This window comes from Lepidochelys olivacea (genome assembly GCF_965140295.1).
Source record: "Lepidochelys olivacea isolate rLepOli2 genome assembly, chromosome: 12".
Taxonomy (NCBI): Eukaryota; Metazoa; Chordata; order Testudines; family Cheloniidae; genus Lepidochelys; species Lepidochelys olivacea.
The window spans coordinates 38,705,975-38,989,130 of NC_140422.1; the positions used below are offsets into that span (position 1 = coordinate 38,705,975).

The window sequence follows — 283,156 nt, forward strand, 5'->3', positions numbered from 1 at the left end:
CGAGGCCCAGATCATTCCCCTCCCAGCACCATTTGCCAGCCATGGGGCTTACAACACTCGCCTGGGGAGAATATTCCACACCCCAAGGCAGCTCACTGCCAGGTTTGCCCTGCTTCAACCTAATCACCCCACTACCACCCTTTATTATCCCTCTATATACCACACTGAGTAGCCCCTCACTTCCTCTGCTCCCACCCTTAGGTGCTGCTTAGCCAGGCTAGGTGCATGCAGCTTTTTCAGTCTTTCCTTGTAAATCAATCCTGCCAGGCTGCTGATCGGTCACTCTTCTCAGAACTCCCTGCAATTTGTCCATATTTTCCTGCGATCCTGGTGCCCAGAACCAGGGGCAATATTCCAGGTGCCGTGCCCAGAGCCCTGTACAAAGGAACCAGGACTGGCCCTGCTCCGGAGCCCAAGAGTCACACACGCTAACCTTTGCTTTGCAACCGGATCCTATTACCTGCTCATGTCCGATGGGCTGTCTGCTTAAGGGGACACTGGTGAGTCAGCCTCCAGCCCGCCCCCAGCCTCTCTTGCGGGGAGACAAACATCAGCTTATTGTGTATCCTCTGCAGGAGCACTGCTGCTCACGCACAGCTCTGGGCTAGGTTCGTACATGGGATATGGAGGGGGATATGTGCATTGGGCACTGGTATTGTGTTTCCTGTTTACCACCTCTATTTTAAGCGTGCAGGGAGGGGGGAAATCGCAAGTCTCCCACTTCGGAACAACCAGCTTTGTAACTGGATTTCTCGGCCTACATGGCATGAGCACTTCCTATTACAAGAGGAACTTTCCCACAACAGCAAATCTGGCAAGAGACTGTTTAGGCAGAAGAAATGTACTCGACCAGTGCTCCTCTGCCACTTTCTTTGCTGACAGCACTAAAATCTTCAAAGCACTTTATCAGCACTAACCAACCCTCACAACCCACCTGGAGATAGGTAAGTATTACCCATGTTTCACAATGGGGAAACTGAGGCAACATGCCCAAGGCCATAGTACGTGAGCCAAGAGGGGGCAAACCAAGACTGTAAAGGCACCACAACAATCTTACAATAAACACACCATGAGTAAATAGAATTAGGGCTAATCTGGATGGAGTAGAGAACATCTTTTTAAAAGGAGAGGGGAATTTCCCCTCCCTTCCCCCAATCCGTAATACCTAAGATTATTAAAACCAGAAGAATTCTCTTTTAAATCATTTACTTCTCACTAGTTGCATTTGCTCTGGATGTTGTTCTCATCTGGCATAACGGAACAAAGCTAGTCAGTCTGATTTTTGGTTACTTCGCTGCTAGTCAATTTGACTTGAGTTATCCAATTTCTAAGGGAATAGGTAGGAAATACTGCAAATATTTCTACTAAAGGGACACAATCAAGGTAAATGGTGACAAAAATATTAGTTTTGCTAAAACAAGCTTTTATGAAACCTAAACCCAACAGGGCAAGATTTCCATACTTTAAAAAAATTCATTCCCATGAAAACAGTTGTTTTTAAACATTCATCTGCAGTGTCTGTAACCCAGACATTGCAGCACCAAGAGTTATAAATTGAAACTCACAGGGGGAAAACTAAGTTCATTGAGTTTGCATTGTCCAAACAAATAGAAATGCAAAGGGCAAACAAAGAGCAAAACAGGGCCGAGCAAATGGGATTCTGAGGATCTACTTACTTACTCTAAGGGGTTAGATTCTTCTTCCAAGATCCTGGCATGATTTATGCACTTGTTTAACTTCCTGCATGCAGGTAGAGCCATTGAAGCCAATGGGATTATTTGGGTGCATAAAGGTAAAGTCTGTGCAGGATGCCTTAGGGCTGGTCATCTCTGCACTGTTGGCCGGAGCTAGAGCTCAACCGTTGCCCGTTGCCCCTACCCTGACTCCCGTCCACACTTTAAACTCCACCTAGCTGGCGCACCACCAAGGGGGAGTTGAAGCTCCAGGGGGGATGCAGCCACTCAGATTACAACAACTCATCAACTGTGGCCCCTGGAGCGAGCAGTGAGAGGAGCTCCAGTGTACTAAAACAAGCCCTTGGCCTGTAAACTCCGCAAGGCAGGGACTGCGGTATCCTGGGTCTCTGTACAGCGCCTAACGCCAAAGGCTCACTCTGATCTAAATGGAGCCTTTAGGTGCTACTGGGATACAGATACAGAGTATTAGTGTCCCAGGTACAGAGGTTGGTCTGCAGCGTTTGATCTTTTACTCTTGGGATCTGCAAAAAATCTCCATACAAAATACAAGCATTTTGAACCCAACTGGGCCTGGCAGGCTGTTTTGTGAATGCCACATTAAAAGGCCGATCCGCCAGTCAAGCCTGGGGACAACAACAGATTAGCCATTTTCTCCCAACCCGCCCTCCACTACCGCCCGCTATGCACCTGCGAGCCAACTAGACCAGCTTGTTGTGCAAAGTTACTGGCCAGGCGGAGCCCTGTAAACACAGGAAAGGTGCTTCCCTCCCTGTGCAGCCCTGCGCTGTTACCCCGAGGACTCGCCCCGGCACTGCACCCCACCTGTGTGCGTTCGGATATGTCCCTGGAGCAGCCAAGGCCTGGAGAAGGCTTTGCCGCAGATCTTGCAGACGCATGGTAGTGTATGGGTGCGGATGTGCATCTTGAGCGCTCCCAGGCTCCCGTACTCCTTGTCACAGTACTTGCAGGTGAAATACTTCCTGGCCTGCAGCACGCAGCGCTGCTGGCGGTGTTTGGCCAGCCCGGAGAAGGTGTGGTAGGACTTGTGGCAGTCAAAGCACTCAAATCTCTCCAGGGGCTCAGCTGCCCTGCCCCGTGCCCCTTGCAGTTTGTCCTGGGCTCCCCTGTGCCCCTCTGCTGGGCTCCCCGGGTCGGGTGGCCTCCTTTGGGGCAGGCTGAGGACGGGGGGCAGGTTGAGGTTGTTCTGGTTGTCTTTGAGAGGGGAGCCCGGCGCTCGGCCCGTTAACGTGTCCACCAGGCTGATCTCCAGGTTGTGGGGGCTTGTGCTGGGAGTCCTTTTGGTATCCCCATCCAGTGGGAGAGGCAAGGAGAAGCGGGCAAGGATGGAGCTGCCGGCCCAGGGCGCGGAAGGGGCGCCGTCATTCGGGATGAGGATGGGGATGACCAGCCCCCCGCAGGCGTGGCACGCGCCATCGATTTCTGGGGAGAAGCAAGAGGCAGGTGAACACGGAACCATGGACATTGTCTAGTGGCTCCCACCCGCATGCCCTGCAGGCGCGCCTAGCCAGGAGCTGTGCACCGGGGAGAGCAGCACGGCAGAGCTGAAGGCCAGTTCCCCCCGTGTGTCCATTAACCAAAGTCCGCTCCGCCTACACACTGTGTACACACCAGGCCCTGCATCACGGTCACCCCAACTCCTCCACCCCCTGCGGGTTTGTTCTGCTCGGCCCTTACGCACTGTGTGGAGAGAAGCCGGGGACCGCTTTGGGGCAGGGGCTGCTATTGGGGCAGTGCTATTTACAGGCTGAGCACCAGGATGTTGGGCTGGCCCCAGCACTCCCTGCTAGCTCCAAGGTCCACCCATCTAACTCCCCCCAATGATCCCCCTTCTCTAGGGAAGGGAAGCCTCAGTACAGAAGCCAGAGCCTTGTTCTACCTGATGGAATTGGCCACCTTTCCTGCTGCTGCTGCCCCAGTCTCCTAGGTCCTGGACCTGTGAAGGGAACTGGCTCCAGCAGTTGCTAAGGCTCCCATCCGGTGGCATCCTGCCCCAGCCAAGGGGCCCGTGCTGGGAAGAGGCCCAGGCCATCTATCCATGGGTGAATCAGGCCCACCGTGGTGCTCAGTGGAGCGCGCTGGACTTTCCAGGAGGTCCAAGAGGGAAGTTAATCACAACACGGCCAGTGTCAGCCCTTGTGCCTCCATCCTGGGGAGATTTCTGACCTCCCCCGCCGGAGCAGACTGGAAATACTCCCTCCCCCCTTCCTGCTGGACTCGGATGAGATGACAGCAGTGGGTCTATCGGGAGGGTCCCCCTGTCTGAAGGGGGGCCCCCCACTGGGACCGCCTGTTTGAACTGCTTGGGAGCCCCTCTCCGCAGCTCCCCCGGCCCGAAGACCCCCCTGCAGAAGGAAGCGAGGTTACTTTGCAGTCGCACCCCCGCGCTGCTTTGCTCCAGCCCGCCCCCAGCCGCCGGGGCAGCCCCACGGCAGGACCGGGCCACCGCTTCCCCCGCCCGCGGGCCGCCGCGCTGCGCTGCGCGGGGAGCAGGGGGGAGCCGACCCCTGCCCGGCGTGACGCTCGTTCCTCCCCGCGGTGCAGAGCCGGGCCGCCAGCCCCAGAGCCCGGGAAGCGGTGGGGCTGGCTCGCTGGGGCGGGGAGACCCTCGCCGTCACCCCCAGGAGGCGCCCCGCTGCCGGAGGCGAGGCGCAGGGGAACCTGCCCGCCGCGGGAGCCTGCGCCCCGGGGCAGCGCCCGCGGGAAGCCGGGAGACCGGGCGGGGTGGGAAGGGGAGCAGCCCGGGCGCGCAGGGAAGTCGCGGTCCGGCAGCAGGGTGACCCCCAGCAGGACCCGCACCCCGCGACGGGTCCCAGAGCCGGGGGGCCCCCCTGGGGGCCCTGCCCCGGGGCGCGGCGCGCCCTCACCTTGCCGCGACTCCAGCTGCCCGTAGTTGGGGACGCGGGTGCTGGAGGGTTTCTTCACCAGGAAGGAGCGCGGCATGGCCGGGCGGGCAGCGGCTCTGCGCCCGGAGCCCGCCGGCAGGTGCCCTAAGGCGCCCGGCTCATTAGCATGGGCCGCCCGCCGGGCCAACCGCAGGGCGAGGGGCGGGGCGGGGCCGCCTCCCCCGGGGCCGCCCCCCCGCTACAGGTGCTGGCGGGGGGGGGGGAGACACGGCGGGACGTGCTGCGCGGCCGCCCCCCCACACCCCGCCCGAGCACCCCCAAACCGCCCCCCAGTATCCCCTACCCAGCCCTAACCAGCCCCACCCCCTGCACTGCCCCCAGCTCCTCCAGCACCCCTCTGCTGCCCCCAGCACCCCCATAAACCGCCCCCAGTATCCCCCTACCCAGCCCTAGCCCCTGCACTGCCCCCAGCTCCTCCAGCACCCCTCTGCTGCCCCCAGCACCCCCATAAACCGCCCCCAGTATCCCCCTACCCAGCCCTAACCAGCCCCACCCCCTGCACTGCCCCCCAGCTCCTCCAGCACCCTCTCCACCACTCTGCTCCCCCCAGCACCCCCATAAACCGCCCCCCAGTATCCCCCTACCCAGCCCTAACCAGCCCCACCCCCTGCACTGCCCCCCAGCTCCTCCAGCACCTTCTCCACCCCTCTGCTGCCCCCAGCACCCCCATAAACCGCCCCCCAGTATCCCCCTACCCAGCCCTAACCAGCCCCACCCCCTGCACTGCCCCCAGCTCCTCCAGCACCCCTCTGCTGCCCCCAGCACCCCCATAAACCGCCCCCCAGTATCCCCCTACCCAGCCCTAACCAGCCCCACCCCCTGCACTGCCCCCAGCTCCTCCAGCACCCCTCTGCTGCCCCCAGCACCCCCATAAACCGCCCCCAGTATCCCCCTACCCAGCCCTAGCCCCTGCACTGCCCCCAGCTCCTCCAGCACCCCTCTGCTGCCCCCAGCACCCCCATAAACCGCCCCCCAGTATCCCCCTACCCAGCCCTAACCAGCCCCACCCCCTGCACTGCCCCCCAGCTCCTCCAGCACCCCTCTGCTGCCCCCAGCACCCCCATAAACCGCCCCCCAGGATCCCCCTACCCAGCCCTAACCAGCCCCACCCCCTGCACTGCCCCCCAGCTCCTCCAGCACCCTCTCCACCACTCTGCTCCCCCCAGCACCCCCATAAACCGCCCCCCAGTATCCCCCTACCCAGCCCTAACCAGCCCCACCCCCTGCACTGCCCCCCAGCTCCTCCAGCACCTTCTCCACCCCTCTGCTGCCCCCAGCACCCCCATAAACCGCCCCCAGTATCCCCCTACCCAGCCCTAACCAGCCCCACCCCCTGCACTGCCCCCCAGCTCCTCCAGCACCCCTCTGCTGCCCCCAGCACCCCCATAAACCGCCCCCAGTATCCCCCTACCCAGCCCTAGCCCCTGCACTGCCCCCAGCTCCTCCAGCACCCCTCTGCTGCCCCCAGCACCCCCATAAACCGCCCCCCAGTATCCCCCTACCCAGCCCTAACCAGCCCCACCCCCTGCACTGCCCCCAGCTCCTCCAGCACCCCTCTGCTGCCCCCAGCACCCCCATAAACCGCCCCCAGTATCCCCCTACCCAGCCCTAACCAGCCCCACCCCCTGCACTGCCCCCAGCTCCTCCAGCACCCCTCTGCTGCCCCCAGCACCCCCATAAACCGCCCCCCAGTATCCCCCTACCCAGCCCTAACCAGCCCCACCCCCTGCACTGCCCCCAGCTCCTCCAGCACCCCTCTGCTGCCCCCAGCACCCCCATAAACCGCCCCCAGTATCCCCCTACCCAGCCCTAGCCCCTGCACTGCCCCCAGCTCCTCCAGCACCCCTCTGCTGCCCCCAGCACCCCCATAAACCGCCCCCCAGTATCCCCCTACCCAGCCCTAACCAGCCCCACCCCCTGCACTGCCCCCCAGCTCCTCCAGCACCCCTCTGCTGCCCCCAGCACCCCCATAAACCGCCCCCCAGGATCCCCCTACCCAGCCCTAACCAGCCCCACCCCCTGCACTGCCCCCCAGCTCCTCCAGCACCCTCTCCACCACTCTGCTCCCCCCAGCACCCCCATAAACCGCCCCCCAGTATCCCCCTACCCAGCCCTAACCAGCCCCACCCCCTGCACTGCCCCCCAGCTCCTCCAGCACCTTCTCCACCCCTCTGCTGCCCCCAGCACCCCCATAAACCGCCCCCAGTATCCCCCTACCCAGCCCTAACCAGCCCCACCCCCTGCACTGCCCCCCAGCTCCTCCAGCACCCCTCTGCTGCCCCCAGCACCCCCATAAACCGCCCCCAGTATCCCCCTACCCAGCCCTAGCCCCTGCACTGCCCCCAGCTCCTCCAGCACCCCTCTGCTGCCCCCAGCACCCCCATAAACCGCCCCCAGTATCCCCCTACCCAGCCCTAACCAGCCCCACCCCCTGCACTGCCCCCAGCTCCTCCAGCACCCCTCTGCTGCCCCCAGCACCCCCATAAACCGCCCCCCAGTATCCCCCTACCCAGCCCTAACCAGCCCCACCCCCTGCACTGCCCCCCAGCTCCTCCAGCACCCCTCTGCTGCCCCCAGCACCCCCATAAACCGCCCCCAGTATCCCCCTACCCAGCCCTAGCCCCTGCACTGCCCCCAGCTCCTCCAGCACCCCTCTGCTGCCCCCAGCACCCCCATAAACCGCCCCCAGTATCCCCCTACCCAGCCCTAGCCCCTGCACTGCCCCCAGCTCCTCCAGCACCCCTCTGCTGCCCCCAGCACCCCCATAAACCACCCCCCAGTATCCCCCTACCCAGCCCTAACCAGCCCCACCCCCTGCACTGCCCCCCAGCTCCTCCAGCACCCCTCTGCTGCCCCCAGCACCCCCATAAACCGCCCCCCAGTATCCCCCTACCCAGCCCTAACCAGCCCCAGCCCCTGTACTGCCCCCCAGCTCCTCCAGTACCCTCTCCACCACTCTGCTCCCCCCAGCACCCCCATAAACCGCCCCCCAGTATCCCCCTACCCAGCCCTAACCAGCCCCACCCCCTGCACTGCCCCCCAGCTCCTCCAGCACCCCTCTGCTGCCCCCAGCACCCCCATAAACCGCCCCCCAGTATCCCCCTAACCAGCCCCACCCCCTGCATTGCCCCCAGCTCCTCCAGCACCCCTCTGCTGCCCCCAGCACCCCCATAAACCGCCCCCAGTATCCCCCTACCCAGCCCTAACCCCTGCACTGCCCCCAGCTCCTCCAGCACCCCTCTGCTGCCCCCAGCACCCCCATAAACCGCCCCCCAGTATCCCCCTACCCAGCCCTAACCAGCCCCACCCCCTGCACTACCCCCCAGCTCCTCCAGCACCCCTCTGCTGCCCCCAGCACCCCCATAAACCGCCCCCCAGTATCCCCCTACCCAGCCCTAACCAGCCCCACCCCCTGTACTGCCCCCCAGCTCCTCCAGCACCCTCTCCACCACTCTGCTCCCCCCAGCACCCCCATAAACCGCCCCCCAGTATCCCCCTACCCAGCCCTAACCAGCCCCACCCCCTGCACTGCCCCCCAGCTCCTCCAGCACCCTGTCCACCCCTCTGCTGCCCCCAGCACCCCCATAAACCACCCCCCAGTATCCCCCTACCCAGCCCTAACCAGCCCCACCCCCTGCACTGCCCCCAGCCCCTCCAGCACCCCTCTGCTGCCCCCAGCACCCCCATAAACCGCCCCCCAGTATCCCCCTACCCAGCCCTAACCAGCCCCAGCCCCTGTACTGCCCCCCAGCTCCTCCAGCACCCTCTCCACCACTCTGCTCCCCCCAGCACCCCCATAAACCGCCCCCCAGTATCCCCCTACCCAGCCCTAACCAGCCCCACCCCCTGCACTGCCCCCAGCTCCTCCAGCACCCTCTCCACCCCTCTGCTGGCCCCAGCACCCCCATAAACCGCCCCCCAGTATCCCCCTACCCAGCCCTAACCAGCCCCACCCCCTGCACTGCCCCCAGCTCCTCCAGCACCCTCTCCACCCCTCTGCTGCCCCCACCACCCCCATAAACCGCCCCCCAGTATCCCCCTACCCAGCCCCAGCCCCTGTACTGCCCCCCAGCTCCTCCAGCACCCTCTCCACCACTCTGCTCCCCCCAGCACCCCCATAAACCGCCCCCCAGGATCCCCCTACCCAGCCCTAACCAGCCCCACCCCCTGCACTGCCCCCAGCTCCTCCAGCACCCCTCTGCTGCCCCCAGCACCCCCATAAACCGCCCCCCAGTATCCCCCTACCCAGCCCTAACCATCCCCACCCCCTGCACTGCCCCCAGCATGCCTCTCCACCACTCTGCTCCCCCCAGTCCCCCCATAAACAGCCCCCCAGTATCCCCCTACCCGCTCTAACCACCCCCACCCCCCTGCACTGCACCACTCTGCTCCCCCCAGCACCCCCATAAACCAGCTCTAGTATCCCCCTACCCAGCCCATACCACCCCCACCCCCCTGCCTGCCCCCGCTCCTCCCCACACCACCTCTGCTCCCCCAGTATCCACACCCACCACCCAGTGTGTCCCGATTCACACACCCTATCCCCCCCAGTACCCCCATACACAGCCCTGACCCCCCCAGGGCACCCAGAGCACTCCCCAGCACTCCCTAAACCGCTCCTGCTCTCCCTCAGTGTCCTCCTACACATCCTAACCATCCCCCACTCCCCCTCTACACTGATCCTGCTTCCCCCAGCACTCCTCTACACCACCTCTGCTCCCCCAGCATCCACACACACCCCTTCTTCCCTCCAGCACCCCGACCCCCCCAGGACGCACCCTACACTACCCCTACTCCCCCCCAGCACTTCTCTACACCACCCTGCTCCCACCTACACAGCACTGACCCCCCAGGGCACCCAGAGTACCCCCTACGCTACACCTGATCCCCCATACACAGCCCTGACCCTCACCATCACCCAGAGTAACCTGCTACACAACCGCTGCTCTCCCCTTGCCCCCAGACACCACCCAAAACCCCACCGTACACATCCCCTGCTCCGCTCACCATTTACCCCACACCTTCCAGCATACCCCCATACACCACCAGACTATCCCCAGCCACCACCCACAACCCCCCTGTACACAGCCCCTCCCCCTTCTACGAACACATACCCAACCCCCTCTTGCTCCCCCAACACACCCCACCCTACACAGTCCCTCCTCAGCACCCTCCTGCTCACCCACACGCCACACCCATCCTTGCCCCAGCACCCTCACCTCTTCCCATCACACAACCCCCTCCCCCTCTGCAGCCCTGCCTCAAACACACAGGCCTCCCCCAGCACCCTGCCAAAGTAATCCAGCAGCTGCTCCCGCAAAATACAACCCCCCGCATAATCCTCCTGCACTTCTCCCTTGGCACTGCCAGCCTAGCAAGGTTTGCACCCACCCTACACACTGCACCACCCAGGGGTGGAGGATTAGGAATAATGCAAGTGCAGACTGTCCGTGTCTCAGTTTCCCCCGCTGCAAAATCGGGATCAGACTTCTCCACTTCCCCAGGGTGGTGTAGGACACACCCCTTAATGTAAGGGCCCAGAGAGGGAGATAGATGTACTGATAGGCATGCACGCCCATGCGAAGAGGGGGTGGTCTGAGCATCTTGGGAGCCAAGAACTGGAGTCTAATGCCAGCCAGCTCTGCCCCTCACTCACTTAGCGAGCCGCTCTCAATTTCCTCATCTGTCTAACCAGGATAGCCACCATTACCTCACCGGGAGATCTGAGGCTAAGGGGATGTTTGGAGAATACTTTGAAGCAACAGGATGCTAGATAAGAGTTATTCTTCAGTGTTGTCAGAGCCCCAGACAGTATGCCCATTCACCTGGCAATTGTTTCTCAGAATTCTTACTGCCACATTTGTGAATAGCTGGAGATAATTTATGTTCTAACAGGGTCTTTGCACCTTCCTGGCCTGTCTCCTCTTACACACGATCCTCTTGTGAAATCCGAAAACTGAATTTGACACACCCGTGATGGCTGCAGTTGCAGATCGGCATCACAGTCTCCAAGGTTATAGAACAGCAGGCAGCAAGAGAAGCCAGGGCTGGGACAGAGCTCATTGCTTTTATTCAGGCATCATTTCTATTTTACAGAGGGTCTTACACCACCTTCCTCCCCGTAGCGGCTGGGCACCTTTTGCTAATGCATTAAGCGACAGCATTCACATCTGGCCTGGGTTATGCAGGAGGTCAGACTAGATGATCACCACAGTCTCTTCTGGCCTTGGCCTCGAGGAATCCATTACAGGTGGTTCATTCTCGGTCTGACGCTGGATGCAGCGTTTAATTAGGGCAGGGGGTTGATTTTTTGAGCAGGCACGCTGTGCTGCGTTTGTCAGAGAAGGTGGGTAGAAGCAGCATGCCTGGCCCCTACGGTGGAAGGTGAGCAAGAGTCTGTCTTAGCCCTTGAGAAAATGGTTTGTTACCTTTATAGCGGCTCAGATTTTCCCTACCCCTCATTGCAGCTAAGACACAGGATGAGCACCCAAAGGAACTGCTTTGCCACCACTACAGAAGTGCCCCATCAAGCTGAAGGCAGAGACTGCCCATTGTCTCCGCCTTGGCAGTGCCCATGTTTAACCACACACAGTTAGACACACCACCCTCGGGCCTCTCCTGCCCAGCACGTCTTTGACAACCAGCACTTGCATGTCTGGAGTGAAATCGGAGCCTGGAATTTGGAGTTGGACAAGCCCTCCTGGGTCAGCCTGCCCTTCGCCCAGGGCAGGATTTCAGAGACGTTAGCCACTGACTCAAAAGCCCCACTCCGTGTGTGAAAACCCTTGTGTCATGAATCTAGGCTAGAAACTCTTCAGCAAGCCCATGGCAGGTTCTGAACCAACAGAGCAAAGACCCCCAAACCCATCGGATTAGCAGGAAATGAGTGTTTATGACAATGACACACAGCAAATATTGGCCAAGACTGAAGGGACGGGAACTGCCCAGGCACTAACCCCTATTCTCCGAAGGTGCATTGTCCACAGAGACAGGTGTACAGTGCGTGGGGAGGAAGGAGTCCCTCCCTCACAGTCAGTGGAGGCAGCGTCGGAGACGGGGGAGCAGTGGAAGACAGGGTGGGAATCACAAGGGGGGGGCCTAGCAGAGACCAGTAAGGGCCTGGGGTTTGGGCCGAGCGGTCAGAGGCAGCAGCAAGGTGAAGAAAAAGAGGGGGAACTTCAGGCATCAGAGCATGCTGGAGAGGAGAGCAAGGCTGGAGAAAACCGTGGTTAAGCCCAGGCAGTAACCGAGCAGTTAATAGCTTTGCTCACAAAAGTAGTGGGTGCCGAACATGCCTAGCTCCTTTCTTAGCCCCTAGGCTCTCCAGGGGATCTGCACTTGGCCTTCCACACCTCAGGAGTGCCAGCAGAACTGTGCGCTGCAAGGCACCCAGCCAGCAGGATCAAATAGTGCTGTTCAGAGGCACCACACTGTGGTACTAAAGCAGGAGGATCCAAATGCACCAGCAGCCACTTGCTTGGTGTCAGACAGCTAGCGGACACTCCCTGATAGTTCCAGACTGGGCACGCCCATACCAGAGGAGTGTTTAGGCTTATAAGCCAATTGTCCTTCAGCAGCATTTTCTATCAGACTCTCCAAGCCCTTTGCAAACACTAGTGAATAAAAGCTCACAAACCACCTGTAGGTTAGGAAATAGTCTCCCTTTTATAGCTAGGGGAAACTGAGGCAGCGCTGTTAAATGGTTTACCCAACATCTCACAGCAAGTCTGTAGCAGAACAGAGCCCCCAGATTTCAAGTTCTGGTCCTGTACTTTAAACCTCAAGAAGCTTGCTCTCCACAGGATAGCCAAGCCAGGTCCTGTAACGTTCAGGAAAGAACCCCTCCTGGAGCTTTGGAAAGCCTAAAGCCAAGATAGCCCACCACTAACTTCCCACCGTTAGAAGTGGTTTAGTCAGTGCTACTTAGCCCTCTAGAGTAGCTCGCTGCATTTAAACAACGCTGCTGGTTCTGAGACTGTAGGCTAAACTCAGAGTTAGTGCAAGCTAGGCTGCTTCACACACAACCCCTTGCACACAACATCTGCCCATGTGCAAGGGGTCCTGGGCTGGTATAACCCTCATGCTGAGGAACCAAGGGACAATATAAAAGTTAAGCACAGATATCACCTCTAAAGTGGCGCACAGCAGCACCCTGGCCAAAAAGCAGCTGGGGCTCCTGGAAACTGTCAGGAAATGCTATTACCAGCAGGAGACTGGGGTGGGAGGAGGTATTGTTTCATGGTCTCTGTGTATATAATGTCTTCTGCAGTTTCCACAGTATGCATCCGATGAAGTGAGCTGTAGCTCACGAAAGCTTATGCTCAAATAAATTGGTTAGTCTCTAAGGTGCCACAAGTCCTCCTTTTCTTTTTGCGAATACAGACTAACACGGCTGTTACTCTGAAACCTGTCAGGAAATGGTGTTTACTGCTTGCACATTGCCTCCCAATGCCCCAGTTCTGTGAAGAAGGCCCTGTCAATACTCCAGAGAGAGGCTATGCTATTGTTAAAGATGGCTCAGCGGGCATGGCTTTGCCCCATAGCTGATCACAGCAGGCCACGGGAAGTATTTAAATCAAGTTATGTCCCATCCACGTAGGGGCAAAGTCATGCCTGCTGAAATAGTTCTTCCCACCACGCTCCGAAGCATAGACTGGGCCAGTCCATTGCAAAGGCATCTGCTGATTCTCTACCCAGTGGGAGGCCATGAGACACTGAGGAAGCAGCCGCAAAGGAACTGATCATGCTTATCCTCCACTCACCAGACTGGGAAGGGGAAACCCCAGGTTCTTTGCAGCCTAGACAGTAGGTGGGGGGGGGGGGCCCACATGACAGACTGAATTAGCCCAGGATCCATCCTAGACAAAGTAGGGGGCAGCCCGAGAACAATGACAGTATGAAGCACCTTGACACCCCTGTTTAATGCTGCTTAATATCATCAGGCATTTAAATGGGCTGAGAGATTAATGCTTCCTCAGCGCAGGGAGTATACTCCGGGCATCCCCAGGACTCTCCATTCCCACCCCTGCAGGCAGATTTCATCCTGCTTGCGTAGTTCTTCCCCAGTTGGGGCACAGGTGCTGCTCCCACTCACCTGAGCCTGCCAGGGAAGCAGGGTCCCCCACTCTGAGAAGCAGAGAGAGTCAGGCTACAGGGGAGAATGCCGCAGAAGTCTCTCAGCACCGGCCTTGCTCAGGACAGTGTTCAGAGTATCATGTTCTACAAACGATTTTTCAAATCCTGAGAAATTGGAATGGGAGCAAACAGAGATCCCCCCCCCCCCCGCCCTCTGGTGCTTACAATTAAGATGATTTATAGGTGCTTTTCAAGTCCCATCTGGTATGTGCTCCGGAGAACAGGGGCTCCGCAGTAACGTTGGAAAGAGGCTGTTACTTCCCACCCACAAGGCCTAGCAACTAAGGCAGCAAAAATCTAGCAGCTTTGTAAGTGACTCTAGAAACACAGCCCCACGTGTGTGCATGTCCTGGAAAATGATCTGGGCATCTCATCATCCAGCCAGTAGTGCTAGATAACTCTGGTCTCCAGCAATGCTCATCACCAAAAACCTACAAGCACTTTATAAAACGGTGAGGAGCTATTACCCTCCTCATTTTATCAACTTAAGGGCTGATCTACACTTAAAACTTAGATGGACCTATCTATGTTGCTCTGGGTTGCGAGAAATTTCATGCCTCGAATAGGTCAACTGAACCCCTGGTATAGCTGAGGCAAGAATTCCTCCATCGACGTAGCTACAGTCTCTTGGAGAGGTGGATTAACTATATTGATGGAAAACGCAATTCTGCTGATGTAGGAAGCATCTCTGCTATGGTGCTGCAGCTGTGCCCCTGCAGTGTAGACGTGGCCTGAGACACTGAGGCCTGAGAGGTTAAGTGACTTGACTGAGGTTACACAGGAAGTCAGTGGCAGAGCAGGAGACAACTCAACTTACCAACTCCCAATCTCATCTCTCACCCAGCGAGCATCCCCAATCGTCTGTCTCCATAGCAATTCCCCCAGTTTCAGAGCAGCATCTTAGCAGTTGACAGCATAAGACGGCATTGGGGGCACGGATACACACACGGCCTGCATCTGGAAGGGTGCGCTAGCGTACATACAGTGCCTAGCACCCTGGGGTCCAGGTCCATGACTAGGCTCTTAGGTGTTACAGCAATATATATATAAAAAAAATCAAATCAGTAATGGCCAATATCAATGCCCGCATTGTGGCCTCCTCTGTGGGAGCAGCCCAGCGAGCTCACCTTGGATAACAATACAGTGCTTAGGCAAACTCACCTTTCTGGCTTGGCACCAGTTTCCTGGCTTCATACCAGATGACCCTTCGTGGGTCAGCACAAAAGCCGCTCCTGTCCTCAGTTCTGCAGCAGATTTTGGACCTGAGAGCAAGAATTATTCCACATAAGCCTACTGAGTACCACCCTTTGGACTTGGCCCAGTCGAGAGGCCACTGGGCAACCGCTATGTGCAATTCATGCAACAAGCCACTTTGCTCTGGTAGATGGGTATTGCAAGGTGCTCTGCAGCTTCTGAACTGGATTCACGCTCAGTGACTATTCCTTAGTGCAGCTGCAAGGAAAGGGGGACAGGTGCTGGGCTCAGACTACCCATGAGCCCCAGCTTCCTTGTTGACTTGCCCCTCTGTGGCAAGATCTCCAGTGATTATAGTGAACCTAGTGTCATTTAGTGAGCACTACCCAATAAAGGCGAGGGTCTTTGCGTGTGCAGAAAATGTGGTGTATTTTGTATGATTTATTATACTTATATTTCAATATAAATGCACTTTAAAAATATTCTCCCTCTGGCATCTAAAAGGCATAAACGAGCCATGAAATCATGTAACCCTTTGCAGTCAAAGGCAGACACAATCATGCATACAGGATGGGGAGGTGAGATTGGACTGTAGCCAGAGTGGGTCACAGAAATCTCCTGGCATTGCCTGGCATTTGGAACTTGTCCCATAATGCAAGGAAGGGACCAAGAGAACCATATTCTCCTTAAAAAGAAAAGGAGTACTTGTGGCACCTTAGAGACTAACCAATTTATTTGAGCATGAGCTTTCGTGAGCTACAGCTCACTGTAGCTCACGAAAGCTCATGCTCAAATAAATTGGTTAGTCTCTAAGGTGCCACAAGTACTCCTTTTCTTTTTGCGAATACAGACTAACACGGCTGTTACTCTGAAACCTGTCATATTCTCCTTAATAACCCTTGGGGGTATGTCAGTCACACAGAAGGGTAGATGAGGGGTCCTGGAGCCGTGGGCAGCCATTGCTACTAAAACAGCTCCCAAATCATCCATGGAGGGACCTGTGAGCTGTGCCAATTACAACACGGAATACAGACATGGAACCCTTCCTATGGGGTTCAGTCTTTTTAGAGCTGCCCGCTTCTGGTCCTGTAGAAATAATCAAAGGCTGCTATTCAGTCTGACATTCAAATCAAGTGCCAGCCCATGGCACTTCAGCAGCCAGGGTCGTTACCTGCTGCCCAGTTAATACAGCACGAGAGCAGTTACACACCCACGCTCCAACCTGGACCCCCACACAGGCAGGACTGGGGAGAAGTCAGCACACCGCTAAAGCACTATGGAATGTTCAACCCAGGCACGGCTGTGTGGGGGAAAAAAAATCCACAACCCCACCCCAATTTCTAGGGTTTTAGAGTACCCAGGATTCCCAAAGCTAGGAGCTTCCCTGTCCTCATCTTCCAAGGCACAGCCACACCCTTGCTTACACTATCCAGTCACAACAGCACAGAGAAGCTAATCCCAGAGTAAGAGACTTCCTAGAGCTATGGAAGAGGGATACAGAGCTCCATCAACCTATGCCATGCATTAGGCTCCTGCTCTTGAGAGCGAAGAAGTGCCGTTAACCTGTAAAAAAGCATCCCCTTTGCTTTCAGCAATGGATTGCTGAGACCAGACGGGAGCAGTCGACTCAGAAAGTGCATAGCTTTATGCAAGATTTCAGGTTGCTAGGAGTAGGGGGCACTTTTTGCCCTGACCGCCAACTGCTCAGTGTGTTTGCAGGAGATGCTGTCTGAGCTCACTGTAACTGTATTCCCTGTACAGAATTTTGTCACTGGACTTTTCCTTCAGCTCAGCAATCCTTGTGCAAGCATGAGGCACGGGGGAATTCACCAACGAAAAGTGCAGCTAAATTAGGCCACTTGAGAAGCATAAGGCAGGCTCTGAAGAAAGACAGTAGTTATGATCACCCTTCTTTGGGTTTTTGTTTTAAATCCACACTTAAATCCACTGTTGACAGAGGTGAGACAGAGATAAGGTTTTAACTACTCTGCGTCAGCCAGATAAGCAGCAGTCAGTGCATTGTTGGAGACTTGATACAACCGTCTATCTAGCAGAGGGCACTGGAAATACAAGATTGAGGATGATGAAACCTAGTCTGCCAGATACTTGACAGGCACCACAGTGCTCAGCAGTAGTTAATGAGTCAGTGGACGAGGTCATAAAGATCAGCTCAGCGTCTCCCTTTCCAAACAAAGAGGCTGATTACATTCAGCACTTGTTGCCCTATCTCAGTGGGCTTTGCCTCGGTATACCTGCTTCTGCTCTAGGCTCAGGGTGCTTCCGAGCAGAGACAGGTTAGACACCTGTAGTTATGTCTTGGAGGGGATCAGCAACGCTTGTCCAATGCAACGGGCAGGCTCAAAGCGTCTGGAATGGCCATAAAAAAAAGACAAGTTAATATGCTACTAAAATTCATTCAGCACTCTACTCCCCTCCTCCTAGCTGCTAACTGCTAGTCAGGAGTCCCATCACCGGGCAGAAAGGAAGAGCCAAGAATATCCCTAAAGGACCGAACTGGAGAGTTAGCAGCAAGGTATCAGAGCGAAGCATTTACATACCTTGAGATTTAGACTGGAGGGTGCTCATCTCCCTTTGACATGCACATAACCGTGTTAATAAGAGATTCAAACACGGTAAGTGGGAGGATGAGGAGTGTGGGAGGAGAAACAGACCCATCAAAGGTCTACTGAGTGGGACGGGGGAAGGGGGGGGGTGTTTCTGTTCTCTTGAGCTGACACTGTTACCCCAACTTGTCCCAAGCTCCCAAGAGATTTCAGCCCGACACCAATGGATGAAACTGCGTTTATTGAGAAAAATGGTTTGCTACAAATACATCATTGATTTTTTCTTCAAAAAACAGTATGTCTCGTTAAAAGTTCTATTCATATGCAAAATAGTCACAACACCACACTGAACAGCATGACCGTCACCAATGCCAAACCTGACAGAGAACACGCAACACGGGGGACTCTGCCTACACCCAGAACCGTGGGCCCGACATTCCCAAACCTCGAGTAGAATCAGGAGTTCAAGGGGAAGAAGTCTGATGATTCGCTGTGACACGTGGAATTCTGAGTGTAAACCCCTTTAGTTTACGTTATTACACAGAACTGATGCAAAGGGAGCATAGTAAATATCCACTTAGCACATACATATATGGGGCTTTTCATCCATAGGCCTTAAAGTGCTTTACAAAAGCAGGTATCATTGCCCCTGCTACAGAGCTGGGGAAACTGAGGCACAGAGAAGTGGCTTGTTGAAGATCATACAGGAGGAGCCAGGGATGGAACTCAAGCCTCGACTCCCAGCCCCACAAGTCTATCCACAGAGCCATGCTGCCTTGCTAGCATCTGTTGCACTTTCCCCTTCCCCACCTCCAGTGCAAATCTTGGGCCAATAAATGCTGCCATTCATAATTTATACCACAGAAAGGGGTCCTCGCCAGCAACCCGCTCAGGGTGCCACCACTTGCCCCCCTTCCGGGCAAAGTCCCCTTCAGAAGGAGCTAAGAAGTGGCACAGACTTGCCCACAAAGCAGCATGAGCTCTTTATACATGGGACCCAACAGTACAGGCCAGGGGCAGTGATCCGGGTACTGGACGGGCATAAACAGGAAACCCAGACGCTTCCCAGGTTGTATATCAACTCCTTTCTTCCTGGAGAGAGCATATATTGCAAGGAGGTACCATAATCTTCAGGAAATCCAGTTAGCTGTCCCCAGGGGAAAAGTGCAGACGCAGGCTAGGAAGAAATCCGCAGTGAGCCAGGGGGCCTATGGTTTTATTCATGTCTCCCAAGCAGCCCCACATGGCTAACTCCCAACTCAGGAAATTCCTCAGAGCAGCCTCTGCTAAGTGTTTGCCCTTTGCTCATGTGTTGTACAGATGACTGCAGGTTCCTCCGGGTGAGAGGGTGGGGGAGGGACAGCTAGCCACTCGGGAGCAAACATGCATTGCAATATTTTCTGTTACTATTTAGACTGAGGTGGAAAAAAACCTGTATTACAAGAGTGTGAGCCTAAAACTCGGATAACAGGGTGCAGGGAAGTACCTTGGTTAAGCCCCAAAATTGCGCTCTTCAACCTAGGAATGTAGAGCAAAATTTTCAAGAGAGCCTGAGTCCCATCAAAAGCCAATGGCACTGCTGAAAGTTCTCTCAGGCCCCAGTCGGACACGAAGCAATCCTGGGAGAGGATGGCTTCTGGACTAGAAGGCAGCCACCTTCTACATCTCAGTGTGGTTGATGAACGCTAACCCACTCCCTCCCCTGCCTGGATTTTGGGTGAGCAGGGTGAGAAGTGAAGACATTCACAACAAACTGATCAGTACGGAACAGTGTATAAAGGTTAAGATGGACCCAGAATGGGAATGAGTGAACTTAAACATAGGCCTTTTAAGGGCTGGGCTGGGCTCCTGAGCGTTGTGCTGATCCACCGAGTACGAGCTGAAACACGCTGTCCTTGCACAGGGAGTTCCTCACAGTCACCCACCCTGGATAGTCTCCCAAGCGGCAGCTGCTCTTTCAGGTGAACACCACATGGCGACTTGATGTGCCCCGTTAGCAACCTTTGGCTGAGACATTCCATCAAGGGCCTTTCTGCCCATATCTGACGGCTGCTCCCCATCTGCTTCAAAGAGTTTTTCCACAACACCAGAACCCTGGTCAGCATTCACCCTCCACATTTGGGCAACTGCAGAGGGCAGAACAGCTGCTGCACCTGCCGATGTTTCACTCACTCCAGTGGAAAGAGCTTCAGGACACCTGGAGTATGAAGGTGCCACATAAACCCAAAGTCACCCATGGAGATGCTGCTAGAACTGTATCGTATGAAAAAACTCTTTTCTCTTGCAGGCCGCGGTACAATGCAGGTCTGAGAGCGATATGCCATTGACGTTCATGTACTCGATAGCATCTCTGTGTATTTGCACTGAAAATATAGATAGAGTATATTGCAAACCAGCAATATACCAGCATGCACTGAAAGTCAGCCTTGCTCCAGCACAGTTCCCTCATTTAGCAAGTCCAGATTAGCCAGCTGGAAATGAACAGCCATTTTGAGCACAGAGTGAATGATTTACAAACATCACCAAATTTCTTAGGTAAAGAGATCTGAACAATTATACAGCTGAAAAATGAACTGTGCTTACTGACACTCAACTGATTTTGAAAGGTGACATTTCCCATTTCTATAGCACCGTTCATACGAGGATCCCCTAGCACTTTACAGAGGAGGGCATCACCCCCAAATAATCCCTAAGGTGGGTATTGCTCAGGTAGGGAAACTGAGGCACAAAGATTAAGTGACTTGCCCGAGGTCACCCAGCTAGTGAGTGGAGTAGTAGAGACAGACTCGAGTGTCTTGGCTTTCAGCTCCCTGCTCTAACCACTAATCCTTGCTGCCTCACAAGTGCAATTGAACCTATGGCAAACAAGACTTCTACGGTAGCACATGAATATTTCTTGCATGACAGCACACATTCCAGAGACATTTACACATTGCATTGTAAGATGCGCATGGCTTCAGCAAAGCACAGGGCTTTTTCCAACGGCATCTCAAGGGTAATGACAAAATGCAGCACTTGAGATATACACTAGACAGGCTTCCCCTAGCAAGTGTGTAATTGTTGCTCCCCCTAGAGGATTCTGCTTGTTATAACAAGACAGCGAACAATACAAAGATAGGAACAAACTCCATGCTAGGAACAAAAGTTAAGGCAATTTGTCAGCTGGCAGGTTGGGGTGAGACAGGGCTAGAGAAAGTTAACAAGGTTTATGGGTTCTGATTCTTCCTCATCACACTGGCCAACTCATTGCCATTCCTGTTCCCAGCACGAGGTTTGCGTTTCACAGTCCTACGCCACCACTTTGAAGAGAGATCAAGCACATCCAGCCTCAAGCCATAAGTAAAAAATTCTCCTGCCAAAACTCCCATTTTCTGTTAGACACAATTTACATTAAGACAAGACTCAGACACCCTCCCCACTCCCCATGCCTTGAAAGCCAGTGCAAAACTGGACCCCATTCTATATAGTACATTAAGAGTAGAAAAGTTAGGTAGGTTTATTAAAGCTTACATACTTTAAAGGTACATAAGCTCTGCAGCTTAATGCTGCTGGAAGAGAAATGGGAACAGATGAGATCTGACGTTTGCGAAAGGTAGAAGGCGCTCAATGGAGAAGAAAAGCCCTCTGGATTACATTTCCGCTGCCCTCTTTACGTTGCCCCTGCAGCAGTACAGATCCAAACCCAGGACAAACAGCCTGCTGGCAGATGGCTGGGTTTTAAGGCTAGATTGACAAAACCTCCTTCCCTAACCCATCCCAACTAAGTGAAGCAAAACAAGCAAGGTTAACAGCACCGTACTAGGGAGTTTCCCAGTCCGATCTCATCTTACATTCAAAGACAGAGATTTGGGGGCAGTTTCCATCAGTCCCTGGGTTTGCAGTAGGCAGTTGCATTCAGCTATGGTTGGTAGGTAACCCACTTACAAACTAAGCTTCCAGCCTGGAATGAAGTGGCTACTGAGATGTTTAAACTATCACCCCCAAGACAATTTGGCACGACCGTGGAACTGCTCACAGCGACGGTGTGGTGCCAGATGGCGAGTATCACGCAGCCAGAGCAATGCTGAAAGGAAGGCCTGCACAAGCCAGCTCCCAAACACCAGGAGATTAGCTAGCTGCCATGCACACCCTGAGAGTCCACAGGCGTCAGTGCGAAGTCGTGCTTTCACTCAGCAGAGCACTCCATCCCTCAGAGGGAATGTACCAATGCTACTGCCTGCCAATTGGTCCCAGACTATCAAAGTGCGATGCAAAGTAGGTGGTGTTCTAGCATGTTGGGAAGGTGGCAGCTGCTTTGCAACAAAGGGAAAAGGCGACAGTGGGCAAACCAGAGGCAAGCAGAGACCCTCAGCTATTCTGGAGAAAGGGTTAACCGTGCGTGCTAGAGCAAAGGTCCAAGGATGATAAATAAGGGTTTGGAGCTGGAGATCCCACCTAAGAAAACGAGAAGATCCCTCCACAAGGTCCCACAGCACCAGGTGGCCTTCAGCCAGCGTGCTTGAGATTAGACCGCCATAAGCCAAGAACTTTAGTAGCACAATGTGTCCATATTGGGAGACCAAGAGCAGGAAGGTTAGCAAGCTGCAATGCTCCTTCCCTGGGGTGGGTTTATAGGATAGCCTCCTGCACTGCTGCAGATAGAAGGATTCACGGTAGGTCAGGTGACAAATAACAAAGGTCACAGGATAAAAGAGCAAATAGAGAACAAAAAAGTGATCCAATGATGAGGCTGATTTTAACTGTGATGGGAAGGGACAGGAACCAGGCACAGAGCCAGAAAACAAAACAGCTAAAGCAGGAACAGATGGATGGAGGAAAGGTCCCCTTCCAAGAGGCCAACACATGGCCACTAGCCACACACCACCTCATGCTTGGACAACTTTAATGGCCTATGTTACATAGATCAGACTAGAGGTTCTAATGGCCTCTTCTGGCTTTAAACACCCTGAATGTGAAAGTACAGCGTCACCCAAACACCCATGGGATGAGAGAATCACAGAACCTGATGAATCCTGCCCCTTCACATTTCACAGCAGGTTGTGAGTGGACAAGGTATCTATTGCTGGGTTGTGTTCCTATCCGTGACTTCCCCTCCGGGGGCACTGGAGGAGAAAAGCTCCCAGGTCCATGGAAGTGGCAGGTGCTGGGTTCCAGCTCGCTAAGCAGGACTGTACGTGATTTACCCGTTTTGTGGTTATAGCTAGGGAGGCTACAGGATGTCTCTTAGCAGATGGGAAATGAAATGGTTCTAGATGGACTTTGCCCTGCCTCCCACAGGGCTCTTCCCCAGAACTCATCAACAGAGGGGCTTGTGAATACCAACCAGGAACTTTTGTTTTGTTTTGTTTTGTGCTGCAGAGTAGGATGTCCAGTCACTATAGAAAGGAGGACCCAGCAATGGGGATCCCAGAGGCCAGTTAAGGATGGGAACCGCCCAGTGACAAGCGGCCAGTTCTCCTTGGCTGGGAAGAAAGGGGCTGTGTGCAGCATTGGTCTGAGGCTTGGCATCTAAGGTGGGGAACATCAGGCCTCAAGTCAGTACAAGGATTAAACCAGTGTTACACAGGCCCATTGAACGACAGTCAACGCAACATCACCAATGACCTTTAAGTCACAGACCTGAGCAGAAACTAGACAGGGAATGCACTGTCAAAACTCCCAGCACTTCCTTCCGAACCGCGCTGGCTGGACAAGTTAACTGAACACACACGTCTCCTTGCCATGGAGAGGGCACCCTGTTCCAGCCATTCCGTTTCCCAGCATTGCTAGCCATACTATTCCAAAATGAATTTCAACTCCCTTAAAAACAGGATCAGCCCAAACCTTTGGTCAGATCCTCCCTATTCCCAGAGAGGCGCCTGCACCCTCCGAGGAGCAAAGGAGGAAGTGATCTTCACAGTGCTGGAGGACTAAGCAGGTCTGACTCTACACTACAGCAAGAGCATGGACCTGAGCACGCCCAGACAGCCTCCTGGCCCCCAGGAAGAATGCATGCAGCTAGGCCTAAGTTTCAGCCACCCCACAGTACGTAATGGTCGGTTACAAACAGATCTTGCTCTACCTGATTTCAGGACCTGCCATGCCCTCAGACCAAGGGCCTGTTGAGTCATGTGTCCTGTCTCAGACAGGGCCAGCACCAAATGCTGGGTTTAACTCCACACCAATGGAGAGTTTTGCAGTCACCTCCTTATAAAGTTTAATGCTGTAAAATTACAGTTGTAACAGAAAAAATAATCTGGGCATGACATTTATTATAAATTATCCTACTGGTATCACTCCCGGTGAGCTCCTGAATCTTTGCCTCGGGATCACGGAGACTCAATCAATCTCTGGATGGCTGCTGAAGAGCATCGGTTTCCCTCTCTATAGGTGACTAGAATCTAAGTGAGTCCCTAACTACAGTTTACATGCCACAGCCCAAGGCTGGATTTGCACACTATAAGTGCCATATTCACACACATTAGAACTCACAGATTAATCAAAAGCTTTAAGAGACCTAAAGTTAGTAGTAATAGTGGAAGGCAGCCTGCTTGTCATGCTGTACATGCACTTTTAAACACCAGACCACTGCTGAACTGAGCTCTGCCAAGCTAGGACCAGATCAGCCCCCTCACAATCCTAGCCAAACAGCCCATCCATGCCAACAGAAGCGAACGAACAGCCTGGAGTCGAGACACTAACTGGCCTGCACCTTGATAATGCTAATGGGACTGTTGCCCCAGAGAACACCGCCTCTGCTGAACCACTCACAGGGCTTTGCATCTTGGAGACACGCACAGCTTGTAGCTAATTCACAGTTTTTATTTTTTTTCAGAAGTGGATTTGATCCATTGACCAATACCCCGGTTAATGCCTGGTGAGTAACTCCGAGTACTGCCCTCCCATGCTTGGGTCACATGGCTGATCCAGCATTGCTGCACATCAGCATCATGGGGGTGGGGAAAGAGGGGGTAGAAGAAGCAAAAGCAAAAAAACTGTAAACACAAAAAATAAATACAAAACAATCCAACCTTTCTGTTGCTCGGGCGCGAATGGAAAAGAGCCCCCTCTCAATTCCAGGTTCCAGCAGTTCCCCACCCTACCCCCCAGTTCTTGAATCCACAGCATGTGTTTAAAAAATATAATATTTTTCTTAATAAGGTTCCATAAAAATACTATTGTTCCTAGTCAAACACAAATATTGCAATATGAAGAGTAACTGTTTTGATTTTTGCTCTATAAAACGTGAAAAGGTCTCACACCGATTAATGTAGAAAAAATGCAAGAACTCTAGTATCACAAAAGCTAGTACAAAATGAGCAAGGGGAAAGAATGCCAGTGGCAGGACAGTTCAGGATTCCTTCCCATTTCTACCTAGCTGTTTTTAATAGACCTGTCATCACGGTCTCTGAGCGCAGCAGGTTCGTGCCCAGATTTAGCCCAATGCGCTTCGTTGCCTCTGGCCTTCCCTGAGCAGTGGCAACAGAGCTGAGCAACAGACTGCTCATGCCCTCGGGAGGGTGGAGGGCCAACATCTCCATAAATACTCTTACGAGGTTAAAAAACACTCAATGCTTTAAAAAAACAAAAACAAAACCCTATTGTTGAGAAGAATTGAAAACTAGGGCATTTTACATAAAATGCATCATTTTTTTACGTACCCATTAACTGCAACAAATATGAGGAGCAACGGTGCCAAAAAGCATCTAATAATAAATATAGATATAGATATATACTCCGTATATGGATATGAAATGCCCAATTGGAAAAAACAAACATTTGGTAAGGTCACCTTTGCCTCTTCCCATCCAGCAGGGGTCACTCTCACCAGATCATGCTCGCTCACCATTTCATTGTGCAACAAAAGATTCCACCTTATTAAACAAGGTGTGATTTAAACAGAGATGGGCGGCCTAATCTCTAGGGGATGCAGCGGGATGAACAAGTGTCACACCTCTCCTAGTGGAAAGGCGACCTGTGCAAAGGATCCACACCGCTGCTCAGCAGTCGCCGTCAGTTTTCCGAGAGGGAGAGCGCCAATGCAGCCTGCAATGCAGCTTCTTCATCAATATTATAGTCCTGGAAACAAGAAGAGTGAACAGGTCAGATGGGCTGAGGAAGAGTCAACGCGTCTCTCCCTGCATCAGTGAGCTGTCTGCCCGGGTGTTCGTACCTCCTGTGACATTCCCAAGAAAGGACCAGAATGCCAAGCGGAAAGAATCTTCACATTGACCTTCCTTTTGGATCATGGACACTGTCAAAACAGCCACATGATTACAAGAAACCTCTCCTGTGCAATTACTGCCACCTCAGACAGGCCAGGCTGGGAAGAACAGGAGATTAATTTACTTTTCTAAGCTTATTTCTTGCATTTTAAAAAGACAGTGAAGATAAACTGGTCAGTTCTACCCTCAGTTTCACGCTCTGTTTTGCCTACACGCAGCAGGAAGATGCAACCACTTGAAAAGGTTTCATTTACAAAGTCAAAAAAGGTTTCTATCACCACCACCATTTTTTTTTTCAATACCCAAATTTGGGCACAAGCTACATGACCATGAGGATCCTTTGAAAGATGAGACGTGCAAATATTTCAAAGCTTAGTATCTGTCCTCTGAGGTTAACAGTCACTCTGGAATCTAATCTACCAAACGATAATAGCAGATACAAACAGGAGTTTATCTACAAGGTCCCTGGAGCAGAACTGCCCTGGCTGCAGCCTTTGAGGGGAGAGTACCACCCCACACCCACACAAAAGATTAACAGTGAGGGAGACCTGCCAGAGTTCTCATTTGCGCACCACACCAGAGAAGGACATAGCACGCACGCTGTGCACGTTCTATATTTCTGAATGGTCTCTGGAGCTCAGATTCCAACACCGCTGTGCAAGAGCCGGTCTCACAGTGAGGGGCTGGACTCAGCCAGTCCAGTGTTGTACCACGCCCCTTTTGGCCACAGGCCCCATAGCTGTTTGTACAACACAGGTATTTGCTTATGGCCACATCCTGGACCTTTGCTTCTGGCGAGATGCCAGTACAGCCTGGCCAGCCTCTCACGGATGGAGATCTTCCTGAGGCTGTCTGGAACGATGACTACTCCTACAGAATTACCACCGGCTCACTTCTCTCAAGTCCCCAGTGCAGATTGTGAAGGGAGCTCGTGCTGCATGCCAAAAGGCAGCGTGGAGCCTGCCAAATGCAGCCCAGCTCCTGAATTAGTGGCTTTACCTCTCTCAAAAACCTTCTTCGTTAAAATGTGTCAAGCTCAGGTGAGATTCAGCCTGCACGTAGAGGCTGATATGAACTTGACAGCACATTTGGCTGGAACTTTGTAGCCCTAGCAGGTTTTCAGTGACACTTCTCTTGCTCATTTCCCAGTGTGTTTAAATGGGACACAGGAGATGATAGAAAGCTTAAATACTCTTCCTTTCCCAACTCCCCTGGCTGGCCTCACTGATCACAAACTGGCGAAGTTCATCACTCAGACTGTCAGACCTTGGGGGAAGGGATCTGTTTCACAGCATGCATCTCCAGGTCCTAGCTCCATGGCCCCAGATCCCTCCCAATGGCCTCAAGGTACTACCGCAATGACGATAATACTGAAGTGGATGACCCGGAGATGGCAGCACAAGCAACATACAGCTGTCTCCCAGAAGTGCAGGCCACAGGAACAAAGCTCAGCCTTCAGACAGGACCCCTCCCCCCCAACCCTCCTGTGTCCTGCTAGGAGGGGAACTTCCTACTATTCAACACAGGTTCTTGCCACAGCCTATTGCAGAGTCTTGCTTCACCATTCCAACATGCTATTTTGTCTCAGTATAGATGTGATTTTATCTAAAAAGGCAGAAGTTATTTCAAGGCCACTTAGCTGGTTGGGACAAATACCTGCAATACAGAAGAAAACCTTTCCCCTTCTGTTCCCCCACTAAAAGATGTTAGTAACTGATAGCTCAGCATGAAAACTGTGCAATAATTGCACACAAAAGTGGCGTTCTCATTTCTCATATGGGCCAGCCACATGTGAAGGCAACGCCAGCTGATTAAGGGCTGGAATGTCGTCAGTGGGAACAGGCCAAGGCCCTAAGCAACTTGAACTTTGATTTGCAGCAGTACCCACCACAAAGGTGTCATAGGAGAACTTGTGCCTGTGTAGGAGATGCTGCAGGAAGTTGGCACTCTTGTAGCTGGGATCCCCCCAGGGCATCGCTGAACAGACTGGGCACACCTAGAACATACAGGGGAGGAAAGGGAAGTCATGAGACCAGCAATGTGGTGCAGTTCTTGAAACTGCTGCCTGCCACCCAAAGCCCAAACACGAGCAGGACTACTTTTCCCTTTTAACTTCTATCAGTCAGAGCAATTTCTGCAAACACCCTCTTCAAGAGACACCGTGCATCTACACAAGCTGGAGAGCTAGGGCATGTCGGTTAGTGCTGGAAGCCTCCAGACTCAAAGGGCAGATTTTTGAGACTGCTTAGACATTATGCATGCTCACACATTTCCCGCAACTGTGGGAATGGTGCATGAAAGCGACAGACAGAATGCTGAGCACCCTCGGGGATGCTCTAGTGGGTTAAAGAGGTATTTTCAATCTGGAGATGGTCCCTTTTAGCATTGATGGGTGTTGAGCGCAATAGGCTCAGGACCAGAATGGGACACAGGAAATATAATCAATTAAATGCAGAGGGTTCCCTGCCAAAAAGCTGTGATCCCTCTGTGAGCTTAAAGGCACAATGCATTTAGGGACACAGAAGAAGCTCCCGTCTCAGAAGCACAAAAGAGGTCTTAAAAGTCACAGCCTATTGTAGTGGAAAGTGAGTGGCAAAGCAAAACCATTAGAGTTAGGGAGACAGCACTGAAATCTAGGCTTAACCCAGTTCTTGCTCTGCAATGCACCTCGAGCAAAGCTAATAGATCCAGCTCTGTGTCTGCCTGTCAAAGAGATTTAACAAAGATTAAATGAGTTAGAAATGCGGATAGTACTTTATGCCCAGAAGCAGATGTGTGCGCCTGTTGACTTTGAACAAGGGATTAATTAAAATACGCAGAGACTTCCAATTCACTGGAGGTTACCCCGCTCCCATTCTCTGCCCAGTAAGAAGTTCATGAGCAAAGAGCCAGACATGGAAATCAGAGCCACGGTGCCAAATACTCGCCAGTCTGCCAGAGGAAAGCTCACCACTTTGTTGGGGTCATTGCGGTGGTTCTCCATGCAGTGCTTGACCAGCTCTTGCTGGTCCAGGTTCCGGGCTCCACAATAAGGGCAGACAAAAGTGGAACGGTTTGGAATATTGCTAAAAAGAAACAGCAGTCAAGAATTCAACACAACAGAGACCAACAGGGAAGAGGAAAGGTGAAAACAGAACTAGCTTCACAGAGACAAGCTGACCGCAGCAGACTCCAAAGGATCTGATGCACCATGAGTCACTTCCTCACCACTGGCACCAAACACCACCTTAGACTGAAGGCAAAGATTTTGATCACATGCTGATGCACCTCCAGTGGCTTCAGTGGACTTACTCCATATTTACATCACAGTCAGTGTACCCACAGGATTATTTTGCTAGCTATTATATCCTACTAATTCAGCCACCCGTATCAAATAATATGTTTCTCTTTCTGAATTAATCCATTTCATTCTTATATTTTATCAGTATTAATTCCTATGAAATTAGGATGTGTTGAGGCATATGATATGTGTTTCCTAATAATTATACATAGAATAAGTTTTGTTTAAGAAAAAGCTTTTCCACTGGATTTTTTTTTTTAAATCACATAGACATTTGTGTTGGATCAGGTTTTGGAAAAGCCTATTTAGAAATCCCTCTAAAATTCAAGGCCAGATTTGACCTGACAGTTTCTGGTTCATCTTGTGCACTGTTTAAATAGCAATTTGTTACAAAAACGAAATGGGAGGATTCTCATGTGAAGTAGTTGAATTTGGTATTTTAATACCTTGGAATGGGCTGAGAAGTTGGAACCACTGGAACGAACTTTGGGCAGTTGGCCATCTGCTCTTGAACCTTAGCGCAGGATGAAACGTGGGATCTCATCTTCGCTAGGGTTACCTAGAAAGACAAACAGAGGGAGGGAAAAAGAAAAAAAAAGATTATTGGAGAACCAGGAAAATCTTTGAACTAGGATTATTGCACATCAATCTGCACCAATGTGGAATTGCTGGGCCAAAGCATGTCTCATTATAGCCAACTAAAACAATCAACCAACCAGCTACAGTGAGGAGATGCAGGATTTTGGGGGAGTGGGGTGGGTTAGTCTAGCTGATCCCAGATACTGCTAAGAAAGCCCATTTCCTTTTCATAAGACCAAAGCAAGTCATAGTAGAGCTCTTGCCCTTCAAGGCAACCCAAACCTTAGAGTCAAGTTCTCAACAAGGAACAGAAATGCCAGGCTCAAAGGTACACAGAGAGTTATGGAATTATTCACTTGACAGCAAGTGAGGTGTTGGAGCAGCAGAGGGAAAGGGTCTCTGTCCCCTAGGTGACAGGTATCCACATCACAAAGCCACCACAAATGAACAACTTTACTGCCAGTCTCAGAGGCACCCAGGTCTAGATTACCCCACAGGTGGTCCCTTCAAGGCAGGGCTGAGGCATGATGGCAGGACAATGCCCTAGTCAGACCTACTCTCTGCTGTGATCTTGAGGGCGGTCAATCCAACTTCTTTCACCAGCTCTAAAGGGAAGAACATCCCACTCTGTAAGGCTGCTAATACACAAGAGATGAAACACCAGCTGTACCACTTGAGGTCTGTCCCCCTCTGTTCTTATGTCATCCCAAGTCTCTCTGGAAGGCTCCACTGTTTTAATAATGGCACTAGTCTTCTGCCAAAGGGTGTTAGGACACAGAGATGTTTCATCTGAGCACAGCACCACCTCGCACAAGGCAGCCACGTCAGCATAGCTCAGATATCTCACAGCCCTTCCTGCAGGGGCCCTGTGGGTTCATAAGCACCAACAGCGTAGGATTTTGCAAAAGGCCATGTACCTAAGCTCTCAAGTTGAGCAGCACTGCATGTGAAACTCAGCCAGCCCACCAGGAGATCCCTCGGGTGTAACCACCAGCTGGAGCTTTACCAAGCATGGTAGCAAGTATTTTGGGTTCCAGAATTTGATCTGGTTCGTGAGGAGTGTTCTCTAGAGTCTAAACATCTATGTTAAATTCAGTGGCAAAAAAACTATGGTAACACAGAGTTAAGGTTGCTTGGTGGTATGCTGTCCCCTTGCAGAACATTGTGTTGAGCAAATCTCAAATTTAGAAAAGCAGGAAATCCACAGTCAAGGTGGTCCACGCAATCTTAACTTTGCCCTCTTTCAGCAATGGCCCAGTACACACAATGGCCCCATTACTCTGCCAACCCCAGTGTTATTGAAATGTACAAGCTCTTCACCTCCTTCTACAACCCATTCACTCTCCCCCACAGGTTTCCATCGAACACCATCAAAGAACAAGAAGGAAACGTTGGGGTCATTCGCCACACCCTGCACTCTCCTGAGGCACAGCAAATTTCAAAGGCGTCCAACTGAGCATGTCCATTTCAGAGGACTTAGGAAGTTCAACCTTTAAACAGAAGTCTTGACACAACCTTAACTACAGCGGTGCAACCTTGCCACTGTAATATGCACTGGTGCTGAGGAATTAACACTCCCACGCCAGGTCTGCACCATTGCTCAGCCAGCAGTAAACTCCCTAACAAGAACTAGGCATGGAGCAGTGCTGATTCCAAATACAGGGAGTGGGGAGATGATCATTACAGGGAAAGGATGCATTTTAGTAGAAAACGGACAACTTTTGTCTTGTAGAAAGGGTTAAGTAACAGAGGGAGAAAAGGGCCCAGGTTCCCTTTTTAAAAGATGCATCCACGTAATAAAATATTGACTTTGGCCTGCAAGAGAGCATTGCTAATACTTCATAAACATTCCCAAGTTAAGCCTCAGCACCTCTGATGTAGGAAGCATTATCCCCATTGTCCAGATAGGAAACCGAGGCAGAGAGAGGGTAAGTGACTGACTCAAGGAGACACCATGACTCTGTAACAGAGCTAGGAACAGAACCCAGCTCTTCTGACTCCCACTCTGGTGCTTAGAGTACAAGGCCACCCTTCCTGCTATTTGACCGCCTCCCCAACTGGAGCAAAGGTCAGGTTTTCTTATAGCGGTGGGGTACCCTGTTTGTCGTGCTACCCTGAGGTTCCAAGCCACATGTCTGGCAGTGGAGCATCCCACTTGCCTCCCATTCACAATCTTTGGGGACGCAGGAAGTAACTCCCGAAAGAGACACTGTGCTCAGACATAAACCAACATTCATCTGAGCACAGACAAAACCTTGACTAGCACAATGGGCCACACGGGGTGTCATCCATACCTGTCCTGCCCCCAAAATACCAGTTATGGGGCAGTCACAACTGGACCCGCTCTGATGGATTACCTTCTTACTGCACCCTCTGCAGGGAGCCTTGTAGGAGGACAACTGCTTTTCCACATTGGAGGCCTTCTCCACCTTTTTGGGGTCAAAGGGCATGCGGCAGAGTGGACACAGAGGAGACGGCACTTGGAGACATGGTTGCAAACATTCCCCGCAAAATCTGGAGGAGAAACAAAACCATTAAGTTGTTCAGAGGAGAACCGTTATTTATCACAGTCCAGACAGCTGCATCAGCACAGGAGCCAGCAAACCGAGATGTAAACAGGGGAGTTTGAGAGGGAGTTCTGTTGGAGGAAAAGGTATTTTGTTGGAGGAGAAGACTAACAGGACTTAGGTGGGAAGGCGATGACAGACACAGAGGCAGCAGTGGTAGTGACCCAGGCAGTGGAAGGCACAATGAAGATGACTGGATGTGGAAGCTGTGGTATGCACATGATCCTGGAGGGGGTACCTGAAAAGAGTTTTGTCTGCGTGAAGTGCCACCTGATAGAGCTGATGGAAGAAAAGAACCGAGGACTGGAGATGCAGGTGGAAACTCTGGTCGAGTTTAGAAGGGGGTTCGAGCAGATGATGAAGCAAAGACATGAGGAGGCTGAAGAGAAAAGCTCAGACTTGCAGGTGGAAGCAAGACCAAAGAACTCTGAGGGGATATTGCTGGGTGAGGAAAGTGGACAGTGGAAGCATGTGACTAAGAGAACCAGGCAGAGGAAAAGAGACTAGTGAAGGAGAAACAGAGCTCAACAACAGGTTTGCGGAGTTAGAAAATGAAGAAGGGTCACAGTAGATGGTCATTGAAGGTGAGAGGGCAATGAAGAAGAGAAGAGCAGCTAGTCCTATAGGAAGAGGGCAAGAGTCAATGGCGATAACACCACCAAATATGAGCCCCAGGAGGATTTGGGATGGGTTGCAGAGGATTGCAAGGGACAATAGGAATCGAGAGGACTTGCAGCCAGAGGGAACAGGGGATAGACTGGAGAATCGCACCATCGCCAGGAAAAGGCAGGTCTATGTGATTGGGGACTCCTTACTGAGAAGGATAGGCAGGCCTGTAACCAGAGCTGATCCAGAGAACAGAAGGGTGTGCTGTCTGCCGGGTGCTAAGATACGGGATGTGGACCTGAGGCTGAAGAGGATCCTAACGGGAGCAGGAAAGAATCCACTGACTGTCCTTCATGTGAGAACAAATGATATGGCTAGATTCTCACTGGAACGTATCAAGGGAGACTATGCCAGGCTTGGGAAGACGCTTAAGGAAATCGAAGCTCAGGTGATCTTCAGTTGGATTCTGCCTGTTCCTAGAGAAGGGCAACAAAGATGTGACAAGATTATGATGCTCAACAGATGGCTCAGGCAGTGGTGCTACAAGGAGTGCTTTGGGAAGTATGGCCTCTGGGAGGCATTCATGGACAGAGGACTGTTCTCCTGGGACAGACTTCACCTGAGTAAGAAGGGAAACAGACTTCTAGGATGGCACAACTGATCAAGTGAGCTTTAAACTAGGAATCTAGGGGAGATGTCCAGGTTATCTCCACACCGGATTTTAACATCGAGAGGGAAGAAAACGAAGTAAGAAAGGATACGGTCGTGGGTAGGAGAATGGACATCAGGAGGAAGGCGTAGTGTTCATACCAATCTAATAGGTGATACTGGTGGTAGAATGTCTGTGCCTAATCGGGTACAGAATGTGAGCGAGGCCAAACAGCAAAAATTTAAGATGTTTGTACACTAATGTGAGGAGCCTAGGTAACAAAATGGAGGAACTAGAGCTACTGGTGTAGTAAGTGAAATCAGATATTATAGGGAGAACAGAAACATGGTGGAACAGTAGTCATGACTGGACTACAGGTATAGAAGGGTATGTGCTGTTTAGGAAAGACAGAAATAAAGGCAAAGGTGGTGGAGTAGCATTGTAGATCAATGATGAGGTAGATTGTAAAGAAATAAGAAGCGATGGAATGGATAAGACAGAGTCCGTCTGGGCAAAAAATCACATTGGGGAAGAAAGCTACTAGAGCCTGCCCTGGGATAGTGCTTGGGGTTTTCTATAGACCGCCGGGGTCCAATCTGGATATGGATAGAGACCTCTTTAATGTTTTTAATGAAGTAAATACTAATGGGAATTGTGTGATCATGGGAGACTTTAAGTTCCCAGATATAGACTAGAGGACAAGTGCTAGTAATAATAATAGGGCTCAGATTTTCCTGGATGCGATAGCTGATGGATTCCTTCATCAAGAAGTTGCTGAACCAACAAGAGGGGATGCCATTTTAGATTTGGTTTTGATGAGTAGTGAGGACCTTATAGAAGAAATGGTTGTAGGGGACAACCTTGGTTCAAGCAATCATGAGCTAATTCAGTTCAAATTAAATGGAAGGATAAACAAAAATAGATCTGTGACTAGGGTTTTTGATTTTCAAAGAGCTAACTTTAAAAAATGAAAGAAATTAGTTAGAAATTAGAAGTGGATTGGACTGAAGAACTTGTGGATCTAAAGGCAGAGGAGGCCTGGAATTACTTCAAGTCAAAGTTGCAGAAACTATCAGAAGCCTGCATCCCAAGAAAGGGGAAAAAATTCATAAGCAGGAGTTGTAGACCAAGCTGGATGAGCAAGCACCTTAGAGAGGTGATAAAGCAGAAAGCCTACAAGGAGTGGAAGATGGGAGGGATCAGCAAGGAAAGCTACCTTACTGAGGACAGAACATGTAGGAATAAAGTGAGAAAGGCCAAAAGCCATGTAGTGTTGGACCTTGCAAAGGGAATTAAAACCAGTAGTAAAAGGTTCTATAGCCATATAAATAAGAAGAAAACAAAGAGAGAAGAAGTGGGACCGCTAAACACCGAGGATGGAGTGGAGGTTAAGGATAATCTAGGCATGGCCCAATATCTAAACAAATACTTTGCCTCAGTCTTTAATGAGGCTAATGAGGAGCTTAGGGATAATGGTAGGACGACAAATGGGAAGGAGGATATGGAGGTAGATATTACCACATCCGAGGTAGAAGCCAAACTTGAACATCTTAATGGGACTAAATCGAGGGGCCCAGATAATCTTCATCCAAGAACATTAAAGGAACTGGCAGACGAAATTGCAAGCCCATTAGCAAAACATTTTAATGAATCTCAGGGGTTGTACCATATGACTGGAGAATTGCTAACATAGTTCCTATTCTTAAGAAAGGATAAAAAAGTGATCCGGGTAATTACAGGCCTGTTAGTTTGACATCTGTAGCATGCAAGGTCTTGGAAAAAATTTTTAAGGAGAAAGTAATTAAGGACATTGAGGTCAATGGTAATTGGGACAAAATACAACATGGTTTTACAAAAGGTTGATCGTGTCAAACCAACCTGATCTGTTACCTTCTCAAAGAAGGAGATTTTTTAAACAAAGGAAATGCAGTGGATCTAATTTACCTCGATTTCAGTAAGGTATTTGATACGGTTCCACATGCGGAATTCTTAGCTAAATTGGAAAAGATGGGGATCAATGTGAAAATTGAAAGGTGGATAAGGAACTGGTTAAAGGGGAGACTATAGCAGGTCACACTGAAAGGTGAACTGTCAGGCTGGAAGGAGGTTACTAGTGGAGTTCCCCAGGGATCAGTTTTGGGACCAATCTTATTTAATCTTTTTATTAATGACCTTGGCACAAAAAGTGGGAATATGCTAATAAAGTCTGCGGATGACACGAAGTTGGGAGGTATTGCCAATACAGAGACGACCGGGCTATCATACAGGAAGATCTGGATGACCTTGTAAACTGGAGTAATAGTAATAGGATGAAATTTAATAGTGAAAAGTGTGAGGTCATGCATTTAAGGATTAATAAGAATTTTTATTATAAACTGGGAACGCATCATTTGGAAGTAACAGAGGCGGACAAGGACCTTGGAGTATTGGTTGATCACAGGATGACTATGAGCTGCCAATGTGATATGGCTGTGAAAAAAGCTAATGCGGTCTTGGGATGTATCAGGCGAGGTATTTCCAGTAGAGATAAGGAGGTGTTAGTTCCGTTATACAAGGCACTAGTGAGACCTCATCTGGAATATTGTTTGCAGTTCTGGTCTCCCATGTTTAAGAAAGATGAATTCAAACTGGAACAAGTACAGAGAAGGGTTACTAGGATGATCTGAGGAATGGAAAACCTGTCTCATGAAAGGAGACTCAAGGAGCTTGGCTTGTTTAGCCTAACCATAAGAAGGCTAAGGGGAGATATGATTGCTCTCTATAAATATATCAGAGGGATAAATACCACAGAGGGAGAAGAATTATTTAAGCTCAGTACCAATGTTGATACAAGAACAAATGGATATAAACTGGCCATCAGGAAGTTTAGACTTGAAATTAGATGAAGGTTTCAAACCATCAGAGGAGTGAAGTTCTGGAACAACCTTCCAAGGGAAGCAGTGGGGGCAAAAGACATATTTGGCTTCAAGACTAAGCTTGATAAGTTTATGGAAGGGATGATATGATGGGATAGCCTAATTTTGGCAATTAATTGATCTTCAACTATTAGCGGTAGATATGCCCAATAGCCTGTGATGGGATGTTAGATGGGGTGGGACCCGAGTTACTACAGAGAATTCTTTCCTGGGTGTCTGGCTGGTGAGTCTTGCCCACATGCGCATAGTTTAGCTGATCACCATATTTGGGGTCAGGAAGCAATTTTCCTCCAGGGCAGATTGGCAGAAGCCCTGGGGATTTTTCACCTTCCTCTGCAGCGTGGGGCATGGGTCACTTGCTGAAGGATTCTCTGCACCTCGAAGTCTTTAAACCACGATTTGAGGACTTCAATAGCTCAGATATAGGTTAGAGGTTTGTTATAGGAGTGGGTGGGTGAGATTCTGTGGCCTGCATTGTGCAGGAGGTCAGACTGGACGATCATAATGGTCCCTTCTGACCTTAAAGTCTATGAGTCTATGAAAGGGCCCCGTGGCATTTTGGTTTCCCCCCACATGCCCCCTGACACACCTACTCATAGGAAGAAGCCCTGCCTACTGCCTTCTTGGGGGTCCCTCAGTATAGTAACGCAGGAATCGATCCCACACAGATCAACAGAACTGGTTTCTCCTCAGACTTTAGGAAGCTGGTAGGAGCTTTTTGTTAGCCACCAAGGATCTAGTAACATCTGTGAGATCTAAGGGCATGGAAACGGTTCCTCCACGTAGATCCAGCACATAGGTCCAACGGGCTGAACTTCTCCCGTGCACATCAATGCACTACTAATACACAGAAATCAGCAACTCCGGACTCCTGTTTCAAAAGTAACACACTGTGCATCTGAGTTGCAGGCCTCATGTAGCCACCCCACTCTGCTTTATGGGGGCATGTGGGGGGCTCATAGGCCAGCTGGAGCAGGGACTTGAGACTTTCACCTACTTGTTCCTCCTGGCCACTACTCTCCTGTTCTAGTTTGCCACCTCCCTCCTGCATAGTCTAGACACTTTCCTGAATTCCCCAGACTAGTCACAGGGCTACTGAACCTACTGACCAATCTGCCTTCTCCAGCAGCTTCTCCCTACCATCTGAAAATGGATGCTCTATACATACAGAGACTTCTACGAGTACCTCCAGAGACAGGGCTACCAGAGCACCCAGCCAGGCTGCAATGGCTAAGGGTCCAAAGAGAAGGATCTGGATGTGTCCAGAACAGATAGCTTGCGGGCAGGGCTTCTAAGTGAGGGACTTATACAGAGCGGAACGTGCCCATTGCATGCATGACCACAACAGAACAAACACGCTCAGGTTTCCTCCCCAGTAGCCAGCGATCACGTGTCAGGCTGCAGCCAACGTAGCAACCACATTGGGTTGGCCCCTGTAGGTAAGAATTTCAGGCTGTGCAACAAGGTCTGGCTTTGCATTTACCCCCAATGGCCTCTCACAGAAAGATATCTTATGCTAGCTCTCCGGCTACAGCCTCACTGGGAAGCATCGCTGAGAATTAACGAGGTTTCAGATCCCATGCACAGGCTGGTGCCGAGAGCTAGTGATGTTGTCTGGGGCAAAGTCAGCTCCTGATCCTTGGTTCCCAAGCCTGCAGGAATTAGGAGTGTGACAGTCAACGGACTTGGCCCTCGGGGAAGGGGACACCCTTCTACCGTCTGGTCCTTCATTAAGGAAAACATCTCCTTCATTGACACAGTGAGTGAGGTTGGTTTGTTCCAGGCTGTTTGCACAGCTGAGCTGCCAGCTGACATACTGTGGTGATAGGAGCCATAGAGGTAAACAGAGGTGTTCAGCTAACCAGACAACAGAAGGCGTGTAAGTAACATTCTTGCCACACTGCTCCTTTAAACCAACAGAGTACCTGGACACTAACAGAGGCCAAAGTTAGGTCTGCTTCTGCTCATGATACCATCCATCCAGGAATTCACCTGTGCCCCAGGGTTACACTTACAAGTGCAAGTGAGGACCTACCAATGTGACTGCCTTTCCATGGTAGCTGCAGGGTTAAATCTCCACATACCAATTTAGAAATGTCCAGACTTCAAACGCTGGAGAAGAGTGACCACTCTCTGAGGCTGAGCAACACTATTAGAACCTATCGCAGCCAGCCACACCTTGCTGGCAGGGCAGCCAGCCTGGGACAGGCTGAAGGGATGTTGGGAATATCCCCAACAACATTTCTTCAGTGAGAGTGAACGATGGTTGCACCACCTCTAATGTCAGGCCTGTCTGTAGACATCTAGGGATGAGGAAGAGCGTTCGGGGGGTACGTGCCAGAAAGCAGACAGGAGCCTGTTGCCCTTTGCAGACTCCATGCTGCACTACACAACGTCACATGAATAAGATCTAATTGATCTCCATGCGCATCCATGCACAAAATGCAAGCTGGGAAAAAGTGCTCTGCTATGAACCACAGATGAAGGGCAGGAAGCATTAGACCAGTGATCCAGAGACCCACAGCGAGGCAGCAAGACCAAGTAATGTGCTTTCACTGTAGATGCTCATGCAATGATTTTCAAAAACAAGCCATTTAGGGCTTCATGGGAGGGAAGTAATAGGCCAGGACACGTTGAGATTAGGCTGGGGATCACCGTTCAAAGTTCTTATGGCTGCAGAAACAGGGACCTTAAATCAAGTGCTGGAGAGGAAATTCTAGGAAATAAACTTTTCTACTGGAAACAGGGCTATGGGTGAGGGGGGAAGACAAAAAGGGCAAACGGCAAATCTCTCTTGGTAGTGCACCAGTCTTTCCACCGTGAACTGATTTGTCCAGAGTGGAACAGCTAGTTGGCCGTAACTTTTTATCTTGAGCAAAGGGAAAAGTGTAGACATCTGTAAAGATGAGCTGGGATCCCTGCTGAAAATAAACTGGAAGCTATAGTTTCAGCATGGAAAGTTTCCAGACAGCTATATTAAGAACCCGCTCCCTCCCTCGCTCACCCAAGACATGCTCAACAGCTCTGAAATAGACAAACAGAATCTGCAATTAATCCATAATTCTTTAAGGTCAACATGCAATTGGTTCATTGTCTGCTCCCCAACAACACAAAGTGGAGTTTACCCAACACCGTCTTGCCGCCCACGACTAACTCTTGGAGTGGGGTTGGATGTTTCAATTTAGAGCTAGGTGGGAAATGTTTTATTGGTCCCATGAATACCTGAGAGTTGGAAATCCGCCCCTCCCCCCCCGCCCAAATCTCAAACTTCTGCACTAAAACATGGATTTTGTTGTCGTTTCAGGTCAATCAGAACATCTTGTTTTGACTTTACCTTTCTTCTCTACCCTGTCCCACTTTAATTAGTTGAAATTTCAAATCAAAATGTCATATTGAACCAGACAACCAGAATTTTTCATTTTGAAAATGTCAAAACAAGATGTGGCTCCATCATGTGTTCCCTGCGCAACTCCAGGCAAGTTGCTTCATCTCCTTGTCGCAGTTCCCTATTAAGGAATACTATCGGCCCCATTTTGCATTCTCCTAGCCTTTGCCTGTCTTGACTACTTCGCTAAGCTCTTCATGGTAGGGACGGTCTCTCACTATGTGTTTACACAGCACACTAAGGCCTTGCCTCAGTTGAGGCCTGCAAGCATGATGGTAACACAAGCAAATGATAATGCAGAGCACTGTGGTACATGCCAGTTCCCACACCCACCTCATGCCACTTGCTTAGTTTCCTGTCACTGGCATGAGAGTCCTCAACGACACCCCCCAGCTTGGTGCAAAGATGGACTCTCTCACACATTAAAGGCAGCCGGTGTCCGCAAAAGCTGCACTTCCTGACAGTCTCTCTGGATCAGTGGCATGAGAACAGGGTAATAGATATGTACAAGCAGCTCCTGCTGGGAGGCAGAGTTCACATGGTCACTACCCTGCTCCTGAACAAAAGCAGGGAGCCACCAGCGAACCTGCCTTCCACCCAGACTCCTCTCCTCAGCAGCTTCCAATGCAGCATATTGCACAGAGGGAAGGACCACAGGATCCTCTTAGGGTCTGTTAGCACAGGCAGCTCACCAAGAGTCCAGCCTATTGGACAGGCAGGGTGAGGTATCAGGTTAAACAGTTTGGTCACCGACTCAAAAGCACTTTGGTCAAATAAACCCACAGCTTCTCCACATCCCTCCCCAACGCTGCCTTTGCCATCACTACTGACAGCTCTGTCTCTCAGGCTCAAGTTTTAGCTCCCACAACTTTTTCCTAGTGAAGACAAGATCTAAAGCCCTCATGTGCACATTGGTCACCTCTCCTTAACTCCTGTAATCTGCTCTCAGGTCTCCCTGCTTCTCCCTCCAGATGCTGCTAGCAATCTTCATCATGTCTCCAACCACCTGTGCAGACTCTGTACCACCTTTCCTCTACCATTCCCCACCAAGTGTAAGCATAGGACCTTCAAAGCTCTGCTCACTCGCAGCCTCATTCCCGCCTACTCCTTCATGGGGACCTAGCCCCCACCCATTCCTTCCTTCCATTTTGACCCCGATGCAGGGATGACAGCCCTCTCCTCTTCACAGCAAAGCTTTCCAACATTGTCCCCTGCAAGATTCCTACCTGTAGTTGGTGCATACACCACTGTGTCTACAGGAGGGATAGGCACAGTGATAGACATGGCTGCCCTCCACATCACGCTCAATCATTACCGAGACAGTACTGCAGGCAGGCCAAATCCACCCCAGTGACCCAAAATGACCAGAACAAAAGGAGCAGGACTCCAGCGGGAGTCACCATTGCAAGGCTAGGTACCAGAACAGCTTTGTTTGTTTCCAGTAGACTGCAAGCTTGTTGGGTCCGGTGTTGTCTACTTATCCATTGGCACAGTGCTGAACACTGAAGCTCAATCAATAAAAGGAATGCTACTGGGACAGAGGGAGGCCTAAAATTGGACCGGCCAGCTTGTTTTGATGTAGGAGCATGAACTGCACGGTCCCTCCACTCTGCTCTGTTGAGAAAGTAATGTTCTGAACTGATTCTTGGAATTGCTGATCCTGTCTGGCTCATCAACAGCAAAGTGAACAATGGCTGGAGGCTGAGGCCTGCAGACCAACCCAGAACCTGCCACGTTTGTCATTGGTCCAACAGAGAAGGGGCGATTTTAAACTGCAGTCCGTGATTTGGAGAAACTGGACATTTTTCAGGCTCTGAAGGAAGTTCAAGAAGAGCTTTGGGCCCCATCAGCCTGCTGAGGAGTCTGGCACTTGGCGGCAGCGCTCCCCTCCCCCATGGGACACGCAGCCCTGACCCCGACTCTTGCTGTTTACTACCCAAGGGGAACATGGCTTAGAATTAAGAATTTGGAAATAGTCAAAGGTGCCTGTCTTCCCTGTTTGATTTAACAGTCTTTCACACACCACCACTACACAGAATTCTCTCTCCTATGGTGTGAGTTGTCAGCTGGTCTGGCCATGCCATTTGCAGTCCCCCAAACAGTTAGCCTTCCATCCACCCTCAAGGGATGCTCAGTCTGAAAATGCAGCACCAGACACGACACTCCCTGAAACTCCAGGGCAAAGCTCATCAGCTGCAAGTTTTTCCACTGCTGGTGAACTCAAACCACCAAGCTACATTCGTCTACCAGCAGGAGTGTATTTTACATGACCAGAACCACCTAGTCATCTGTCTGCTACTCTGAGTGACCCTGTAACCGGGGGTTTGCACCCCATCTCCTCCAGCAGTCCTCCCTTTCCCGATGAGTGTAAAGTTCTTGATCAACAAGTGAGGCTCTCTCTTAACTTGTTTTGCCAAGGAGGGACCTGTCCGTTGTGGGGTTTCCCTATTAGCCTCTTAGCAGATCCACAGATAACTATACAAGCACAGGTTTCAGAGTAGCAGCCGTGTTCGTCTGTATCCACAAAAATAAAAGGAGTACTTGTGGCACCTTAGAGACTAACAAATTTATTTGAGCATGAGCTTTCGTGACGGATGCAAGCACAGGGCACTATAAGACTCCATAGTTTCTGCTGGTGTTGTCATTAGCAGACATTCCTTTCACTCCAGCTGCCATTTTACTATGCAGCGCTCTGTTCTGCCCTCACACACATTGCTGAAGTGCCCATCAGTGTCACACCTGGGTGGCAGATTATGGAACACCCATACCATCAGGGTGGGCCCCACTCCCTGGCGTAGCTATTTACATTGAGGAGGTGATATGGGGAGATTGAGGTAAAGTCCAAGATGGTGAAGGAGGCAGTAAGTTTCGCTGTTTCATTCAGTATTGCCAGTATTTAAATTGGAGATCTTCAAGATATCCTGGAAACTACTTCTGGTTGTAAAGAGAAGGGAAAATCAAGGGACGGTCTACGAAATGCTTCCTTCCAGGCACCCTTTAAACCTTGCTGCTCCACCTGTACCCTAAATCAAAACAAAACCCATGGAATAGGACATTTGCTAGCACTGAACATAAGACCAATCATACTGGGTCAGACCAGAGGTCCATCTAGCCCAGTATCCTGTCTTCCGACAGTGGCCAATGCCAGGTGCTTCAAAGGGAATGAACAGAACAGGTCATCATCAAGTGATCCTTTCCCTATCACCTAGTCCCAGCTTCTGGCAAACAGAGGCTAGGGACACCTGCCCCTCAAGCTGCCTCCTGTCACTTCCCATCCCACCTCCTTCACCTCTTGCCCAATTAGACTGTAAGCTTGTCAGGGCAGAGCTCTTCGGCAAAGCACTTTGCATGCTGCCGATACCACACAAGCAAGCCACCACCGTCGTGCTCCGAAGATAAAATCAATCAAAACAAGTAGTGCATGTTCTGACATTTACAACTGCCTCTGGCTCCGGGGAGAATCTAGTTATAAGACATGTGCACCGAAAGGCGGTTTTAGGGAACCGGGTGACTCAGCCGTTAGATGATCGGATACCGCAACACAAGGAGCTGCCAATCACCCCGCGCCCAAACAGACTCCAGGCAAAGCTGAGAATTCAGTGGCTCCGCTCCAGACAAAGCGCCCCATGGCGCGCGAGCCCCTGGGGCGAAACCCGGCCCCCGGGAGAGTCCCGCCCGGGCAGGGCCGGGGCGTGTGGTTCACACCCCCATCCACGGCCAGGACCCGCCGACTGGAAGCCGCGCGGGGCGGGGCCGGTGGGGGCGGGGCTCCAGGCCCCGGCTTGGGGGGCCGGAAGGGGGCAGGGAGGGGATGTAGCCACAGGCCTGCGGTGCAGCCCGGGGGCCTGAGGGGTCCCGGGGTACCCCAGAGACGGGTGGGGGCGGGGCAGGCGCTGAGCCGTGTGTGGGGGGGGCGGGTTACGGGCTCCAGGGGGGTTTCTTCCCTACCCCCCGCCCCCCCGGCCCGCTACCCGGATGCGCACGTCCGGCCCCAAGGCGCCCCCCGGAGCCCCCCCGCGCTCACGTGTGGCCGCAGCCCCCGATGCACACGGCCCGGTGATACACCTCCAGGCAGATGGGGCAGCTGAACTGCGCCTCCAGCGTGTCGGGGGCGGGGGCGCCGGGCGGCGGCTGCTCCCGGGGGGCCCCGCCGGGGCCCGGGGCCTGAGGCCGCTGCTGGGCCGCGGAGACCAACAGGCTCCGGAACATCGCGGCCGCCATGAGCGCGCGGGGGGGGGGGGCCGCGCATGCGCGCGTGAGGGCGGCGCGGGGCACCTCCTCCTCCCCGCGCGGCGCGGGGCAGTGACGCAACAGGGGCGCGCCGGAAGCGCTGTGGTCGGGGCTGCGCGTCGCGCGGCGGTGACGCAGCAGGGGCGCGCCGGAAGCGCAGGGGAGGGGAGCGCTGCCGCCGCCGCCGCCATGTGCCAGGCGCAGGAGCAGTACGGGGGCTGCGGCTGGCCTCAGGGGCGGCCCCGCGTCGGGTGAGAGCCCGGCCCGCCGCGCGGGGAGCGACCAGGGTCCCCTGGGGATCGGCCACAGAGACAGCGCGGGCGGGCGGCCGGCTGGAGCCTGGGCCAGGCCAGCTCTGGCCTCAGCGCCCGCGGCCTGCCCGGCTCGCTTGAGCCGCGGCGGGGCCGTTGCTGCGTCTGCCCTGGGGGCTCGGCCGGCCTCGCCCCGGAGCTCAGCGATGCGGAGTTCTCGCCTCCCTGAGCGAGGCAGCCGTGCCCGCCGACATCCTGGGGACAGGCCGGGCCTGGGGCGTCGATCGGTGGGCGGGGGGGGGCTTGCAGTGCCCCGCCCAATTGGGCCTTTGGGTGGCACAGCACATCGGTAAAGAGCCACAAAGGTGACCGCTGCCTTGTACTGGGAGTAGTCCACCCACTCCTTGGTGCTTTGGCCCTTCAGAGGCGAGAGAAGTTGCAGGGTGCCCCTGGACCTGCATCTGGCCAGATTTGCACGTGGCCGCAATTGTGCATGGCACAACTGCAGCTGTGTGTGTGCAAATACCAGCTTGAAGGCATTCTTCCGGATTTGTGCTTTGAAAACTGGGCCTGACATAACTGAGATGTGGACAGAGATTTGTATAGTTGGAGGTGGTAACTGGTCAGCTCAGGGACTAATAGTATAATATAGCCTTTTACTGCTAGAGCACGGGTTGTGCTATCACCTCCCATGCATACATAACCACAGCATTTCAAGCTCTATAGTTCCCACATCAACCCCAGATTCATTTCACAATTGTACTACACCCATCTTTCAACTCTGAACTTACAAAGCACCTGGTATCTTCCAAGTGTTTAAACAAGCTGATGGTGGTTTGCAATGCTCTTTGCTTGAAGGTGGTCCCTAGGATGGTAATCGGTTCGCTTTGATTGTCTCTTTCCCCAGCTGTGCGCAGAAGTGCATGAAGTGCAAGGAGGCGTCTCCCGTGTTAGTCATTCGTGTTGGAGATGCCTTTTGCAAGTAAGAAAGAAACAGTCATAGTGATTTGCAAGAGGAAACCCTGTTCAGAAGGCCAGAACGTTCCCATCTTTAGAACCTCATTTACTGATCTTTATAAATCTGTTTGAAATAGGGCTGTTTATGATGAGGGTTGCAAGAGAGATTCAAACCAACTAGATAATAAAGAGCCGCTTTATTGTGTACAGTTGTGTACAGCAGATTGAACTAATTCAGGAATGTGGGGAGTTGCCCTGTAAGGCCCTTGCTTTGGATTTGCATCTTTTTGTTTTTGCAAAGACTCAATCACTACCATTGCATGCAAGAGATACTGTGATGCATGGCCCTAGTTATAGAGAAATGGGGTATGAGCATAGGGAAAAGCGGGGGTGGGTCACCCTTTTTTTTAAATTTGGAAAACAAACAGATCTAATCTGCCCCATTTTGTTTTTATATGAATCTCGGAAGTTGATTGGTTTGAGCTCTGCAGGCCAGATTTTTGAAAGCCTGGGATTGCAGTTGCGTAAGCAGTTTGTACAGGTACTGCTGTGACTGAGATACAACCCAAGCAACGGCACGCACGCGACTGATCAGAGCTGTAGTTGCAGTTACCAGCGTGCATGCACCTACCTGCATGCCTATGTTCTTTGCAAATGTGGCCTTCTTTCGCCTTGTGCTTTTTACCCTGACAGCTCTGAACTGAGGCTGGGGAACTAAATGACCTCCCTTGTGTCTGGCTTAACTTGACCATTTAAAAAAGCAGCAAACCCTTTAAAATTGATATCTGTCATTGTACAACGGAACTTTTTCCTCTTGGGCTTTTTATTTTGTTTAAGTGTTTTGGCTCAGAGGGCTAGAGAGGGATCCAGTCCAGCAAGCCTGGTTTCTCAGGCTAGCTTTAAAATGGATCTCCACAGATTTCTGGGTCCCCAAACTGGAGCTGTCTTGCTGTCAGACAGAAGCTAATTGATGAAATCTTAAGGGGGACTCATTGACTGACTTTGCTGTCGGGCAGGGTAGCAGGCAGTTCACTGTGCCTCCCAATTGGCCTGTGCTGGAATCAAAGCTTTATTAGCAGTGAGATGCGGGTGCTTGAGGTGCTGCCTGCCAAGGCTGGGATCTCGCATAGGGTTGGGATTGTCATTTCTAATTACTTACGTGCGTGTTTGTTTCCAAGGGCCTGTTTTAGGGAGTATTTTGTTCACAAGTTCCGTGCGATGCTTGGGAAGAATCGTGCCATTTACCCAGGAGAGAAGGTAGAGTCGCTTTTTGTGTAAGGGAGGGACGGATGTGGGAAGGCGAGGAGGAAGCAGAGATGGATGGTTAAGTGTCTCTCATATCTCCCTTACAGGTTCTTCTTGCGTTATCAGGTGGACCTGCCTCCAGCTCAATGCTTCGACAAGTCCAAGAGGTATCCGCTCTGCAGCGCAGCGTGGAAACTTGTTAGATGTTAGGAACAGTGAGAGCAGTTAGCCAGAGGAAGGAACAGCCACCTGGACCATAGCTGGGGTATTAGAAATGGTTAAGAGGAGACTGATGAACTAGCAGAGAGGAAAGCATTGCTTTGTGGGGTGATGGACTGGATCTCCCAGAGGGCTGTCTGCTTCTGTATGCCCCCATGTCTAAACCCATAGTAGTGCAATCACTGAATGTGGCTCCTTAGAAGTTCTCACAATTCCTGTCCAGTGCACCTGCAACTCTCTTTTCCCAAAAGGTGGGAAGCTCACAGCCCCCCAGGGAAGTCCGAGCGAGGGGGGCATCTAAGCTGCGCCAACAGTTACTGCGACTGTGCGTGTAAGTGGCCAGGTCAACGTTTGAGCCTAATCAGGTGGCGATTACAATCACTTGGTCTAGGCTGGGGCCTTCAGCCCACAAGATCTAGGCGTGTTGTTAACTAGAAACATTCGCTATCTCTCCTGGGGCTATGGGAATGCCTCACTAACAGCCAGGGTCAGAAGAGTCAGACCTGCCCTCTCTGCTAGATCCAAGGGATGTTGCTAAGACACGCAACCATTCATTACCTTTCCCAGCGCTTGGGGCGAGTGGCTCATTCCCATTTCTCTTCTCAGGGGCTGAGTCGGGAGACAGCCAAGAAACTGCGCTTTATACCAGGCATCATCTACATCGACGGTAACCCAGCAACCTGTCCTGCTCCCAGCCCATTCTGTGCACGTGGTTTTGGGCCAGCCTACAGGCTGACGCTGTCCAGCATTAGGAGAGCCTGGTTTCGGATAGTGCCCCTCTCACTGTTAAGGCCTGTCTGGTTTCTCTGCTCTCCTGTTGCTGGTAGCGTCCCTTCAGGCCTGGAGAGGCAGGATCCCCAAGAGAGCAGTGAGATGGCCAGTGGACAGAGTAAACACATTGGAAATAGGGGGTTAAGCTAGTCTGGTTCACTGACTGGAACCCAGGGGAGGCACGCTTCAGACACACAGGGCATGCAGGTGGATGGTGTCCCCTTCCCAGGAAGGGTCCGACCACTCAAACGCTCCCACACCCCTCCAGCCAGAGCTCCTGGCAAGGCAGGCCAAGGCATGGGCTCAGGAGTAGGGCTCTTAGCCTGATCCACCACTCACAGTATCCCCTCCGCAGGCAGCAGCTTCCCCACCTGACCTGGTTCTCTGGTCCCCCTGGGCAGGAAGCAGGGGGAGATCCCTTCCCGTGTGGGGGACTCAGAGCCTCCCACTGCCCCATCTACTTTCCTTGCCCTCATGAGTTGGGGGGGGAGGAGGGGAAGTTTCCTCTGTCATTGCCCTGACAGACTATTAACCCTTACCCCACCCTCAGCTGGGCAGGGGATGTGTGGCTCCATCGCAGATAGGCTTAGGCTTATCGGCAGCTGCTAGCTGCTCTCTTTAAATCCTAAGAGACAAGAGGCTAGGTAGCTACACTAGCCCCCATTATGGAGTGGGATGGACCAGGGGGTTAGTGTACCAATTGTGCTTCCATCTCCAGAGACTGCAGAGCAATCCCAGTCTGGACCCTACCAGAGCACGAGTTAGCGGGTCTCTTCCCAGACCCCAGCAGGTGCATGGGCTGGCCATGCCCTGCTGAACCCAGCACTTCGTTGCCCGACCAGCTGGGCGCTCTCCACATGGTCATGCCAGCAAGCTGCGTAGGAGTAGAGAGACTCTAAATAGGATGGGTGGAGCTGCTCTGCTTGTTTCAGGATGGAGGGGGGCATCCTCCTACCCCTCCCGCCATCCCTGCGGGGTGCTGAAAGGGAGTGGAGCCTGGCTGGAGGATCAGTGTGTTTCTTCTGGGTTCTTTTGCTGGGTGCTGCTGCTGACTCAGTGGCGTAGCCTGTTTGATGACACTCACACTTCAGTCTTAAAAACATTGGAGACCAGCCAGCTGAACTTATCCAAATGCATCGTCTAAAGAGAAACCAGCACAACACGCAGAGAGACGCGCACCCTCCGGCCGGGAAGCAAACTCGCGCGGTGGGTTCGCCACGCATGGAAGGGGTGTTTCAAAGATCCGCATTTCAACTAGCGGCATTTATAGGATGATTTTACAAGTTACAAAGCTCTTTATACGTCACTGAAGTCCAATCCCTCCGTGTGTACCGGTTCCTTCACTTGTTGGCCTGTTTGTTCCTTATCTTTGTTTGGTTACTAGCACTCCAGGGATATGAAGGTACCTCCCCACTGTGCTGGGGCAGAACGTTCATGGATTTTGCCTTTGACAAGTTTCTTATTTTCTAATGCCAAAGCTGACTTCAGCTTTGCAGAGCGTTATGGGATATTTGATGTGGATGAACAGAATTTTGGGAAGGGCATAATTCATTCAGTTAACATAACTTCCCAACACCTAGATCTATAAACCCATGCACAGAATACCTACTCGTATGCGGTGTACTACACCTAACGTGTATTGGCGAATAGTGTATATGGAGATGAGGAAGGGAGGGCGTACGCATCTGAAGTTCTGCAGCATGGCTCCAGGCTGCCCATGGAGAATCCAGGTCCCACCTGGAGATGGTCGGGTCTGGCTACTTGTAGGAAGATGGAGCATTGCTGGGGACTGCTCCCCAGGCTGCACTCCTGTCTTAAAGAGAAGGGTGGCTGCAGTTTGCTCCATTGCATGCAGCCCTCAAGGCCTGCAAGCCAATATCCCCCCTGCCCAAGCCTTGGAGAGCCCCTGCTTCCTGCCTTGTTAGTTGGTGAGGAGGATAGATGTGGCTGCGTGCCTTCTGGGTTGGCTGGAGTGTCCTAGGTCACCCCCTCCCCGCAGACAGAGAAGTCTCTCCTGCAAGGCAGCTAACTCACCTCATCTGGCATCTCGTTTGCTACTCAGAGGGAGCTGTGTGCGGACAAAGCCTGGCTGAGAGAGCGGAGACGCTGCTCCAGATGGAGACCATCCTGCAAGCCTCAGGGTTCCCATATCACCTGGCCCACCTAGAAGAGGTAGGGTGGGATCACAGCCCTGGGGAGCGCTGGGGCGGAGTCACATTGCAGGGAACTGGGGGCTCCCACACTGGGGCAGTCACTGGGCGAGAGATCAGACCTTCGCTGCAATTCCAGGTGCTGGGAGAAGAGCCTCTGGATGAGATGTCCGAGGCCCCTGCTCAGGGTAGCCACCCAGTGCCCTAGGAATGAGGGAAACAGATCCGTCCAATAGGAGCCGATGAGGCTGGGATGGAGGAGGCCTATGGCCAGGTGTCCTTAGCAATGATAGGGCCTGAATGAGACAAGTGTATTAGAGAGGCAGCCTGGTGTGAGTGAGGAGCTGGAGCTGGGACCTGACCTCTAATCCTGTCTCTGGCACAAGCTCCCTGGGGCTCCTCCAATGTCTGGGTTTTGCCAGCTCCCGAGGCACCGATCTCACTGCCAGCAGGTGTGGGACTCAGAAGCACCATGCAGGTGCTTGCTGTGGCTAACAGGATCCATCTGCTTGCTCTGTGCAGGTATTTGACTTGCCCAGCTCCATCCTGCAGCATGTGCCCCACAATCCCGCAGGCCCCAAGAACAGCTACAAGGAGGCAGTGGAGGGCTTCATCCGCCAGCAGAGGCAGGAGGAGGGCGGAGGCCCCTCTCTGCCTGAGAGGCATATCCAGGAGAAGCTTGCCGAGTTCTGCATGCAAGATGTCGCCAGAACGGAGGGGCTGGCCACAGTCCAGACAGAGCAGCTGATCCAGCTCTTTGGGTCTGTGAAGACGTTGACGGCTAAAGAAGAGCTGCTGCAGACCCTGCGGTGAGCCCCCTCCAGAGTGCTGTGGGGGATGGACAGGGCCTCCCCCTTCTCTGTGAGCAGGGCTGCATGCTTTGCCCTCTCTGACCCTGCCACGGGGGGGGGGGGGGGGGGCTGAGGACCTTTTTCCTCTGCCTTTCCTGTCCTCCAGTCCATCCCAGCATGCACTGCTTCCCAGCCATGATGCTGCAGCTCCCGTCCACAGGAGTGTCTGTCTGTCCCATCGCCCTCGGGCCAGGCCCCCCAGCGAGCTCTGGGGATCTCAGGATGAGCTGCCTAGGCCGCTACCCCGCGTGCGCTGGGTTTTGCAAGGCACCCAGCTGCCTTTGGCCTCCAATCCCCACTGAATTCCAATCTCCCTTCAGGGCCTTGGGAAAGCCCAGCCCTGCTCATCTCCCCCCAGCTCACTTGAGATCTCGTCTCCCTCCTGTGAAGCCCCCATGAAGGAGTGGGCTCTGCTGTCCCACATGGCCCCTGTGCCTCGCCCTGGGTACAGCAATGGGTGGGAGGCTTGCTGTGTGAGCTGGTGTTCGTGAGGAGCTGCCCAGGGCTGATGGGCTCAGCGTCTCTGCCTGGGTCCGGGCTGCAGCCCTCACTCCCTTCTGGCTTCTTCTTCAGCAACCACCTGATCCTGCACACGGCCAGGGCCCAAGGGTACTCCAAGGTCATGATGGGAGACAGCTGCACCCGCCTGGCTGTCAAACTGTTGACCAACCTCTCTCTGGGGCGGGGAGCCTCCCTTGCCATGGACACGGTAAGTGCTGGCCGCAGTTGGGTCGGAGTCACTGGTTACCCAGACTGCACCGTTAGTCCCTTGGTCCTAGCGCTGCCAGGCTGCTGTGCTAGGGGGAAGGGTGGCTGGGGGAAGGCCCCAGGCCCAGCCTTACCTGCACTGCCCGGGCCGTGGCGGCAGTAATGCGCTGTCGTTTAGTGGGACCTTGGGGAGAAGCTGGCAGTGCCGTTGTCTCCATTGTCTTCGTCGCTGAACGCACCCGGGGCCCACGGCTTCATGCTGGGTGAACGTGTAGCCCTCGTGGGGGCCTGGAACAACGAGTTGCTATTTCCCTGATCTTCTCCAGCTGCCTTAGTGCCTCTACCAGGCTCCCCGCCAGTACATGGGCATCGGAGCAGAGCAGCGTGCAAGCTGCTGTACGCATCAGCATGGGGATTCTGATCCAATCAGTTTCTGCTCTCTGCGCTCCAGGAAGGGGAAGTTTTCCTGCCCCTGAAATTGACATTTCTCAGCTGCAGTAGCGAACACTGGAGCTGGGACAGATGTCACTGCACTGACAGCTCGAGCCAGGGCTTTCGGTCAGGCAAGCCGAGCCACGTCCTTCTGCTTCCCTTCACAAGCTGGAGTGAACGCCTTGCAGCCCTGGATCCTGCCGGGTTGCGTTAACCCTTAGACTGCAGCTCCCAGGCACTTGGGGACTGATTTAACAGAGAGATACTTGGGACTGTACATCTTCACCCATGCCTCCCCGTGGGGCAGGTGCCAGGACCGACAGGAAGTGACTGCTCCCAGACCAGAGAACCCAAGAGTTCTTGGCTCCCCTGTCCGTGCTCAGAGCAGGAGACCAACCACTGAGTTATTAGTTACTGATGGGAGGCCAAGGAAGAAAAAGTTAAAGCTACAATAAAAACTAATGTCTGATTCTCCCACCCTGAAAATCTAAAGGGGGGAGTTGGAGTTAGGGAAACTCCTAGCCCCAGGGAATGGTCTGATCTATATTCTTTAGTCCCCATTTTAAGAAGGACAGCAGCCGTAGGCACTGTGCGTCCTGAGGAAATTGCTCTTGAATCCCTTCCCAGCAGCAGAGAGCAAGGGGAGTGGGCTGGCCGGGGTTCCCGTGCGTGCGCAGCGGAGGGGTTTAGTGAAATTCAGGGGGAAGCAAAGGTAGCTCCCGTAAAAAGCAGCCCCACCTCCTGTAGTGTAGGCAGCTGCTCCCAGCACTGGGAGGTCGGCCAGAGAGAACTGGGGCCTGATTTTTTTCCTCGCAAGGGACCAATAACGTTACATCTGCTGACACTGCTTGTCTGGCAACTGGAGATCAGAGGACGGCATTCCCCATTGCACAGAGCAGGCTAGGTGCATTGGGGTTTCTCCCTCCCACCGAAGCCCATGCTGAAGATCAGCTACTGGCCTTGACAGATGGTAGATCTGATCCAGGGTGGCGATCCCTATTTTCCCAGCCTCTGCTTGCCCTTCAAGGGGGATCCCAGGTGCTCCTTTGCACATACTCTGCAGACAGCAGCTGTGCCGGGGTTAGCCCTGGGTCCTGCCTCACAGCTGCTTTGAACACAGAGCCCCCTCAGCAGCGACCTGTGCCGCCCTCTGTGGAGCCCCGCAAGAGGCCTGTGAATGCCAACTCAGTGAGAGAACCTCTGTCCCTTTGCTGGAGGCCGCTAGGTTACCAGGGAGCAGGACACACCCTCGCCCCGCTGGGATCTGCCTCTTGGACTAGGCTGCATGTCCAGCCTGAGAACTCCCCACACTCCCTTATGGGCAGCAGCTGGCAAGGCACATTGCCCAGTGGTTTGAGCGAGGGGCTGGAAATTGGGACTCCTGGGTTCTAGACCCTGCTCCGGCACAGACCCCCTGTGTGGCCTCAGGCATGTCCCTTCCCCTTAGTGCCTCGGGCCCCCCTGTGAGATGGGGGTAGCGGCTGGGCGGAGGGGTTTGTAGAGAACCCTGACGTGGGCGCTGCCTGCCCCAGAATCATTCCTACGACTGCCCTCGGAGAGCAGCACAGCTCTGAGCATGCTGCAGTCCAGCTCCATGGGGAAGCTAGTCTGGAGGGCGGGGGGCATGCTCCTGCCTGGCAGTTCACCCCCAGCGCTTGGCGCTGCCCCTGGTGTGCTCCTGGCATGGGGCCGGTGCTCACCCAGCCGCGCTCAGGCCCGAGCGCTCCGGGCAGACGCGCAGGACGGCTGGGTGCATCCATGGCCCCAGGGGGCTGGACTGGGGCCATCCCGGCTCTGCGCTGGTGTTGGGCCCTCAGGGCCCGCCTGGTCCTTCACCCAGTCTCTCTCCGCGCAGGGCTTCTCGGACGATCGCCATGGCGACGTGGTGGTGGTGCGGCCCATGAGGGAGTACGCGGCCAAGGAAATTGCCTTCTACAACCACCTGTTTGGCGTTCCCACGGTCTTCACTCCTGCCTTGGACACCAAGGTAGGGGGTGCGCGGGTCTGAGCCTGCCGGGCACTGGGCTCTTCCGGCAGGGCGGTGGCACCCCCTCTTGGGCCCCCCCGTCTCTCACATCCCAGCCCAGCCCACGGGATCTGCAGCCCTTCCCAGCGGTCAGTGCCACAGGGTGGCTGTGCCATGCAGGGACTCCGGTGCCCCTGGCACCAAGGAGCACTTTCCAAAGTGCCTGCCTGCAGTGATCCCAGATAGGGGTGGGCAGCGAGGCCAGGGCCCCAAGCCCAGAGGCCCGGCCGATGTGACTGGGGGAAGGCTCTGGCAGATTAGGCTAATGCCCCCGCCCCTGGGCATGGTGCCGAATCCATCACCCCAGGGCCCCTGAATGTCTGTGGGGATGACCCAGCTGCTTTGCTATCATCACAGGGGAGTCCTGGAGTGGGCGTGGGGGTTGGAGCCAGCTAGGCTATGAGACGCCCTGTGGCTTTCTCCCCGCAGGCCCTGGAGAAGGCCAGCATCCACCGGGTGATCGAGCGCTTCCTCTACGGGCTGCAGGCAGAGTTCCCCTCGACCGTCAGCACCGTGTACCGGTAAGGGCTGGCCCCTGTGCGGGGATGGGACTGAGATCAGTCCCGTCCCTGCGACACCTCTGCAGACCTTGGCTCTGCTCAGCTGGGAAATGTGGGGTTGGCTTCACCTTGGAGGCCATTTGCCCTCATCAGACCAGAGCCCTGGTGGGAATGGCTGGAAGCTTCTGCTTATGGGAGGGTCAGAACTCTGCAGCGCCCCGGAACCCTGACTCACAGCACCTCCTGCTGCGCAGGGCGCCCAGGACTGCAATGGCATGGGTGGGGCTACAAGGCACTGATTGAACTGCGTGGGGGAGCCTGGGACGGGAGTAATGGGACCTGCGGGTCAGGACTGAGGGGCACTGGCAGATGCTGGCATCGCCTGGCACTAACCTCTGTGCGTCCCCCTCTGGGCTGCAGGACGGGCGAGAAGCTGAGTGCGACCCCTGGAGATGCCGGCCTTGCCCCTGGTGCCACTGAGCCCGAGCGCTGCCTCCTCTGTTCGTGCGCCCTGGACACTAATGTGGGTAAGTGCAAACGCCGCCCACCCGCCTCTCCCGGCTGAGCCCAGCCAGTGCAGGCTCTGTTCGCTCGGCCCCTTTCCCTGGGGGGCAGCCTCCCCCACCCACAGGATCCCCCCAGATCTAGGGCAGGGCATCAACAGCTACCCTCCCAGGTCAGAGCCCATCGGGGTCTGGCCCCTCACCACCCCTACAGGAGCAAAGCAGGGGAACCTTGCCATGGTGGGGTACCAGGGGCCTAGAGATGCAGCCTGGCTAAGGGCAGGCCAGGGTGAGGATTTAACTAGCCCCTTTTCCTATCTGCCCAGCTGAACTAGGGGCCTGGATATTCCCAGGGCGCCTCGTGCAGGGGAACCTGCCTCTGGCTGTGCCTGGCCTGGAAGGGGCCGTCTGAAGGCCAGGGCTGTGGGGTTTGCCATCCTGGCTCAGGTCACTGGCTGGCCCTGTCTGCTCCGCCAGGGAGAGGCAGATGCCTGGCCTGCTGGACGGGGAACGGAAGCCCGAGGGGCTCTGACTACCATCTCTCTTTGGTGCAGAGGACGGCTCTGCTTTGCAAGCAATCCTGGTCTCGGAGCAGCTCTCCCAGCAGAGGCTGCCAGCTGCATCGCCTGCCGGGCGAGGGTGCTGCCAGGGGGCAGAGGAGCAGAGAGGGTGCTGCACGAACACGACCGCTCCAGGGTAAGGCACCCCCAGCCCAGGATCCATTGCGGGGTAGGTGCTCTGCTTGGATCAGCACTGGCCTTGTGGCCCTGCGTGCGCTTCCCGTCTGGGCCGACACTCCCCTAGCAGCCGCGGCACCTCCCCACCACCATCCTCCTTGAGCTGCCCCCAGCCAGCTCCTCGCAGGGTATCCCTGGAGAGAACCAGCCCCCAGCCCTCACCTCACTTCTGCCTTCTCCCCTCAGGGCCGACGCCCGGGCTGACTTCCTGCCCCTGCTCTGCTACGGCTGCAGACTGACCATCAAGGACATGGTGAGCCCCTCTGCCCCTCCGGGGCTCTGCTGCAGCCCAGGCCGGGCTGGCGGGACCAGTCTCAGCCCTGCTTTATGCCCCCGGCAGACCTGGCTGTCTAGAGGGGTGGGTCTCCTTTGTTTGCAGGACTGTGGTCCCGGTGGAGTCTCCTTAGGATCCCAGCTTTGCCCATCAGCTCCCTGCATCCTCCCCTGCCCCCAGCCAAGGGCTGAGGCACAGTGCCAGGGGCCGGGGCGGGTGGAGGACACACCCTGGCGCTGCATGTGCTGTGCCTGCAGGGACACCAGCAGCTCAGGAATGGGGGGTGCTGGGGGCAGCCCGTCACCACCGCTCTGTTCTGTTACAGACCTGCCTGGAGAGCCTCCCGCTCTACATCCGCTCGGAGGCAGAGCGCAGGAAACGCAGGTATGGGGAGGGCGGGCAGGTCGGCGCCATCAGTCACCGCACTCCTGCATCACAGCTTGAGCCCTGGGAGGGCCGGGACTTGGCTCTTGCACGGATCCCAACCCCTTCGTCGGCAGACGTGGCTCTAGGCCGGGGAGGAGCCGCTGACCCAGGGGCCAAGTTATAAGTAAATCAGAGGCAGAATCTCCTCCTTTACCGTAACATCCAGAACGTGACCTGAGCCAGTGGGACCAGGCCCGCGCCGGGAGCTCACAACCCAGCGTGCTGGGGGTCTGAGATGTTGGTTGTCTTCCAGGGCCTTGATGAAGCTGGAAATCCAGGAGTTCTTGCTGGAAGATGAAGCTGTGAATCCGGGTGAGAGCTGACAGGTGGGCAGGGCTCCCTTCTCTGGACCACACTCCCAAAGAGCTCTACACTGTCCTGGCTGTCGGGGCCCCAGGAGAAGCACACCTGCCAGAGAGCAAATGGGGCCTGGGCCCAGCCCCCTCCAGCCTGGGCTTGAGATCACCGGGGCCCTGCTGCAGGGCATTGGGCCTGCCTTTGTTTCCAAGGTGCAGGGCCCAGCTCTTGTTCACTGCCTGCCCCTGGGAGGCACCTGCTACCTGCTGCGGGGGAGAGGAGAGAAGACACCGCCCTCCTTTTAATGACTGTTTTGAAGAAGAATACGTTATTTTGCACCCCTGGCCGCACAGCTGGATCGAGGCCCTGGGCCAACTCCCCACTCTTGAGCGGGTGAGGCCAGGCTGAGTCAGGCCCTCGGACTGTGCCAGTCCCCAGTGGAGCACCCAGCCAGGAGGAGGCAGCTTCACGCCTCGCCTGGGCAGGAAGATGGAGTCAGTCAGTCACACTAGCAGGCCTTGGCTTGGCTTTTATTAGAGATCTTTATAAATAAACCATTTGAATTTTTAAAAAAAAATCTACAGTCCAGCTGGAGGGAGCCCAGCCCTCGCCCCTGGGAGTGGCTGGGGGGGTGCGGGGGGCCAAACCAGTCCTGGGGCAAGCGGAGCTCCGCTGAGCTGCCTGCATGGGGCTAGCATGGGGAGCAGTGGCTGCAGTAGCATGTCCCACACCCTCTGCAGGCAGGGCAAGAGGGGCGGCAAGCCCAGCACCGCCTGCGGGGGTGTCAGGCCAGTGGGACCCTCTGCTTGCACCCATGGGTGCTGGCCAGTGCTGTGCTGAGGGAGTAAGGTATTGCTTTGGAGAGTTAGTGCAGGCCAAGGGGGTGACTGGGCCAGGCTTTGCCTGCAGCGGGGTTGGGAGCAACTGCGGCCGGCTGGCTTGGATTCTCCCGCTGCAGGAGGGGGAGGCCATCTCCCTCACAGGCAGGCACAGCTGCTGAATGGGCTCCAGAGTGCACCCCCCCTTCTCTCTGGGGTGCTAACAGCCTGGCAGCAGCAGGGCTGGAAGGCACTGAGGTGGGGCCGGGGCAGGAGCGTGTCCCCACCCAGCTGATGTGGAGGGACCATGGCTCCTGGGGAGGGGGGGGTCTTCACCCAGCTACCTTTGAAGGACTCACTAGTAAAGCAGTTAAACTTCCTTTTAAAAAGCACAAGTCCAGCCTTCCCAAGGTGCCCCCTCTCCCTCATGGGTGGTGCTGGGCACAGCTCAGACCCCCAGGTAGGGCGGGACCCCCTGCAGTCACTGGGGCTGGCCTGGAGCGCTCAGGGTGCGCTCGGCGCCCCCCGCCGGGGCTCTCCAGCTGGGCTGGTTTAAGGCCTCAGTTGTGACATTCCAGGGCTCAGAGGGGGGCCCGCAGCCGCAGCGCTGGTCACCGGTGGCTCCCTGCTACTCCTCCCCCCGCGTCCACTTGATCATGGTCTCGGGCGAGCGGTAGAGGAAGGTGAGCTTGGCGTAAAGCTCCTCCTCCAGCTCCAGGTCGCCCGTCTCGCGCACCAGGAAGATGTCCTGGCACAGCTTGAGGACGCGGTCCGCGCACGGCAGCTCCTCGAACATGATGGAGTGCGAGATCTCGCTGAAGAAGCCCCGCACGAACTTGCCGATCACCAGCACGATAGATACATAGAGGCCCATGATCCTGCAATGGGGCGAGGGCAACAGGGTCAGCCCTTCTCCCTGCCCCCCAGCAGCGCCCTTCCCTACAACCGCTGGGTCCTGCACTGAGAGCAGGGTCAGGCCCTGCTGCCTCCGGCCTGGCTCCAAGCAATGGGACCGGCTGGGACTCCCTTTGGGAAGCTAGCAAGGGACAGGAGGCTGCCCCGAGCGCACTCGTGTGCTCCTTGGGGTGAGGAATGGGGGGCGCCGGGAGCAGGAGGCCCTGAGCTCTGCTGTTGGTATGGTTGTTTGGATGGGCTCAGGGTTTGTACCACAGTACTGGGGACAGGCCAGGGAGTCCCCCCAGAAAGGCCTCCAGGCCATAGGGAGTAATGCCCCACTGAGCCTAGGGGCTTCCTCAGGCCAGATGTCCCCTGATACTGCAGGGGGGCACCCTCCCTGCCTTGTACCAGGGGTGCCCTCACTGCAATGGGGGGCACCCTGCCCATCTCTTCCCCTGCCCCCCTGGTACACCAGAGCCCTGGGCTGGCATCCTTCCACCCCCTTGTACTAAATAGCCACTGGGCCGCCCTGGCTAATATCCCTCCATACCCCTGAATGGCCAACTCCCCCGCCAGTACAGCACCCCAAGGCTGCTATCCCTCCCCTCCCCACACTAGAGCCCTGGGCTGCCCCAGCCTGGTGCCCTTCCTCCAGCAATGGCCAATGGGGGGTGGTTGTGGAAGGGGCCCGGGCACTCACCCGTAGCCGGCCAGGAAGCCCAGGCTGGGCGGGCTGACCTTGTCGTTGAAGATCACCATGGGCAGGATGTCGCAGTCCCGCTGCTGGCACTCGGTCAGCCGCACCACCCACCACTCCAGGAAGCTGGCGGTGCCGCCCCCTGCACCCACGGGCTCCCGCTTCAGCTGCACCTCCACGCCCAGGTAGCTCTCCTCCTCCTCTGCGGGGATGGGGAGAGACGGGGTCAGGGCTGGGGGCTCGCCCCCCTCCAGCCAGGCGGGACGCCTCCCCCAGCACCCCCGTGGCTGGCTTCCCAGGCACAGCCCAGCCACCCCCCAAAGCGGCTCCTGCTGGGCCATGCCCCCGGGCAACCCCCTCCCACAGTTCCTCTGCCAACCACTGCAAGGCCCAGCCCTGCAGCAGCGCTCCCGTGGCCTGCCCGCTGGAGAGGCAAAGGGGGCCATCTTCCCCTCAGCTGCCCCCCCTCCAAGGAAGCAAGGCCCTGACGCTGCCAGCAGCATGGAGACTGGGGACACCCGTCACCCTAGAAACCAGGGACTGAGCCCCTCCTCCCTGGCACCCCGGGGGCAAGTTTCTCCCCACACCAGGCAGCCCCAGCCCCCCAGCTCAGCATGCCGGGGGCAGACCCCGGCCGGCCGGCTCACCTGGCAGCAGCTGCTTGACGGGGTTGGCCTCTGGGCCGTTGGGCGCGCGGATGTACGTGGGGAAGAGGTGGGGGACTTGCCTGCAACACAAAGGGGGGTGAGGGGAGCCAGGCCAAGCCCTCCTGCTCCTCCTGGGGCGGCCAGGCTCCGTGGGGAGCTGGGCACAGGGTGACGGCTGGGGGGCTGTCAGACTGCTTGCACCGCGCTGTTCCCCGCTCCCTGACACGCCAGCCCCTCAGCACGGCGCAGGCTGGTTTCCTCCCGGCCACGCTGTGGGGACGGGCCCCCAGGCCTCGCGGTTCACCAGCGTGCTGGACCCAGGCAGAACCCCCCGCCCCATGGTAGTCACCCTTGAGTCACCCGTGGCTCCACCCCACCCCTAGTCACTCCACTCGTAGCCCTGACCCACGGCCATCTACCCACCCACCCTGCCCTGCCTGCTGTAGCTGACTCTGACCTGCCCCCCATTATCCCCTCCTCCCAGGGCCAACTCCCCACTTCTTGTTGTGCTCTCCCCAGCGCCCTGCAGGGAGAAGCTAGTCCTCCCCCGACCCCCATGCCACGGGGCCCCAACGCCCCCGCTGGGAGGCCGTGTGACGCCCTGGGAGCCTGTCCCCCCTGCCACTGGGCAGCCGATGCTTCATTGCAGGAGGGGAGGGGTTTAACTGGAGGCTTCCAGCCCCTCCTCCGCTCCCCCGGCTCCGTCCCTGGGGCAGTGCGGTGCCCGCACTCACACGGGGGCGTCCCTGGTTCCCTGCAGCAGGTTGGCGAGCTCGGTGCGGACGGGGGTGCCCGGCTGCAGGTCGGTGGTGTGCTTATCGAAGGTGTGCTCCACGGTGCCCCCCTTGCCCAGGTCCCTGCCGGGAGAGAGAGGGGAGGCAGGGTGAGTGTGGAGCAGGGCACACGCCCTGGGGGCGGCAGAGCCCCCCGCCCGGTCCCGGCCGCTACCTCTGGAAGGTCCAGGTGAGCCGCAGCGTGATGTCCGACGAGCCGTTCAGCAGCTCCCTCCGCATCTGCTCGCGGCTGGGGGGGCTGATGCTCCAGAGCGAGCCCGAGCTGCCCTCGATGCGCGCTGTCACGATGTCCTCGTAGCCGTACAGCGTGATGAACTGCATGGCCACCTGCCAGCGCGGGAGACGTCAAGGCGGGAGTGTTGGGCAGGGACCCCATCTGACAGCCCCGCCCCAGCCACGGCCCCCGCCCATCACTGACACCAGGGGCGGGGAGAGACCATCAGGGCAGGAGTGAGGGGCAGGGACCCCGCCCCAGACGGCTCCAGCCATGGCCCCCACCCATCACTGACACGGGGGGGCGGGGAGAGACCCTCAGGGCAGGAGTGAGGGGCAGGGACCCCGCCCCAGATGCCTTCAGCCACGGCCCCCACCCATCACCGACATGGGCGTGGTGGGGAGAGACCATCAGGGCAGGAGTGCGGGGCAGAGACCCTGCCAGTCAGCCCCCCCGAGATGGCTGCCACCCCAGCCACAGCCCCCACCCATCACTGACACCGGGGGTGGGGAGAGACCCTCAGGGCAGGAATGAGGGGCGTGGACCCTGCCCGTCAGCCCCGCCCCAGATGGCTGCCACGGCCCCCACCCATCACTGACACCAGGGGCAGGGAGAGACCGTCAGGGCGGGAGTGTGGGGCAGGGACCCCCCACTCCAGACAGGGCCCCCGACCCAAGTGAACAGGCCCCTGGGCTGGAGCAGTCGCTGCCTTTGCACACATTAGGGACAGGCAGGAGTGGGTGCGACTCCCGCTGGGTGCAAAGGCGGCAGGCTCCGGCCTGGCAGCAGGAGCAGAGCATGGGCAGCCAGCACTGGCAGCAGTCCCGCTCCCGACTGGGAGGAGAGGGGGACGCTCAGTCCAGCCCACGCCCATGGGTGCCTCCCAGCATAGCCCCTCTGTGGGAGTGGATGGGTGAGTGTGAGCACCACCAGCCCCTCCACAGCCCCCCACGCTGACCCCCCCCTTTCCCAGTCCCCCCCAGCACATCCCCTGGGAGCCAGGATCTGCCCCTCCTCCTGCACCCCTCACCCGCACACCGTGGCTCCGCCCGGCCATGCCCCCCACTGCTGGGGGGTGGGCCCCTTACCGGCTGCCTTTCAAACTGGTTGGTGAGCACCTCGTAGTCCTGGGGCGTGAAGGGCTGGATGGACTGCTGCTGGGCACTCATGGTGAAGAGCGGCTGCGAGGCAGCGGGGAAGGGGAGCAGGTGTTAGGGCCAGGGAGCGGGTGGGGACAGCCTCAGCAATGCCCACCCGGGCAGCAGCGCCAACCTCCTCCTGCCACGCGGCACCCGCTGGGAAGCCCTGGGGCAAGGCTGAGTGGGAGGTCGGGGCAACAGGAGCCGCAGCCCCATCCGGCCGAGGGTCTCAGCATCCTGCGGACCCTGCGTGCCCAGGGTCACGTGAGGAGGCAGGCACAGCCAGGGAACCCAAGAGTCCGGGCCCTTACCCTGCTTCTAGACCAGCCTGCCTGCCTCTCTGCAGCCAAGCGCAGGCCAGGCATCCCCAGCCAGTGGCCTGATTCCCTATCCCACCAAGGGGGAGTCTGAGCCCAAAGCCAGGAAGGTCCCCTTCCTCTCCCCAGCCAGCAGCCGGGCCATTGGGCAGCCAGAGCTGAGCGTGGCTGAGCAGAGCCCCGCTGAGCAGAGCCCCGGAGCTGCCCTGGTGGTGATCAGAGCCATGGGGGTCTGAGCCCTCCCGCAGTGGGATGCCCGGGGCCTGGCCTGGCCATTACCTCGTAGCCCCCCAGCTGGAGGGTGACGGTGACGTCAATGGGGTGGTTGACCACGCCCACCACGGAGCGCACCAGCGACATGAAGAGCAGCGGGAACCAGATGATGCAGATGAGGAAGAGGATGATAAGGCCCCCCATGCCGTACTTGACAATCTTCTTCTTCTTCTGGCCCTTGGGCTGGGGGTATTTCTGTGGGGACAGGGTGGGCTCAGCTTGGGGCCAGCGGGGCTCCCTGCAGGCACTGGCCCAGCCTGGGAAAGGACAGACCCCCGCCCTGGCGAGACAGCTGTGCTAATGGCTCCCAAGGCTCATCTCAAGGCCTTTCCCACCCTACAGGGGGCAGAGGAGGAATATGGGGGGACGAGGATCACACTAAGTTAAAACCTGAGTGACTTGGAGCACATGGTCTCCCCACACACCCCTGCGGATACCCCTCAATCCCAGCCCCTATGTTATTCTACCCTGGGCTCCTTGCAACGCAGCTCAGCTGATGCCCCTGAGCCCCAACCCACGGCCTCCTGCTCTGCCAGTCCCGGGCTCCCCTGAGCAGGGTCCGCCAGCTGAATCAGACGTCGCCACATTCTGTGGCTGAAGAAATGCCAGGCACCTAGCTGAGATCCTCAAACTCGTTTCACTTGTCCTGGAACTCAGCTCTGCAGAAAGTGCCTGCTACACCACCCAGCTCACCCACCCCGCCCTGCCCCCTCGCACTCCCCACCTCGCCCTGTCCCTAATGCCCTTTCAGCTTCAAGTCCCCAGGCCTGGGCATAAGAACAGCGACACTGGGTCAGAACAAAGGTCCACCTAGCCCAGTATCCTGTCTTCTGACATTGGCCAATGGCAGATGTCCCAGAGGGAGAGGCCCAAGAACACCCAGAGTGTGGGATTGTATCTCTGACCATCTTGGCTAATAGCCATAGACTATCTTCCATGAGCGTTTTTTTTTTTTTTAACCCTGTTATAGTCCTGGCCTTCACACCATCCCCTGGCAAGGAGTTCCACAGGTTGACTGTGCATTGAGTGAAGAAATACTTCCTTTTGTTTGTTTTAAACCTGCTGCCTGTTAATTTCATTGGGTGACCCCTGGTTCTTGTGTTATGAGAAGGAGTAAACAACACTTCCTGGCGGACTTTCTCCACACCCGTCATGATTTTACAGACCTCTGTCATATCCCCCCTGAGTTGTCTCTTTTCCAAGCTGAACAGCCCCAGTTTTACTAATCTCTCCTCGCACGGAAGCCGTTCCATCCCCCTCATCATTTTCGTTGCCCTTCTCTGCACCTCTTCCGGTTCTAACATAGCTTGTTTGATGGCTGCAGCACATTGAGCAGATGTTTTCGGGGAACTAGCCACAGTGACTCCAAGATCCCTTCCTTGAGTGGCAACAGCTCATTTATATACATTTGGGATTATTTGCCCAGTGAGCATGACTTTGTCCATAACATGTGGCAACACCGTCCCAATCAATACAGGGGTAGTTGAAATCCCCCATGATCACTGTTTTCGTGGCCTCTCCAATCCCCCTGAGCATGTCACAATCACCATGGCCATCCTGGCCAGGCGTCGGCAGCACCTTCCCACGGCCATGATCTTATCATGCAGGCATGGAATTCCTTTCCTCGGAGAGTCTAAGGGGCGCTTTCATTCATTACAGATGTTTACTGTATGGACTCTGCTTTCGCACACAGCACCACTCCCCCACGAGGGCGACCTAGTCAGTCATTCCACTATTGCTGTGCCCCATTGATTAGCACCGTTCCACCAAGTTTCCGGCATTCCTATCCTCATTTCATGCCAGCTGTTCTAGGTCACCCGTCTTCATAGTTCAACGGCCTGTATTTCTAGAGAAGCACTTGTACATTTTGTCAATATTCAGCTGCTTGCCTGCCTGTGTTAGATTTACATGAGACTCTTGTATGTTTGACTGTTCCTCACTAGCTCCTCCCTGGACTTTACCCATTTCTTTCCTGTCCTCTTTTCCAGGATATAGAGTTCTCCCTTCAATGATTTCACCCCTACGGGATGCGTCTGCCTGAACTGTGCGTTCCTCCACCTGGCTTCGTTTAGAAAACCCTCTCTGACCTTTGTAGCTACACACGCCAGCAGTTTGGCTCCACCTGGGTTTAGCGGGAGCCCATCCTTCCTGCCTAGGTTCCTCCCTTCCCAAAAGGCTGGGGGGTGAGCAAGCCAGGTCTCCATTTCCAGCGCGGCATGGCACGGGGCTGGGTGCTAGCACCATACTGTGGACAGTGGGGGGCAGCAGGGATGGGGAGCCCTACCTTCTCAGTCTCCCGGCTGCACTTGATGATGAAGATGTTGGCATAGATGTCCTCTACGCACATCCAGTTGGAGAGGGACAGGGTGGTGTCAGTCCAGACCCAGTCCATCACGGCCCGCAGCTCCACCAGGAAGGGCACCAGGCGAAATCTGCCACGGGCGAGGGGAGAGCGAGCAGTCACTGGCTGCACCCTGGGGGGAGCCAGCTGTCCTCTGTCCACCCTGAGTGTCCCCCTCCCCCAGGATCCTCTGCTCAGGGGCAGCCCTGGGGCCCTGGGCACATGCCAGACTGAGCCCTCCCATTCTGCCTCCCCCAGGGTCCTGGGAAGCACCACTTGGATTCAGGACCCTTCTTTAGTCCTGTCCCTGGCATTGGTGCTATACAGTCCCTGCACACACTCCTGGGGAGCGAGGCTCGGAGACAAGGGGGCCAGGGTGGAGCTCACCCCCGTGAAGATCAGAGGGCAGATCCGTTACCCTTGGAAGAGGAAGAGGTTGAGGTGGTTGTATTTCTTGGTCAGGAAGTTGCCCAGGATGCGAGTCGGGTAACCACAGCGGATCTGATAGGCCGACAGAGCGAAATAGATGCACTTCACGAAGTACCACAGCTGGGCTACTGTGTTCAGACTGAACATCCTGCAGGGGCAGAGACGGGGGGAGAGAAGTCAAAGAGATGGGGAGGCCGGCAGGCGTCTGGGCAATTTGTGCATCACTACAGTTCTCGGCTCCCACCTGGCTGGGCCAGACCCCACGCAGCCTGCGCATGAAGGGGCTGTGTAATTAACAATTCGTACCGAGCGTGCACTTCCTGTCTGCAGACGCTCACCGATCTATCTGCACCCCCAGGGGAAGCGCAGGGTTATCCCTGCAGGAAATGACCTGCCCACAAAAACCAATGGCAAGATGAGAACAGAACCCAGGTGTCTTGACTCCCTAGAACCTCCCTTGGACCATAGGGCCACCCTTCCATCTGGAACGACGAGGGGCCGGGCTGGGATACTCTGGGAGCAGAGCGCTGCGCAGTGCCCTCGTCTTCCATTCCGCCAGACCTGGGCTGGAGTGAATGAGGTGCCCGACGGCGGCCCCAGCTCCACGCGGCCACAGTACCTTTCGGTGACTGCGGGCAGGATGAAGAACATCCAGAGGTGGATGCCGAAGACCAGGATGACCTGGAAGATGAGCTTGCCCAGCACGGTCTTGCGGAGGTAGAGGGCGCGGTCGATGACCATGGTGGAGAACTGGATGAGCAGCATGACCAGGAAGGCCTCCGGCACCTGGTCGTCCGACAGCGAGGAGGTGATGTCGGCAGCAGCCGAGTGTTTCTGGGAGAAGCCAGAGAGACAGGCCATTACGGGGCACAACGCCTGGCCCTGGGCCCAGCTAGGTAGCCCGGGCTCCAGCCCTGCAAGGAGGCAGGTTAGCAGGGCGGGTGTCTGGCCCGGAGCAGTGGGCACTGCAGGTCCCTAGGGGAGCAGCCAGCCCAGCAGCCCAGCCCTGGGGCCCGGCTTACCCCAAAGGCCCAGAAGCCGAAGATGATGATGATGAAGTCGACCACGTCTGCCAGGAACATGAGGGCGTAGACATCAGTAGCAGCCTGATACTTGGTGTTCAGGATGGCGCAGAAAAAGCCCCTCAGTGGCCGATACATGTTCTGTGCCCTGAAAGTAGGCGAGGAACTCAGGCCAGGGCACCCCCGGACAGCCAAGGGGCAGGGCCCCCCCCAGGGCCCACCAGCCGCCATCAAGCAAATCAAATGTTTGGTTGATAGAAATGGGCATCTCTTCCCCTCCCGCACCTGACAAATCTGATGGGGATGGGGGGTAGCAGGGGTGGGGGGCCAGGGTGTGCAGTGGTGGTGGGCGCAGAGGCTGGCCTGACCTCGCTGACCCTCCAGGCTGAGGGTTGGGGTCACTTACACAGCTAGGAAGAAGAGCTTGACTCTGAGCCCAGCAGCCTTCAGCTTCTCCCAGGCTGGGCTCTGCTTCTTCTCTCCCTTTTCCTTCTCTTCTTCCTCCTCTGCCATTCAAAAATCAAGGGTTAGCCCCCAGCATGCCCAGCCTGAGTGGGCTGGGGGCAGCGAGCACGTGGGCTTCTGCCCGTCGGATGGGTGGGGTAGGAGAGCACCCTGCTCTGCACAGCCCCAGAGTGGCACAGACAGGCACCCCCCAGCCTTCTCTGGCAGCGAGTCCCCACAGTGCCAGGGTTTCTAAGGGAGATCCCAGCAGAATGGCCCAGCAACCCTGCCAGGGTCCTTAGCGCCCGCCCAGTGGGGAATGTGTTCACACCACCAGGAATCCCCCGCCCATGTACCTGACACTGCTGCCGTTGCCTTCCACTTCTTGGTCCACCTCCTCTTCTCCTTCTTCTTCCGGAAGCGCAGGTGGCTCCCCTTCTCCCCCTCCCCAGCCCCCTTCTCCTGGAGCTGGGGCTCCAGCTCTGCTGACACCACCTCTGCCTCTGCACCGTCTCCCGAGTCCAGCTCGCACTGCTTCTCCTCCGCCGCCCGCTCGGCCTCGCGCTTCTCCTCCGCCGCCCGCTCGGCCTCGCGCTTCTCCTCCTCCGCCGCCCGCTCGGCCTCGCGCTTCTCCTCCTCCGCCGCCCGCTCGGCCTCGCGCTTCTCCTCCGCCGCCCGCTCGGCCTCGCGCTTCTCCTCCTCCGCCGCCCGCTCGGCCTCGCGCTTCTCCTCCGCCGCCCGCTCGGCCTCGCGCTTCTCCTCCGCCGCCGCCCGCTCGGCCTCGCGCTTCTCCTCCGCCGCCGCCCGCTCGGCCTCGCGCTTCCACTTGGCGAAGGCATCCTCCTTGTGATCCCACAGGCCATAACACTGCCGGGGAGAGGGGCACCCAGGATCAGTGCCAGCTGTCTGAGGATGGGTGACTGGGGGTCGGGATCAGGGCACTGCGGTGTCCAGCCTGAAGCGTGGCACGGCATGTTCGGCTGTGCTATCCCGCACCACAGCGCCTCCCAGGCTTTGAAAGCTGAGCCCCACTCCCGTGAAACAAGACCCGCTGCAACCCCTGTGTGTTGTCAGAGGCCCGGGCACCAGGATGTAAACACCTTTCCCAGCTAGCGCTGGGCCCCCACTTGCCCCTATCATTCTGCAGAGCCTGACCCTCCCCTTTCCTTCCCAAATCACTAACAACTTAAGGTACCACCGTTGGCACCTACTGAAACCCAGGGGGGTGACACCCGCATCCAAGCAACTGTCTCCAGTGCCCTGACTTCAGGCAGACTTGCTGTACAGGTTACATTGGCCTCACCGCCCGAAGACGGCCGGAACCACGAGTGACTGATTTCCGTGCCGAGACGCCGGGGAGCCATTCAGAGGCTCTCTGTGCCCCCAGCTGGTCCTATGCCCCCAGGGGTGTACCCCTAGCTTTGGGAAAGGCTGCCACCCCAAATTCCAGCACCCCACCTCTGCTACCATACTTCCTGGAGCTTCCAAGGTAACAGCACTGCTGGCACATGGTGGACCCAGGGCTTGGGCCATCCCCCTGCCTGGGGCAGTGAGCCTCAAGGCCTGGCTCCCAAGAATTCAGGCAGGTCGCCCCACGGCATCTCAGTCACAAGTCGCATACACCGGCTGCAACGTCTTACCAGCAGGAGGGAGCGGTGGAAAAACAGAGCCATGAGCTGGACAAGGTCAAATTTGAGGTAGCGGTCGGTCTTCTCCAGGCCCAGGATGCGCGGCGGGAAGAAGGGCTTGGCCTCGTTCCGCACCAGTGAGGAGTAGCTGTTCCAAGGGAAGAACCCGAACTGGAAGAGGTATTTCACCACCACTACCACCTGCGGAGGGGAGAGGGGGTCAGCGGGGAGCCCAGGTGGGAGTGCTCCGACCCCCGTGCAACCAGGCAGGACGCGGGGCCCAGCATGCCCCACCCCAGCCCGCCGGGGGGCAGAGTGAAGGCTGGCTTCCTTGCTGGCACATGGCAGCGCCTGCGTTTCTGTCGCAAAGGAGCCAGCCTGGAGAGGGCACCCACCTCGGTGAAGATGATGGCCGTCATCCAGAAGCGCTTGCTGGGCCGTGGGATGGAGAGCATGGCCCACAGGAAGACCAGGATGGGCAGGAAGAGGGAGATGACGGAAGCCGTCACCATGTTGTTGAGGATGATGATGAAGTAGCAGAGTAGCTCGGAATGGGCAGCCACGAAGTGGTACAGGGCCAGCAGCAGCTTGAGGAAGCGGTTCTGGGACAGGTAGAACTGCTCCGACTCCTCCAGCTCCTGGAAGATCACCTGCCTGGGAAGCACAGAGCCAAACGTGGGCTGATCCTCCTGCCTGCGGGATCAGGGGATACGCTTGGTACGCCCAGTGTCGCCCTCTAGTGGCTGAGCCCTGGGACAGATAAGGGACCTGCTCTGCTACCAGCTAAGGGAAACCCTCTCTAGCTCCACTGGCAGAGGCCTGTGTTTGGGGTGCTGCGCTCCCCGGTTTGTGTCCTGCCTCCCTGGAGGGAGTGTCATTTACACAGGAGCTGGGTCTTCTACGTCCACAGGCCTGCTCTGTCCTGCCGAGGGAAAAGACAGGCTGGGAGCCTAGCAACGCCTTCCCCAGGGATCCCCCCACTCCCCAGCACCTGCCACCCTTTCTCTGCCCGTCTTTTGGCTCAGGCAAGCTGCATGGGACTCCAGGAAGCCAGAGCAGTCCAAGGGCTCCCCTTCTCCCGGGGCTGCACACACAGCCACTCGCCCGTGGCCTGGCTGAGTCACTGGGAGATCAACGCACAGATTGAACCGGGTCTCTCACCTCCGTGTGCGGAGCACCGAGCCCCAGGGCTACTGCCCGGAGCTGCTGCCCGTGGGGGCTGGCTGAGCAGCCATGGAGCAGTGACACAGACACACATCTGCGACTAGAGGCCACCATGCACACCGTGAAACTAACGAGAACATCCCAGTGGCTGCTGCAGGCTTCCGAGGTCATGTCCTTCCTAGCCAGGGCCATGCTAATTTGCATGGCTTTCCCACAATGCTTTGCCTCTCACTCTGAGCCATCCACTACCTGTTGGAGAGCAGCTCACTGGCTGTCCGGGTCCGGTTTCTGGGATACACCAGGAGCTCCTGAGACCCCTGGATCCGCTCCACATCCTCCTGGGAGCCCATCTGCTCCTCGCTGTGGTAGCCGGTTGTCACGGGGGAGGTGGTGTCGTTAGTGACCTCAGCCCCACTGCTGAGAAGGTCTCCTCCTTCGCACCCACTGGGAGGGCAACAAGCACAGGGTCAGGTTCTCCCCGAGCAGCCAGGGCTTGCATCGGGGGAAGCACCGCTGCCCCCCGGCCTGGGCGATGCTGGGGTTCAGAGGTGGGCATGGCAGGGTTGGCGTGGTGTGGCTGAGGGGAGAGCACAGGTGGCAGGAGGGGAGGAGCAGCAGTCCCGGCTGCCACAGGGAGGGATCACTTGGGGGGCAGAGAGGTGGCAGAAGAGGGCACCAGACTGCAGAGAAGGAAGCAGAGTAACCTGGCTCCGGGCTGAGCTGCCCCTGCCCAGGCCCCCTAGGCCATCTATGCACCTGCCTTGAAGCCATGCTGTTGCGAGAGCCCACGGCGACGGCCGCCTGCAGGCCCATCTCGTCGCCCAACGCCGGCTGGTACAGGTCGTCCAGGACCCCGCTGTGCACCTCGTCTCCCTGCCAGGGGAACCGCAGCGTCACCCAGCGCCCCTCGGCCTGGCACCTGCAGCGCTCCTCCCCCCCACCCACACCTACCTGGCACAGCTTCTGGGTGAGGACGTATCTCTCCACCCACAGGACGGTGGACATGTCCCTGTGCTCCCTGGTGAAGGTGTGGAGCCACTGGGTGAGCCCGTCCACCGTGGCCTGGCACAGCACCCATAGGAAACGCACCATGTTCAGCGCCCGCTGCATCGTGTTGCTCCTCTCTGCGGGGACGGGGAGGGGGAAGCTGCTTTCTGGAACCGCGGCACCCAGCTCGGGGAGGGGCCCCTGTCCACCCAGAGGTCAGGGAGGGTCCGGGCTGGTCTCCCCCATGGCTCACGCAGCGCCTGGCTGCTCTCACAAGGGCCTGGCAGCACCTGGTGCCTGACTGAGCCCCCCGCGCCCAGGCCAGAGCAGGGTCCAGTCTGGCAGCCCCTTCCCCCCCCGCCTCCTGTCAACCCCCTTGGGGCGTGGCTACGCTGCCCTGCTGGCTGTGGGCACGACCCCTCCCCGGGCCCTGCGGGGAGCAGGGCAGGTCATCCCCAGGGGGAGCGATCTCCGGCAGATCCCACGCTCGGTGTGCGGGGGAGGGAGTGGGGCCTGGCACAGGGCGGGAGGCAATCAGGGCTATGGGGGGCCCGTGCCATGGGGGACGCAAACCCCTAGATCTCCCCATCTCCCACCTGTGTCCTCTTCCTCCTCTTGGTCCTCAGGCTCTTCAGGTGCGTCGGCCTCACAGACGTCTCCGTCTCCGCCGTCCCCTGCACGGCAGGGTGGGTTACGCCCCCGAAACCAGCCGCCCGCCCAGCCTGCCGTCTCCAGACGCTCACGCACAGCCTCCGTGGGGCTGGTCGTCATCGCCCCCTCGGGCTGGCCCGCGACAAGGCTCCTATGGGACCTGTGGGCACTGGGCGGGGAGCTGGGCCCCTCTCCAGCAAGGATCGCCACATCCCTCCTGGGGCGGGGAATGGGGCCACAGAGAGGAGGGGAAAAGGACAGGGAGGGGAATGGAGCCATTGGGATCAGGGGGAAGGACACCCCTTCTCCACATGGGGCTGGGATGCTGCTGGCCTCCCCAGCTGTGACGTCGCCTCTGTCACGCTCTCCCCTCCAAGGGACAGGACGCGCCCAGCCAGGGCTCCTCCCAGCTTGGGCAGGGACACGCTGCGAGCCCAGGGGGCTCCCTGCCCCCATCTATCTCAGCCAGGGCGAGCCGGGCAAGGGGCAGAGGAGGGCAAGCCAGTCCCACCTGCTGGCAACTCAGCGTCCTCCCGGTCCTGCTGCTGCCGCTCCTTCAGCACAGACTTGGCATTGGTCACCCAGGCCTGATACGCCAGCTGGAGCCGAGAGACAAGGTGCAGAGCTCAGTGTCCGGCAGCCGCCAGCCCCACCGCGCCAGCCCTGCCCAGGACCAACCTGCCCCGCTGCCCCTCCTGGTGAACAGAGGGCAGGCGGGCAGCTGGGGGGTGGTTCCTGCCCAGAGGTTTGTGCCAAAGTATCGCCGGGCTCCACAAGCTATCCAGGGTGCCCTCCTGGCACTGGAGTCTGGTCCCGTCTATCCCCGGGGATGGCACCAAGGGAGCCCAGGGGCCATCAGTGCAGCCTGGCCGAGGAGGGCGAAAGAGGATGCGGGATGGAGACGGCCGGCACGGTGGGGAGAGCTGGGGGCAGGGGCAGGGGAGAGACAGATGGCTAAGTACAGGGATAGGTGGCCAGAATGCGGATGGATGGACGGACAGATGGGCAGAGCAGACAGACGGACACGTAGCTGCCCGGCTCCAGCAGGCCGGCTGGGGGCTGCCCTTACCTGGAATGCACTCTGCTTGGCTGGCTTCTGCTCCTCCAAGCTGGCCTCCTCCTCCTCCTCGCTGTCCGACTCGAAGAGGAAATACTCACCTGAGTGCAGGACTGCGGGGAGCCGGGGGGAGACAACACACAACAGCCGGTGTCATGGAGGGACCCGCATAGGACGCAGCCCAGGAGGGAAGGTTCCTGCCCCCACCCCCCTGACTCCTGGCGGAGGGGAATGGCACTCAGGCTAGGCCCCACCGCACTGACGGGTCTGTGGGGTTTGACCAGCACAGTTCAGGATAAGGTGAAGTCAGGCCTACAGCCCCGGGGGCAGAGCCAACCTGGAGGCTGCCCTGAGTGCAGTGAATCTCAGGGCTTCATTAGTTCAACCCAGCGAGCAGTCGCTTACCCTCCAGTCACGGTGCTCCTCCCGGCGGGCTCCCCAAGGACTCCACTCTCGCTGCGCGTGAGACCTGCGCCTGGCCGTGGGGCCCTGCCTGCGCCCTACACGTCCTCACACCCCCACCCGAGGGCACTTAGGGAGCCCAATCCCCCAGTTCCTTCCCCGGGACCCCAGAGGAGCAGTGGGGAAAGCGGGCAGGGCGAGGAAGCCACATGGACAACCCAGCTTGAGGAACCACCCTTGCTGCAGGGTCAGGAACCGTCCTCTCTGGGTGGCTGGCCAGCCGGCTCCTGCTCCTGATGGCTCCCAAGCATGGAGGTGGGTAGGAATTCACCAGCAGGACGGCCCTGCCAAAATGGGCCTCCCATCTGGACACCTCTGCTAACGAGCAGTGTCTTGGAGGGGGAAGCCTGAGGTCTGCAGGGCTGCCCTGCCTTTGAGAAATGGGGACATTCTTCAGGCAGGCCCCAGAGGCTGCCTCAGTTCCAGAGGAACGAGCGCTACCGTGGCGTTTTGGATCCAACATGGCTAGCTCCTACCATGTCTTTACCGGTGGAGAACGGCTGGGAGGTGTCCATGGCCCCTGGTCTCTATCAGCAAAGGCCAAGTTCAGCATGGGGGTATCCCGGAATCATTCTGTTCTGCTGGCATGACGCGCCAAGCTCCCTGTGAGGTCTCTTCCTGCTACCTCTCATGGACTCCTCTTCCACCGTGCCACCGAGGGAGGGGAGGGGGAGGGTGGGAGCTGAGCCCTGCTCTGCCCAGCACAGGAGGAGGAAGAGGACTTTACTTCCTCCTAGGGAGGGACCCGTCTATCAGGCCCTGGTGGAGGAGAGGACAGTACAAGGGACACCTCCCTTACCCTGGCGTACCGACATCTCTGACACTGACAGTTTGGATAGGCAGCTTTGGAGGGAGAGGTGATGGCTACTTGGCCCACAGATAAAGCACTCAACACCAGCTAGGTGCCAGGAGAGCTGGTGCCATGGTGCCAGGTCCCAGAGACGGTTCCCAGGCAATCAAGACAGGGCTGGATGGCACGGTGGTCTGAGTACTGATGCCCGTGGGGCCGGGGGCTGGTAGCAAGAGTGACAGGGACTGCTGTGCTCTTGGAGGTCAGTCCTAGGCACCAGGCGCAGGGTTTCCAGCCTCTGGCCCTTTACACGCAGAGCCTGAGACGAGTCACAGGTCTGTCATCTTGCGGCTCGACCTGCTGGCCCTGGAGATGGCACCCGTGCATTGGCTGTGCCCTGGAGCAACGCTGCTTCCAGCCCCGGTCACACGATGTCGACGCTGGGGTGGTGGCGGGCAAACAGGGCTTTGAGCAAATGCGGCCTGGGAGCTGGGCGTGGACTCCGGGGCACTGACCGAGAGACAGTGCTCTGGATGAGCCCCTCCTGGAGCTGGGGGAGGCTGGATCCAATCTCTCGAGGATGGACAGCTCCAGGCAGGCGTCCCTCGCACCATGAGCACTTGGAGAAAGAGCAATGGGCGGCACGTCCCTCTGGGCCGCGTCCCTCTCGTACGTGGGCCAGGCACTGTGCGGGGCCAGCACGAACAGGCTTGGGAGTGTGCCACAGGGCAGCAGCCTCAAACCCCCGAGATTTCGCTTGTGCCATGTGGCTAGTGCCATGTTCCGAGCCTACCCGAACCTTGGCAAAGACATAAATATACACACAGCTACTCTGCCGAGAGGCAATCAACTAATGGCCTACACAGCACCGGCATGGTGCGCAGAGGGACGGTGGACACTGCACTGGTCTGTCCTGCGGCCCCGGGGGGTCAGAAGGAACCGAGGGGCGGTTGGGTCGGCTCCGTGCACTTTATGCCCTTGGGCGGAGGGTTGGGGGTGGACACCTAGGGCACAGGCACAGGCCCTGTACACACTGACGGCCAAAGAATCTGATCTCACGCACCCACGCACCAAGAGTGGAGTCCCCGAAGAGCCGCCGAGCGCTCAAACAGCTGCATCCCAATCAGCCCTGGAGCCCGCGGGGAGCACCCTGGGGCGCAGTGCTCACAGAGCACCCTGGCACCTCTACGGCCAGGCACTCGGGGATTTTCTGGGGCCATGTGCCAGCTTGCACCAGTGACTCGCCCCAGGAGGAACTGGTGCGCATGAGCAGCTGAATGGCACACGCCCCTGTAGGCAGGGCCCATGTGAGTGCTCCGGGGAAGCCATTCTGCTCACGGAACTGAGCCTTGCCTCAGTTTAAGCCTGGAGCCTGGAGTTTGTCCCGGGACTTGCCTACAAACGGGCTCCAATGGGCACCGAGGATTTGTCCCTGCGCCCCTCACTGGATTAGTACCGACAAGCACAGAAACACCAGGTTAGCGCCCCAGGGTGGGGTGGGACGCAGAGGGGAAGGGAGCCGGGCTCAGGGCCATGCAGGACAGGACAGACCGTCAGCACCGGTGCCAGCCACGAGGAAGGCAGCTCTGGAGCTGCTGCCCCAGGGCTGCAGAGGGGACGGGCAGCCGGCTGGGGATCGGCCCTGCCCCTGCTGCAGCCCCCCACAGGCGTCAGTGACTCGCCACCAGAAGGGTTAGAGCCGAGGGCAGTCGCCCGTGTTAGTGCTCCATGCTGGGGCGGGGGGAGTACCTGCGGCATGGTCTAACCAGGGCCGCCACCAACTCTTCCTCTGCCGGGAAGGGTCCTTCTCGCCACTTGGCTCTGCGGAACGGGCACATCGGAGGGTGAGGACCCCGTCAGCCGGGGCAGGACGCCTGCTGGCTGCACCAGCTTGCACCCAGCCACCCTGCCCCACGGCAGCCAAGACCACCTCAAAGATCTCGGCCTGGGGCAGGGCACATGAGGCGAGGTGACGGGCCACACCCAAAGCACTGGGTGGAAATGAACACGCCCAGTATGCCCGAGCCAGCCCCTGAGGCTACTTGGGGGCGAGTGAGGCAGGGAGGGAGGATCCCTAGCTTGCTCACACTCTTCACAGCACAGCCGTGGCCCCAGCAGCATCCCGGTCGGCAAAGGAACTAGTGCTGCTGTGGGGGCCTGAAACCAGCCGTACCCCAGGGGTGGCACCATCTGAGGGCAAACAACCTCGCTGCACTGATAAGGGAGGGTCTGGGGGAGAACGGGGACGGATGCGAGGCTTCCCTGGGCAGGGGAATGACAGACACACATGGGAGGGAGGGACAGACAGAGGTTTCTGCTCAGCGTGGGGGATTAGGGGCCACCTGGGCTAAGGCTCTCCAGGCTACCGGGTGTGGGGCGCACAGCCCCACCGCATGCACCCCGGATCCCCAAAAGCCACTGCCAGTTCCCTCCTGCCCTACAGCCCGTCCTACCCAACCAAGCTCCCACTGGAATACCAGCCCGGTGATGGGCACTGGGTGCACAGGACTCCCTGGGGGTGGCAGCAGAAGCTAGCTCTGCCACTCCTATGGTGCCAGGCTGCGCCCCCCCACCCCCCTCACCTGGTTGGTCCTCATCCGGGGCCTCGGCAGAGTCGCTGGGGTGTTGCCCCAGGTGGTACTTCTCCTGCTTTGCCCGGATCCTCTCCATCCTGCAGCCACAAACACAGAGCAGCTGCGGGCGTTGTCGCTGTCCGTCTCCCCACTCCGGCCTTCTGTCTGATCACAGCCTGGGCCTGGAACCCCCCTTGCCCGCTGTGGAGTCCCCCAGCATGCAGCGGCCCCAGCCACGGGTACAGGAGACCTTCTCCTTGCCCAATTCCTCCCCTGCCCCCAGCTGGAGGGTCCATCTCCCCCCACAGAGCCGGGCGGCTAGCCTCCACTCCCCAGGCCCCCGTTTCCAGAGGGGCTGTGGGCAGCGAGAACCCCCAGCCTGGGACCCGCCCTCTCTGCTGACTCACTGTCGCTTGAGCTGGGCTAGTGACTTCTCCTCGGTCTGCCGGTGGGAACTCATGCTCTTCAGGGTGCTGGCCTTGTACAGCGCGAAACCTCTGCAGAGACACCACGGGGCAGTGAGCCAGGGCACGCCCCCCCGCACACTGCCCCCTGCCCGGGCACTCCAGGCACCTGCTCCAGAGAACGGCGAGACAACCTCCACCCCCGGGGCACTGTGCCCAGAGCTTGGGGCACAAGGGATCCAGAGGCACCTCCAGCCTCCCCTGGGGCCCCAGAGAGCCAGGCTCTCCAGCCCCTGCTGGCCTCTGGGATGGGGGCCTCCAGCACAGGGGCCCAGGGACCCACAGGAACTAGGGCCTCCAGTCCCCGGTGCCCCATGGGAGCTGGGGGCTGTGGGAAATGCAGCCTGCAGCCTCTGCAGGGGGCAAAAGCAGGAAATGCCACCTCCATGCCCCGTCTGGTTCTCAGAGCACAGGCTGGGCCGGGGGCAGAAGCGCCTCACAGGGAGATCCCTCTCCCCATGCCCCTGCAGTGAGTGGGCTCCCCGCCTGCCCCACCAGCACGCATCCCCTGGCCGTGCCGCCCCCACCTGGAGGCCTGCAGGGCCGAGGCCTGGAGCTCCGTCATGACATGCAGGAAATAGTAACTGAGGAAGACTCTGCGCTGGAGGAGGAGGAAGAAGAAGCAGATGCTGTCCCAGATGATGCCAGCCTCCTCTACAGGCAGCGAGCAGTCCTGGTCCTTGCCCATCTCCTTGGCTGGCAAAGCAGAGAGACAGGAGCGTTCAGGGCACAAGGCAAAGCCCAGCAACCGCAAGGCAAACAGCAGCACGAGGCTGGGCCGGACTCCATCCCTGGCACTAGGGCTATGTCTACACAGCACACAAACCCAGGTCCTGACTCAGGTTTGAGCCCACACCCCTCTTCCGTCCACACACAGATCTGTCTGACTTGGGTCACAAGCACTCAGGAACCCGGTCCTTGGATCCTGCTGTGGGGAGGGTCACAGCCTGAGTCCTGTTGTGATTGAGGGCCAAGCACCATCGCTGTGCAGTGTAGACACAGCTCAAACCGCAGACCCAGCTCAGAAGGGCTGCACAGCGCAGTGTGGATGTGCTAACACGGCTGAGAGACCCAGGTTCAGCACCTGTAAGTCCAGGTTTACAGTGCAGTGTGGACACTCCAGGGCGGGCTTGAAAACCCCGAGTCTACAATGCAGTGTAGACACATCCTTGGAGATCCTGGGCCTCAACCCCCACACTGCAGGCATCAAAATCTCCGGGACTCAGCCCCCACCTTCTGGGCACTGGGAGACCCCAGGCTCCCTTCCCACAGTTCTGGGCCCCCCACTTACAACCCCACAACACCCTGAGCCTCAGCCCCTCCCATCCTCTTGACCTTGGGGGGACCCCAGGCCCCAATGGCCAGCCCCTCGTACTGGGATAGGCCCATGGTCCAAGCCCTGGCATACAGCAGTGGGGTGTGAGAGAGCAGTGGGGCTAGTATGAGGCCTCTGCTCCCCCCAGAGATACTGTCCAAGCCAAGACAAAGGCGGAGATGTCTGTGGCCGTGCCCGGGGTGCCCACGCTAACCCTGCCAGCGCGGCCTGCCTGCGGGTGAGCTCTGCCCAGCAGAGGGATACTCACGGTCATAGTAGCCCTTGACGGTACAAACCAGGCTGAAGAGCTGGATCACCCAGCAGAAATTACTTTGCATCTGCTGCACGAAGACGCAGGAGAGGAGCTGCCGGGACAGAGTGGGGGAGGTGGTCAGCCCCCCCTCGCTGGGCAAACAGCGTGGGACTATTCCCCTCCCCACACGCTGCCTGCCTGGGCCCCTGCCACTCTGCTCCGCACCACCCTTTGTCTAAAGGAAATGCATGCCCAGCCCGGCCCCTGCCAGGGCTTCCGAAAGCACAGGTAGAAGGCCCTTACGGAGGAGGGGGCTCCCACAGGGGCGTGTGAACCATGCCCAACCCATCCAGCCCCAGGGGCACATGGGGGTCTGAATTCTGCACGGACAAGAAAGGCAGAGCCCCCTCTCGCCCACCCAGCCCTGGCTCCACGGGGCCAGCGGAGCAGCCAATGGGCAGATCGCCCAGGAGGAAAGGTGTCAGGGCAAGGCACAGAGTGGAACTGGGGCTGCATGGGGGGTGCTAAGAGGGTGCTCCCTCGGGCTCTGGCCAACCCAGCAGCGCCCCTGCCCCCCAGGCCCTGCCAGGGCTCGCCCAGCCGGGCCCGGTGCCCATTGCCAGCGGGGCGTCGGCGGGGGCAGGTGCTCACCGACAGCATGTTCTTGGAGATGATGACGGTGACGTTGTAGAGGATGAGGCAGTCCCAGAGCACCAGCCGGGCCTTGGCCGGCTTGCGCAGCATGGCCGTGCCGAAGAGCAGCAGGTAGAAGCAGGCCAGCAGGTAGCCCAGGCCGAAGATGCTGATGCGGGTGGCACCGGTGATGAAGACCACGACCAGGACGAACCAGAAGAGGTAACGGAACACCACCACCTTCAGCATGTCCAGGTACGACCTGCAGCCGGGGCAGCCGGCTCAGAGCAGCGCTGACAGCCCTGGTCCCGCGGGGCCCTCCCACCCCATCCCTGCGGCACAGCGGGCAGCTCGGTCCTGGGCCGCTGGGGGTCTGGGTAGCAGGACACCCCTTCCCCAAGGAGCAGAGCAAGAGGCTCCACAGGTCGCCAGATGGTCTGCATGCCTCATCCCCGCCCGTGGGCCTCCACTGGAATCCAGTCAGAGCAATGTCCTGCTCCCCTGAGCCAGGGCCCCCCAGCCTGTGGGTCCCCAGCCCCCCTGCCCACTGCTTTCGAGGGAGCGGGCCCTGCACCATCCGGGTGCTTCCACACAGCCCCAGGTGAGCCGGGAGTCGCCCAGGCCAGGCCAGACCCCGCTCCCAGCGCGGCCCCGGGGAGCTCCCTACCTGCAATTGATGAAGTTGGGCACCGGGTTGGGTCTGCCCCTCGCCAGCTCCAGCAGGTCCGTGTTCTCCCCGGCCGCCATCAGCCACTCCTCCGTCCGCTCGGCTGCAAAGACCTGCCACTGCTGGGAGGCGCAGAGCAGGAGCAGGAAGTCACCTGCAGGGAGAGAGAGACAAAGGGACCCCACCTTGCCGCCACCATGGGCACCTTGGAGAATGAGCTGGGTGGACCCCAGCCAGGCCCCTCCTCCTTCCACCAAAGGGGGTGGACCCCAGCTGGGCCCCTCCTCCAAGGGGGCAGACCCCAGGCAGGCTCCTCCCCCTGCCTGGGAGGCACAGCTAGTTCTCACCTCCAAGGAAGCTGCTCCCCGGGACATGCCCAGAGGTGTGAAGCACATGGTGAATACCCAGCTGGCCGGGTCATGGGGCCAGTGGGCGAGGCTGGCCGATAAGCTCCTCTGTCTAGCAGGGGGGCTATGCACGGGGAGAGTCAGGCCTGTGGGATTCCCCTGGGGAAGGACGCTGGCAACCAAGACACTGCTCCCAAGGCCTGGAACGAGGCATGTCCAAGGGTGGGAACACGTGCCGCCCACTGCTTTGTGGCTGGCGGGTGGGTGGACAGACAGACGGGCAGAAGGAGGCACCAGTCCCGTGGGGAGCGGGGAGCAGCGGTGCCGCGGGAGCCAGGGGGTGAGGACGGGTACTCACTGATGAGGTTGGTGGAGTTGGGCGCCATGTAGAAGTCAGGCAGGTACATCCATTTGATGAGAGCCGAGTTCATGGGGATGGAGTGGGTCCACCTCCAGGGATAGTCTGCCAAGGAGAGGAGAGGTCACCGGGGGAGGGCGGCACACGTGCCCCCCCCATGCCCATAGGTCTGCTCCCAGGCCTGCTACAGAGATGTGGGTTCGATAACACACAAGCCTCCATGTTCCCCTCAGCTACTCCCAAGACCTTGCCCATGCAGAGATCTGGGGAGTTGGGGGTGGGAAAAAGGGGGTTCTTAGCCATGCAGAGATTGGGGGGAGGAGGTCCCTGCCTGTGGACAGGTTGGGGGGGAGGAAGGGGGTCCCTGCCCATGCAGAGATCTGAGAAGGTGGGAAGAAAGGGGGTTCTTAGCCATGCAGAGATCAGGGGGAGGAGGTCCCTGCCTGTGGACAGGTTGGGGGGGAGGAAGGGGGTCCCTGCCCATGCAGAGATCTGGGAGGGTGGGAAGAAAGGGGGTTCATAGCCATGCAGAGATCTGGGGGTGGGGGGATATCTCTGTCTGTGGAGAGGTGTGGGGGGGGAAGGGGGTCCCTGCCTGTGCAGAGATTGGGGAGGGGGGAAGGAAGGGGTTTCCTGCCCAGGAAGAGATTTAGGGCCAGGGCTTCCAAGCATCCCCTGCTCTCCTGGTCCCGGCCCCTGGGCCTTACCTATGCAGAGGGCGGGGGGGATGCCCACGCACAGCAGGTACTGGTAGAGCAGGAAGAGGGCCAGGAAGAGGCAGTACTTGGGCCAGAGCCTGGCGATGGCAGCACGGCGGCGCCGGGTCAGGATGACGACCAGCCAGCCGCCGTGCAGGATCACCATGAAGTTCATGCGTTGCCCGATCACGGTCACCGTCATGAGGAAGCAGATCTGGGCGGGGGAGACAAGGGGCTGAGCTGCCGGCAATCCCATGCCGGGGGGGCCCTGGCTGGCGCCGCCCACCCCGCACCGAGCCATGAGGAGCCAGCCGAGGGCGAGAAGAACCAGGGTCCCCCTGGGCCCGCAGGGTCTCCCCTCCTGAACTGCACCCTGGGCAGCAGGGCCAGGGAATCACCATCCAGGGGGAGTTCGTTCCCAACAACCGGTGCCCGCCCGTGTCCAAAGCCAAGGTCTTGGGGGGTCGTTTGCCTGCCACGCTGGGGTCCCGCTCACAGGGCTGGGGAGCGCCCGCTCCCGTAGACCTGCCCCCTCAGCGCCAGGGGATGCCCTCAGCCCTGCCCATCTCACCTCCAGGCCAAACTTGTAGTAGAAGTAGTTGATGAAGTATTTGGCGCAGCTGACGAGGCCCCGGTCCAGGTGCTCGCGCGATGCCTCCTCGAAGAGCGTCTGGGTGGCGGGCGGCGCCAGCTGGTACTGCTTGCGGTAATACTCCTGGCGCCGGTACACAATGGCCTCCAAGACGAGCAGCATCAGCACCAGCAGGTGGTTCTGCAGGGGAACGGCCCGGGACGAAGGTGAGTCCCAGCCGGGCGAGGTCTCGGGGCATCGCGGGCAGGATGCTAAGCCGCCATGTCCCAGCCTCCAGCTTGGGGTGGCAGAGAGGCAGGAGGGGTCACCCCGCCAGCTGTGGGCGAGGTGCTGGACTGCCCACGGCCCACATGGATTCACCAGCTCTGCTGCCAACGCTGACCCTGGCGGAGGGGCAGCCGGTTCCCATTTGCACTGGGCCAGCAGCCTGCTGCCTCCAAGGGCTCAAATCCTGCCATGGGCGGAGCCGGGGGTCTCCGCCCCATGCCCGCTTCGTGGGCATCCCCAGCGGCAGAGCGGGCAGCGAGTCCAGCAGAGAACAGGGGCATGGGGAGAGGGGCTGTGCCCCCGAACGACCCACCTGGATGTAGCCCAGGTTGGGGAAGCCCTTGCGGATGCCGAACCAGTTGGCAGGGTCCACGGGGCCCCGGTAGAGCGTGGAGTTCTTCAGCTCCGCCCCCAGCAGGTTGGTGCCATTCAGCTGAGGCTGCGGAACCAACCAACAAATGAACGTTAGCTGCCAGGGGAGGGACCCAGCCCCCCGGCCGGGGGTCCCCACGATTCTCCATCGGAGGAGGGGCGTCAGACCCTCCGGCTGCCAATCCTTCCCACTGCCTGGCAGCTGCCGTCGTAGGGTGGCAGCACGTTGGGCTGCCCTGCAGGGACAGGCGTGCCGGGAGCCCGCAGGCTGTGGGGGAGCCCCGATCCCCTTCTGGATCCTGTCCCGCCCCTGCCCCGCGCACCTCGGTGCAGTTGCTGGAGTACTCGCGCGGGTCGACGGCCTTCAGCTGGTAGAGCATCTTGCAGACGATGATGATGCAGACCCAGACGGTGCAGAGGCAGGAGGCCATGTGGCGGAAACGGCAGTAGGGCAGGGCGAAGGCCCACAGCGCCACCAGCAGGAAGTTCATGACCGACACCTGCAGAGAGCACACGGGAGCGAGGGCAGAGCTGGGGGCGCGGGTCAGGGGGCCCCCAACTCCAGGGGCACCTTCCAGCCTCACCGCGGACGGCCGGGGCCCCCCACTGAGTCGTAGGGCAGCCAAAGGAACCCCCGGCTAGCTAGCGGCCCCTCTCCCACCCCGACGCAGCGCTCCCTCCTGCCCCGAGGATCCCCCCCTGCCTATGGGGCCCTCCCCATGGCTGGCAGAGGCAGATTCCCCAGCAGCAGGGTGGGAGCCCTCGAGGGCATTTTCCTTTCTGGTCTCCCGAGCACGCCCGCCCATCGCCGTTACCTCCTGCAGCGCCACCCACACGGTGTAGAGAGCCACCAGCTTGAGGACGTGCAGCTCCACGAGGCGCCGCACGAAGACCTGCCCGCGGGTGAGGATGTCGGAGAAGGTCCAGCCCAGCACCACCAGGCGCTCCAGCACCAGGCCCCACTTACTGGGCACCGCTGCAAAGCAGGGCAGCTTGTCACGGCCACACCGGTCCCCCACGTGCCGTGCCCTCCCCCGCCCAGCCCCGCCCCCCGCCAGGCACTTCCCCTCCCCCACCAGCACCCCCCATGTACCCTGGGCTCCATGTCCCCTCCCTCACCAGCACCCACCCCGTGCCCAGCACTCCCCTCCCCTCGGTGCCCTCCCCCTCCCCCAGTAGCTCCCGCCCTTGTGCTCTCCCAATCCGCTTCCCCACCAGCACCCCCCACAGGCCCTGCAACTCCCTGCTCCCTCCCACACCAGTGCCCCCCCACCCCGCAGGCTCCCTCCCCCTTCCCAACATCCCTCCCCCCGGAGAAACGGCCCCTCCCCCACAGTCCCAGCTTACCCCAGTTCACCCTTCCCTCCCCCGCTGGGCTCTGCCCAGAGCCCTGAGCGGCGATTACCTTCCGAGGCTGAGTCGGCGTCCCCGGGGTCAGCCTCCGCCTCCGCACGGGGCAGCAGGTGGCTCCCCCGCGCCTCCTCGCACCTGCAGCAGGGAGGGAAGGGACGGGGTCTCAGGGGAGGAGCTGAGAGGGGGATCCCCGGGGCTGGGATGCCGGGAGCAGAGGGGCCAGGGGCCCTTGAAGAAGCAGAAGCCAGATCCCAAAGGTGGTGCCCCAAGTAGCTCAGCGCCCGCCAGTGCCAATGCGGGGCCTCGGGGTCAGCGCTCCGAGGGGCGGGCGGCCCTGCTGAGCCACCTGCCCTGCTCCTGCAGCCCCTGGTATCCGACAGACCCCCCGGCAGGGCCCTCTGCTTATCCCACGCGCTGCACTGGCCAGCTGGAGCCTTCCGACAGCCCGCCGGGCACAGCCCCGCATCCGCTCACCCGCCCCAGCTCTCTGCACGGCAGCGTGCCCAGGGCTGGATCCCGAGGCCCAGCTGCAAGAGCAGCTCAGAACAGGGCTAGGCTCGGCTCCAGCGCCCACAGCTGGCCCCTCCCTCGTTCAGGGCAGCAAGGGAGGAGGTTGGGGAGGGACGGTCCAGCCCCACAGCGCAGCCAGCAGCAGGTGCTACCCGAACATGCAGGAGCCCAACGCTGCTCCCTGCCCGGCTGGGAACCAGGCACCGCACGCTCCCTTCCTGAACACGTGGGGCAAATGGACAGGGGAGAGGGCGTGGGGCTGCCCAGGGGCAGGGAAGGTTCATCAAGGAAGGGGCTGCACTGCTCCTGCACAGGGAGATACCAGGACCCCACTACCCTCGTGTCAGACCAAGGGGAATGAACGCCAGAGGCAGGGTCCCATGCCAGCCCACCCCCCACCCCAAGCTCATATCCAGGCCTGTCTGCAGAAGGGACCCCTGCTCCCAGCCCAGGGGTCCCAGAGGAGCACCAGGCTGGAGCAGACAGGATGCCCAGAACTGCGCCCTCTCCTTCCAGACACACCTCCTAGAGCCTGCTCCAGCCCCTTTCCCGGCTCCCTGTCCCCACAGACCCTGCTTGGCGTATTTGCCCACTTGCCCCACTGCCGAGCCAAACCCAAGGGCCCAGACTGCGAGCCCTGGCTCATCACGCTGTACTGGGGCACCAGGCAGGCCAGAGAGTAGGCTTGATGGGACTCTGGGTCTACTCAGCAGTCAGGGCCCACAGATGCCCGGCTTAACCCCTCTTGGGAAATCACCTGGCCAGTGTCACCAGCCCTGGGTCTGCCCAGGCTGCTGCTCCCTCCTCTTTGCAGCCACCCCCCAAGCCGTGTCCCCCCCGTGCTGCTCAGGGCACATCCAGCGCCAGGCGGGAAGGGAGCATACCTGGGGGCAGGCGGGCTCCGGGGCTCCGGGAGGGCCACGTGCTCCAGGTCAGTGATGCGCATGAAGGGGCGGTGGAAGTAGTGGAGCTGCAGAATGCAGGCCAGCAGGAAGAAGCCCGGGATGAGGATGCTGGAGAAGAGCTCGGAGACGCTGAACTGCTCCAGGCCCAGGTCGCCCAGCCTGGATGGGAGGAGAGCAGCTGAGGGCCAGGGTGACGGAGCCCCCACCCCAACTCCTGCATCCAACCCCAAACGCTGCTCCCCAGCCGCAGCGAGCAGAGCTGGAGAGCTGCAGCCGGGGCACTGCCTCGGTCCCAGCCTGGTGGGAGAGCAGCTAGTCGAACCGGCCGGAGCTGCCTGTCCCCGGGGGAGCAGAATGGGCATGCCGGCAGAGCGCCCGGCGATGCAGGCTGCTACTGACACGGAGACGCCCTGGTCCCGTCCGGTCCCAGCACACGCTCCAGACAGCAGGCTGAGCGCTGGGACCCGGGAACATCCTCCGTGGGAATCACCTGAGTGGCCACAGAGCAAGCTGGAGTCTGTGCTAGGAGAGGAGGAGGGCTGGGAAACAGGACTCCTAGGTTCTCTCCCTGGCTCTGCCACAGACGGCCTTTCGGGAAGTCCTTGCCCCTCTCTGTGCCTCAGTTTCCCTCTCCATAGACCAGGGGGAGGTAACAATCCTGCCATTCCTCTCGGGGGGGGAGGGTCACTGGGCCAGGCTCTGGAAAGGGCCAGCTCAGCGCTGTGTACTCCGGCCCCACTCCCAGGGAAGACCCTGCCCTGCCGAGGGGATGGGGCGACCCCGCCTGGGGGCTCTGACCCTGGGGCAGGGTTTGAGCACCTAGGAGCTGGAGCAGCCACTGAGCAAAGCTTGGCCTGGAGCGCTGTGCAGGCAGTGGCAGGGCTGGAGGGGGGGGCGGCCGCTGGGCGGCCCCCGGGGCGTCACTCACTGCTGGTCGGTGAGGCCGGTCAGGTTGCGCCAGTACACGGGGAAGTCCTCGAACTGGAAGGTGTAGACGGCGATGAGCACCAGCATGGTGTAGGCCACCACCAGCCACCAGAAGCCCTTCAGCAGCTTCCTCCACAGGCTGTAGTAGACCTGCAGGGACCGGAAGCCATAAGCTCCTGGGCACCCACCTCCCTCGCAGCCCAGACCCCGGCCGCACCCCCAGCTCCCAGCAGGGCTGCCCAGCTTCTCTGTCCTCAGGGTAGGGTGGGTGCCGCGCTCCCTCTCCTGAGCCCATGATCAGCTTGCACCATCACCCTGCCCAGCGCAGCCCTGTCACCCCCCTCGGAGCCTGGCCTGGACCCCCAACGGCTGTGCCAGTTAATTCAATGCCCCTTGCTCTGCCCCACCTGATGGCTGCCACCCGCAGAGTGGCTCAGTCACCCCATGGGGCCTTGGAGGTTTCTTTAAGCCTCGGCACGGAGGGCTGGCCGGGAAGCACCCCACCCAGCAGCCTGGTGCACCTGCCCACCCTACCTAGGCGGGTTCCCCATCACAGCTGCAGACAGTGGCCGATCACGGGGCAGGTGCCCAGGCAGCCCTGGAATCAGACAGCAAGCGGCTGCCTAGGCTAGCGCCCCATGCAGGGAACATGCCCAGACTAGGTGCCTCGCAGGGCTTGCCAGCCAGCCTCTCCTGCCGGGCGCAGGCCTCACCTGGAAGAGGATGAGGCAGAGGAGGAAGAGGAGCATGTAGACGATCTTATAGACCACCAGGCGCCCGGCGAAGCTGACCACGATGAACATCCCGGCGCACACGTAGATCCAGTACTTGGCGTACAGATCCATCAGCAGCTCGCCCAAGAACTTCAGCATGCTCCGTGGCTGGCCGGGCTCTGCAGGGCACAGCGGGTGAGAGCCGGGGACATGCCAGGCCTGGAGCCAGGGAAGCGGCTCCGGGCGACCCAGCATGTACGTTTCCCTGGTGGGCGGCAGGCTCCGGCCCCAGATATGCAGACATCACCCACAGGTGGCACCAGGCATGGTTCCTGGGATCAGAGCCCGCTGGTGCCCGAGATGCCCTGCTCCGTGCCCAGGCAGAGGGGGCCAGCTCCCCAACCCGCTCCCCTCCCCATGGCAAAGCAGTGAGCGTGCCCAGGCTGCTCTGAGCAACACCTGTGAGCCCTGCTACTGTGGGCAGGGGGGCACACAGCTGCCCAGGTCCCGCCACAGTTATATCCGGCCGGACGCAGACCAGCCCCTCATCATCCCGGCACACAGGTCTGCAGTGCCACAACGGCCCCGGCCAGGCACTGGCTGTGCCCGCTCCAGCCCAGGGCACGGCGGAGGGCGCAGCAGCGTCTCCCCGGCCAGCACGCACTCGCTGCACCTCCCCCTCCGAAGGCTGCCGTGGGCTCCCCGTGGAGGTGGGGGAGGCCGAGGCCCCGGGCAGGACCCGGGGGTGTTTCGGGGTCACCCCGCAGGCTGTGGGGGAGGGGCTCTCACCTGTGTCGGAGACGGTCACCTCCAGCAGCGGGGCGGGCGGGCGCTGGCGTTTCAGCAGCTTCTCCTTCACGAACTGCCGCAGCAGCAGCCAGAAGGGCAAGGTGTAGAGCAGCTGTGGGGAGCAGCGGGAGATCAGCCACGGGCAGAGGAACCAGCCGGCCCAAAGGCGGGGAGGGGAGGGGAGCGGAGGGGGGGTTACCTTGGCCCCCAGGTCCAAGCAGGGGTATTTGGTCCTGACCAGCCCCAGCTGCTCCAGGCTCATGAAACCGACGCGGGTGGGCAGCTCGGGCTCCAGGTCCATGCCCCAGACGTACTGCAGGCTGCAGAGCGCCAGCCCGTAGAGCAGGAGGAAGGGGGAGCAGAGCATGGCGAAGTGGTGCCGGCTGCGGACGATCCAGATGAGGCAGGCCCAGAGCAGCAGCACGAAGGTCAGCCAGCTGTGGTAGGTGATGCTCCACACCTGGTGGGGAGAGGAGACTCTGCCCTCAGGCCCTGCACCTGGCTGGTGCATCGCTCCCCATGTTCCATGTCAGCCCAGCCCCCACTGGGGCTCAGAGCCCTGATCCGGAGCTGGTGCACCCCCTCCCACACCCCATGTCAGTCCAGCCCCCAAACTGGGGCTCGGAGCCCCAGTACAGAGCTGGCCCCTGCCCACGTCAGCCCAGCCCCCACTGGGGTTCAGCGCTCCGGTCCGGAGCAGGCGTACCCCCTGCCCACGTCAGCCCAGCCCCCACTGGGGTTTGATGCTCCGGTCCAGAGCAGCCGTACCCCCTGCCCACGTCAGCCCAGCCCCCACTGGGGTTCGATGCTCCGCTCCGGAGCAGCCGTACCCCCTGCCCACGTCAGCCCAGCCCCCCCTGGGGTTCGATGCTCCGCTCCGGAGCAGCCGTACCCCCTGCCCACGTCAGCCCAGCCTCCACTGGGGTTCAGCGCTCCGGTCCGGAGCAGGCGTACCCCCTGCCCACGTCAGCCCAGCCCCCACTGGGGTTTGATGCTCCGGTCCAGAGCAGCCGTACCCCCTGCCCACGTCAGCCCAGCCCCCACTGGGGTTCGATGCTCCGCTCCGGAGCAGCCGTACCCCCTGCCCACGTCAGCCCAGCCCCCCCTGGGGTTCGATGCTCCGCTCCGGAGCAGCCGTACCCCCTGCCCACGTCAGCCCAGCCCCCCCTGGGTTCAGCGCTCCGCTCCGGCGCTCCCCCTGCCCAGCCGCTCGGAACCCTGCCCCAGGCTCACCATCATGGCGATGAGGGCACAGACGTAGCTCTGCTTCATTATCACGTGGCCCAGCGCGTGCAGGGGCAGCCTTTGCCTGCGCCGCTCCGGCTTCTTACTCACTGCCCAGAGAATCGCAGGGACGGTTAGAGCAGCCCCAAAACTGCCCAGATACACCCCCACCACCACCAGAGCACCCCACGACTCATACCCATCACCTCCCAGAGAGGAGCCCATCCCATGGGGCATGAAGGCTCCAGCTCACCCCATAGGCACCTGACACTGCCCCAAAATCCCCCCACCAGCCCCTTCAGCCCCACCCGCCTCGAGGAGACAGAGCAAGGCTGAAAACTGGCCACGCACTTTGGGACCGATGTAGAACGAGAGCGGCACCGACAGGCCAGGGGCCGTGAGGATCCGACAGTGACGGGCACGGTACCTGAGGCCAGGCTGGAGGCTATGGGGGGATCAGACAGTGATGGGCGCAGTGCCCAAGGCCAGGTCAGAGGCTGTGGGAGGATTGGACAGCGATGGGCGCGGTGCCCAGGGTCAGCGCAGGGAGCTGTGGGGCCATGAGGGGATCAGACAGTGACAGGCGCCGTGCCCGGGACCAGGTCAGGGGGCGGTGGGGCCTGGGGGATCACACAGGAACAGACCCCCCATTCATGCGACCCCTGGAAGGTGCACGTCCCTGCAATGCTGAGCTCTGACCACTAGGAGTCAGCTTTGCTTCACACCCAACTGAGCAGCCGGTTCAGCCTGGCTGCTGGGGTCCCTTTAATATGAGCAGGGCTGGGGGGCAGCTCATGCCCACCTCACTGCCCGGGGCAGAGCAGGGACGAGGGCCTGTGCCAGCCAAGCCCTAGAAACTCCCCTCTGGAGGCTGCCCCGCCCTGGGCGCAAGGAAAGGGGGTTCCTGGCGCAGGGGTTGCAGGCTTGGGGTGGGGACCAGCTAAGGGCCGAGGCGAGTGGGGCCGTGATGGAGCCCTACGCCCAGGAGAGCACCAGAGGCTAGCACAGCAGGGCAGTGCCCAGGAAGGGGCAGCCGCTGCAGTCACTGAGCTGAGCCGCCCCCCAGTGTGTCTCTCCTGGGCTGGTTACGGCCACTTACCTGGCCCGATCACATGCACGGTGCAGTTTTCAGTGTCTGCAGCTGAGGCCTCGGTGCCCGGGGACAGCATCCGCTGGGGGACAGAGATAGGAGGGGGGTGAACCCCTGGGCAGCCCCAGTCTGGAGAGTGTCAGGCCTGGGCATACAGGCTGCAAACGCTAGGCGGCTTCACAGCCACGGAGGGTGCAAGGGGCAGGTCTGTGTGCTCTCCTTCCCCCACAACCCCTCCTCCTGCCTCCCCCGCCATTATCTGTCCAGGATGTTCTCTCTTTCTCTCACACACACAGACACACCCGTCCTGCACCAAGACCCCCGACCCAGTGTCCCTTGGCCCTTCTTGCTGCCCCCTGCAGCCCCACCCCATGGACTCTCCAGCATGAGGGACAAGAGCATCCCCCCTTCCATGCCACCTCTCTCCGGCCCCACTAACCCACCAAGCCCTCGAGCCCTCGTCTGGCTGGTGCCCAACAGCCCCGTCCTCTGCCCTGAGGCACCAGCTGTCGCACTAACTCCAGAGGGAAAGCCGGGAGTCTCCAAAGGGCAAGCGCAGTACAGGGGCCCCATTCCCAAAAACCCAAGGGCCAGCGGCTCCTGTCCTAACCTCGGTTTCTTCAGCTAGGTGGCCTCCCACACTGGGCCAGCTCTCCAGCTCCAGCAGCTCATCCTGGGGGTCCGCTGCCACCGCTGATGCCTCCGCCATGTCCTTCGGGGTGGGGGGGAAAGAGCCAACCTCAGTGCCTCGCTCCCACATGCACAGTGGGGCAGACGGTGACGGGCGCTGCAGCAGGGACCCGGGGCGTGGGGGGGGTCTCCCCAGAGCCAGGTAGAGAAGGACTGCGCCCTCCCTGCTCCGAGAGGGGAGCCTCTGGGACTGAGCTGCCTGGAACAGAACCGTCCCCTCCATGCTCTGGATGCCTCTGCACGTAAAGCCCCCAAATCCTACTGGCCACATGCCCCATTTCCCTCTCCAAGGCTCCCCAGCACTCGGGGAGTCACACGCTGGGCGAGAGCGAGCTCTGGGGAACTCGGGGCAGGGCAGAGGCCTGGCCTGGCAGGGATCCCTAGCTGTGGGGTTCTGTGCTGCAGACCCATGGGGCACACACTTGGCAGGGCTGGAGGAGGACCATCTGCAGTGGGGCAGCCAATGGTTTGGGGCTCTGGCCCCACTCCCTGCTGTGTAGCATGGTGAAGAGTTCCACTTTCAGCCGCTAGCTTGATTGCTCTTTGCCCACGTCCCCAGGTCGGCACCAGTGCCCTCTGGAGCACCAGCTTCCCAGCTGCCCCTCCCCTGGCACTGGGTGGGATACAAGGGGGCAGGATGGGCACAGCACTGTGCTGTACCCGGCCCCCGAGCCCCTCACCCGTTCCGAGGAGTCCAACCTCCTCAGCTTCAGCAGAGAGGCCACGGTGAAATACAGTAGCAGCAGGACACCGGGGTTCACGTAGACCGGCCAGGGGTGGCTGGTGTTGAGGAGGAGGGCGTTGGGGTTGGAGCAATTCAGCGGCAGGATGAAGGCCTTCAAGCCGAATATGCTGCAGGGAGGAAGGAGGCGGCGTTACACCCCTGGGCATGGAAGCACTGTCAAGGCCAGGGGGCAGAGCCAGCTGGGAGCTGGCAGGCCAGTCTGGGTACTGAGGTGCCGGCAGCTGATGGTCATTCGCAGGCTTGCAAGGGGTGCCCCGGTGCTGAGCATGCCCCAGAGCCCCTCTTGCTGCCCGGGACGCCAGTGGGAAAAGCGACCATGCTTTCTTCCACAACAGCACATTGTTTCCTTTGCTCATTTTGCCGTTCGCTGCCCCCCACCCCCCGTCTGCCACTTCTCCCGGCCGCTCTGCAAACGGGACCACCTGAGCCTTTCCCATACCCCCTCCTCTCGCCAGGGCTCCAGCCAGCCTCGCGGGTCATCCCTCCATTTCGGCTCTGTCCTCGGGCCGGACAGAACCCACCTGCCGGGCCAGCGGCCCAGCAATCCACCCAACCGGGGAGCTCAGGATCAGTTCTCAGCCCAGCCCTCCCACCCCATCGTCCTCGGCTTTCCTCACTGCCACCGTCCGCTGAGCAGAGGCCATAGTTACTGCTGAACCCAGCCGAGGACTGGTGACTGCACAGACGGCTGTGCTAACCAACCAAGCTTCACAGCCCCCCTGAGGCACAGAGCAGGGCCGGGCCGTGCCCACACCGCACACAGCGAACCAGTGGCAGAGCTGGGACTAGGCCCTAGGACTTGCTGGATCCCGGTCTGATCGGCACATCCAGGGTCCCTTCACTGGCAGCTGGTTCCATCAGCTCCCCCTGGCATCCCCCTCCAAACCAGCCCCTGGCTACGGGAGAGCTCCTCCTTGGCGACCCACAGGTCCCCCCTTCCTTCCCTGCTCCCTCGGGAGGGGCTTATTCAGGGGAACCTTCTGGTGCCAGAGGCAGGTTGATAGGCAGGACGCAGGTGGGAATATCACCCGTGGGAGATGGGTCTTCCCCCCGCAAGTCAGGAAGGGGGCAGGCGGCTGCACCCACCTGTGCTGCAGGATGAGGCCGTGATGCCCACTGTCACTGGAGTTGGAGGGGCAGGCCTGCCACAGGCGAGCGACGGGACAGGGGCAGGCCAGCCCCGCTGCAGGGGATGGATGGGTGATGGGACGGGGCAGGCCAGACCGGCTGGAGGGGCGACGGGACGGGGGCAGGCCAGACCGGCTGGAGGGGATGGAAGGGCAGCGGGACAGGGGAAGGCCAGACCGGCTGGAGGGGCGATGGGACAGGGGCGGGCCAGCCCGGCAGCAGGGGGGTGGGAGGGCTCCGGATAGGGGCATCAGAACACAGGAGGGAGGCCAGGCCCGGGGCCTTACCGTGCCCAGATGCTGGCAGGGGGGAAGAGCCCCTGGATGAGCGGCGCCTGGTAGCTGTAGATGCAGAGCAGGTGGCCGCCGGCAAAGACGCCCACCATGACGCACAGCGTGTTGAAGCCCAGGTGGCTGATGGGGAAGTGGCAGGCCCACCAGGTGCAGATGCCCACGAAGAGTAGGTAATAGACACTGGAGAAGGCAGATGGCAGAGCGATCCCTGGGGAACGAGCCGACACCGGGGCTGTTACTGGGGCTGCTGAGAGCTGCAGTAGCCAGGTCACAGCTGGGGCTCCCCCCAGGGCCCTGCTCTGAGGCCCACGGGGGCCCCCCACTTCAGCACTGGGGACAGAGGCCTCTGCAGTGAACAGGGGCAGTGCAGGCTGTGCTCCCCCCCGCACCCCCAGCCCCTCTGCTGACAGCTAGGCTGAGAGCCCCAGACTCATCCCATGCCCAGGCCACGGATCCTGCAGTGACCCGGCGACCCTGGGCCAGGAGAAACTGGAGAGGACCCTCCCCTCAACACCTACCTGCCAGAGCCAGCAGCAGGATGGCCAGAAACTTCCCCACCGCCAGCAGGAGCCAGTGCACCCTCACCCGCAGCGTAGCAGCCAGCAGCCCCCTTCGCTTCGCAGAGCCCACCTCCTCTGCAGTCCCTTGCCCAGCCGGCCTCTTCAGGTCCTCCTCCTCCTCCTCCTCCTAAGTAAGGAACGAGAGCCAGGCTGTCACCGTGTCCCTCGGGCCGGCAGCAAGAGCGGCCACAGAGATGGATTCCTTTGGTCGGTGCAGTTACTGCACACGTGGTAGGAAATCCAGGGATCCAGCCCTGCACGCTGGGGCGTCTCACACACACGCACACACTCTCCACGCGCCCTGGCCCCACAGGAGGCAGTACAGAGCCAGGGGCCAGGAGGAGACAGTTCCCCTCTTCAGAGGGTGCGGCACACACCACGTGGTAAAGACACCATTGACTGGTGGTTAGCACGGAGCAGGACTCCGGAGTTCTATTCCTGGCTCCGTCACCCTCACTGTGTGACCGTGGGTAAGTCACTGCCCCTCGTTGTGCCTCAGTTTCCCCATCTTCCAGATGCCTTTGGTGCCCCTGACCTGCCTGGCTTACGCAAAGGGCTCCTTATCCCTACAATACAAAGGCACTGAGCTAGTCGGAAGCCCAGGATGAGCTGAGCTCCGGCCAGGCGACGCAGAGCAGACAGAGCCATGGAATGCAGAGAAGGACGACACCACCATGGAGCCTGCCGGGGAAAGGAGACCCTCGATCGGTCTCTGGGCAGGGCACCGGAGGCGAGGCGTCAGAGCAAGGGAGGGCAGGAGCAGAGCCCACGCTCAGGGATCAGTCACGCTGGCTGTACAGAGCACCGGACAGACATGGACCCCCAGCAATGGATGGGTCGGGAGATGCAGGCAGCATGGTCAGGCTGTGGTTTCCGCCGACGCACAGAGAGGAATAAATGGGGACAGAGACTCCTGTTCTAGACCAGCCTGTGGCGCTGGCCCGACGGGTGGGGGAGGTTCTATGGGTCTGGTTTACCTGCCCAATGGCCTGGCCTTTTTACCAGCCCCACACGAGAGGGTTCTGCACCCACACCATGGTCATTTCAGTGACCAGTGGCTAGAGCACAGGAGTCAGGGGCTGGGCCTGGCTCTGACACTGACCCCGGGTGAGTCATACCCCAGCTCCATGCCTCAGTTTCCCATCAGTAAAACAGGGATAACCAGACCTGCTTTGCAGGGATTTTTTCACTCAGCCGGCTGGTGTTTTGAGGCTCTCAGGTGGAAGGTACCAGCAAAGCCCTGGAGAGGACTGGACATGGCACAGCAGGAGTTTGCTGCGGCTGCTGGGAAAGGGCGCCGTCTCCTGTGGTCAGAGGCGGCAAGCTCCCCACCAGGGCTTCCGTGGGAGGATAGCTGGAGAAGCCACCGGTGTTACAGGGAGTCGCAGTGGAACCAGCTGCCCGTCCTGCTCAGTTCTCAAAGCACCTGCCATTTCCACAGCAAGGTGGGCGAGGGAAGAATAAATACAGAGCAACGAGGAATCTGCTGCCGGAGCAGCCCCACCGGGCCACGTACCAGGCGTGCCGGGAGCCGCTTGGCCACCTGCCTCTTCCTCCCTTCGCTGCACCCTTCAGCCACGGGGAGGTTCAGAGATTTCAGACAACAGCAGCCCAGCTGTAGCTACATATAAATGCCACGCATGATCTGCCTGGCGAGGGCACAAGGGGGCAGCCCTATGTACAGAGCTGCCACGCCGGAGCAGGGCAGGGCCCAGCCAGCCTGGTCTCCTGTCTCTAACAGCGAGTGCCCAAGACAATGCCATAGATTCAGAGGCAGGAGCTTCTCCAGACCTTTGGGAAGGGGAAAGGGATCTGGGATCCCCCCGGGCTCTGCTGCTCTCACAGAGCACTTTCCAGCCGTCCATTGCAGCATCCTCACCCGCACCCCACAGCAGGGGAAACTGAGTCCCAGCAATGAGAAGCGACTCCCCCACAGTGGTAGTGAATCAGTGGCAGAGCTGGGACGAGGACCCAGGAGTGCCGGCTCCCATCTGTGTGTCCTGCCCACTGAGTGATGCTGCCTACCAGACGAGGAACCCGGGCCGCAATGTCCAGATCCAGATCCAGGCTCTTCCAAGGTTCTGGTGGGTCGGGTTCAGCCCGTTGCTGACAGATTCAGACCTAGACTGTTTGGGCTGGGCGGGCAAAGGTGCCTCATCACCCCATGTACAGTGGTGTCCCGTCCCTCCCCAGCCATAACCTGACCCTCCAGGTCAGAGAGTCACAACCTGGGAGTATTTCTGGGTTGGGTCATGTTACACGGGGGTGGGAGGGTGAGACAGGCTGGGGACCTGCCCCGTCCCATGGGGGTCACTGGAGACCAGCACATTCCACCAGGAGCTTGGTCACTGCTCACTCACATGCTGCCCAGTCCTCCAGCAATCCCTGCTCTCTGCAGCTCTGGAACCAGCCCTGCTGGTGTGGGAGCCAGCTGCCGCCACTCTCCACCCCACAGCCCTGCACCTGGCCTTGTTTGTCTCATTAGCTGCTTGGAAAACACATTACAAAAAGCCTGTTTTTCTTGGCGCTGCAGCCTGGGTTCCCGGCACCGAGCAATTTTCCAGGCCGCCTTCCGCGCTGATCCATTCTCGCAGCAAAGGTATTTGCAGCTGACGGGGCTCCAGCCGCAGCCTGGCACTGTCCGGGCCTGGGCTCGGGGCGCCGGGTTCAGATCCAGTTCAGATTACTTCACGCACAGAAACAGACCGCAACTAAACGGCATGAGGGCTGGCTGGAACCCTCTCCTGGAGCCGGCATTCACTCAGCCTTTTCCACCCTCACCTCTGCACTCGCTGCTGGCCCCTGCTATGGGGGATCTGCAGCGAGAGGGGGCCCAGGCCCAGGGCCAGGGAGTGCTTCAATCCTAACTGGAGGGGGATGGGCAGCCGAGGAGAACTGGGCAGCTCCCTCCTGCACAGCTGGATGTATCGATAGGGTCCCTGCTGTGCACCCAGGGGAGCCAGGGCTTTGCAGCTGTGGGATTTGGAGGTGGAACCCCACTGAATTATGGGGCTGAGGCCCTCGCCAGGTATTTCCATTTCTGCCAGGAGAGCTATGCCAAGGCAGACCTTGGCTCTGCTCTGGGCACCGTCCATCAGCACCAGGGCGTCTCGCCCGCCAGGCTGCCAGGCCCAGGGCTGATGGGTCACAAGCACCAGTCACAGAACAGACCCCGGGACACGTGGAGCTAAAATTCACAGCAATGGTAGAAAGCGAGGGCCCTTGAGGCACCATGCCCAGAGAGCAGGCCGGGGTACAGCGGGTTGCAGCCACACACTGAGCCCAATCAAAGGCATGAAGGAGCCATGTTCTGGGGTCACCCCAGGCGAGTCCCCTCCTTCGCTGTCTGAGCCTGGGCCCCCTTGCCCCTAAAGAGCCACTGCCGGAAGGGTGGGCAGGGAATCGTCCCCACGCATCCTGTGGTCTCCAGTGCCCAGCTAAGTGCCCTGCGCGTGGCCCCAGCCCGGGTCGGCTTGCCAAGAGCGCTGGCCGCAGGAAGCTGCTGCACCAAGTGCCACGGCTGGAGAGAAAATCCCTCCCCTTCCCCCCACAGCTGCCAGCCTCCATCAGCTCTGCGGGGCCAGCTCTGCCAGGCACCCTGCTGGGCGCTCCCCGTGGCTGGCCCAGGCAGCCCCATCCCCGAGGCCGGGCTGGGACAAACAGCCAGTGTTAGGAACCAAGAGAGATCAGATGCTGCAGCTTGCTGGGGGACGCGGACACTTCCCACCTGCCTCCCCGTGGGGGGCTGGGGCAGCTGAGACTTAGCAGCTTCCAGGCTCCGCGCCCCTGGCTCACCCTGGTCCGACCTGAGCACTCTGCAAACCCCACCCTCCTCCCCCAGCACCCAAGAGCTAACGATGGCGTTTCCCCCTAGCTGAGCCAAGGGGCTCCTGGCAGCAGCGGCTGGCGCAACCCAGGGGCCGGCGCAGCTGTGCCAGCCACCTCACTGGGCAACGTTCTCACGGGCCAGTGCCAATGGGAAACAAAAGGCCTGGCCGGCCCTGAGTTAGGCTGGGGTCTGTCTCCTGTGGGCCGGGAGCACAGAGGGTGGGGAGAAGCCCCCTGGTTTCTTCACTGCTAGCACGGCCAGAAGCAATCAGAACGGTCTATCCCCGAGCAGCTGGCTTTGGACAGGCCCATGCCAGAGCTGTCTGAGGAACTGGGGAAAGCAGCCGGGTCGTAGCAGCTGAGGAATCTCACGCTGCTTTACAATCCTTCTGGCATGAAGCCTCGTGCCACCTCTGGAAGGAGGGCAGCGGGGGCACTGCTCCCATCTCAGAGACGTGGCACCGCACAGCAAGTCAGGACACAGCCAGAACCCAAACCCGGACCCTCTGCTCTAACCACTAGGCCCTGCTCCCAACCAGCCACACAGCCAGCACAGGACTAGAAACAATAATCCACTCGCAACCCCCTAAAGGCCCCGCCACGCAGGGTGCTGGTGACCAGGTCCCCATCATGGGACGCAAGCTCAGCTCTCTGCCAGTGAGTCTCTTCAGCCCAGGCACCAAGCAGGGACCAGGGAGCTCTACAGCGCTCAGCTCTGAGCGCCAGAGCTGGAACGAGTTTGCTGGGTCTCTACCTGGCCCCTGTCTGGACCCATCCGCCAGTTGGGTAGGACTGGCAGCCTTCAGCCACAAAAGGGCTGGACTGGGCCCAAGGCACATTGGCAGAGCTCTGAGGATGAGCCAGCCGCCCCGAACCACGCCTGGGTGCAGCAATCAGCCCCCTCTCTGGCCAGCAGGCGCACGAGAACACCCCGACACACATCCCCCTCGCAACCCGGGGCGGGACGCTGGCGCCGTAGAGCTCTGAGGCGGGCAGGGCAGGGCAGGGCGTTGGGCTGGGAGGAGCTGAAGAGTTAACGTTCCCAGCAGGGGCGGAGAGGGCCAGGCTCCGCGCCCCCGATCCCAGCCCAGGTGCGGCTGGGCCTGAGGCTGGCCAAAGCCCACATCCCCCGTGGTGCTGCCCCAGGTCCGCCTTTGCTTTCTGCCCCTACACGCACCCCAAGGCCCCCGACAGCTTGTTGTGGCAGCAGGGGGACATCTCCACTGAACACGGCACCCGGCAGCACCCACTACCACAAAGGGTCCCCAAACAAGCCAGACCCCCAGTGCAGCGGACAAGCATCTCCAAACCGCAGAGGGAAATTTCCTTCCTACTTGGCTCACTGCTCTGGCCGCTCGGCCTCCTGCCAACATGGCTGGAGGGCAGGAGCCAAGTGAGCCCAGGTACCAGCTGGGGCAGAACACGGGGGGATCTGGGCAGTGTCTGATCCAGAAGAGGCAGGAGGCCCTGCTCCCCAGGTCCGCGGCCCGGGGCTGCTTAGGCGAGCTCTCATTAAGGAATGTGAATCTTGAGGAATGTTCACAGGGGCCAGGGGCCGCGCCAATCCCAAATACAACACAGGCACCGGTTCAGACAATTCCTGGGATGGTCCAGGCAGCTCCTGGAACCGCAGGCACAGCTAATGAGGAAAACATGGTCCGTCTTGGCAGGACGAGTGCTCCCAACCCAAGGCCCCTTCCTCTGAGGAACCAGGGGCAAGTCAGATGGAGAAGAGGAGGGTCAGGAGATGGTCGCTGACTGGTAGTCATCAGAGGCCTTTCCCATCCCATAGCCACTTGCGGCCCAGATGGCCTCAGTCCTGTGTCCCTGTCACAAAACAAACCCCAGACTGGGTGCCACTTTGCTGCTGGGCTCAGCGGAGAAGCTCTCTCCATTGGGGGTGCCCCTTCCAGGGCAGGGGCACGGATCAGAGTCGGGGAAATGCAGTGCTACTACCTGCACTAGCAGTTCTAGCCTGCAGGCTCTGGAGCTGCCGGTCCAGCACCTTGCACCACCACTACGCAGACGAGAAGAGAATTCTCTATGCCATATACAATTCACCCGTGGAACTCACTGCTGCAGGGTATTAGTGAGGCGAACAACAAGGGTTCCAGATGTCCATGGATTGCAGCATTAGAAGTCCTAGTTGCTAGGATGTAGTTACTCAGGCAACTGATCCTCAGGCTTCAGGCCATAACCTGATCACCAGCTGAGGCAGTAAAGCATCCCCTCCCAGGGTGTAGCCTTAGCCAGGTGCATTGTGGGCTTTTCCCACCTTCCTCTGAAGCACGCAGCACTGGCCTCTCCTGCAGCTAGACGGACCAATGCTCATTTCCACAGCTGCAATTCCTAGGTTCCCCTTCAGGCTTCGAGTGACTGGTTGCTTCTAAAACGCCAACTCCTCAAACACAGCGGTGACCTCCTGGCCTCATCAGCTGGAGTGCCAGTGTCCTGCCCCCACAGGCACCTCTGGGTGCCCTGGCTGGGGATGGACCTGCCGGGCTGGTTTGTTCAGGGGGGAGGATTCGTTCCACTGGTCACCATTCAGCGAGGGTCTGAAAGGATGGGACAGGAGAGGCTTTCTGTGCTGGGAGTAGAGAGCGCTGCAGGACAGCACACCAGGGAGAAGGCCGCACGTGCCACCCCGCTGCCCCCAGACACCCCTTGCTGTGAGCCCCGGAGCCTGGGCTGCAGATCCAGCTGCGCCCGGCCCCGAGGGCAGCTCGCCAGGAGCACCGCTCCAGTGATGAAGCCCAGGGGCTGCAGCAGGGGCCGGACAGGGAGGCCGCGGGAGGCTCCAGGAGCTGCAGGCAGCAACACTCGGCTACCAGCCCATCTGGCCCCGGCCCCAGCTGCAGCCTGGCCTCTGGCGAGCCCCACATAATATCGGCTCTGTTACTCGGGCTGTTTCCTAGGGTCCCCATGGTAACCGAGGAGCAAACGCGGTCCCTCCTCCGCTCGCTGGGTGACTCACCTTGGGTTTTACAAGGCGCCCGGAACAAGGGATGGGGGTGGGGGGCAGAGGAGCAGGAGCTCCCTCCAGGTGGGCGTGGGGGGAACACTGCCTGCATCACCCCCCCCCTCCCAGCGCCAGGCAGCACCAGCCCCACGCACCCAGATTCCAAACCCCAGCCTCTGGGCAACGCAGGCCCAGCTCTGCCAAACCAGCTCCTTACCCCGGCCCAGCGTGTGGGGTCCTGGGCAGGACTCATTCTCCTCTGGCTGGAAAGGCGGATGCACACGGCTGTCACAAAGGGTGTGCTAGACTCTATGCTGCACTGGGGCAGGGCCTCCTGCCCCCTGTCTCAGGGCACTAGAGGTGTCCCGCTGCCGGCAAGGCCAGGCCTGGTGATTTTGCTCATGGGCCATTTTCTTGGTGATTTTCCCAACAAACAGCCCTGAGTTTGAGGATGGGGGGTTCCAGTGGGGAGCCTGGCGGGTCAGAAGTTTGGGGTTTGGCCTCCAAAGGGTCCAACATCCAAACCGTTCCCAAATCAGTGGGGGCTAGAGAAGCCCTGGAGCAGCTCTCCTCTTCACCCGCCATGGACGTCCTGCCTGCTCCGTGCCTAGATCCTCACGCTGGCTCCATGCTTGGATCCCCCCGGCGGGATAAAAGGCTCCATGCGTCCACCTCCTTCCAAAGCCCCTGGGGTGGGAGCCGGGAAGCCGGTGACTTGCAAAGGAACGGAGACGCCAAGGTGTTACGGCCGTCAGAGAGTCCTGCCCTCCTGGAGCAGAAACGGGGGGGCTCTGGCCCTGCATGTTGGCCAGACTCGTGCTGTGGTAATTCCACTCTGCCGCCCAGAAAGCCCCACACGTGCTCAGCGGGACACAGCACTCCCTGCACGTCCTGTCCTTAGCTGCTGCGCGACGTCTCCATTCCAGCTCGGAAGTGGCTGCATTTCACCAGTGGAAGAAGGGATTTCTCTCTCACAGGGGCCGTGCGAAGATCTGTGAAGTGCTTTGAGATCCTCCGCAAACGGTGCTGCCAGAGGGCTACATATCTGGGCTCGTAGCTGCAGCAGCTCGATCTCGGGCTGCGTGTCAGCTGACAGGCTGGACAGAACTCTGCGGGGTCCGGATACTGGAGGATGTGCAGACGCAGGAGGCCAAAGCGTCCGTGGGGTTTTGGAGTAGAACCGAACCCAGTGTGCGCTGGCAGTGCTAAGTCTCCGGTTATCTGGGCAGACGCCCTGAAACTTCCTCTGTGGAGCAGAGGGAGCGTGGGGTCAGGGCTGGGAGGAAACCGCTTGGCTGGCTCTCCCCACTGTGGAGATCACGTGTCACTCGAGGCCAGGGGTTTATCGGCACTGCGGTCATGCCATTGCTTGGATCTGCCCGGGGGTGGACGCGGGCAGTTTGGGCTGTGCGAACGCAGCACTGAGCCAGGCGCGCTGGGCTGGCTCCATCGGCAGAGGGGCCCAGCAGCTGCTGAAACAAGGTTTCCGAGATGCCGGGAGCCTGGAGCTGGGGACAGCCTTGCCTTGCAGCTCGTGGCTGGGTGCTAGCTCAGGGACTGGGGGCTGGCGGCAGGGCCCAGCGGGGAGGGCTGGCCTCCGTCTCTAAGACCAGTAGGGGTTGGATCAGATCAGCAGTGCAGGAGGCTGCGACGCCCGACTTCACATGCTCTCTCCCCAGCGGCCTCCCAGGCTCGACGCAGACTCACTCCTGCAGCCGGTGGCTGTTACATGGGAGCTGTCTGACCAGCTAACAAAGGCTCCAGCCGGGGCTACTGCAGGGAAGCACCAGTCCGGGATGGGACCGACTGGCCTCATCCTTCCATTCGCCCCCCACTTTTCCGGGAAACACAACGGGCCAGGTTCTCTGCCATCACACCAGGGCACTCTGTGTCCGTGGCAGAAGCATCTGGCTGCTATGAATCCATGACCCAGGCTCACTGGACACAGGCCAGGGAGGACCAGGATGGGTGGGGGGCCTGGCCCTGTGCTCCACACTCTCTGTGGGGTTCTCCCACACCTGCCTTGGGGCCCCTCATACCCAGAGCCATGCTGAGGGGGCTTGGGTGAGTCAGGCTTGGAGCAGCTTGTGGACAATTGTGCCAGGATTAGCCTCGGGTGCTGGTCTCCTCCCTCAGGAGAGTCTTTGTGGTGCCTTGAAAGGGCAAGTCAGCTGGGGCCCTTGATGTGGTTTGCCGCAAAAGGCCGCCGGTGAATGGGCCAAGAGCCCGCCCGTTCCCATGCACAGACAGGCCCTAGGGTGACTTGCAGGCAGGACAAAGGACGACTGCACTGAGCCGGGAGTGCAGGTGATGGGAGGAACCGAGCCCCACCCATGTTTGGGGGCTCCCTCGCCCTGCAGTTCCAGGGCGTCAGTCGTGGGGAAAGGGCCCAGGTTACCCCGGTCAGTCAGGCCAAGGGAATCAGAACCCTCTGCCCTTCTCTAGAGCTGTCCGTCTGCCTGAGGCACTTTACAAACCAATGGGAAAACTGAGGCACAAGGCAGGGGAGGGCCTGGCTCAAGATGGCAGTACAGCAATGCCAGAGCTGGGAATGGAAGAGCTCCCCAGTTTCTAGTCCTCTGCTTTAACCCCAGCTCACGTCCCATTCCCATAAATATGCCCCAGGATGGCGGGGGGGGGGGGATTCCCTCCCAAATCCACTGGGAACAAGGGGTGCCCAAGCCTCCTCTTCCAGAGAGGGAAACTGAGGCACAGGAATGGACCACAACTTGCCCTAGGTCAGATGACAGAGGCAGCGGTGGAGCTAGAAACAGCACCCTGCTCTCTGGACCCACAGCCCCAGGCCCTGTTCACTGGACAGGGCTGCCTCCCTTCTGGCAACCCAACGGGCTGGTCATGCTCTTCCCCAGGCCTTTCATTAGCACACGGCCAGGCCACGGCATCCAACAGCACCGGCGGTTAGCGACCAGCACACCTGCCCTAGCCACCAGGGGGGACCCCGAGGGGAAGGGGTCAATGAGTCAGTGCAGGCAGACAACCCCGGCTCTTGGGGGAGATCCAGGGCAGGCTGGCGAGTACAAGACGTGTCCCCCATTAGGAGGCTGCATCTTGCCCCGTCCCAGGGATGGGTCCCTCCCAGGCCCCAGAGCTGAAGAGCCCTTCATGCGGACAGGGTTTGCAAGGCCAATGAATGCAAGGCCGGCACGCAGCAGGCATCTGGTGCAAACTGGAACAGTCCAATCTCTCGCTGTCAGCCCTTGAGCACCTGCAAGCTCCGGGGGCTGAGACAGGGCGAGGCCCAGTGTGAAGCTGAAGGATCTGCCCCGTAAATTAGGCAGCAGTGCCAGATTCCACAGCCGGGAATGCGGTTCCCAGGGGGCCAGGTTCGCTGGTCCTGGCTAATCCCATTAGCACATCTGTTCCATAAGTGGTCTCTGGGGCTTCCTCAGCCAGGCCAAGCTTCCCAGGCTCCCAGCTGGCTCCAGCGGCAGCAATTTGAAAAGCTAAATAATGCTCAGGAGGGAGCTCAGCTTGGCCAGCTCCTGTGCTAAGCGGCGGGCTGGCTGCAGACAGGTTGGGACACTTCTGTGCTGCAGATTAACCTGGGACCAGACAGACCTAGCCCCTTGAACTCCTCCTCGGGGCCGCTTTCCCAGGAGCTCAGTGTCAGCTAATGGGATTCCCCGTGTACGAGGGCCAGGACGGTACAATAAGTACATCATTTTCCATGCTCTCTAACACCTCCCATCCCAAGGGCTCTCCATCTTAGTGCACACGCCAGGCCCTCTGAGCTCATGTACGCAGCCACGGCAGAAGCAAGCCTCACGTATGCACAAGGATCACTTTCCTCCTACACTGAAAAGGGAGGTCGCCCCGTTGCTGAGGGGTGTGAAAAATCCACCCCCCACGGCAGTGTCGTTCAGCTGACCTAACCCCCGGTGTACACAGTGCTAGGTCAGTGGAAGAAAACTTCCATCCACCTGGCTACCGCCTCTTGGGGAGGGGGATCCCCGCACCGCTGCAGCTGTTCTGTTTCCGCGTTTCAAGTGTAGACAAGCCCTAGTGCCAGGCAGCCACCTCTGGTGCCCCTGTTTAACAGGGCAGAACTGCTCCGGACAGGAAGGACAATCCTGTATCCAAGGAATCCAGCCTGTTATCTTGGCTGGGGCTCTGGAAAGAGCAGGGCCGTGGCTGGCAAGGAAAGGAAACACACACCAGCTGCGGACCCAATGCTCATTATCCTGAGGCAGGTCTGGCCTGGCCTGGCCTGTGCTGGAAGTCCTTCCCCCACCGCACGGATTGAAGCTGCAGACACAAGTCAAGGCCATGGCTGGAGCCCGGAAGATCCCCGTGGCCGTGGAATGGTTCTGTTGAGGTCCAGATTCTAATGGGGGTGCGGGGGTCATTCCTGAGTCCATGCCCTGCACAGGACAGCTCCCCAAAGTGTGTGTGGAGGGCTGTTTGTGTGTGTGTTTGGTCTAGAAGAAATCCCATCACACGAGACACTGACAGCCAGTCTGGACAAGGCCCTGGGGAAGAATCCTGCCCACGGGAGGGGCTAACAGAAACCCGGGGTGGAAAAGCCTGACAGCTCTAACCCACAGCTAGAGCAGTTCACCAGCTTCCCCCTGCCGCTGGGCACAGGCCATCCCAGCAGGGACCGCACCCGGGCCTGGCGCCTGTCCGTCAGAGACCAGCCATCTCAGCTGGTGGAGAACCCAGTGCCGGGGCAGCATCTCACCTGTTCGAGGGGCTCGAGCGACTCCAGCCTCTGGACACGCACCGCTGCACTGCCCTTGGGCACCAGGCGGTGGCCCAGGCCGAGGCAGGTGGCAGAGACCAGCAGGATCCCCAGGTCGGGAGCCACCAGGCGCACAGAGTTGGGGATGTCGTTTAGGTCCAGCCTGCGAGGGAACGAGTCGGAGGGCGGGGGGAGGGAGAGGTAAACACTCGCCTGCCGACAGGCCAGCCCCTCGCGCTGTGTGAGACCCACGGGCAGAGGCCAGTGGGAGTGGCTGGGGGGGGACCCAGGTGGCTCAGCCACGGTTGTGGGAACAGACCATCAGGGAGCAACGCGCCCTGCCACGTGCTCCTGCTGGCCACCCCACAGCTCCCTCTGGCCCTGCCTTGGGCGAGCGAGTCCCTCCGCCAGGCTGGGTGGGAAGCTGGCAAACCCAGCTGGGACAAGGAGACTGCGGCTCTGCCTTCGCCCTCTGCCAGCACAGCAGCAAATGCCTTGAGTCGCTGCGGCGGCATGCTGGGGCACACAGGCGGGCTCTGGCCCTGGCCTGTCCCACCACACGGTGCTGCTGAGGTAGGCGTAAGGCCCAATTGTGAGACACTCCCCCGGGGTGGGGACCTGCCTTCTGAGCCTCCCCCCAGCGATCAGTTCATGGGCTGGAGCACAGCCCCCGATGGCCCCCGTGACCACCCAGCCAACGCCCAATCACAGCAGGGGCTTGGCTCCCTATATGGGGCCCGCCCCAGAGGAGCGTGCCTGGGGCCGCATGCGAGGAAGCCATCACCACCCAAGCTCCACGCGGCATAATGCAGAGATCTGCCCCTTACCTGGTGACCCCAATGTGACGGGCGAGCGTTTCCCACGTGCTGCCTGTAGGGAAGCAAACAAAGAGGGAGTTAGCCTGGCAAACCCCCTGGGAACGGACACAGACACCAAGACATTGCTGAGCCCAGCAGCAGATGGACAGTGTCTGAGCAGGAAGGCTGAGGGCCAGCACAGGGCCAGCAGCGCCTGATACCACAGCAGGTGGCCGCCTGCAGTAACTCACCAGCTTGACCCTCGCGAGCCAAATGGCTCAAAACTAGAATGTTTCACCTAAAGGAACAGTGTGACTAGTGCAGGCCTAGATCACCAGACCCGTGTGTGCAAAACGGCACGCACCGAATCTGTGCAAAGTTACTGCAAGGGCACGTGGGAGGGAACAGTCAGACGGCTATTTCTGCCCCCGGCTGTTTGCACACCCAATTACGGTCTTAGCGAATACTGTACAATCCGCTTTGCCCATAGAAATGCCAGGTTCAGCCCTCTAGATCTCACATTTATACAGCATCTTCCAAAGAGCTGAAAGCTCTTTCCAGACTAGCCATGCAGGGATCGCTTTGCCCACCGCTGAAATGCGATCACCTCCGAGGTGGAACGGGCCGGCTGTCTAACAGCCTCATAATATCCGTTGAGGGGAGGTGTCACAGAGTCCCCGGGCGATGCTCTGGAACTGCTCCCTACAAAGCCAGTCAGGACTATGGAGGAGTCTCCTCTCTGGGAGCAGCCTGTCTGTAGGACACACAGCTCACACAGCTTCCACCTTCCTGGGTCTGACCTCGGAGCATTCAGCATCCTCTGCCCCCCGTGTGTTTCCCACAGCGAGTCCGCTCAGGCGGGGTCCTGGGGAAGCCAGAGGGTCCTGCCCCGCAACTCCGCAGTCAGACGGGACTCTCAGCCAGCCAGTAAAACAGAAGGTTTATTAGACGACAGGAACATGGTATAACACAGAGCTTGTAGGTGCAGAGAACGGAACCCCTCAGCCGGGTTCATTGTGGGGGGCAGTGAGCCAGACAACCACGTCTGCCCTTCACTCCATGCCCCCAGCCAGCCCCAAACTGACCCCCCCTCCAGCCCCTCCTCCTCTGGGCTTTGTCCCTTTCCCGGGCCAGGAGGTCACCGGATTCCTTTGTTCTCCAACCCTTTAGCTCTCACCTTGCAGGGGGGAAGGGCCCAGGCCATCAGTTGCCAGGAGACAGAGTGTTGGCCATTTATGTACACTGGCCCTTTGCTCTGCAACAATTAAACTCCCTTATCCCACCACCTAGAGACTTAAAAAATGCCTTGGGGAAACTGAGGCACCCCTACAGTATTCAGAGGAAACATTAAGAACAGTCCCACTTCGTCAGAGGAGGATAAGAATAATCTTCGATCTAGCTGAAACTGCAGGGGAATTTAGGAAGCAAAATGCAATTTGCCAGGTTGGAATTAGAGCCGGACACCGGGGTTCCCAGCCCTGCTCGGGGGGGTCGGGGGGGGCTGCCGTAACCCCAGGTGGGTCAGGACCGTAGCATTGCCATCTCATTCTTAGCCCTGCAGCCGGAGCGGACTCCCCAGAGTGCACATGGGGAAGGGCACATGGGGTCACGGCCACACTTGGCGCAGAGGCAATGGAGACCCACCAAGAATTAACGTGGACCTTTGAATCCTGCCTCAGGCATTCACAACGTGCCCCTGTCATGCAGGGAATCTGTATCCCTATCGCCGTGCCGTGCACTGCTGAGTGCATCCTTCCTTCCAGAGCGCTCTGGCTGGGAGCAGAGCCCGGCTGGCTGGGACACCTGACTATGGGGCCACGATATATCCGACAACACTGGGGGGGCGGGGGGCACAGATGGGTCTCCTTGAATGGCAAAGAGCCCCCCACAACCCTGGCCCCAGGCTGCTGCCTCCAGCAACGTCCCCAGCACACGTGGATGCGGTACTGCTCGGGGGGACGCCGCCAGCAAAGCCCTTCTCCCTGTCAAGCCCGGAAGAACGAGAAGGGCAGGGTGCCAGGAACAGGAGCAAGGGCCAGTGGAGCTGCTGAGAGCTCAGACGCCACCCGCTCTGCAGCTGGCTAGCGAGCTCGTCGAAAGGGTCAGCAGGTGTGGGGAGCTGCTCCATGGCAGGGGCAGAGGGGAGATTGTGTGCTACAGCCCCACCCCCCCCTCCTCCACAGCACCTCCTCCCCGCAGCCCCGTGCGGCACCGCCCGGCGCGTACACGCCTTCCGTGCCAGCGTTCCCCGCTCCGCCCTCTGACTGTCCGGCCACCTAACCGGCCAGACTTCCACGACAGCAGCAACAGTGACATCTCCAGCGCATCTCAGCAAACTTCTCCCTGGCCCAGCAGGACCTCTAAGAGCGCCCCCCAAGGGACTGGCACACCAGGGGCTTTCTCCTTCTAAGGACGCTCGCCAGCTCAAGGGCCAGGGATGTGGCAAACGTGAAAGCCGTAGTTCTGATGTCACATTCCCAAGGCTTGAACGGTCTCTCCCGCTTTGCTGCATCTTTCGCGAAAGGTCAGGTGGCTGTTTAATGGGGCACCCGCCCCGGGGCGACGCAGGCGGAGGTCTCTGTACACCGACCCCTCCCCTTGTTTGACACAGTTTGATGTAGGACACGGGGGTTACGGGAACACCTTCGGCCCATACTATCCATCAAAATGAATACAACAGGATGACCCGGGACCACCGCTCGAGGAGCCGGGAACACCAGACAGTCCCAGCTCAGCTGTCCCAAGTCCCCCACCCCAACCCGGGGCTGGAACAGAACAGGCCAGGGAGCAGGTTGTGACGAAGCGGGACTGTTCTTAATGTTTCCTCTGAATAGTGTGGGGGTGCCTCAGTTTCCCCAATGCAGTTCTTAAGTATCTAGGTGGTAGGATAAGGGTGTATGATCGTTGCAGAGCACTAGAGGGCAGGTGTGTGCAGGGGTCAGGACACAGAGAATGGCCGACACCCTGTTTCCTGGCAACTGGTGGCCTGGGCCCTTCCCCCCTGCAAGGCGAGAGCTAAACGGTTGGAGAACAAAGGAATCCGGTGACCTCCTGGCCCGGGAAAGGGACAAAGCCCAGAGGAGGAGGGGCTGGAGAGAGTTTCAGTTTGGGGCTGGCTGGGGACATGGAGTGAAGGGCAGATGTGGTTGTCTGGCTCACTGCCCCCCAAAATGGACCCGGCTGAGGGGTCCTGTTCTCTGCACCTACAAGCTCTGTGTTAGACCATGTTCCTGTCGTCTAATAAACCTCTGTTTTACTGGCTGGCTGAGAGTCACGTCTGACTGTGAAGTTGGGGGGCAGGACCCTCTGGCTTTCCCAGGAGCCCCACCTGAGCGGACTCGCTGTGGGAAGCGCATGGAGGGGCAGAGGATGCTGAATGCTCCGAGGTCAGACCCAGGAAGGTGGAAGCTGTGTGCGCTGTGTGTCCTGCAGACAGGCTGCTCCCAGAGAGGAGACTGCCCCAGAGTCCTGCCTGGCTTCGTAGGGAGCAGTTCCAGAGCATCACCCGGGGACCCCGTGACACAGGTACATCTCCTTCACCTTGACAGTTCCGGGAGCCGAGCAATCGGATTGGCCAAGCACTGTCAGGTGACGCCCAGCGGACACCTATATTCTGGGTGGATTCCAAAGGAGACACACAGAGCCAAGGCCCAGGAGAAGGTGGTTTCTGGGGACAGAGGTGGCTGCACACCCCCCTCTCCCATCTTGCTCCCCTTCCTCTGCCCCCTGCCACACTGGGGAGGAAGATCTGTAGGGTCTGGGGAAGGAGGGCCCACGGGGAGCAAGACCGGGGCACTGGCTGCAGGGAGCCCCTCGCTGGGAAAGGAGGAAATTTGGGAGTAGGGGGACATTTCTCCCACTGGTTGTCCTGGCTTGCCGGGGAGTGGTTCACTGGTGTGTACTATACGCAGCCCTGACCGGCCAGGCTGTTCCCGGGGGATGGGGGGAGAGATGGCGGGAACAAGCGGCAGAAGCCAAGCCTGGCTTTCCATAAGGGAAACAATTTCCTACTGCCTCCAATTCCGCTCAGAGAAGAGGAAAGGCACTTGCCAGACCCCCCCCCCCCCCCGCTCCTCCAGAGACCAAACAGACTCCGTCTGCCATAGGCTGCGAGAGAATCCAGTATAAACAGAACTGCAGGGGCTGGAGGGCAGAGGCACACACCTGCCCCGCTCACCCCTCGGCCAGCCTGCGCCCATCTGGGGATGTTGTTCGACAAGTAAGTAAGAAACCTCTGAAAGCAAAGTGCCAGCTCTTCATGAAAGCTTGCGTTGGGCCGCAGGAGGGAGCACCTACATTTTGGGGGCATTTTGCAAGGCATTTGGAGAAGAGCAGAGGCTTGGGATAAAAATAGGGCTAACTGGAATCAATCCAGTAGCTACCACTGAGATGCAACAAATATTTACATTTGCCCCCAGAATGGGGAGGAAATGGGGTGGGAGATGGGTCCTGGAAAATCATAGATGGAATCCTCTGACAATTCCTGACCAAGGCTGGGGAAGAGTCACCCTGCCCACCAAATGCACACTTGGTCAGTCCATGATGAGTGGATGCCTGTGCAGTGCAGCTGTGATCTAGGTTGCTCAGATATCAACTCCTGCCTGGGATATTTCACAAGTAACTACAGTGCACAAGGTGGGGCAGGTAATATCTCCTTTTGGACCAACTTCTGTCAGTGAAAGAGACACGCATTCGAGCTCTTCTTCAGGTCTGGGAAAGGTGCTGAGAGCGCCCCAGCCAAACCCCAGAGGGAACAGACTGGTTCCCAGATCTGACTAGCAGAGAGGAGTGATGGGCGAAATGGGCCCAGTAACGGAGCTGGGACTGAATACGACTGACTGGGGCCAGGGGAGGAGCTCACTGAGCTGCACTGAAGAACCCCCAGCAGAGCCACATGGGGGCTCGGTACTCACAGTTCTGTCCCAGCAGCTGGCCCAGATCCGGCACAGTGTACAGGCATATCTGGAAGACCAAGTGGGCAGTGAGAAAGAGGATGCTGGTTCCCAGGAGAGCTTGGAGGAGACGACCTGTGTGCCCTAGAAGACAAAAATAACCCCCCGGTTATTAAATCCTCCTCCTGGCTCACCTCCCAGCCGAAGGCCCCAATGCTTTTTACACTGCGGCCAGCATCCTTGTTTCACAGACGGGGAGAGAGAGAAGCTGGGTGACTTGCCCAAGGCTCTGCACCAAGACAGTGGCAGAGTTGGGATGAGAACCCCAGTCCCCCCTGCTCTAACCACTACACCCCACAATGTGGGTGATGTTTCCAGTGCCAGAGAATGATTGCATCTCCCACAAACGCTTCGCCAGCTGCGTACAGGGAACCTGACCCACTGCTGTGCAAACGCAGGCCTCCCCCCGGCAAGCAACTCCATCAGCTCAACCGCTGGAGGGGCTCAGCGCACGCCATGCTCTAGCTGTGTCGGACTGGGCCGGAGGCGGCTACGTTATTCCTGCATTCCAGCAGCCTGCTCGGACACCAGCATCCTAGCCAGCCCCAGCTGCGGTTGGTGCACTGCTCCCCGACGCACATTCCCTTCACAGCATCACAGACTGGGAGCAACACGCACACAGCTTCTGTATCGAGAGCCCCTACCTGGTCTGGGGTCTCTCAAGCCCCACCCACATGGCACTCCTCACACTGACCACCCGGGGGCACAGTCAGAGCACACTCCCCACCCTGTCCTCTGCAAGCTGGGTCCCTGTGTCTGTCCTCACACCCAAGGGGTTGGGAGAAGCAGCCTCCAAACCTTCCAAGGTTGGTTGACCCAGGAATGTGTCACCCTGCATGCTATCGGAGGAACGTCCCTTCCGCCCCTTGGCATCAGGAGGGCTATGTCCCAGGAGAGTCCAGCCGGACCCACCCAGAGAGGGCCGGGGCCCCCTTCCCAACAGATGCCCACGCTTGAGGGGCCTGCATCTCCCCGCCCCAGGCCTCCTGGGATTTCTCCCTGCAGAATGGCAGGGGCAGGATCGGCAGGGACCATTCCATCACCAGGAGCAGAGAGGAGTGCAGATCTGTGGGAGGAAGGGAGGGAGGCTGTCACAATCCTGGGAGATATCCACACACCGGTCAGATGGCACGGTGGGGCCATGGTGCCCAAGCAGCCGTCCCCCATTCCAGGAACAGCTGCAGCCAATCAGGACAGGGCAATCCGGGGAATATGCCAGGGAGGACTTTGTTCTTAGTGGGGCCCACAGCTGAAAGAGACAGCGTGAGACTATCAGGACCGAGGCGAAAGATAGACCTGGTGTGATGTCTGGAAGCAGGATGGGAGTTGGGGAGTGGGAGGTGGGGACGGCTTATGACGTCCCATAGGGATCAGCCTAGAGTAAATTCCAAGTGCTTCTACCTGGAAACAAACAGGCAGAAGAGTGTCCACACCAGCCCTGCAAAGGTGCTAGCAGCCTCAAGTTATTAGCAAAGGATTCCTCCAAGGCAACTCTAGCAAAGTCACACTCTTAGACCAGAATCAGGAAGGCCCCCGGGGGCTCATTTAAACACAGACCCACTGAAGGAGGCGGTGGGAAACAAAAGGTCCCTTCTGGGAGAGATTCCCTTGGGAGCAGAGATTCCCACGCGAGGCAGACGGGGGAGAACTAACCCTTCTCCTCACTAGCAAGATGGGGAACATGACTGGCGCGGTCTGCCAGGCCATGGGAAGATGTGGGTGGGGCGGTCACAGAGCCCGCCAGGCCCTCTGCTTTGGCGCAGGGTAGCCCAGACCACAGCAAGAGCAGCACCAACGTCCAGGCCTCCCCCAGGAGTTGGGGGCTAGATGCTGTCCCCTGAAGGCCTTTGGTGGGCAGGGATCGTGCCCTCACGTGCCCGTTAACCCCAGCGGAGTCTGCCCGGTGCACACTGATATTGCACCCCCAGGCAGTATCTTTGGGACCACTGAATCAAATCTCTGAATGGCTCATGACGGGCTATGCTCTGCCCCGGGGATGGGGACCACAGCTCCTCCAGAAACTCAGAACAGCTGGGGTTGGGGGGTGATTAAGGTGAGTCACTGACACTAGCCAGCCCTGGAGAGGAACCCCCCAGCGAGGTTTCATAGACTGGTCAGGCTGGGTTTTCCCAAGACTCAGAGACAAAGAAAGGGCTTTTGGTGTAAAAAAGATGAGCTTGAACTGACTCAGGGCCTTCTTTCTGTGCCAGCGACCAGACTGGGCCTTCTGTCCATGGGGGCCCAACCCAGGGGGAAGGGCTGGAAAGACTTGGGCCTGCTAGGGCTCCAGAAGGCTCACGGGGGACCTCGAGCTTGCGTCCAGGAACCTTTATGGTTAACAAGCTTAGAAAGAGCTGGGGGTAACTGCCGGCACTAGAGAAAGCGAAGCGCAGAGGCTGGCTGCTAGGCAGACGGGCTTGCTGGGGGTAGCAGTGCATGGCAGGAGCTGGGCAGCCTAACCCCTGGTCAGGAGGGTGTGGGACATGCCCTGCCCATAGACAAGTGACGGCCGGAGGCCTGAGACCTAATTGGTCACCCCTGGAGCTGAGGGTCTCAACACCAACCCCCATCACTATGACTGGCTGAATCCACACAAGAGGGGGATGGGATCCCCTGCCTTGGGAAACCAAGAGGGGAATGAACCCTGGATCTCGGGGGGTGTCATGCAGATCCCTACTTCCTCCCCAGGCTCCTACATTAACTGATGGGACACCATATGACTGGCCGAGTCTCTCTCTCTCTCACACTCACACACACACACACACACGGCTGACAGTTCCCACACCCACTTCATCGGCCCACGAAGGACTTTACTGTGTACACCCTTTCACAGCCTTTGTGCACCCCCAGCACAGCTCTACCTGCGTAAGGATCGGTCCCATTTGCACACACGCAGCCAGCCCTGTCCAGCTGCAATGCTGGAGGAGTCAGACACACTCTCACAAAGCAAACAGCTCAGAGAAACAACTCCTGCCCCACACACCACTAGAGAGCACCAGCTCTCGGGCAGGCTGGGAAGGGCACACCCCTGTGCGGGGCACAGCAGCCACAGCCAGCCCGGGCAATGTGGGCTATGCAAAGTGATCAGTTTACATCTGAAATGAAACTGGACCTCCCTTTGGTTCTGCTCCAGCTTAGAGACGGGGCCAAACCCCGAGGCCCCGAGTTTTGGGTATTCAACAGCCAAACCAAGATTGTGTAATTCTCAATCAGATCCTTTTCAGTGGCTCACAGCCACGCCACTTCATACAGAGCACCAGCCGTGAGGACTCAATCCTGCATGGGGCTGAGTGCTCCGACCCAACCCAGCAAAGCTTAGACATGTGCTTGATGTCAATGGGGTGTTGTGCCCTGCTGGATCGGGGCAGAGTGCTCTGCACATAGCAGGATCAAGCCAGCAGAGAGGATGGCTTGAAGGAGAATCCCCGTACCTCCCGCAGGAACCTCGGGCTCCCCTGGGGGAACTCAGTCAGACACTTGTGCTAGGGGTCACCCCTTCCGAGGGTCTCTCCTGTAGGAGGCCACGTCACAATGCAATGCCGGCGGGGACTGTCTCGTCTTCTCCCAGCCATGGGGCAACTATGACTTCCCTTGAAGAGGGGACCTGCAAATACTTCAGACCAGCGGCATGAGCCAGATGCCCCAAACAGCCTGGAAAGAACAGGGCACAGGGGGGGACATTCTCCCATTCCTGCCAGCCACCACCTTCTCTTCTACATGCACCGGGATGCACTGTGCCAGCTGCTGAGCACATCCCAGCTCCAGGCGGAGCACAGAACCGGCGCTCCGGGGGCGGGAGAGGGAGCTAAGAGGGGCCAGCGCTCGGTGTGCATATGTTCAGTTTTAAAATGCATGTGCAATTGCACTTCTGTATCTGTGCACCGTGACCACAGTGATGTGCACAAACCAGGCCAGCTGAGGTGCATGTGGAGGGAGATTTAGCAATTTGCACACACCATCGCGGTCCCACACATATAAATTAGACACCGAATCACCAAAATAAAGCAAAAATCCAGCAGTCCATGCCCAGGCTTTACGCTGGGGGTATGTTTGTGCTGGGGCAGGGAGAGAAGCTGGGGATTAGATGCTGGGCCCACGGATTGAGTCCCCAGTGCTGCGTTTTTCCTCTCTACTCTCAGCACAAAGGGACCTTTGGAAGTGGACGATGAACATCGCCCCGCCCATGCTGTCCCATCTGGGGCAGCCCCATTGATTCCATACAGCAGGTTGGGTGCCAAGAGCAGGAAGGTTTAGGTAAAAATCCCCTCTCTCCCTCCCACTGCTTCGCTGCTTTGACACCAGGATCTCACAGGGCTCAATGGACATTCATGAGTTAAACTCAGCATGACTGGTCATGCTGGGAAGAGCTATCATCCCCCCCCTACAGATGGGGAAGTGAGGCACAGGGTCAGACATGGGGCATGGGTTAGAGCCAGGACACAAAGAAGGAGAAAACGCCCCCAAACGGCCGGTGTGCTATCCGGGACAGCCGCTGGCAAAGGTGACGGGCAGCGGGATACGGAGCCTCACAGCTCTGCAAAGCCAGTGCCAACCCTGCCGGGTGCAGCAGTCACGACCCAGTAGCTGGGGTCCCATGGGAAACAAGCTGGTGGGTCCTGTGGGGGGGGGGGCAAATCCCTGGGGTGATACCACCCCAAATGCCCCCCAGTGGGCAGTCTCAGGGACCTCCCCTCTTGCTTAAATGAAACCCCTGGGCCCAGCTGGCCCTGACAAAGGGGAGCTGCCCAAGGATCCAGGCTCCCCTCCTCACCCCACCGCACCTTCCTCTGCCTGGGGCCTGCAGAAATGAAACCCAGCTGGGCTCCTGTGGCCTGCCAGGGATGGCTCTTCTCCCCACCCCCGTTCACTGCAGGCTGCGGCCCTGGCTCAAGCCAGCCTGGAATTTTCCAATCGTGAGCCACAAGGTAGCCAATAACTTCAACCCCCCCACACCCTCGATAATAACCCCAGTCAAATCTTCCACCAGATGCTGCTAAGCCCCTTGTGCTCACACACGCCTCATAAATCCAAGGATGCCAGACTTGGGGGGGCTCACATTTTCCTCTCCCAGCTGGAAAGAGAGATCCCGGGAGGGGAGGGAGAACTGGCCCGTCCAAAGTCTCACTCAGTGATGATGATCCTTTACTGTAAGTCAGCTCTGCGGCTCGCCGGAGAGAGCTGGGTTCGGATGGCATGAAAGCCATGAAATATTCAGGGGCAGAAGCTTTTAGTGGTGGCAAACGAGGGAGGCCAGTTCTGATTATGGATCTTTTAATTGTTGCAGGGGGCGGGCGGTCCTGGGGCCCGATCCAGACGGGCTCCGGCAGCAGGGCGGCCCCAGTGCCAGCTCTCGGAGGAGGGGCGGCCCGCTCGCCACACCCCAAAGCCCTGCCAGCTGCCCCAAAGCCATGGCACTGCCAACCTCTCCCCCTGTGGGAGGCACTGCCTGCCCGCCTGCGGTGGGTCTCCCTACGCCGGAGGCCCCCAGCAGCTCCCACCAGCCCAGCCATGGACGGCCCCCAGGAGATGCTGAACAGCTGATCTCATGGGGCTCCTGCTGCAGCCAGCCCCCACCCCGCCCCGCATGCCCCTCTGCTCCTGCGGCGAGCACGGCGAGGCAGGGGGGCTGACTCGCAGCATCTCCCTCCTCCCTGGATGGATGCAGCTCGGCTCTGAGGTTTCTGGTTAATAAGCCTGGTGTTTGGACCCAGCCATTTCAGAGCAAGAGGCCTATTCATAGCACGGCCGGGCTATAATTAACAGCAGTGCTACTGCCCAGGAACCACCAGGAGACTAGAGTCCCCAAGCTGCCCAGCCTGGGGGAAACCACAAAGGAAGGAGAGAAGGTGCCCACTTTAGAACAGCTCACGCCCCCCTCGCCCTAAAAATAACCCCCACAGACTGAGAAACCCAGGTCTCTCAGCCTCAGAGCTACCCACCCTGCTCAGTCACGGGGGCATGGCGCTCCAGCCCCCTCCCCGGGGGACACCACACTCCTGCCACTCCTGGAGTCTGGGTCTCGACTGCCCCTCCTCTCCTCTGCATGTCAAACATCTGGGGGCAGTGCCTGATGGTATCGTCGGGCAAGGGAAGGCTTCTGCCCACAGCAAGGTGCTGCCAGCCTGGAGATAAAGCTCTGAGGGCCTGCCCAGTGCCCAGGAAGTGAGCTTGCTTCCCCCAGGGTGAGCCCCAGTGGGGGAGGCATTGGGGCAGCAGAGTTAATATCAGGGGCTCCCAGAGGTGAGCTCTGAACTCCGAGGATGGGTCCTGCCCCAGGATGAATGGCGCCAGGGGAGCCCCTGCTGCTTGCCTGAGTCCAGTCTGCCCCAGCACCCCTCCCGTCAGAGCAGACAAAGCTCCCATGCCCACCCAGAGCCGCTGGCCAAGAGACTAACTGGTCTTTGGCAGACACTGGTGCCAATGCTATACCGTGGCACACCTCACCAGGACCCAGGCTGTTCGCACAGGCAGATCTGGATAGCCGTTTGGCTGCAGTCACGGCTCCGAGCGGGACCACGAGAGGGGTGCAGGACAGTGAGGGCAGGCCAGGGCTGACACTAGAGAAAGAAGGACCCATAATTCCCTGGTGGTGCAGGCCAGTGCGGGCAGGAGTGGTATCCTGGGCGTGCAGATGGGGTTCAGACCCTCTTCTCTAATCCTGCTCCCAGCAGGCGGAGAACGAGGAGCCATGGGTCAGTGCTGGGGCCGGTTAAACCCCGAGTGCTGCGTGAGCAAGTCGCCCCTCTCCAGCAATTCGCCAGCTTGAAGAGCCAGGACTCCCCACGGACACGCTGGTGCCCCCCATTCCCCGGGGCAGCAGCCAGTGGTGCTGGGGTCACGATGGTACAAAGAGCCATGGCTGCGTCACCTCGGCTGGCCCTAGGGCTAAGACAGGGCTCTTCCTGGCAGGGAGCCTACAGTGATTGAACCCTCTATTTATAAGCGACTCTTCCCTTGGGCCCCACTCCACAGTCCTGTCCCAGAGAGCCAGGCTCTCTGTTCCTTTGATGACATATCATCCCATTGCTCCCAGCTCGATTCCAATTCCTCTCCTCTGGGATCCTGCCCGGTCCCTCCCCGAGCAGCCGAAGGACATGCACGGATGGACTTTTTACCCTTGTCTCCCCAGTCGAGCCTCCGTCCCTTCAGCATTCTTGTGGATCTTCTCTGAGCTGGCTCCAGTTCACTGACATCTCTCTGGCACGGAGGGCCCCGGAGCTGGACGCCACATGCCAGGTGCGCTCTCAGCAGCCACGTGGAGAGGGATTATCGCCTGGCGACTCTGGGATACCCCATCTCCACAGTGCTAACAAGGCAGCGGATTCTCTCACGATCCCCTGGCTCTGCAAACCCCAAGCCAGCCGGCTGCCTGCCACTGCCCCCAAAAGCTGATTTAGTCAGGGCTGCTATGCAGCCATCTCTCCTGAAATGCCCATCAGGAGCTGTTCGAGCTAGCCAGCAGCGACACACGGGGCCAGCGTGGGGAGCAGAGCCCCCTAGGATGGGAGTGCTTGCAGCACCCTTCATAAGGGAGGGATCCTGGCTGAGTCATCACATGCCTTCTGCTGCCTCCCCCAGCTTGGGCTGTGGTTCAAAGCCACAATCTGGCCTCCACGCAGGAGTCGGCCTGCAGAAGAAAGGACAGTGGCTCAGGCCAGGCACTGCAGCGAGAGGGGAAGCAGGAAGGATTTTGCATCCAAACCATCTCCAGAGCCTTTCCCACCCCAGGGGTCCCAGTCACTTTCAGGGAGATGGACGATGCTGGTGCACAGGCAGGCGTGGCAGGTGTCCGGCTCTTAGTTGCAGACTCGCGTCAGCGCTCTCAGGAAGAGGCAGAACGGCCAGGACAATCGTCCCCAGCGGAACTTGGGATCTTTTACTTCCACTGGAACACTAGTTCTCCGTCATGTCTCCCCTCTAGCACCACCGCTGCCTCCCCTGGGCTGCCCGGCAGCACCAGCAAGAGGCTCAAGGCCTAGTGTGGGACTGGAACCCACAACCTTGTGGCTCAGAGGTGAGCCGCCATGGCAGCTACCCTCAAGCGTGGTTTGTATCAGCAATCGAAGCAAAACTCAAGAAAAGCAACCACTCCTCCAGACTGTGGGGGCACCACAGGGCAGGGCCCGGGCACCGAGCTAGAGCACAAGATTATCTCGGCGCTTCACTGACTCGTCCACACTGTCTCCATTCGCTTTCCCTGCCACTGCTGATTCACACGCGTCTGTGCCCAAGGTCTCCTTTAGAACCAGCCCCTGCTCCAGTGAGGACCCAGTCCCACTGCATGCCAAGTGCAAATATCCACCCTGAGAGCAGTACATAAAGTAATGAATGGGAGGGGGAGCAGCACCTTCTTGTCTTTGGGCTATGGGATGGGTAGAGCAGGGGACCCGAAGAAATTAAAAGATGGAAAATTCAAAACCAACAGAGATAAATAGTTCTTCACCCCATGCAAAACTAGACTGTGGAACTCACTGCCACAGGAAGTCACTGAGGCAAAGGGTTTAGCATGATTCAAAAAGGGATAGACATTTCTATGGAGAACTAGAATATCCATTATACAAAGGATCAGAATTCTGGCAGGGATATTAAGCCTCCTGCTTCAGTGCTTAAGCCAGCCTCTAACTATTAGAGACCAGACTGAGACATAACGTGGGGCCGGCTTATCCCACACCTGCCTACGGCTGAGTTCTTCCACCTCCTTCTGCAGCCTCTGGGGTGCGCTGCTGTCAAAGACAGGACTTTGGACCAGATGGACCTGGGGTCTGATCCAGTCTGGCAAGTCCTGTGTTCAGGCCCCAAAAGGCAAGCTAGCAATGTGGGCTGTGTCCAGGAGACAGGGAGATTATCTCCAAGCCATGTCTGAGTTGCCTTGTGGCCTTTAGCCCATTCCCAGTTAGAGAGGCAGCATGAATACGGATGAATAAGGTCATAATGAATAGCATCTGTGTGTGCTACTGCCCTCTACTGCACGGAATCAGAACTGCTCAGCTGTGTGCCATAGGCTCAATACTGCTAGCAGCTAAGGGAGATTCTCCTTCAGCTCAAGAGGCAGAGCCCTGAGCTTTGGATGCAGGAGTTCCTGTGCCCTGTGCCTGCTGTCAGGAAGTTCTCAGTGGGCCTGGAGTGCAGCCCGATGACAAGTGAGCAGTTCCAGGTGGGCTGACTTGCTATAATACACAGCACTGAGGATGTTTTTCATGGGTGCATCTCACAGTATTAGAGAGAGGGGGAGTTTCCTTCTCGCCCATTCGACAGCTGCGAAGGCTGAGGCACAGCACTGGGACAGGGTGCGCCCACGGCTGCGGAACCAGGACTGCTAATATTCAGTCTCACGCTCTAGCCGCTGAGCAACGCTGCCTCCCCCAACTCCAGCCTGGCTTTCCAGGGGTGGAGAATACCACAGCAGCTGAGTGATGGGACTGTTCCTGTTAAAACCCAGGACACTTCTCAGGGTGGGGCCTGCGCTCTGGCTGCCCAGGCCAGGAAGGATTTTATGGCTTGTATCCAGGACAGGAACTCGCTCCGGCGCTAGGCCAGGAGCCCTGCTGGAGAGAGCACGCCAGCTCCCAGAGCAATGCCCCTTGGAAGCACAGCAGTCTCCCCGTGACTGCAGCTGGCATCTCCCTCCAGAGACTGTCACTTGGCAGGTCGCTGCCCCCCAATCTCAGTCACCATCAGCCAGGACAGAGCGAGGAGAGCAGGCGTGGAGGGTGGGGAGAGGGCAAACCTTCAGGGATCGTATGGCGAAGGGAAAAGTGCCGTGTCCAGAGCCTGTGGAGGCGAGAGCCGCGGCAGCCCTCGGCCCTTACCTTTGATGGTGTGTTCAGTGGGTCCCAGGGACCACGGCAGCAGCAACAGGTAGAGCAGGTACATGAGCGAGAGGGCATTGAACCGGAACACGCAAGCTGGGGAGAGAGGCAAAGGGAGGCGGGTTAGAGATCTGGGGCGCCCCGGGGCAGGACGCCCCGTGGCCCCCGCTGCTGCAGGGTCCCCTAGGCAGCTGGGAGCGACTTGTAGAACAAGCCCACTGGCTGTGGGGAATCATTCCCCCCCATCTCCACCCCGGGCAGAGCTCTTCATTACTCGGTCCAGGAATCGAGGCCTCGCTGCAGCACAAGGCCTGTGCCTTCAGGCAGCAAGAACCCAGATCACCTCCTCCTGGGGGACCCACACAGCGTCAAGGCACCGACAAGCTACCAGCCACCGCCTGTCCCCCCAAGGAAGAGGGACCCACAGGCAGACAGGCTCTGACCTCAACCCACCTCTGGCTGCTCGCCCACTCCATATAAAAGTACCAGTTCTGACCCCAAAAGGGGGGATTCACCCCCAAATGCTTCCCGGAAAGCAGGGGCATTCCCGACACCCACCAGCATGGGGTTTCAGGACATGGGATTTGTTAAACTTTGGGTCTGCAGATTCATAATATGGGAATGTTTGGGAAGAAACTGAGGGAAGGTCCCTAGAAGAACTGAAGTTTTTGAAGTAGACTAGAAGCAGCCTGTCAAAAAACAATCCAGCCATGACCTGGTTTGGAATGTGCACCACTGCCCTCTACTGGACAGATTCAGAACTGTTCAGCCGTGTGTCATATCCCCTGTATTGGTTACAGGTTTCAGAGTAACAGCCGTGTTAGTCTGTCTTTGCAAAAAGAAAAGGAGTACTTGTGGCACCTTAGAGACTAACCAATTTATTTGAGCATGAGCTTTCGTGAGCTACAGCTCACTTCATCGGATGCATACTGTGGAAACTGCAGTAGACATTATATATACACAGAGACCATGAAACAATACCCCCTCCCACCCCCCTGTCCTGCTGGTAATAGCTTATCTAAAGTGATCATCAAGTTGGGCCATTTCCAGCACAAATCCAGGTTTTCTCACCCTCTGCCCCCCCACACACAAACTCACTCTCCTGCTGGTAATAGCCCATCCAAAGTGACCACTCTCTTCACAATGTGTATGATAATCAAGGTGGGTCATTTCCAGCACAAATCCAGGTTCTCTCACTCCCTCACCCCCCTCCAAAAACCACACACACAAACTCACTCTCCTGCTGGGGGCGGAGGGTGAGAAAACCTGGATTTGTGCTGGAAATGGCCCAACTTGATGATCACTTTAGATAAGCTATTACCAGCAGGACAGTGGGGTGGGAGGAGGTATTGTTTCATGGTCTCTGTGTGTATATAATGTCTTCTGCAGTTTCCACGGTATGCATCCGATGAAGTGAGCTGTAGCTCACGAAAGCTCATGCTCAAATAAATTGGTTAGTCTCTAAGGTGCCAGGAAAAGTCCTCCTTTTCTTTTTGTATTGGTTACAGAACTTCTCCCTTTAGCTGCAGCACTAAGGCCGGTGTGTCTGGAGCTGCAGAGCTCCAGCCCCACCATCACCCTGCTGTGGCATAGCCCTGCTGTGCAGCATGGAGAGGACTGAAGCTCCCAGGCAGCCACAGGGCTAATACGATATTCAACCGTTACATGGCGTTTTACACGTTTTAACAAAGGCCAAGTCTCCCCCAGAGGCAGAGCAGCATCAGGGCTGGGAGTAGAACGCAGGAGTTCATGGCTCCCAGCTCAGGGGTCTGGCCACTAGACCATGCCTAACTCCCAGCACACCTGACCCTGCATTTCAAGGTGCGGGGGAAGAGAGACGCAGCAGGGGCCTCACACAGCCACCCCTCTGGAGAGCTCCAGCCCCGCCCCAGCCAGCGAGGGGGCTGAAGGGTGGCTTCGCCCTTCTAAGACCCTGCCCCCAGTGTGTTTCCAAGTCTGGTTCTTCACACCATTTAGTTTGCTCCACAAGACGGAATCTCTACGGGACCCCTCCTCACTCACACACACCCTATTCCCAGCCTTGACCCCTTCTCTTCGAGCTCCCTGCTCATCCCCTGGGGGACCCAGCCTCCAATCGGACCTGGCACGCTGGGAAACCCTCTTGTTCGCTCATGCGCCCAAAAGGGACGCTCTGAAGCTGGACCATCATCAGCGGGGAGGGAGACGTGCTTCCCATGTCGGGCAAAACCCCTGCGTGGGAGAGTCCTGCAGGAGGGAGTCAGGATCCATACCGCTGGACAAGAGTCAGCGTTTTTGTGATCCAGTTCCCAGGGTTTCCTACCTCCCCAAAAACTTAGCCCCTCCTGCCTCCCTGTCACTTCACACCAGAGGCTTAGCCCTTAGCCTGTGGGGGGGGGGGGAACGACACACGGACGACTCCCAAACGGAAGCAGGTTCCTGTGCAGGTTTTTCCACTTGCCGTCACAGTATGGCTTTCCAGCCCGTGGGCAGGCTCTGGGACTTGCTGCCCTCCTCCCATGGCTGGGGCTTTGGCTGGGACAGATCATGGTGGAGGAGCATCCCATTTGGCCACTAGATCGGCCGGACCTTCCCTATTGGTTCCGACCCACAGGGCGACCCCAGCGTGGAATCAGCCCGTATGTTCTGGGAGGAGGCGCGCACCATACAGGCAGGATAAATCTCCACTCATTCATCCAGCCAGCACTCCCTCCCCATGGCTAGCAGCCACTGCCCTCTGGAAAAGGCGGCGACTTTCCTTCCAGTGATGCAGCCACTTCAAATACATATTTTTAAAAAAAAAAATCCTCTCAAGAAAGCGAGAGCACAAGCGTGCGAGCCAGAGCTCCGTACTGGGAGACTGTCCCAAGAAATGGTTTCAGGCCAGACTCCATTCCCCCATGCCAGGCTCAGGCTGCCAGGATTTCCCCTTTTTAAAAGAAAGTGGGCAGTCTGGTAATACAGGAACTCCTCACTTAACGCTGTAGTTCTGTTCCTGAAAAATGCGATTTTAAGCGCAACGATGTTAAGCGGATCCAATTTCCCCATAAGACTTAATGTAAATGAGGAGATAAGGTTCCAGGGATATTTTTTTCACCAGACAAAAGACTATATATATATATATATACACACACACACCCACTATAAGTTTTAAACAAACAGTGTAATACTGGTACACAGCGATGATGATTGTGAAGCTCGGTTGAGGTGGAGGAGTCATAGAATCATAGAATATCAGGGTTGGAAGGGACCCCAGAAGGTCATCTAGTCCAACCCCCTGCTCGAAGCAGGACCAATTCCCAGTTAAATCATCCCAGCCAGAGTCAGAGGGTGGGATATTTCCCAGGGAATGCCTGACTGCTAAATGATGAATTAGTGACTGGCTGAGCCCTGAGGGGTTAACACTCACACTCTACAAGGCAGCAGGAAAGGAGGGAGGGCGGACAGAGACAGAGACACACACCCTGTGTGTGTTTGAGAGATGGAGATGCACATTTCCCCTTTAAGTATGAAGAGTGGAGTCAGAAGTACACTGCCTTGTTAGATCAGCAAGCTGAGACCAGACCACAGCTCCCTCCGTCTGTGTGTCCCCCCACTCTATAGAAGATGGGGTGAGCGGGGTGCAGGAGCAGTGGGGAAGGGGATACCCTGACATTAGCCCCCCTCTTCTTCCCCTCCACCGTCCCCCCACAGCAAGCAGGAGTCTCGGGGAGCAGCTCCAAGGCAGAGGGCAGGAGCAGCACATGGCGGGGGGCGGGTAGGGAAAGCAGGACAGCTGAACTGCCAGCAACTGATAGCCTGCTGGGCCTAGGCGGGTGCTGCACAGGGGACTTAGGGGAGCAGGGAGCTGATTGGGGGCTGCCAGCCCACCCTGGTTCAAAGCCCCCACAAGCTCGCTGCAACAGGCTGCTCTTCCTGCAAGCAGTGGACAAAGCAGGCGGCTGCCAAATGACGTTAGAAGGGAGCATTGCACAACTTTAAACGAGCATGTTCCCTAATTGATCAGCAACGTAACAACGAAACATTAACCTGGATGACTTTAAGTGAGGAGTTCCTGTAGTTGTATGTGTCCGTCCAAACAAAACAAAACTCAATCTCGTCCAATGCTTGGGGGGGGCGGGTACTATGGTGCCAGCCAAGACCTTTTTATGTGACTGTTTATTTGAAAACCTCCCACTCCCATTTCCACAATACATCTCACACACAAACCCACACGCACCCCTTCAGATCAGGGCAGCGTTCTCTAGAGACATGCCACAAGAAGCCCGCTGTGTCGCTAAGGGTCCCATCATCTTCCCTCCCCAAGGAGCTCGCACTACAGCCCACACTGGGAATGCGCCAGAACCAGCCTTCCCTGCAAAGCGGGACCTGACAGGCACGCTTCACCCAGAGCCAGGAACACGCCTTCCCTTCTGCTTTGACACCCAAACAAGTCACAGGCAGCAGGGCTGGCCCTGGCCTCCTGGGGGATCTGCCCCACCCTACACCATCTCTGCAAGACTCCCACCGGGGCTGGGGCACTGAGCTCATCCTGTGCCCAGGGTTGAATTACGTCAATTGTAAGCACTCCAGAGCAGGTACTCTCTTTCTGTGATGTTTATACAGCACCGAGCACAGTGCTGCCCCGGCCTATGGCTGGGTGTGTTACCACATTAGAGAATCATGGAAACTTAGGGCTGGAAGAGGTCACCTGGCCCAACTCCCCCATGCTGAACATGGACAGTGTGTGAACCCCCTATTCAGGGAGGCTAGCCCCGTGTCCCCCCTTCCTGCTCTCACCCACCAGGGCCAGAGGATCTCCAAGGCCCCCACCACAACTGGAGGAGCTCCAGACGGCTCGACTGAGCCGCCCCAGGCCCTGGCCTGCCCGAGCCACTCCCAGCCCACCCACTGGGGGAGTCCCGAGCCCCATCACGGCCTGGCCCTGGGGCCATGGCGGGGAGCATTAGCTGAGGTTTGGGGAGTCTTAGCCTAGAAGACCATACCCGACTAGGGTTGCCAACCCCTCAGGATTGCCCTGGAGTCTCCAGGAATTAAAGATCAATCTTTAATTAAAGATTATGTCATGCGATGAAACCTCCAGGAATACGTCCAACCAAAATTGGCAACCCTATGCCAGACAGGTGTTTGTCCAACCTGTTGGGGATTCCACAACTTCCCCAGGAAGCCTATTCCATTTGGCCACTACCCTCATGGTTCAAAAGTTTTTCCTAATACCTAACCTAAATCCCCCTCGCTGCAGCTTACACCCATCACTTCTTGTCCTACTTGCAGTGGATGCAGAGAATAGTTGGTCACTGTCCATTTATCTTAATATATCTGAAGGCTTCTCAGATCCCCTCTCAGCCTCCTTTCCTCTAGACTAAACACGCCGAATTCTTCCAGCCTGTGCTCATAGGCCAGGTTTTCTGATGGCGTTTCTTGCTCTCCTTTGGACTCTCTCCAGTTCATTCCTGTCTTTCCCAGAGCTGAACATGGCACTCCGGCGGAGGGCTCCCCAGTGCTGAGTACAGCAGAGCCATCACCTCCCGTGTCTCACGTGTCCGCTGCACCCACTCACGGGGGTGGAGGGCGTAAACCGGTGCTGTGCACTGTATAAGCACCTTGATGGACCACCCCAAAGGCAAGACACTGGGAGAAATGCCACTGCGTGTGGACCCTCTGGGCTCCACTGCAGGGGAAATTCAACACCCTAAGGAACCAGCCATTTGCCATCAGGCCTTCAGGGGGCGGGCGCTCTTTGCCCCAGCCCTCGGCAGGAAGCTGGCACAGCTTGCAGAGTAGCCACAGCGTCCGGGAGCAGGGTGGGTGTCTGGGTGAGGGCCCTTGTGTATCCCGATTATCAGTGTTTGTTTTGGCACATTCAGAGCACAAGCTGTTTAAACAACGGCTTCCCTCTGGGCTCCCCAGAGTGTGGGACCCTTTACGGCCTCTCAACCCGCTCTAAGAACAGCTGTGAGACATGCATGGGAGGCCGGAGGTGGGGGACCTTTGGGGGCACAGTGACACCAATCTGCTCTCATTGGCTTGCTCCAGGGAAGCGGAGTGTAAGTCCCATCCCCACGCCCCTGTACCTGAAGCCATGGCACTTGTAGCTTTATTACAGCTATGGAGAGATTCGTTCACACCAGAACATGGGCTCCAAGCCCACTGAGCTAGGGGAAAGTCCAGACTGGGGTCCAAACTGGGTAACTCTAGCCTTGTCCTGCTCTTCACCCCTGCTGTGCACTGGGAAGGAAGCTCAGGCCCATCCTCCCACCTGTACTTGAGGGGCACAGAGAGGCCAAGCCACTTGCCCAAAGCCGCATGCAAGTCAGCAGCAGCGTCCGGGCTAGGAGACAGATCGCCTGACTCCCCATCCTGTGCTTTAATCACAAGATCAGCTTTCCTCTTTGCTGGGGTTTATTTTTAGGCAAATTACAGCTTGTTTTAGGAGTGAAACCATCTGACCAGTCTGGAGCTTGGAGGGATTTAGATCCAACGATGGGCACTGTGCTTCCAGCCAGCCTCTCATTTTAATCTATAGCTGGAAACCCCACGTCGCCGACAGCAACAGCGACGGAGAAGTTGCAATCCATACAGTGGGGTTACAAAAACGGCAGCTCACGGGGATACACAGAGAAAGTCTGTCTACTTCAGGTGTAACTCACCAGGCTAGATGCTATCTGATCAGAAACGGGGTTGCTGAGCAACACCACGCACGAGCTGCAATCAACTGCAGACACCCACATGAGCAACAGGCCGACCGGAACCACTCGCCGGCACTGAAGGAGGCTAGCCACAAAGCCGTAGGTGCACCGCTTACCGCAGCTGCTGTCAGCATTAATTTGTGCCCCACGTTTCTAGCCACCCTCCCCACTTTCCTACTGGAATACCAGACCGGGGTGGGACGGGTCACCCACCATGTGCAGCAGGCTGCGCCCTTCCCCCCAACAATAAAAGTGAAGGATTATTTGCATGGTGTTGCCAGACCCGACAAGATCAGGAGCTGATGATCTGTTGGTTTTCTTAAAGCCCCAGTACCTGAGTCATGCGATTACAGGAAAATCTCTGCTTTTTTTTTTTTTTTTTTAATTCACTTTCTAGTGTACATGGCTGCAGGGAAGAACTGGCAGTGTGACCCCCCCAGAGGCCAGAAGGCCAAGATAAAGGCCCAAACGTTGATTTTGGTTTTAAAATCTCATGATCTTCAAGCCGATCTCCCGATTTTCAGGGGCCTGATGTGATTTTTGATACTTGGCACAGGCAGTCTGGGGAGGCCGTGGGAGGGGGAGGTTCATGTACTGAGGCCTCATGGGAAAGGGGGAGATGTCTGAGGAGCGAAGCGGGAGGGGGGTGGCACTAGGCAAATAGCCACTGGGAGGCCCTTCCCCTAGGACAGAGGGTCTCAAACTATGGTCCATGGACCACCAGTGGTCCGCGAGCTCCATTCAGGTGGTCTGCGGATAGTTCCCTGTAAGGTGCGTGCCTGGCCCGCACACGAGAGAATGAAGGGCCACCCACCTAATTAGTGGAGCCGCCCGGCGTGACTCCACTAATTAGATGACTGGACCCTGGAGAAGACGCACATGTAAGGTGAGGAGGTGGCCTTGGGGGGAATAGGGGGTAGGTGGGAGGGGGCAGTGGGGTGAGAAGAGGGGGTGGGGGGAATTTGGGAAGTGCAGGGCTGCGGCGGGCAGAGAAAGAGGCGACTTTCCCCAGCTCCAGGGCTGCGGCCGCTGGGGAGAGATGGCCCTCTTCCCCAGCCCCAGCTCAGGGGCTGCTGCGGCAGGGGAGAGAGGGAGAGGCCCCCCGTCTTCCCAGCCCCAGCTCGGGGGCTGCCGCAGCAGGGGAGAGAGGGAGAGACCCCCCCGTCTTCCCAGCCCCAGCTCGGGGGCTGCTGCGGTGTGGGAGAGAGGGCACATCCATCACATTAGAAAGGTAAGACGACTGATATTAAAATATGAGTTGCGTGCTTTTATTTGCAAAAAGAAAAGGAGGACTTGTGGCACCTTAGAGACTAACCAATTTATTTGAGCATAAGCTTCATGAGCTACAGCTCACTTCATCGGATGTAGCTCACGAAAGCTCATGCTCAAATAAATTGGTTAGTCTCTAAGGTGCCACAAGTCCTCCTTTTCTTTTTGCGAATACAGACTGAGCCCTGGTCTACACTAGGACTTTAGGTTGAATTTAGCAGCGTTAAATCGATGTAAACCTGCACCCGTCCACACAATGAAGCCCTTTATTTCGACTTAAAGGGCTCTTAAAATCGATTTCCTTACTCCACCCCTGACAAGTGGATTAGCGCTTAAATCGACGTTGCCGGCTCGAATTTGGGGTACTGTGGACACAATTCGATGGTATTGGCCTCTGGGAGCTATCCCAGAGTGCTCCATTATGACCGCTCTGGACAGCACTCTCAACTCAGATGCACTGGCCAGGTAGACAGGAAAAGAACCGCGAACTTTTGAATCTCATTTCCTGTTTGGCCAGCGTGGCAAGCTGCAGGTGACCATGATGGAGTCCCAGAATCGCAAAAGAGCTCCAGCATGGACCGAACGGGAGGTACGGGATCTGATCGCTGTTTGGGGAGAGGAATCCGTGCTATCAGAACTCCGTTCCAGTTTTCAAAATGCCAAAACCTTTGTGAAAATCTCCCAGGGCATGAAGGACAGAGGCCATAACAGGGACCCGAAGCAGTGCCGCGTGAAACTGAAGGAGCTGAGGCAAGCCTACCAGAAAACCAGAGAGGCGAACAGCCGCTCTGGGTCAGAGCCCCAAACATGCCGCTTCTATGATGAGCTGCATGCCATTTTAGGGGGTTCAGCCACCACTACCCCCCCAGCCGTGTTGTTTGACTCCTTCAATGGAGATGGAGGCAATACGGAAGCAGGTTTTGGGGACGAAGAAGATGATGATGAGGAGGAGGTTGTAGATAGCTCACAGCAAGCAAGCGGAGAAACCGGTTTTCCCGACAGCCAGGAACTGTTTCTCACCCTAGACCTGGAGCCAGTACCCCCTGAACCCACCCAAGGCTGCCTCCTGGACCCAGCAGGCGGAGAAGGGACCTCTGGTGAGTGTACCTTTTAAAATACTATACATGGTTTAAAAGCAAGCATGTGAAAGGATTACTTTGCCCTGGCATTTGCGGTTCTCCTAGATGTAGACCTAAAGCCTTTGCAAAAGGTTTCTGGGGAGGGCAGCCTTACTGCGTCCTTCATGGTAGGACACTTTACCACTCCAGGCCAGTAACACGTACTCGGGAATCATTGTAGAACAAAGCATTGCAGTGTATGTTTGCTGGCATTCAAACAACATCCGTTCTTTATCTCTCTGTGTTATCCTCAGGAGAGTGAGATATAATTCATGGTCACCTGGTTGAAATAGAGTGCTTTTCTTCAGGGGACACTCAGAGGAGCCCATTCCTGCTGGGCTGTTTGCCTGTGGCTAAACAGAAATGTTCCCCGCTGTTAGTCACAGGGAGGGGGGAAGGTTGAGGGGGTAGTCACGCGGTGGGAGGAGGCAAAATGCGACCTTGTAACGAAAGCACATGTGCTATGTATGTAATGTTAACAGCAAGGTTTATCCTGAAAGAGTGTAGCCATTGTTTTATAAAATGTGTCTTTTTAAATACCGCTGTCCCTTTTTTTTTCTCCACCAGCTGCATGTGTTTCAATGATCACAGGATCTTCTCCTTCCCAGAGGGTAGTGAAGCTTAGAAAGAAAAAAAAACGCACTCACGATGAAATGTTCTCCGAGCTCATGCTGTCCTCCCACACTGACAGAGCACAGACGAATGCGTGGAGGCAAATAATGTCAGAGTGCAGGAAAGCACAAAATGACCGGGAGGAGAGGTGGCTGGCTGAAGAGAGTAAGTGGCGGGCTGAAGACAGGGCTGAAGCTCAAATGTGGTGGCAGCGTGATGAGAGGAGGCAGGATTCAATGCTGAGGCTGCTGCAGGACCAAACCAGTATGCTCCAGTGTATGGTTGAGCTGCAGCAAAGGCAGCTGGAGCACAGACTGCCACTGCAGCCCCTCTGTAACCAACCACCCTCCTCCCCAAGTTCCATAGCCTCCACACCCAGACGCCCAAGAACACGGTGGGGGGGCTTCCGGCCAACCAGCCACTCCACCACAGAGGATTGCCCAAAAAAAAGAAGGCTGTCATTCAATAAATTTTAAAGTTGTAAACTTTTAAAGTGCTGTGCTTAAAGTGCTGTGTGGCATTTTCCTTCCCTCCTCCACCACCCCTCCTGGGCTACCTTGGTAGTCATCCCCCTATTTGTGTGATGAATGAATAAAGAATGCATGAATGTGAAGCAACAATGACTTTATTGCCTCTGCAAGCGGTGATTGAAGGGAGGAGGGGCGGGTGGTTAGCTTACAGGGAAGTAGAGTGAACCAAGGGGCGGGGGGCTTCATCAAGGAGAAACAAACAGAACTTTCACACCGTAGCCTGGCCAGTCATGAAACTGGTTTTCAAAGCTTCTCTGATGCGTACCGCGCCCTCCTGTGCTCTTCTAACCGCCCTGGTGTCTGGCTGCGCGTAACCAGCAGCCAGGCGATTTGCCTCAACCTCCCACCCCGCCATAAACGTCTCCCCCTTACTCTCACAGATATTGTGGAGCACACAGCAAGCAGTAATAACAGTGGGAATATTGGTTTCGCTGAGGTCTAAGCGAGTCAGTAAACTGCGCCAGCGCGCCTTTAAACGTCCAAATGCACACGCTACCACCATTCTGCACTTGCTTAGCCTATAGTTGAACAGCTCCTGACTACTGTCCAGGGTGCCTGTGTATGGCTTCATGAGCCATGGCATTAAGGGGTAGGCTGGGTCCCCAAGGATACATATAGGCATTTCAACATCCCCAACAGTTATTTTCTGGTCTGGGAATAAAGTCCCTTCCTGCAGCTTTTGAAACAGACCAGAGTTCCTGAAGATGCGAGCATCATGCACCTTTCCCGGCCATCCCACATTGATGTTGGTGAAATGTCCCTTGTGATCCACCAGAGCTTGCAGCACTATCGAAAAGTACCCCTTGCGGTTTATGTACTCGGCGGCTTGGTGCTCTGGTGCCAAGATGGGTTCCGTCTATAGCCCCACCACAGTTAGGGAATCCCATTGCAGCAAAGCCATCCACTATGACCTGCACATTTCCCAGGGTCACTACCCTTGATATCAGCAGATCTTTGATTGCGTGGGCTACTTGCATCACAGCAGCCCCAACAGTAGATTTGCCCACTCCAAATTGATTCCCAACTGACCGGTAGCTGTCTGGCGTTGCAAGCTTCCACAGGGCTATCGCCACTCGCTTCTCAACTGTGAGGGCTGCTCTCATCTTGGTATTCATGCGCCTCAGAGCAGGGGAAAGCAAGTCACAAAGTTCCATGAAAGTGCCCTTACGCATGCAAAAGTTTCGCAGCCACTGGGAATCGTCCCAGACCTGCAACACTATGTGGTCCCACCAGTCTGTGCTTGTTTCCCGAGCCCAGAATCGGCATTCCACAGCATGAACCTGCCCCATTAGCACCATGATGCATGCATTGGCAGGGCCCATGCTTTCAGAGAAATCTGTGTCCATGTCCTGATCACTCACGTGACCGCGCTGACGTCGCCTCCTCGCCCGGTATCGCTTTGCCAGGTTCTGGTGCTGCATATACTGCTGGATAATGCGTGTGGTGTTTAATGTGCTCCTAATTGCCAAAGTGAGCTGAGCGGCCTCCATGCTTGCCTTGGTATGGCGTCCGCACAGAAAAAAGGCGCGGAACGATTGTCTGCCGTTGCTCTGACGGAGGGAGGGGCGACTGACGACACGGCTTACAGGGTTGGCTTCAGGGAGCTAAAGTCAACAAAGGGGGTGTCTTTACATCAAGGAGTATTTCAGGCAGGACTTCACGGAGGATTCCAATAAGAAATGGTGCACCTAAGTTATCGTTCTTATTGGAACAAGAAGGTTAGCCTGGCCTCTGATTGATACATGGCTAGATTTACCTCTCTGCACCTTCTCTGTGAGTGACTGCAGTGTGACCTAGAAGAATGAGTCCCCTAGACAGGGAAGGGGGGGAAGCAAATGAGTACAAAACAAATCTGGTCTATTTCTTGTTTTGATCCACTCCATCTATCTTTTACATCTTTGGCTGGCAGCAGACGGTGCAGAAGGACTGCATGCCATCCACATCTCATGGCTGCTCGGCAGAAGATGGTGCAATAGGACTGCTAGCAGTCCGTATCGCCTGCCCGCTCACCATAAGACGGTTCAATAGGACTGACTGCAGGACTAAAGAGAATGACCTGGTCAAGTCACTCCAAATTTAGTCCCTGCGCCCATGTCTGCCCAGGCGCTCCTGATCGACCTCACAGAGGCGACCAGGAGCACCTCGGACATGACGATGACGGCTACCAGTCGTACTGTACCGTCTGCTGCCACAAGGCAAGGGGTTGCTGCTACTGTGTAGCAATGCCGTACCGCGTCTGCCAGCACCCAAGAGACATAGGGTGACGGTTACCTGAGCGGGCTCCATGCTTGCCGTGGTATGGCGTCTGCACAGGTAACTCAGGAAAAAAGGCGCGAAACGATTGTCTGCCCTTGCTTTCCCGGAGGGAGGGAGGGAACGGGGGCCTGACGATATGTACCCAGAACCACCCGCGACAATGTTTTAGCCCCATCAGGCATTGGGATTTCAACCCAGAATTCCAATGGGCAGCGGAGACTGCGGGAACTGTGGGATAGCCACCCACAGTGCAACGCTCCGGAAGTCGACTCTAGCCTCGGTACTGTGGAAGCGCTCCGCCGAGTTAATGCACTTAGAGCATTTTCTGTGGGGACACACGCACTCGCATATATAAAACCGATTTCTAAAAAACCGACTTCTATAAATTCGACCTTATTCCGTAGTGTAGACATACCCTAACATGGCTGCTACTCTGAACCCTGTGCTTTTATTTGTAGAACAAAAAAAGTTCGTTATTATTAAGGTTTTTTTATATAGCGCTTTTATCCAAAGCGCGCTGCAATAGTTAGCTAAGGGTACAAACAACATTTGGAAAGATCAGTAAGTGGTCCGCTGAGACCCCCAGCAATTTTCAAGTGGTCTGTGAAAAAAAAAAGTTTGAGAACCACGGCCCTAGGAGGCAGCTAAAGCAGCAATTGGGGAGGCTAGGAAGGGGCCAGGTGCAGAAATGGGGTGGGGTAGGGTGGGGAGGGGTATAACTGGCTGGCCTCTCCCGCCCTGGCCTCTCCCGCCCTGACATGCACCCCTCAGTGTCTGATTGCTGAGCACTCGCCCTGAGTCATCACCTCCTCCCTTGCCCTCCCCAGCTCGCTCCAGGCCCGTGGCCTCTCTTAGCCTGACTCCCTGTGCCAGAGCGGCTCACGCCCACAGGCCCAGCCAGAAGCAGAGGCTGAGGACTCCCAGGTCCCAGCTTCCCCCGGCCTTTATCTGAGTTAACGAAACGCAGCGGGGGTGGGGGGGCAATAAGCAAGGCCTGTCCTGCTTACACGGAGCGCCAGGGCCTCGTTTCTCAAGGGGGGGGACGGAGAAGGCCCCAGCTGCCAACGGCAATTTGGAAACAAGTGGAACAGGCCCCAGCCAGGCAGCAGCGCAGTATAAATCCTTTCCATACAAGGGGGCTGGTGGTGCTGGGCGGTGTGCTCTGGCAGGAAGGGGGCACGGCTCTTCCTGTGTTTACCAGCAGGGTTCCGTGGGATCTCGCTCCCTGGGGATAGGAAGCCGCACATGCACAGAAAGGCCGAGTAGCCGGACACCGCGGGAACAAACATGACCCCAGCCACTGCCCCGTCATGCTCCCATCAGGAGCTCAAATGCACCCAGGCGGAAAGCCCAGGACTGGGATGCCAAGGATATAAAATTACTGCCTGGACAGAGGGCCTCTCCGTGCTGCCCGACACACACGCCCAGGAGTGAGCACACCATCCAGAGCCCTGCTGGGGGCAGGCTGGGCTGGAGCCTGTCATCCCTGCAGCCCAGCAAACCAGTCTCCCTTGAGCCCCACCAATGGGCAGGTTGGTGCTGCACCCAGAGTGCTTGGTGTGGGGCACACGGTGGGGGTCCACCGCGGAGAATCAGAATGCAGAGAGCTGGGGTGACCCACTGGCTGCTCCCTATGTTGGGAGTGAGGTACCCGTGATACTGCCAGTCCCCGGTCCCACTCCATGCATCCGAACGAGGTGCTGAGGGAGCGGGACACGTGGCAAAAGGCGAAAGCCCTGCAGAGCGTTTCAGAGATCAAAGCCAGCTCAGCCGCTTTCTCAGGAATCTTAACGGTGGCAAGAGAACAAGTGCCCCCCATCCTGCAACACAGGACGGTGGGGGGACGGGGACGACCACCGCCTCTTGCCCCTAGGCTCCATGTCCCACTCAGCCCCCTCCGTCCCTGCTAAGGAGCCTGCCCCACCAGACCCCCCTATCGGCAGGAGACGAGGGCAGCCCGGGGGCCCGGAGCCCAGTTTGAAACAGAGCATGTGGGAAGGCAAAACAGCCCATGGTCTCCAGGGAAAGTACCAGCAGGCGCCATCCGCCACCTGGGGAACGGGTACGGCCCAGCAACCTCTCCTGTGCAAAGGAAGAGCAAGCTGTGCCCAGGCAGGCAAGGATCACCCCCCCCTTCCCTCTCGCTTCCTCCTCCCCAGTGGCTCCATGCACAACATTCGGGGCACCTCCCACACCCAGAGATGTGACCGCTTACAAGGAAGGAGCAGCCAGTCATTGAGGATGGGGGGCAGAGGCAGTTGCTGGACGTTCCCAGGTCTCCTAAAACGCGCCCCCTCCCAAAAAGGCAGATCTTGCACTGCCCCAGGGAGACACTGGCTCTCCACGACAAGAAGCCCACCCATGCCAGCCAGGGGTGAACACGGCCCATTGCGGTAAGGGTCAGACTAAGCCCAGGGGAGAGACGGGCTGGGGCATACAGGGCTCAGGAGTGAGATGCCCCCTCAGCGTGCCTCCCTCTTCCCAGCCTCCCTTCTTAGCACGCGTTAGGGTGTGGCCCCGAGGAGTGGGGATCTGCCCTTTAGCAATGGTGCTGCTCTCTCTCTCCGCACAGCCACCCCCCAAGTTTCGCTTCCCGGCTGTCCGCTCAGGAAACCAGCGCTAGAGAGGGTTCGAGTGCAAGTGTCACAGGGCAGTCGAGGCTGGAAAGCTGGAGCCAAAAGCTTGTAAGTCACGTGGCCCCAAAAGGGGTCTGGCTCCCAGAGTGCAGTGCCTACGAGCCACAGGGTCCACCCTAGAGCGCAGGTCTGGCCTCCTCTGTGTGCACCCTGGGTGCTTCCCAGCTCGGCCAGCACTGGCAGGCCCTGCCCGCTGCAGCCTGGAGGCGACAGGTGTGGGTGACGGGGCAAGCGCTGATCAGCGGCATCCCCGACTCCAGTCCCATACAACACTGGTCGCGGCGCATCCCTCGGTGCTGCCCTGGGAGGGGAGCAGTCCAGCCAGGGACCTTTGCCTGCAGCGACTTGCGCTCCCTGGCTTCACAAGTGCCAACGATTGTACATTTTGTAGTTAGCAGACTGCATGATCTCATGGAACAAATATGCCTCTTCCGGTGCCAGCAACAATGAGGCAGAGAGCGCCCTTTCTTGAGAGCGAGAGACCGCTGGAGCTGCTGTGGCTGACTCAGGAGGGCAACCCCGTTTTCACCCCCTCTTCCCCAGGAGGCTCAGGACCACTCCCAGCTTCCCTGCCAGGGACCTTGGCCCCTTGAGCCCAGGGGCATTAGAGCCTCTAGGTTAAATCGCCAGGCAGTTAACCCCTTCAGCACCAAGACCTACCACACCCCAGATCCAGCTGTGACTACTCCTGAGGAAATTCTGTGCCAAAAAATTAAAAATTCTGTGCATGTTTTAAAATTCTGCAAATTTTATGTCAGATAAATGTGGAGACTCCAGCATGGCAGTGGGGAGCACAGGCCACTGGCTGCAGAAGTGGGAGCTCACTGTGCAACTCCCCCTGGGACACGGACTCAGTGGTGAGGCTGCACCCAACCCTGACACACCGCAAGGACCGGGCCGGCCCCAGAAACACCCCAGGGCCCTGCCCCTCCATGCCAGGTGCACCAGGCGTGGGAAGGCAGGCTCAGCAATGCAAGAGGGGCTCGGTGTGGGTTGAGAGGGCTCTGTGTGGGGCAATCTGGCTGTGAGCAGCTCAGTGGGGGATCTGGGTGCAGGGGGATTTGGATACATAGAGGCTTGTTGTGGAGTTTTGGGTGCAACGATAATGGGACTCTGCAGGGGGGTTCAGATGAATGTGGGGGTTGACTGGGTATGGGGAGGATAGAGCTCAGCAGGGAGCTCTGGGTGTGGGAGGCTCAGTGGGGGCGTCCAGATGCTGGGGGAGTGGGGCTCAGCGGGGTGGGGATCCAAGTGCAGCTGATTGGCGCTCGGTGGGGCTGGGATGCAGGTGCAGTTGGCTCATCGGGGTGGTCTTAGGTGCAAAGGGAGTGGGGCTCATTAGGGTTGTTCTGAGTGCGGGGGGATGAGGCTTGGTGGGAGGGTCTGGCTATAAGGGGGTCCGGATGCACAGGGGTTGGGCAGATGGGGGAGCAACTCCCTGTACAGGGGGGTGGGGGAGTTTGCAGAACTTTCTGCTCCTGGGGGAGAAATCTGGGGGTGGGTCTGACACAGCCCTGGATGCCGTGCAGGGAAAAAGGAAGTCCCGCCCAGCCCAGCCCAGCCGGGACTAGCCGCTGAGCCCCGCACAGGGTAGGAACCACCAGCTGGGTCTTCCCCAGTCTGCCCCCTTCCCCATAGTGACTTACCTCTCTGCCAGCTGCCCTGAGCACCTGAAACATACTGCTGGGGAAGGTCATATGACCACTCTTCTGGCTTCCCTTTGCTTCCCCGTCAGAGTCATTTTTCTGCAGGGAAGCAAAGAAATGTGGGGGGGGACATAAATTCTGCACATGTGCAAAGGCACAGAATTCCCCCAGGGTTATGTGACGAAGCAAGCAGTGAGAGTCCTCTCTTCTCCCCATCAGAGCAGTCTCCACGGCTGCTGGGCTCTAGCCACTCAGAAGGGCTGATCTCGGGAGGAGTCGGCACAGACCCAGCCACCAGAACTGACTAGCAGCTAAATGCAACTCAGGCCAGGGTGTGGGACTGGAAGCAGCTCCATGTGTGGGATGGGATCCCAGCTCCTCAAGGCAACAGGGCATGTGAGCAGAGTCCCACACTTCCCTTCCTGCCTCTGGCCAGGACTCAGTGCAATGGTTGGTGGGCTGTAGCAACCTACCTGCCTGGTACAGGAGCACCTGGATGGCCCAGCCCCACTGTGTTAAGCACTGTGCATGCATACACGCACGCACGACAGCCCAGTGTTCATCTCCTCCCCCTCCTCAAACACTGCTCTGCAGCAATACTGAGCCAGAGCATACGCCACGTCCCACCCCAGAGGCAGCTGCACTTCAGGGATGAGGGAGAGAGCCTTACACACACACTAACATGCTGAGCATTCCCTGTGCAGCAGCTGGTTTTCAGAACTGCTCTTCGCTGCGGAGAATAAGCTCAGCAGCCCCTAAGCCTAGTGTCTGGGTGGCACTGGGCGGGGTGGGAAATTCTGTACCGAAAACTCAGTGAAAAAGAGGAACAGGGTGGGTGAGAGGAGCTGCCTTGAGGGTCTTGGAGACAAAACCGTCTAGCCACAGAGCTAGCGGACTGAGCAGGGGGAGTGCTCACACCCCGCTCTGCCTCACAGGGCCTCAGACCTGAGCCACCGGGGCCTGAGCGCTGAAGGCACTGGAGAGGGCCTGGCCCTGTTAAGCTACTTTCCGGAGCCAGGGGCTGTTTCTGTCCTCAAGGCGTGGGGGAAGCACCAGCCAAGCTGCAGCGCTTCCCGCCTGTTGAGGCCCAGGCCTGGGCGCTCGGAGGCGTCCCACGGCTTTCAGCAACTAGCTGAACTAAGTCCAGCGAACCCCATCCCTGTGCCGTGGGCAGCTGCTTCACCCCTCGCCTTGCTTCTCTGGGGCGGACTCAGCCCTCCCCTCTGCAACCAGCCCCAGAACTGGCGGGGAAGCAGCTGCCACCCAAGAGAGGAGAACCGAGCCGCAGAGCCGGGGGGGGATGCAGAGCTGCAGGGACAGCAGGCAACGGAGGTGACTCAGAGCTAAGACAGGTTAAACCCTGCTGCCAGGGTGGGGAAATGGAACCGGGCAGCCACGGCCATCCCGTTAGCGCAACTTCCATTTCGATCCATCCCAAGGAGGCACTCGCGTGGCCCGGTGCTCCCGCTGCTGCAGGGAAGGCGGGAGCCTCTGACAGACCTTGAGAACTATTGACCTGAGCCGGCGGCCCACTGCAGCCTCACTTTGCATTTACACCAGTGACCTAGGCTCTGCGACCCCTTCCCAGCCTATCCCGCCTCCCCTGCAGCTGCAGCAGCTCCTCCAGGCCCAGTGAGGAGGTTTGCATTCCCAGCCAGCTGCCCTCTAGGACCATTCAGACGTGGTAAATCCAGCACAGCGAGCAGAGCCAGCCAGGTTCACACAGTCTGACCCCACCGCCGCAAAGGCTGGTAGACGGCTAGGCCGTGAATGGCCCCAGCGATGCTCATATGTGGAGGCCCGGTAGCGCCCTGCAGGCCGCACAGGGATCCAGCCAAGAGAGAACAGGAGCTGCGGAGCAGCAGGACTGGGTGTCTGATCCCGGGGTTTGCTGGGTCCTCTGCTTGGCTGGGAACGCTGCTCAAGTGGCAGTGGGGAAGATACGCGCCGAGGGCTCTCTCCCGCTCTCTGCCAGTCAGCCGCAAAGTGCCATGAACTCTCCGCTAGCAAGCGGCACATTCCAGGGCCCCAGATCGCTCCCGGACCATTTACCCCCATTCCACACGCATGCCTGGGCAGACAGCCCTTCACGCTCGCACCACTGACTGCACCTTCTGCCAGGCACGTTCCCCATCCCCAGAGCGCACAACAGGGGCAAACTGTCTCCACGGGGACAGCCATGCCACCACCAAGCCCGTTTGCTGTAGCGTGATTAGAGCTATTGCAATTCCCTTGCCACGCCATCCCACCGCAGCACGGTTAAACCCATGTCACTGTGCCTTAGAGAGAAAACACAGTCCCCTGCCCAAAGGCGATTGCGCTCTAGGAGCTCTCTGGCCGCATGGGGGTTTTTCGCAAGAAACTGCTCCGGAGTAGCTACTTTGGTACGTTTCCAAGCGTAGACAAGTCCTAAGGGCCACTCTGTAGCTCATCTCCCGCAGGCGCCCCAGGGGAAGGGGCCCCAGGGTATCTCTTGCACTCCCAGATACCCTTATGTCCCTACACATGGGCCAGCCCTGAAGCCAGCCCTGGTTCTGCCCAAGCACATGGCGCTGGGGAGTCTAGAGTGGCTGGGACCCCAGAGGGGCCATGGCCTCACCCCGCTCTGTACCAGTCTGCAGAGATGAGCTAGCGAAGTGAGGAGCGCACATTGCATCCTGTTCAAGGGGGTTGCAGTGACCCTTGCTGGGTGTGTGCCCAGCGGTGTGGGGCACACCTTCAGAAGCTGCTGCCAGTGTGCTGTGCTGTTCCAGGCATTCAGCACAGCCCTGTCCTCTGTGCCCAGCTTCTCCCAACTAAGGGCAAGTCGCACATGCAGGCAGCCTCTGTCCACGTTTAACCTGATGCATGCAGCACACCGGTCCTTGGGCACAAGGGAGGAAGGGGCTGGGAGCCAGGACACCTGGGTTCTATTCCCAGCCCTCCCATGGATGAGTGAGGGGACCCCAATCCTTCTCCAGCTCCTGGGCAGAGGGGGATGCCCAAAGCATCTTTGGCCTGCACGGGCAGAGTGCACCAGACAGGGAAGGCCCTGCCCGTTAGGGGTAAGCTATAACTGCGCACCTGAGAGCAATGGCACTTTACGGGGGGTGGCATTAAGGAGCCAGGGGGTTATTCTGATGCATTAGAAAGCGATTTCAATCCCAAAGGAATTCCTTCACTTTAGTCAACCGCAGCTGCTCTGCACAGGCCCGAGGTACGAGACCTTGGTGGGGCGGAAGCCCAGGCCGCTCACCCAGCGTTCCCTGGAGCGGTGCCGCGGTCAGACACTGCCAGGAATGGGGAGAGCCCTGCCCCTACCCACAAGGCCCTCAGTTTCTAGCTCCCGCCACAAGGCCAGGCAGAGAGGAAGTAGCAGCAAGAGCAGAGCCTGCTGGCACCGGTGGCATCCCGCAGGCCTCCTGCTGTCATGGGGCTCATGGGATGAAGCCACAGGCTTATCTCAGTCTCATCTCCCCCATCACATGCTCCTGGCTGTTATCACGGGGCCAGCCAGGCGCCAGGAAGAGGAAAGCTTTGGTGTACAGAGGCATTCAGGATATCTGCTCAACCTCCCCGCCCCACCTCCAATAAACCGGAGAGGATCAGAAAACCTACTGGGGGAGAGAGGAAGAGAAATCCACATTCAGCTTCTACCTCCCAGACCGTGCCTTGCCACTCAGCACAGACACAGCGGCGCTGCCCCAGAGAGAGCATTAGAACAAGCAGCACAGGGATTTGGTCCCCGAGTTTTCACACGCCTGCAATTTAACGCAGTCCTGTGCAATCACAGGGGTTGGGCGGGGACAGGAGGATTCTGCAGACATTGTCAAAACCGTAGTTAAGAACCGGCTGAGCAAGTTATGGAAGCCTGAAAGCCTCCTGCTCCTCAGAAAAGGGACTAAATTAAAATACAGCTCACCACATAATTTCCTGTTTGCTGCCTCTCGCTGGCTCCAGATCCAGCCTGCTCCAGTTTACAAGGAGGAGGATGGAGGTTTGCACAATAAGTTTTATGACTCAGCCTGGGATCTGAGAGTCAAGCTCGGTTCTTTCTGCTCCTCTCCACAGCAGTGATACAGACTGATGCCCGGGCAGCTGCAGTCTCCTGGTGGTCTCCAGCAGGGCTGCACAGGAGGCCCCAGAAGCAGGATCTGGCCTTGCTCTCAGAGCCTCACTCGCACTTCTGGCTCATGCATCCCCAAGAGGTCAGAGCGCAGCTCTCCCAGCCTCCAGCAGAGCCGGCTCGCCAGGGCCAACAGGAGTGAAAACCTGCCTGTCCCAGCCGAGCTGCGAGCGTGCACACAGCAGTGAGAAGGAACTATTTTTACATCCTAACTTAGTCTCAGGCCTATGGAGCGCACAGATCTGGATTGCTGCTCGCAAGGGAGAATCACCATTACCCAACTACGCCCCGGTCAGCTGTTCCACTCCTTTGATTTATGCCCTTTCCTCACTTAGCAGCCACCCTCCCACCATTCAGAAGCCAGCTGTGGGGATTAGGAGGAAACCTCTGAGCAGGTTAGACTGGTAACATCCACTTTAACCCACTGGAGTTCAGAGTCATATGTGATTAAGAGAGTGTTGGAAAAACGAGAACAGGCTTTAAGCAAGAGCCAGAAGAATCACAGAACCCACTGCCTCTCCTAGCCAGCTGGCCTACAAGCGGGTCAAAGATCCAGCTGTCTGAAGCAAGGCAAACCTGCCACTTGAGAGTACTTAAGGGGCCGGCCCAGCCCAAGGGACGTTGGATTAGCCAAGCTGGGGAGATCCTGACCCAGAATGAGGAAGATCCCAGCCTCACTCCAACTAAAGCCTGCGGAATGGGCTGGTTACTAATCAGACTAAGGCCCATCCCAACACCACCACCCCTGCCCTGCTTACAGCACCTGAAGCCATCACAGTGACTATGCGGCGTCACTTTCCGCTCCGTCTCCATCGCAGCCCCTGCCAGGCTCCCCTGCTGACCTGCGGACAGTGAGTCTGGCCTCGTCAGCCCCGTCAGTGTCCATCCTGCCACATGCCTCCTCAGCGAAATCATCCTACCAGGCCATGGAGCACTGATGCTGCAGGAGGCAGAAAAAGCCCAGCGATGCGGCCAGATCCCTGGCCCCTCGCAAGGCAGGTGGCAAGCGGTGTGCGGGAGGGGGCGGGCATCACCTCGGAACTTGCCAATGGAGCAAATCGGTGCTGGAGTCAGAGACAGGGAATATGGGGTGTTACTATATGGCCATGTCCCCAGCACTGTGGATTATTAGGTAAATGTTCTCATCAAGCTGACTTGAAGTTATCCCAGCAGGGCAGCGTTGGAAGCTCCCTCTGGTACGGAGCCAGTTTAGCCAGATCCACTGAGGTACTTTACTTAGGCTCTTAATTTCCATTGATTTCACCCTTTTCACCTCTTCGTTAGCATTAACGGGCAACAGCTTCAGGCTCACAAATATCCTTCAGCCTTGCTGGCTCCTGGCATGGCTACAAAGGGCAGGGCCCGATTTTTCCAGTTCACTCCGTTCAGCAAGCTCGGGGGTGCCAATGGTCATTAGTTATTTTCCCTCTTGGTATTTCTGACTCATTCACTTGAGCCAATCTAGCCAGAAGGTGCAAATGCATGGAGGGTTTCTGCTAAAGAGCATGAGGGGTTGCCAGCCTTCAAGTTTTTATACGTATAAAGAAAACCTGAAAAGCTTTTCCCTGGCTCAGGTATAGCCAGCGCTGGATTACCCAATAGGCAGACTAAGCACGCGGTTGGGGCACCAGCAAAGCAGGGGGCACCAAAAAAAAAAAGATTTTTTTGGAAAAAATTTGACATTTGATATTTCAAAAAAGCATCAAAGTAGTCATCATGGTAAAAATCAGAACTTTGTTAGACTTCCTTACACTCCACTACACACACTTCCTCCATTTTTCTGTTCTCTTTTTATTACTTATCCCCACCTAAACCAGGGGGACATCCTACTAACGTAGATCGAAATAATGCGAGGAAATCAGATCCTGTCATGTACTGCAATAAATTTATGTTTTATTATTGATATTTTCTTGAGTTATATGTACTTGATTCAGTTTCTGAATCAATTATATTATATAATTATATATTATATAATTATAATTATATTATATAATTATATATATATTTCTATATATAGAGAGAGAGAGAGAGAGAGAGTTCTTCCTCTACCTCGGTGGGTCTTGCGCTTATTGGCGCATTTGCTCGCCTTGGAGCTTCATGGCAGCCCTCAGCTTGGCCGTTTTTCTGAACCCACAGTCCAGGTCGACTCCTCCTGTGTCTGACCAGGAGTTGGGAGGATTTGGGGGGAACCCGGGCCCGCCATCCAATGCGGGTTCCAGCCCAGGGCCCTGTGGAATGCAGCTGTCTAGAGTGCCTCCAGGAACAGCTGTGCGATGGCTACAACTCCCTGGGCTACTTCCCCATGGCCTCCTCCCAACACCCTCTTTATCCTCACCACAGGACCTTCCTCCTGGTGTCTGATAATGCTTGTACACCTTTGTCCTCCAATAGTCCACGTTCTCGCTCCCAGCTCCTCACACGCACACCACAAACTGAAGTGAGCTCCTTTTTAAAACCCAGGTGCCCTGATTAGCCTGCCTTAATTGATTCTAGCAGCTTCTTGATTGGCTGCAGGTGTTCTAATCAGTCTGTCTGTCTTAATTGTCTCCAGAAGGTTCCTGATTGTTCTGAAACCTTCCCTGTTACCTTACCCAGGGAAAAGGGACCTACTTAGCCTGGGGCTAATATATCTACCTTCTATTACTCTCCTGTAGCCATCTGGCCCGACCCTGTCACAATATATACATAAAAATAGTGTAAGTTGTGTAATTTTTTTAAGTTCAGATAACTGAGAGAAGGGGCAGGATGAAACGTAACCAACTGATTGGAGCACAGAAACGTAAACTGGCAGAACAAAAAACTAGTGAAATTTTCTAAAATCTTCCAAAAAGCTGACATTTTTCAAAGCAAATCCATCAGAAGCAACATCTTCTCTCAGTAGCACAGACATCGTTTCAAAACCTGTAAGTGTTTCAGAGACTAACCCTTCTTCTATTGGTGAAACAAACACCATTCCAGAACATGTGGATGTGTCAGAGACTGTAACCGATCATCCTACTCCTGGTGGTAAAACAGACATTGTTCTAGAAGGTGTGGATGCGTCAGAGACTGAACCTGCTCATGCTGTAAATAATAGGAGAAAAGATCCTGGTATGTGGGTTGATTTCAGTACCGATGATGTAGCTTACTGGATAGATCATGACCAAATGACTGTCAGCACCACACTGGGCCATTTGAGAAATCACGTCAGACTTTTACCAGTGGCAAGCAAACAAAATATTGTCCACAAAAAATATTTTTCGGCATGAAAGCGAATGGTGAGAAATACACTCGAGAATGGCTACTGTATTCACCATCAACAGGGTCTGTGTACTGTTTTGTTTGCAAACTTTTTGCACATAAACCTTCAACACCCCGGTTTGCTACAGATGGATTTAGTGACTGGTGGAATACTGTTTTAATTAAACAACATGAAAATAGCATTACTCACAAAGATTCAATGTTGACATATTTAAATCGAAGACAGGATTTTGGATTAACACAAAAATTGGAAGAACAAATTAAAGGGAGCGTGAATACTGGCAACATGTCTTGCAGCACGTTATAGCTGTTATTCAAACATTAGCTGAACACGGTCTGCCTTTCCGGGGATCAGATGACACATATTTCAAAATATGGGAATGCCGGCAAAGGTTATCCATCATACTTATCCAAGAAAATATGTGACGAACTCATTGGTCTAATGAGTGACAAAGTTCGTCCAGCTATTGTGGATGAAATAAGTACGGCTGGGTACTTCAGTTTATCCGTTGACTCTACACCTGATCCTTCACATATTGATCAATTGAGTATTGTACTAAGATACGTGTCTCCCACAGATGGAAAACCAGTCAAACGATTTATAACATTCCTCAATTAGAAAAGCCACCCTGGTGAAGAAATGGCAAATCAAGTACTGCATTATCTGTGCCAAGTTTGTAAAATAGATTTCTCAAAGTGCAGAGGTCAATCTTACGACAACACTGCCAAGATGTCAGGGCGTTATCAAAGAATGCAGAAGAAGCTTTTAGAACAGAACAAATGCTCCATATTCACACCATGTGCTGCGCACTCTCTCAATCTTGCTGGCCGCAGAGCTGTTGATTGTTGTCCGGTGGCAGTAAGGTTCTTCTCAACAGTCCAGTTACTTTACACATTTTTCTCTGCCTCAACATACCGATGGGCAGTTCTTAAAACATATTTGGGCAATGACTGTGTTGAAATCTCTTTCTAATACTTGCTGGCAGGCTCAGGAAGCGGCAACAAGTGCCATTCTGGAGTCCTACTCAAAGATTGTGGATGCATTAGAAAGTACAGCTGAAGACCAATCACAAAAGGGAGAAACTAGACGAGAGGCAGCAAACATTGCAGACAAGATGCAAGAACTAGAGTTTGTATTCATGTTGACCATGTGGAATGAAATTTTACAGCAGTTTTACCACACAAGTCAAGCTCTCCAAGAAAAAGAATTGGATTTGAAAATATGTGCAGACCTCTGCCAATCATCAGCAGACCACTTACACACTTTGAGGAATAATTTTGAAAGATCTGAAGACCTAACAAGATATCTTGCCTGATACTAACTATAAAGAAGGCCAGTCCCGCAGTCAAATCAGGAAAAAACAAGCAAATGATAGCAGAGCAACAGAAACAGCATTGAACTCTAAAGACAAATTTCCATATCTACTTACTACGCTATAATTGATAAACTTGAAGCTCATATGAAGAGGAGAGGTGAAGTGTACAAAGTAGTATCAAGTAGATTTTTTTTCCCTAAACAATATGGACTTATCTGACTAACAATATTCACAAGGTTCCCAAAAGCTAGTTGACTCAGACCCTGTTGACTTGAACATGAATCTCTGTGGAGAAGTCCGGCAGTTTCACCGTTACATGTGCGCAACGTTTAATGAAACAGGGAAAATGAAATTCAGTCACATTGATCTTCAGGACACAATACTGAAAGGCAGAATACAATGTGCATTTCCAAATGTGTATTTCCAAAGGGCCAGTGTAAATAAATCGCACGACGGATTTTTCTAACAGTGATGATTACTAACTGCTCCACAGAATGCTCTTTTTCTCAGCTGAAAAGAATAAAAAACCCTCAGAGAACAACAACATGTCAGGACAGTCTTGATTCACTTTCCCTATTGTGTATGGAAGCAAACATGCTTCGTCGAGTCAGCTTCGATGAACTTATCCAGAATTTTGCAATCAGAAAATCTAGAAAGAAACTATTTTAATTTCAGCATACACGTAAATTTTGTGTCATTTTGAAAAATAAAATTTTATTTTACGGTATAATATTGTTTTTATTTTGAATTACATGGGGGGGCACCATAATCTTTAGAGGCTTAGGGCCTCTAAAGGTCTTAATCCGGCCCTGGGTATAGCCCGTGTTTTTTTAAAGTTAAAAATCTCAGTCTTGCCTTCAAAGAGCCCTCAAGCAAATGCATGGGTGGGCAGTGGGATCGGACGTCACAAAAGACTGAGATCTGACATGTGAGACCTTAAAACTTAAAACTTTGATTGTTGTGAACATCTGTGAAACACTTGGGAGAAAATCTCTCTTGGCCCACTGTGACAAAGTGAGACTGTTAATGTCTCCTCTGAATACTGTAGGGGTGCCTCAGTTTCCCCAAGGCATTTCTTAAGTCTCTAGGTGGCGGGATAAGGGAGTGAGATTGTTGCAGAGCAAGGGGCCAGTGTACATAAATGGCTGACACTCTGTCTCCTGGCAACTGATGGCCTGGGCCCTTCCCCCCTGCAAGGTGAGAGCTAAAGGGCTGGAGAACAGCCCTCCTGGCCTGGGGAAAGGGACAAAGCCCAGAGGAGGAGGGGCTGGAGAGAGTTTCAGTTTGGGGCTGGCTGGGGACATGGAGTAAAAGGCAGATGTGGTTGTCTGGCTCACTGCCCCCCAAAATGGACCCGGCTGAGGGGTCCTGTTCTCTGCACCTACAAGCTCTGTTTTAGACCATGTTCCTGTCGTCTAATAAACCTCTGTTTTACTGGCTGGCTGAGAGTCCCATCTGACTGCGGAGTTGGGGGGCAGGACCCTCTGGCTTCCCCAGGAGCCCCGCCTGAGCGGACTCGCTGTGGGAAGCACACAGAGGGGCAGAGGATGCTGAATGCTCCGAGGTCAGACCCAGGAAGGTGGAAGCCATGTGAGCTTTTTGCCCTGCTGACAGTCTGCTCCCAGAGAGGAGACTCCCCCAGAGTCCTGCCTGGCTTCGTAGGGAGCAGTTCCAGGGCATCACCCGAGGACTCCGTGACACCCACCCGTTCCAGTTACTGTCTCTGGGAAAGCAGATGCCTAGTTCTCTAGCCCTCCAGAACGAACAGGGAAGAGGGAAGACGAAACGCAGTATTGCTACGCTTCTAAAGGTTAAAAACCCACCACCACCAAACAGAGTTTTCCATGTATATACATCACTTACAAGAAAGATAGATACTAATTTCCCCCTATGCTGCTCCTCCTTCAATCCTGCATCTTGACGCAAACCGAGCCCTCAATAAATAAGTACATTATCCAGGTGACAATCCAAAGCAATCACTCCACATTCCAGCCCTGCCCTGTCTAGCTCAGCAGTGGCCAAGGGATACTTGTGCCAAATTCAGTCCACAGGCACAATGCGAGTGGTGCTCCCTGGGACACTGCCTTTGTAGCAGGGGTGTTTCTCTGCTCCTCCACGTCCAGCTGCTACTGCTGTGCGCGGAGTCAGACCCTCCTCAGAGCTGAGGGCCGACAGGCCAGAGGAATTTGGCGCAAAACTCCCTCTATGTGCAAACATGCTGCTATGCTAACTGGTACCAAAGGACACTGTCCAGGATTGCTGGATCCTCCCTCCCACAGCTCACCCTTGGAGCCATTCCAGGTACCAGAACCATTACAATTGCCACATTGTTGATTTAGGACTCGGAGTTAGCTCCAAGATGGGGCAATAGCCAAGAGGACAGCGAGAACACTCTCCTTTAGGGACACAGGACTTGCCAGACTGGATCAGACCAGAGGTTCATCTAGTCCCACACCCTGTCTCTCTCAGTAGCTAATACCAGGTGTTTCACAGGAGGTGAAAGAGCCCCTTTGGGCTGCAGTTACGCAATGTCCGCCCCTAGGGAAGTTTTCCTGACCCCCATCATTTAGTGGCTTGCTTATGCTCTGAAGCATGAGGGTTTATTCCCCCCACACACACTTTTTTTTTTTTATTTTCTATCCCATCCAATGTAATCACACAGGCTTGGATTATCCTTATAAAGGCTAATCCTCTTTCAATTCTACCTGCTTCGCTCTGGCCTCAACAATACCTCGGGTTACTGGTTAATTAGGCCTGGCATAAAAGGGGCATTTCCCTTTATCAGTTTTAGACCTGCTGCTTGCACTGACTGTCTCCCAGCGCTTGGATGAAAAGAAAGGGTAAAGAGCAGCTCCCAATCTGCCCGCTCTGTGCCAATCATGACTGCGACCGCCTCTGGATTGCCCTTTCCTATTAATCTCCTCTCAAAACTCAACAGCACCAGTCGTTTCAGATTCTCATTCCGAGCCCTCTCCCGAGGCCTCAGACCGGGATCTATAAGACAGTCGAGAGTCTATTCAAAATGTTGAGAGTTAATAAAAAGTCTCTGATCCAATCCTCCCCAGTGTTTTTGTAGGGACCAGAGAAACTCTGTGGGGAAGGAACCTGACGGATTCACCCCGCTGGCCTGTGGCTGGCAGGGCCTTGCCCTTGGTGGGCGGGGAGGGCAGTAAAGAGGTGCTGTCCAAGCCCCCCAGTTGAAGCCACTGGGGTTTGCCGAGTGGGCCCTCTTTCTTGCAAAGGCTCCCTTGCCCACCTCGCTGGTCTCACTAACCTGCCCAGATCACTCAGTCTCACCCGCTACACACACAGCTGAGGAGCGGGGCTGAGGGGCAGCCAGGCCTAGCCAGTGGGGCTTGCCAGAGAGCCGGGAAGGTGCGGGAGAGAGGAGAGAAGCAGCAATCTTTTTGCATGGGCTAAAGTTCGCCAAGCTTGAATCCCGCCTCCTCCTCCCTCACTGGGGCTTTGGGACGGTTGTTTTCTGGGCAGACAGCTGCTCCTGCTGAGCCACGTGCATCTTCCCAATTTGGCCAAAGCGCTGGGTTTTATGGACTTTCCCAAGGAGCCGGGTTGATTATTTTATGCCTCTCTGGAGTACGCTGCTTCCCCTCCCCGGGGCAGGGCTACTTGGGAAACAGTGAACTGATGTGCCCGTGAAATCCTTTCCAATGTGCTGACGTAAGCAGACAACCACCCCGGAGCCAGCACCTTTCTGAAAGCGGCTGCAGAGCCGCTTCTCTTGCACAAACACCATCCATCAGCGGAGGGCAGCAAGCAGGCTCCTGGCACAGAGCCTGGGGACTCACCAGCAGCTCAGCCAGGGCTTGATGCATCTCAGAGCATCTGTCACCATTGGGGTCCCTCGGGGGCTCTCCCAGCTTGAAGCACCAGGAGAAGCAGGGCAGCCACCGAGGGACTTTTTACACTCACAAGGGGGTTTATGCTGCAGCTGCATGGCTGGGGCATTGCGTGGTTGCGGAGGGAACAGCATCTCCTGTCGAAGCATCAGCTTCCTGCAGCTCCCCAGAACTCCTCCGTGGTCTCCCCTCCAGAGGCTGAATTGGTCTGACCCTGCTTAGCTTACAGGGGAGACTGTCACAGCTGGGGTGGGGTTGGCTGCATGGCAAAAACTAGCCAGGGATTCACAGCGCAAGGGGCTCGGATCCAGCATGTGATAGAAATCTTCCCAGATGACTCGGTGCTGTACATTAGGGTTAGGAGCAACCCTGCCTGCGAGGCCGAGAAGCAAAGTCAGAAGAGCTCAGTGCAAGAGACTTGCCCACGGCTACACACTGATTGCCAAGGAAACGAAACCTCACCGACTCCTTCGCTCAGCCGCTTAGCGCCCCATGCAGTCGCCAACCACCGCTGGCGGGGCGTGGGGAGGAGACGGCTAGCGCAACGGCAGGCGCAACTCAGCAGGGAGAGGTGAAGGCACAGCAAGACAAAGCCACAAAACGGAGCGAGTGACTCTTCCCCTTGCACGACGGGATTTACTAGCGGCATTACGGGAGAGTTAGAGGCCCCAGCCAAGACCAGGGCCCCCACTGAGCCAGGCACAGCACTAACATCGATCGAGACCAGGGCCCTCCGTTGTGCCAGGCACACCACCGCCCCCGCCCAGCACCCCTCATTACGCCAGGGGCTGCACACTGGCTGACCGGGCTGCAAGCAAGAGCCAGAGCCAGGGGCTCTCTAGCTTTGCCATTCTATGGCCCAGTCTGTAGAAGCAAGGGCCACTGCACCACCCTCTGGCTCTCAGAACAGTAACTGGCTCCCTAAGGATATTAGACTGTGGATCTCAGAGCGGTATTGGGTCCCAGAGGGGCAGTGCATCGGCCCATGTACCCAACACCCATACTCCATCGACTTGGGACTTTCTGTGGGATGAAGTGGGTATGTCTGTAGGTTGGCCTTCTTGGGGAAGGGAACCCGAACCCGACTCATCCATTGCTTTGTGCCATGCTCACCAGGGGCACTGGCCCACTAGAGAACTGGAGTGGCTCCACACAAGTCTCACTTTAAATCTGAGCAGATGCAGGTCAATTGGGCAACCAGCAGCAGCTGGCAGTCTGCAAGTCTGCACGTGAGCTGTGGGACACTGGAGCTGGAAGCAGCAGGAGTGGATGCCTTGGCTGGCTGGGCAGGCCTGTTTAGGATCCCACTGCTCATCCTATGTAGTGCAGGGGCTAGCCGGGGTACCCTGTGAATTGTCCACTTCCTTCTGCCAGAGCAGTAAGCCATGGCTGGTAGCTCATCACACCCCAGCGGATACAGAGAAGGGAGGGTCACACTCTCATCTTGGGCACTTCAGGAGAATAACGATTCACTCTGCTGAGAGCGAAAAACAGCCCAGATTTCGAGAGAACTGACGCGCTACCTCCTAATGCCCTTCTGTGCAGAAGACGGTGCGCTCAGGAAACAGGCTTCCGCTGGCATGGCGAGCCAGGTGAAGGGCCCAGATGTGCTGGTGTCAGATTTACAGCCTGGAAGGTGATCAGTAAGGATCTGGAGAGCTTGTCAGAGGGAATAAGTCAGTTCACAGCTTAGCACAAAGGAAGAGGCGTTCATCTCTCAGCGTGCTGTGCATGGCCGCAGCATGACTAACAGCAGCTCTAGAGAGACTTGGAGGAAGCCATCAGCTCACTCCAAGGGCTGGCATGACTCATGCCTGAGGAAGAGCTGACTGGGCCGTCTGGCGAGCCATGATGGGTAAGCAGGCTGCAGGTTAGCCACCCTTTCAGTGACACAAGGAGAGAGAGGAGGGTTCTCCCTGGTTTTTCAGGGGACAGATTTCCCCACCCTTGAGCACGGGCTGAGCAACACTTTGCTCTCCAAGTTGTGCCCCTGGTTACCGCGACACGCGGGGAGGAGAGCGATGCTCAGGGTGAGAAGGGAAGCAGCATCCGGCCCGCTGAGCGCTCCCTGGCATGTTGTGGTGAGAGTGATCAAAACCAAAAGAGCCCCAAGTCCTGACATAAACAGCCCCGGAAGCCTGTGTGCCTGGCAGCACTGTATTTACCAACCCTCTGTGCGCCTGCTTTGGGACAAAACGGCAGAGGGACTAGTCCCACAAGGTCCTCACTGCCCCTTACACTTGGGAGCAGCTCCCCATCCGAGTCTCCAAAGCTACCTCCTCCTCCTTCAAAGCCTCCAGAAAAACTTGGCCACAGTTCGGCTGCTGGGGTGCTGAGAGCACAACCTGTCATGTTGAGCAGCACCATTTCCTTGTGCTCCCCCATCAGTCTGCCTGTTTCCATCTGCTGTCTCATCTGTATATCGTCAGCTCTTTGGGGCAGGGACAGTTGTTTTGTTCAGTCTCTGTACAGCGCCTAGCACACTGGGGTCCTACACGATACTACAAATAATAAATATGAAGATCAAGGAACTATCAATATCATCTATTGAATCACGAAGAGAGGCAAGGGAAGGGAGGGCAAGTACTCTCAAAGGGATGGGTCCCCTCTCTTTGGAGTGCTCCCCGACGATAACAACTGACCGAGTCCTTCCAGAGTTATCACTGTTTACACCACACCCAAGCGGGGTACTAGATTCACTAGACACACTCTCTAGGTCACCTTCAGTAGGGAAGTAGGAGTGATTTTCTCCACTAAGGAGGGCTTACGCTGCAGCATAGTGGGACTGTAGACATGTTCTACCACTTAGCAGATTGCAGCATCAGGTCTGTAACAGCACAGGGTCATGTGTGAGAACAAAGTCCCCCTTTCCCATCGTGTAGTGTTTTCACTTTACTCCACAGCACTGGAATACGGATGCGTTATCCCAGGCATATCCAGGGGGTGGAAAGGGTCTCATTCATTTCAGGTAGCCGGATAAAGTCATGACTCTAGAGAGGTTCTCCAGCGATGTTGCACAAACAGTGCTGAAGACATGCCTATGAAAGCTTAGTTTTGCTTGACTGGACATGCCCTCTTCAGGGAAGATGACAGGTTCCAAAAGGAAAAATCTACAGTGAACTTTAATATGGGCAAGAGGTGACGAGGCAAAGAGAGGAAGAGACCCAAATACGTCCGTCCCTACTGCAACAGAAATATCCATGATTGGGAAGCCAAAGTGGCCAACCAGTTGGCTTAATGAGCCAGAGTAACAGCTGGTGCAGAAAATTTCAAAGCAAGACATATTGGCCAATGACAGGAGAGGGTATTTCACAAGCAGAGAAAGAAGGAGCTAGACAATAAAAAAAAAATAAATAAAAAAGGAAGATGACGACAATGGCTGCTTTGCTTTTCCCTGGTCCCAGAAAAGTCTGCGAGTCAAGAACCAGACTCTAGAGACACCTTCAGCTCTGTGGAAGAGCTCCCTAACTTGGTCACCTTCAATACCCAGGATAACAAAGACCTGTGACCCTGGAGAGGAGATATCACCAGTAGAATCGCTACTGTACCCTGATGGCAAAGCGGGGTCATCTATGGATTTAGGGGCCCCAGCTCACCAGGTCAGAGCTTTGGGAAGCATCCCCTCGCCTTTCTTTGGGAATCAATCGCATTTCTGTGGAAAGGGTGCTCAGCCCCATTTGTTTTATTTGTAAGGAGTAATCTCTCCACTCAACCCCTTCCCACCCAGTGGGATCTCATGGGCGTAGCCAGGAAGCTGGTACAGAAACTCACCTAGAGGGCAGAAATCCTGAACTACTGACCCAAGGAGGACAGGTTCTTGGCACGGGTGGCGGGTGCATCCCCTAGAGCAGGAATTCCAGCAAGGAGCTGAAGATAGTCAAGGAACAGCATGTGCCCCATCTCCCATTTCACTATTGCCAGCTGATAGCAAGCCATCTCCATAACAACATACCTCCTATCCTGGCAAGAGTAAGTTACTGTGTTTTCTATGCGGGGGGCTACTGCAGGGGACCCAACTGGTTTGGATCATCAGTCCCAGAGTAAATCCACAGCCAGACTTGATTCATTTAGCTTCCATGTTAGAAACAGTGCTGCATTCTGAATAACGGTGCAGATCCCATGTCCACCCAGCCCTCGTACCGGGGCACGTAAAAGGAACCTACCCCAAGCTCACATTCTCGCAGGTTAGCCTTGGGATGAAACCCAGCTCCGGCTCACAAACTGCTGGCTGCAGCAGCTAGTGCTGGAAGAGAGGGAGGTTCTGAAGCAAACAGTGGGGGACAGAAGGTCGTGTGAAAGCCCCAGCTCACGACCCAGACTAGCTGGTCGGGCATTAACTACAGGGGCTAGGATCTACTTCCTAGTCAGTGGCTAGCACCTCCACCAAGCTGTGCTGCTCTGGGACTCAGGCTCTCTAGCTGGGTCACGAACAGAAGGGAAGGGATTTGGCAGAACAGGGGCAAGCCACCTGCCGGTTTGAGGCAGGTGGTTTCTTAATGCAACATGAAGCAGCTTCCAGGCTTCTTGGCCCAAGCCCATTCAAGTAGCCAGCCAGCCTCAGAGCCCCTGACAAAGCAGCCGGCTCTCCGTGCTGGGACGGCTGCTCAGTGCTGCGCTTGAAACAGTCACTGCAGCATCGCACACACGAAGCGTCCCCCTCGTATGATCGGCCTGACCCCGTTGCCGCCTTTGGCGGCTGTGAATCTCCACAGTGGCTGTTTCACTGGAAAGAGCAAGTGGAGAGGTTTCAGGAGCTCTTTATGCTAAGTAGCTGGCCTCATTAATTACCGCTGCCCTCCCAGGGACCCACTGGCGCTCAGCAGTAATTAACACAGCGCTATTTAATCCACGGCTTGCAGCGCTATTTGTACACGCCCACAATGGGGGCAGTGACGGAGGGCGTGTTACGAGGACAGGAACAAGGGACCTAGCCTAGGGACTCCCCATTAATGGGATGCTTTGAGCATTTAACCCTCCAATGTCCCCATCACAGTTATAGCTGAGGGAGATTATCCACAGTGAATTGCTCCTACAAACCCCATTAGGGTCATTCCCTGGCTCCCCCGTTCCTTAGAGCACTCACCCCGTGCCCATTTAGAGCATTCCTGATTCCCACACCTGAGCTGCAGCCCCCTGGCAGGAGGGCAGCAAAGCTGGGTGAGACGGACGCAGACAGTGGGCAGCTCTCCTGGTTCCCCCATGGCATGGCAGTGACATGAAGCCGCACTCCAGCTCCCCAGCTAGAAGGTGCAGGCAAATGTCCCCATGATGTTCCTTCACACCCAGGCCTCGCATTCATCCCAAACAAGCCACAGAAAGGCGTCGAGCCAGACCAGCGACCCAAGGCCGTGACCCGTGTGACCACAGGCTGCAGAGGCGTCATTCTTCCTGCACTTGGGGGGTTATTTTCATGCCATGGAAGACAGGACAGATTTGTGTCTCTACACGTTACACAGCAAACTGAACAACGAGATCACATCACGCTCCCAGCCCTGGAAATCTCAGGGCCCATGAGAATGGGCAGCTGTGACTCAAACGGCTAGAAGGCAGCATGCTGCCTCTGTCCGACACCCATCTGGTGGGGAAGGGGGGGTGGCATGTTAATTAGAGCTGGGGACTGGGAGATAGGACTCTGCGGCTTTGCTTCCAGTTCTGCCACTGCCTTGCTGTGAGACCTTGGGCAAGTCACTTAACCCTTCTGCGCCTCCATTACCCCACTTCACAGAGGGGGAAGTGACCTATCAGGCGGCTACGAGAACATCTTAGACATTTCTAAAGCACCTAGCAACCCCCTGCTACCATGGCGATAAGAGGATGTAAAGTGCTTGGAGATCCTCAGCCAAAAGGAGTTTGCCCTTCTCTAAGTGCTATTTCTTCAGGAGTTCCAGTCACCTTCGTATTCCAGCTCCAGGGCTTCCCTTCCCCATGCTAATGGGACCAGGCTTAGAAACCCTCTAGCTCTGGCACCAGAACAGACTCCCTAAGCCAACTGCCCTCCCGCTCCCCCGCAGTGAATCACAGGGAAATCAATCCTGACTGCGTTTCTGTCCCACCTCAGCTGCCCACCTCACCACACTCTCCAGCCTCCCTGGGATGCACACACCCATGCTGCCTTGCACTTGACACTCAGATGAAAAACCCACTTGCCCACTAATTCAGAGGACAGACAGATTGCTCTGAGCTGCCAGGGACGTATTGAACACGCTCCCAGCCAGCAAGATTCCTAGCAAATCAGTCGAGATTTCCTGTTACTGGAAGAGGCGATCAGAAATGCCATTTCACCCACTACATTCTGTTTCTATGGGAAATTAACCCAACTCCTAACTGCACAGTGAGATGCAGACATCCGCTAACGATCCCCGGGGCCTTTGCTGGGGGAGGAGCTGCGGTCAGGGTCACCATATTCCGAGGGGGTGGCCATTTGGACCCAGGAATCCCAAGCAGGCTGTATGGGGAGCGGCTGGGCAGTGCTCATCTCCCTTGCCAGTGGCCACGGAAATCATGACAGGCTGCGGCCATGCTCTGAAGGGGCAGCTCCCACCCCAGGGAACTATTGTGGCAGCCCCCCGGGTCTGGATGCCAACTATGGTGAAGGGTGGGGTAGGAGGTGCAGAGAGGTCCAGGTGTTAGAGGAGCAGCCCAGCTCTCCGGCAGGAGCACAAGGCATGCCCCACAAGGGAGCCAGCTTCGTTGCTCTGCTAAAAATAGATCTTAACGGGGAGGTGGCAGAAAGACCCTGCCAGGCAGGACCATACACCACGAACCCAGGAGGCCAGCAGGGAGGCTGGGCTGGGAGGAGCAGGAAGGGCAGAGGGCTCAGCCCGGGTTTTATTTCCCAGCGGCGGAGGCCGGACAAGCCCCTGGCCTGGACTCCGCTGCTCTCATCCCCACAGGAAGCCTGTGCCCGCCCTCGGCTCAGCAGTGACACAAAGGGGATGTCTAGGCAGCAGGAACCAGCGTGACAGGCAGGCTCCGGGCACAGACAGACACCCAGAAGGAGAGCAGGCCACCGACGCTGCTCAGGCAGCAAGGAAGGGGGAGCGTGGCTATTATGGATGGATACGTGGCCCTGGCTCCTTCCTGCGTCACCAGCCCTTCCGGTTAGGGTGGGAGCCTGTCGAATGGGGAGGGAGCGCCAGGTGCACGGCAGGGTACAGGAGAGAGCCCAGCTTCTGGCTCTGTGCAACGCACCATCTGGCGCTCTGTACTGGCAGGCGCAGCCGCCCCTAGGAATCATTTGCATTTCCACAGCCCCTGACACCCAAGGATCCCAAAGCTGTCTGCAGACATTAAGGGTCACAAGCCCCCAGCAGCAGTTCCTAAGTCCTGTGCTCCAATCACTAGACCACACAGCCCCCATGCATTCAGCTGCAACGGGGGGCGGGGCGCCCTGGAGCATGCCCTAGCCCTCAGCTCCTCGGGATGTGGAGCCAGGATGCATGGACATTGTGTCAGCCCAGAGCTGCGGAAGGGGACAGAGAAATCCCAGCATCCTGACAACCTGGCCAGTCTGTGTCCGACACACCTTTAGGCCGCAGCACCGGCAGAATTAAGTAAAACAATGTGGGAAGACACTCTGCTTTAGCCCCCTAGGATGGCATTCCTGCAGCCAGAGCCTGCACGGGACCATGGCTCCTTCTCCAGCCTCCAGTATCATCGCCGGCTCCCTAGCCCGCTCCAGAGCCAACCAAGAGCTCCAAGGGCTCGCTCAAACCAGCTGCCCCAATTCTCATCCCCTGGCTGCTCTGCTGTTCCCCAGTGGTCTCCCTCTCCCCCTCCATCTGGGATGCTTCCCCACCACATCCCTCCCTGCCCCACAGCCCCTGCCCATTGGAGGCCCCTCTGCACAGTGGATGGCTGACCCCCGTGAGGAGTTTGGGGCGGGGTGGTTTATGTACCAGTGCAGCCCACAAGCACCTCATGATCACTGAAATACAACAGCGTGCAGTCGCCCAGCTCCACAGATCCAGAACAGAGCCCCTGGCACGCTGGGAAAGGGATGCAAACCCCTCCCCCATCGGCCAGACTCCTGAGGCTAGGCCAGTCCAGGAGCTGGGGTGCCCAGACAGCGAGGGGTCTGGACAAGCCCCTGCCCCCAAACCAGCCAGCAGAAGGGATCCCACTGGCCTGGCGATGGGATGCAGGGAGAAGTGACTTAGGAGCGAGCTGAGCACTGATATGGGCACTGGGGTCTCAGAGGTTTGCCCCTCTTAAGAGACGGGCTCATAAATTCTGCAGTAGCTGAGCCTGCTGGGTGCTTTTCAGGGATAAGCCCAAGGAGCATGCTTGGCTGGGAAGTCTGGGCTCACCGGGGCCAGGCACGGGGAATGGCAACAGTCTGCGCTAAGCGCAAATGATCCCCCTTCGGAGGGGAGATGGTGCTGGGAGCAACATGGTCTGCGCCAACCTGGGGGGCTGGAATCTGCCTGCAAACTTCAATTTTCACAGGCAGGCAGAAAACTCAGTCGGACCTGTGTGTGGTACAGGGCAGCTGCCATCTCAGTCCCTGCTGTGCCCACCCAGCTACCAGGCTGAGCAGGACTGAATGGCAGAGGAACCCTGAGAATGCAGCTTCACAGTGAAGGGCTGAAGCAGCTGCTGTCCTGGGTGTGAACCCGCAACTCTTTGTAACAGCCCCTGCGATCCCAAAACAGCCCCATTGATCCCACCAGAGCAGAGCTCTGTTGTGTAGGTGTCGGGGCCCAGCTGGCCTGCACAGCCCCATACCATCTCAGAGCATTACCTGCACCCTGGGGTTTCAGGGTCTGAGACCCTGGAAGGACAGGAAAGGAAAGTGTTCCAGACGTTGGATCTCTCTCCTCTTGCACCTTGGCATTTCTGCCCCGGCCTGGCAGGACCATATTCATTCACACTGGCCGGCTCAACATTCTCAGAGATTTATGGGAGTTCCATTGCCCTTTGCATAAGCTTCCCAGCCCATAGGCTAGCCCGCTCCTGAGCCGAGAGAAGCTTATCATCACCCAAAACACTGGGCTCAGTGAGAGGAGAAAGATACAAAGACTCAAGAGAGAAGCATGGGCTGAAGACAGGAGTGGGAACCAAGAACTCGGTTCTAATCCCAGCGCTGACACCAACCCTGCTGTGGCCTGGGGGCAAGTCACTCTCTCTGCTTCAGCTTCCGTAGCCAAGTTCCCAGGGGGTGTCATTAAAGCAAAGTGCTAAGCAATGGTTACTTATCTGCAAGTCTCACTCAAACTTCAGATCCCAACAGGGGCATTTTACAATGGCCAAGAATAGCGGGGCTGCAGTCACCAGCCTAGACTCCTTTCTGGACACTGCCCGTGGAGAGGTAAGGCCCACGCTAGATAACAAGCTACCCGATTCCTGCTTTCGACCTACTGCCCAGTTCTCCCCACCCCCAACAGCTACATTCCCTGAGCTGCCATCATATTTTCCATTCGCTGTCCAGGTCTCAACAGTTTACGCCACTGCAGTGAAGTTAAACACCCGTTGTTTAAACAACCTCCCCACCCCACCACACGCCACAGAATAAACTTGCAAACTGAACACAGTGCAGCTGCCCTCCCCGGGTCACACTTCCCCTGCAGGCTGGGACACACAGTCAGCAGCATGGACCGTTTGGAAATAAACAATGTAAATTAATCAGTGGAACAGCCCCCTTCCCTCCCCCGCAAAAGAGATCAATGCTTCCGTGGTTTTAACCACCCAAGAGAGCCAGGATACAGCCAGGTGACTGTATACAGAGGCCCCCTGGTCTAAGTTGGATCTCTAATACCCTAATGACATTGCAGAGGGCTCAGTCAGAGAGCCATGCAGGGGACCGAACACGTGCAGAGCCGGCTCATTGCCCTACAAGCGATTACCACGGCAGCCCTCGGACGCGTGCGGCGTTTGATCGCGCCGTGTCTGACGGGAGCAGAGTGCTAAACAGCACGCGTGTGTACAGTCCTAGAGCAGGGCTGAGAGCGGCTCCGGCTCTCCCAGTCCCCACAGCGCTCCGGACCAGTTCGAAACCCCAGCCAGGATTGCAAGCCAAGGCAGCGATGAGGAAAGCAGGCCAAAGGAAGAGGAGACTGGCCCACACAGCATGGCAGCAGGGTGCGCTTACATTCCACCCTGGAATCTGTTTACACGGCAGCTTTTTCACAAGGCTAATCCTAGGCAGGTTTGTATAGCAGCTGCCAAACAATGCGACTGGCAGGGGCGGGGGGGGGGGGGGTGGAGGATGGACTGGACAGCAGGGGCTGGGAAGAGGTGGGAGGGGAACAAAGTGAAACCAAAAACTGGAGGGGCAGGGCAGGACTGAAGCAAGTGTTGCAAGCGGTTGGGGGTGGGGGGAGATGTTGCACAGAGATAGGGTTAGTGAGAGGGCGGTGCAGGGTGCAAGGCTGAGGGCCTACAAGTGGGCTCATGCATATGCCCTTAAGCAAGGCCCAGAGCGGAGAAATTTGTGCTGGTTTAGGACCCTGCACACAGGACATATTTGTACATGCCCATGTGCTATACACCCCCCCCACACCGCCCACCGCACACTGTGCAGACGGCCACCCCACACCCACACCCACACACCCCGTGCAGACCGGGACCGCACACACACACACACACACACACACACCGTGCAGACCGGGACCGCACACACACACACACCGTGCAGACCGGGACCGCACACACACACACACACACACACACACACACCGTGCAGACCGGGACCGCACACACACACACACACACACACACACACACCGTGCAGACCGGGACCACGCACACACACACACACACACCGTGCAGACCGGGACCACGCACACACACACACACACACACCGTGCAGACCGGGACCACGCACACACACACACACACACACACCGTGCAGACCGGGACCGCGCACACACACACACACACACACACCGTGCAGACCGGGACCGCGCACACACACACACACACACACACACCGTGCAGACCGGGACCGCGCACACACACACACACCGTGCAGACCGGGACCGCGCACACACGCACACACACACACACAGTGCAGACCGGGACCGCGCACACACACACACACACACCCTGTGCAGACCGGGACCGCACACACCAACACACACACACACACACCGTGCAGACCGGGACCGCACACACACGCACACACACACAGTGCAGACCGGGACCGCGCACACACGCACACACACACAGTGCAGACCGGGACCGCGCACACACGCACACACACACACACACAGTGCAGACCGGGACCGCGCACACACGCACACACACAGAGTGCAGACCGGGACCGCGCACACACACACACACACACACACACAGAGTGCAGACCGGGACCGCGCACACACACACACCACCCCGTGCAGACCGGGACCGCGCACACACACACACACACAGTGCAGACCGGGACCGCACACACACACACACACACCCCCCGTGCAGACCGGGACTGCACACACTCACACACACACACACACTCCCGTGCAGACCGGGACCACGCACACACACACACAAACACACACACCCCGTGCAGACCGGGACCGCACACACACACACCCCCCGTGCAGACCGGGACCACGCACACACACACACACCCCCCGTGCAGACCGGGACCACGCACACACACACACACACACACCGTGCAGACCGGGACCACGCACACACACACACACACACACCGTGCAGACCGGGACCGCGCACACACACACACACACCCCGTGCAGACCGGGACCGCACACACACACACCCCCCGTGCAGACCGGGACCACGCACACACACACACACCCCCCGTGCAGACCGGGACCACGCACACACACACACACACACCGTGCAGACCGGGACCACGCACACACACACACACACACACCGTGCAGACCGGGACCGCGCACACACACACACACACACCGTGCAGACCGGGACCGCGCACACACACACACACCCCCCGTGCAGACCGGGACCGCACACACACACCCCCCCCGTGCAGACCGGGACCGCACACACACACACACACACACACTGTGCAGACCGGGACCGCGCACACACACACACACACACACACAGTGCAGACCGGGACCGCACACACACACACACACACAGTGCAGACTAGCACTTTGCTGGAAGCACCAGTTATTTTTCTTTTGAGGCCCTGCCCGTAAGACGCAGCCACTGATGCTGGTTTACTTCTCTTCTATTTAACCCAGGGCCCAGCCACAGGAGGGACGGCCGTGCAGCCCACTCTCCCAGACAAGCGGCAGCGGAGTCATCGGCTGGAGCCGACTTCGTGGAGCCTTTATTTCAGGAGGAAAAAACATAAAAGCTAAAATAGGGAGGCTGGGGAACAGCAGCCAGCACCCAACGCCTGGGCTTGTCCAGGAGAGAAACCCCTCAACATACTCCCTATCGTTACAGTATTAAACAGGTGGGGTTAGGGGGACTCCTTATTACACAGAACACTTGAGAGAGGCTGAAACCCAGGGAAATGAGGCCTCTCAAGAGCAGGTCACATCGGCGCGGGGTCCTTATCCCAGTCTTAGTGCCATCCTGGTGTGGACAGAGGGCAGTTTCCGCGCCAGTTCCTCACGGTCAGGAGCCTGCTCGGGTCCCGGTACTCCGGGCTGTGCAGTTCTATTTCCATCACTTTAAAGTTATGATGTTAAACAGAACTCTAGTACAGACAAGGAACCTCCACCAGCGAACACCCGCTAACGCTACACACGGCCTGGTCTACAAAGAGCTTTAACCCACGGCACACTGATCCCCACACGTCCGTCTTCCCTGTTGCGGGCATGAGATCAGGTCCGAATGCACACGCCTGCCCCGGCCACAGGCCCCAGCCATGCCAAGCCTTGCCCTGGGAGCGGGGTGTGCGCCTAGGAGCTTCCATTCACAATTACTGCCTATGACCAACCGGAGAACCTCTGGCACAATGGAGACAGCTGGGTGGGACCAGGGAGGGAAATAGCTCTGAGGAAGTAGCCCCCGAGGGGGTAGCCTGGTAGCACTGTAAATGGGCCAGGTGTTTCCCACATACACAAGTTCCCTGCCCAAAGCTGCTGAGAAGAGGAACAGTCTACAGGCAAAGGGCAGGAGGAGGAAGGGACTGAGGCATCCGAGCAAAGGGACTAGGAGGCGAGGCAAGGTCTGGGCAGGCTACATGCGCACGGAGTTCTTGAGGAGCAGTACTGAGGTTATGGCCCTGGACCAGTGCCTGGAGCTAAGCCACGTACTCTGGGCTGGCAGTGAAGATGCCCGCTTCTTTTCGCATGTGGTGCTTCCAGAGAGGGGCTTCAGGAGTAGCTGAAGTGAGGTGGGGGAGGAAGAGGACAAGATTTGGGAAGGTTGTTGGCAGCAGAGACAATAGTGAGAAGAGACTGAAGGGGAACGGAGGCTGGCAGCAACGACAGAGATGGGGATGAGACCCCTAATAAAACCAGGGTAGAAACATGAGCAGTGTCATGGGGAGCCTGGAAAGACAACATGGGGCTTTCATTTCACATGCACCCCAAAAGGGAGGCAGCAAAGTGACACTACAGGCAGGGGAGAGGATTCAGCCACGGATGGATGGACTGGAGAGAGGAATATCGAAGACCTGAGAGGTGATGATTACGGGGTCAAGACAGGCGAAGACTAGGGCAGGGAGAAGCAGCTGGGATGGGGAGGGAGAGTGGGTTATGTTTTAGAGATGTTGTACAGAAAGAAGCTGCAGGACTTGGGTTATGTTCTGGATTTTGGAAGGAAGGGAGTAAGGCCATCTGGTTTTATTGATGGTTCTTTCACTGACTCACTGTGTGAATTTGGATAAGTGATGTCCCTGCTCTGTGCCTCAGTTTCCCCATCCATAGAATGCACAGTTCTGCCCAAGCTCACAGAGTGACGTTTGCGAAGTGCTCAGGCACAGTGGGGCGCAGGACCACAGAAGTGCGCAATAGCCCTTTTCAGAAGGAAATAACTCGGCAGGTGTTTCACAATATTCTTCCCCACATCATACTGGGAGCTGGTCACCTGAACGTTCCACTTCGGAAAAATAGTTTTGAGCACACCCAGGAGTCTTCTAACTAAAAGGGACAGTGGCTACTTAACTCAGTTCCTAGTACAGTACAAAGAAACAACTACAGAACCTAACGTGCAGGGGGAAGTCATGCAATTTTACAGGATTTCGAAGAACACCGGGTTTGCGGCTTTAAACATTTGCCTGTAGTGCTGTGAATGTAAATGCTGCCAGCAGTAGGCCAAGGCAGAAGGTGAAACTGACAAGGTTCGCGGCGCTGTCAAAACTCACCGAACAGCAAAAAATGTACTTTCAGTCCAAATCTCAGCTGCTGTTCTACTACAGGGACACGCAGAGGAAGTCTCTTTTAGAAAGAGATTATATCCATTGTGAACACACACTTAACCAGCCAAAACCTCAACTGGTGTAAATGACAGTAGGCCTCACCAGAAGTCAACAGTGCCACACCAATTTACACAAGGTGAGGATATGCCCCTGTATATTTTATAACCATGTGTGTCTCCAAGATGCCCAAACCAACATGAAGCAAATTTGGGAAACAAATCCTTGCTCCCAGCCTGAAATGCTCCACATCAACTTCCTGCGGCTGTGGTTAACACCCAGAAAAGTGGGTTTGTAACAGACAGATGGGCACACTGTCGTAGTGGTGTTTGCAGGCAGAGTTATAATTATCTTCTCACATCCTGCACACTCTGTCACTGTGAGTCACTGCTTGAGAGACACACACAGACTAGAACAAATAGGAAGTCAGCAACTTTTAAAAACGCCTCTGCCACCCAAAGTAAAAAGGGCAGCTAAAGAGCTAGTCAGATTTTCTCTAACCGCCAAGAAAGCCCACTTTGCCACCCGAATCCCTGTAAATCACATCCTGACCTGCTGTGATCCCAAATGCAGCCTGACAGCTCATGGCAAAACAGTTTCAGTTTATTAATCGGAGGAGGTGGCATTGCTGATGGCAGAAGCAGTCAAGCAATTTTGACCTACTGGAGAAGAGTCACACTATAGCTTTTCACAGCGGCAGATTTCCCCCTCAACCGCTCTCTTTTCCCCTCCAAGCAGCAGTTTGCCACAGAATTTGGGTTGGAAAGCCACACGCCGCCTTCCCTCCCCTTCCCTCTCCCCCCAGTTTCTAACTAGAATCTGAGGAGGTCTTTGGCTGTGGCTCATCTCCCTGGGGAAATGGTGGAAGCACCATAGCTTGGGCCTCTCTCTAAACTTGGCCAGACAAAACACAAGGAAGCTGTTGAGTGCAATCCTTCATTTGCAGAGCAATGGGCTGGATGACCCAACAGGGCTTTTCATTAGTGTCTGTTTAAAGGGAAACGGACAGTCCACTGTCAACTAACGTACTTCACAGAGTAGTACAGATCGAAAAGGTTTATTCTGTTTTTTAAGTCTCAGGACACTGATATTTTCCAGACTACTAGCCAAACGACTGCTCAGGCTGGTGGTGCATTGCTTAAAACAGTCTGAGAGCAGCTTTTTATCATTGATTTGACCTCTCTGAAAACCAGTTGCTACAGCCTAGGTGGGTTTTCCCCAAGCATACAAATTACCCAGAATGTCTTATTAACAGATTGAGACTTTCTCTGGGCTGAGTGAATGGATTAGGGGGAAAAGCCAAAATTAGTCAAAACTGCACCCTGAAGGCTATTAGCACAGCTCCTGGAAACGCTGCCGAGATTTTCTAACAGCCACCTGCGTCACTATACGCCAGTCAGTCCCTCTCTCACAAGTTTCTGGAAATTAGATTGCAAAAGTAAACTCTGGATTAACAGAAACAGCTCAGGGATGACCAGAAGTTTGCTTTTTAAATATTTCTGAAATACTCGCTGACTTGATGCATGCAGAGACTTCAGACAGAGACCGGGGAGGAAGAGTAAGAAGTTAGAAATCTAAGTAAAGAAACAGACTCCAACATCACAACTTTTTCCTACTTCACATACTCACGCCTTGGTAGCACTCACTGTTTTATCATTCTGAATAACAACTCCTGCAAAAATGACACTCACTTCAAAAAAACCAACAAACACCTGTTACTACCACCTGATATGATTAAAACCACCTGTCTTAGGGTTTTGTACTGCCACTCACCAGCATAGTAGCCGAGTGCCTTCCCCTTACGATAGATTGATGACACATGAAGAACATTAGGGACTTTATTATCTCTGGATATTCTCTGTTTCCGAGTTATGCTGGGAGGAGAAGAGGGAGGTTACGCTGAGGGGTGGCTGATGTGGAATAGATCATTCTACTAAAGAAAAGCTTTATCAAAGAGGAAGGATTTGCAGCATTGTCAAGAGTGCTCAGTTGCTTGATTCTAATCTCCGGAAGTTCCTTCCCCAGCTGGGTTGCCCTCATCTGAGGACAGCGTGGCCCTGGCTCTTGCACCACTACTGCTTTGTGAAGCGGACATTCTACCACATACGCTGCTTGTTTGTTCTGAGACATTTCCACTCCTCTTGCACAGTGCTATCTGATGGGTAACGAATAAAACACTAGTCTAATAAAACTCCAATAAAACACTAGTCTTTACCCCCGCCGCTCTCAGAACACTTCACAGACAAGCATCACTGTCCCCACTCAATAGTTAAGGAATCGGAGGCCCAGAGGCTGAGTTCTCACAGTGGTTCCGGGACGGACTCAGGAGCCAGGTCTGACTCCCAGTCCTGTACTCCATCCATGGGACCACAGCAGACTCCTTTTACAAACCTAACCCTCTTGACAAGGTCCTGTTAACAGGTGTGGTCCCATTCACCTAGCTAAAGGCAAGCCAAGCAAAGCGAATGTTTAGTAACAGCTGGCCTGCACTGATTTGATGCATTTCCCTACTGCCTGGGGAAAATTTAAAAGAGCTACTCCCCCAGCAGCACTAGGCAGAAGTTGCTTGTTTTTCTGCCCCCTAACCCTGTGTCTTGGGACAACAGAACATAAGAACGGCCACAGTGGATCAGACCAATGGTTCATCTAGCCCAGTATCCTGTCTTCCAGCACTGGCCAGAACCAGATGCATCAGAGGGAGTGAACAGGTCAATTATCAAGTGATCCATCCCCTGTCATCCAGTCCCAGCATCTGGCAGTCAGAGCTTTGGGGACACCCAGAGCATGAGGTTGTGTCCCTGATCATCTTGGTTAATGGCCACTGCTGGACCTGTCCTCCATGAACTTATCGGATTCTTTTCTGAACCCAGTTACATTTTTGGCCTCCACAACATCCCCTGGCAATGAGTTCCACAGGTGCCTAAGAGCAGAAAGCCAGGTTCACCCGGGCCATGAACACAAAGCATCTTGGAAAGTATGACACCTGATTTCATCCCACACTAAGCATTCAGGGCTTTGATACAAATTTGTTCTTCAGACATGCTGTTCAGGGTAGGGACCATGGTTTCTTACATGTCTCGAATGTGCCATGCACACCAGTGGTGATAGACAAGCCAGTTACTCTTCAAAAGATTATATACTATTGTGAGTGTTTGCATGCCACTGATTGCCATAGTACATAGGTGCCCGGTAGGCAGCTTTAGAGAGACCATACATAGGAATATAAATACACACAACCTAGCCAGCACTGCCATGTGGACACCCATGTTCCATCCTCTATGCCAGTGGCTCTCAACTTTTCCAGACTACTGTACCCCTTTCAGGAATCAGAGTTGTCTTGTGCACCCCAACTTTCACCTCACTTAAAAACTGCTTGCTTGCAGAATCAGACACAAAAATACAAAAAGGTCATAGAACACGGTTACTGAAAAATTGCTGACTTTTACCACATAATTAGAAGCTAAATCAATTGGAATATAAACGTACTCACATTTCAGCGTATAGCATCTAGAGCAGTGTATACAAGTCACTGCATGAAATTTTAGTTAGTACTGACTCCACTAGTGCATTTTATGTAGACTGTTGTAAAACCAGGCAAATATCTCGATGAGTCAATGAATCTGCTGGAAGACTCTCTGCATACCCCCGGGTGGGTACACGGACCCCTGGCTGAGAACCACTGATCTATGCTAACCTCTCACCCCTGGGAGCACCTCGGGTCACTAAACAAGGGCCCTTCAGGCTAAGACAGGAACATGACTGGGTTCCTGCCCAGTGCCTTCCAACTAGAAGGGTGGGGGTGCAGCCAGAAGGGTGGGGATGGGGCGGGGGGGGGGGGATCTTTTCTTAAGGTCTCATCTGGCAGGAAGAAAGATGGTTGAAATGAAGAGGAAAGCTGGAGAGGTGGTGCCCCATATGGGTAGGTGGTGCCCCCTATGGGCAGGGACATTAAACCTGTCCTTATGCAAGGCACTGCATTTAGCTGTATGGAGTGGAAATCGATCCACTTCATGAAAGAACTTGTACAGATACAGACAGACATCATCTTCCTTGCCAAATGATATTTTTTCATGGTCTGTATGTATATATAAAATCTCCTCACTGTACTTTCCACTTTATGCATCCCATGAAGTGAGCTGTAGCTCACGAAAGCTCATGCTCAAATAAATTGGTTAGTCTCTAAGGTGCCACGAGTCCTCCTTTTCTTCTTGCTGCTGGGGATGTACTTAGCGTCAAAATTAAGCAATTCAGGGACTGGTGGGTGGGGAAAAGAAAAGCTGAGACTGATCTGTGGTTTTTATATAGAGTGACACCCCCCCTCCTTCCCCCCATGGGTCGGCCTTGCCCCCTGTTTCTCTCCTGCTCCTCCGTTCCCCCCATGGACATGCCCGCGCTGCTCAGAGAGCGGACCCAGCCCTGGCAGAACACGTGCTGCGTGCAGTGACTGGCCAGTTCATCCTACAGGTCGAGTGCCCAGGGGGCTCTGCCCCAGTCCGGTCTCCTTCTCGAGCTCGCTCCCCCACGCGTGCTGGTGAGTCGCAGCGCGCTTCCCACGCGGGATCGCCCGCCGGCCGCGCGGAACGCGTAGCTCTCCGCTCTGCAAAGGGACGGGGGAAGCCCAAGAGCCCGGAGCGGACACAAAGTTTCTCCACGCTACGCTGGCGATTCCTCCCGTCCCAGCGCGACATACACGGGGGCTGGAAGGGTCGCCAGCCACGTCTTAAAAAACAAACAACCGCACCGCACCATCACACATCCAACCCCCCCAAATCCAGCCTCCGCGCGCGGCAAGCAGCCCTCTCCTGGCAGCAGGGGGCTCGGACTTTCCCTAGGCTCTCCACTACGCGAGCCTCCCGAGGGAGCTCCCGACCCACCCGGCCTCGCCTGGACCCCCAGCGGGCCCCCCCTCCCCCAGCGGGCTCTGACAAACCGGGAGGGAGGGGGGCAGTTCCTTACTCACCGGCCAGGAGCGAGAAGGGCAGCAGCAGCCAGTACAGCGCCCCACACAGCGCCCGCGGCTCCATCCCGCCCCGCGACTTCGGCGGGGGTGGGGGGCAGAAAGAGCCCAGACTCCCCGTGGGTGCCCGCAGCCAGCCCCGCGGTCAGGCTGAGCCCAGGGGCCGCCCGCAGCGCATGGCGCTGGGCAAGCCCCGGCGGGCTCCGCGCGCAATCGTCCCTTGGTGCCGGGCAGCTCCCGCGGGGAAAGTCTCGGGCCCGGGCGCGGCGGGCTGGCCCCGCTCCTGCGGGAACTCCGCTCCGGGCAGATCAGCGGGGCCCGCTCCGAGCCCGCTCCCAGCTGCGGGGGGCGGAACAGCGCGGCATCGCGGAGCCCCCTTCCCGCGCTGCCCCGCGCAGGCTCGTGTGTAACCCGAGCAGCCTGGCCCCGGCGCTCCAGTGGAAAGTCTGATGCGGGGGAAGGAAGAAGGTGGATTTATCCGGGGGCCGAGCTCGGCGGGCTGGGCCCGGCTGCTCTCCCACGGGTCTTTATAGGCGCGGTCTCCTCCCTGCCCAGCCCCGGGCCGCTTCCCTTCAGCCCCCATGGGCTGGGCTGGGCTGGGCCGGGCCGGCCGGGCTCACAGCCTGCCCGGGGGAGGCGCTGCGCGGGCGGGAGGCCCCGCTGTCCTGGCGCGGAGGGCTCATGGGGAAGCGACAGCTGCCCCCGGGGCCCGGCTTCTGCTCGTAGTGCCCACGAGCCCGGAGCAAGGGGCTCCCCCCACGCGTGGGTCCGGCCCGCTGGCAGCTCTGCCGCCCGGGGCGGGGCAGGGGCAGGGGCAGGCTGCTCGCTCTCGCCCTCCCGAGGCGCAGCCCTCCTTGCCGCGGGCCTGGCTCCGGGGGTCCTGGCTGGCCTCGGATCCCGACCCCATCCCCGCAGCACGTGTGCAAGCAAGCTGCGGCCACAAGGCGCTTTGCGTCCAACTTGCGCTTTGCTGTGGCCTCCCCGGCCTGCGCCAGCGGGTCCCACTCCCTGCCCGTCCCCGGGCAGCCGCCGCGCTCAGCCGGGGAGCCAGCACCACCTAGCGCCGGTACCACGCTTGCTCCTCTTAGCGCCGGGCAGCCCGCGACACTCCGCAGCGCTGGGGGGCACCCAGCACCCACCCTGTGGCGTCCTTCCTGCCTGGGGTGGCCCCTGCCCGGTCGGAAAAGAGACAGGGCTGGCGGGGCTCTGCCAGGAGAGTGCGCGCCCGCTGCTGTATTTGGGGCTGCCTTGCGCAAGGAGGAGACTGCGGGCTGGGGGGCTCAGGGGGGTTGGGGCTGTGCAGTTAGTGGAGGGGAAGCTCTGGGAGACTCCTCTTATTGTTGAAGTGCGAGCGGATCACAGCCTCGGTCTCTGCTGCCCTTTAGAAAAGGAGAAACCAACCTGAGAGGTGCCTTGTGCAAATTAACAGCAAATCACCTCTCCCCCTGCCAGAGGAATCAGAGCCATATGCCAGGAGCCAGAAGCCTTAGCCAGAGCTCACCTGCCTTCCACCCTTTCCACCACAACTTCAACAATCAGCACCCATCCATCAAACTCCCCCTCCCGCACCCCCACCAACTTCCAGGGCACCCTGGTCAGCTCCAGCGTTGGAACCCTAGAGACAACCGGTCACCACACAAACCTTTGCAGATCCAGTAGCCACCCCAAACACACCAAGAAATCGGTTATCTCCAGCCAACCCTCAGATACCACAGAATATGCTCCCAGGAGAAAGTCCGAGATACACAACTTACAATGCTTAAAAACCACCTTCACCAAACAGAGACACTTCCCCAGAGATGTAGATTGCAGCATGGAATGGGCCACCCAAATACTCCAAAAGAACCTTCAATGGGGGGGACAGGGGGAACAACCACCTTTGGCTGCATATCCCTAGCTGTCACCTACCACACCACACTGGAACCCATCTGGGGTATTATTAAACAATTATAACCCATAACTCAATGGAGACCACATCCTGAAAGAAATCTTTCCCATACCCCCTCTTCTGGCCTTTGAACAACCCCTAACCACACTAAGCTCATCCTCAAAAGCAAGAGCCATACAGACCAGGACACACCAACTCAGTGCACTGCCAGACGAACAGGGCAGTATCGTAGATGAAGTTCAGACTAAGGTGTGATTATTGCTAGTTGAAAACTTTTCTGTGGACAGGGTTTTCAGGACCTGGTAAGAAGCAGGGATAAGGCTAGGGGACCAATCCCAGTATTGTATCCAACTTACAACAGATGCAAAACCTGCAGACATATCTCCTCCGCTGCAGTGATCAAACCCCCCACAACACACCTTTCAAAATGCATGGGTCCTACCCATGCCGATCACAAAATGTGGTGTACCTCATCCAGTGCACTAAATGCCCCAATAGCAACTACGTGGGTGAAACCAGACAGTCACTACACTGTCAAATGAACTCACATGGGAAAATGATAAAAGACAAAAACACCCTATGGGCAAACCCTTTTTACAGAATGATCACTCCATATCTGACCTCTCAGTTCTCATCCTCAACGGAAACCTGCGCAAACACCTTCAAAAGATGAGCCTGGAAGCTTTTAAATTAATGACTCTGCTAGATAGCAAAAGCCATGGTCTTAATAAAGACACTGGATTTATGGCTTATTACAACAATCTGTAACCCACTAACCCCCCCCCCTTTTTTTTTAATTTCTCCTGTGACTGCAGGGGTATTAATGAGCCATTTCACCTTGAATGGTCCCTTTAAATATGTCGTTAACCAATCTGTTCCACCTTGTATTTAGCTGTGATGCTCTGAGAACCTTTGGCAGAGCTGAAGAAGAGTTCTGGGTAAGCTTGAAAGCTTGTCTCTCTCACCAACAGAAGTTGGTCCAATAAAAAATATTACCTCACCCACCTTGTCTCTCTAATATCGTGGCACCAACCGTCCTGGATCCACAAAAAGGAAGTTCTTCTTCACTCAGCGCACAGTCAACCTGTGGAACTCCTTGCCTGAGGAGGTTGTGAAAGCTAGGACTATAAAAGGGTTTTAAAGAGAACTGGATAAGTTCATGGAGGTTAAGTCCATTAGCCAGGATGGGTAAGGTATGGTGTCCCTCGCCTCTGTTTGTCGGAGAGTGGAGATGGATGGCAGGGGAGAGATCACTAGATCATTGCCTGTTAGGTTCACTCCCTCTGGCATTGGCCACTGTGGGTAGACAGGATACTGGGCTGGATGGACCTTTGCTCTGACCCAGTATGGTCGTTCTTATGTTCACAGTATCGGTGCTACGGCTCCAGCTTTGGAACACCCTCTAGGAGGAAACTCTTCAGTGTGCCAGACCCCCTGGGTGTCTCACTCTTCCTCTGAGGAAAGACGAACATCTTCACCAGCTCCTTAGACTGGACCTCTGAGCCTTCAGCATGCCTGCTTCACATTGTGAGCTCCGTGCACATTTGCAGTGACACTCACACAGCGAATGTTGGTGGGTTCAAACTTCCCCAGGTCACCAGCTAAAGTGACCCCGCTCAGTTCGGTCTCGAAGTGGGACTGTTCTTAATGTTTCCTCTGAATAGTGTGGGGGTGCCTCAGTTTCCCCAGTGCAGTTCTTAAGTATCTAGGGGGTGGGATAAGGGTGTATGATCGTTGCAGAGCCCTAGAGGGCAGGTGTGTGCAGGGGTCTGGACACAGAGAATGGCCGACACCCTGTTTCCTGGCAACTGATGGCCTGGGCCCTTCCCCCCTGCGAGGTGAGAGCTAAAGGGTTGGAGAACAAATAAATCAGGTGACCTCCTGGCTAGGAAAGGGACAAAGCCCAGAGGAGGAGGGGCTGGAGAGAGTTTCAGTTTGGGACTGGCTGGGGACATGGAGTGAAGTGCAGACGTTGTTGTCTGGCTCATTGCCCCCCAAAGTGGACCCAGCTGAGGGGTCCTGTTTTCTGCACCTACAAGCTCTGTTTTAGACCATGTTCCTGTTGTCTAATAAACCTTCAGTTTTACTGGCTGGCTGACAGTCATGTCTGACTGCAAAGTTGGAGGGCAGGACCCTCTGGCTTCCCCAGGACCCCGCCTGGGCAGACTCGCTGTGGGAAGCGCATGGAGGGGCAGAGAGGATGCTGACTGCTCCGAGGTCAGACCCAGGAAGGTGAAAGCCGTGTGAGCTTCTTGCCCTGCAGACAGTCTGCTCCCAGAGAGGAGACTTCCCCAGAGTCCTGCCTGGTTTCGTAGGGAGCAGCTCCAGAGTCCCCGTGACAACTGGTGATAGCGGTCAAAACAGTAGGGTTACTCATTAACTGGTAGACAGCATAGGAAGTCCTTAGGGTAGCATACACAAATGAAGGTTAAAGCATAGTCCATTCTGGTTAGCCCAGAGCCCAGCCAACCTGTAGTGAACCCCTTGGTTCAAGCTTTGTCTCTCCCTCTCACCGCCTCCTTCTTTTCCTTCCAGCAGCCAACTCTCACACCTCTCCAGTCCTTTGATCTGGAGCTAGAGACTGTTCAGCTTCCCCCAGGAGAGGCAGGGAAGTCCAGATCCCTCTGGGTCATTGGTTGCCAGGTGTCAATGTCCTGATGATTGGATTTGCCATTGTTTTCTGAGATCCTCCATTCATATGGGAACTGAGGCCCAGACAACTAGGTAGGCGACACCCACACCTATGTGTCTCAGCCTTCCCTGAGAGCAAACAATTCCCCTTCCACCGCTGGGCAACAATGCAGCACATTGGGGGCGGTGGAACTGAGGCACAAACAAGACTCATAATATTACAGAAAATTCCCACTCTGTCACACCAGACCCTGGTTGTCAGTCTCAGCATGGAGACCATGTATTTAGTGGGCGGTGGGCCTGAGCTCTCAGGCCATCCTCAGCTGTTTGGGACAGCCATCAAATAACCCAGCCAGTACACAAAGCCTGCAGTGAAATTTTGGCCCTATTGGAATCAATAGCAAAACTCCCCAGTCGGCCAGGATTTCACCCTGGTGTATAGGATGTTTAGGCGGAGTATAATACTAGCCTTTGCAGACCTTCCCCCTGAAATGACTTCCCTACCCCTCCCTGAGGACACAGCCCTGCCCTTTCTTGAGCATCTAACTGTCAAAGGAGGCCCAGCTGCCCTGGCTTTGATGCATCTCTGCCCTGCCTGGGTCCACCTGCATGCATCCCATTGCAGGATCAGGGCTGAACTGAAGTGCTCAGATGCCAACTTCTCATTTTACAGCAGGCAGGTAGAGGGTAAGGACATTTGTGGTCAAAATGATAATGTGGTTTCTGTTTGCCTATCATAACTAAGATAGTAAATCCAATTGAGGTTGAGTGCTTCATTTAGTGCCATGTAGTTAGCCATGTCTGTAAACAGCTTTGATGACAAAAAGCTGTGTATAAATGTTTATTATTATAATATAAAAAGAAAAGGAGTACTAGTGGCACCTTAGAGACTAACCAATTTATTTGAGCATGAGCTTTCGTGAGCTACAGCTCACTTCATCGGATGCATTGGTTAGTCTCTAAGGTGCCACAAGTCCTCCTTTTCTTTTTGCGAATACAGACTAACACGGCTGCTACTCTGAAACCAATTATAATATACTGTCCTCAGCTGACATGCAGAGCTCCCACTAACCTCCCTGGGACTTGAGCATGCAGACTGCGGCCAGTATATGATGCTTAACATTTGCGTGCTGAGACAAGTCCACATTGATGTATACATGCAAATAAATGCTCCAGTTTAAAGTAGAATACACTTTCCTGTCCCCCTTCCAGATGGGACAGAATGGATCTGTTTTATTAATTTCAAATTACAGTAATGATAAATGGTGTTCCAGACACTGTAACAGGAAATAACAGGCATGAAATTCTTTACATTACTTGGTTCGCAGTACATTTGTCCATGTTAAATAAAACAGCATCCAATTGTTATCCCAGATAGCTTGTTTCCCACGGTTTCCTGCAAGTTGATTACACTCTTTTAAATTTTATTTTTAAAGGTACCTGGGTTGTAACTAGCTTTTTGCATGGTTTCTCTAGCTAACTTCCAACTCTGCACCAAGCAATTAATTAACCAAACTCTACTGAGCCCCAGTGTCTGATGTTTCAGTTGAGGGCATGGACAGGAGTAGATAAGAGAGAAAAAAAGAACACAAAAACCTCCCAACAAAAATCCAAAGCTGCCACTTACTCAATTCTGGGGGCAACCTTGCCTTGACCTTGGCTGTCTCAGCCAGATCCTCCAATTCAATTGTGGTAAACTCTAACCTGCAGTGAGGCTCTAGCTGCTATTGAAATAATGTGGTTTGGAACATCCCAGCTCCACTGCAAATTAGAACATGCATAACTTATGATGGGGGAGGGAGGAGCAAATGCTGCTCTACTAGGGCCCAATCATACACCCATGAGAGTGAACTGGAGTTTTGCCAGTGAATGCAATAGCAGCAGGATTGTGCCCTAAGGGAAGGTAAGGGAGCCTAACTTACTAGCCACACAGGCTTGAAATACCTGTGCTGTGCACGGATCTAATCAAACAAACCCAGCCCCCCGTCAGAGTGTTCCTAGAGAATCCGGAGATGGCTTCAGTTGGCCTAAATGCTGTCAGATGTCATTAGAGCGGAACAAAGATTCCAATTCTAGTCACACATCAAAGCTCATTTCACTTACAGCCTGGGCACTGCAGGTTTGCTATTGATTCTGGTAAGGCTGGTCTCCAGACGTATTCACTGAAGGTAAAGCATTCTTCAGCATTCAGCCACAGAGCTCTGCATTAACTAAATGTCCAGAGCCTGAAACAAACCCACAAAAACCAGACACGGCAGGACTTCAGCAGCAAATGAGTCCAGCCTGACACACTGTGTATTGAGCCGATGCAGGTGTTCCAGGAAAAGGTGGTACTCCCTTTGTTTTTAGCACCTTCCATCCAAATGTGCTTTTCACACATTTCAACTTCCCATCCTCCTGGAGAACTCGGAAAGCATCGTCTCCATTTTACAGCGAGGGAATCAGAGAATAATACAAGGAGTAAGTGGAAGGATCAGGAATAGAACCCAGGAGTCCTGACCCCTAGAGAATATACCCGCATGCCAAGTTCATTTGGGGCCTGATCCAAAGCCAACTGAAGTAATTGAAAGTGAGATCAGATCCATACAACCTTAACTCAGCCTTTCCTGGCTTGCATTCGTTTAAGGGGCATATCCTCCACACAGATACACAGCATATCCATTATTAGCTGGGGCTATAGTATTTTGATTGACAATAACCTTTAGAACATAAGCTCTTCAGGACAGGGATTGTACACCACCTAGCTAAATTAGGGCACTAGCGCAATCAAACTAATCCCCTGGGTGGTGGGTCAGTAACATTATTCCCATTTGCCAGATGAGCAGTGACTGCCCATGGCTGCAGTAAGAGATGATTTCAGAGCCAGGATTAGGACCAGGTGCCCCAGGAGCTGCTGGCTCCTAGTCCTGGACTAAGAACCCATAAACTCTGCCTCAGTGTCGTCAACCTCAAACTTTCCCTTCCCCTGCGGCTGTGCAGTGAGCTGGCTGGTTGCCATCTTATATCCCAGAGGCGTTTATATTTCCATGTTTGTGAAGTGCTTTGGGATCCCTTGGGAGGAAGGGTGTTCTCCAAAGGGTTGCCGTGACTTGTATGCGTTTGCAGAACACTAAACTGCCAGCTGCATCAGGGGCTTCTTTCATAGAATCATAGAATATCAGGGTTGGAAGGGACCTCAGGAGGTCATCTAGTCCAACCCCCTGCTCACAGCAGGACTTTCCTAAAGGCTCAAGCTCAGCTGGACGTGGAAGCAGCTGCGTCCCAGATTTGGCTTCACCTTGACACAAACCTGGAAGCAGATCAAAGCTATGTGGATGTGGAAACAACTGTGCCCCAGATGTGTCCATCTTCTGTCTCTGAAGTCTGCAAGGTGTTACCCACACACAGGGCTCTCAGCCCCTTGCGCTGGTTGCCAGTTGTCCGTGCAGAATTCTGGGCTGAACTGTAAGGTAACTGCCCATGAGCTCTCCGAGGGGCGTTAATAGTTACATTAAATTCTGACAGGTTTCAGAGTAGCAGCCGTGTTAGTCTGTATCCGCAAAAAGAAAAGGAGGACTTGTGGCACCTTAGAGACTAGTGAGCTGTAGCTCACGAAAGCTTATGCTCAAATAAATTTATTAGATTCTGAAACCATAGTAAGGTCTTTAGCCATCTTGGCCCTTGCATCTTTGGACTCATAGTTAGGTCCAACAGGTAGTCAGACCTTCACCAGAGATTTGATGGACATTGCTCTAGCTAGGGAATTTGAATGGATTAATTAACCTTAAAGATGATTGACAAAGGAAAACGTGCCAGTATCTTTTTTGTGTTCTGCATGATTATAAATCAAAACAAAAGAGTTTTGTTGTTAATATAGGGATTTGTTCTTGGATTTTGTTGTTTTGCATTAGAAATCACAGGACTTGACTTCTGTTATTTACTCGAGGACCCCTTGGAGGATTGTTAATTAAGGCTAAGATTTTGTCACGGTTATTTTTAGTAAAAGTCACACACAGGTCACAGGCAATAAACAAAAATTCACAGAAGCCGTGACCTGTGTGTGACTTTTGCCATTGTGGCTCCATGGTTTCTGAGCTGCGGGGTTCCCCCTCTGCCCCCCGTGGCTGGGATCTGCAGGAGAAAATGGGACACCCCCAGGTGCTCACCCGAGGTGCCCCCCCCAAGTGAGGCTGTCGCCCGTTGCTGGAACCTTGCAGGGGGCCTCCTGTCTCTGCTGTCGCCTGTCGTTGGAACCCTGCCAGGGCCCTGCTGGCTGCCAGCTCCAGAGTCCTGCAGCTCTTGGGGCTGATGGAGAGAATGTCACAGAGGTCTCTGGAAGTCACACACATCCTGTGACTTCCATGACATAAACGTGGCCTTCTTGTTAATTGAAGTTAATGGAGTTGTGAGAGCTCATTGCTTTTGAAAACCAGGTTGCATAAATTATTTAGGTGCATAAATATGAATTTAGGTTCTTCAACAAAAAAACTTCAAAACCAGACTCCAGTGAGAGACTGCTGAATTGGAATTAATTTGCAAACTTAAATTAGGCTTGAATAGAGACTGGGAGTGGATGGGTCATTACACAAAGTAAAACTATTTCCCCATGTTTATTCCCCCCCTTCCTCCCCCCACCACTGTTCCTTATCAACTGCTGAAAATGGCCCTCCTTGATTATCACTACAAAAGGTCGTGTTCCCCCAGGCCCCCCGCCCCGCCATCTGTCCCCACCCTCCCCACTCTCCTGCTGGTAATAGCTCACCTTACCTGATCACTCTCCTTACACCCATTGTTTCATGTTCTCTGTCTATATAAATCTCCCCACTGCATTTTCCACTGAATGCATCCAATGAAGTGAGCTGTAGCTCACGAAAGCTCATGCTCAAATAAATTGGTTCGTCTCTAAGGTGCCACAAGTCCTCCTTTTCTTTTTGTGGATACAGATTAACACGGCTGCTACTCTGAAACCTAACTTTAGACAGAAAATGTTGGCCTTTAATGCCTCTGTGCCTGTTTCCCAATCTGTAAAAAAGAAAACAAAATATCACAAGGATATTGTGAGGTTTATTAATGGATATTGTTAAATTGCTATGGGATGTTTGGGCAAAACAGCAAAATGTGAGTAGGTCAGAGCTGTTATGACATGTCAAATCATGGAGGGGAATCAAGTTTTAAGTCAACAACTTTAACTCAGGGTTGGAGTATGAAGCAAAAAGAACTAGTAATGCTGACAAGCCATTAAAAAGCCAAGTCTAAAGTGTATCCGTGTGTTGACTGGAAACCCACATCTGTTTGCTAACAGACATGCTGGAAACTCTGATAAGCTTGGAGGGAAGCACTGGGCTGGAGGGATATATGCTGGTGGAGGGGGAAGAAGCCGAAGCGGTGTGTGTCAGCAGCCTCTCTGGGCATTCTTTCCCCAGTGCCTGAAGGTCTCACAGCCTCAGGGTCACCCCCAACCTTATGATGAACTCCTTAGGGGCCCATCAACAAACAGCCTTTTATGCTTAATTATACAATTCATTAATTGATCTCTATTACTAATTATGATTATTTTTACTTGTATTCTAGTAGCCCCAGAAACCCTGGCCATGTGCCAGCATCCCACTGGTGCAAGGTACAAACCCACGCCCTGGAGGCCACTGAAGATATTAGCCTTTGAAAGAGCCTGAATCTCCCTGGCACCTGGCAGCAGAAGACACCCGGCTTTTTAAGTAGGACAGGGACTGGATACACGGTCCCTGGTCTGTTCCCCCAGCATACCATGCCCAGAGGGAAGAGGTCTCAGACACCGAAGCCCAGCACCATCTCCTCTAGAACCCACGGCGGCCTGCCCCTCCACAGGGTGTGGGGAGCTGGGGAAGGGGCTGGAGGCTGGGTGGCCTCTGTGGCAGGAATGCCTGATCTCTTCACAATCTCTAACGCTCCTCATGTCATTACCCCCAGCGGGGCTAAGTGACCTGCCCAAGGTGCCAGGGGAACTCGGTGCCAGAGCAAAGACTCCACTCCAGACCTCCCCTCGCCCCAGCCGGGCGCCGGACCACGGCACCATCCTTCCGCCCCAGAGGGCGGCGGTGTCCGCGCGGGCGGAGGACCCCCGCGCGCCCCGCCTCTGCCCGGGCCGCCCGCAAGGGCCCCCGCGGGCGCAGAGGGGCGGCGGGCGGCGTCTTCCCGAGAAAACTGGCGCCAAATTTCCCGCGCGGCACCCTGTGCGCAGCTGCCCGCCGCCAGGGGGGGCGGGGCTCCCGCGGAAAGTGGCTACATTCGGCGCGCGGTGGAACGCGGGGCCGCGCCAACGTTCCAGCGAGCCGGGCCCGGCCAGCACCGTCCGACCGCGCGGACCTCCCAGCGAGCCGAGCCGAGCCGGGCCAAGTCCGTCCGAGCGCCCGCCCGCCCGCGCCGGCCTCCCCCCGGAACCGGCCCCGCCGGGATGGCTCAGCGCAGGGTGACCGATTTCTTCCCGCACAGCAAAAACCCCGCCCGGGACGGGCCGCTGGGCAGCAAGCGGCGGAAAACCCAGCCCGTGGGCGGCGCGGCCGGCGAGAAGCGCCGGGCCGCCGGCTCCAGAAGCCGGCCCAACGCGGCCCCGCTAGCGATCCCGGCAGGGAGCCTCCGGGAAGCCAGCCCCGGAGCCACGCTGGGCGGGTTGGGAAATGACGATCGGGCGGCGGTGAGCGCCGCAGCCGGGCTGCCTCCGCTGAGCCCCCAGCAGCAGCAGCTGCTGGCCTCGCCCCGCACCCCGGGGCGCCCCGATCCCGGCTGCCCACAACCCCCGGCACGGACACCCACGGGCAGAAAGCGGTGTCGACAGGAACTGGATCCTGGAGCGGAAGCGGAGCGAAACGCCGACCCGCCAGCCGGCCTCCAGCCCCGGGAGACCCGCAAGAGAGGGGCCAGGAAGAAGCTCGTACTGCCCGCAGATGCAGATCACCAGGGTACAGAGCAGGAGGCGGCAGTCACGGTAGGTACCCCCCGAAGGCCCTTGGCCAGCCCAGACCCACGCGAGACCCCTGGACGGGGGCAGTTTTGGCCCCGCAGATCTGGGTGGGTTCCCTTTGTCCTGGGGGCCTCTGGGCAGCGCGGGGTCTGAGGCCTGTTGGGACCTTCCGTACCGCTTGTGCTGGCAAGAAGTAGGACAGGCCCCTAGCTGCTCCCCTGGCCCCCTCCGGCCTGCGCTGAAGATCCAGTGCCCAAAATATCAGCAGGGAAACCATTAACAGCGTGTCTTTTCACCTTGCCGTTGTGCTTCCTACTTCACACCCCATTGAAGCAGACAGGGCACATCCCTGCGGGCAACAAACCTGAGCAGTAGCGTTTGTAATAAACTCAAATTGCTGGGCTCTCCGGGGTCCTGCTTACAGGAGGGAAGGAAGGAAGGACTCGTCCCTTGTTGCTCATCCTGGTGTTAAGCACGCTGGGAGCTCTAGTGTAGACAGGCTGCTGGTATTTTGTGCACTCTGGAGATTAGATCTGCTTTGATAAGGGCAGTGACTCAGTATTAACAGCCTGCAGCAGCTGGTGGCCCATCTCTGCTAGGGTTTCGGATGTTGCAAAACTTGGTGGAGTAGAACTAGTGTAGAAAACGTTTTGGGCCAGGGATGGAATTCCTAATCCCAGTCTGTAATCGCTGGTGCAGGGCTGCTGAGACAGCGTGTGTGTGTTTGGGGAGTGGGGGAGTCAAAGAACGAATGCTGTCTGTTAGTTGCACCGCACTGCTCGGACCTGGATTCACTGGGTATTAGAAAATCTGACTTTGACTCGAGCTCTAGCGGACATGCTGACTCGGAGCCATAGGAAGGTTTATCTTCCACTGATGCAGGGAGACTCCTTGGTGAGTAACAGCCAGGCAGTGAAGGCAAAACATTCTAACAACAAATTCCGGTTGCAGGTTTCCAGCCCCTGCTCCAGTGCTGCCCTCAGACCCCCAACCCCGTCATCCCTTGACAAGAATGTGAAGAACCTGGTGAATGTGACCCTCTCACCAGGTCCAGAAAGTGGGCTGCAGTCTGGCCTGGCTACGCTAGGGGGAAACATAAGCTTTAAGCAGGTATGGAAAGTTTGTGAGTTTTCTCTCCCTGAGACTGGGAAGGGGCTCCACTGAGTGAGCTCTGCTAATAACTCCGCGCTCTTCTGCGCGCTCTCCCTCAAAGTGGCTTGATGGGGATACAAACCCCATCACTCTTAGCTCTGCAGCGGCATCTAAATGCATGTTAACACCAAGGGGGGATGTAACAGCTCCCTCTGCTCACAAGCTGGGTCGGGGTAGAATTCCTGCCGAATCCCTTATGAATTCTCTTCTCACTAACCCACCTCTGGCGTCCTTGAGATACCAGCACGTGCCTGGTATGTTCAGCAAGTGTGCTGTACCTAGATTGGCCCCCTGCATGCTAAATACATGATTCTGTAGGAGTATAAGTGACCATTGGAGCTATGCTAACCCTCCAGCCCCGTCCAGAATAACAACTGAGCATTACTTGTAAACAATCTTCCCATTCTGAGAGTCCTGTATCTGTTCCCTTCCCACTCCCCATCTCAGGTCTCATCCAAGGAGCTGAAACACCGCCTGCAGAGACTCCAGGAGCTGACTCGGAAAGCCAAACTGCCAGCTTGCCCCTCTGAGACCTGCAGTGACTTGAAGAGCCGCTTGAAACAAGTGCAGGAGCTAGAATCCAAAATCCGCAACAGGAAGGCAGAGGAGGGGAAGGGATCTGGACTGCAACCATCCAAAGAGACCTGTGAGCCAACCGTGGAAGCCAGGTGAGAAGCCAACTTTGGGGATAGCTGGAATAGGAACTTCACCTTCAGTGTGTGTTTAACCTGGTGCTGAAACAAAGTCTGGGACAATAGACCTGGGGTTCCAGTTAATTGGCGTAGTCAGCGATGGTAAAACTAAGGCTGCTCTGGGTTTCCTGAAGGGCTAATTACCACCTACAAGGCAGAGGTAGAATGTAGCCCAAGGCACTTGGGTAGCAAAATGCTGCAGCTCTCCAGTGGTCTCTCAAACATCTGTTTCTGATGTTTAATACCCAGTAGTTGGGGTTCAGCATAGATGGGATCTTTCTACTCGGAGACCAAACATCTCCGCTCCAGAAGTGAGAGCCTGCTTGCCTCGTTCACACAAATATGTGCGCCAGCACTAAATGGTTTAAACCGAGAGGCTACTTCTGAGCATGTCCACTCTTGGGCACTGACATGGCATTGCGCGAGTGATCCCTGAGGGGTGACCTGCGGCTGCCTATGCTCTGGACAGCAAAAGTGAGCGGGCTTCTCCATTGAAGCAGAGTCAGGGTGGGGGAAGACTTCAGCAGGGTCACTTGAAGAAAGCACTACACAGATGCTGTCGTGAACTTGGGATGCAACTCGCATGTATCTTCTTTCTATTCTGACGGCTAGGAAAAGAAACTCTCTGCCTCTGGAATGTGTAGCACAGCCTCAGAATCTGAGCTGGACCTTTTCAGCTCCTCTAATCCATCCCCATCCTGCCAGCACAGGATTGGCCCTTGGAGAACATAGAGGCAAAAGATTGCAGAGGTTGGGGATTGTATGAACATCAAATCGCCATGTCAGCATGGACTCAACAGAGATTTCTACCACACCTGAAACTAGCAGGCTTTCCTACTGACCTCCTTTCTGAGTAGCAAACCAAGAGCCAGTCTGTTCTCACACGTGCTCACAGACACCTGGTGTTAATCTCATGTTGAAGCTACTTGTTGTGGGTCTAATTCCTGGTCACTTTTCCCTTCTATCAGTGAGAGGGCACCTGCCTATCAGCGATTCCACACCCTTGCTCAGGATATTCCCCCAGGTCTCGCGCTGCCCTATAAATACAAGGTACTGGCAGAGATGTTCCGCAGCATGGACACCATTGTGGGGATGCTCTTCAATCGCTCCGAGACGGTAACCTTTGCCAAAGTCAAACAGGGTGTCCAAGATATAATGCACAAGTAAGTTCCTCCTCCTGATGGTGGGTAGCTCTATGTACGAGGAATTGCTATAGCGCTGTAGGACTCCGCATTCAGCATTCCCTGTAATTGTGCCAGCAGCATAACAGCTGTGAACTTTCCCAGTTTTGTGCCTAGTACAAAACAGATGCACAATGAGCAGCATCTAAGAAGGTCAGGATTCAAGTGCACTGGAAGGGCTTTCTCATGCAGACTTCCCAAGCCTGCAAAGAGGGACCTATAGAAGCATACATGGAAGGGTTGAGGGGGAGGGGGCTTCCACCTGTTCTGGCTGCCTGTGATAAATTCTGGTTGTAACGTTTTCCTCTAAATGAGGAAGGGCTCAGCATAGCTGAGGACGGGCATTGCTGGATGTGCCCATGTGGGTGGGGAGGAGTCTTTGATGCTGGCACAAGGGAGACTTGGCTGGAGCGTGTGGAGTGACTCACTCCTTGCTGCGGTACCTGCAGCACCTCTTACAAATCTATTTCCCGTCACAGGGGAAAACCCTGACTGTCTCCACGTCACAGAGAGCAGACCAGAGGCACAGGCATTAAATGACTTGCCTAAAGCCACAGAAGAAGCTTATGTCAAGACTGGGATTGGACCAGGAGAGCCCTTGGCTCCTGGACCTGTACTCAGACCACTTCCCAGGACAGGATTTGCTCTTTAACTTGCAGCTCCTCTGTCCTTTGCTGTTCACTCCCATACGTATTGCAGGCAGGGACTCTGACTGCTAGTACCCTGCGTGTCGCGTGGGAGTCTGATTCCCGGGGCCCCCCTTTGCTCTGGGTTCCATCGGGGCTGCTGGGTTTAAGCACTTGTTGCTGATGCTCATTTGTGTCCGTGCTGCTACCTAATTTCCGACTCTTCCTGCAATGCCACAGGCAGTTTGAAGAGAGGAATGTGGGTCAGATCAAAGCCGTGTACCCCACTTCGTACAAGTTCCGCCAGGAGAGGAACATCCCAACCTTCAGCAATTTCTGGAAGAAATCCAGCTACCAGCTCACCATAGAGCCAGTGCTGGGGGAAGGTACGTGCTGCAGCATGCTGTCTGACCGAGCCCTTGTGGAGGAGACCTTGCTGGCAGGCTGGGCTCTAAGCTCTCTCTCTGACCTGATCCCTAATGGTGCTTGCTGGGAAAGGATGTTTGGGTCTCTGGAAACCTTTTCCCCCCAAATGAGTTCACTGTGTCTGACGGAACTGAGACCATCTGACTAGCTGGTTCCCTGAACGTGGGCAGAGTGGGGAGCAGCTCTGACCTCTTCCAGCAGTGGGCCAGACATGTAAAACTATTGGCCTGGCAATGGATCTCGAAGCCTGTCGTCTTTCCCAGGGGTTCCTTTGAAACTCGGCTCAGAACATAACCTGTCGATGGCATTCCCAGTTCTGGCTACGCTGGTGCTCTGCACTCATCCAGGTGCTGTTCTGTTTGTTTCCCTGTGATGCAGCAGGCGGGGGCGGAGGGCTGGCTCTGAAGCTGACAATCAAGTCTGGTGTCCTTGAGGCTGTGTTGCTTCACGCTCCTGTACTTACAGCTGCCGCAGTGTGATGGCATGTGTCAGCCCTGGGGTACTGCAGCCAGTTCTTCCCCCTGTAGCTTCCCCAGTTTCAGGACCTGGGGTTAATGAGGGAACCTCTCTTGTCTCCAGAGGAGAAGGTAGATGGCTGCCCGCACCTGTCAGCGTCGCGCTTGCTGGAACGCAGGAGGGTATTCGGCAGGAACTTGTTGAACGTTGTCAAACAGCACCACAAGGTGAATGGCTCGGTGTTTTTGGTATCCTGGGGAGACTGGTATAGACCAGGGGCCATGCCGACTGAGTGAATCTGCCATCTGTGCATGCAGCCAGCTGGAACCTTACTACCGTTCGGGGGTGCTGCGTTCTCCTGTACTTCGTGAAGCTAAGCCATCGCCTCCTTAACAATCTCTCCAATTCAGACACTCCCCATCATGCAATGATGAGACCTGCTCTTTCTTAGGTCACTTGCTGTCTTTCACCTTCAGGGATCTGGGATTCCCCAAGACACTTTTTTGATATCTAGAGGCAGAGATAAGAATCCACTTAACTGAGGGGCCTGGGATCCAAAATAAAAGTACATAGTTGGACCACCAAACCATTCATGTCTGTGGAATCCTAGGCAGGGAGGGGAGAAAATCTGAAACATTGAGACAAGGATCAGGATTCTCCTAGGGAGAGAGACTTGTCCTGGACTCTCCTGGCTCTGGTTTCTCATAGATACATGACACTAAACTCTGCTAAAAGCACAACACTGCGGTGAGGTAATGGATCTAGCTCAAGGGTAACAAAACCAAACTCTTATTGGGTATCTGACTTGCAGTGTCTGACACACAACTCTTTTCACTCCAGATGTTCATGGCTTCCCTCAACCCCGCAATGGTCATACCAGATGACAAGCTGACTAGATGGCACCCTCGCTTCAATGTAGACGAGGTGCCAGACATCATACCAGCTGAGCTGCCCCGGCCCCCTCAGGTGGACAAGCTGACCACGGCACAGGAGGTGTTGACCAAGGCCCAGAGCATGATGACCCCAAAGGTAAGGGACAGAGATGCTTAGGCTGGAGTACACAGCACCAATACTGGATGGTTGTGAAGAACTTGTTACCCCCTCTCACATCTGTGGGATCACTGGTACTCCTGTGACCCAATTGCAGTAATACTCAAGCACCCACTCCTCCCTGGGGAGGAAACTCCATCTTAGACTCTTCCCTGCTATTGATCAAAGACCCTGAACTGTTAACCTGCAGTTGGGAACCGTGCCCCTAGCTTCAAGCATAGGCTCCCTGGGTACACCTTGCAGCTCCCGCATGAGACTTCTGACTCTCCTTTGTGTGAACAGATGGAAAAGGCTCTTGCCAACCTGGCTCTAAGAACAGCTGAAACCAGCCCAGGAGAGCATGAGGCCCCCAAAGCAACATGCACGGCCAACACCTCCAGTGCCCTGAAAGGAGTGTCCCAGGCCCTGTTAGAAAGGGTGAGTAACCTGGTTGTGACTGCAGAGGGAGTGTCCCTGACAAGGGGGGTCTGGAGAGTGTCTGACCCAACCCCCACTAACTTCTGTTCCCTTAGATCAGAGCAAAGGAGGCTCAGAAACTGCAGGCTCTGATGACCCGGAACCCACAACAGGAGGAGCGGCTCGTCATGATCTCACGGCTGCCAGAGATGGCACGCTTCCTGCGCAATGTGTTCGTGGCTGAAAAGAAGCAGGCGCTGACTGCAGAGGTGGCATGTACGCGGATGCTCGACAGCTACTGTACCACAATGACTGCTGGTAATAGAGGGGGATTGGAAAGGGGTTTTTGCCTCTGGCATGTGAGGTTCTGAGTCACAAAATCCAACATCTCCTGCCACCGCGGAGCGAAGGTAGAGCTGAATGCTAGGAAGCACTGAATGGGTACCGTAATACCTACTTACCTCTAGAGGTTGCTATGGCTACCATGTTAAACAATACATTTTTGGGAGCTGCAACGCTATCCTGGAGTTAGCTGTAGTTGGAGGATCCCTATGGACAGAACCTTTACTTTCTAGCCTCACTTCTAACTCATGCTCCTCATGCTGGTCTTGATGGAATCCTGGAACAGTGCTTATCCTGTCAATGGAACAATAGTAAATAATTCATTTTCCCTCAGTGGTCTCCCTAAGACCCTACCTTGGTGGAAGCTAAGGGTCTAGTCTTTATCCGGCATCTCTATGCTCCCCCAGAATGCCTAGCTGCTGCACCCCTCCCCCAGAGACTAGTTTGCCTGCCAATGTAGAAGCTGACACTGCTTCATCGGCTTGGTATTGTGAGTTCTGTAGCCTCTCCCCCAGACATGGGAAACCCTGGGGTAGTCTGAACTCCTAAAATAACGGCTGTAATCTGATGGAGAGAGGAGTGGGAATATTTTTATAGGGCTTCCCTGCCCTGTATTGCTTCCGTTCCTGTGTACCAGCAGTGCCAAGCACAGCTGTGTAATTGATGGCTAAGCTCAAAGCCTGGAAGCAATGGCTGGGAGGAATTTCACCTGCGTGGTTCTGTGATTTGGGTAGGGAGCAGAAGCCAGAACTGCTGCCCATTGTGTAACACACTGGCTGACAGCTGGGAGAAGCTGTTTGAAACTAACTTGCTGATCACTTCTGGTTCTCTGCAGGTGAAATGGAGAAACACCTACACCTGTTCTCGGAGTTGTTGCCTGACTGGGTCATCATCCATCGGATCAGGAAAGACACCTACATCAAGCTGGACAAGAGCATGGACCTCAATGTCATTATGGAGAGACTGATGAGGATAATTAAGGAGGAGGAGAAGCTCTGATTCTGGGGGGAGGGAGTGGCTGGGGGTGAGATCCTGATCTTAATTAGATGTGCCTCTGAATGTAGCAGAGATGTGTCCCTCTTAAGGTCTTGCAGAGAACTCCCCTTTGGGCTGCTTGTGACCTCTCTCGTTCCTACCTATGCACAAGAAACCAAGAAGGTAGACAAGCCTCTTGGATCTGAAGTTGTTCCTTTGGCACAGTTCTGGGCAACTCCCCTGGCCCTCAAATATGAGGGCTAATAGGTTATGTTCACTACTGCATGCCTTCCTTCAGTAGGAGGTTGCATTTGGCTTTCCTACCTAAATTGCTCCCTTTTTTTAGCTCTGACTGCTTAGTTACTATGGGCAACTTCATACAACAAATAAAACTCCTCGGGCCACAGTGGGAGCCAGGGGTGTTTGAGCATCTCTGGCTGGCATGGCCTTAGTTACATAAGCCAGACCCCCCTCTCTGAGCAATGTTGTAATGTTTAATTCCCTTGAACAAGTTTCCAGTATGACAACTTGCATCCATTTCTTCCATTAGCTGAAGGTGTTGTGGGGGTGGATGGGATCATACGCCATTTCTAGAAAGTGAGAAATAAGAAAAATGGAATTTCCTTTGGAAAGGAAAAATCCCAGGGGCTCTTTTAATCTGTTCTGTTTTACAGAGAGAGAGAGAGTGCATCTCAGACCACTCCAGCTCTGACATTGTTGAAATGTGTTGGTATTAAACTTTTAAATGATTGGCAGTAGCAATGCTCCCTGCTTTAAAGAAAGAGTTCTTGCCTTAAACAGTGGGCTGCTTGAGGCACCCTTAACTCCAGCTGTAGGTGCTGAGGCTTCTCAGCGGCGGCAGAACATTGTGAATTACCAGTAGGGGAAGGGTTGAGTTGTCGGCCAATTTATGCAGAGACTTCTTGAGAAAAATGAGCAGGGATTTGTAGAGAAATGACTGCAACTTTTGTACGTACAGGCATGGCTGAGAGCAGAGTTTAGCATCTGAGGGTTGGTACCTAATCAAAGGTTAGGCCTTCAAGGAAAGGGAACTGCTGACAGCTTTTGGCAACTGCAGCATAATCTAATTAGCACAAATGGAGGGGTACAGAGCATTCTTAACTGTTGGTTCATGTACCACTTTAAAAATGTATTGTGAATTGGTAGGACATCAAGCCCCTGTTGATGGAACCCTGCTCTAGATGGTCCATGCTGTAAGTCTGAGGGTGGACCCTAAACCCCTGAGCTTACAAATCAGAGGTGCCATCCAGGTCTGTGCTAGCAAGGGCTTTCTCAGCTAAAGAGGCTTCAGGATATACAAATGCTGCGTGGGGGAGTTAAGGAACAAGTCTTCCTTGTCTCAAGTACTAGGACATGAATGTGAGTTACTGCTTGGTTATACCAGAAGTCCAAACAGGGAGCAGCTCTGTTCTTTACCACTTTCCCCTGGGTAAAGTGCAGCCAGGCTGGCCTGTCTCATTTAGGGAGCAGGTTCAGAAGGTGCCCGTTTCCCCCAGAAGGACGGCAGTAGACAAAGCGGTTGCACATGTGCAGAGCTAGCACTAGATGATGACGCAACAGAACAAAGCCACCTCCCTGTTGCTTTTTGAGTAGGAAACAGCAGTGAAGTGTGGCAGGTAAACCTGATCACATCTAGTCTGAACGTTAGTGCACACCTCTCTGGGGGGTCTTGAGCATATCCCTTGTTCACCACTGCCCCCTGTTGGAGTTTTAAGGAAAACCAACATCCTAACTCTTTAAGTCACAGGATCAGATGAAAATCTCAGTTTTTACAAGTCGATCGCTCCCAGGTGCAGGGGAAAAAAAAAAAGCTGACGACTTTCAAAGGCAAATAAAGATCATGCTTTTGGACTACCTGGGTATTAGCAATGTTACTTCTATCAAAATGGAGATACTCAAACTCTCTTCCAGGATAAGACTGATGTCCAGTGCTCTATGCTAAGAACCTGAAACCAGGAGCTACTTTCACCACTCCTAATGAAAGACTGGATTGGTTTCACTGCAAAAAGTTTTCTTTATAGTGAGACAACTCCTCTTAGGTACCTATTTCTGTAAAATCCTAATGAAGAGAAGGCACTAGTTTTTACCTTGATGTAGTGGGTCAAGGGGGAAGAGACAGGGCTGGCCATAAGTAGCTCCACTAAGGCAAAAGCTACAGGGCTATGTACCATTAGGATTTTACAATCAAGTTAGCTATCTCAGGCCCTGAAGCCAGAGAGAGGGTACAGTCCAAGCCTTGCCTGACATCACAGTTTCTGGCACTGCATGGGGCTCAGCGCTGTGCTTTGGCAGTCAAAGAACATAAATGTGACAGTGCTGCAGCTGCTTTCCGTGGGTTTTTTGGGTGGAGCTTTATTTCTTCACTTCACAGCAACTCTCCTGCCTTCACTGCCAAGTGTGCAGGAGGGGTACTGATTCTTACACAGGCTGGGTGTAAAAGTTAAACAGCTTCTGGAGGCTTCCCAAAGAATTGTAATGTCCTATCTGGGGACTCTTAATACTACCTGGTTCTGAAGCTAGGAGCAAATTAACCCCAGTACTCCTATAGACCTAAGAAACTGAACATCTGATGTTTAACTACAAGTGCTTGGCTACACATCTGGTAAGCAAGCAGGCCAGGGGCACTGTAAAGGACACTTGGTCTGTAACTAGAGGGAGGCCCATACCACTCAACACTCACCCTTCAGAGCTAAACACAACTCGGGCTGTAGACAAGTTGTATAGTTTCAGCAGTGTCGCCCCACGGGTGGTTCTATCCAGTGGAGGGGGAGTATACAGTAACAAAAGCAGCCTACAATGAAACAAATGCCCAAACCCTCTCTACGGTTCCTACTCTTTAACTGCATGCCTATTTGATTTAATGTCGTACCTGGGCTGTTCTCCATGTATATGGTGCACTTTCACACACCTGCGGGGAAGCAAAGGTTTCCGTGCGCTCAAGGCACTGAATAACTAACTACCTTTCTTTACCTTGCAGAATCAGATATTAAGTATTACAGTTCTAGGAGGAGCAAGTCCCAAAGTTGGCTTCTCTAGCATCTTCCAGTGAGAGCTCAAAGAGCAAGGGTTGGGGAGGAATTCAGTAAGACCAGATATGAGGAACATATCTTAACGGTTCAGCTCAGCATGTAAAGCAATTGGGCTGGCCTAACTTCCAACCCTTTTGTATTTCACTGAACGTTGGTTTCTTGAAGAGAAATGGTCATAGAAATACACACCCCCTTCATCCTGCTACCACAATAGTCTTGAGAATTAAAAGGTCAATATTTATTTACTAATCAGCTACAGATTCAATTGAAGACAGCCATTACAAATATTAGTTACAATCCAAAGCATCCTCTCTCATCCATAGGGAGATTTGGGTACCCTGGCTCTGATTTTTAAGTGTTTGTGACAGAGTTGGATGTTACAGCTAGATCACACACTGCAATTAGGAGTCTTTTTTCTAAAAATCTGCCTATCAAACTTTCTCCACCCTAGTAACTAGAATGCTTTTAATATTAGACCTCATGCTAAAGCACGCAAAGTGAGCAAAGTTCCCCTTTCCCTTTCCTTTTTAGGTTGTGCCAATATTGGAGGGTATTTTGGAACAAGGAAGTTGACTGGAAGGGGCTGGGGGGAGGGGAGACAACAATATCAACCCAAGCTCAGTAACCTTTCAGTATGCTGGAACCTGAGGATAAAGGCAGAATTCAGGGAACTTTACTGTATATATAAGAAGGGGGCATGTAAAAAGTTGTATGTTTTACATGAGATAGGATGAGTGAGACATGCTGGGGACTTGCACCCATTTCTTATATTGAACAAGTCACCACCGCTCCATTAGCATTGCAAATTGAAGAATTCCAATGTGTACAGCTCCCAGGGTTGACAGAACAGCTGTAACCCAAGCATGTGGATACAGTAAAAGGGGCCATCATACAGATGTCCAATACCATGTTAGTTTTCAGGATCTAGAGAAACTGATTCCTCCCCTGATCACAAGTAAATCTCAAAGCCCTTCCTCATTTCTCACCAAACCCTCAGCAAAATCTAACATGAAATTGGAATGATATAAAGGCTTCTAAATGATATTTTAGATCGAAGGACAACTCCCCCCCACCCCACCCCCCAAAAAAACACACTACCTTTGGCTCTGTCAGTTTCCCCAGAATAAGGAGGCATAAACAGTGCAGCAAGTTTAGCAGAATTGAGCTGGAACAAGAGAGGCCTAACTGCCCTTGCTGTAATGGGGAGCAGCTTCCTCCTTTTTTAGAAGACAGAGGAGGGGACTGCTTGTTGTCTTCAAACAATTGATCAAGATAAGAAACAGCAGAAGATCTTCACCAAGAAGGCAACTGCAATCAGACCATAGCAATCTTCTCTGATCTGAAGCTCATTAGTCATATTGCAGCAGAGAGTAGACAGGGAACGGTTTCAGTTTTTCTGCCCCTTTCAGAGATTTTAACTCTATGACCACCGCACACTCTAGGACTTCAGCCTTCAGTTTCTTCATCAGCTCACAGGCTGCACACATGGTACCTGCACAACAGGGATGTTAAGCAGAGAGACAGACAGACAGACAATCACTCCAAGTATTACAAGCAGATAAGGCACACAGTCTTAGTTCCAACTTTAAGCTATCGTTAACTACATGGTTAGAAGCATGCAAACAGGTAACGTCCGATTTTCAGAAAGCATCACACAGCGCATTGCAAAGCCAAGAACAAGACAATGGGGGGAGGGATAGCTCAGTGGTTTGAGCATTGGCCTGCTAAACCCAGGGTTGTGAGTTCAATCCTTGAGGGGGCCATTTGGGATCTGGGGCAAAAATTGGGGATTGGTCCTGCTTTGAGCAGGGGGTTGGACTAGATGACCTCCTGAGGTCCCTTCCAACCCTGGTATTCCATGATTCTATGATTCCAACATGGCTTTTATTTTTTTAAGCCAAGCTGAACTCTAGTGGGCCTTAGGGCAGGGATTTCAGATACTATAGTACAGTAATTCAGACACAGTATAAACCCCAGTTGGTTAACTGCTGCATCCCTCTCCCCATAAAGTCACAAGGACACTTTAACAAAGAGGTTCTGTCCTCTTCAAAGCAGCTTCAGCAGAGAGCACCCTGAGATAGAATGAGCAATACCAGTTACAGCACAGCTGCACATGGAGCAGACTTAACTAAGCGACTGCTCTTACCTCCAGTTGCAAGCAGGTCATCAATGAGGACCACTTTCTCTCCCGGTTCCACGGCATCGCTCTGGATTTCAAGTTCAGCCTGCAGGATTGAAAAGGCAACTTTGTTCTAGTCTCACTTTATGGAGCACTGCTTTCAAAAATGTTAGTGTGTAGCAAAATGCAGACATTACATTCATCAGCAAGAATAAAATCCTGACTTTCAGCATCTACATATACAGGCCTCGAGCTAAAGGAGATCTTTAGAGTCCCAATCATGCACGCTAACACAGTGTATTCTATTCCTTTTGTTAGATAAGCTCTCCCAGAACAGCACCCCAGATGGGACTGGAACTCCTGTATGTAATACACTGGCCTAAGCGTGCATGATCAAGACTCCTATGGTTTTGGTGCAAACAGTCCCAGGTTTCAGCCCTATGGTGTCTACAGATAGGCAGCCAGCCATGGAAGCATCTTTTCTCTGTCCTCCAAGAGAGATGAACCCATTCTACATAAGGACTGACCCATGCAATGCTTATGACTACCACAGAACTTTGTACTATGCAAGGGAAGGCTTGCCTCAACAGTATTCACCTGCCAGATACTCCAGCAGCATTAGCTAGCTAGCTAAGGCAGAATTATTAAGCCTATGCTCTCTCTCTCTTACAATTAGGGCCAGGCATGAACCAGCTGCTGTGCAATAAGTGTTTCCTAATTTAAAACCATTAAAAAAAGAGCATTTTACTAGAACATTTACTCAAACAAGCAAGAGTGGGAAAAAGTAATGGATATCTTTGTGCAACGCCCCCTTCTTTCCTCTTCCCTGTTCCGCTGGCCTTTCTCCAGAAGCACAGGACTTGCTGTCAGTCCTTTAACTAGGTTCCTCTAAAAATCAGCAGCCATTAGTTTTTATGTTCAGTACTATTAATACTATTAATCAAGCCCCATCTAATAGCTGTCTGAACAAAGTACCTTTTCTCCAAAGATCTCAGAATAGTTTGCAAAATTAACTCTCTGTTAAGCCTCACACCACCCCTATGAGGTAGGTATTAGTCACTGGGCACAACCAGAATGGAACTTGGAATGCCTGACTCCCACTGCTGTGTTCTCATCACCAGCCCCAGAAGGGCTACAGTGGTTGGGAAAATCTCTAGCACCAAATATTATTAGATGGGCTTCACCTCACCACCATCCTCATCCCCAAAGTAGCTCAGTGATTTCAACAAACAAGACATTAGCAATTACAGCAGTGTCCACCAGGTTCTCTTCTCGCTATTACCTGGCCATATTCAAGCGCGTATGAGACAGATTCTGTGGGACCCGGAAGCTTTCCCTTTTTTCGTATTAACACACAGCCAATCCCTAGTCTCTGTGCCAGAACTGGGCCAAAGAGGAAACCACGAGAATCCAGACCTATGGGAAGCAGAGCAGCAAAAATACTGTTAAAGGGAAACGGTTCAGTTTTCACTCTCTCAGCAAATCTTCAATGTTTCTGTTATCTTCCTGTACTCAGGGAGCCTAGCAGCTATTTGTACTGATTTGCAATCACACCTACTTTGCATTGTATGTTTGTATTCACACAGAATTACTATGAAATGCAGCCCGGAACCTGGAGTTCCACATATATCACCACAGTATCTATGTTAGGAGCTCCCTCTATTAGTTTGTGAACTGGTTCTTGTCTGTACTGATAAGAAATTAAGTCTCAATATCAATTCAACTGTAGGGCCAGAAACTCAGTATCACATCAGGATGGGTTTATATCACAGCCACTAAGAACTGAATAGAGTCCACTAGACTCACTGACATTGGATTATTGTCAAATCACCCCTCTTCCATTCAGTACTTATTATTCTCAATATCCTTAAACAACGTGTTCGTTGGAATGGAACAGTTATCTCCATAAGGCACAGCTACAATTGGTCTGTAACCAGTCACTCTGAGATAAGTGGAAAAATGGAAACACAGCTTGTCTTTTTGCTATTTATATAACACTAGACCTGGCTTAAAGGCAAGTTATAGACTAAGGAAGACAGAGTAGTAATTAGAAAAAGGAGTACTTGTGGCACCTTAGAGACTAACCAATTTATTTGAGCATGAGCTTTCGTGAGCTACAGCTCACTTCATCGGATGCATGCTCAAATAAATTGGTTAGTCTCTAAGGTGCCACAAGTCCTCCTTTTCTTTTTGCGAATACAGACTAACACGGCTGTTACTCTGAAACCTGAGAGTAGTAATTAACTTATATTGGCTAATTCACTGCTTACTGTTATTAAATCTTTTTAAATAAAGGAAATCATTGCCAAATGTTCATCGAGACGGTGTTTTCAACACTCAAAACAGCATGTCAGAAAACTACAGCACAAAAATAAAACCACCATCACACAAGTGTTACGTAGTTTGGTACAGAATAAAACGTTATGATAAACAGTCATAATGTTGCAATGCCATGATGTTCTACCATCTTTCCTGCCTCGTTAAAGTGGTTGTTTCTGACCTTTGCTTACCATGCAATCTCTGTATGGATGGACAGTAATGTTCTGTACTGTATTTTATAGAAGTTTCCCTAGCATTTATCATGATACCCACCCGCAATGAAGTCGATCTGTGGGTAGCGTGCCTTCAAATGAGCTTCCAAAAGATCAACCACAGTTCTGAAGGCTATAGGATCCTTTAGCAAAGGGGTGATATCACTAAAAACAGAAGAACAAAATGAGTTATCCCTGGAACCTGAAAGCTACATTACACAGATCAGAGCCCACAGTTTACCCGCTCCATGTTTAAGAAGCTTGGTTTCTACAAGTGGATTTGAGTCATCACTCCATTTCCAGGGGTTCATAATAGCTGCAAAAGGGGCTACCTACAAGAACTCTTGAAACAGTGGTTGGACTCAGCACTGAGTGAAGAAACATGTCCTATAGCTAGACAACTAGCAACTGCTGCTACGATTCCCTAAGCATTTGTATTCTAACCCTTTTTTCAGATGCTCAGACCTTTCCAAAGTGTTCACACTCCAGGCTGAGAATTTCCAGATGGTGACTATTTCTGAGGCAAAACAATTCAGATGTTTTGAAAATACGTGTGATGGAAAAATAACTTCTTATAATGAAATTCATACTTTTTTAATAAGCATGACACCGCTACAGAAAAAAAGCTGAAACAGCCCTCCTTAAGAAATGCCTTTGTTTGGGCATCTGCAAAGTGTTTTTTACTTGCCGAGATATAACCCACTGATATAACCCAGATATAAACCTGACCTATCTCAGCTACAGCTGATAAGGTGCTCAGGTAAGAACATGCTGGGAGAGAGTTTGGCCCGACTACAAAGCTACACACCAGTTCAGTTTCATAGAATGTGACTTTACTCCCATATGTAACTGCTGGCAGGACTAAGGCTTAACTTGGCTGCTCACTGACCAAGTGACTGCAGCAGCCTGCGGGTCATGGGCCGTACCCCTGAGCTCAGCTTCAGCGTACCGGGCAGAGGCTGCCTGCTTCAGAGCGTGCAGGGCAAAGGCCAGCGCAGACGAAGGACAAACCTAGGCAGGCCAAGCAGGTCTATCCCCAGCGCCAGGGCAGTAGGACTCTGCAGCTGCGCCATCCGTGTGCCAGGGCCAAACTTCACGCTGTGCCCTAGTGCGCATGCTGCATGAGTGTAATTGCACAGCGCTCCCCCCCCGCAACCTGTCCTGCCCCCATGTCCCTCTATCACCCCCCCAACCCCCCTTCGCTCCCTGACCCGCCCCCTCCCTCCTCAGCCCCCCCAGCCCCCCTTCGCTCCCTGACCCCCCTCCCTCCCTCACCCCCCAGCCCCCCTTCGCTCCCTGACCCGCCCCCTCCCTCCTCACCGCCCCAGCCCCCCTTCGCTCCCTGACCCGCCCCCTCCCTCCTCAGCCCCCCCAGCCCCCCTTTGCTCCCTGATCCCCCCTCCCTCCTCACCCCCCCCAGCCCCCCTTCTCTCCCTGACCCGCCCCCTCCCTCCTCACCGCCCCAGCCCCCCTTCGCTCCGACCTGCCCCCTCCCTCCTCACCGCCCCAGCCCCCCTTCGCTCCCTGACCCGCCCCCTCCCTCCTCAGCCCCCCTTCGCTCCCTAATCCCCCCTCCCTCCTCACCCCCCCAGCCCACCTTCGCTCCCTGACCCGCCCCCTCCCTCCTCACCGCCCCAGCCCCCCTTCGCTCCCTGACCCGCCCCCTCCCTCCTCAGCCCCCCCAGCCCCCCTTCGCTCCCCGATCCCCCCTCCCTCCTCACCCCCCCAGCCCTCCTTCGCTCCCTGACCCGCCCCCTCCCTCCTCAGCCCCCCCAGCCCCCCTTCGCTCCCTGACCCCCCCTCCCTCCCTCCTCACCCCCCCAACCCCCCTTCGCTCCCTGACCCCCCCTCCCTCCCTTCTCACCCCCCCAACCCCCCTTCGCTCCCTGACCCCCCCTCCCTCCCTCCCTTCTCACCCCCCCAACCCCCCTTCGCTCCCTGACCCCCCCTCCCTCCTCACTCCCCCGCCCCCTTCGCTCCCTGACCCCCCTCCCTCCCTCCCTTCTCACCCCCCCGCCCCCCTTCGCTCCCTGACCCCCCCTCCCTCCCTCCGCTCCCTGACCCGCCCCCTCCCTCCTCACCCCCCCAGCCCCCCTTCGCTCCCTGACCCCCCCTCCCTCCCTCCTCACCCCCCCGCCCCCCTTCGCTCCCTGACCCGCCCCCTCCCTCCTCACCGCCCCAGCCCCCCTTCGCTCCCTGACCCGCCCCCTCCCTCCTCAGCCCCCCTTCGCTCCCCGATCCCCCCCCTCCCTCCTCAGCCCCCCTTCGCTCCCCGATCCCCCCTCCCTCCTCACCCCCCCAGCCCTCCTTCGCTCCCTGACCCGCCCCCTCCCTCCTCAGCCCCCCCAGCCCCCCTTCGCTCCCTGACCCCCCCTCCCTCCCTCCTCACCCCCCCAACCCCCCTTCGCTCCCTGACCCCCCCTCCCTCCCTCCCTTCTCACCCCCCCAACCCCCCTTCGCTCCCTGACCCCCCCTCCCTCTCTCCCTTCTCACCCCCCCAACCCCCTTTCGCTCCCTGACCCCCCCTCCCTCCCTTCTCACCCCCCAGCCCCCCTTCGCTCCCTGACCCCCCCTCCTCACCCCCCCGCCCCCTTCGCTCCCTGACCCTCCCTCCCTCCTCACCCCCCCGCCCCCTGACCCCCCCTCCCTCCCTCGCTTCTCACCCCCCCGCCCCCTTCGCTCCCTGACCCCCCTCCCTCCCTCCTCACCCCCCCGCCCCCCTTCGCTCCCTGACCCCCCCTCCCTCCCTCCGCTCCCTGACCCCCCCTCCCTCCCTCCCTTCTCACCCCCCCGCCCCCCTTCGCTCCCTGACCCCCCCTCCCTCCCTCCCTTCTCACCCCCCCGCCCCCCTTCGCTCCCTGACCCCCCCTCCCTCCCTCCCTCCCTTCTCACCGCCCCAGCCCCCCTTCGCTCCCTGACCCGCCCCCTCCCTCCTCAGCCCCCCCAGCCCCCCTTCGCTCCCTAATCCCCCCTCCCTCCCTCCTCAGCCCCCCCAGCCCCCCTTCGCTCCCTAATCCCCCCGCCCTCCTCACCCCCCCGCCCCCCTTCGCTCCCTGACCCGCCCTCTCCCTCCTCACCGCCCCAGCCCCCCTTCGCTCCCTGACCCGCCCCCCAAGCCCCCTCACCGGAAGAGCACCCCGGGGCAGGGGAAGTCCGGGAAGGGCCGGACCCGCTCCTCCAGCAGGCGCCGCCGCGCGCCCAGCTCCCCGCTCATGCCGCCGCGCGCACCGCCAGCACTGCGCAGGCGCCCCTCGGCCGGCCTAGCGCCTCGCGCTGCTCTGGGGGAGGAGGCGGAAGGGTGCGGGGGAAACCATGGCTGGAGGCGGAGGGGGGGGGGAATGCGGGGGAAACCATGGCAGCTGGAAAGGGGGGAAGCGTGTATGTGTGGGGAGGGGGGGGAGCCAGGGCAGCTGGAAAGGGGTCGAGAGGAAGCTAGGGGGCTGTTACTGGTGGTATGCCCCATGCCATCAGCACCTGCCCTCCCCGTGGCATCATGGGTTCACATCCGCGGGTGCCCCATGACAACGTCCCCGGGGTGTCAGCTTCCACCATGGCCACCCACAGCAGCCGGGCTGACACCTGACGTCATCATGCGGTCACAGCAGCTGTGAGGTCATCGCGGCCGCACTAGGACGTCACGCCCAGCCCCTCCCTGCACCGCCATGATACCAGCACTAGGCTAGCATTCTGGTGATGTCACACGCAGTGACCTCATGACACTGATCCCGTGCCACGTCACCGGCCTGCCACGAGGCGCTGTCCCCCGTGAGGCCACGCTGCTGCCCGCCCCTGCCGAGACGCAGAGTCTCCGAGAGGAGTCGGAATTTGGTTTATAGGTCTGCCTGAAAAAAAAAAAAAAAAATCAGAAAAAAGAAAAAAAGTTACCAGTTATCAAGCTCAGGATGACACGTCACTTTCGCCCTCTGGCAAAAGCCAGCTGTAGTTATTCAGTACCAAGCAAACCCATTCCCTGTTCTGCCAGAGGCTCACCCCCGCTACATCGCTCACCCTCTCCAATGCTTGATAAAATAGGTGACTGTCACAGCACGACCTGAACATTAAGCACAGACTAGTACATCCTGGAGTATGTATTTTGTATCAGTTAAAACCTGGTGCTTCATTTGCGTAAACTGGGGGGAAAAAATCAAGTAGAAAGTGTGAGGATGCTCAGTTCTTTAAAAAAGGGAAGGAGGAGGATCCTGGGAACTACAGGCCAGTCAGGCTCACCTCAGTCCCTGGAAAAATCATGGAGCAGGTCCTCAAGGAATCAATTCTGAAGCACTTAGAGGAGAGGAAAGTGATCAGGAACAGCCAGCATGGATTCACCAAGGGCAAGTCATGCTTGACTAATCTAATCGCCTTCTATGACGAGATAACTGGCTCTGTGGATGAAGGGAAAGCGGTGGACGTGTTGTTCCTTGACTTTAGCAAAGCTTTTGACACGGTCTCCCACAGCATTCTTGCCAGCAAGTTAAAGAAGTATGGGCTGGATGAATGGACTATAAGGTGGATAGAAAGCTGGCTAGATTGTTGGGCTCAAAGGGTAGTGATCAATGGCTCCATGTCTAGTTGGCAGCCGGTATCAAGTGGAGTGACCCAAGGGTCGGTCATGGGGCCGGTTTTTGTTCAATATTTTCATAAATGGTCTGGAGGATGGTGTGGATTGCGCTCTCAGCAAATTTGCAGATGACACTAAACTAGGAGGAGTGGTAGATACGCTGGAGGGCAGGGATAGGATACAGAGGGACCTAGACAAATTGGAGGATTGGGCCAAAAGAAATCTGATGAGGTTCAACAAGGACAAGTGCAGAGTTCTGCACTTAGGATGGAAGAATCCAATGCACCGCTACAGACTAGGGACCAACTGTCTAGGCAGCAGTTCTGCAGAAAAGGACCTAGGGGTTACAGTGGATGAGAAGCTAGATATGAGTCAACAGTGTGCCCTTGTTGCCAAAGGCATTTTGGGATGTATAAGTAGGGGCATTGCCAGCAGATCGAGGGACGTGATCGTTCCCCTCTATTCGACATTGGTGAAGCCTCATCTGGAGTACTGTGTCCAGTTTTAGGCCCCACACTACAAGAAGGATGTGGAAAAATTGGAAAGAGTCCAGCGGAGGGCAACAAAAATGATTAGGGGATTGGAACACATGGCTTATGAGGAGAGGCTGAGGGAACTGGGGATGTTTAGTCTATGGAAGAGAAGGATGAGGGGGGATTTGATAGCTGCTTTCAACTACCTGAAAGGGGGTTCCAAAGAGGATGGCTTTAGACTGTTCTCAGTGGCAGCAAATGACAGAACAAGGAGTAATGGTCTCAAGTTGCAGTGAGGGAGATTTAAGTTGGATATTAGGAAAAACTTTTTCATTAGGAGGGTGGTGAAACAGTGGAATGCGTTACCTAGGGAGGTGGTGGAATCTCCTTCCTTCGAAGTTTTTAAGATCAGGCTTGACGAAGCCCTGGCTGGGATGATTTAATTGGGGATTGGTCCTGCTTTGAGCAGGGGGTTGGACTAGATGACCTCCTGAGGTCCCTTCCAACACTGATATTCTATGATTCTATTCTGGACTAATGGCTTGTGATGCTGGCAGGCCAGATGCCAGCTCTTGTAAAGGTTGCAGGCATTAGCTAAGAACTGACAAACTCATAGCTGGTGCCCAGATCAGGTCACTGAATGCATCCGATGAAGTGAGCTGTAGCTCACGAAAGCTTATGCTCAAATAAATTGGTTAGTCTCTAGGTCCCACAAGTCCTCCTGTTCTTCATGCATTGGTGTTGCTCGAAATAGGTATTAGTTTTATAAGAACATATTTAGTGTTTAGACTGTATAGAATGTTTGTAAGTTGCAGCATGCATTAATCTTATTTGTAATGTCTGTATTTTACCAGGCTATAAGGAAATATATAAGTTTTGCTTGATAACTTTGAAAATGTTTGTTCTAAATGTGTGAACTCAGATGGGAAGAGTGTTTCCCCCTGCCAGAAGAACTACCAAAATCAGAGGGGCCATCAAGGAGCATCGCAATACAAAGGATTGGTGAATGGCCCTATCACACCTTGGAAATGCTACACGCAAGGAAGTTCATCCTATGGACTTGGAGGCTGAATGAAGGAAATAAAACAGACACACAGGAAAATTTTCCATATCTTTGTTGTTGAACAGGGCTAGAGACACTAAACTGAAGCGAGAGATCTCCGTGGGTTACCCCTGGTCTGCCCTGAAAGACAGATCACTACAACTCTGGCACTCTTCAGATTTAGATTGCAACTCCTCTGTGTACACGTTTGCATGCTTTAACCTGTAAATAATTCTCATTTCTTTTTCCTAGTTAATAAATCTTTTATGTTAGTTTATTACAGGATTGGCTAGAGGTGTGGTCTTTGGTGTGAGATCTAAGATACAAAATGATCTGGGGTAAGTGACTGGCCTCTTGGGCCTGGGAGCAACCTGAATATTTTGTGATTTTTGGTGTAAGTGACCATTTATCATTTATCACTAAGTCTAGCTTGCCTGGCTGGCAAGCTAGACTGGAGAATCTAAGGGGACCGTCTGTGACTCCATGGTAAGACTGTTACAGGGATCCAGAAGTTCACATCTGTCACCAACAGTTTGGAATTTTTGCCCTGCCTCTTGGCAGTCTGCCCTGAGATTGGTACTCACTGTAGTGAGCCACTCCAAATAGCTTGACATGATTCAGCACAGCAACTGTTATCAGCCCATCACAGGGCAGAGCATCTTGACAGACTTTTAACTCCTGTTTCTTCTGCAGCACCTTCAAACATCAGTTAACTAATACAAAGAACATATTAGGCAAGAGACTTACAGCTGAAGTGTTTAGAGATTTCCTATTGTACGGACAACAAACCTATTGAATGGCCAAAAGATGGTCCCTGGGCAGCCTAGAGCAATGACGGGTCCTAGTAGGCATGGCTCCCTTGCTGATCCTAACTTGCCATCATCTTTGCAGCCTTAGGCAAGTCCCACACTTTAAAAAACACACAATATCTATGGCGTATGTTGTCCATGTAACAGAAAATACTACAAGTGTGCAGCTGTAAAACAGAGAGCTGAGCAACAGCAATCCTATTGAATTCCCAGGAGCAGGTGGGTGCAAGCCGCCTGCAACATTAGAAGGCCCCTCACTCAGCCTAAAGGGAGGAGCCCCTAAACCCAGGGTTCAAGTAAAGGTGGGGAACAACAAATAATTAAACAGGGACAGGAATGAAGGTCACAGGGTCAAAAGCAGGGAGCCAGAGGGGGACACCAAACAGAGCACCCAGGACAGGGCCATCTTGGCCAGTGCCAGGAAGGGGATGAGGAGGAGGTCCCGTGACTCTGTGGGGCCATGGATGGGGTGCGCATAGAGTAGGTGGTGTGGGGAGAAGTGCAGCCAGAACCTCAGGAGAAAGTTCTGTAGGAGCCAGAAAAGGGGCTGCAGCCTGGCGCACTCGAGGTCGACGTGTGCCAGGGTCTCCCCCATGCCACAAAAGGGGCAGGTGTCGGGGAGGAGGCTGAACCGCCCCATGTACACGCCCGTGCTCGCAGCTCCGTTAAGGAGCCGCCAACCGGTATCCCCGGCAGGCTGCAGGACCAGGGCAGAATACAGACTGGCCTACTGGGGCTGCTCACCCTGCACAGATGGCGGGAGGTCCCGCCCCTTGGTGTCGGGGTGGGTCATGAGGGTGAGAAAGTGAAAGGCATGGAGCATGAGAACGTACAGCTGTGTTCTACGTGTGGTTCAGAAACAAACTGGCTGCAGGTCATGCAGGGGGAGCGGCCAGGGGAAGGAGGACTCATGGGGCAGAGGCCCGATGACAAGATCCAGAGGGCCAGGCGTGAAGGACAGGCAGGGAACATCCTCCCACAAGACTCACCCAAGGAAAGCCCGAGGGGTGGGTGGTAAGGCTGCCCTCTCCTCCTGGAATATGTGCCAGGGAACATGAAGGGTGGAAAGCCTCATGTGTCGGCCAAGCCCCAGGGGACCCCCCTCAGTCATAGACCAAGAGGTCTCCAATCTGGGTGGTACCTGCCAGGACCAACCTCTGGCACACCAAGGAGGACTCCACCACCTACACACCAAGTTGGGGGTTGTATAGCAGGGACTCTGCCAGGATGTGAGGGTCACAGGGTCAAAAGCAGGGAGCCAGAGGGAGACACTGAGCAGAGAACCCAGCTCTGCACTGCTCCCCCTTCTTCCCACAACGAAAGCAACGACCACCACAGGCCCAGGAGGTAACCAAGATGGTATAGTCACTCAGTCCAGCAGCAGCAGCTCTATCTTCCTCCTCCGCGATGTCAGCAACAGCAGCAGGGCTCCCAGGCAGCAGCCAGTGAGGCAGGAAGAGGATCCTGTCCGGGCGGGGTTATGACACTGGGTAACGGCAATTGGACCAGAGCGCTGATCACTGCAACTCCAGTTAGTTTCCCAGAGTGCACCTGACTATGGGACCTGTGCTCGACTGATAGACAGAGATGGGCTGGAGAAGGCTAATTATCTCATTAGCCCAGCTGGCACAAGAAGGAAGTGTAAAAGGACTGAGAAGCAGCTGGGGGGTGTGCCATGAGTAAGAGACCGCTCCTTGGTCAGGAACGGAGGGCTTGATTCCACGTTACTGTTGGGATGCTTAGTCTGCAAAGGGGGCGGAGGGTATAAATAAATCGCACAAGGGGTTTTACTGGAAGGTCTCCATGCCGTTTGTGGGCTAGCCAGTAGGTTAGGAGCGAGTCAGCCCTGGCCCAAGCTGGCTATTTATGACCAATCAAATGAAAGCAGGCTGGAGTAGACCTGCTGTAGAAATGCGGGGGTTGCATGGACTTCATTCACAGCTGTAGCAATATCAGTGGTTGTCAATTAACCCAAGAGTCATGTGACTTGCTATCTAGACTCTGCAGTTTGCTATGGCCCAATTGCCTTCTGGTATGTATCTCTAAAGAAAAGGGTGTTTGTTTTTCACAGCCCTTGCTGCTTTCATATCCCATGGGCAGTAGTCCCATTTTGCAGGGAAGTGGAAATCAGGGTGTGCCTACTCAGGAAGTGCAGCCTACAGGAAAGAATGGCATGGTGATTCATGACTAGGGCCACGATGAATTCAGACACACAGCGCATAGCCTGCACCTGGCTTTGGTTTGTCTTCATCCTGCTCCTATACGACTTCACCCTCAATATGGGTAGATGACTGCTCAAAGAGAAGTCAGATGTTCTTGGTGCAATCCCCCAGGAGATGTGTACCACATACTGCAGGCTACATGGCTGTATTTCCTACCTATTCCATACACGGAGGGATATGGACCCGCTTTGGCAAAGTGACAAAAAGACACCTGTTTTAATGAGCGCCTGGCATTAAGTGTAAGCCTGGAGGAAGTTGAAGGTCAGTGCAAAGGTTGTCACTTCTCAGGGATTTATGTTTCGTAGAAAGCACTCTATGGAGAGAGAGAGAGACAGACAACAGCAGGAGAAGGTCAGTGTGGGTTATTTTCATAGCAGTTCCCATTAGGAATAGGACTTTCCCCAAGTCAAATTAGCTTATCTGCCACCAGCAAATCCTTTATGCAACAGCTGGCCCAAGTCAACGAGCCCTTCAACAACTGAAGAAACAAACACAGATCAAGCACATAACTTTACATTGGAACAGAATCTTTTCGGCTCTCTTGTTAATTCCTCTAGGTGGATCAGAAGAGTTTGTTTTGCTGCTTTATCAACTGAAGTACAGTGCAGTCAGCTATTCCAGCATCTTGGCTGCTTTCTCAGCAGAAAGAAATTATTCAGGTAATTTTCCTGCCCACCAGGGATAGCCAACTGGCTAGGAAGTGGGAGCTCCACATTGCAATGTACCATCAATCCAAGGTTAAATCATCTCCGTCGTCCTCCATTCATCATTGATGGATCTGTGACCCCAGAGCACAAGTTTTACTTTTCACCATCCTCTCCTATTTAGGCTACCTCTCCTTTTTTCTTTGAAACCCTCTCATGTTATCTGCAAAAGCTCTGCTAGCATTGATAACACGAGGCACCATGCCACTTTGCCAAGTGGGCATCCCCATGACGCTCTGCCATTTTCTCCTAGAGAAGCAGAAGTCTCACACGCCCTGTGCTGCAGGGGCCTCTTAGGAGCCCTTTGTTAGGATTCTACCCGCAATCCGAAGGGAGGAGGATTTTCATGCCTCAGAGAGACTCAGGTCCCTCCCCGGATAATGCTAGATCAGCCCTGCCAGAGAGCTGATAAACATACTTTTGAAAAACAATGTTTCTGCCCTTTGCCATGCCCCAGATCGCACCATGTCAGATACCTTAAAAATCAAAGTGCCCCAACCCCTACAAGCTCTTCCCCCCTCTATTCCTCCATTTCAAAGGAGACAAGATGAACACTGCTCTAGCAGCCAATAGATTGGGTTTTGGTATCTAATGCTTCCCCCCACCCTTGCAACTAGTTAATAACTTTTAAGGAAGAATGAGGGGGGATGGGCAGTGAGAGTCTCATCTGAAAAGAATTTGCCTAAGACAAATTTTCTCCTGCCAGTGTGAGCCAGGCAGAGACCTCTCCACGGGTGAGGCATTCATGCCAAACTGCTTCTAGTTCTGGACTATCACTAGTGAGATCTGGACCACCTAGTCTGACTAGACAAGCTAGGGAGACTGAGATGGACTGTGTCTCCTCCTTAAGTCAAGAAATACTTGGGATGTTATATGGCTAACCCTGGAAAGACTATGTTCCATGTGACTGCAATCACTACTAACCTCTGTAGTTAATCATTTGATATAATTATATAGTTGTGTGATTGATTATATCTAAATTAACTGCAAGGATAGATGAATATATGAATACATAATACAATCAATGTGTGGTTAATAAGTTTAAGTCGTAGGATAAGTAAGGTAAAGCATCAACCTAAGGCCTACATGCTTTAGGTCAGTAAGAGATTTAGCTTGGCCATTGAAGGTCTCAGGCCTGGAAGAGGTTGACATGACAAGTTGGCTGAGGGATAACCCTGGGCCAGTAAGATTCTGAAATACAGTAATAGATGTATGAGTTTCTGATGTCCTGGGAAACAGGCCTCAATGTACCAGTTAATACCGCAAGATGACCTGTAGTAACTTTTCAAAGAATTCTGTAATAACCTCAATTTACCATAGTAACTCGTGTATGTTAATGAGAATAAGGAAAGCTGAAGAGGGAAGAGAAGACTGAGAGGGGACATAACAGTTTTCAAGTACATAAAAGGTTGTTACAAGGAGAAGGGAGACAAATGATTCTCCTTAACCTCTGAGGATAGGAAAAGAAGCAATGGGCTTAAATTGCAACAAGGGTGGTTTAGATTGGACATTAGGAAAAACTTCCTGTCAGGGTGGTTAAACACTGGAACAAATTGCCTAGGAAGGTTGTGGAATCTCCATCAATGGAGATTTTTAAGAGGTTGGACAAACACCTGCCAGGAACGGTCTAGATAATACTTAGTCCTGCCATGAGTGCAGGGGTCTGGACTAGATGACCTCTCGAGGTCCCTTCCATCCCTATGATTTTAAGTGAAGGGGATAACCTATGAGAAACAGTCCATGCCTAAGTTAATACAGTGTGGAAGAAAAAGGGGTGATACTCTGATTCACAAGCATAGCGGGCGTAAGAGTAACAAGATAAAACGTGTAGTCCAGCCCGAGTGTGGAGGGAAGCACATCGGGGACACCCAAAAGGAAGGCCATCTGACGATCTTTTTACCCATCTCGATGTTTCCCTAGGGGATGAGAGTATGAAATCATTGATGCTGGACATCTCCTTGTTTCTCTCTATCTCTGTATATGTTTCAGTAGTTGGGGCATTGTTCATCTGCTTAATTAAATGGTCAATAAGAGGATGTTTGATAACCTGTGACCACATGTCATACACTCACAGTTCCTCATGGACTCCTAGAGTCTCTACACGTAATGGAATTCCTAAAGGTGATTCTCACTCTACTGATCCAGATACTGTAGGTGTTCTGGAGGCCGAACCCTTAGCACAAGTCACTGTGGTTTAAGATCCCCATTAGTACTACCAACCCAAACATACCAAATTAACCAGGCTACACCTCACTCACAGGGGTTCTGGGAAGTTGAATTAGTTAAGCCTGTAAAAAGTGCTTTGAGATCCTGATGTGAGAAGTATTATATACACACATGTCTATAAGACATTGATATCTAACTTTAATCTGATTAACTACTCATTGGTAGAAGGAAAACGTTTCATTTCACTAAGGATTTCAAGCTTTGGAAATCTGGCTTCATTCCACAAACCCCTCCTTCATAATCAAAATATTTCATTTCAATTTTTTGAAATTTAGAATTATAACACAAAATAAAGTTTTGAAAATGTCCTTTCAGAACAAAAAACTGAAATGTTTCCTTCCAAATATGTTGGAAACTGATTCAACATTGTCAAAACTTTTCCCTGGTTTTCTTCTGAAAAGAAATTCCAGTGAAATCCACCAGACTTCGCCAAAGGTTTAGATTTTGATGGAAACACATATTCTGCTGGAATCTGCTTTGGTATTGGATAATTAGGAAGGTTTCTGTAATAAAGTCAAATGCACCATAGTCTAATGCTGAAAGTTTACTGTTAGCCATAAATCCATGACTGCTTAGACTTTTCATGACATAGAGTCCAATCCAGAGCCTCCTACTGGCTTCCTTATGCTCCCTAGCTGGCCTAGTCATTGAAAATGGGTTTTTGAGAGTGATCCAGAACTGGCGGATTTGGCACAAATGCCTCAAATCACATCTCCCTGTGCTTATAGCCTGTATCCCTTTCAATGGAGGACTCTCATTCCCATCCAACCTAGATATCACCCAGAAGGGTATTAACTGATTCCAGGGAGATAAAATGCACTGAAAGCCAAAAGCCACCTGCTGACTTGGCTCTCTCTCAGGGAGTGTGACTGATTTCACATTTCTTCTCTCCTAAAAGGTGACAGATTCCTGCCTGGAAATCTACCTTCTTATGGAATTATTTAAAAAAAATATTTATAGGATTTTAACTAGATCTTGAAGAAGGAATAAATATAAACCACAGCAGAGGATATGCCATGAAATCCAGCAAACAATGCTCAAGGGTCAAAAATAACCCTAAGAGAAGAGGAAGCCACCCAAATGAGAAGTAAATATTTTTTTGTTATTCTTCACATGCTTTAAAAAAAACAAAACAACAAAACACAACAGTTTAGTCTAGACGAAACATAAACCGTAACATTACCTTACTCTGTACTACCTCTTCCAGTAATGCATGGGAAATTTGGACCAAACATTGATACTGCCAAAAACATTCAAGCAAAACCATACATTTCCAAATAAGTCTCAAGAAAGAGAAATCAAGCCACTCATTAAGAAGACCACCATCCTGACACCAATCGAAATCCAATAGAGTTCACAGGGTTTTGAAGTTCTGGGAGTAGCTGGTATAAAACCTGGTAAAAAAGGAAAATTATTCTGCGTGGCAGTTTGTAAAGTTTCCAGTGCACAGTAAAGCGGCAAGATCACTGGTGTGAGATTCCTCTTCCAGGCCTGGTGAAACAGCCACCATCCATGCTGCAGAACAGTTTGCCTTATCCCACTCAATTTTTATCTCCCCGATTTGAATCAGAATATTCTTGAAAAAAAAGAGGTGAAAACAGTAGCTCCCTATCCTCATGAGTTCTTCATTAGTGTTTCTTTGTTCAGAATCATTAGTGTTCTGAGGAGAGGTTGTCATCCCTAGAAAACAAGGTACTCAGCCTTCCAAAAGTTACTCACCTTATCAGCTTCACTTTACAAAGAGTGACATGGCTTTGGGAAGTCGTTACTAAAGATAGTGACCCTGGGAGCATATCTGATACCTCAGTAAAAGGCTTAAATGTGCAGGGTGCTGAGAACTGCTAGCTCCTGTTGATGTTAACAGGATCTGAAAAAGCTCAGAACCTTGCAGGATCAGGTGCTAAAATGAATATCCCCATAAAGTCCAACAGTCATCTCCTCCGCATTAGTATTAGTTCTAGGTCCATTAGTAAAAACCCACTAGCCTCTGTCAACTCAATACCCACCTGAGGACTCCGTTCCAAGGCCTGGCTCAACATTTGATTAGCAAATGTACAGGTCTCATTCCCTTCCATTCTGGCAGGTCAGTTCAGAACCTTTGCATTTTCACTTTTAATACTGCTTTCCAAGGAGTCACATTTAAAATGCAGAGGCATGTTATCTTTCATCACCATATTCACCACAGTGTGCAGGGCATCAACCTTGGTTGTAAGTGTTTGGAATTGATCTGCTGGTTTCCAATTCCAGTGTGCAGATTCCCAAATTGTTGGTCCACAGAGACTAATTTGCTACCGAGATAATCCATTTGTTGCTGCAGGTTTTCAAATCAAGCCTCCAATTTTGGAGCCATAGACTGTGAATATCGTAGGACTTTTCCCATGATTATTAGTTACATCAATTTCAGAAGCTTCTTTGCATTGAGGGGCTGATGATAACATAGCCTCAAGGGGTGAGGAAGGGGCCATCTCTGGAGTCTCCTGGATCAGCTAATTGGAAATTAAAGTCAAGGAAGGAATTCCCTGGTCTCTCAGCCTAGGCAGCTTTTAAGCTTATGCCATTTAGGAGGCATATTTAAATATAAAGAAGGGAACATCACATAACCATGAATAATCTCAAGACAAAAGTCCTCTCTCAGTTCATGTTATGTGCTGCTCCAAACTACACCTCTTAAAAGAGCAAAACACCAAGAAACCATCACTGCCAATAACAGACCAGCCAGACCCACCTGCTAGCCTGCCTGCCTTTGAAAGAAGATTGAGCTGCCAACAGCCACAAGAAAACCAACTCCTGCCTCAGCGTGGGCAGTTCCCAAACCAGAGAGGTCACTGGGCAGCTGGAGACTGGATCAAAGTTGCATCAAAGGTCCTATATAAATATTAAGGGCAGGATTTACCAATATGTTCTGGCTGCTTTGTGCTGCTACAGTGACAGAAGCCAACCATAAACTCACCTTACCCAGCCAGGTAAGCCAAATTTACAGCTGCTCTGTGTGACCAGAGTGGTGCAAAAGTTGGAGCTCATTAGTGAATTTGTCCCAATGTGAGGTATTTATTTGTATGACAGTAGTGTGTAAAGGGCCCCATTATACTGGAACCCTTCTCCCCGCCAACTCCACTCCCCAAACACAGTAAGAGACAGGCACTGCCCCAAAGAGCTCGCAGTCTAAATAGGCAAGATTAAGGGTGGGAGAAGAAGAAAGGCACAGAAAGGGGAAGTGACTTACCCAGGGTCATGCAGCAGATCACTGGCTGAGCTGGGATAAGAACTCTCCTGATTCCCAGTCCCATCCTAGACTGTGCTCCATCTCTCAGAGCTGTATCAGCACCTGGCTAGAATCCTGCCATTCACCCCAACTTGCTCTCACTCTGCTAGTGTGAAGAGAGGCCGGTTTCTAGTTGTTTCTAATCCTAGTGCTGGCATCTCGGTTGCTGTGTTCTCAGTTTGTCAGCCTCAGAAAATACACGCTGCACATGCTGATCAAATACCCTTTTATTTTGTTCTTCAATTCCCCTGGGCCCACAAGTTTAAAAACTGTCCACTTTTGGAAGAGGCATTGATTAAAAATACTTCTTAACAATACAGCTATTTCCATTTGCTACAATTATTCTCATTTTAATTTAAAGCAATAGCTCCTTCATATGAAATTTCTGTCTCTTATAAAGAAACAAGGGCAGAGCAGAGAATTAAACAAATATCACTGTCAATTCACTTACAGCATCCAGAATTCTGCATGCAGATGTGTGCAAAATCTGTGTATTCACTCGTCATAACAGCACATGCAAGTGATTAATTAGATCAATTAGACATCTAAACGGCTATTTTTGTGCACAACTACTGCAAATAAATGTGCACATGCAGACATTTTCCACACACCCTTTTGAAAAAACTGGCTCGAAATGCTGCACTTCTCAGCATTTATCACTTTGGCATGATTGTTTCCAAATCACATCACAGACCCCAGAGATATGTTATAAATTCAATATCTTAGAAATATTATAATGAACACTTAAGGCTGTTTGTAAAACCTAATCAGTTCAGTACTCTTGATATCTGTGTAATCATAACAAGGCATCATGGGATCCCCAGGTTGTTACATTTCTCTTACTGTGCCCCCATTAAGGGGCCCTGGCTGGGTGCACTGCCATTTTGCTTTACAAGCTTGTGCATCAGTTTTATTTATTTTTGCACATTCTCTAAGTTGGTTTCTCTCCCCTCCCCCCCCCCTTTTTTTTCCAGACAATAATACAACACTATGATGCTTAGAGAACCAGAAAGACAGGAGGGAAAATGTCAATATTATCTGCTCCTCTGGAATGTTTCAGTTGATGCAACCCACCTGGAGTTAGCAAAGTCTAAAGTTAGTAAAGGAACAGTCAGATATACTAAGGATGATGGCTTGTGGTGTCTGACTGTTCCTTTGTTTCTGATCACAGAGATCAGGAGTGTGGGAGTGTTATCTCAAGCAACTGACTTGTCAGAGTGATGAAAATCAGGGCTACATGTAACTGATCAAATACTGAGGAAGTTGATGGGCCTGTATCAGCAGGGAAAAAGAGAGTATAGAGAGTGAAAAAGCAGTTCTTCGAGACAGATGATAAGCTGGGAAAGAAAGAAAAAGGGGGAGGAAGGTAAGGAATACATGGGATAAGAGGCACCCAGATCCTACTGTGACAAGCATGGTATAAATGCTTAGAATGAGCAATAACTTAGTGTGTTTGGGCTGGAGCTCAAAGAACAAGCATTGACCCCTGTTTATATGGTGCCTTTCGTCCACAGATCTCATAGCGTTACATTCATAATGATTACATTTTAGGTTGACAGTGATTTTCAGAGCATCATAATGAAGGAATCCAACATCTTCTGATCTCCATGCCTGTTGATAGTGTAGAGTATTAAACGTGGATAGTAAAGCTCTGAGCATTTCTGGGTGACAGGCCCCAGCGGCAGTCAAGCTCAGAGAGGAGAGAGATCTGAAACGGGGGTGCCGGTTTTGTAATGATTCCTTTGGCTACACTCAGGATCCAATCCATCATCTCTGGTCATCCAGCGTATCACTCAAAATGGGCCATTTGGACCAGCCATACTGTGATGACATACATAAAATATGTTAGGACTCAACCAGAGATGCCTTGAGATCTTTGATGGATAGCAAGGAACACTCTAACCCACAAGGTAAATACGACGAAGAACAGCAGAAAAATCACGCCGACAGACGAGCAGATCTGAGAGATACTAAGAGGGCTCTGCTAGAGGGTGATAATTCCTGGTTATAATTCCTGACACCAAGGGCGCCAAGGCCAACTCCAGTGTCCCTTCTTGACAATCCTATATCTGTGGGTCTGTCCAGCCTCTGTGAAGGGGTTTAGAGGAGGTAAGTACTTTGGGGAACAGACGGATTGGGTTATTTAGGCTTGGAGGCAGGGGAAGAGCTTGTGTGGGCAAAAGGTGTAGAGCCAGGGTCGCAAAGGGTGGCATAATGGTTGGCACTGAAGCTGGTTGTCTCCGTTTATCTGGAGTTGTGGGGTTTGGTGGGGGGAGGAGTGGAAGAGCTGTGCAGCAGCGTGGGGTATCTTGATTGTTTCCTTCCTGAAGCAACTCACCTCTGCATCAAGACAAATGGGTGCTCTGGAGCGACAGAGGTGGGGTCTTCAGTGGCCCAGACAAGCTGCACAGGACTTTTCTTTGTGCAGCAGAAAGCCGCTAGCACTAGCGAGGCGCATGAGTACCAGATACAGAGCCAGGGGAAGAGCCTTCCATGTGCAATTCTGCTGGGGATTCACATTTCCTGAGAACTACACTTACAGGAATGCTGGCCCCAGGATGCTGAGTGCAGTGCTTGGACAGTTTGCACCGGGAGAAGAATTCCCCATAGAGCATAAACTGGGAACAGTGCCAAAACTAAAGATCCTGATGCAAATGGGCCTTTCTGAGCCTCCAGCTGGCTGTGCCCATATGACTGAAAAGTGACTTCCTTTGGCAGGCTGGAAGTATGACCAAATCCATATCTGAACCCAGATTTTCTGAAGTGAATGGATCATGAACTAAGCCCCGGAGGGCCATCCCTGGGTCCCAAAGGAACTCCCTGTAATACTGTAGGAAAATTTAGCACTTACATCACACTTTTCATCTTTGAAGTGCATTACAAACATTACCTAGCTCATGCTCACCACAGCTGTGTTTGCAGATTCATGCTTGAGAAATACAGGGCATTCTCCCGCCTGGAAGCTGCTGGTTAATATTGGGCTATTGAAGGGAATGTTTACAGCAGGGAGACACAGAGCCCGTTGGTGTTGTTTGTCGTGTGATAGCACGTAAGTTGCCCAACCAAGGATCAGGGACCAATGTGCTAGGTGCTGCGTACACACACTAAAAAGATAAAAGGGAAATAAAGCCATGCCTCAAAGAGCTTACAATATAAGTATAATTTTAAAAAACAGTTACTGAAAATTACTGCAGCTAGCTACAAACATTATTCCTATGTGACTAGAAAGTAAAACAAAGCAAATCTGGCATATTCTATCTGGAGGGTATGAAAGTTCTTGGCAACCTTCTTCTTGGACCTTCCCTTGAGGCCACTTTTGGCCACTTAAATGAAGAGTTATCCACGAGAACAGCCTGAGTGGGAAAGGAGCAAGTTGACTGGACAGCCATGTCATTCCTGAGGGAATGAGAGAGTTGTGATTGGCTGAAAATCTTCTCTAGTTATATCTTTTAAAAATTATATTCATTACTGAAAATTTACCCTGTATTGCAGCAACATCTCATTTGACCCATTAAGAGAAACACTGAATTAAACAAAAGCTAATTGCTATAACCCTGAGAAGTAATGCTGTAACCATGGTCCTTTCTGAAGAGTATGTGATGTTATCTTACATCACTCCCTTCCATGACGTAAACACAAGTGTCCATGTGCATTGTGAACCATGACCTCAGCTGTTTACGGCTTTCGAGCAGACCCTGCGTGTTGGAATATTAGTGCGGCCAAAAGCATTTCTTTGGATTGGACTTGGGAGGTTCCAAACACTTTCCTAGCTTCTCACAGCCTGGAGGAGCCCAATTCTGTTAAAAAAGAAAGAAACAAACAAACATATAAAATCAGCCTTGTGGAATTAAACTGTCAAGATCTGGAAGAGGAGCTGGACAATGAGCCCTGAGCCACAACAGACCCATTTACATTTTTAGTACACAGACCACTCTGATATTCTCATTGAAAAAGGAACCTTCACACGTGACTGAAGCTAGCAGGGTCTGTCTATCTACACCTTTGGAATTTCATCCCTACAGTCCTCAGGCAAGCCCACAAATCCCTTTTGAGCAGATGGTTATGAAACTGCCTTCCACATTTTCAGTAACAGACACCTGCATTAGCCTCCCCTCTGAGATCTGCAGTCTGTTGTGGTGACCCCTCTCTCCAGTAACATGATGAGGGAGCAAATCTACATGTTTGGTGAAACCCCTCAAATTGCCCCTGATCCTGAAAGAGGCTGTAATTATTAGCAGTAAGGTATTTTGTAAAATTTCTTAAGGAACCAAGTACAAGACAGCAGCCTCTGAAGGCTGAGGGTGAAAGAGAGAAGAATATTTGCATTTTAATGAGCATTTTGGGGGATTAGACTATGAATTGATGGATTAGGAGACGCTTAGATAATGACCACGCCAAAGCATGTGAACCAAGGCTATTTGCCTCCCTTGTTTTCTTGCTTCTTGAATGATCTTGTCCCAGTGTGCAGGCGGCAGAGGATAAACATGGTCAGTGAGGAAACCCAGCAGACCCATGGGCGAGTGGGAGTGTGTGTGAGTATTTAAATGATGAAAAACAAAATGAAATGTGGGATTGCAGTAAAATGAATGAAAAGTTACAATTCCTGTTCTGTCTCCAGAAATCCTCTGCTTTCCCTCTTATGAAACAGTAGCCTTGTAAATGCTGATCTCTCTTTCCTCTCTCTCAGTACCCATACATCCATGGGAAACTCTTCTTGTCAGTTATTAAAGGTCAAGTCTGCTCTGACCTACTGTCATATAGATATATATATATATATATAATTTATTTAATCTAGTCATTTGCATTTGTTTAGTATCAGATTCCTTCAGGGAAAAGATTAATGCTACAAAAAACGCTGGAGCAGGTTTACATTCCATGTAACTAACAGCAGATGGCAGTGACGTGCCAGCAACCTCTGCAGGCTGCGAACGGGAAGGCAGAGAGATTTCATACCAGCCCGTCTCCTGAAACGAAGGGCTCCAGACAATTTAAGAACAATTAATTCTGTTTTCTAAATATGTTTCTCACTTTCAAAATACATAAGAACACGGGAAACCCACTGGAAATGTCACAGGCTAAACATTCTGCTGAAGCAATAAAGATCCAAACAAACAAAGGGAATTTTCATCCTTTTGAAAACCTGGATTACATCTGCTTTAGACTCAAAGATTTAAATCCATTCAGCTTTCATAGATCCATTCTTTAAACACCACGTCCTGAGATCCCTTCATGTGCCAAGTCCCACCTCCAACAAACCTGGAGTGAGTCCAGGCATAGGGGCAGTTTCTCCAAACCAGCACATTGAGAGAGCAGCGCGACAGGGGTTCCCTGCGCACTAGTGACGGGGAGCACAAGAGAGTGGAGGATTTGCCACATCAGTGGTGCAGAGGTGCTGAAGTTGCAGTGCCTATTCCTGTCCTGAGACTGGAGTAACAGCTACGAAGTGGTTGACCAGCTTTATTCCATAGCCAAACAGGAAAGATTCCTCTTCCCAGTCCCCCAAGGGCTCTTCAGTGCACAACCCAAGTAAATGGGCTTGGCACTAAGAACAGATATGGGGACCCACCAGTAGATACATGCAGAAATTAAGAGAACCTTTCAATCCATTTATCAAAGCAGGCAATATAATACCATTGTTGAGTGATGACAGTTATTAAAGCAAACGTGAACAAACGCAGCACAGGAGGACTGATTCAATTGCTTCCCCCTGCACAACATCCAAGAAATAAAAACCCTAGAAATTAGAGATGGTAAAAACTTACAAGGGGACACTATCCATCTCTCTACTAATGCAAGACTGTTCCCTATGTTATATACTGTAGCCGTTGGAATTTGCCCTGAAAGATTATTTCATGGTCAGGAGGATTTTTCCTGCTATTCAACCTACAACGTTTTCCGTTTTTTCAGTTTCATCCCAGTATCCTAGACACACATCTTGGACTACACTAAATACTTCTCCCTCTTTGGGGTTTACAGGCTTCAGATCTTGCACACTGCTCTGTGCCCTTCTCAATGTCCCAAATCACCAAGTTCAGAAGGAGCTCAGTAGACATCAGGGACTTTTCGACTGAAATGCCAAAGCACAGCTATCAAACATGCAGTTTCAAATACCACCTGAACAGAAAATCAGCACTCCTCTCCATTTGCTGTGTTTAAGATCATGAAGACTTTGGAAAAACAGTTGTGGGAGGGCTTGGGGAGGTGGACCCAAGATACCCAAACCCACGGAGAACTACGAGAGCCCAGGTGCCGATACCATTGCTCACAATGCAGCTGGATTTCTGCGATGTGTACAGGGGATTAGGACGGAGGCGAAGGCGCCAGAGCAGTGGATACTGTGCTATCTATAAGGAAGGAAGTCACAGAGTTTATCACAGTGTGCTGGTTGACTATCCAGGCCTAAGGCCGCTCACTTTGTACTACGGCATTCCACAGATAACCAATGGCTGTATCTTCAATGCAGTAGCCAGATAGCCCTTCGAAAGGCCTGAATGACTTTTCTTCTCTAGCCCGCCTCAGTGTTAGCTGAGACTTTTAAGCTTTACAAAATACATTATAAGACAAGGATGCTCAAATTGATTTATGTTTTAATCCCTTACCATGACGGCCTTGTCACACATGTTTAGCTGTGGCTCCCCTGGCACCATGGTCTTCTTGTGCAGCTGAACTTGGGGGAATATTTGTTCCATAACTTCCTGATACTCAGAGCTGGAAAAACTAGAACAATATGAAAAGCAACAGGAGTTATTAGTTAGACACTACCCTGGTGTCTGGTTTGATGTATGGTATGTTTAGGGGACATGAGTTTGTACAGCGCATGGGACTTAGGGCAATTGCTAAAATCCATTGGGAAACTGATGCCTGGTACGGATGCTCTGGGACGGTGCCTAGAGCACTATACGAACACTGGTAACACATTGAAATAAGTAAATGAGTAAGTTGGGTAGGATTTCCAGAAGCATTGGAGGGCGCAGGATTGAATTTCATTGAATTTCAAATCGGAATTGGGGGCCTTGGTGGTTTGGAACACCCCACCCACTTTTCCTTTGCAGTACTTTGCGACTTTGTTGCGCTCCGACCCAAGGATTTTGTATTTTATTTACCAACATTGACTAATTCAGTCTCACAATCCCCAGTGAGGTGGGCAAATATCATGAACCCCACTCCACAAATGGGGAAACCCAAGAGAGAACTCACGGAACAGAGCCAGAGACAGAACCCAGAGTTCCCAACTCCCCAGCCCATGTTTAAACCACAAGAATGTTCTCAGCAACGTTATTGTTGCTGGCTGGCACCAACCAGTCACATTCATACACAGGACACTAGTCGAGCTTCTCCCATTGACCTTAATGGGGAGTTGGCCGCCTAAAGCCCCCATGCAAAGAACTGTGAACCTATCTCCTGTTAATCAGAATGATTACTTCAGTAGGTATTGTTTAAGTGGTTTACACTCTATTTCACTGTGGTAATACTTCTAAAATGGAGGATAATACCCAATGATCTTATTTTGCCCATATTAAGAGTCACTTAAGAAACAGAGAACGGCAAATTGCTTCTGGAGATAAAAGGGAAACAATGCAACGTGGCCCTGACCCCCGGCTCTCTTTGCTAACAGCCGGAGCTGGCCACCAGCCCCACACTCCAGCTAATTTCCTTCTCTGAAAAACAATCGTATTTTGAAGCCCAGCAATGTGCCAACTGTTTCCAGTAAACCCTATAAATATCACATCTCCTCGGCAGCCTTCCAGAGAGAAGCTGAGTGTGGGGATGGGTCTGAGCTATGCTGATAGGGAACGAAAGGGAATTGGGAATGACAAGCTCAAGCAAGCTAATCTGTCTCTCTCACACCTAGCTAGCTGTATCCTGGATTAGAGAACAAATGTAGAGACTATCACCAGGTCCAGCTGTATGATTTGGTTGGACCACCAGGAGAGATTATTCTTGTGAAGTTCCCATTCCATCACACTCTATCTCCTTTTTTCTCCAATTGCAGAAGATTCTACAGTTCTGTCTTACACCTGAGGCTATTCTGAAAACTGGGGGTCGACCAAACGTTTTGCCAGTCCCAAAGACCATCTCTGGCTACCACTCTTGATAGGAGCATTCAAAGCAGCAGCCACATGGCCAGTGAGTTGAGACAGCATTGCACCCGAATGGCACAATGGCCACATTGTATCTGGAGGTTCTCTGGTCACATTCAACACACAGGACTTCCAGGATGACCATTTGTTAAAAAAAGTTATTCAGCGGAGGTTGTTAGGCCTTAAAAGCTAATCTATGTTGACATACAGGAAGAGACCACAAAGAAGAGCCGGTGCGCTGGCAGGAGACAACACAAAGGGAAGCTCACAAAGGCTGTGGATGTAGTAAGAGAGGAGATGTACAATGACTTACCCAATAAATTGGGCACTGGAGCCTATTGAAATTGGATAGTTCTTTAAAGGAGGAAATGAAACTATGCTGCAAAATTGAAAAGAGAGAACGCATCTCAAGCCTAAATGCTACTGTGATTGGCAGATCAGAAACCAAGATAGCTTGTGTACTTCACATGAAAATACATTCGAATAGCAATAGTGCTTTGTCCTTCTATTGCACCTTTCATCTATTGACCTCAAAGCGCTTTGAAAACCTTATTTGATCACACTTTGTAGTAAGGTGCCATTTATAAAAGGGTTAATAAATGGTTAATTAATTGTTAGAGTCCAACGGATCAATAGGTTGCTCAAAACCACCAGACTTTTTACTGATGTGGTTATAATGATCTAAACACACATACTACTTATGTCTGTAACACATTTAACCCCTATTCAGCATTTATTAACCTTTTATAAACAATTTATAAATGGAACTTTAAGCTTCACATCTTCTTTGTAAAATACCTAAGGGTTATATGCTTCACCCACCAAAAGTGCTTTTGGTACACAGGGTTCAAAATTAGCTGGAAAACCGAGATGTGGCCTGGCTGACAGGTAACAATGTGTTGCTGTGATTTTGCTGCTTTTTGCTCCATACATGTCAAGGCGGTAGATGGTGAAACCCTCCTTTTCATCATAATCACAGCCACTGGGTTTGCCCACAGCTCTACGTCTCACCAGCCATCTGTTATCCGTGTGCATGGTGCCGAATAGAATCGAGAAGGCTAGTGTCATTTACAGCATCTCCTTGCTCTAATCTGCACATGCAGGACATTGTTTGTGTGTTCCTCACTAGTTCAGTTACCAGAGGAAATCTAGGCCCAACATCAGTTCCTGTGAACCCATTCCAGTTTCCTCGACTGATCTGAACAGAAACACCCCGATCCTTTTATCTACCTATCTTGGGGTATTCAAACCATCCATCACTGTAGTACCTCAACAGTTAGATCCTTTCAGTATTTGGCACAGACTGAACAATTTCCAGAAGCATGGTCTGTTTGAAGCAGCCTAGCTCAGAAAATAGTTTCACATCTGTAAAGCAAGTGCAGTCTAAAACTTCAGGGCCATGTCTAGGCTGTGTTTGAAAACATATGACCTAAAAGTGAATTAGTTAATTAAATTAGTGAATACAAGCTAAGTACTGTATAGACATATTCTTAAAAGTTACACTGAGCCTACACAAGTGTTTTAAAACATGCTGAATTGTGACAGCCTTACTCACCTGAAGTACTCTAAGTCTGACTTCAGTGGGACTCCTCAGGGTGTACAGGCCAGAGTACTAGTCAATGTAAGGTTCTCTCAGTCTGGCCCTAAAATGTGTTAGCTATAACATGTTTTTAAAACACAACCCCTGTTTCTCATCTAGTCCCGTTCCAAGTGTGTGGGGGTATACCGGGGCAGTGCACTGGCCATGTGACTACTGTTCACTTTAAATTGGAGTCATGCCGTGAAATCATCATTCGCTCCTTTGTGGTTGTTATTTGAGTGCCAGTGTGGCTGGCCCAAAAAACAGAGGAAGATGGAGTCTCTGCCCCACGGAGTTCACAACTTACTCAGACCCGCAGGCTGATCTGCTCATATCTACAATATGCTGGCTGAGGATCCCACGCTCACGTGCCGTGCTTTCACAGAGCAGTATTTGGTGACTGTATTTAGTGGGTTTTCATTGCCCACAGCCTCATGGCAGAAGCATGTTTGGAGAAGGCGTTTGTAATAGGAGTGTGAGTTTGATTAGTGCGAGTTTGATTAGGGGCTTGATCCTGCATTCCCACTGAAGACAATGGGTGACTCGTAAGAGTAAGAGAGGTTCCTAGCTATGTACCTCTTACTCTTACGAGTCACCCCACTGTCTTCAATGGGAATGCAGGATCAGGCCCCAAGTGCAGAGTCTGCAGCATTTTCTATAAAAATGATATTTTCAAGCCAGGTGTTTGAATGTTACCATCTGAGTGAAGGTTCAGACCTCTCTGCCTCCAGGGCACACTGGATTTGTATTCTAGCTCAACAATCCTGCTGAAGGGAAGAGCTAGGAATAGCAGTGAAAGAAGAGAGAACGTGAGCAAGGGTTGAGCAGGTGTTGTTGAGAGGAGTTTGCTAAAAGAGATCCCCCTGTGTACATGAAGTTATTCCATGCTCAGAATGAAAGAACAGAGTGGACAAAGTCCAGGGTCATTACACTAATTGACACTTTACCTCTGGGAAGTCTCTGGAGAGCCAATCAGGGCTGGATTGCAAGCACTAGGTCCCAGACACAGGTGTGGTCTGTGCTTAGTTCATTTAGAGTAATTGTGCTTTGGCAATCTGTTCTGGTCTCCTCCCTCTCCAAACAAATCCACACATAAACTGCTCTGCTGTTAACCCCCCTCTTCCATGCCCTACTGTGAAATTAACATTTGTAGGAAGGGATGGAGAGGTCTTTAATGTAGTACTTTGATTAACAGAGTATCATTTTAATCTTAGAATCCTCACAGTCCTTCACCTTCAGGTTTGCTACTAATTTTGAATTCTATTAGAAGTTATGAGACAATTTCTTTATCTTTCTCATCACACATAAACCCGTAATACACAGTATACCCAAATCAGGGAGAACATTTCTAGCTAGAAGAAAAGGAGTACAGCTGTAGCTCACGAAAGCTTATGCTCAAATAAATTGGTTAGTCTCTAAGGTGCCACAAGTACTCCTTTTCTTTTTGCGAATACAGACTAACACGGCTGTTACTCTGAAACATTTCTAGCTAGCTTAGTTTTTGAGCTAGATCTTGGTTTTTAAATTATACCTTTTCCATGTGATTAATATACAAGCAGACTCCAATACCTCTATCCTGGGGGCCATAGGATTACCTTATTATTGAGAGAAATGGTCCCAAATGGTCATACTATAACAAGTATCAGTGGGGTAGCTGTGTTAAGTCTGTATCCACAAAAACAACGAGGAGTCTGGCGGCACCTTAAAGATTTCATGGGTCAAAAACCCACTTCTTCAGATACATCTGAAGAAGTAGGTTTTTTACCCACGAAAGCTTATGCCCAATAAATCTGTTGGTCTTTCAGGTGCCACCGGACTCCTCGTGATAATATAACAAGCTTCACAGAAGTCTGACACCAAGCTATTTAATACTAGTGCTCAGATTTACAGTGTATTTTACCAGACGTATGTGAAGGTAGTGGAAGAACATAATATCTGGTTAATAAAGTGGCTTCTGTATTTTACTTCTTTCTCTATAGGAATTGGTCTAACAAAAATCCCTTTTTGTTTCTAATTATTAAATAATCACATCCAGACCCTGATGAGCTAATCTTATCTACTTCAGGTACCTTCTGGGTTTCCTACAGCGTCCACCACTGTAGTATCTAAGACTTAATCTTCTGCTATTATTCAGTCTTCCTTTGTTGCTGTTTTCCATTGTCAAGTTTATTCTCAATGTAAAATCTGTATTAGATGAGATGGAGACAACTGGTCTGGGCTCTGCTTTTCAGATGCAGCAAGTTGCACTGACTGGAAGGAGGCATGACATAAAGGGAAATGGGAAGAGGGTTAGAATAAAAAAAACAGTCCTGAGACCCATATTTTAATAATCTTTTATTCTGGTAGCTTTTGGGGGAATTTTAATACAATTGCTCTTAAATCCTTTTGGCTCTTGCTGTGCAAAATTATCACACTCCTCCTACAATTCTCCTGCTGACAACATAGAAAGCCTACAATGAGCTAGGCCTGAGTGACTGCCTCACACCTTTTCTCTCCAAGGCATTTACAAATCAACCACGTTGTCCTTGATTTTTGTCTGAGATTCTAGCTGGCTCTATGTAGAAGCAAGGCCTTCTGAATTCAGAGGCTCATCTAGGGAGCACCCTTCCTGAGTATGTCAATCAGGTTCCTCTTGGTGGCTGTCTGTCTCTAGCAATCAGCAAAAGGATTGTCCCTCTGGTCCATTTAATCTCAGCCTATTTTTAACTGCTCTTCTTTTTCTGGTGTTGAGTTTGTTTGTTTTTTTTGACCATTGTTGTAGAGTAAATACAAAATTAGGGAATCAGAGTTAGCTTAAGTTTGCTTAAGGAAATAGGTGCGTTGTAAAGAAAGGCCCTGGCTGGCAAGTAAAAGGAAGGCCTTGAAAGAAACAAGTTATAAGGTAAAAGAAATGAAATAGGGAGGATGTCTGGTTCAAAAAAAATAACTAATGAGATAAGGGGAAGTTTCCAAAAAGAGGGCCTCTGACCAATAGGGGTGCTGCTGATGGTTTTAAATAAAGCAAAAAAGTCTGTCTTAGAAGGAGCCAACATGGATACCAGTGTTACCTTAGAAAGGAAGACCGATGGGAACCCCGCTGCAACAAAAAAATCTATTGGTCAGCGGGAAGGGTGGGAAGAGAGAAAGAGGAGACACCTTGGGGAAAAGGGAGATTGTAAATCTTATCTGGATTAAGACTGGAAATAAGGGCAAACTGTCTCAAACTGGTTGTTAGTGAGAGTATTAATTACCTAGGACATTGTTTGTTTGTTGAAGGGGATTTAAAAAGTTATGAACTGTGAGGGTTCTTTGTCATGCTGGAGCATGCCAGGAATAGACAGTTTTCCCTAGGTCTGGCCTGTTTATAAGTATGCTGATCACATGCTTGTGAAATACTTTTTGTTACTGTATTGGGTGTTGTAATTGCTTATTCTTTAGGCTGTTGGACATGTTTAGAGCAATTGTATAAACTACCATTTGGCCTTTGGACTTAATAAAGGAATGTGTGGTTAAATGAGTGTTTGATGGTCTCCCGTATTAGCATTAATTCCAACAATTGTGTTTTCTTGGGTCTCAGCTCTCAGTACTGGACCCATTTACACCACTTTTGTTTAAATGCTAACTTTAGAATTTAAGGTGTCCCTGAAGTGTGTGCTGGCGCCATGAAAGCTGCACACAATGATCAAATGCAGATTTTAAAGCACTATTGTTATTCAAATCTTTGCCATGGTGGTGGTGGAGAGTGGGGGAGGGAGGGAGAGAAGGCCTTGTACAAAGCGTCAGTGGCAGCTCTGGAGATGGACATCTTTTATCGATCTACAACGTGGGTGACAGCAGCCCGTGTCCATTTAGACAGGGCTACTACTCCTAAAGTCGGAATAGAGTGCAGTAAGAAATGCTGTTGCAATAACACTGGACAAAAGGAAACCATAGGGAGGGCTGGACTGTGGCAAGTGTAGGCATGTATAACTGAGCTACAGTCCCGGCTGATTCAGGGTGAGAGTCTGGAGTTAGCCCTTCCTCCCAGTGGAAAGCAGAGATAGCCCAGACATACCATCACCTTCCTTCCCACGTGGGAAAGGGAAGTAACTTTTGTACTGATTAGGTGTTACCAAGCATGGAAACACCAGATGAGCTCTAGATCTTTCAGAAGATGAGAAGGGTAGTCCCCTCCCCCACACCTCCTACATCAATTTTCTGTCTTCAGAAGAGCTCAACAAGCACATGTTAAACAGGGAACACCACAATCCTAGAAAGAAAATGTGGGGGGAAGAGGCATGGGGGGGATGTGGGAGTGTGGTTTAGCAGTTTTATCCGAGGCCTGGAAAACAAGAGATTCCTTGGTTGCAGAGTCCCCAGGATCACTGCATGACCTCAGACAAGGCACGGCCGCTTGCACCTCGGTCAAAACAGCTGTGAAACAGGGTAGAGCTAGACCCTCACTGAAAACCAGACGTTGCCTCGGAGTGGAGCGTTCCTGTATTCCATGCTGCATTGTCTCTTTTTTCCATCGGAGCCCTTATTGCTGCTATTTAGCTAAGTACGTTGTTTAACTGGGAGGATAGGTTGTGCTGCTGCTTTTACAGTTATGTTTGTGTCTTATTAATTACTTGGTGGTGCTAAGTTTTGTTTTTGCTCCCAGGACTCATCATTGGGGGTAGCAGGTCACTGCTGGGGGGGTCCTCCTGTGTCATCTGCCAGTTGGACTTTTCTTCCTCTGCTCTCTGTTTGGCTAATTTCATTTCCATAACTCCTGTTGACTGTATTTCCCTTCCTCAGTCATCTGAGCATGGATGGTTTTACTCCAGAATGCAGTCTGTGGTTAACAGATCTGATATGGTCCATCATCAGGAAGATTGACCTTCTGGCAGTGACAGAGATCTACTCGTCTCTGAGACTCTTATCACTCCCGTAGCGTCACAGATTAGGGTGGCACTGTTCTCCACACTCTTCTGCAACGGCTGCTTAGGCTGGAGGTGTTGCACTAATGGGGTTTCTAGTGGTAGAGCCTTATTATAAGTTAGTACCTGCCCTGTAACCTCATCTAGGTGCCATGTGGCAGTTTCCAGGGCAGAAGTAGTTTATTTCCTACCTATTATTATGAGCAGTAGTAGCAATATTAACATACTACATAGGAGGTACCCCTCATCATGGACCTGGACCCCGTTGTGCGAGGCGCTGTACAACCTAGTTCACCAATAGAATTTGTGAGCGGTTTGCTGACTTTTCAGCCTTGTACTGTCCACTGCTTAATTATGGGCCACTTAAACAAAAATGATGGCGATTATTCACCTGATATTTCTGTATTTGTTTCAATGCTGATTTGTGAGTCTTGATTTGAGGCAGCCATTTCTTGTGGCCACTCACTTGTCTAGACATTGTCTGGACCTTTTTATTAGCTGACTTTGCCCTTTTCAGATAATTTTTCACTTGAATTCATGAGTTTCTTTTAATATTCCTTTTTGTGAAGCGTCACTCTCAGCTAAGAGGGTTAATCATCAAAATATTTGCAGGTGTTTATATAAGCAGAGGTTGATTTAATGGTTCACTGCAACACAGAGGTACCAATGTCTGGATTACAGAGGGCAAAAGCCCACAGATGTACTTAGACAAGCTGTCCTCCACAGTCATATTTCTCTTCAGACCCCTCCAGGCTGTGGGATGACTTGTTTGTTGCAAGAGGTGTTGCTGGAAGAACTCCAGGCATGTGCCTGACGTGAGTGCTTCCTAGCAATCTTTCATTGTCTAACACCTGCTTGGTTGACACTAGGCTTCTGTTGTCTTGACCGAGGCATCTAACCATACTTCTCAGCAACTTTTTCATAGTTTTAATGCTTTCCTCGGCACTTCTCCTTGGGCTGCAGGTAATTTGCAGGTGCTCTCCCTCAATGCGGCCGCTGCTGTTTCCCTCTGGTTAGATGGTGAGGACCTAGCATAACTTTCCCTCTGATTGTCCCCTGGGTGAAATTATACACCGGTTTTGCTCATTCTGACGTTTCTGCCCTGACCTGTGAGGTCAGATTGGCTGCTCTTCTGTCAGATCCTTTCTCCTATCAGTTCTGTCAGGCGCTTCTTCCTCTCTTTTCTGGCGCTATAACTAGCATTGTTAATTCTTTGATGGTTTCTAGGATTTTTCATCATGCTCTTGTAAACCCTGTTTTAAAAACATTCCTGTTGGATTCGGAAATCATTAGTAAATAGCCAATTTTGTGGATTCCAACTGTTTCCTCCATTTTAGCCAACTATATTGTCTTAAATCAGAGGTCACTACTTCTCTAGGCCCAGAGTTTTAGTGGACTCCTAGTTTGGATGAGGATTAATCACTCAGGTCGGATGGCAGTACTGACTGCCATTAATGACAAGCAATGGCTTTAGCTTTCTGTGCTGGTTTGTTAAGATGTTGCACCTCTGGAGATTTATTCTGACAATTCCTTCTGCACCTTCAGAGTTTGACTCCAAACACCTTCTTTATTGCAGTTTGTATTGGGTTTATTGTATTTTATGCTGTGCTAAATTTAGTTTTATATACTGTTTGCTTGTGTTCTTAGTGAGTATTGTAAAGCATCTTAATATAGACACGTGTGAATAAAGCTGAAGTATTTTTCCCCACAATTGGTTCTGAAGGTGCTAGCAACAGATTATTTTAATCTCTCTAAAATGTTGCTTGGATGCATGATATTCTTGGAAGAACTGTTCCCTGTATGGTACTTGTGGGATGTGCAATACTCAGAGAATCAAAGAATTTAATAAAAGGAAAAGACTTATTAAATCACCTAGTCCAGTCTCTAATATATTCTGTAACAAAGGCCTTCTACAGTTCCAGTGGATTTAAATTAATCTGAAGGACGAGGAATTGTGTCCTGAGAGGAGAATGAATATTGCTTGGACTTAGAGAAATGCTTCTCCCCGACGATGTCAGTGTTAATGTATGATCTTATGTTTCAAAAAATAACCCCTCAGAGCTACAAAAAACAACGTAAGACATAAATTAGTGTCTGTCCCTCAGCCTTCTTAGACATGATCATTAACATCTCAGATGACAAAGACACAAAACTGGTTCAATCCTTACCACACAAAAGTGAAGAAGATGCAGGTAATCAAGGTTCTTACTGGGACCAGTACGGACTTAAATTACCCTTTTGGCAACAGAATGCTGGTTTTCCCTCTGAGGAACATTAATGTAGGGACTCCCAATGGGCAAGCTGCCAAAGGGGATAATTAAACTAAATAAAAATACACACCAGTAACATCCCCATAAATGAGGATAATTTAAGTATTACATAGAAGACCTACTTTCCATGATGTTTCCAATGTGACCAGAGACAAGAGAAGAGTAACATTACATGTTGCAGAAAGAAATATTCATTTACTAAAAACAGCCTGTCCATTATGGTTTGCATATCACAGAATCACAGAATATCAGGGTTGGAAGGGACCTCAGGAGGTCATCTAGTCCAACCCCCTGCTCAAAGCAGGACCAATCCCCAACTAAATCATCCCAGCTAGGGCTTGGTCAAGCCTGACCTTAAAAACTTTGAAGGAAGGAGATTCTACCACCTCCCTAGGTAACAAATTCCAGTGTTTCACCACCCTCCTAGTGAAACAGTTTTTCCTAATATCCAACCTAAACCTCCCCCACTGCAACTTGAGACCATTTCTCCTCGTTCGGTCATCTGCTACCACTGAGAACAGTCTAGATCCATCCTCTTTGGAACCGCCTTTCAGGTAGTTGAAAGCAGCTATCAAATCCCCTCTCATTCTTCTCTTCCGCAGACTAAATAACATCACTGCTTTCCATAATCATGTCATAATCTTACCATAAAATTCAATCAAGGCAACAGCTTGTGTGTATCCAGAAAGCAATGGAACCATATGAGAAATGACTACAGACGTATCACTGGAATTTAGTTCAATCCTCAAAACATGGATGTTGAAAGGAATGCTTAAACTATCAGGCAGCAGGTGCCCTGCAGACAGACACCTCCCAGATAAGCCTCTCCAAAACACAGACCAACATAGCCAAGATAAGATTTCTGATTATCTAATTTTTGGAATGGGGTGATTTCCACCTTCCGCAAAAAACACAGCCATTAACCCAAACCGGATATAGTCTCATCTGGAATCCCAATCCAGTAATGTAATTTTACTGAGCTGAATTTAAAACACAGCAGCAACTGCAAAGAATAAGATGTGATATGATTTGGTTTGTTCATTAGTGCTGAAATGCAATAGAAAGAGAGCAAATGCAATGGGATTCTGGAGAGTTTTATACACTCTGTAATGTACCTCTAGGGTGCTCATCTGTTATGAGAGAGAGAAGTGAAAATATTTTTTCTCCCCTTCTCTCTGTCTAGTGAGAACACTTAGTGGACAGTACAGGCTCAGTGCTGTTGAAAATAATGGAATGAGTGCATCCACTCAATTATTTAAAATGGTTGAGTAATTGCAGTCCTGTCAGTTCAGAAAACATCTCTGTCGAAGCCACTGCGCAAAACCATTTCTGTGCAGGTGGTCCTGGTGGCTCCAGTTTCCTCCTTATTTACTTATACATTCTATAAATCAGAGCCAACGGGAATGGAAATGATAGCATATCCCAGTCCGCCATCTGACTGTGCTAAAACTCCCATATCATTCTTCCTAATCAATGGAGAAGGGCGGAGCCCAGCCAGACTTTTCGTAGGGTGGTTGTAATTAAACTTACAGGGCCTGATTCACTTTCTGGCTGGGTTAGCTGATGCCTGCTTAAACCTTTGCACAAATCATTTGAGGCAGGAAGTCTGCTAGAGGTGCAGGTTGCAGTGACACAGTTATGGGAGATTAAGAGGCCAGCCCACTCCAAAGAGTAGGCAGGGAATCCACCAACTCAATTACTCTCTGAGGAAGCTCCCACAGGCTTGAAAGCTTCCCACTTGCCATGACAGAATGCAGGGGGAAGGTACTGGTGACAAAACCTCTCAGAATGTGCTGAGATGGGAAAGGGGAGGCGTGGCCCTGGAGAACAAGCGCAGACAGCAGACTAGCTTGGGTGTGCATGTTCACTGATTTGCTATTCTGCAGCTGCCCTAGAGTCAGTCCTGTCCATGGGACACAAAAGGTAAGGGGTGTTGGACATGGGACAAGAGCTACTAGACAGTCTAATGACAGGTTTCAGAGTAGCAGCCGTGTTAGTCTGTTTCCGCAAAAAGAAAAGGAGTACTTGTGGCACCTTAGAGACTAACAAATTTATTAGAGCATAAGCTTTCATGAGCTACAGCTCACTTCATCGGATACATCACCTTACCTGATCACTCTCCTTACAGTGTGTATGGTAACACCCATTGTTTCATGTTCTCTATGTATATAAATCTCCCCACTGTATTGTCCACTGCATGCAACCAATGAAGTGAGCTGTAGCTCATGAAAGCTGATGCTCTAATAAATGTGTTAGTCTCTAAGGTGCCACAAGTCCTCCTTTTCTTTAGACAGTCTAAGCCAAGCTGGGACAGGTGCCAACCCAGTGTCTGGCCAAACCATTTGAAAAACTATATTTTGTTCTGTTCTCTATTTGTTAGTTTGGAATTGTGGTCACCTGTCTAAGCTTTCTGGGGAGTAACACCTGATCTTCATACAGATTTTAAGATACAGCTAGCAAGTCTATTGAGAAATATATAAAACAGACACCCCTTAGGTACTGCCATATACCCAAGGTGATATTTATGCTAATGTACTACACCACCACTTGTTCCCTAAGAAATGTGTCTCCCTTCCACACACAGCTATATGATTGTGGACTCTGCTTTAACTGCTAGATTGGCACAATCGCCATATCAGTTTCATTCGATGCATTTGCCTGTTCACATCCCTCTTGGGACAAAATAATAATCAATTAACAAAATACATACCATTAATAATGAATTAATAAGATGGACAGCAAGACATGAAAACAATATAATGCTCACAGTGACATGCTGACCATTTAATACAGCTGATTTTACCCATAGGAAACAGAACCTGAATAGCTGGAAGAGGAGCTTTGTGTAAGCTTCAAAGCTTGTCTCTCTCACCAACAGAAGTTGGTACAATAAAAAACATTACCTCACCCACCTTTTCCAGTAATCAAAAGAGTCAGGTCAGTGAAATAATGGGACCAAATGCATCTGTAACAGGAGAGTAAATGCCAGATGAACTAAGCCTTGTGTTAAAGTCACACTGTGCTCTCTGAAGACTTTCCTGTCACCTCACTTCCCAGATCCTTCTGGACCAGAACATTTCCAACAATGAACATTTCCATTAGTGTCTTTCTTGCTCACCTTATTGGATATTTTTCCCCAGGGTCCTTTCCCAAGTGGAAGAGCAGAGGCAGTTTGGTGTGTTCCTCCTGAGTATGGGTTGTTACTCCAGAAATGTTCTGCCCAGGACAGAAATCAATACCCTGCATTGGAGAGAACGAAGTGGGTCACTGGGAATGTGGGATGAAATAATGGGTTTGAGTTTATTATTTAATAACAGATGTAAATATGAACTCCTCAGCTCTCAAGACTTTGGCTGAGACCACTTTCCCACTCTCCCGTTATTAACTGTGACAGGTTTTTTTTTTTAAAAGAAGTTTTAACCGAAAGTTGATTCTGTGTCTGCAAACTGGATTCTGCTGTTATTTATGCTGGGGTGGAAAAGGTAACTCTACTGGTATAAAGCAGGAGTGAGAGCTGAAGCAGGACTCACATTTCTGTACTATTAAAAAGCAGAAATCATCTCTATAAAATATTCATTAAAATGAAATGGCAAATGAAAGACAAAAGGGGAGGTAATTTAATCATAACAACTCTGCACATAAAAAGCATCTCCTCTCTTTGATTAATGCAGTACAGAGCTGCATAGATGGGTTCTGATTGGCTGGTGACAATGATATAAAGGGGAAAAAATCTAATAAAATTAAAGGGCATAATCCCAAGAGACAATGAGCACCCACAACTCCTGCTAACTTCTATAGGAGATGCGAATGCTCAGAGTCTCTCTGAATCTGACCCAAAGCCATATTTCACTGAAGAAAGCGGTACATTTTAATTAAAAAAAAAAAAAAAAAAAGATGTTTGTCTTTCTGATTTACAGCTTCTCGAAGTCCTGGTATTAGGTTATTAACCTGGTAATGCTAGGTGGGCTGGACGATTTGCACTAGGTCTGAAAAAAACTCCAGTGCCCATCAAACTCTGTGGAAGGAAAAATCAGGATTTCCCCAGCAGTAGCGGTTGGTATGATGACGATAAGTATCTGGACATTTCAGTTGCTAACATCAATGGGTTAAGTCCTCAATAGCCAGCCCAGAGACACCCAGAGCTGTCTCTTCAGAAATCCAGAGCAGTTAGCTCTCTGCATCTGTGCATTTGTATGCTTTGCCAGGTTGTGTCTCTCCTGAACTCCAGCCAATTATTAGCCAGATGTCAACTCCCTAATAACTTAGAGCTTGGCCTACAGTCCTACCGGCTAACAGAACACTTTTAGCTCTGGGTCTAGCAAAAAATTTTAAGTGCTAATTTCACTAAAGAGAAAATAAAGCAGGGGGCCCCATAGACTAGCAAGAACTAGCACCTAATGGACTTGTTAAACCTCACAGGTTTACAATTCCAGCTAACATGCTGCGCTATTTACAGTACTTCATAACGCCCTGAGACATGCACAGAGACCCAGAGAGAAGGTAAGTGGTAATATTTAAATGGAGGGGGGAAAGCAGTTGTACCATTTGCTTATAAAACAACAAACAAACTGAAAGGCTCTCCACAGATGTTAGGATTTGATTGGCAAACAATTTTCTAAAAATAGCCTGTATGTTTTTAATGGACAGCTGGTCAGCGGAGCAGTTAATATTCTGCTTTTCAATAAAGCAAGAAGGTTAGAAGCCCATGAAATCCCATTTATCTGCACAGAGCTATAGATTCCTGAATCAGTGGCTGGAAAAAATAAGAGAGTTGCTTGATAGGTTGTAGCGGGCAACTAATAATGGACTTTAAATGGATACAAAAATGATTGACCTTTTAATCTTCTCGTACCATAGACTTTGGAGACTGAATGAGGTTTTAATAGTGGAAAATAGAATTTAACTTAAAAAAGATACATGGAACAGTTAGTGGAAAGGTATCAAAGCCCAGATATAACATACAAATTATAATTTGGATGCAAATCAAACAAGGTATTTAATTAACAGCCTGCTAATTGATGCACTGCTCCTCCACTGCAAATGTTTTAGTTTGAGGGAAGAATTTATTCTCTTGGGCATTTGCTTCTACATTGCTCTGCTTATATGAGAAGCAAATGGTGAAATGTAATTCTCATAATGAGGTGCTCCAGAACACGTTCCCGATTATATCCCCCAGATTCCTGAGAAATAAGGCTTCCACAAAGGTGTCTCAGAACTAACAAAAAGCTACCCGTCTCTCTAGCTTCAAAAGCCAATTCCCTCTTCAAATCTAATTTACTAGAGGGAAAAAGAAAATCCCTCAAACATAACACTCTGTGACATTGATAAATAATACCCCGAAAATGTGGCTGAAACTACCATTTACATTCTAAGGCCTTTCAACTTTATCTCCACAAATAAGAAGTGAAATACGAATAATTTTTATGATGTTCTGTGTGACATCAAAATCCAGCTGTGGCCCAGAGAGGGCCTCAAAACTTTCCTACTTGCAGATCAACTGCTAAATAAAATAATATTCCCCCTCCATCTCCACTGAAGACACTGTCCAGCATAACAACCACTAAATCAAAATACAACATCAACAGTTAAAAATGATCCTCTTAGAAGTCAAGACCCTGAGATCCAATGGGAATAAGCCTGGCATAATAAATATCTAGGTAAGTGAAAGAGAGAGGAAGAGGTAACAGCAAATGAGAGGATCCAGTACAAACCAGAGGGATGATGATAAACAGGAACCAACAGTGATCACTCTAAAAAAAAACAAACAAACCACCACCACCTTTTTGGGGAAAAACAGTAGTCAGCTGCCTTCTAAAGATAGGGAGGGATGGACTGAGCTGGACAGCAGGGGGAAGCAGGTTCCAGGTCAGACTGACCCGGAACATCAGGGTGGTTACTGAGGAAAGCCCTGATTCTGCAGTCAGAGCTGTTTGGTCCCAAAGGTCCATTGGCATACATCTGAGTGCCAGACAGGACGTTAGGGTGCTGGGATCCCTAATGGCAGGTGATGAACAAAGGCTGCTATCCATCAGGACAAGGTTCCTGGTCTCAGTGCTCCAAGATCCTATGCCATGAAGAGCTTTCAAAACCAATGACTGTCAATTTAAAAATTCAAGCCTCTACTTTACTGGTGGCCAATATAAAGAACGCAGGCATGCGTAGCGTGCACACTTCCACCTGGTTCATGAGTCAAGTTAACCAGAGCCCTGTTTGCAACTCAAAAAACCAGTATTGCAATAGAAACTGCACAGGCAGATCCTGAATGCTTGTGTGGCCCATCCACTTCAAGGGTTCACTCACATTAACCTGACTGCAGGACTGAGGCTATAAAAAACATTATAAATAACCTGTTGATAATCTGAATACTATATATACACTATACCATGTGTCAGAGTACAATACACAGCAGGATGACTGAGGACACATCCATTGCCATTGTACAAGGCAAGTGAGGAGGTCTGATGGCATCATAAAGATTTTGCCAGAGCAATTAAGATGTGCTGATGGGGAAAAAAATGTTGGTTACATACAGTGCATCAAACCCCAATTTCCCATTAAAATGGACATTTCTGAGCCTCCTCTTGATGGAATACTATTGCTGAAAATGGCATTATCTGAGACACCAACAGTATCAATACCCAGTTGAAGAGGCAGTAAAACGGCTTATATTCTGGAAAATCACTTTACTATTTAAATATCATAACAGTAATTCTGCCTCTCCCAACACTTTGTAAATTCAATGCTGTTTCCAGTTCTTGAGAAGGAAACTACACAATATCCTCTATGAATAAACTGAAAGTCTAGGATGCTCCGTCTGCATTGCTTCCCTTTTCCAGAGCAAAGAATTTTTAATCAATTCTGCTTGAGACTTGGGAAGAATTTTCAGGAACAGACAATCCACACATTTGCACATCTGGACGGTGCCTCTGGTGTCTTGGGAAACATGCAGATTAGGGTTGTGTATGATGCTTGGGAGGGGGAAGTGAGATGCCAACTGTGTCTAGATCTTCCTATATCAGGATGAAAGGAATTACTACTTTTCATTCCTGCCTCACAGAAGGTCCTTCTGCCTTCTCTGCACAAGCTGGAGTGAGAGCTGATGAAGCAGACATGACTGTTCTTTCTAGATATTTGTACTGGTGAAGACTGGTAGGGAATTTGAAATCATGTCACTGTTTCAAAATGATTTCCCACTCTTCGGCAAATTAGATATTTCTTTTTAAAAGGAAAAGCTAACCGCACAGGCCTTAGAAACTAAGAGCTTTGCAGGTTTTAATGTTAGATACAGTGGTCCTGATCCTCAGCTGGTGTAAATCAACATCCATCCACTGAAATCAGAGGAGCTTTGATCTACACCATATGCATATCAGTGTTTTTGCCAAGTTCCAGATGGCCAGCTTCACTTAAAAATGAAATTCATATAGGAAAAGAATGAAGAATCCCTTTTAGGGAAGTGGGTTGATCTAATTCCTGCCCTCCCCACAACAAAACCAAAACCATCATTAGACTTATTATATTGTTTCCTTAAATAATTTTCGTTATGAGAGCCTGTTACTAACAATGCGTTTTTAACTGGCCATTGATTCCCTGCACAATTCTAATACAGTTTACTCTGCACCTTACCTGAGGTAAGATGTTCATTTACAATAAACAGTGACCTCACAAAGAAGGAAGGTAATTGCTTGTACACTGGACCCTTGCTAGAACGCACGTCTATATAGCGCGAGTTCGCATATTATGCAGTTGCGGCCACGTATCCCAAATTTAATTACTTTAATTGCAATTCATTTTAACGCGGTCCCCGCTATAATGCAGTCACCGAATCCCATGTTCTAGCGAGAGTCTGGTGTATTTAGACAAATTCTCTGATCTTTTTCCGCACACTTATAAAAACACGAGGGACATGTCTATAGCTAGTCACAGTTCTGTGCCTTGTTAGAAACAGCCAACTAAAACAGCATCAGATTACTTGCAAATAGCAACCAGAAGCATGTCTGCTAGTGGACCAGATCTCCTGGACAGGGATGATGTTTTGTACCATTGCACAATGAAGAGAAATTACACAGAGTTCCTCATATAAAAAATAAAAATAAACCTTTCCTCCAGACGGGACAAGTGGACTTTTAAGGGGACAGGAGTGTCTGCCGCTCCAGCCCCACTGCAAGCCCCTCAGCAAGAATTACTGACTGTTGATTATACGGCTTGTGACTCAATTTCCAGAGCAAATGGCCCACAGATGCTATGTCAATAATGACATGAGACAAATACAACAGTTCGCCATTTTGGGCTCCTAGCCAAGCGATGGAATCAGCACTTGTGTTAATGTAAGCCCTCTGGCGATTCATCTGCCTGGCACTATCCCAGAGTGTTCTGAATTTACAAGCAACTGTGGATTATGATAGTGGCACAGCAAACACTAGACTGTCTCCTTGTCAATGTTTCCTCATTCCAATGCTCAAAACACAGAACAACAAAATGAATATTAGTATTAGGAAAAACCCAGCTTGTTTGAGGCAGGTATCCCCAAAACTGCAGCAATCTGCTGTTTCTTCTTGTCCTTGCCACAGCACTGGAAAGCAGTGATTCTCACTCGTGGCAGTTCTCAGCAAAAGCCTCCAGCACTGGAACTCAGAGTGAGCGAACACCTGAAAATGCGGGTGTTGGTTTCTCATGGCAGCTGCTTCAGCCCTGTTGAACAAAAATCGCTTCTAATGTGTTAACTGTCTGGAAGGGAGCGGAGAAAAGGGGCAAATCGAAAAGTCTCCATCGGCTCTCAAGCAGAAGCGATCAATAGCTAGCTCAGATGCTCAGAGGACCACAATCAAATGTCATTATTTGTGAGGTTCTACTTGACTTCACATCCTCCCTCACAGAAAAGGCTTTATCGATTCCTTCATGTTGATGAGAAGGGCAATCAGAACAGACCGCAGCACAAATAACCCCTTTGGCATTTTACAGTGAAACAATAGGTGTGTGTATGTACACACACACACACACACACCCTTTACGAAAAACCACTGAAAACTACTGAAGATACTAAGCTGACAGCAGAGAGGCTGAAGTTTATCAGCCACAATCCACTAAACCAAAGGGCTTTTAAAAAAATATTTTTGCAAAGATCCAGTTAAGGTCAACTCACCAGTGCTACTGAAGAGCTACGCTCTGTTGGAGTGATCTCAGGACTAAGCAGAGACGAGAACTTTAACCTCCTGGTGGCTCACGTTCTTGCCACCTCTAATGAAGCACTAAAATTGGGATTTTGGAAGGAATCTAATTACCCCTCAAAAAAAAAGAGGCAAGTAGATTCCTTCAAGAATCCACAATTTCCCCCTTTATTCCCCTCCCCCCAGCCCTGCATAAAGCTGACCTGTCCTCCCAAGGAAGGAGGGCTAAATGCAGCTTCCTCCCTCCCTCTAAGCCCTTCAGCATTACTCCTGATCAGGTGGGCAGGGCAGCAGGAGAGCAATGAAGAGCATGAGGCATATGTATTTCAGAGTGGGTAGAGTAAATCTGCCTGTGCTCCAGGATCTGTCTCTTTTCACTGACCTCTTCTAGGCTAAATTCAGTGGTGACTAACAGTGGTATGTGATACACTACCACTTGTGTGCATATCTTGTATCCGTTTGGCATTCCATGGTTGTGCCAAACATATGCAAATTAAATGCCACAGGGATGGCAAGGGAATGCAGCAGGAAAAGCAACTAAAAGAAGGCTGTAAGGCAAAGTGGTGGGGTGCGTGAGGGGGCTAACTTACACTTGAATTGGTTTCCTGGCTACATCTCCCTTTCTGCCCCCTTTCCCTATAAATTACATTTGAATGCCAGTTGGGTGCGATTCCTGGATTCCAAAGCCAGAAGGGGCCACTGTGATCATCTAGGCAGATCTCCTGCATAACACAGGCCATAAGACTTCCCTGAATTCATTCTTGTTTGAACTACAGCATGTATTTTAGAAAAACATCCAAATCTTGATGGTGGAGAGTCCACCACAGTCCTTGGTAAGTTGTTCCAATGGTTAATTACCCTCACTGGTAAATATTTGTGCCTTACTTCTAGTCTAAATTTGTCTAGCTTCAATTTCCAGCCAACTACCCTACCTGACTGGTAACATAGATCCTCTGACCAATTTGGACCGGATGTGTAATGTACACTGCTGTGTTCATCACTATGAGATTTGGCTGGAAGAGCAAGGTTGCCAACGATGATAGGGCCATGGAAGAGCCTACGCTCGGATAGCCATAAGCACCAAAGCAAAGGACAGTACGGGCCAGATCCTCAGCAGGTCTAAAGCAGCATAGCTGCACTGATTTCAATGGAGCTATTTCGACTTACCGCAGCTGAAAATCTGGCCCGATGCCTTCCAGGTGAATCCAGTACAGGTTCTGCCACACCACTGCAGACTGTACTTCCGGTGCTCTCACAGCTTCTTTTTAAACTCCAGGGGTCAATAAGAAAGTATTTTTCCTGTGAAATCATTTATTTACTGACTCGCCAATGAAGTCTGAGACTACAGAATTCTTAAACTTCTCCTTGTCTCCTTTTTTTCAGTCCAAAACCAAATCTAATTCTGGAATAGAATACATATTACTTCTCAAATTATTTACAAATATAAATATATTCTCTCAGTAAATTCACTTATCTCTGTCCTATTCATCAGCTCCTGGATGTTAGACAATTCAAACTGCATAAACATGAACCACTTGTAAATCACAAAGGCTTTTTATTGTATGAAGATGGCAGCTAGGTAAATATTCCTCATGTGAGTGTCCCATGTAATTTACAGGCAGAAGTGATGTGTGCCATCAAGTCCTTAGTCTCACTTATTTCTACTGAGTGGGTTTATATTTCTTTCCCTTATGCTATTCAAGGGAGTAGCCGTTCATGAATATAAGTTATCTAAATAATCAAGTAGAAATAGCAGGGAAGATAACACCAAATAGTCCTACAGTGCTAATAAATAGATTACAACGATTTATGGGAGGAATTGGATTAGAAAATACTGCCTCTGGAGGATAAAAAAACCCAGAAAACAAAAAACCAACACATTTCATCTTTGTGACGGATGACATAAATTTGAATCCCAAACTAGAATGCAGATGATGGGTACCAGTTAAAGCATGTTAATGGCATGAGAGTTTAATAAGGCAAAGACACTATAAACCAGTGGACTGCTGGGATCTTTGCAGTGTAAATATTCCAAGTGCCATATGGGGAGAAGCATGCACAACCGAGTTATCTCCCGGGGTTAGCTGTCTGTAAGCGTCTCCTCTGTGCTCCATTTTACACATACTTTATTACTTAGCTGCCTAATGCTGCAATCAAGCAAGTAGCTTTCCAGGTTAGAGGCTAAAATTCCTAAACTTGCACAAATTCTTCTTAACCAAGCCTGACGGTGAAAAGCATGGAGGTGTTCAGAAGACACACTTGGGGCCAGAAGGATAACAATGTGATGTTTTCCAATCCTAACATCAATTGGATTCTGGTTTGCTCAGTGGCATTTCCAGGTTTAAAAATCTTAAAACAAAGGCATACCAAGCATGAATTAAAAATAGTGTAAGTTGTCTGTATTTCGGTTTGGCAGGATTCGTTTTAAATTGATAGATGCTGGTAAATGTCAATTTCAGCTGACACGGAAATCAACACAAAAAAGCATCCATCAGTAAGGGCATGAGTACAGCCTGCTCCTCCCCCCACACGTTGTACCTACAGGGATCCAATGTCACTGGCCTTTTGGCAGCGCAGTCATGGGAGTGAACGAGCAGGGCCATGACAGCAGATTGCTTCCTGCACAGTGACATTGGATCCCTGCAGGAGCAAGGTCAGGGGGAGGCTACAGTCCTAGCAGGAGAGCATAGGTGCTGGAATTAGAGGTGCTGGGAGGGCTTGCTGCACTCTCTGGCTTGAAGTGGTTTCCATTATACGCAGGGTTTATAGTTTGGTTCAATGGCTCTCAGCACCCCCCCTGTACAAATTGTTCCAGCACCACCGCATGGCAGAGCGGAGACTCCCAGCCAGGCTTGTGCGGAGTGTGTCCCCATCTGTGGGGGAGGTCACCCTGCTGCTGAAAGGCTCCTGCCCAGGGACAAAACCATTCAGTAGCGGGGTGGCCTCCGCTGTGGCTGGGGGCTTTCCTTCCTCCGGGCCGTTCTGACCAAAGCGTCCCGTGCCATCCTGGCCAAGGGTTTCTGCTCTGCCCTCCCACGATTGCAGCCTACTCCACATCTTGCACGTGCAGGGATCGGGTGTCACCGGACTGTGACCACGCGGGGAGTCCTCTGCAGCTTCATTCTCATGGCCCCACTCACTCACCCACCAGCCAGGTGTGTGGGAGCTGTTCGCAGGCAGGAACTGTTCAGCAGTGGGGTAGCCTCCCCTGCAGCCAGGGACTCATCCTCCTCTGTGTAGTCCTGGCCAGGTGCTCTCTGCTCCAGGTCAGGACTGCAACCTCCCTCGCACCTTGCACCCATGTTTTGGGCCCCTCAGTGGCACAGGGAGCCCTCTACAGCCCTGCCCCAACCCTACCCACCACTTAATATCAAGCAACAGTGAAAATTTAAAAATAAAAATTGATATTAATAATTAAAATTAAAGAAAAAAATTGAATTCTGACAAGACTATCTATATTTAGTAATTTTCCACTCTGCCAATTAACAAGGGGCTTTCAAGAGCAAATGAAGGTTTGGCTGAAACATGAAACAATGAAGCAACTCTACAAAAATAACAAAATACTAAATTATCTGTAAAGTAAACCTCTTGAAAATAAACAGAGTTGTTTTGATATATCTGGACAACCCCAGGCCTGTTTAAATGGTTGCAACTCCAATAAAGATGATGAAACTGTACCAGCTTTCACCAGATCTGACTTTGGCCCCATCATCTTTATGAGTGAAAGGCTTCCAAGTTCAAAGGGAGTCTAATACATCTCCACATCGGACTCAGATAATCAGGTAATGAGCCAGTCAGGAGACCCCACCATTAGACAAGGTAAAAACTTGCCTTATTAGCCAAAAGCCCCAGTGGCTTGGCAAGGCAAACTCATCTGTTCTGTCGACTATCAGGATTTCTAATGTCACAAAAGTGTACATTAAAGTCCATTTGCAATGAAGCCAGCAAGCAAAACTGGCCCCTCCTACTCTGCCAAGATAACTCCAACCACAATATAAATATTACTGATAACAAAGCAGTAACAGCAAGGAGGAACTGTGTAGCGGTCATGTATGACAAGCTTGCAAAAAAGAAAACAAAAATCAGAACAGTAAAAACATTCTGCATTCGGATTTATTAATTTATTTATTTAAAACTCGTGAGGGTTGTAATTAACGTCTGGAGGACATGAGAGGAATCGGAACAAATTTCAGCCCCAGCTTCCTCTGCATGTTGTTAATGGCTATTCTGTCCACTAATGTGCTCCAATTTTACCCACATCAACCACATGTGATACAAGCGAATTTTTAATCATCTCTCTGATGTACAGCATAATTACTGACTTTAATCAGCCATAGTTAAACAAAGACTTAGAAAGAAAGAAATATTCCTTAATTACACAACTGCCACTGCTCACAGTAGGAGAGTCTTTGAAATGAGTAACTGGTCTCCATTATCACAGCTACACACATATTCAGACATGTACAAACAGGCTTAGATCAGTGTAGGTATTTATTTTTTTCTGAACTAGGTGTGTAAGTGTGTGTATGTGCTTATATTACAATGGACAGCAGTTATTCACATCTGACATTGTCTTCTTTCCCAGTGTTCCCACTCACAGCGAAAATCTTCCACACTCTTTCCATGTCACTTGAAAGATCCAAGCTTTATTCACATACAAGTGTCAACAATAGATTGCATCATCCCCCTCACAAAGGGTTAACAATGGCATAAAGTATGCGATGCATTTTGGGGGCCAACTTTCCCTCCCAGTTGGTAAGTCTCTTTGGTGCCATGTAAAATTGCAACTTTAACTCTTTGAGCCTTACAGTCTTTCTAGATACAAAGTTTACAGCCATGAATGTAAATTACTTCCTTGATGCTGCCTCTACCCCATCCCCGTCGCCCTGAGTATACAAACTACATGCTTGTTTTCACATCCACAAATGCCAGTAGCACTTTGTTCTGCACCTGTGAAGCCCTGAGGGCCTACCATACATAACAAATAGTAATAATTTTACAAACAACCCCCTGTACCACCAGCCTGCTGTTGAAATTGCTGAGAGCTGTGCCATAGCATATTTACTTCACTTTAAGGGCATAATCAGCATGGCACAATTGCAAGCTGCCATTTGTGAAATGCCCCAGAGTTTATTACCCAAGTTTGGAACAAGAAAGATACAAAATCAGAAAAACAGCAAGAGCGTATAACTTATAACAAAGGGACGATCAACTGAGAGAGCTCAAAAATGTGCTAAGTCTTAGAATGATTTAGGTCTGAGCATACTTTTGTAAGAGATGAAACACATGTGCTCTGTTTTCAGCAACTGTTGTTCTCTGCACAGTACAGCTGCTGACAGCTGGGCTTCCTTCCCTCTCCATGCATTGCTTAGCAAAACAGCCTTATATTCGTTTAAATAGTGAGGGGCTTTGAATTCCTCATATCAGACACTGGATCCATACCAACAACTTAATGTAACACTCCAAATGGTGTGACATATAAGCTTGGTAAGAACTGGTCAAGAAAAGATGCTGAACATCACAGTATATTAGATGCTAAAAAAAACCAACCACCCCAACATCCAAAACAACCCAAGAGGACAATTTTCTGTTATTGCCCTGGAATGACATTGACTTCAATATGAAGGTGCTGAAATACTAGTCTCCTTCCTCCTTTCACTTTTTAGTACAGATCCAGCAGTAATTACACATCAATGTCTCCAATAAATGGCTGGTTTAAAATGGAGCGCAGGGACATGCCAATAATTTCAAATTCCCCTTTAATGGGTTTTTTGCCCCCATGACGAAAATGTCACTTGATGCAAGTTGGGAATGGGGAAAATAAACTAAATGAGGGGGGTTTGTTTTCTGTTACCTGACTGAACTGCTCCCAGGAGTTGCTCCAGGTCCAGTAGTGAGCCTTGTAAAGCCCAAGTCTTACTGCCATCATCTCGTTGCCACGGTAATAGAATATCGGCCTGACAGGGAAGCAGAAGGGGGAGGGGAAGTGCAGCTGCATGAGAAATGCAATGTGCCTAAACAAGTGCTTGGGCAGGCACACTGATAAGGGAGACAAACACTTTAATGGAGTCTGACTTCCGATTCAGCTATCAGTCAGGAACAGGCTGCCTTCTAATAGTCTCCACTGCAAGGGTTTCAATTAACATTTTTTAAAGTGTTCATCAAGTTGAGAGCTCACATTGCGCAAGAATGAAGCATTATACAACCGGGCTGCCAGTGATTGTTAATCCTTGAACTATCAGCCCCTGTAATTTTCTATCGAGCGTGACGATTTAAACACCAAATGTCTCAGAAGAGTGGGGTGTGTGATGGGAATTCACAGAACATGTGATGCTTGGTCTCCTGTTTATGGCTGGGGACAGCTAGAGAGCACCAGACTACCAGCTGTTACTGTCATACAGGCTGATTAGCCAGAAAAGGGGGAAAACGGCATTAAAGACGCATTCTGCTTTCCACTGCCATCTCAGAATGCACCCAAATCACAGATCATAGCACTCCAACACGCTTTATATTCCACCCCCATCAATTTCTCAAAAAGCCTTCCCTTTAACTTGGCCTAATGTAATTCTGGACGCTGCCTTTTCTCAAATGCCAAGGGGTCTCAATTTAGGGAGCACACTGGGGATATATTGGAAAACATATTCCATTCAGAACAGTTAATGGCCTGCTCCCCCTTTCAAAAAATGTTGTGGTGAGCTCAGCACTGTCCCCCCTCTTCCCTTTGGTTTCACTGACAAAGCACACTGTTGCTCTTGGAATGGAAGGTGAAACTGGACCACTCAATTTCTGCAGAACTGAAGCATCTTTCAAGGGCAGACTCTGTTGGTAGAGTTCCTCATACAAGGACATCCAGCTTGGTCAGCTTTTTCCGGTAGTTATAGGCTGCTACATGAAGCCAGAAAGTTGGTCATCATCAGTTCTGAATCTGCAGCTTTGGTTTGGACTCAGAATTCCTATTTTGGAAGAACTGTCCGGTTCTATGGTGCCACCTTGAAGACCATATGTTTACGGTAAGAGAAGGTTAAAAATCTCCCTGACTGAAGCACAGGAATGGTCTTAGATCCCTTCTGTTTTGAGTATGAACTACAGTCTCCATCACTCCCTGCACAATGAGTGTCTTCTACTCTTTGTATTTATGAGGAGCTTGTGAACAAAGGGGAAAAACCCAGCTTATCACACAGGCCCCATTCCTTTTGGTCCACTCTGTATGCACCAAAAACTCCTAACGGAAAATGGGAGTGAGGGGGGTTGCAAGAATGCAGAACAGGGTCCAAAATGTTCACACTAGTGAAAGAAAAGGACTCACTCATCCGGTTCTCGCTCACCCATAATACTCATTCCTCGAGGAACTTTCTTTAGTTGAGCGTGTTTGTATAAGGTCTTCTGTTTTAAAAAACAATCTTTTCCATCCCCAAATCATCTTTACTGTTCCTGCTTTCTTAGCCAAAAAGAATGTTAAAATCTAACCCACTGGAAAAGAAACATTAATGGAGTTTTTGGCTTTGGAAGACCTGACCTGGTTCACCTTGTGCACTGAAGTGACAATTATTGTAGTGCAAGTGGCAGAGTAATAAAATGTTCGCCTCTCCAATGAAAAAACTCATTTATGTCAGTAAAGAACCTCTTCAACCTTAAAGAAACAAAGTAATGCTAACTGCAAACATTTCACAGCACTCGCAGATCCAGTAACGCCCTAAATTAGACACTAGGTGAATCACCTGCAGAGCTACGCAGGTGCTTTCTGCCCTAATGGGCACAAAAATAGCTTTACCGACCTAAGGTTCAAGGTCAACACAGAAGAGAACACAGATGAATCCTGCAAGCATCCCTGTGCCTTTTTTCATGCTCTCCCCTATTTATGGAACATCCTCACTAATTTGATTTGTCAGGCTGCTTCCCTCTGCTCAATTAAACCATTCCTGGAAATACTCACCAGTTCTACATTGCCCAGGACAGGAAGTCAAGCATGTTCCCTGTCTAATCTTGTCTCGTTTTAACACCCAGCCCACCCTTACTCCCTGCTGCTCATTATCCCAGCTCTTCAAGTCAAGTCTAAAATTTGGGCCCAACCGTGAAAAAGGATCCACACAAGCAGAGCCAGAGGAACAAATGGGGTTTCAGTGAAGTCCCTTTCCAGGATCAAGGCCTTTGACCATATGCTCTTTCAGGCAGTGGCTGTGTTTTGTGAAGGACCCAGACACTCTTGGTTGCTCCACAGTAATAAATAATTAAACCTCCTTTCCCTAACCAGGTTAGAGTTCACGGAATTTAACCTCACTGTGACCTTATGCTGTTCCAGGGATATGTGCTAATCCCTGGACAACTGAATCCATTGGAATCCATTTCATGGCAGTATGCTGAGTTTCAAGAAATCCCACCTCGCTAGCTCCAGCACATAATTAGCACAGAAAGTAAATCACTGGTTCTCACCCCAATTCAGCCATCAGGAACATAAAGTACACCAGGCCTGTTTCTAAAGTAATAATAATTTTAAAGAAGGGATTTTTAAAATAAACAAATGAATTCTGCCCCCCTCCAATAACCACAAGGGAGGAGCTGTGAGCTCCATGCTCAAAACTAACCTGTCAATTAGCTTGCCCTGCAGGATGGCAGGAGAAAGGTCAATACCGTCAATGTGTCGGTCACTGGGAGGCTGCAATCCAGCTAGGGAGAGGCTGGTGGTGAAGAGATCCATCACGTTACCCATCTGATGACTCACCTGAAATCGACAAGACAACGAAGAGCGTTTGCACAGACCTTCCATACAAATTCAAGCAGACGAGGCTGCCTGCCTCTCCGCTACAAAAGAGCTGCTTTCTCAGTCCCATTCCTTTTTTGCATCTCTCAAAATTTCCCACTTGGGGCTTGATCCTGCTCACGTAAGAGTCATATGCAAAGTCCCCATTAGTTTCTAGAGGGCTGAATCAGGCCCTTCCTCCTTTCATGTTGTTTTTTATGGAATTTTTTTTTAAACCTTTCCCTTTATTTCACCCACTTTCCATTCATTCATTCATACTTTGTGGCGCTTAGAGCCCCCCTGGTGTGCACAGGCAAATTATTACTCATTTTGAGATTGAAAAATCAGTATTCCGTATGAAGTCCCCCTTGATTTATTCCATCCATTGGCCCCCTCCGGAGCCCTGCACTGCCAGGAGTGAGCTCCCAGCAAGTACAGAAGTGGGTGGATGTGGAGTGATCTTCAGGGCCCAATGACCTCATCTGCAAATAGTTTTCAACAATTCTAGAATGGTGAATCTGGAATATTTTAAAGTATTTTTTATCAGGGAGGAAAAACCACCATTTTTTCGCTTTAGTGTTTTTTTTTTTTTTTTTTTTAAAGAGATTTTTAATTTTAACTGGTAGCCATATTTATAGTTCCTTCTGTCTTAATTATCCCAGTTTTAAAAACAAGCATCACACACAGTATTTGTTTCCACCAATTACCTTCTGACTGATTTTCTCACACACACACGCACACCCCTTCTATCTTTCTGTGCTATGCTACTATGTTAGGAGACTATCATCTGCCTTGGGATGGGGAATTAACCGACATTACACAAAGTTGAGGGAGATATCTTCAGTCAAGTGAGAGAGTATGAGCGCTCTGCGCTAAGATGCATCAGTACCAGATGTGACACAACAGAACCTTCCCAGGCATACCGCAAACTCGGAAACAAGGAGCCATGTGACACAATTCAATATACTTGTACAGTGGAAAAAAAACATTTTATTTCTTTTCCATCCAAGGCAGATTCGCATGTTCTACCAATATACCAAGGATACCAATATCTGTCATAACATCATGACCATCAAAGCCTGCCTTATCCATGAATCTTCCTGCTAATAAGTAATGATCTCCATTTACTAAGCTGACACTAAAAGTGTATTTAAAGCAGCGATCTCAAACTCAAATCACTATGAGGGCCACATGAGGACGAGTACATTGGCCTGAGGGCCGCATCGCTGACACCTTTTCATACAAAGATACAAAACCCCCCTCCTCTGCCCCCGACCCTGCCCCCACTCCACCCCTTCCATGAGGCCCCACCCCTTCCCCCTCCCCATTCCAACCCCTTCTCCAAAGCCCCCACCCCAACTCTGCCCCCTCCCTGCCCCTATTCCACCCCTTCCCCAAATCCCCCCCTGCCCCACCTCTTCTCTGCCTCCTTCCCTAAGTGTGAGCTCCCTACTCCTCCCACCACCCTCCTGGAAAGTGCTAAGCACCGCCAAACAGCTGTTTGGCGGTGGGAAACACCTGGAAATAGGAAGAGGAGCAGGGATGCGCCGCACTGGGGGGGTGGGGGGAGCTTGGCGGCCACAGGAAATAACTCCGGGGGGGGGGGGGGAGCTTGGCAGGCTGCAGCAAATAACTCTGCGGGCCGCATGAGGCCCACCTGTTTGAGACCCCTGATTTAAATACTGGAGCAAATTATGATAAAAGAGGAACTCTGCAACATATCAGCTCAGTTGTTCTTCAGCCCTATTAAGGGAAACAAACCTTTTTCTGAAATACTAAACCTCTTGCTCTAAGTCGCTAGATGGCCAATAGGTTGAAAAAGTGAACATCTAAGGATTTAAGCAGGGAATTAAAAGATATTTCTGAAAATTACAGTATTTTCCTCTTTCCAAAAACAACAGGCTGCATGCTGTGCTTGCACTAGCGGGACGGATTAAGCGTTTAACATTGCAATATCACTCTGCTGGATTACAGTAATTTCAATTCTTAACCGTTTGAATTCATCACAGAACACTGACAGGAGCATTTAATACTGAGGTAGGATATGGGCAGTGCTTCCCCTGTTCCCATGCAGGAGAAACAGAACGCAAAGCAGCAAGCATAGAGACGGCTTGATCCTGGAAACCCTTATTTATGAAAGTAGCCTATAATCAGTAGGGTAATCTGACTGAAATTCGTGGGATTACTGGCACGGGAAAGATTGTGTAGGATCAGGCCCGTAGTTTGATTCAGAGCTTTTGGTGCACTGAGGTACTCTGGAAGAGGCTAGGGTCAGCCTGTTTTTGTGGGCAGTAAGGGATGGGAAGGGGTTAAATCACAGGACCTGAAATATTAAACAGTCCTCCACATGAGGAGCACAAGAGGCAGGTATGTACACAAACTCTTCTAAAGGTTCATGTCCTCACTTGGAAGAGAGGATGGAGGGAAGCTGCTTGCAACTTTCTCTGCTACACAACCTCGGCGAAGGAACTGGAACAGTCCCATTTTACAGTGAATCTGGACGTACTGTTTTAGTTTTATAATGTGCACTGGTACTGGGAGTTCCATATTTTCTCCCTTCAGACCAAAGCAAAGAAAACCTACATACACTGCACCAAATCCTGCAGTCCTTACTCAGGCAAACCTCCCATTGCCTTCCACCCCAACAACTAAGTCAGACACCAATGGGACTGCGGCTCATTGCACATACATAATGGTTACACACATACTCCCTGATCCTTTGCAAGAATCATAGAATCATAGAATATCAGGGTTGGAAGGGACCTCAGGAGGTCATCTAGTCCAACCCCCTGCTCAAAGCAGGACCAATCCCCAATTTTTGCCCCAGATCCTTAAATGGGCCCCTCAAGGATTGAACTCACAACCCTGGGTTTAGCAGGCCAATGCTCAAACCACCAAGCTATCCCTCCCCCGAATGACAGGCATGCGTTTTTATTGCTGATTCAAACATCAACAAAAATGCTCTTGTGTAGCTCTCAGATACAGAGATCTGGGGAGAGGTCAGGCCCCACTGACCCCATTCTGATGGGTGCTAGTATGCTGCTGCTGTTGCTCCTTACGCTCTACTGTCTCCACACTGCTCCCTTTGGGTACATCTACTCTGCAAAAACCAAACAGACAATAAAAAAAAGACCCACAGCAGTGTCTCTCAAAGCAACTGACTTAGGCTCATGCTACAGGGCTAAAAATAGCAGTGCAGACATTCCTGCTTGGGTTGGAGTCCGGGCTCTAAGACCCATCCCCTTCACCGAGCTAGCATGAGTCTGTCAACTAGGGCTAGGAGGCTCACCCCGAGCTGCAGTGTAGACATACCCTCTAGATTGTCAGCTCCTTAGAGCAAGGATCTTGCCGTGTGTGTGGGTGTTTTGTAAAGGGCTGTGCACATGTTAAGAGTGCAGACATTAAACAGGGCCGGCTCTCGGTTTTTTGCTGGCCCTAGCAAAAAAATTTGCCACCCCAAGCTCTGAGAGAGCAACTGCCCAAGCAACAACAAAAAAAGGGGGTGGGGGGGAGGGCCGGAACGCCGCCCCTGGAATTGTGCCACCCCAGCACGTCCTTGCTTTGCTGGTGCCTCGAGCCGGTCCTGACACTAAACAACAACAAGGTTATCCTCCTTCAAAGAAGCTATCACAGCCGTTCCTGACAAAGGTGGACAACTTCACACACCAGGAGGTGCTGAGTGTCTCGTATGTTCGCCCCCTGCTATTTACCCTTTGCACGTGGCAGGCATTGTGAGGTTGGAGAAATGCCACGTGAAGGATTTGAGAGATGAATAAAGGGGATATTTGGCACATGATATAGTTATTAACGTGCCTGCTCTCCATGTACTCCTGCTGCAGCAGGAATGAACAGGACAGCTAGCATGTAAGACTTTGTAATTAGGCCTTTCACAGTTTATAAGGCAAATAAAAAAAAAATCACTTTTCATGTTGCCACTCAATCCTGTCACCTAAATCTTTTGGCTAACAGACAGCAAGAAGCAATAGCCAAGCTGAGACGTGGGCCTCTAGTACTACCTAAATTTATACACTGTGACAGTCCTATTAGGCCACCACTGACTTCTTGTACCGGCCTTTATTAAACATAACCAGATGTAGATGACTCCCTTTAATCATCCAGTTACGTTTCTGGTCTCAGACAACGTTCTTCTGTGAAGCAGAGAAAACTTCTTAAGGAAATTAAACACCAGTGCCACAGCCAGTTGGATTTATCTGTGCTGTGCAGCACCACAAAGAGAGGGAAAAAAATAAAAAAGGTTAATATTTATAAAAACTGTGAAGCATTTTCAGAGAATTTTTTTTAAAATTACCATTTTCTCCTCTCAACAGCACTCTCGTTCTAGTTGCCTCTTCCATTTTTTCTTATGAAAAGAAAAATAAAAATCCAGAGAGAGTAACAGCCCAGAGAAAATAAATAACATATAAAAGAAGAGAGAGATCAGATATTCCTCCTATCAGTGAGGAACAGCTGGCATTACGCACGTAAGAAGGGCTCTCCCCCCCCGTTTTTTAAAAAAAATAAACTCTCGGTGAACACATAACGTCTTTAAGAAAATGAAATCCTTTTGCTGTGGGCCACGTTGCGGGAAGAAATAGTCACCACTGCTGTTATCAGCACTTTCAAGCTTTAACTGTGAATCAAAGGCGACAATTAATAAAGTCGCCCCCGCCAGGAAAGGAAAGGAGAAAAGCTAAATATTTGAAACTGGGTGAACAAATGTCAGGGTGTTTTTAAATAAAATCCTTTTACAGTTATCACAGCGAGCAGACCTGATATCCCTGTCTAATTCAATTTCAATTTGCGCCCCATGGGAGATAGTGAAGAAAAGGTTGCAATGCTGTCTTTGGGTTGATATGTTCTTTTCTCCTTCAGGGAGCAGGAACTGGGGAGAGAAGGGGAGGAGGCATGCAGAAAGAGAGAAGGAGAAGGATTCAAATACCAGCAGAATATGAATTTCTTTCAGCTGGATCCTTCCAGAAGGCAGATGTGATGCAGGGAATGTTTAAAATGTTGATTTGTTATGAATTCACCTGGAAAATGGAGCGGGGGAGGAAGCTACAGAAAGGGGATTTGTGTATGAATAAACATGCCAAAATGTGGAGCCAAAAGGAACTGAATTTTGATGCCAACACCAGCAGCAGCCTCCTGTGGCATGACCCCCACCCCGCCCCAAACTGGTTACCTATAGCACTACTGATGTTCTTATTAGAACCGTCCACTTTATAATTTCTACTCAATATTCCTTTTATTTGAAATAAAGAAATACACCCACTAAAAAAAAACAAACTACAAGTCAGTAAGATTGTCAGCATAAGAACATAATGGCCACACTGGGTCAGACCAATGGCTCATCTAGCCCAGTATCCTGTCTTCTGACAGTAGCCAATGCCAGGTGCCCCAGAGGGAATGAACAGAACAGGCAATCACTGATCCATCCAATATTGTCCACTCCCAGCTTCTGTCAATCAGAGGCTAGGGACACTCAGAAAATGAGTTTGCATCCCTGACCATGTTGGCTAATAGCTATCGATGGATGTATCCTCCATTAACTTACCAAATTCTTTTTTGAACTCTGTTATAGTTCTGGCCTTCACAATATCCCATGGCAAAGAGTTCCACAGGTTGACTGTGCGCTGCGTGAAGAAATACTTCCCTATGTTTCTCTTAAACCTGCTGCCCATTAATTTCATTGGGTGGTCCCCTCTTATATTATGTAAAGGAGTAAATAATACTTCCCTATTAACTTTCTCCACAGCAGTCATGATTTTATAGACCTCTGTCACATCCCCCCTTAGTCGTCTCTTTTCCAAGCTGAAAAGTCCAAGTCTTTTAATCTCTCCTCATACAGAAGCTGTTCCATACCCCTCATCATTTTTGTTGCCCTTCTCGGTACTTTTTCAAATTCTAATATAGTATTTTTGATATGGGGTGACCAAAACTGCATGCAGTACTGAAGGTGTGGGCGTACCATGGATTTATATAGTGGCATTATGATGTTTTCTGTCTTATTATCTATCCCTTTCTTAACGGATCCTAATATTGTTCACTTTTTTGACTACTGCTACACTTTTAGCGCATGTTTTCAGAGAACTATCAGCAATGACTCCAAGATCTTTTCTTGAGTGGTAACAGCTAATTTATATACCATCATTTTGTATGTATAGTCAGGATTATGTTTTCCAATGTGCATTAGTCTGCATTTATCAAATTGACTACCAACAAGGAGACATGACCCTTCCAGAGAAGGACTAACTCCAGTAGTTTGGCGGGACTGAGCAACTGAATGGCACAGGCAACAGGATAGGGAAACTTTCAACAGCAGGTTAAGGCTTTGAACGTGGCCTCAGCCAACAGTAACCAAAAGTTGTCACCATCTGATAGATGTTTGGTCATTTCTATGAAACAGTTTGTGGTTCACTCCAATTCCTGGTGGACTTGTGTCCATATAAAAACCACCAGCACTAATCCTGGAAGGCAAAGCTCCGGACTGATTTACCAGAGAATTCGATGATTACATGGGCACTAACTCTGAATTAACCTCTGACTCCTCCCTCCTGGTCAGGTTGGGAAGGTAAAAGCTTCCACTGACATTGTCCAGCAGTCGTTGCTCTGTAGGTGCAGAGAAGACCTCAGCTTCTTTCTCTATCACCTTTGAGGCTTACGAGTAACGTGACATTTCTTGCAGCCACTCAGAATAAGTGGAACATGGGCTAATTAGTTTGGATTTACAATAAACCATATAAAGTCTGTAACTTCAACATACGATAGGTAAAATAGGCACAAAACTGTAGAAGGGAGCTCTCCACCTACTATGTCTAGAAAAGGCAATTGTTGAGAAATAGCATGATAAAAACTATACATGCGACTGTAATACTAGAAGGCAACGGCAGAGTTGCACTACCCAAAAACCTGAAGCAATGCTGTACTTCTCACCTGAGGACAGTTCTGCTGTGGGCATCAGACTGCAGGAGCCTTGATTGCAAGAATACAAGCATAGAAGACCTATCAATATCTGTTATTATGTATTTATGTATTTATTTAAAGATATCACTCATGCTAGCACATCCACAACACAGAATGAAGCAGCACATTATGGACCATGGGTTTGAAAAGCAGTCTGAGCCCAGTGGGAATTGTGGGATCATAACCTCTCTCAGGATCAGACCGCTATACATGTAACCATTTGGTGGCCAGTTTCCTGAAATGGGGCCAAATCAAGCAAGGAATTAAGTGTATGCCTAAAGTTAAGCATTTACTCAAGTGTTATTAAAATCAAGTAAGGCAGATCCATCAATGGAGCTCGACGATTTACACCAGCTGAGAATCTGTCTTATAAGACAACTTAAGCATGCGCTTAAAGTTAATCATATACATAAGAGCTTTTCTAAATAGAGGTAGCTTCCCAAACCGGGGCCTTTGTGTGTGCACCCATGGTAGTATGGCACCTCATTCGGTGCCAATGTGTTAACCATACATAAATGGTTGATCATACAAATTTAGGTTAAACTTTCAGCTGTTTCTAAAACAACAAGCAATTCACCACAAACTACCACACTGAGCTCCAATCTGTGGCAAACACTTCTTACCATCACATAAAATAGCTAGCTATACTGCATGTACAAGATTACTGTTGTTAAGTTATTGCAAAAAAAAAATTTCCTTGCCTTTGTTCCTAATTATATCTTAGAGTTATTTTTTCATATCTAATGTACCTGTCCCCATTTATGATGGTTGTTTACTTTTGGCACTTTACTCAGTTTGTACATACAAAACAAAATAGTCAGTTTCAATTTCGTGTTCTCATGCACTAGTCCAAGGTTACTTATGCTTGGCTTGCAAGGACTTCATGGGAATGTTTAAATTCAAACAAACTGTTTTCATTTCAAATTTTAAAGAATCATAAAAACATTCCTATTAGGTTTTGTAAAACCTTTAAAAATGACAAACTCAAATCACTCTTGTGCTCCAAATTTTAAGCCAAATTGACAGTGGCCTCTAAATATGCTCTATAAATGATCTTTATCCGATGTAACGGATTTACAACATTGAAAAGGAATGTAAATTAGAAAAATAAATATTATAAATATTTTGCGATCTTGGGCACAGTGTCGAGTTGAGGAAGTATCACTTCTTTCTGAATAAAAGACATCTACAAAGGGGAGGGAATGCATATTATTTAACAGGAATCCTGCTGCATGGAGAGTTGATTAGATCTTTCTTTAATGAGTACTGGGACAATTTCCTGCACATGCTGGTATTACCACCTGAGGATTATTTTAGAATGAGTATCATTTTAATCTTTGTGCAGGCAGGAAATAGAAACATTCTGGTACACAGACCTACCTCCCTGATATCAGGGGGTAGCCATGTTAGTCTGTATCCACAAAAACACAAGGAGTCTGGTGGCACTTTAAAGACTAACAGATTTATTTGGGCATAAGCTTTCATGGGTAAACCACCACTTCTTCAGATGCATCTAAAGAAGTGGTGTTCTACCTCCCGGAGTGAAACTGCTATCTAGCCACAGAAAACAGAAGTGTCAGGTTTAAAATCACTTGATGCTGCAGGAGACACAGAATATGTCCAGAAAGCATGTTCCTCCACTGCAGCAGGACACACATTAACCGGAATGTCCTTGCATTCCATTTGATCGCATCGATACGCCACTAAACATTCAGAGGTCTGATCCAACAAAAGTGAAGGGGTTAAACAGACCAGGAAAACAAAAAGGTACCTGCTAGCTAAAGTCAAAGCCTTTGGTGTTCATAAAAAATCCAGTCATGTACATTCATGGTATAAGATTGCAATAATGTAATTAACTGATCTTATGATATACATCAACCAATTCTTTACTTAATTAGATCCCAGGTTTTGACACAGTGATTCCATTGAGAATGTGCTAAGAGCCCTGAACCAAAGACCATTGAAGCCAATGGGACTCCTTCCATTGACTTCAGCTGTCATTGGATTGGGCCTAAAATTGTTAAGTGTCCTTACGTGTCTTACTTACGTGTCCTGCAGGTATCTGGCCTGGCCACCAAGCAATAGCTGGCTCCCTCATCCCACCTTCAAAAGTGGTTTGTTTACCACACAGAAAGCGACCATTGCTACCTCCTACAGGAAAGAAAATTGATAAACATGATCATGTTTTTCCTGTGGATGCTTGTGAAGGTCTTTTCAGCAGGGGAGAAACTGACAGATTAGTAGACTAGATAGGGAATGCTATCAAATGCACAAAGGAAACAAACCAAAAAGATTTTTTTGCTAACTTCTTTCATTTATAGGAATCTTAAATGTTTCTTGTGAGTGAAAGAGGTAAAAATTGATCACACATTTAATATGAGTCAACAATGGGATAGAGGTGCAAAAAAGGCCAGTATCATTCTGGCGTGTATTAACAGGAGTGTCGGATCTAAGATATGGGCAGTAACTGTCTTGTTCTACTTGGCACTGGTGAGGCCTCACTTGGAGTACTGTCTCTAGTTCTGGATGACACACTTTTAGAAAGACCTGGACAAACGAGAGAGTCCAAATGAGAGCTACAAAAATGATAAAAGATTTAGAAAACCTGACCTGTGAGGAAAGGTTAAAAAAACTGGGTATGTTTAGTCTTGGGAAAAGACTGAGCGGAGACCTGATAAGTCTTCAGATACGTTATGGGCTCTTACAAAGAGGACAATGATCAACTGTTCTCCATGTCCACTGGAGGCAGGACAAGAATGAACTTTATCTGCAGCAAGGGAGATTTAGGTTAGATATTAGGAAAAACTTTCTAACTGTAAGAATAGTTAAGCACTGGAACAGGTGACCAAGGCAGACTGTGGAAACCGCATCACTGGAGGGTTTTAAGAACAGGTTAGACAACCACCTGTCAGGGATGGTCTCCAACCTTCTTACATCCAAGATCACTTTTTGAATTTAAAGGCAAACCAGGATCCACCCCATCCCTTCCCCAAGGCCCCGCCCCTTCCCCGAAGCCCTGCCCTGCTCCCTTCATTCCCCGCCCTCCTCCATCACTCACTCTCCCCCACCCTCACTCACTTTCACCGGGCTGGGGCAGGGGGTTGGGGCCGAGGGCTTTGCAGTGCTGGAGGGGGCTCTGGGCTGAGCCTGGGGCCAGGGGTTGGGGTGCAGGAGGCAGTGAGGGGGTGCAAGCTCTGGGAGGGAGTTTGGATGCAGGAGGGGGCTCCAGGCTGGGGCAGAGTGTTGGGGTGCAAGAGGGGTGCAGGGTCTGGGAGGGACTCCGGGTTCAGGAGGGGACTCCAGGCTGGGGCAGAGTGTTGGGTGCAGGGTGCTGGCTCTCGGCAGGGGGTTAGGGATGGGTCAAGGGTGCAAGAGGGGGTATGGGGTGCTGTCTCCTGGAGGGGGTTCAGGGTGTGAGCTCCAGTTGGGCGGCACTTACCTTGGGCAGCTCCTGGTTGGTGGTGCAGCGGGGCTAAGGCAGGATCCTTACCTGCCCCAGGCCCATGCCACTCCCGGAAGGGGCAAACACGCCCCTGTGGCCCCTGGTGGGGGGCATGTGGCTCCGCGCACTGCCCAACTCTGCAGGCACTGTCCCGGCAGCTCCCATTGACTACAGTTCCAATGGGAGCTGTAGGGGTGGTGCTTGCAGTCAGAAGCAGCGCACGGAGATGCCTGCCCTCTCTCCTCCCCCCGGAGCTGCAGGGGCGTGCTATTGCTTCTGAGAGTGGCCTGGAGCTGGGGCTGGCAAGAAGCCTGCCTTAGCAGCAGCCCCGCTGCACCACTGGAGATCGCAATCGACTGGGAGAGTCTCCAGGATTGACCAGTCGATTGAAATCGATTGGTTGGTGACCATTGATCTAGGGAAACTTGGTGCTGCCTCTGCACAGGTGGGTGGGCTAAATGAGCTCTCGAGGTCCCTTCCGGTCCTACATTTCTATGATTTGATGAACATTTTCAGACTGACGAGTGATTTTCTAGTGCCCTTTTAAGAGAGGAGTTTCACTAGAGATAGACATGATGACGACAAAAGCGAGATTACATTTTATTTCCCCAGGAAAGCTCTGCTCAGAGACAGCAGCTGGTTGGCAGGGAAGGTCCCCACATTTTATGCAGCCTTACAACTGCACTGACCAAGGAACAGCCCGGAGAGTCACGTGTTTTGCCCAAGGCCACACAGATTCAGTGGCCCAGCTAAGGTTAGAACTTAGGAGCCTCCCATCTCGTGGCCTGATCATCACTAGACTACCTGACCTCCAAATGAGAAAAAAAAAAAAGGGGGGGGGGGAATAAAATCAGTTTGCTCAAGGATACTAGCTTGAAAACAAGAGAAAAACTGAGAAGTGCAGCAAAGCTGTCCATGGCAGGGAACGTTTACTCTCCTTGATATCGTTTCATAGAGCTAAACACACTGGGACTCCTGGATCTTTTATAATGATCCAGAAAACTCGGATATGCATTTGATAATGGCCCTCTAACTTGTCTTTCTAATTAACTAGTACAGGAGACTTAGCACTTCCCTGTATATGTCACTTTCCGCACACACACTACCAATAACAGATTAAGAGAGAAGGTGGGAGCAAAAATACAGTTGGTAGGCAGCTAATGTACTGCTTTTAAGAGTAAAAAAAAAAAAAAAAAATACCCATCAGCACCGGGGCACAGTACAGAAGGCACATGTGCTTGTCTAAATAGGAGTGTGCCCAGGTGAGCAACTAACACAAGCACGGACTGGAGGCAGAATTCTAATGCTGAACACTCCTGAACTTCAAAGCTTCTCTTATATACAAGGGACCAAACCAAAACCTCAGATATCTTTGTCTTCAAACTCTGAGACTGTTTGGATCTGGACTTCCGAGCTTGAGGTCCAGCTCTGTTCATTAGACACTTACCTTGTTTAGGTGCTGAAATAAGAGCAGCTCCATTATCAGATGTGAAAAACACAAAAGTGTTCTCACTGATGCTCAGGTTTTGAAGGGACTTTAGGATTTTCCCAATGCTGTCATCAATTTCTCGCACTGCATCACCATATCTGAGACAGTAGAGATTACAAATATGCAAGCCAGTAAAGGAGGAGAAACAGTTTAAACCAGGTAGTCTTACAGAACATAAAGCACTCCATTACAGCTCACAAGAATACTGAATTAATTGTGCTGAAGAGGGAAATAATTCACCTACACATCAGGTACCATAATAGAAGTTTACCAGTGTCACTTCGTAACTTATGTCTTTTTAATCTGCAGAAACCAGCCTCTCTTGGATATTCAGACTCTCCAATTTGCTCAGATCTGAGCATTTTTGGACAAAGACCAGATATTTGAGATATTTGAGATAAATGAAGCCAGGTATAACGAGAGGCCACTTTTGCCATGAGCTGAGGCTAATAATTTTGTTTATAGACGCTAGTTTGAAATTGTGATCTTAAAAGCAAGGTCCATTATATCCACAGAGCTATCCTTCCCCCACTGTAAATTGCATTTTCCATGATGTGGAGCCTGTTTGCTGTTCTGATTTATAGGCTTTTAAACCAGGCTCTAATCAAACTATGTCAAGAGACTAACAAAAGCACCCATTCCACGGAACAGCATTTCATCACTCACACAGTGGGCCAGGGAGCTTAGATTTCGCCTACATTTGGGTCACATGATCTTTACTTTGGCTTACAACAAATATATTAAAGATCAAACTAGACACGGTCTTTTTGGGAAAAAAAAATACTAAAGGAAATTCCATGCTACCTAGTATGTGTATTTACACATGCATGCACGCACACACACTTTTAACAAGTGATCTATGTTACTTCAGTCCAATAAATATTGCTGTGGTTTTCCACTATCACATTAGGCAGCATAAATCAAATAAAAGGAGACTTACAACCCTCTCTGGCTAGTGCCCAAGAAATGTTTGGACGCATAAACAGGAGCATGAGTGGCATCAATAGCCCAATAGAGAAAGAACGGCTGTTGACTGGATTGCTGCCTGCTAATAAAGTCAAGAGCTTCCTGTAAATGACAACAGAAATTAATGTTAACAGGATCATCCTCTGCCACCTAAAACTCTCAACCAAAAGTAACAAAAAAGCGCTGTGGGTTATAAAGTTGAAAGAAAATGTATAATACCTGTAAGTAGATCTGAGTTAAGTTTGCTTCCCCTGTCTTCAGATCAATTTTGAAATCTTCATAATATCTTAAAATAAAGCAGAACCAGGGAAAAAAATTAATACCCATGTAACACAGAACAAAAGGGCTGTTCTTCCCTATTACTTGTATGGGCAGGTCATTGTTGTTACTCAACAAAAGGGCAGAGACTCACAAGGTATGTAACCAGCCATTTCTCTTCAGAAACTGAAAAGAAGTTCATTATGTTTTTTTTAAGGTTAGGAGAGAATAGTGAAATTGCAAGGTCAGAGGCAATGGTGGGATGTCACGATGAAAACATAGAAAGGATTACCACAAACAGGGAGGGGAGATATAAAAACGCCTTCAGTAAGGGAATGGAATCATGTTCCAAAAGAGGCATAGTTGGATGAGCACCTGTGGGAGATGGGTTAGAGCGGCAATGGCCTATTTGTGGTCCATGAGCACATTTTAGCAACATGCACTTTGTTCTTGGCTCTCTAGCCTGCCACAACCCCTGGCAGCCAACATTCACCCTTGAAGTTAGCTGCATCGCTTGTGAGAAATGCCTGGTGCAATACCTGGTTTGAATATATGAACACTCTGGCATGTAAGGGAATTTTGGGCACTCCCTTTCCCTTCCTTAAGTGCACTGGCCTTTGAAGCCTTTCACACTTGAGCACCAGAGCATTCCATCATTAAAAAGCAAGATGTCAGATAAAAGCCCAGCACTAAAGCAGCTGGGCTTTAAGTTCGTCTTTTGAGGTTGGGATGAGGATGCCAGGATCCCAGCAGGGAACAGCTGAGGAGTTCAGACTAAAATTTAGCACAGATCTAGTGCTTATAATCTTCAAGGTGCTTTAAAAACCATGAACAACCCCATAAAAGTAGGGCACTATTAACGTTCCCATTTTACAGATGGGAAAACTGAGACACAATATGAGAGACAGGCTTAGAACTCAGGAATTTGTTTCTTATCCCTGTGCTTTAACCACTGGATCGTGGATCTCTCTCAATAAGAAGGTAAATCTGGGAGTGAGAAAGGAAGCTGGAAGATCTAGCAGGTGTTGCCCAGACACAAACGCTCTGAGTCCCTCTGGCTGCCAAGATCCTTCTTCATTCAACACCGTACTCCTCCAAGTGTCCCATCTTGACTTGCCCTCTCAGCTGCAAAAATCTCCTACTCCAAGTGACAAATGCTCTAACCCTAACCCAGCATTCAGGAGGCAGGGGAAGGAGTGGGAAGGCTGCCCACCGCATCTCCGCTTCTCCCCCCAGCCTTCTGAAAGCCGCAAGACAGCTGGTTGCCGCGAGCAGGAGGTGGGGGGAGCAGGGGGAAGGCGCTGATCTGCAGGGTCCACCGGCGAGCGGGAAGTGCTGGGGGGAGGGTGCATAGGGGGGCTGCCAGCTGTGGACAAAGCAGGTGGCCAAACGACATTATAGGGGAGCATTGAACAACTTTAAACAAGCATGTTCTGTAATGGAGCAGGGACATAAGATTGAAACAACGTTAAGAGAGAGGACGTTAAGTGGGGAGTTACTGGATTTGAACCAGTTCATCCCTGATGACTGACATTTCCTTCGCTCATGTCCAATAACTCTTGTCATGGTGTGAGGTTTCTGGAGATTGCTGCCCATCCAACCAAGCCATGGTGTTACTGCTGTGTCTGATCCAGCCTCTCCTAACTGAAGATAGCTTACTGATTGAATGCTCATCTTTCAGTAGACCACAGGACAGCTGAGTAAGACCACAGGGAAAGCAAAGAAAACAAGCCGTTGACAACTTCCAAAATATTTTTTTTAAATGAGCCCTGGAACAAACAGCTGAATTACCTGCCAATCATTTCCCTGTCCCTGTAAACAGGGATGTTTGGGGTGGCTTTGTTATCGTAAGGTCCAAAATGGCAATTAGGAGATCCAAACCATTCATCAAATCCATGCTTCAAGGGGTGGAATTGGGGTCTGTGACCCAGATGCCTAGGAACAAAAGCCAGAAAGAGTTCAGGAGTCCATTGCAAAGGAGTAAATAGTAATCTTATCAGAACTGTGTAGAAAGAAATATCTTTCAATGATGCTAAAGGAAAACTTCAGGTGATTAGTTACAGTACTCTAGGTAGCCAAATAAATAATGACTAGACAAAAACGTGCATTCAAGGAGATTACAGAAATCCCTGCCACTGTTCCAGTAGCTTCATTAAGTCAATGTCCAACTTCTCTTCTCTCTAAACATGTTGATTATTTGTGATGATGGTGCCTTAGGTAGAGCTGCCCAGAACAGAGCAAAAATACATATAATAATTAATTTAGGGCTTAAGTCTCATTTACACCAAAGCTCTTCTACATCAGTAAATTGTGTAAAGGGGCCACAAAGTGTGTGTAATTTACAATTACATTTACTTTAAGGCCCTTTATGCTGCCAGAGTGGTGTAATGGGGCTTTAGTGTAAATGGCAATGAGACCCTTAGAATGTACATATGAAAGCCAGCCCCCCCCCCACCACACACAAGCAAGCTTCTGTTAACAGCATTGTCCTGGATATGCAATTTAAACTTTCTTTCTTTAGCTTCAGGCTACTGCTCCTTTCCTTCCACATCTTCTGGGACTGTGAATAACTCACTTCCTTCATTTGTGAAAGTATTTATAGATGGTCATTCTCTCACTGTCTCAACTGGAGAAATTTCTAGCTGAACATGCATGTGTCACTTCAGTCTTTCCTCATACGTCTTTGTCTTTAACTCATGGATCGGTTCTGTTGCCCTCTTTTGTATCGTCTCTAAAATTTGGGGACCGGAAGTGCACTCATTGGATTAAATTAGTCCCTGGCGTAAACCTAATGAGATCAATGGTATTACACCAGACACTAATTTAGCCTCACGATTCCTGATCCAGTCACACGCTGGCTGTGTAAATTAGAACCACAAATATCCCTCGTTTTACATGTGGAATCCCCACATACATACGCACACACACCACAACAAAAATACCCCTCGCTATCTTCACAGTGACTAGGGGAACGGAAAATCTGATATGCAGAGAGATTTTAAAAAGTGGGATAGTTTACAAAGGAGGCAAATAAGAAGGAATATGAGGAAAGCATACAAAATAAAATAAATAAATGAGTTAGAGAAGGTAGATTAGATGCTCCTGTTCTCCCTCTCTCATAACACAAGAATGAGGGAAGTCAATGAAACTCAAAGTCAGTAAATTCAAAACTGAGCAAGGGGAATACTTTTACCACCCAACACATAATAAGAATGGCCATACTGGGTCAGACCAAAGGTCCATTTAGCCCAATACCCTGTCTTCCAACAGTGGTCAATGCCAGGTGTCCCAGAGGGAATGAACAGAACAGGTCATCATCAAGTGATTCATCCCGTCGCTCATTCCCAGCTTTCCTGCTCATTTTAGCTAAGGTCCATCAATGGATATATCCTCCATGAATTTATCTTGTTCTTTTTTGAACCCTGTTATGATTTTTGCCTTAACAACATCCGCTGGCAAGGAGTTCCACAGGTTGACTCTGCGTTGTGTGAAGAAATATTTCCTTTTGTTTGTTTTAAACAAATGCCTATTAATTTCATTGGGTGACCCCTCGTTCTTGTGTTATGAGAAGGAGTAAATAACATTTCCTTATTTACTTTCTCAACACCAGTCATGATTTTATAGACCTCGATCATATTCCCCCATTATTTGTCTCTTTTCCAAGCTGAAAAGTCCAAGTCTTATTAATTTCTCCTCATATGGAAGCTGTTCCAGCTGTCCCTAATCATTTTTGTTGCCCTTTTCTGAACCTTTTTCATTTCAAACCTATCTTTTTTTTGAGATGGGGTGACCACATCTGTATGCAGTATTCAAGATGTGGGTGTACCATGGATTTATATAGAGGCAATATGATATTTTCTGTCTTATTATCAATCCCTTTATTAATGATTTCCAACATTCTGTTAGCTTTTTTGATGGCTGCTGCACATTAATTGGATGTTTTCAGAGAAATAGCCACAATGACTCCAAAATCTCTTTCTTGAGTGGTAACAGCTAAATTAGACCCCATCATTTTATATGTATAATTAGGATTATGTTTTCCAATGTGCATTACTTTGCATTTAACAACACTGAGCATAATATGACTGTAGAACTCACTGCCCTGGGATGTCACCGAGGCCAAGAACTTGGCAAGATTCAGAGGGACTGAAGATTTACAAGGATAACATAAAATTCAAAGAGACAAGGGGAGTGAGATAATATCTTTTATAGGACCAACTTCTGTTGGTGAGAGAGAGAAGCTCTGAGAAAAGTGCTCAGAGTGTAACTACAGCGTAGAACAGATAAGGAGTTAACACATGTTGCAAGAGATCATTCAAGGTGAAGTGGGTGGTAAACACCTCCACAACTGAAGGACAAAATGAGGGTTTGTGCGTTCCAGATTTTTATAGTGAGCCATAAATCCAGTATCTTTATCTATCAAGCATTCTTACAACTACAATACCCACCTGCTGAAGTGAAGAAACAGATTGACAGAGCCAGAAGAGTACCCAGAAGTCACCTACTACAGGACAGGCCCAACAAAGAAAATAACAGAATGCCACTAGCCATCACCTTCAGTCCCCAACTAAAACCTCTCCAACGCATCATCAAGGATCTACAACCTATTCTGAAGGACGACCCATCACTCTCACAGATCTTAGGAGACAGGCCAGTCGTTGCTTACAGACAGCCCCCCAACCTGAAGCAAATATTCACCAGCAACCACACATCACACAACAGAACCACTAACCCAGGAACCTATCCTTGCAACAAAGCCCGTTGCCAACTGTGTCCACAGATCTATTCAAGGGACACCATCATAGGGCCTAATCACATCAGCCACACTATCAGAGGCTCGTTCACCTGCACATCTACCAATGTGATCTATGCCATCATGTGCCAGCAATGCCCCTCTGTCATGTACATTGGTCAAACTGGACAGTCTCTACGTAAAAGAATAAACGGACACAAATCAGATGTCAAAAATTATAACATTCAAAAACCAGTCGAAGAACACTTCAATCTCTTTGGTCACTCGATTACAGACCTAAAAGTGGCAATATTTCAACAAAAAAACTTCAAAAACAGACTCCAAGGAGAGACTGCTGAATTGGAATTAATTTGAAAACTGGATACAATTAACTTAGGCTTGAATAGAGACTGGGAGTGGATGGGTCATTACACAAAGTAAAACTATTTCCCCATGTTTATCCCCTCCCCCAACCCCTCACTGTTCCTCAGACGTTCTTGTCAACTGCTGGAAATGGCCCACCTTGATTATCACTAGAAAAGGCTTTTTTCCCCCCTGCTCTCCTGCTGGTAATAGCTCACCTTAAGTGATCACTCTTGTTACAGTGTGTATGGTAACACCCATTGTTTCATGTTCTCTATGTATATAAATCTCCCCACTGTATTTTCCACTGCATGCATCCGATGAAGTGAGCTGTAGCTCACGAAAGCTTATGCTCAAATAAATTTGTTAGTCTCTAAGGTGCCAAAAGTACTCCTTTTCTTTTTATTAAGTCCATGATTTTTGGGGTCTATCAGAGTTATGAATTTAAGCTCCCAGGCTCGTCTTTTGAAGGTGTTGTGCAGGTTTTCTTTGTGTTTGCCCAGCCTCTTCATGGGTCAGTTTGAGGAAGAATTTCTGGACAAATGCACCACAAAACCAATCATATATCTGAGATACAATGATGATATTTTCATCCTCTGGACAGAGGACTTAAACTCCCTCAAAGATTACCACTACAACTTCAACAACCAGCACCCATCCATCAAACTTTCCCTAAAACATTCCCACACCAGCACCAGCTTCCTGGACACCATGATCAACTTCAACAATGGAGCCCTACAGACAACTACATATATAAGAAATCCCCAGATCACCACACCTACCTTCACCAATCCAGTAACCAACCCAAACACACCAAGACATCTGTTACCCCTAGTCAGGAATTCAGATACCACAGAGTATGCCCCATCGAGAAAGTCCAGGATACATACCTCAGCACACTTAAAACTACCTTTACCGCACAAGGACACTCCGCAGGAGAAGTAGATCACATCATGGAATGGGCCACCCAAATACTCCAAAAGAACCTTCTTCAATACAGCAAACACTCCCCCTCCGCCCCCACAACTGTACACTCCTAGTTGTCATTTACCACCCCACACTGGAACCCATACAGGGTATCATCAAACAACTACAACCCATACTTGATGTGGACCACATGTTGAAAGAAATCTTTCCTGAACTCCCTCTTCTGGCCTTCAAACAATGCCCCCAACCCTGCCAAGCTCATCATCAGAGGCAAGCTCCCTACAGACCAGGACACACCGCTAGACCCTTCCAGAACAACAGATGCAAAACCTGCAGACATATGTCCACCTGTTGTGATGATCAACACCCCCACAACACACCTTTCAAGATCTATGGTTCCTACACATGCCGATCACAACATATGGTTTCCTCATCCAGTGCACTAAATGTCCCAATAGCAACTGTGTGGTTGAAACCAGACTGTCACTATGCTGTCGAATGAACTCACACAGAAAAATGATAAAAGACAAAAACACCCTATCATCTATGGGCAAACACTATTTACAGAACAATCACTCCATGTCTGACCTCTCAGTCCTCTGCACAAACACCTTCAAAAGATGAGCCTGGAAGCTTTTAAATTCATAACTCTGCTAGACAGCAAAAATCATGGGCTTCATAAAGACACTGGATTTATGTCTCATTTACAACAATCTGGAACCCATAAACCCTCTTTTCTCCTTCAATTGTTAACTTCACTTTGAGTGGCCTCTTGCGACATGTGTTAACTCCTTATCTTTTTCACCTTTTATTTAACTGAGACACTCTGAGCATCTTTCCCAGAATTGAAGAGTTCTGCGTAAATTCAAAAGCTTGTGTCTCTCACCAACAGAAGTTGGCCCAATAAAAGGCCCTATTGAAATTCTGGGAGGCAGAGGGGAGCAAGCCCGTCCGCATCTAAAGGCGCCTCCCAACCTTTGGGGAGGAGTCACTGGACCTGGGACTCAACTGAATATGGGGGACAACGAAGAAACAACAGGGCAGGCAGTAGAGGTCACAGATTCAAAACTAGGGATCCAGAAGGGGACACCAAGCAGAGAACCCCAGACAGCACCCACCTGCTACTCAAAGCTGTCCAAGGAGCCAGTGGACGCCACCCAGAGGAACTCTGCCTGGATGAGTGAGCCAAGGGAGGAACAGAAATAGGCCCCACAGTCGCAAAGCACCTCCCCATCCAGCATCCTCCTCCTGGTGCTGAAGATGGCTATTTTGACCAGTGCCAGAAGGAGATTGACGAGGAGGTCTCACTACCTTGTGGGGCCACGGACTGGGTGGGCATATATGAATAGATGTGGGGAAAAGTGCAGCCAGAACCTCAACAGGTTCTGGAGGAGTTGGATTAGAGGCTGCAACCTGGCACATTCTAGATAGGCATGCACCTCAAGCAGCAAAAGGGACGGGCGTCGGGGATGGGGGTGAACTGTGCTAGGTACACACTCATGTTCACGGCTCTATGAAGGAGCCACCAACTGATATCCCCGGCAGGCCATGGGTCCAGGGTGGTGTACAGGCTAGCCCACTGGGGTTCCTCACCCTCCACAGGTGGTAGAAGGTCCCACCACTCACCCATCTGTCTCTCTAATATCCTGGGACCAACATGGCTATAACAAAGCTGCAAATAATATTCAGAGTTGTAATAGCAAATACTTAAAAGAGAAGGTTAAGAGAGACATAAAACCTCATGCTTAAGGCTTAAACCAGTTGCTAACCAATAGGGGTTATGATGAAACTTTAATGGGGTCAGATTATCTCACATCTGCCAGCACCCTTCTCTGAAGCAGCTGATGTACTGCAATTCTTAGGTTCACAACGGCACTGCATTGTGAGTTCATGTTTACTTTGCTTTTTATTATCACTAGAAGGTTTTCCAGACTCGCTGCTTTCCAGATAACTGTCTGGAACCAATATGTATTTGTGCTGCTTATTTCCTTTCCCTAGCTGTATGAATTTACATTTATTAGCACTGAATGCATCTCAATGCACTCAGCCCACTGATCCGATTTTTCCTGGCCACTTTGTTGTTTGGATTTGGGCTAATAAATAATTCACCGTCTTAGATTCATTTACTTCCCTTCCAATTTCTGTGCTGCTGGAAAATTTGATCACAGTTGAATCTATACCTTTCTTTATATTGTTAATATTGTTAAATAATATGGATTCCATAACTGACTACCTTAATACTGGTCCCCACTTGAAGGTTGAATTATTAACAATCACTCTGTTTGTTAAACATGTTATATCAAGTTGGTATCTATGCAGTTTTGAAGTTTATTATTTATGCATTTATTTATTACACAGTACTACTATGAATTGTGAATTACCAGCATGGAGACCTAGAAACCCAATGGGACTCAATCACATCACAGAAGTTCTTTATTGAAATTCATATGTTCTATGCCCGCTGGCTTCTCTTCAACTTTTACAATAGTAATCCCATCAAAGAAGCCTATTGTATTTGTTTGGCAGCTCTCCAGCTTTTCCCTCCTATCCTGCACAGGAACCACAGTTGCATTTAGTTGCCAGGTATCTCTCCTGACTGCCATGATTTATTGAAGATTAGGTTCACAAGTTCTTATGTTTCCTTTGCTAAGATATGGGCCTGCACCCATAAGAGTCAATGGAGTTTTGTCAGTGACTTCAATGAGAACAGGATCAAGCCCTTAGTTCTTTTAAAATTCTTGGGATGTAGTTCACTCAGATCTTTGGTCAATACTCTTTCGCTGTCTATTTATTTACCCTTTTCTCTGCTAGATTAGGCCATCACTCTTCTCTGTAGCTCTGTCTAATATCAAGCATGTTTCCTTCATGTGACTGTATCTTCATTTCTATCCTAACATTCCGCTGCTTAAAAAAAGAAAAAGCCGACAGTTTACAAGTCAGACTTATCTGCAGAGGATCAATGATATACAGCAGGGGCCAAAGACAAAAAATTGTAGAGGGCAAGGGACATGCTCCAACAGATCATCGCTGTGATTTCTGATGAAAATGAACACAATGTGGTGCTGAATGAAAGCACAAAGGGTTGAGGGCCTTTTTTTGCTATATCTATCTATAAATCAGTAGCACTCTATTCAGAAATTAATCACAGCAGGTGGGAAGATCCTGCCCAGATTTGAAAAGACAGCTGTTTGAGCTTGAAAAGTTTTTTTCAGACTCTGGTTCTCCCAATCTCTCCGCATTACTAAATCACACACACATACAAACAAGGAATCTCAAGACAAGTTTACCATTTGCCAATGATCTTACTGACATATCCCGCCTTCTTCAGCAATTCTGGAAGCAGCAGCTCAGAATCTGGGATTCCCCCTACTATCTCTTGTGGTGTATAGGCTGTATAAAACAAGAACATGTTTTTTAACTCATCACTAAGGCTAGCGAGCAGGTCATGAAAACTTATGGACACATCCCTATAAGCTTATTTGGACCAAAAATTGGGCTAGTTCAAGGGTCCAACAATACTATAGTATAGGATTCAAATTCTCCAGCCCACCAGGTCTGGAAACAAGCTGACTCAGCAAACTCACTGACCCAGGTAAGAGAGCCCTTCACACATGCAGCCTTTGATGGCTGGAGGGACAGTGTAGATGCAGGTAGGGGTGGCCGTAAGGAGAGCAAATTGGGGCCGTTTGGTTTATACTTTTGACAAACTGCTTGAAGTTATCTACAATTAGTGCATTTTTATAAGTCAAAGGATTAATTAAATAAAGGACAAATGGACTTGCTCAAAATGCACTGGCTGATCCAAAATAGCATGCCTCCAATATTTTGTAGTTGAGAACACAGGGCACAACCGTCAGTGAGTTAGGAGATACCCAAGTTCTCCTACTGATGGACAGTGTGAACCAATAGGTAGCTGTGTGTGCCCAGAATGCATGGTCTCATAAAGCACCTCTAATTTTAGAACTAGACACCAACTAGATCAACCCAAAGACATTCTGAGCAGGTACATTCCTTCATGAGTTCTGGAGGAGAGCTCTCCTGGCAGGCAGCATCGTGTTATGTAACTGTCCTTGTTTAACTGGCTGGGAAAGGTTTACTTCTGTAAGACTGTATGATACGGTGTTCGCCCCACACAAGACTTGAACCTGTTAAAAATGGCCAATTAACCTTACAGGACAGGCTGCATCAGGAAGCAAGGCAGGGACTACTAAGGCCTAACAGCTGATGAAGCCCTGCTGGAGGAGGAGTTGGGATAGGCTTCTAAAGAGAGGAAGTTGGTGGGAGGAGAAGGGCTGCAGGGAGGAGCTCTGCAGTCACTCCCTAGTGAGGAAGGCAATTGATCAGAGATGAGGAGGTGGCCTGAGAGGGGGTAAGACCTGGGATCCTGCCTTAGAATACAGACTCTGGCAAGAACCCAAGGGGAGGGTGACATAGCCACAGGGAGAAGAGGGGGGCCAGAAGATAGGGAAGAAAGGCAGGAAAAAGCCCATGGAATTGGCAACAAGGTTAGAGCTGGAGCAGACTGTGGTTGCTGGGCATAGTGTCCCTGGACTGGAACCCCGAGTAGTGGGCAGGCCTGGATTCCCCTACTGGCCACTGGAAAAGTGGCACTGACTGGCTAGCGGATCAAAAGAGGGAGCAACCCGAGTCCAGAGAGAGAGAGACTGTGGGATGAGCAACTGAAGGAGGGGGCATTACACTGGTCAAGAGCTAATCCCCAGATGAACTACAAGGAGGTGTCCCAGTAGTGATTAGTAAACCCCATGACAGACTGGATTTTAAACAGCTTGTTCTTAACCTAGGACGTTAACACCATATCCCATGTCACTTTTCTTCTTTCACTCAATGTTTATTAGCCCACCCAAGGAAACAACATCTCAGCCAGCAGAAGCAAACAGATTAACATTTTAACTTAGGTCTTTTTGCTTAATGCGAACATTTGGCGATGTCCGTCCTTTCCAGCATCATGTGTAAGAAGCAATAGACTTCACACCTGTTCTTATTAAGTGCAGTGGAGCTACATGCCAATCCCTTGTTGTCACTCTGAAAATGTACCTCCTGGAAAACCCATGAAGGGAGAACACAGAGCCAAATGCCAATATTCAGCCATGCCTGCTGCTAAGCGAAAAGGCAAAGAATAAAGGAAGAAAAAGCATTTCCAGGAGAAGCAGCACGGATGTTCGCACCATTTCTGGCATGTGCATTCGTGGTGTAGAACCCATTCCTGATGGGGAGACGTCCCGTCAACAGCGCTGCCCGTGCTGCAGATAAAACAATCAAAACAAAGAAAGCATGAATAGGGTGTCCTATTTTCTTTATACAAATTATCTGCTTTAGAGGTCATGTTTTGGCTGATGACCGCATAACGACTGGAGATTGTAGGGAATTTCTGCTATATATTACTGTTTAGCTGATAAGAGTAATCATCAACCCAAAGGATCCTAAAGTGATGTACGTACTTGGCCAGATTCTGATAACAGCCACACTAGCATAAATCCAAAGTGACACCACTGATGTTAATGGAGTTACTCCAGTTCCACTGAGATTGGAATCTGGCCCTTGTGTGCAGAAAGCAGTTTACCCACTACTGAAACGTGACCACCTCCAGATAGGAAATGCAGCTGCCATTCTGTCCAAGTAACTTTAAACAGTATTTCTGGGGTGAGTATATGGGAGACATCTTAATCTAGCTAAGATAAATCAGTTATTTGCTAAATTTACATTCATTATCTTGCCTTGGCAAAGCCATTTTATCTACTTCTACAATGAACAAAGGCAAGGTATCCATCTGTAGCATGATAAAGATCAAGGCTCTGATTCAGGAAAGTAGTTAAGCAGATGTTTAACTTTAAGCATCTGCTTAAATCCTACTGAAGTAAATGGGACTTAAGCAGGTGTTTTAGTGCTTTCCTGAATGGGTTTGGACTTAAACATATGGTTAAACATTTTCCTGAATGGAGGCCCCAGAAAGTCCTCTTTTCTCCTTTATATTTTAGCTGTCAGCTGGCAATCAGACTTGAAGAACCAGACACAGTGACAAAGATGTAAAATCTACATGGGACTCAAATGGGTTTGTCCCTTTTCCCCCTCTCTAAATCTCTTAGTGGCTAACAATGACGGCAATGGGCAGGAACGTATAGTTGCTCCATGCATGAAAGTCCCAAAGTCAATGGAAGTTCTGCCTACAGAAAAGAATCAAGCCCATTGTGTGCTTCCTTCCTGTTGGATTTGTCCAACAAAGATTTAGATACTGTTTTGTCTGATTGCCCCGAAGAGGGAAGAGATGAAATAATTCAGCAGCAGAGGCCTGAAGGCTAAAACAGAATAAAAAAAAATCCTTTAAATGAAATGTTTTGATGACTAAAATACTGTTTTGTATTAACAGAAGATTGTAGTTTTTCCTCAAGAAAAAAATTAAAAGGAAGCAAAATGCAAGATGAAAGCTCCAAATCCTAACACTGCCTTAAGGGTAATCACTGGTTTGGTTGCTAGTTTATGTAAGATGCTGGCAAACATCCCAATCTTCTCAGAAGGTGGCAATTTTACATGGTAGTATAAACTGAAGTTTACTTACACGGAGAGCACAGAGGGTTAGCAGTGTAGAAATTTGGGAAGAGCATCCCTTCTGAAGCCATCTGGTCCAAGTTAGGGGTTTCTTTAGAGGGCTCTCCAAACACTCCCAGATCACCCCAACCCATCTGCAGAAAGACCATACCAAAAAGACACAGAAGTAATTTTAGCTTTCTGTAAACTACTGTACTACCTTCTGGACCAGAGTAGAATTTTTATTTTTATAAGCTCTTCTATAGTGCTCATCACTATAATATCACATACACTATGTGAATTTATCCTCACAACCCTTCTGTGAAGTATTACTGCCACCATTTATAGATCAGAACTGACGGACAGAGAGAAATTAAGTGACTTGCCCAAGGTGACAAAAGAAATCTATTGCAAAACTGGGAACAGAACCCAGATCTCTTCAGTCTCAGTCCAGCATCTTAATTATAAAATTATACACTGCAGGCCTACATTTCCAAATACTGGATATATGTAATCAGAAATGCACAGTGAAGATCTAAGTAAAAAAGTAGGGTTACATAATAACTGAGGGCATTGAGGAGTATCCTTTAAAAGCGAAGCTCAGGAGAGAAGTGTGCCATTATCACATCATTTCTCTATGCCAGTTTGCCAGATGATGGTCTTACCATAGTGTAGCCACACATCTTTGCCCTAAGCCAATGTGACCATACAGCTCCTGCTCAGGAGCCTCTTTTGGGCAAAAAAACGGAGCTCTAGAAAATTACCAACCCATTTGGCTAATTTCAATCCTGAAAAACAATACTGAAGCAAAAAGGGAGCAATTTAATGAGCAATTAGGCACTATGCCTGCATAAAGATTATACTCTGCCTTAAATATTCAAAAGCTTTCTTTACTACAGTCACGTATCAGGTGGGCAAAAGAAATGCAGAGAACGTAATACATCTAGATCTTGGGAAAGCTTTCAATGAAGCCCCATTTGAGAGTCTAACAGAGACATCAGAACAAAGAATACTGCAGAAAAGACACAAAGCTGTCTGATGGATCGTGAGCAGAGAGCAATGAAATGGTACAACATAAATCCAAGACATGGAATTAAGAAGAGTTCCAAAGGGGTCAGTGTTGAGCTCTGTATTGTTCGATATCTTTACCAGCAATAAGGAAGGAGAAAAGAAAAGTATAGTGATCAAATTCATTGACACAATGGAGGAGGCACAGATACTTCCAAAAGATCAGAGAAACAGGCAAAAGCCCAAAGGAAGGTTTATTTTTATTACTGTAGCAGCCAGAAGCTCCAGTCAGGGCCTGCGCCACATTATGCTTGGTGCTATACAAAGATATATGGAGAGATTATCCCTGTCCCAAAAATTAAAGTTCACTTGGGAGAAAATAATCCTAAATACGAAATGGGAAATGTAGGCGGGCAGCTACATCAAGTCATCACAAGGTGGCCAGGTAGGTGACAGCTGTAAGTTGGCACACCACCTCTGTCCCATACGCACCCTTCACTAGCTTTCTGAGAAGCTCAAAACTACATGCAACACATTCCTGCCAAGAAAGGATCCAAAGAAATAAATGCAGATCTTCAAAGAGAAGCAACTTGAGGGGACACTGCCAACTTAAAAATCCTATCTTGTAAACAAATACATTTATTTAACTATGTTACTAACACCATCATAGACGGTTAAAGGCAAAGAATTTTAAAACTAATTCATCTGAGATTTTTGCTCTTTATTTAATTTGTTTTTCTTTGCATTTTTCTCAGTATGGACACTGAAAATTAATGAAGTCAGCTTCCTTCTTATCGTTTGTTTCATTCTGAAGCTCTTAGTGGTGCAACGTTTGGATTTAACTAGGGCTGTTGATTAATCGCAGTTAACTCACCCGATTAACTTTTTTGAGTTAATCATGATTAATCAGTTTTGAAATTTATTAAATACTGTATTTTGGGTGTTTTTCTACATTTTCATACATATTGTATTCTGTGTTGTAATTGAAATCAAAGTGTATATTCTTTTTTATTACAAATATTTACACTGTAAAATGGATAAAAAAATAGTATTTTTCAATTTACCTCACACAAGTACTGTAGTGCAATCTCTTTGTTGTGAAAGTGCAACTTACAAACGTAGATATTTTTTTTTGTTACATAACTGCACTCAAAAACAAAATGTAAAACTTCAAGAAGTAGAACTGAGTGGACTTCTAGGCTCTGTTCAGCCCTCTTCTTACTTACAATATCACCAGAAAGTGAGAACAGGAATTTGCATGGCACTTTTGTAGCCGGCATTGCAAGGCATTTATATGCCAGATATGCCAAACGTTCATATGCCCCTTCCTGCTTCGACCACCATTCCAGAGGATGTGCTTCCATGCTGATGACGCTTGTTAAAAAAATAATGCATTAATTAAATTTGTGACTGAACTCCTTGGGGGAAATTGTATGTCCCCTGCTCTGTTTTACCTGCATTCTGCCATATATTTCATGTTATAGCAGTCTTGGATGATGACCCAGCACATGTTGTTCATTTTAAGAACACTTTCACTGCAAGTTTGACAAAATGCAAAGAAGATACCAATGTGAACTTTCTAAAGATAGCTACAGCACTCAACTCAAGGTTTAAGAATTTAAAATGCCTTACAAAATCTGAGAGAGACGAGGCACGGAGCATGCTTTCAGAAGTCGTAAAAGAGCAACACTCTGATGCGGAACCTACAAAACCTGAACCTCCAAAAAAGAAAATCCATCTTCTGCTGGTGGCATCTGACTCAGATAATGAACATGAACATGCATGGGTCCACACTGCTTTGGATTGTTATCGAGCAGAACCCATCATCAACATGGACACATGTACCCTGGAATAGTGGTTGAAGCATGAAGGGACATATGAATCTTTAGCGCATCTTGCACGTAAACATCTTGCAACACTGGCTGCAACAGTGCCATGAGAACACCTGTTCTCACTTTCAGATGATATTGTAAACAACAAGCAGGCAGCATTATCTCCTACAAATGTAAACAAACTTGTTTGTCTGAGTGATTGTCTGAACAAGAAGTAGGACTGAGTGGACTTGCAGGCTCCAAAATTTTACATTGTTTTATTTTTGAATGCATTTTTAAAAAATACATAATTCTACATTTTTAAATTCAACTTTCATGATAAAGAGATTGCACTACAGTCCTTGTATTAGGTGCTTTGAAAAATACTATTTCTTTTGTTTTTTTTCATTGCAAATACTTGTAATAAAAATAAATATAAAATGAGCACCGTACACTTTGTATTCTGTTGTAACTGAAATAAATATATTTGAAAATGTAGAAAACATCCAAAAATATTTAAATAAATAGTATTCTATTATTGTTCAACAGTGTGATTAATCGCGCAATAAATTTTTTAAATCACTCGATTAATCACGATTAATTTTTTTAATCACTTGACAGCCCTAATTTTAACCAGTTTCTGAAAATGTGCTGAACATGGTTTGTCCTTGTCCACACTTGAGCTGTACTCTGTTCTGCACTGGTTCAACCACACCCACTGCTGACACAAATGGATATTTTTGTAGCATAGACATGGCTTTGGTAACAATGACTTCAAAAGGGGAAGCCAACTATTTTAGGAGATTAAGGGTGGAACAAGAAGTAGTAATACCCTGAAAAATTCAAGTTAAAAATTCAGAAACATTTTCCAACAGTGTGATCAGTTAGTCAATGGAATAATTTTCCAAAGGCAGTAGCTGAATCACAATAACTAGGGCTGTCTATGACTAGACTACTAGAAAAAACACATAGGTGCTTAGCTCCTGATCCCACAAAGACTTACATGCATGCTTAACTCTATGCATCTGAGTAGTCCCATTTGTCTTCAGTAAGACTACCAATGGGTGTGAAGTTAAAGGCATGCATATGTTTTTTTGCAAGATAGGCGCCTTAGTGAGTATGTTTACCCTGCAATTAGAAACCTCCGGCTGGCCCATGCCAGCTGACTCAAACTTGTGGGGCTTGAGCCAAGGGGCTGTTTAACTGTGATGTAGATGTTTGGGCTCAGGCTGAAGCCTGGGTTCTAGGATCGTGCGAGATGGGAGGGTCCCAGAGTGCAAGCACTTGAACCTCTACATCACAGTTAAACAGCCCTGTGACCCAAACCCTGCGTGCCGGAGACAGCTGGCACGTACCGACCCCACAGGTGTCGAACTGCAGTGTAGACGTACCCAGCACAGACTGGGGCAATAACGCGCTAATCCAAACGCAGCTGTTAAAGTATTCAGGGTCCAGGTACGCCTCTCCACCTCTTTACAACTTTTACATAAAATCTGGACAGGGCTTGAAGGGGCACATCAGAGCATTCCAATTTTCAGAATACAAATGAAGATTTTTAATCTGATAAAGAAACAATGACTGGTATCAGATAATTTTATTCAAATAGTTAACCCAAATTCCAAGAACACTCCCAAAACGCTGCCACTCAACAAATATAATTGTAAACGATTTTTAATATTTATCATGCGTAAGTTGTTCTAAGAGTGAATAATGACCCGATTATAAATGTTATTCCACGTGGGCAGACCCCTGTGCTCGCACGGAGCCCTGTTGACTTCATTGGTGTTGGTTCAGCGGTGCAGCCACATGGAGTAGTTTGCAAGACTGAGGCCTTGCAAACCCAATCCTTAAGCGCCCTTCCCCCCCCAATTCTGGCCTTCGTACATATTACTATGTCCCACTGATTATCCTCATTCCACCAAGTTTCTGTGACGCCTATTATATCAATATCCTAATTTAATACAAGGCACTCTAGTTCACTCCTCTTATTATTTAGACTTCTAGCATTGGTATATAAGCATTTTAAAAACTTGTCACTTTTTAGCTGTCACCCATTACATGATGACAGGTTTCAGAGGGCTACGTAGCCTGTCTGTATCAGCAAAAACAACAAGGAATCTTTGTGGCACCCTTAGAGAATAACAAATTTATTTGGGCATAAGTTTTTGTGGGCTATAACCCACTTCATCAGATGCACCACGTGGAAAATACAATAGGCAGGTATAAAAATACAGCACATGAAAAGATGGGAGTTGCCCAAGTGGGGGGTCAGTGCTAACGAGGCCAATTCAATCAGGGTGGAAGTGGCCCATTCCCAACAGTAGACAAGAAGGGATGAGTATCAACAGAGGGAAGATTATTTTTTGTAGTGACCCAGACATTCCCAGTCTTTATTCAGGCCTAATTTGACAGTGTCAAGTTTGCAAATTAATTCCAGTTCTGCAGTTTCTTGTTGAAGTCTGTTTTTGAAGTTTTTTTTGTTGAAGAATGGCCACTTTTAAGTCTGTTATTGAGTGTCCAGGGAGATTAAAGTGCTCTCCTACTGGTTTTTGAATGTTACAGTTCTTGATGTCTGATTTGTGTCTATTTAATCTTTTGTGAAGAGACTGTCTAGTTTGGCCAATGTAAATAGTAGAAGGGCATTGCTAGCAATTGCACGAGACTTTTTTTCATTTGACTGTTTCTCATCAGATCCTACCTGTATTTTATCTTCCATACTCTCCTCCTTATTAGGACATAGAGAATCTCCATTAGTAGATCCTCCCCTGAGGGATGTCTCTATCCGAACCACATGCTCCTCAGCACCTGTCGGCTTTCCCCCAGCTCTTAGTTTAAAAGCTGTTCTACAACCTTTTTAATTTTACATACCAGGATTCTGGTTCCATTTTGGTTAAGGTGGAGCCCATTCTCCCTGTTTAGGCTCCCCCTTTCCCAAAAGTTTCCCCAGTTCCTAATAAATCTAAACCGCTCCTTCCTACAATCATCGCACATCCAAGCAGCCAGGTGACAACCCCCTCCCCAGCCTCCACCACCCCCAGTGAAACCCCCCCATCCTCCACCCCCCCCCGGTGACCAGCTCCCCACCTACACCCCCAGCCTCTACCCCCCTGCTGACCAACCCCCCACCTACACCCCCAGTGAACCCCCCCCAGCCTCCACAGCCCTGGTCACCAACCTCCCACCTACACCCCCAGCCTCTACCCCCCTCCCCGCTGACCAACCCCCCACCTCCACCCCCAGTGAACCCCCCCAGCCTCCACCCCCCCGGTCACCAACCTCCCACCTACACCCCCAGCCTCTACCCCCCCGCTGACCAACCCCCCACCTACAGCCCCAGTGAACCCCCCCCAGCCTCCACAGCCCTGGTCACCAACCTCCCACCTACACCCCCAGCCTCTACCCCCCTCCCCGCTGACCAACCCCCCACCTCCACCCCCAGTGAACCCCCCCAGCCTCCACCCCCCCGGTCACCAACCTCCCACCTACACCCCCAGCCTCTACCCCCCCGCTGACCAACCCCCCACCTACACCTCCAGTGAACCCCCCCAGCCTCCACCCCCCACCTATACCCCAGTGAACCCCCCCAGGCTCCACCCCCCTGGTGACCAACCCCCCACCTCCACCCCCCCAGTGACCAGCCCCCCACCTCCACCCCCCCAGTGACCAGCCCCCCACCTACACCCCCAGTGAACCCCCCAGCCTCCACCCCCGCCCAGTGACCAGCCCCCCCACCTACACCCCCAGTGAACCCCCCCCAGCCTCTACCCCCCCGCTGACCAACCCCCCACCTACACCTCCAGTGAACCCCCCCTGCTGACCAGCCCCCCACCTACACCCCCAGTGAACCCCCCCAGTCTCCACTCCCCCAGTGACCAGCCCCCCACCTACACCCCCAGTGAACCCCCCCGCCCAGCGACAACCCCTCAGCTTCCCCCCCATGACAAAGTGCCCCTCCCCTGCTCACTCACATCGTCCATGAGCAGGATGAGGAGGTTGGGGAGCCCGCTGCGCTCGGCGCCCCCCGCGCTCAGGGCCCAGCACAGGCACAGGGGCAGCAGCAGGCGCTTCTCCATGGCAACCGGCGCCCCCCTCCTGCCCGCTGGGAGCGGGACCGGGTCACGTGAGCCCGTTTCACCAGACAGTCACATGACCTGAGGCCCGCGCGCCGAGGGGAGCAGGAGGAGGAAGCGTCCGCCTGATCACGTGATAGGGGCGGGGCGAGGCGGGGCGGGGCGGGGCGCCGGCGTCCAAGATGGCGGTGTGCATCGCCGTGATCGCCAAGGAGGTGGGGGCGGGGCGCGCTGCGGCCAGGGCAGGAAGCGGGCGCTGGGCTGGGGGGGAGCAGGAGGGGTTTGGCTGGGAGAGGGGGCAGGAGCAGTAGGGGGTGGGTCATGGGGGCAGGACTCAGGAGTAAAGGGGGTGGGTCTTGGGGGCAGGAGCCGTAGGAGGAGGGAGCCTTAGGGGGGAGGGGGCTGGGTTGGGAGATGGGGGGGGGCGGGAGCCCTAGGGGGGAGGGGGCTGGGTTGGGAGATGGGGGGGGCGGGAGCCCTAGGGGGGAGGGGGCTGGGTTGGGAGATGGGGGGGGGGCGGGAGCCCTAGGGGGGAGGGGGCTGGGTTGGGAGATGGGGGGGGGCGGGAGCCCTAGGGGGGAGGGGGCTGGGTTGGGAGATGGGGGGGGGGCGGGAGCCCTAGGGGGGAGGGGGCTGGGTTGGGAGATGGGGGGGGGCGGGAGCCCTAGGGGGGAGGGGGCTGGGTTGGGAGATGGGGGGGGGCGGGAGCCCTAGGGGGGAGGGGGCTGGGTTGGGAGATGGGGGGGGGGCGGGAGCCCTAGGGGGGAGGGGGCTGGGTTGGGAGATGGGGGGGGGGCGGGAGCCCTAGGGGGGAGGGGGCTGGGTTGGGAGATGGGGGGGGGGCGGGAGCCCTAGGGGGGAGGGGGCTGGGTTGGGAGATGGGGGGGGGGCGGGAGCCCTAGGGGGGAGGGGGCTGGGTTGGGAGATGGGGGGGGGGGCGGGAGCCCTAGGGGGGAGGGGGCTGGGTTGGGAGATGGGGGGGGGGGCGGGAGCCCTAGGGGGGAGGGGGCTGGGTTGGGAGATGGGGGGGGGGGCGGGAGCCCTAGGGGGGAGGGGGCTGGGTTGGGAGATGGGGGGGGGGCGGGAGCCCTAGGGGGGAGGGGGCTGGGTTGGGAGATGGGGGGGGGGGGCGGGAGCCCTAGGGGGGAGGGGGCTGGGTTGGGAGATGGGGGGGGGGGCGGGAGCCCTAGGGGGGAGGGGGCTGGGTTGGGAGATGGGGGGGGCTTGTTTAGAGGCTGGCCTAGAGGTTGCTGGAGCAGTGGCTGGGAAGCCCCAGGTTTTCTTCACTCTGTGGGAGCCCTTTATGGACTTTCTTCCAGGAAGGATGATTCCAATGAGATGACTAGATGGGCTGGGGGCAGTCTCACCTAGGGGGATGGATGGATCACTCGCTACCTTTGTGTTATGAGAAAATGTAAACCTGGCAGTAGTCCTCCTCTAAAGACTGTTAATAGGTGAGGATAAAGCTAGATCTGCTGTATAAATACATGTTGCGATATACAGGTGTAGACCAGTGGCATTCTATGATATCTTTAAATAGAATTTGTGGTTAAAAATAGCTAGTTTTTAAATAATAGCAGTTTGCATCCTCAGAGCACTACACTTACATTTGCTAATCTATTTGAGCACAGAATAGGTAGCCCCGGTTAGCACAATTTGTTATCATCCTTTCTAGAATTATCCCCTGTACATCCGAAGCATCCCAACAGAAAATGAACTGAAGTTCCATTATACAGTGCACACTTCCCTGGATGTTGTGGATGAAAAGATCTCTGCCATGGGGAAGGCCCTTGTGGATCAGAGAGAGCTCTATCTGGGACTTCTGTACCCAACTGAAGACTACAAAGTGTATCTTTAATGCCTGACAGGTGTGCTCTATAAGGCCTGTTTCTACAATCTGTCCTTATTCAGCCAGAACTCCCACTGAGTTCTCTAAAAGCAAGGAATGCAGGGTTAGGTTTTAAAAGTATCTGTCTTCCAGTTCTAGAATTTACCATTGTTTTCATTTGACATTGCAGCTGTAAATCCTGTATTGTGAAATAACCACTGTGCAGCTTGATTTTTGATGGGCAAGTGTGCTGTGGATTAGTATGCATATGTCTCATAGATTTTGGTACTTTCATTTGACCAAAACAACGTCTGAGAGAGTGCTTAAAGGGACACTGTCAATTGACATTTTGTGAAAACCAGTGTTTTGGAAACTTAAGACCAGTAGAAATGTTTCCTCTATTTAAAAAAAAAAAGAAAAAGAAAATGGTTGCTTTTTAAACTGTTTGAAACACAAACACTGCAGCAAGAAAAAACCTAGAAATGAAACCTTTAAATGGACAACCATCCCTTTTGCTGGCTGTTGTAAAACTAGGTTGATACAAGGAATGTAAATAGCAATGACTGTTGCAAAAGGTGAAGATTAAAAGAGGTCAGAGCCTTGGCTGGTGTGAATCAGTAATTCTACTGATGTCAGTGGAACTATGCTGATATACAGCAGTTGAGCATCTGGTCCTGTATTTTTAAATTTATTTTTTAGAAACCCTTCACTTCAAATATTGATTTTGTGCCGCAGTATCTGTGATCATTAAGTGGGTATTGGCATCTGATATTCAGCATCCAAACAGCATGGGTTTATATATTCTTAGCTTGGCCCCAGTCCTGCAAGCCGCTCTGCACAGGCAACCACTGTGGCTTATTGGAGGCATTGTGGCAACATGCATTGGTCTATTCACACAGAGCAGTTATTTCACAACACAAGATTTGCTGCTGCAGTGTCAAATAGAAGTCCTAGTCCTAAGGGTTGTTTAGATGTGGTGTTGTCTGAATAATATCGGTTCTGTTTATTCTTGGCCCTGTCTCTTAGGGCAGGTCTACACTAGAAGCGCTACATCAATGTACCTGCTGTAGTACGTTTGGTGAAGACGCTGTATGCCAATGGGAGAGCTCTCCCCCGTCGGCATAATTACTCCACCTCCGCAAGAGGCGGAAGCTGTGTTGGCGGGAGAGCATAGCGCCAGCGTAGACAGTACGTAGGTCAATCTAACTTGCATCACTCAGGGAGGGTGTCTTTTTTCACACACCTGAACAGCACACGTTAGATTGACTTAAGCAGTAGTGACCTGCCCTTCCTGTCTGCAATGAGGAAGTTTGGTGCATCTGAAGCTAGCTATGGTTTGGTCAGATTTCACAATTTATAAATACAGTATCTAGTTCTTCACTTAGCTAAAATTGTGACAACTTGTCTGTGACTGAGGCAGAGGCATTGGACCCCCTCTGGTAATGCAGCTGAAGGTGGTAAGACTGTAGAAGCTTTCTCAGATACAAAGTTGATATTTCAGGACTGCAGCTATACCTCATAGTTATGAGACTAGTTGATCTTTTAACATTTCTGTGGCTGGCCTTCTGCTTCCCTTTTAATCACATGGATTGAAATGTCCTCACTTTCTGACTAATGTAACTGACAGAGGATATCCATGTCTTCATAATCCTGCTGCTAACTTCAAAGATTCTGTATTATAACATTGATGTTGAGTGATCACTAAGTCTGTGATATTAGCTACCCAAATGGGCATGGCTGCAAAGAATAATCAGAATTCTTTGATGAAGTGGGTTTCTTGAGAGCCAAAGAAATTATCATCAAAGTGGCTGATGATTGAAGGCCATTTATGCAATTACTGAACAGTAATACATGTCTTGGGAGGCAGGCAAGGTAGCTGCTGTCTAAAAACACAGCCTGTCATACCTCTTTCTAGTTACAAATCTTTATACAAACAACCCTCTCTATGCTCGTGAGGCTAGGTCACTATTATCATCCTTTCAGAAATGGTAACACTAAGGTAGAAAATAAGTCCAATTTCTAGAACCCAATCCCTTGCTTATCTCATCTAGACATGGATTATATTGTGACCATCTTGAGAGTGACAGCCACTTGTAAACTTTTGACTGTACTTAAGTCTTATTTTAGTTGCTTTTCCAGGCACTTGTGTGTCAAAAATATGTTCCTTAATCAGCTGCACAGATATGGCTACGTGACAAATTCCAAGGTGAAGTTTGTTATGGTGGTAGATTCTTCAAACACAGCACTTCGAGACAATGAGATCCGCAGCGTAAGTGCAGGAAATCAGAATGCAACTTGCCAGATCAGTATTTTTGCTCCTTCCACTTATTCATAAAATGCTGAGAAGCCAAGAAACAAACAACCCTCCCCCCCCCCCCAGTTATTTTCTAGGTTTTAATTAAAAACAAACCATGATCTTTTTTCAGATGTTCCGAAAGCTGCATAATTCATACACAGATGTAATGTGCAACCCCTTTTATAACCCTGGGGACTGCATTCATTCCAGGTGAGTGAGCTGCTTCCACTAATCCTTTTGATTTTGTTGCCTTTCTGGGACATGCAGAGCTATTAGGATTTAGCTTTTAAGATTGTAATTTCTGTGTGTGATCAGTTTAAAGCTGGGAGCTGCAAACTCCTTTCCAAAAACATGCAGCTGTACTCTCTTTGGACTACTTCTACAGAATAGAAAATTTACCATTGTACCGTCCTCCTTAGAGGCTACATTTAACTGTCTCCCACACACTTCACACTCATTAGTAGCTCTATGAACAGATATTAGAAATGCTGACTCAGGAACCTGAGGTTACTTTAAAAAAGTTACCAATGGATCTCACTTAAATATTCTTTTTATTGAAACATGGTGGATAATACTTTGTCAACAGCCTTGTCCACTGGACACCTCTAAATAGGCAGGCTGTAGCTTTCCACAATTCAGCCTCTGTAGAGGAGTAAGGATGAGGAGACTGTTTCCGAAATGCATAATTCTCAAAACAGTTGACAGGGTACTGTCCATCTTTTTATATTCAAAGCTTTTTGTGGGACCAGTGAGTGTTTCTCCCCTTTCCCCCCATGGATGCATATGCAAAAGCAGATTCTATATTCCTGCCATTAAAATGACTGTGGTCTACTGACAGGGCAAGAACCATGGTTACTTCAGCTTTATTAGAAGAAAAGTAATGGTTTGTGAAATGCAGTGCACCAGTGGTAAGGAATGAAATATTTATAGTCAAGCCTGTGGGAAGTTAACTTCTATTTAAGCATTTTTAATGGTATATCTTACCTACTAACTGAAGAGCTTCTTTGTATGAGAGATCTCAGTGTGGTGGACTGTCTTCTCTTTCTTTAATATTTCATACTCTTCCTTCTCTAGGGCCTTTGAGAATATGGTGACCTCCATGATGATGCAGGTGTGCTGAAGCTCCAGCCATTCTCTTCATATCTGAGGACATTCTCTATTGTACAGAAGTATGTCTGTGAAGCTGTGTGTATATATAGTCTTCGAACTTATTCTGTGTAAAATAAACCTATTACTGTTTGGATCTATGTCTGCTTGTGTTCTTGTGGCCAGTCACGCTGTGGAGAGTGGCACAACTTGCTTAGCAGAATATAGGGCTTTGCTTTTAGCTAGTATGGAAGGGTCTCTTGCTCCTAAATAGAGACAAAGGTAGTGAGCTATTGATCGCTGTCCATGTCTGATCTTAGTAAAGCCCAGGGCTGCATGTTAAATTGCACACACGATTGCCCAAATTGCATGCAGAGTTGAGAGTGTACGTGGATGCAACTGTGTGCTAGGCTACCCCTACCTTATGCTTGAAATAGCTGTGCCTAGTGCAGTATGATGAGAGAACAGCAGCCTGCTCCACTGTTGAGCAAAACAGACCTCGAATGCAGACTGTGAATGGCAAATTTAGGTTGACCTCACTCTTGGGAGAGTTAAAATGAACTGGTTTACTGCTCTGAGCGGGACCACCTCTTCTTCCTAGAGCAGTGTGCAGTACTGCTGCTGGACGCAGTTGTCATAAGAGGACTCCCTGGCTTTAATAGATCCAGTCCAGGCAGAATCTGGACGAGCCTTTTCTGCTCTTGCCACTCACAACACTGGGTTCCCAGTGCTGCAGCCAGAGCATGCTGTTCTTTCCTGACAATGTTTTAAACTAAACCAAATCTGGCCCCCTAGCCGTGTTTCCTCAGTGTGGTAGGAGCGTCCAGATCAGTGAGGTGGGCACATACTGAAGCCCATAACTAT

The 283,156-nt window shown here is 52.6% G+C and overlaps 8 protein-coding genes across 13 annotated transcripts in view; 3 read left to right on the forward strand and 5 right to left on the reverse strand.

Annotated features, from left to right (window-relative positions):
- The window catches only part of SNAI3 (snail family transcriptional repressor 3), a 6,380-nt gene extending 1,686 nt beyond the window's left edge, over positions 1-4,694 (reverse strand). Inside the window, exons 1-2 of the mRNA XM_084644252.1 lie at positions 4,583-4,694; positions 2,520-3,137 (exon numbers count right to left, since the gene is read on the reverse strand). Of these exons, the coding sequence (XP_084500378.1) occupies positions 2,520-3,137; positions 4,583-4,658 (694 nt within the window). The 5' untranslated portion in view covers positions 4,659-4,694. The remainder of the gene's footprint in view (positions 1-2,519; positions 3,138-4,582) is intronic.
- A 14,110-nt stretch (positions 4,695-18,804) lies between these two features.
- On the reverse strand, positions 18,805-43,955 carry RNF166 (ring finger protein 166). Of its 2 annotated transcripts, none has more exons than XM_084644331.1 (6): positions 43,724-43,954; positions 31,935-32,091; positions 29,445-29,557; positions 28,669-28,783; positions 27,607-27,714; positions 18,805-25,572 (listed from the first exon to the last, which is right to left on the reverse strand). In XM_084644331.1, exons 1-6 carry the CDS (start codon positions 43,918-43,920, stop codon positions 25,507-25,509), a joined length of 756 nt encoding a protein of 251 aa, XP_084500457.1. In that variant the 5' UTR covers positions 43,921-43,954; the 3' UTR covers positions 18,805-25,506. The 2 variants fall into 2 exon arrangements, with proteins under 2 accessions (XP_084500457.1, XP_084500458.1); XM_084644332.1 differs by lacking the exon at positions 18,805-25,572 and adding an exon at positions 25,608-25,816 and having other exon boundaries at positions 43,724-43,955.
- A 96-nt stretch (positions 43,956-44,051) lies between these two features.
- On the forward strand, positions 44,052-56,833 carry CTU2 (cytosolic thiouridylase subunit 2). 3 transcript variants are annotated; one of them, XM_084644328.1, is made up of 15 exons: positions 44,053-44,180; positions 45,088-45,162; positions 46,316-46,394; positions 46,490-46,549; positions 47,208-47,268; positions 49,435-49,544; positions 50,045-50,331; positions 50,947-51,082; positions 53,369-53,500; positions 53,969-54,060; positions 54,460-54,566; positions 55,097-55,238; positions 55,466-55,532; positions 55,879-55,937; positions 56,233-56,831. In XM_084644328.1, exons 1-15 carry the CDS (start codon positions 44,119-44,121, stop codon positions 56,300-56,302), a joined length of 1,539 nt encoding a protein of 512 aa, XP_084500454.1. In that variant the 5' UTR covers positions 44,053-44,118; the 3' UTR covers positions 56,303-56,831. The 3 variants fall into 3 exon arrangements, with proteins under 3 accessions (XP_084500456.1, XP_084500455.1, XP_084500454.1); XM_084644330.1 differs by lacking the exon at positions 55,466-55,532 and having other exon boundaries at positions 44,052-44,180; positions 56,233-56,833; XM_084644329.1 differs by lacking the exon at positions 55,879-55,937 and having other exon boundaries at positions 44,052-44,180; positions 56,233-56,832.
- Positions 56,834-57,028: 195 nt separating this feature from the next.
- Positions 57,029-169,033, reverse strand: PIEZO1 (piezo type mechanosensitive ion channel component 1 (Er blood group)). 2 transcript variants are annotated; one of them, XM_084644325.1, is made up of 51 exons: positions 168,076-169,033; positions 119,561-119,656; positions 109,713-109,835; positions 104,830-104,872; positions 104,003-104,165; positions 92,472-92,640; positions 91,948-92,161; positions 90,468-90,639; positions 89,708-89,809; positions 89,107-89,179; positions 88,017-88,117; positions 86,983-87,243; positions 86,784-86,895; positions 85,995-86,173; positions 85,283-85,431; positions 84,334-84,513; positions 82,992-83,074; positions 82,402-82,562; positions 81,910-82,086; positions 81,528-81,653; positions 80,927-81,127; positions 80,365-80,569; positions 79,658-79,762; positions 78,953-79,106; positions 78,304-78,547; positions 77,668-77,764; positions 76,612-76,780; positions 76,028-76,117; positions 75,630-75,718; positions 74,797-74,868; positions 71,808-71,908; positions 71,250-71,337; positions 70,684-70,761; positions 70,052-70,224; positions 69,861-69,973; positions 69,350-69,544; positions 68,332-68,590; positions 67,949-68,137; positions 66,665-67,175; positions 66,271-66,370; positions 65,865-66,012; positions 65,462-65,676; positions 64,832-64,990; positions 64,357-64,504; positions 62,079-62,267; positions 61,432-61,524; positions 60,284-60,456; positions 60,070-60,192; positions 59,336-59,415; positions 58,692-58,890; positions 57,029-57,972 (listed from the first exon to the last, which is right to left on the reverse strand). In XM_084644325.1, the coding sequence occupies exons 1-51, from the start codon at positions 168,137-168,139 to the stop codon at positions 57,723-57,725; spliced, it is 7,758 nt and encodes a 2,585-aa protein (XP_084500451.1). In that variant the 5' UTR covers positions 168,140-169,033; the 3' UTR covers positions 57,029-57,722. The 2 variants fall into 2 exon arrangements, with proteins under 2 accessions (XP_084500451.1, XP_084500452.1); XM_084644326.1 differs by lacking the exon at positions 74,797-74,868.
- A 9,738-nt stretch (positions 169,034-178,771) lies between these two features.
- On the forward strand, positions 178,772-188,678 carry CDT1 (chromatin licensing and DNA replication factor 1). The gene is made up of 10 exons (XM_084644327.1): positions 178,772-179,531; positions 180,459-180,617; positions 181,107-181,327; positions 182,320-182,514; positions 183,399-183,544; positions 184,164-184,267; positions 184,881-185,069; positions 185,373-185,507; positions 185,603-185,804; positions 186,664-188,678. The coding sequence occupies exons 1-10, from the start codon at positions 179,001-179,003 to the stop codon at positions 186,825-186,827; spliced, it is 2,046 nt and encodes a 681-aa protein (XP_084500453.1). The 5' UTR covers positions 178,772-179,000; the 3' UTR covers positions 186,828-188,678.
- A 1,391-nt stretch (positions 188,679-190,069) lies between these two features.
- On the reverse strand, positions 190,070-197,786 carry APRT (adenine phosphoribosyltransferase). Of its 2 annotated transcripts, none has more exons than XM_084644447.1 (5): positions 197,629-197,786; positions 194,565-194,668; positions 193,255-193,388; positions 192,000-192,078; positions 190,070-191,345 (listed from the first exon to the last, which is right to left on the reverse strand). In XM_084644447.1, the coding sequence occupies exons 1-5, from the start codon at positions 197,715-197,717 to the stop codon at positions 191,203-191,205; spliced, it is 549 nt and encodes a 182-aa protein (XP_084500573.1). In that variant the 5' UTR covers positions 197,718-197,786; the 3' UTR covers positions 190,070-191,202. The 2 variants fall into 2 exon arrangements, with proteins under 2 accessions (XP_084500573.1, XP_084500574.1); XM_084644448.1 differs by lacking the exon at positions 197,629-197,786 and adding an exon at positions 195,515-195,619.
- Positions 197,787-212,935: 15,149 nt separating this feature from the next.
- On the reverse strand, positions 212,936-277,187 carry GALNS (galactosamine (N-acetyl)-6-sulfatase). The gene is made up of 14 exons (XM_084644931.1): positions 276,981-277,187; positions 270,225-270,348; positions 268,837-268,911; positions 266,938-267,040; positions 259,420-259,563; positions 257,590-257,656; positions 257,345-257,472; positions 256,363-256,502; positions 253,521-253,624; positions 244,356-244,492; positions 241,628-241,730; positions 229,728-229,849; positions 216,399-216,516; positions 212,936-213,596 (listed from the first exon to the last, which is right to left on the reverse strand). Exons 1-14 carry the CDS (start codon positions 277,083-277,085, stop codon positions 213,510-213,512), a joined length of 1,557 nt encoding a protein of 518 aa, XP_084501057.1. The 5' UTR covers positions 277,086-277,187; the 3' UTR covers positions 212,936-213,509.
- A 10-nt stretch (positions 277,188-277,197) lies between these two features.
- TRAPPC2L (trafficking protein particle complex subunit 2L) lies at positions 277,198-282,449 on the forward strand. The gene is made up of 5 exons (XM_084644932.1): positions 277,198-277,297; positions 278,758-278,930; positions 281,092-281,179; positions 281,337-281,416; positions 282,281-282,449. The coding sequence occupies exons 1-5, from the start codon at positions 277,265-277,267 to the stop codon at positions 282,324-282,326; spliced, it is 420 nt and encodes a 139-aa protein (XP_084501058.1). The 5' UTR covers positions 277,198-277,264; the 3' UTR covers positions 282,327-282,449.
- Positions 282,450-283,156: the final 707 nt, after the last annotated feature.

Coding starts and splice junctions, on each gene's coding strand:
- CTU2 (XM_084644328.1), top strand. CDS start 44,119: ATGTGCCAGGCGCAGGAGCAGTACGGGGGCTGCGGCTGGCCTCAGGGG. Junction 54,061..54,459: donor ACCGTCAGCACCGTGTACCG/GTAAGGGCTGGC, acceptor TCTGGGCTGCAG/GACGGGCGAGAAGCTGAGTG. Junction 54,567..55,096: donor CGCCCTGGACACTAATGTGG/GTAAGTGCAAAC, acceptor TCTTTGGTGCAG/AGGACGGCTCTGCTTTGCAA.
- PIEZO1 (XM_084644325.1), bottom strand. CDS start 168,139: ATGGAGCCGCGGGCGCTGTGTGGGGCGCTGTACTGGCTGCTGCTGCCC. Junction 69,545..69,860: donor CGCAACAGCATGGCTTCAAG/GCAGGTGCATAG, acceptor TTGCCCTCCCAG/TGGGTGCGAAGGAGGAGACC. Junction 64,505..64,831: donor AACCTCTTCCTCTTCCAAGG/GTAACGGATCTG, acceptor CGCCCGTGGCAG/ATTTCGCCTGGTGCCCTTCC.
- TRAPPC2L (XM_084644932.1), top strand. CDS start 277,265: ATGGCGGTGTGCATCGCCGTGATCGCCAAGGAG. Junction 277,298..278,757: donor TCGCCGTGATCGCCAAGGAG/GTGGGGGCGGGG, acceptor CATCCTTTCTAG/AATTATCCCCTGTACATCCG. Junction 278,931..281,091: donor CCAACTGAAGACTACAAAGT/GTATCTTTAATG, acceptor TCAGCTGCACAG/ATATGGCTACGTGACAAATT.
- CDT1 (XM_084644327.1), top strand. CDS start 179,001: ATGGCTCAGCGCAGGGTGACCGATTTCTTCCCGCACAGCAAAAACCCC. Junction 184,268..184,880: donor TTGTCAAACAGCACCACAAG/GTGAATGGCTCG, acceptor TTTTCACTCCAG/ATGTTCATGGCTTCCCTCAA. Junction 185,508..185,602: donor CCCAGGCCCTGTTAGAAAGG/GTGAGTAACCTG, acceptor CTGTTCCCTTAG/ATCAGAGCAAAGGAGGCTCA.
- GALNS (XM_084644931.1), bottom strand. CDS start 277,085: ATGGAGAAGCGCCTGCTGCTGCCCCTGTGCCTGTGCTGGGCCCTGAGC. Junction 241,731..244,355: donor CAGGGCAAGCTAATTGACAG/GTTAGTTTTGAG, acceptor CTTCCCTGTCAG/GCCGATATTCTATTACCGTG. Junction 216,517..229,727: donor GGGGAAAAATATCCAATAAG/GTGAGCAAGAAA, acceptor ATATTGTTCTAG/TTTTTCCAGCTCTGAGTATC.
- APRT (XM_084644447.1), bottom strand. CDS start 197,717: ATGAGCGGGGAGCTGGGCGCGCGGCGGCGCCTGCTGGAGGAGCGGGTC. Junction 193,389..194,564: donor ACAGATCGACTTCATTGCGG/GTGGGTATCATG, acceptor TGCTTCCCATAG/GTCTGGATTCTCGTGGTTTC. Junction 191,346..191,999: donor TGACCTGCTTGCAACTGGAG/GTAAGAGCAGTC, acceptor CCTGTTGTGCAG/GTACCATGTGTGCAGCCTGT.
- RNF166 (XM_084644331.1), bottom strand. CDS start 43,920: ATGGCGGCCGCGATGTTCCGGAGCCTGTTGGTCTCCGCGGCCCAGCAG. Junction 32,092..43,723: donor ATCGGGGGCTGCGGCCACAC/GTGAGCGCGGGG, acceptor TTTCTCCTCCAG/ATTTTGCGGGGAATGTTTGC. Junction 29,558..31,934: donor GCAGAGGGTGCAGTAAGAAG/GTAATCCATCAG, acceptor TTGTCTTTCTAG/GTAACCCTAGCGAAGATGAG.